The following is a 237,619-nucleotide window of genomic DNA, read 5'->3' on the forward strand; positions in this document are numbered from 1 at the left end:
GTTGCATAACCCATACAAAAAACAGCTCCTTCAGCAACCTTCCCTGGTCACGTGCTGCCTGTGAATCTGGACTATTTATATAACTTGCAGCGTAAGTGTAATCCAACTTCTAGGCTATTTTTAAATGTATGGATCCTTGTGTTATAATGTAAAGTTGTATTTATAAGCTCATTATTTTCAGTTGCAAATTAAATTACAAGCACCCCATCAAAAGAGAAAGTAGCATAGTGTACAGATTAGTAGTTGGGACTCCAGGGCCTGCTGTGCGTGTTCGAATCCCAAACCCTCCGTTTCTGCCCTTGTAGATCTTGGAGAACAGTAGAAACTACTTCCCAAGGTTGTGAGGGTTAAATTAGTTGATGTGCACAAGTGCTTAGAACAGTACCCGGCTCGTAATAAGACCAAATAGGCTTATTGTAACTTGTTTATTTTGTCATCTTCAGTTTCGTATTATCACCTAGTTCTTTCTCCACCAAAAGAAAGAAGCAATGTAGCAGCGAGACGGGAAGCCTGCCTTATAGTAGTTAGCACAGACTTCACCCATAGCTTGCCTTCAAAAAATTTCTGGAATTAGTTGATACTTATCCAAGGAGTGTATACTTCCCTCAGACATCTGACATCCTCTAAACAATTTCTTCTGGTACAGATCACTTGGAGCACCAAGTCCCTGGTGGTTTGGGCCCAGAGAACAGATGTGCCAAACCCACCTGCCTCCAATGCCTTGTGGCCCTGTCTCCTTGCTGGATTCCATGGCGAAGTCATCCAGTGATGTGCGCAGCAGGCCTCCTGTGGCGTCCTCTAGCCTGGGCGTGAACAGAGTGTTCTCTGAGCGCGACAATCTCTGAATCCAAGTGAGAGGCTTGGGCTGGGCCAGGTGTGCAAGACTCAGATTGGCCATTTGCACACACTTATCATGGTCTGAAATTTGGGAGGAAAGATAAATATAAATACATAGCAGACTGACACTGGGCCCATCACTGTTGTGGCAGCAACGGCTCCGTTCTCGCTCTCCGTCCTCTGCACTGAGAGGCCTGCTCTTTTTCCCTCCTGCAACCTCGGGGAGTTCCTGTGATTAGCTCTGAGAACACAAGTCTTCCTAATTAGCACTCGCTAATGAAAGAAACCACAGAAATACAAGAGGGAGGAGATGAGATGCTCTCCCTCTGCCTGGAGCTGACAGGCCTCTGAGCCAAGGCTGTGATGGCTGCTAACCCAAGAACATTCCCGGGAACGTCACACCGCCAGCAGAGCTTCATATGAAATTAGCTGCCGCCATCCGCTCTGCTTGCCGCAAAACTGCCCTCGCAAATGCCGCTGTAACATACGGGACTGCGAATTACCAGAGTAGGCTCTGCCCCGTGGAACATAATCTTTAATCTCCACACAGCTTAGTTTCCCCAGTAATAATATTTAAGTTAAGGGCCAATGTTCTGAAATATAAACACGTATCAGACGAGTTGAGTCCTCCAGCGCTGACGCGTCCCTTCCTCCCGTCATACGGGAACGGAACGAATGACTAAGAGTCCCTAACTCAAGACGACGGGCGTGAGTGACTTTTGCCACTTCGCTGCCCGTGTCGTTCACGAGAAATCAGGATTTGATGGATCCCATAAGTGAACTAGGCTTTATACAAAGCCCAATTTGTATTTTGAAGAAGGAAAATGATGAGTATATTCTGACCATCTGCTCCCTGCTAAAACCGACAAGGAAAGAATGCTCGGGCACATGGCGCCTGTGTGGCTCTGGTTTGTGTGTGTGTGTGTGTGTGTGTGTGTGTGTGTGTGTGTGTGTGTGTGTGAAGTGCGTGAAGCGCCTCCACTGTGAGGGTGTCTGTGGGCATTTATTTCTTCAAGCAGACACTCCCCGCTTTCCTACCATGGTGGCTGGTTCATTGCCCAGGCTGTGCCGACTGGAAAATACATTAAAAAATACTTTCTGAGAACTTTCTTTGTCTGTGAAGCATTTGGTACCATCACTCACATATGGTGGGCAAGGAAGAAAAGAGGATATAAGGAATGTGAGTACGACGTGCAGCTTGTGCACAAATTGCACAGTATCTCACTCCAGAGCGTGGACCCGCACAGACGCAGAGCAACAGCAACAGTAACACCGACACCCATAGCTCATACTGACGGATGCCCGTCATGTGCCAGGCCCAGTGGCAGGCGTGTTTTCTGCACTGTCTCATTTCATCCTCACAATTACACTGGAGTAGATGTTATTATACCCACTTTATAGATGAGGAAACATGAGGCTAAGAGAGAGTTAATAATTTGCTCAAAGTCCCAGGGCTGGTGAGGCGTGGAGCAGGACTCACACTCAAGTCGGCGGACTCCACAGCCCACACCCGAAAATCGAGGCGCCGAGGATGCCGCAACAAAGACGGCAGCACGAGAGATTCACCTGGGGCACGCTCAGCCTTCTGATCACCGGGGCCCAAAGGAGGCTTAATCAGGTGGATGTTAATACCCAGAGAGGACATTCTAGGGAGAGATGGTCTCAGGGAGAGAGGTCTAGGGAGAGAGGCAGAGTCTCAGCTCAGAGAGGTTTAGCAGGTTGGAAGGAAGCCTACGTACAGAGGTGGGGGGGACAGGAAGGGAGGGGCTGTCCCCTAGGGGAGGGGGGCTCATGGAAGATAGCAGAGGAGTGAGAGTCCCAAGGGCCTGGGTTCCAGGCAGGACACTGTCCCCAGCAAGAAGCTGGAGAGCATCAGGGCTCTAAGGAGGAAGCCTGTTAACAGGACAGGAGCCACCCAGAGAGGGCAGGGGATGGGGGCACGGACGTCCAGCACTCATATCAGGCACTCAGCACAGCAGGGGGCTGGTGGGCTGGAGGGGAGTGCTGTCATCAGCATCAGGCCTCAGCTGAGTGGGGCTCAGTCGGGCAGACAAACCGTGCTGGCAGGGTTGGTGGGTAGCTAGGAGAGCCAAGAGTTGATAGCCTTTCAGGAACGGAAGGAAGAGTTGCCAAGAGTACCCCAAAGCCACCGACACGCTGAGGACAGCGGATGGTTTCTGTCCACTGGACATGGGGGACTCACAGTGTAACTGTGGCACCAGCGAAGTAGTTGACAAATGTCCGAACCGGTCTGGATGGCAAGGCTGAAGTCTAAGTTAGTTACAGTGTTGCACGGGCACAGGAGCCACCGAGAGCCCAGGGCCACCAGGAAAAGGAAAAGGAACTAGGGTGAGACCCTGGGCAGTCCACTGCAAAGCTGCAGAGTCTTACAGCTTTGGAAGGGCCGAGAGCATTCCTGCTAGCCCTGTCACCATCTGAAAGGGCTGAGAAGAGGCCCGTGGGCCCCTCTGCAACGCCGACAGATCCTGCCTGATTTAGTCCTGAAATTATGCACTTTCCAAAGCTCGGTGATTTTCCTCTCTCCCCAGGGAACCAAATATAACTATAAAGTAATATGCTTGTTGAGACAATTCACAGAAGAATGACTAAGAAACATTGGAAAATATTCAACTTCCCAACAAAGAAATGCAAAATGAAACAACAGCGTGAAATTATTTTTATCTATCAAATGAACAAAGATAAACATGATATTATCTATCCCAGCAAGGATGCAACAAAACAGCAGGATGATCCTGGGCATGCAAATGATGCTCAGGGAAATAGCCAGGGCCTTAAAAACGCCCCAGCCTTTGTCCCAACAATGACATTTCCAAGCTCTAACATAAAGAAATAATACAAAATACCAAAACATGTTTCTTCCAATGATGTTTATCACAATATTATTTATAATATGGAAAAATTAAAAGCAAACAAAATCAAAATAGGAGAATGATGAAGTAAATGATTGTATTTTCACACTAATTATCCACTCATTCATTCAAAAAACACGTATTGACCACCTTCCACTTACACACATCTGTTCCGTGCTGGCGTTGTAAAGGCAGTGGGACATTGTCCCTGCCCTCCAGGAACCCCCAGTCTACTGCAGACTGGAGGCAGATATAGCCACAAATTAAAGTGGCAGAATATTATAGGTGAGAAGACAGTCTACACAAAAGTGGGACTGGTCAGCTCCACCTGGGAAGGGAGGACGGGGCAGTCAATCAGGAGAGCCAGAGAGGAGGACGTCTTGGAACTCATTCTTGGAGAATCGGGCTTCTCTTGGTGGTCTGAGCCTGGAAGGGGGCAGGCACAGCATTGCAGGCAGAGGCCACACTAAGCACAAAAGGCCCCGGAACCTGACCCATCCTTGTGTGCTCAGCAGCCTGCAAGCCAGCATGCAGTGTAAGCCAGAGAGCAGAGTGGAGGAATCACGGCAAGCAATAAGTCAGGGTTGGGGCCAGAGTGGGAAGAGTCTGACATACCATCTTCAGAAGTCTGGGCTTGGGCCGGCCCTGTGGCATAGTGGTTAAGTCCGGCACCCTCCACTTCAGCGGCCCGGGTTCGTGGGTTTGGATCCTGGGCACAGACCTACACCACTCATCAGCTATGCTGTGGCAGTGACCCACATATAAAATAGAGGAAGATTGGCACAGATGTTAGCTCAGAGCAAATCTTCCTCACCAAAAAAAAAAAAAAAAAAGAAGTCTGGGCTTGTCCCAGCGGGCAGCAGAGAGCCACTGACAAATTGTGAGTGTGGAAGAACATGGATATACTGGTGCTTTTGAAAGGTCACTGTGAGGGCTGAGAGCAGGATGAGTTAGAGGGGACATGACTCCCAGCAGCAAGCCCATTTGAGAGCATTTGGTGACAGGTGGGGTGGGAAAAGAGTGTGCAGGTCCAGACCCTCCCACTTCCTTGCAGGGTGGGTCTCAGTTGAACAGGGTAGTCTCAGTTGAACAAGACAAAGATCATGGTGGAGGGAGTTGTCTGGGAGGATGAGCTCAACTGCGGACACGCTGAGTTTGAGGACTGTATGGGGCCGTCAGATGGAGATGGCCAGCTCTCAGCTGGATGCAATCATTGAAAATGGTGTCTGCAGAGAGTTTCTAATAACGAAGAAATTTTTTAAAAGGCAAAGAAAAATTGTCTAATTTTTCCAAAGAAGATATACAAATGGCCTACAAGTACATGAAAAGGTGCACAACATCACTAGTCATTAGGGAAATGCAAATCAAAACCACAATGAGATATCACCTCACACCTGTTAGAATGGCCATCAACAAGAAGACAAGAAATAACAAGTGTTGGTGAGGATGTGGAGAAAAGGGAACTCTTGTGCACTGTTGGTAGGAACATAAATTGGTGCAGCCACTATTGAAAGAGTATGGAAAAAATTAAAAATAGAACTACCATATGATCCAACTATTCCACTTTTAGGTATTTATCCACAAAGGAAATGAAAACATCCCCCCTAAAGAGATATCTGCACCCCATGTTCATTGCAGCATATTTACAACAGCCAAAATGTCAAAACAATCTAAGTGTCTATCAACACATGAATGGAAAATATATATATACAATGGAATATTATTCAGCCATAAAAAAGAAGGAAAGCCTACCATTTGAGACATGGTTGGACCCTGAAGGCATTATGCCAAGTGAAATAAGTCAGACAGAGAAAGACAAATATCGAATGTTCTCACTTATATGTGGAATCTAAAAAAGCTGAACTCATAGAAATAGAGAGTAGAATGGTGGTTGTCAGGGGCTGGGGGTGGGGGAAATGGGGAAATGTTGGTCAAAGAGTACAAACTCCCAGCTATAAGACGAATAAGTTCTGGGGATCTAATGTACAGCATGTTGACCATAGTTAACAACACTGTATTACATCCTTGAAAGTTGCTAAGAGAGTAGCTCTTCAATGTTACCAGCACCAAAAAAATGGTGATCATGTGAGGGGATGGAAGTGTTAGCTACCTTATTGGTAATCATTTTACAATATACAAGTGTATCAAATCATCGCATTGCACACCTTAAACTTACATACTTTATACATCAATAATATTTCAATGAAGCTGGAAAAATTAAAATAAAATAGCATCAACCCAGCCAAAAAGAAAAACTGTCTAAAATAGCCCTTTTACTGCAAATATTAGATTCCTGGAAATTCCTATAATGGTAGAAGTTGCAGTTTGAGAAAACAGTATATTATGAGCAAAATAGGCTGAGGAGGACTAATTTCACAAGTGAGCCCGTGGAGTCTTTATAAATATTTTACGGTCGCTGATATCAGGCAATAAAAGAAATGTTGATGATGTTTCTCACTGTATCTTAGCAATAGCAGGTAAGATATAATTAATTTACATTCATTATCTCCAGCTCCCTGGAAACATCCTGGAACCGCCACCCTGAGGTTTCAATGAAATATTTAGATATTAATTTGGTTTTGCTGCAAATAATATGCCACCTTTATCTTCTGTGTTTGGTTCTGCATCCAAACGCTCAGAGATTTTGTCTCCCAGTTGATACCCCCATCCCAGGACCCCATGTGAATTGGCCATCATCAAACAAAACCTCCTCGAGCAGGAGCTGCTGTGACTACTCACGCTGAGCAACGAACGCCAGACAGGGATCTAGGAACATCACACACTGTCCCACTGGAGCATGGCACACAGCCAGTGTGCTCAACAGAGATCACCAAGGCTCAGAGAGGGCAAGTGAGTTGCTCAAGGTCACGCAGCTGGTAAGTGGCACTGTCCCAAGTCTATTGGACTCCATGGGCCATATTCCAAGCCAGGGGTTCTCAAACTTTTATGTGCATCCAAATCGCCTGGGTTCTTTTTCAAATGCAGACTCTGGTTCAGCAGGTCTGTGTGGGGCCTGAGATTCTGCATCCCTGCAAGCTCCCAGGTGCAGAGACCACTCTGTGAATACGAAGGCTGAAACCACTGTATTACATTCTTCCCTTTTATAACCAAAGAAAATAGAGTGCTTAGAGATCAACAGCCAATGTGAGAAATCCAGCACTCAATGCCAAATCTCTCTGGTCCTCAAGTCCATGTTCTGGCAGATTATGGAAGGGCATACTACAGGGGTGAAGTGCACAGGCACAAGGCTCAGAGAGCCGCAGGTTCAAATCTCACCCCCCACCCCTAACCAGCTGGCACGTTCCTTACTTATTTCTCCAAACCTCAGTTTGCTTCTCCCACTAATGCTGGTCCCTGCCTCCTTGGGCCGCTTGACAACTGCAGGTTGAGAAATCAGTATACTATGAGCATAAATGAGATAATTCTTGTAAGGACTTAGCATAACGCCTTGGAAAAGTACGAATAACAATAATAAATAGTTCTACAGCACTTCCTAAATAGTAAATATTAACTCATCTTCTGTGATGTGTAGCCTCATTTTAACTAATAGTCTCTTTCCTAATTATATCAGTAATACACGTTCATTGTTGAAAGTTTGATAAATACTGAAAAAATATACAGAAGAACAAATAATCAGGCCCACATGCCTAACTCACAAAGGTAACAACAAACTCACGAAGGTGTTTTGGTGTGGCTCATTTCCGTAGTCTTTCTTTCCTGTTATATAACATGTCAAAATTAACCAAATTGCTATCATGGTGTCTATACCTGTGCTACCCAATACAGCAGGCACACGTGGCCCTTTACATTTAAATATAACTTAGTTAAAATTAAATAAAATTAAAAATTTAGTTCCTCAGTGGTACTTGCCACCTTTCAAGCACTCAGTAGGTACACACTGGTAGTGACCCCCATGTTGTCGGTGTAGCTACTTCCATCATCGCAGACAGCGCCAGAAATCTTTTCATATCCTGCTTTTCCTCACCGAGCACACTACCATGTACACTTGCACATGTCATCACTCTCCAAAAACTGATTTTAATGTCTAAATTATATAGACATGCTGTGATTTATCTCACTAGTCCCCTGTTTTTGGATACTTCGGTTGCTTCCAAATGGTCACTGTTATAAATAATGTTCTAGTCAACACCCATGAGCATAAACTTTTGTGTACTTCTCTATTTATTACCTTTGGATAAATATCTCTCTACAAGTAAAATTGCAGGGCCAAAGGACATGGGCTTTTTTAAGGCTTTTGATCTATATTCCCAATTGCACTCTAGAAAGATTGTATCAATTTATCCTCCCGATATTATTTATCTTAGCATTTACCAATCTAAGAAAAAAATGTATTTCATTTTAATTATATTTCTTCAGTTACTAGGGAGATTTAAAACTCTTTAAAGTTTTCTGGGTCAATTGTATCAATTTATACAAATTATTTTATGAAATAACAGACTTGCCAAGGTGGAGGTGGAGAATATGGTCTACTCACCAGCTGGGACTCGGGGCGAGCTCATCTGAGCATTGAACCCATGCTGGGCGGAGCAGAGGCCCAGTAAATATTTACAGGTCTTGGCCGAATCGGTGACAAACGTGTGCTTTTTCCCCGTGATGCTGCTTGTGATGGTGAACTTCTTTCGCTGAAAGAAACAAACACAGACTTTACTGTTGACCATCCTTACCCATGCACTGAAGCACACTGTCCAGAGAGTAAGCGAGTGCTGGATCCCTCAGTTCAATATCAATTACCAGGCATCCAGATGTGTATGACTGATGTTGTCTGACTATGGACCAATATTTTTTCTTAGATTAAAGAAAATCCCTCTTTTTATTTTTTCCTTCATTCGTAAATCAAATGTTTGTCTATGGGGCAATTGCTATCTGCCAAGGAGTGTGCGGGATGAATAGAACATAAAATGAGTCAGGTACACACTTGGCCCTCACCAAGAAGTGAACATAATCCTCAGTGTGCATTTTGAAAGGCCAATAAATATACCTATAGTTTTCACTGTACAAACTCCCAGAAGTTGCAGACAAAATCTCAGCTGGCAGGGTTGTAGGAAAGCGAAAGCACTGTATGTATTCTCATGTTTCCTGCTGAATGTGCCAGGCTCTGTTCTAAGTGCTTTCTGGGTATTAATTCATTTCGTCCTCGAAGCTACAGAATGAAGGATGTCCTATCATCATCCTCATTCTGCAGATGAGGAAACAGACTAAGAGCTCTCCGAATGCAGCAGGAACGGAGGTCACATCACCAAGAAACACTTCCCACGTTTATACCTTCGAGGCCCACATACAAAGTGATCATCTCTGTACAGCTCACTCAGATGAACTAGAAAGCATTATCTCTATGGGGTTATCTATATGGAGTTTCATGGAAAAAATCCATTACTTTTTGCAATATATAATTCTAATAAGAACAATCAAATATAAAGTAATAGAGACATTAAATATGAATTTATTTATAACTTTCACGTAAAATCTCTGTGCTGGATATTCCAATCTCAATAAGAAACTTGAGCTTGCTCCTATAAAGATCACCTTATAAATAAAGGTTTATGCCTGAAACTCCTGATCTTCTTTAATGCTGATCCCTTTCAATTCATGACCGTCACCATTTCTAAGAAACTCCAGTTACAAGTCAGGTATTAACAACAGGCAGATAACCATTCAGTGCTTTTCCTCTGAGAAACTCCTTTTCACCATTAACCTAATTTTAGATAATTTGTGCATTCTCTAAATATTCTTTTCTTTTATTGACAAATGTTGAACTTCCTTATACTAACATGAATGGATTTTGGATCAAACTGAACTATACCATATCTAGTATTCTTTAAAATAATGTATTTTTCAAACATTCATAGATGCTGCCTTACTAGCCTTAATAATTCTTCTTTAGCATTCCAATTATAATAATGCCTAAACTTCAGTAGGTGATAATTTTATCCACACTTTTCTAAAGCTGAATATTTGCTTGGAATCCATCTACTTTGTCAGTACACATTGATATGCTTTTACACACTCTTGACCATTTTATACTAAGTTCACTCAGGTATTTTAAAAAAGTAAGTTTTTTTAAATCTAATAACTATTCTTTAACAAATCTGAAAAGAGAGAATCATTCTTACACACACACACACACACACACACACACACACACCCCAGTCTTTCTTTCAGCTCATAAACTCTCTGCAAAACTCTCCTTTCGGACACCAACGCTCTAAGGTATTAAACACCACAGGGAGTGGAGATCTGATCCCATTTCTTGCCATGAAGCTGAAAACAGTCTTGACTGCAGTGGTTTCAATTTTTTTCCACTTTGATAACATCATTTAATGGAAAATTCATATCTGCAGGCAAACTTTCCCATAGGCAAGCCGCTCTGTGAATAAGACGACGTATAACCTGAATATCAGGGTTTTCAGCACAAGCACGAAAGCTTATTTACACCTCTGTTGTTGCAGTACAAACACACTTGGTACTTCTGGAACACCATGTTTGTTTCAAAGCATTGGTTTACCATTTCAAATATTTCATCCCCAGTAGTTTTATTGTTGTTGCTGTTTGTTCCCATGCCGATTTGTTTGTTTGGTTTGATACATCTTTGCAGAACATAATATTCCTCCAGAGGCAGATTTGCCATGAAACTAGTGAAGCTGAAGGGACACCAGAAATGTCTTCACGTGTTCTTGTAAACTGCGGACAGTACGACGCTTTCACCACAATCAGCTGAGACCACGGACTCGTCTTTCCACTCCAACTCCTCCCCACTTCTCCCACCACAGGCAGTGCTGCGTGGTGTGGAAGCAGACCCTGCTAAGGAGAAGTTGAAACGGGGATACATTTCGTGTAGATTCAGTGGGATTTATTTACGTGGTTTGAAGTCTCTTCTGCAGTAGTTTATTGCCAGCCATCCCAGAATACTCCATCCATTGGACCAACTCACCCAAAGTCTCAGCATAAAGGTATAGGGCCAGTGACCATATGAAATTGACCGTGCCCTACAATACCGGGCACCAGAAGTATGTCGGGTCAGTGCTGGAGGGGAACAAGGTTTGAAATGTACAGAGCCAGGGGCCAGTCTCTGGGAAATTTTTTCAATCGTCAAAAATTAAAAAACTGTAATTTAATTCTCAAAAACACCCAGTCAAGTGGAAGTTCTGTCCCATCAGGAATATACTTTATAATTGCATATGGTGCGTTATCAATACACCACACAATACTTTTCTTTTTTTTGATGGGAATCACACATAATAGAATTTATTAGATTTCCTGTGTTTGTAGTACAGACCTGTAGCAGCACTACAAAGAGCAAGGATGTCTCTGTGCAAAGCTGCATGTTTTATGCATTTATCAATAATAAAAATAACTTTCGATCAGCCATGCTAGAAGATAGACTAAATCATATTTCTATTCTCTCTAGAGAAAATGATATTACAGAAGTGTCATCACATGGAAAAGTAATCAGAGCGTATGCCACCAAGAATTTGAAAGGAAAAAAAGAATTATTGAGTTTATCAGGGAGTTAATTAATAGAAATACTATTTGGGGGGCTTTCGTGATTTCAGTGTTTGCTCAGCTTTTTAAAATTCACAGGTTGTGGTGATTTCTTTTCTCATTCTAAGTGAATATGCACTTTCATGCCGCAGTTTGTGTTTGGAACTTTGTATTCTTTTTCTTAAAGAGAGTCCTTGCCTTCACCCTTTCCTCTTCAGACATTTTAACTACTGTTAACAGCCGAGAACAGTTACTAACATGGGTAAGTTCATTGTTCCACAACCAACACTTTCTCCATTGACTAATCTGAATTGATATTGTCTCTGTCACAGACAGGCTGCCAATGCGTCTACACACCACAATCTTGGAACAGGGCATTCTTCTCTATTTCCTTTGCCAGTTCTCTCCAGGCTGGCAGGATGAATGTCTGCAATTGTTTGAAGCATTGTGGCTTCCGCTATTGATCAGCCAAATCTGAAACCTGCTTCCTGAGCTCATTCTTGTATTATTCACTGAGTTCCCTGTTCTGTGTTTGCAGAAGCAGGAAGAGTTCAGGTCATTTACTGTGTAAGATGCCTGCCTTGTTTGGTGGCAAGCAGCTGGTGACATTACTTCACATGATGACTTTTCCATTAAAAAAAGACATTCATGCTGAGGAAGAGCATGGTCATCAGGGCATGGAAATCCTAATTAGTGACAAGGTGTTTTTTATAAGCTACTAAGTTTGTCTTGTGAACATGACGACTTTCCAGCTTTGTTCAAGAAATTGTCTGTGGTCGTGGGGAAAAAAAAATCTGCAAAAATTAAACCAACTTAAACATAAAGTACCTACTTATGGGGACTGTTAAACTTTATGGCTTCAAAAAAGTCTCTTTTTCAAAATTACTTTTTAGGTTATCTTCATTTTTACAAATGTTTTAAAAGAAATTCCTTTGGAAATTGTGAACAATTAAGCATGACATAAAGAAAATAGGAAGTAACGCAATAGTACTGAAAAAATTCAATAATGGAAATTCTTCAAATAATCGTTCAATTGAATTAAAGCAATTTGAGCCATTAAAATTCTGAAAAATTCACAAATATAAATCTCACTTACTTTTAGATATGGTCAAAAATATTTGGGAAAACATCAGTTTCCTAATACTATAAAGGCTATTTTAATGAACTTAATTAAATTATACTCTATTATTTATTTTTAGATGTAAGCTTTTTTTCCTAAAGACAAACAACACTTTATTATGAAATTCTATCAAGAATCGTATTTTAACAATACGTTAACTTCAATAGCCAAGATGGAAGAAACAAAAGAAACATTGAGAAAATGAATGAAACCAATTAGGTTCTACTTCGGAAACTCTAATATCAGATAACGATAACAAAAACAGCAATCTAGTCAGTGGGAAACATTTTAAAACCATAAGAGAAAATTAAATAGAAAGAAGAACTAAGTTTTTTCCTAGGCCACAAGTGGAAGAACTTCAGGTTTTATAGTGAACTCATCCTGGAGGGATGGCTTCCTGCCTGCGATGGTCCACAGGACAGCAAATAGACTAGCTACTTGAGCCCTCTCTGCTCTGGGAACACACACAATGTTTTTGAGGCTGAATTTATTGTAACCAAATTCAGGAAGTATAAATACACAAGCAAATGTTCCAACACAATTCCAAACATTGTAATTTAATAGGGATTTTTTTTTTGTTTTTAAAAAAAGGCTTTGAAATTTTTCAATGGCTATCAAAGTTTTGGGGTCCCCAGCAGTCCCATAGCACACTTGTGGTCCACGGGAGACAGGCCAGATGTGTCAGCATGCTGTGCGCAAAGGGGAAATGAAAATACAAGGAAAACGTTTCAAAACCCTGCAGACTCCACTGCACCTACTGTATACTCTCCTGCCCCATTGCCCACCTCCACCTCGCTCTCAACATCTGCGGATTCTCCACATTAAGAGAATTTTACCCAGAGGGTAAAGGTAGCCCTTTAAGGCTGATGGCTGTCCATGGGAGTGTGGGGGTCTGGGCCAGGGATGGTAGAGAAGAAATGTGCTCCTGATGACTCTCAAAGCCCCTGTTAGACTTCTTCCAAAGATGCCACAGTGCATCAGAGTAGGTTAACCGACAGGCTATGAGCTTGTCTGGTTAGATCACCTGACCCATTGCTCCTTTACAGGAGCAACAGATCAAAGGAAAACAAAGCATGGGTCACTGATCAACTGAGCTACACTCACGCAAGTTGAAATCTTCCAGATTTCTCTCCACTGAAACTGTAAAGTTGTAATTCTGATGTGGTTTTTCACTTCGTATACTATGACACCCTTGGCACAGATCCCCAAGGCCATCTCGCCTTCTGGACTTGTCTTCTCTGGGAGAACTCGATGAAGCAGCACACCATACTCCGGGAGCTGCTGGGTGACCTGGAGCAAGAAAAAGGCCAACTTAGAAGAGATAGGCACACTGGTCTGAAACAAAGGGCTTCAAACTATTCCATGAAAAATACCGTCAGATGTTCTAAAAAATAAAAAAGAATAGAAGTGCCAAATAAGTTTAGGAAACACTGAGCTACACAAATCTCCTTACTACAGAATTTCTCTGCACTTCTGATATGGAGAGCATTTTTCTATTTTTTTAACCCAAGAAATCCTTTTTTCATGGAGTTCCTAAAACAACACCTGAAATGGAGTTATTACGAAAATGATACAACAGCATAATAATATTCTGAATAAGTTTTTAGGATTCAGACTCTTCTGGGTCATCCCAAGGTAGAGTCAATCAAAATTGTGTCAATCAAAGTCTACTGCAATATTATCTGGTCCAACCCCTTCACTTTACAGACGGAAAAGGCCCAGGCACAGAAAGCAACCTTTCAGATGGTTAGCATCACTGTTAAAGCAAGATGAGCCATGAACATCCTGCAGAGAAAATGACCAATCACTGGCATTTCCTACCATGTGGCAGCACCTCAGCGGTCCCCACAGCCCAACAGCTGTCCTCAGTTTACCAGGTTAGGAGACTGAATTTTGTCAAGAGCCTGAGGGTCAATCAGAGCTAGGGACTGCATCAGGCCAACCAAATTCGTAAGCGACTAGAGTATAAACCTAAGGCAAATGTTGTTACGTCTGAACGGTAGTCATGTCTCTATCTTGGTCTCTAGCATCCTCATCAGAAGACTGATGCACCTGGACTCACAGCAGGGACATCTTGCTCCAGGCATCTGAAACTCTCTCAGAAGGTTTCATCGGTGAGATAAGGTATCCCATCTCTACCCTGCAACAGGGAACACCATGTCCTGTCCCATCTCTCTCATCCCCAGGCAAAGTCACAAAAACAGGAACAAATTATGGCTTTTGAGAGCTCCTTTCTCAGACTTCTTGCCAATCTCTCCCCTTCTGTTGATAAATAATCTCTACGGATAGGTTACACTGCCTGCAGAGCCTACGGTTCTTCACATGATCTTGACTAAGTTTTTGGACCCTGGGCCTCCTTCTTTTACCTTTGGAGATACCCTGTCATCATTATCGCCATCATCATCATCCTCATCACCATCATCCAAAACAATATTTATTGAGCACCGGAGCTGAAATAGACAATGGCCAGACCAGGCATGTGCTTAAGGTATGACAAAGCAGTGCCACTCCAAAATAATTAGGTAAATTCTTTTAAAGAATTTGATGTGATATTTCTAAGAAAAAAATTTAAAGCATTAAAGTAGTCATTATTAGAATAAAGATGCCTTTGCTAGGCTTGCTTACATGTTTTAATTGTTTAGTATTAATTCCGACTTTTTATTTTATTTTTAATTATATAGAGAGGGATGTGATACTGAAGTACTTAGAGGCATAAAATTCTTAAAATGGTAAAGCACCATTCTAAGCATTTCCCACACGTTATCTCATTTAATCTTCACAGCGGTTATCAGAGATAGGTGTAGCCGTCTCTTTTCACATGAGAAAATAGAGGCACAGAGGGGTTAATAATCCTCCAAAGTTCCCGCTTGGGAGCCAGGAATGGAAATATGAGTCTGTTTGCTTCTGAGTCTTCAATCTTAACAACTCAAATACAGAGTTTCTATCAAGTCTGGAAACATGGGTGAATATACGTAATGTCGTCAAGGGCATCTTCAGTCCCTAAAAAAATAGGTAACATTATCTACGTCTCCATGCTCTGCTATGGAGTCTTCTGTGGCCCCTCTCCTCCTCCATTCTTTGTGGCTGTTGCTGGTTTTCCTCCCGAAAGGTCACTTCATCTCCAAGCTCTTACGGCTATCTAACTATTTTCCCTTCTCCCTACAGTGAGCAGCAAGGTGTAGACTGGACCCAGGCTCTCCTGGCTCCTGGCCCATGCAGCACCCTTGTTGGACTGAAAATGGGTGGAACAAATGGATTGTTTCCAGATATTCATCAAGAGGTTCACAACTTTCATATCCTTTGACCCTAAAATTCCACTCCTGGGAATCCGTCCTAAGAAAATGCACTGAATAATCAAGACAAACCCTTCTCATAGCGATGTTCGGTGCAGACTTACAGGGTTGGGTTGGGGGGACTAGCTCCCGGAGGTATATGATTTCCTACAGGCAGTACCGCCTTAAAAGGGTTTATCAGGCAGCCTTTACAAAGGATATTTTCAAAGCATTTGTAGTTATCTGGGGAATGCATATGTTATAATGCTAGGTGGGGAAAAATACAGCATACAACCAGTATGATTTCAACAGTGAAAAAAAAGAAAATGTTTTAATAGACTATCTCAACTCCTGGTTATGTGGAAAAACGGTTCCATAGTTGAGAAAGTTTGGAAAACATTGAGTTAACTTTGAACCTGTTGTTCTGGGATTAATACGCTAACGTAGTTGTGAATCTTCCAGACAGAGTATGTTATCCAGCGTTACCCAAACTGAATTTCTGCCAAGTCTCCTTCTAGTGTGAGATGATGAACTAGCAAAATTAGTCATCAGTGAACCAGGGGCCAACAGGCACCATCTGATAACAGAAAAGAGGAGCCATGAAGGGCTATCATTAAATAATCCAGGGACTACACCTTGCTGCTCACTGTAGGGAGAAGGGAAAATAGTTTATGGAGTCACTGGGCTCTGTGATGGGCCCTCAGGATTCAGGGCCCTCTCGACATTTACAACCTAGTAGAAGGGACAAGAAATGTACAGAAATGACTGTAATGTAGTGTGTAATGTAGTGTCCCTAAAGAATTCAGCATAAATGCAGCTCAAGACTTATGCAGAAAAAGTGCTAATCTCAGTATTGTCTAAAATAGTTCCATATTTAAAACAGTTGATGTGCCAAGCAACAGAGTATTGAGAAATAATTTAGGGTACACCATGTGTGGATTTAAAATAAAATTTCAAAATTTTAGTGAGATGGGATTATAAAAATACATAAAACTGCATGTATAATATAAACCCAATTTTAAATCCATATGCATATACACATGTGAATGCACAGAACAAAGAGAGAAGGATAAATATACCAAAATGTAACTATGCTATTGCTAGGAGGCAGAACCATGAGCAAATGGTTACTTTCTAATCATGGAAGAAAAGACTTTGTTTAACAAACACCCACTCTAACGAGAAGGGTCACGTTGCTCTGGGGGTTTCCAACCCCCCTCCAGTTCCTGTCTCTGTACCACGGCGGTACACAGCATTAGCAAGCCCAACCAGCCACCAGGAGGAACCGAAAGCCAGTGTTCCTTGCAACTGATAAGATTGCATGCAAATGAAATCAAATCTATTCAGGGTTTTCTGTCAAAGACTGAAAAAAAGCCTCCTGCATCTTTGCTTGTGAGATGGTGACTTCCTTTACAACCACCATGGGAAGCAGGGACACAGTGAGCCCGGCACACGTAGCCAGGGCCTGGGAAGAGGTGGGCGAGCATCATCAGCCCTGCAGGAGCCTCTGCAGGCCCGAGGCCTGGGCCTCTCCGCTGGCTCTGTGGCCCTGTGGCCATGCTCCGTCAGATGTGTGATGATGGCTTTGAAGTCCCCACTTATCCCTCGTCAAGGGAATGCTGCACCCTCTCGACAGGGAGCGTGCATGAAGGCTGGATTGTGGAATGCACTGAGCACATTTCTGCTGGGGCTTCTCAAATGAAATGCTTGCAGGTTTATAGAGCCCTAGGTGTTGCAGACAGTTCTAAGTGACTGATCAAAAAATAAGGCCAGACCTCGCCTTGGCAGTTCTGCTGTCAAATGCCCATCTCTATTAAAAACAAGAAAACATGGACGGTATATTTCCATCTGTCTTGGGAGACTTTTGTACAGAGAAAAGTATAAATCCCCGAGCTTCCTTTTGAAACTGCTCCCCAACTCTAAAGGATAGCCAGGCATCCCGCCCCGGGGAAGCTGAGGATGCCCCCTGCCAAGCCCCACAGCCCCACCTGCATGGGCAGAGTGGCCATGCCCCCCCATCCTGACACAGAGGAACAACACCATCCTGGTATTGTTATTGTTCCCATCGGGCAGCTATCACCATCTTGCATACCTGTCTGTCCTCCCCACCAGACGTGGGACTCCCTGGGGGCAGAGAATACGTCCTTTCTGCCTCCGATCCCCACGGTGCCTGGCCCACAGCAGGCGTAAGTTGTGGAGTGAGCAAAGCTCACTAGAGGCTCTGGGTGTGCCCACAAGCACTGCGGACTGAAATGCTGCTGCTTTTCCTGGAGGGCTGAGGAGAGAGCAGAGCAGAGCTGCCCCCATATGCAGGGCCCACACCATCTGTGCTGTGCTGAGGACAGCTGCCTGGAAGGCTGCAAACTTGAGTCTCTCAGTGGCTTTGCTTTTGGCTCACACTCCAATTTTGTCCTTCAATTGTCCTGTATGTCGTCTCTCTATCCCTGCTCACAGAAAAGTGACTATGAGCTCTAAGGTGGGAAAAAGGCCCTGTATACCCACCCCAGCCCCCGAAATCCTACCCATCTTTTGGGATCATTTCCAGTGCCGCCTGCTTCCAGAAGCCTCTCCTTGCCCCTCAGGGCAGTGGAGCTTCCTTCCTCCAAGAGCCTCAAGTCTCTTGCTCATACCTCCTGATGGGTCTGGGTACATCTGGCCCCCAGAGAAGGCTCTGGAGGGGACTGCTGACCACATTGCCTTGAACACCAATGCCCCTTCTCAAGGGTACGGAGGCCTCACCCTCAAGAACTCCAGCTCAGCATCCTCTCCCCAGAGCACAGGACTCAGACGGTGCATCTCTGAGACTTCGGCTTGGACCCGGAATGCAGTCATTCTCTCAATCAGACTTGCTGGGATGTAATCTTCAACTCGAAAGTAGGCTTTACTCTCTACCTGCTGGAATAAGATGCAGAAGAGAAGGGGATGACCAAGACACCCTCTGGAGGGCTCTGAGCAGAACAGAAGTCTGTCTGCAGTCGAAACCCAGGTTAGGGCCCCAGGGCAAAGATGCTCCTCTGAAGGGCCCACCTAGGATATCATTTTCTACCATATTAGAAGTTGGGCCAAACCACATGACATCAATAGAAGGGAGAGAAGAAAGGAGCCACCCGTTTTTGAGCCCCTTCTGTACTCCAGGTGGTCGTCAGAACACAGCTCTTTCAATCCTTACAGTAATCCTACGAGGACATTATTATTGCCATTGCCGAGCCGAACAAAATGAGCAAGGAAGGACGTCATTCAACAGGGCTAAGGTCACACTGCTTATGAGTGACAGAAACAAGATTTGGTCACCCAAAGCCCTCACACATTCCATGATACCACACACTTCCCAAAAGGCACAGAAAGCCCTGGCCCTAAAACTTTGTTTCCTTTTACCCGTTTAGCGTTTCTGTGCACATATGCTCCTGGTACACCGTCGCCTCCGACAAGGAGGTCTTGGCTGCAGCACCATGTCTCCACAAGAAGGCGATCAAGAAGTAGCTCCCCAAATGAGGGAAGATCTGACACCTTCACCCTGCCCCAGGCCTGAACCTTCATCAAGTCTTCTCTCTAGGGAAACAGGAGCGGCGGGAAGATCAGCATCACTCGCTGCCTGATGCTGGGTTCCCTGATGCAGACTCCGGGGCAGAGAGAGGTATGTGGACATTTTGGGGGAGTGGTGCCAGGGTCCACTGTAAGGAATGAGAAAGGCAGCACTTGGCAGAGCGAGAAGCTGACCCTGCCCTGTATTCCTGAATCAGCCCCTCCTGGTCTCAGGCAGCCCCTCCCAGCCTAATCTTGGGCAAGACATTTCCCCACAACTGAGGATGACTACCCGTGAGGAAGGCAGCAGGGAGCAGGGAGCACCTGGCCTTCTCAGGGCTCAGAGTGGGCAAATTGGCCTGATGAGGGGATCACAAGGGAACAGCACAGCAGCCACTACATCCCCATGCTCCTGGTGTGGCACAGGCCTGTCCCCATGTGGCTGTGGACTGAGATACCTCCAGCCTAGGACTGGCTCATGCCAGCTGAGCTCAGCTCAGAGACACAAAGGGAAAGAAACTGCTCAGCAATCTAGTGCACAAAAAAGCATTTAGAATGCTATTAGAATGGCCAAAATCCAGACCACTGACAACACCAAGTGCTGACGAGGATGTGGAGCAACAGGAACTCTCATTCATCGCTGGTGGGAATGCAAAATGGTACAGCCAGTTTGGAAGACAGTTTATTGGTTTCTTACAAAACTAAACATACTCTTACCATACGATCCAGCAATTACACTCCTTGGTATTTACCCAAAGGAGTTGAAAACTTATGTCCACACAAAAACCTGCACATGGATGTTTATAGCAGCTTTATTCATAATTGCCAACACTTGGAAGCGAAAGATGTCCTTCAGTAGGTGAATGGATAAATGAACTGTGCTACATCCAGACAATGGAATATTATTCAGTGCTACAAAGAAATGAGCCATGAAAGTCAAGCCATGAAAAGACATGGAGGAAACTTAAATGCATTTTACTAAGTGAAAGAAGCCAATCTGAAAAGGCTACTATATGACATCTGGAAAAGGCAAAACTATGGAGACAGTAAAAAGATCAGTGGTTGCCAGGGGTTAGGGAGGAGGGTGGGATGAATAGATGGAGCACAGAGGATTTTGAGGGCAGTGAAGCCGCTCTATATGATATTATAATGGTGGCTACATGTCATTGTACATTTGTTCAAACCCATAGAATGTACAACACCAAGAAAACTCTGGACTCTGGGTAATAATGATGTGTCAATGCAGGTTCATCAGTTGGAACAAAGTACCACTCTAGTGGGTGATGTAGATGGTGGTGGAGGCTATGCACGTGTAGGGGCAGGGGGCATATGGGAAACCTCTGTACCTTTCACTCAATTTTGCTCTGAACCTAAAACTACTCTTAAAAAAACGTCTATTAAAACATTTTTAAAAAGTATTTAGGACCTTTGAGCCAGCATCTCATCGCTAGGGAGGTATCCAAGAGAAGAAGAACGTGGAACTGAAAAGCTCCAGCACAAACATTGATTTCTGTCATTTATAAAAAAGAAAGATCAGAAACAATTGGAACGATAATAATAGTAGTTACAATGTCCATGGCACTTCCGGGTGATACCAGACACTGAGAGAACAGATAAGTGAGGAAAGCTCCAGCCCTGCCCCGGCATAACTTGTAGTCACCCCAAGAGATCGTTAGGAAGGCCACGGGAAGACAGAGACCATCAGTGAGAAAGCAGAATGCGTGGCACTGTTTACAAATGGATGAGACCCCGCATGTGGTCAAAGGCTGGCAGAGAATGCACCCAGAGGAAAGTAGTCTGCTGCAATGATGTGATTAAGGAGACTTATTTTTATACCAAACTGTCTTTGTTTCTTTTTTTAAAATGCAAATGTAATCACGTCACTTCCCTGCTTAGAATTCTTCAGTGGCTTCCAATCTTTCACTACAGTGGTTTCCAAATTATTTTTCTTTCCAGCTCCAGAACGATTTATCAAACAAAATATTAGCCTTGTGGGAGGGCACAGCAAGTTTCTCACTGGTATGCCCGCCCAGGCTGACAGCTGCTTTAGCCTGGGCTGCAGTGAAACACCAGCAGCTCCCTGGACAGGCTGGCCTCCCACTCCTGCCCACTCACCAGCACAGGCGCAGGGAGGGGATCTCCTCTCGGAGCCTCCCCTAACGCCCTTTGATGGGCCCACCGCACCTGGCACAGAGCGAAACCAGGATCTAGAAGTGAGTCCTGGCTGTGCTCTCACAAGCTCACCTAACCTCCCAGAGGCACCATTTTTCTCAACTGCAAATGGAAATAACACTGGCTCTGCAGGGGTGACGTAAGGCTTAGATGAGACCAAGCACGGAGCATAAATTAGGACTCACACACAAGAGCAAGAGAAAAGGTCTGGCTGTGGGAGCAGCAGAGAGCATCTTGGAACCACTCTGGGCCCTAGGGCAGTGGGAGAGGTTGAGGCTGGGCAGGATCCGGGGGAGGAGCTGGAGGTAGAGGATGAGACTGAGGCGGGAGCTAGGTAAAGTCGGTCAGAAACTGGACAGGCAGGGGGTTGCCAGAATGGGGCGCCTAGAGACAGATCTGGGCCCCTGGGGCCTTGGGGCAACTGATCCCATAGGAATGATCTGGGCCTCAAGAAGGGGTCTTACTCCAGCTCCCCAGCTGCCTTCAGTGTACCTGGCCTGCAGTTTCCCCCAACTCTAACCCCTACTTAGGGTCTCAGGTATAAGACTGTGTGTCTGAATCCATAGACTGAAAGTAAGTCTTTGGGTTGTTTGATAACGAGCAACACTTCTAATTAGAATGGAGGAGGGGGAGGGAAGTTTGCAAACAGCAGTTGCTCATGCCAGGTACCATACATGCATTACCACCTTCCACCCTCACAGCAGCTTTGCAAGGGCCTTCTATTATCTCCATTTTGCAGACGTAAAAGCTGAGGCTCAGAGAGATAATGTGCCCAGGGTCAAGCACATCGCCACCAAAAGAGGCAGGGTTTGGACCCAGTTCCATCTGACTCCAAAACTCAGGCTCACTCTTCTGCTCCATGAGCCTGCTAAGGACGAACTAACACTGCCCCTGGAAGCCCCCCTACCCTGTCCACATGAGCCACATACAGGATGGGACTAGACACTGCAGCAAGGATGTCAACTGATGCACTGGGTCACCTTAGAGCACCCTCCAAATGTCTGGGCCTTTCTCCTCCAAGACCCCCAGAAGTAGCAGCGCGAGAGCAAGAGGGAGCTGGCCCAGGCATGGTAAGGACCCCAGCTCTGCGGGTGGAGGAAACAGGAAGGAGCTCCCAGAAGGAGCAGTGGTGACAGGGCTGGAGGCCTGTCAAAGGGTCAGGGAGGAGGTTACCCGGGCCAGGCCAGCTCTGGGACAGACTGCATTCCCAAGCTGGGGTGGTGCCAGGAGGAGGAAGCGAAGTCCCAGGCCCCACAGACTGCGGGGGGGCGTGGGGGAGTATGGGTGGGGGTGTTGGGAATTGAGCTACAGTTCCCTGACAAGCAAGCTCCTGACCCTAACCCTAACTCTAACCCTAGGGTGACTTTTGTCCACAGTGCGTCAGGTCCAGGAGCCTGCACTCCGTTCATTCACCCACTCCTGAGACCTAAAGCTCTTGAGCAAATTCCCTATGTTTCAGGCACTGCTTTGGTGCCCGGGAAGTGGCAGAATAAAGCAGACAAAACCTTTCCCCTCAGGGGGATTCCATTCTCACGGAGAGAACAATAGGATTGATAAATAAATAAATATACATGCCTGGTAGTGAAAAATGCTGTGAAGAGAAACGCAGCAGTGTGAGGGGATAGAGAGGGACTTTGAAGACTCCAGACATAGTGGCACCTTCTGAAGATGTCCAGGGAGGAAGGCAAGACGATACTGGTATAGCCTGAAAAGTGTTTTTCAAACTGCAGCCTGTGACCCAATAGTGAACTGCGAAACCAATTTAGTGGTTCACGGGCAGCAGTTTTGAATTGACTAGAACAGAAGAGGAAATACCAGTGTGCGTCACATCCAGAAAGGGTGCGTCTTACTCCTGAAGCTTTTGCTTCAGTTCTGTTACACGTACGTGTGCGCTTGCGCACTGGGCTATAAGGTCCATCACTTTTTATCACAGGTCGTGGCACAAAATGTTTGAAAGCCACTGCTCTCAAGAACCATTCTAACTCTTGAGCTTGTCCTGGCCCTTAAACTCCGTTAGGGGGACGAAGCAGGCACTGTGACTGAGGCCACACTTTGCCCTCTCCACCCCGCACTGAGAATTAAGAACACAGACCTCTGCCAAGGCGTCCCCACTCAGCGGGGGCGGCAGCTTCTCCTTCTCAGACTCAAGGCATATTAGTTTGCTGGGGCCACCATAACAAAGGACCATGGACGGGGTGCTTTAAATGACAGAAATTTATTGTCTCACAGTTCTGGAAGCTGGAAGTCCAAGATCAGGGTGTCAGCGGGGTTGGTTTCTTCTGAGGTCTGTCTCCTTGGTTTGCAGGTGCCACCTTCTCGTCAAGTCCTCACGTGGTCTTTCCCTTGTGCTACTGCATCCCCAGTGTCTCTCCATGTGTCCTAACCCCCTCTTCTTATAAAGACTCCAGTCAGATTGGATTAGGGCCCACCCAGACAGCCTCATTTTAATTTAATCACCTATCTCCAAGTACAGTCACATTCTGAGGTACTGGGGGTCAGGGCTTCAACACATGAATTTTGGGGGACACAATTCAACTATAACGCAAGGCCAGACCCAGATGACCCAGCAGACTCAGAACTTCAGCCTAATGCATCTCCTTGTTCACCAAGGATGTAGCATTACTGACCAATATGTACCCACTGGTGGTGGACATATATTTTTGGCCATGTGCAAACATTCCCTTTCTTGCTGGAAATGGCAATCATCGCTCCTCTCTCCCAGTCCATGTATTTTGCCCAGTGTAAGCTCTACCCCTGGTTCCTAGGGTGGCCATGTGAATCAAGTACAACCAATCAGAACACGGAATTTCCCTTCACAGTGATTGGCTCAGGGTGGGCACATGACTCTATCAGAACCAATGACACAGAACCCCAGGATTTCCATGGCATGACTGAGAGGGACTCTGCTTTTGGTGTTGGGCTGCAACCCAGAGGGTGGAATCCAGAAGCTGCTGAAGGCAAACCTGACTGAGGAGAGCACACAGTCCGGAAACGAGGCAGCCCAAGTCCTGCTGATGTCTTTGAGTCTCTGCCCCCAGCAAGCCCTAGGCATGGTTAGGACCCCAGCCCTGGGGGCCAAGGAGAGAGGAAGAAGCTACAAAGAAAGCAATGATAGGCCCAGAGGCTTGTCAAAGGGGCAGGAGGGCCTAGACACCTCAATTTTGCAAGCCAGTAAATGACATGTTTTATTCAAGCCAATCTGAGCTTGCTTTTCTGCTGAGTAATCACGTGTCCTGGCCAAGGGGTGCCGGGGAGATGTTCAAAAGGGTCCAGAGGGTGGAGGGAGAGTTTATTTCCACTTGTGGGGAGTCCAGGAAAGCTGTGGGGTTGGGGTTGGTCTTGGAGGGTGGGCGAGATTGGGATGGACGTGCAGACACGGCTGGGAAAGCATTCACAGGCCCAAGGACATAGGGGTTAGACCTTTCCATTTTCCCTTTTGATCAGTAGATTCCTCCTTCACACAGCTCTCATGTCCTCTCTGGAGCATTTCCCTCCCAAGTGAAGCACTCCCCAGAAGACCCAGTGTTTGCCATGTGACAGTGGGGATGCCTTCCAAGATAAAGCCCAGTGGCTCGCTGGGGGGTCACCTGGGAAGGATCAGCGGCACCCTCACCTCCCTGGCTCTTCCCTCTCTGCTTCTATTGACGTAGCCAGAGACGAGCTCCACATTTGGATGCCATGTCCCACTGCTGGGTCACACTGCTCAGTCTCTGTTGAGGTCTGTTGCCAAGCGCCTGGCCCCTCATCTTGAACATTGGTGAGGGGCTTCATGAACCCAAGAGCAAAACTGCACTGCTCTCTGTCACAGCTCACCTGGTGGATCCCTCCTTCCTGCCTGGCATCCCCATTTTGAATCCTAATTAAGTAAATAAACATATTAGCATCATCTCTCCCTCCTTTGATGCATCTGCAAATTAAATAACCTCTACTAACTCCCTGAGGACTATAACACAGGACGATGACAGGCAAACTCAATTAAAGAAACTTACACGTGATTCTGCTCCAGGAACAAGGGCTTGGCCAACAAGCTTAGAGCGGCCACTTGAGATGCAGTGTGTCCAGCAGAATCAGCACTGGCCCCGGAGTCAGACACACCTGGGCTCAAATTTAGACTTTACCATTTTCTAGCTACATGGGTCTCACATCGCTTTTCTAGAAAATGTGAGTAATAGTATCTGCCTTACAATGTTGCTGTGAAGGTTAAGTGAGTTAACACTGTGGAAAATGTCTAGCTCGATGACAGGTACAGAGTGGTCTTTTAATAAAGGTTGGCTATTGCTATTGATGATGATGATGATAAAGATGATGATGATAATGACAGGAACTCAATATATTAGTAAGTTACTGTTTTTAGGAGGGACCTTAGATTAGAACGACATTACAATGTATAAACTTGACTGGTTCATCTTTGTATCCCCCAGAGCCTAGCAAAGAGCGCTCAATGAATGCTGTTGGATGGATGGATGGATGGATGGATGGATGGATGGATGGATGGAAGGATGGATGGATGGATGGATGCAGTTTACCCCACCTCAGTGGTAGGTGCTAACAACACTTCTCAAAGGCTCACTCTCCACATTTCTAACAGTTCCCTCGTGTCCCATAACTGCTTCTCCGGTGACTCCACCAAGGGCCCCAGGTTTCCACCCCTACCTCCTCAGGGTAATTGCCAAACTCGGCCTGCAAGGCGAGGACACCCAGCTGCAGCAGCGTCTCATCATTGCAGTACAGCTTCTCCTCCAGGATGTCTTTTCGAAGCTGCAGGTAAAATTGATGTCTTGTCCGGCTCTGCCTGGAAAAGAAATGCAGGAATAAAGGCCACTGGACTGCTGAGGGGGAGGGAGAACACTAAAGCCAGAGGGTTTTCTCAGTCTGGGAAGCAGGGAGAGAAAGGGAGACGGGACACGACCCAACAGAACCCAGAGGAAGATGCCAGTGAGACAAGGGTGGTCTCCTTCATCCACACCATGCCTCCTGCCACTAGTTGAGGGCTACTCTGTACCAGCACTTCATACAACACCATGGAGACGTTTGCTGCTGTGGTTCAAGTGAGAAAACTGATACTCAGTTAGATGGTGTTTTTAGTAAGCAAAGGAATGAAGAGGCACGGATCCAACTCCAAAGTCTTTTTTTTTTTTTTTTAAAGATTTTATTTATTTTTTCCCCCCAAAGCCCCAGTAGATAGTTGTGTGTCATAGCTGCACATCCTTCTAGTTGCTGTATGTGGGACGCCGCCTCAGCACGGCCAGAGAAGCAGCGCGTCGGTGCGAGCCCAGGATCCGAACCCGGGTCGCCAGCAGTGGAGCGCACTCACTTAACCACTAAGCCACGGGGCCGGCCCCCAACTCCAAAGTCTTGACCCCATCTCTCCTCCCACCCTCGTCCCTGGGCTGCTGCGGGAGGGGCACACTGGGGTGGGGGTGGGGTACTTTGACCTCAAGTGGAGTATGTACGAAACAAAAGGGCAAGTTCTTGTTTTGTCTAGGGCCTGCCCCCAACCACTGCTTTTTCCCCCTTTTCTGTCATATTGGAATCCAATCAACAAGATCAACCACAATAACTGTTGTTATTCATACATAATTTACAGTTCCCCAAGCACTTCCTATCCACTATCTCTAACGTCAGCCTGGACACACATAAAGGCCGAAGGAACAAAGGACAGGTCTGCAGCACTCACTGGAGCAGCCCACGGTGACCGACAAAGAACTTGATCCTCAGAAAGAGTGTGAGAGTATTCGAGGAGGTCTTCTTCCGGGGCTGCTCACTCCAGCCTTCGGGGGCTATCTTGCACAACCTGGTTTCGGTGTCCAGGAAAAAGAACTCGTTGCCTGGAATGGAAGTAGAAAGCGCCTGGAGGGAAAAGCAGCTGGGCAGGCACCAGCCCTCAGACCCACAGCCCTGAGCCTGGCCAGAAGGGTCAGACAGGAGCCATCTGAGTGCAGGAGAGAGCAGGAAGAAAGTCCTCCGGATACCTGCCACCACGGATTGTGAGGGGCCAAGAGCAGGAGACAAAGAGGAGAGGGGCGAGAAGAGAAATCAGCACCAAGAGGAGGAAATGTGGTTATTTATCTTAGAGAGGATATTACTTAATATCTGCCTTCCAGCTGCCATCTTATGGAGACAAAATGAAAAACAGAGGAATGAGTATTCCAATCCTGCCATGGGCCAAGCATTCTGCATCAACTGGACCATCCCAAGCCTCCCCAGGCATAGGCATGATATGGACTGAATGTTTGTGTCCCCGCCAAATTCATATATTGAAGCCCTAACCCCCGTGTGATGATATGTGGAGGTGGGACTTTTGGGCGGTAATTAGGTTTAGGCGAGATTAATGTGATAAGAAGAGACCAGAGCTTGCTCTCTCTGCTATGTGAGGACACAGTGAGAAGGTGGCTGTCCGCAAGCCAGGAGGAGACCCCCCACCAAGAACCTGACCATGTTCAACCCTGATCTTGGACTTCCCAGCCTCCAGAACTGTAAGAAATAAATGTCTGTTGTTGAAACCACTCAGCCTATGGCATATTGTTACAGCAGCCCGAGCAGACTGAGCAGGGCATAAGTGGAGTCACCTTTGTCTTTTCACCTGAAGGTTGCCAGCTTGAAAACTCCACCAGTCCAAGCTCAGGACTTCAACTCCTGTTGAGTTTGTCCTCTAGCACTTCCGGGAGGGAGACTGAATGAGCCCAGCCACTGAAGGCACCGCCTCCACCCCTTGCTCTCTTCAAGGCAAAGCTTGACCTCCTCCCTGCCAGGCCACTCCCCCTGGGACCCCTGCAGGTCTGCCCCAGCCGTGCTCTGCCCCACGCCCTTCACCACACTCCACCCTCTCCGCCCAGGGACACTCTCTAGCAGTTTGCCTGGCACAGGAGTCACGCCAAGTTTTGGAAGGCAAAGCTTTTAAATGGGGAACCAGCCTTTTCTCCCAGAGGCATATGCATGCTGGGGAGAGGGAAGGAGGTGTCCAGAGTGGTTCAAATGGGAGTCACCACACAGTGCCCAGACATCTGCCCCCTGCGCCCTCAGCCCTCGCTGCTGAATCTGACTCCCCACACCCCACTTCACTTAAGGCCACTTCTCCCCAAGGGATGGGCAGGTCCCCACTACAGTTTGGCTGGCAAGCCCTCCCAAGTAGGTTTATATTCAAACCCCAGACTGGTCACTTTTGAGTGATTTACCCAGGAGGCCCCAGCTGAGTGGCTATAGGATGTCCACCTACGAGGGGTGCAGGGCGAGACCTGACTTGGGGGAGGTAGGAGAGGGTAAGCCTCAAGACTGTACCCCTAGAGCAGGCACACTGGTTTCATTTAGATTGCATGTTGTAGATCAATAAAAATCCAATGTTTCCTAAAGATTCTTCTATTTACACTTTACAAAAGATTGAGCAAACATCAACAGATCACATCTAAGCGTATAAGGCTTGTTCTTTCTGCTTGGGGGAGATCCTTCGGAGGTCTGCTGAGAACTATGGGGAGATAAGGACACACCCTACCCCCGTGGCACACGGAATGATCCCACAATAAGCTTGTGAGCTTCTCCCATTGGGGAGGAAGAACAGAGGAAAAGCAAGATTATGACACCTAAGCAACGTGGGCTGGTAGATCCAGGATTTAACCTGAAGGCCTGTATGATCCCAACATGGCCTCCTTCCCATTACTCCACACAGTGGTTAAAGGGCTTTGACTACAGCAAAGATGGAAATAGAGTCCCTTCACGGACGGGCAAAGATGGAAAGAAGATGCAGAAACTCTTTCCTTCAGGATCTTCAGAAGGGATTCTTAATTTAGGCTCCTGGGGTGTGGGTGCTGATTTCCCATTAGTCCTATATGATTAGATGGAAAAATTTCTTTACTGTTTTCATTGTGGTAAAATACGCATAAAATTTACCATCTTAACCATTGTTAAGCATATAGTTCAGCGTATTAAGTACATTCACATTGTTGTGCAACCATCACCACCATCCTCCAGAATTCTTTTGGTCTTGCAAAACTGCAACTCTGTACCCATTCAATAATAACTCCCATTCTTCCTGCACCTAGCCCCTGGAAACCACCATTCTACTTTCTGTCTCTATAAATTTGACAACTCTAGGTACCTTACATAAGTGGAATCATACAGCATTTGTCTTTTTGCAACTGGTTTATTTCACTTAGCCCAATGTCCTCAAGGTTCATCCATGTTGTAGCATATGTCAGAATTTCCTTCCCTTTTAAGGTTGAAAATATTCCATTGTATGTATATACCACATTTTGCTTATCCATTCACGTGTCAGTGGACATTTGGGTAGCTTCCACATTTCAGCTATTATGAATAATGCTGCTACAAACATAGGTGTACAACTCTCTCTCCGAGACCCTGCTTTCAATTATTTTGGGTATGTATGCAAAAGTGGAATCACTGGCTCATATGGCAAATCTATTTTTAATTTTTTGAGGAACCGCCATAGTTTTCCACTGTGGCTGTACCGTTCTATATTCCCACCTAGATGGAAATGTTTTTAACATTTGCCAGTCTCACTTCAATGCACTGAAATTGATCAACCAGACCCAGTGACTCACAGAAACCCACATCTTCCATGCACCATTTTATTACAGTCTCCTGCACTGACTTGACACTATGCACACGACCACTTGAAGCCTTCACCACGTCAATGTCTAAGTGTGCAAGGTGAGGCGTCCCTGTCGCCAGCAGTTATTTTAGAAGGAATAGTGCTCAGATACCTAGATACCTGGATCACCTGAGGCACCAGGCCAGCCGTGGGCTACCCAGGAGACACTTACCCCTCATGTAAGCCAAGCCAAAGTAGGTGAGCTCCCCAAGGTTGGCAAATGACATGACAGCATTGAAGACAGCCCCCGCTGTCGACGTGATGTCACATTTCACCTCCAGACACTGCCCGCTCAGCAGCACCACAGAAAGGTCCCTGAGAGCCAAATAGGATTTCCCTTTTTTGGTCTGAAAACAATAATAGTATCAGTTGTAACAATAACTACGGGACATGGAGTCTTTAGCCTGGTCTAGCTACTATGCTACATATTTTATATGCCTTGTCTCATTTAACTGACAAACAACCCTAAGAGATAAGAATGGTCATGATTCCTATTCAGCAGATGAGAAACGAGGCTCAGAGATGGTAAGGGACTTGCCCACAGTTGCACAGTTAGTAAGAGGTAGAATCGGACTCAAATCTTCACTCTCTGCCAGGCTCTGGGGGGCCAGGAGAGCTGGCAGGCAGATCTAACTGATGTCTTTCGCCTGCAGAAACCCCAGCTGTCCCTTGGGCTCTGTTTCCCAAGAGGACTACCCAGGGCCTTCACCAACGAATCATACACTCCCAGGGTGTTGGTCAACCTGATACTGTCCCCCCAGACCCCCACAGAGCACAGCAGAGAGAATTTGGGCTGGCACAGAGAGCGGAGAGGGCTGGAGCTAAGGGGATTACTTCGAATTGAGAAATAGATGCATAGCAGTCTGCCTTCTGCCTCTTTATCCTGCTCAGATTAATGCCAGACTCATCTGCCACCTCAACCCCATCCCGATCACTGTGGCCTCCGCTCAGCAGCCCAGACAGGCCCACCATTCCACCACCACACGGGCTCGTCTGCCCATGTCTCTACACACACTGCCCACTGCCTGGCATGCTCTCACCCTCCTTCTCCTCAAGGCAAATTCCTAAGAGTCTTCCAGGTGGGCTCAGCACCCTTGTCTGTGGCCTGAAGGGTCGAGCCACCCACTCCCTTCTCTGCTCCCAGAACCTTGTGCCTCAATGCCCAGCCTGGGGCCTGGCCTAGACCTCCCCAAGGAATTCCTCCTTAGAGGACAGCCGTGGATGGACACTGGTGCGTGTGGTTTTAGTGCTATGGAGACGATGCCTGCGGCCACATGCTGACCCTCTGGACACCCAGGGGCAGCCCCCAACTGCCGGGGCCAGTGTAGATCTGAGGACCCCACGGGAGGAGTTCCCACACGATCCCTGGCAGAGCTGATCACACGGCACGCTCTGAGCCACCCTGGCTCCAACCCTGCTGCACACTTGCACACCTGCACAACTGAGGAGTTGTCTCACACGCAGTGAGGGGCCACCCCTGAGAGAGACAGAGAGGTGTGGGGGCCACCCCATGGGCTCTGAAGGGCGCTGTGCTTGGGTTTAATGCTCTGCAGTTGCCCTCTTGAAATTCTGAGTACAGTAATTGTATCTTTGAATGTGTGTTTTCGCAGTGCGGTCCAATGGGACAATGCAACATGCACATGCACCTTCAGTTCACAGTGGGCCTGCCTCCTCATCTCTGGCAATGAGTTCTGGCTGCCAACTCCTCTGCTGCCAAGTGCCCCGGGCCCCGCCCCACCTCCCTCTCCCCTTCTCCACCCTTCGACTTCTGCCACCTTTCTGGCCGCCTGCTCCTATTCCACTGTCATTCCCCTCTGCTGCAGGGGGCTGGCTCAGGAAGGGTCCTAGTCAGGCACACAGACATCCCAGAGCAGGGCATGGCAGGGCTGCCCCCACTCTGGGCCGACAGCACCAAAGCTCTTTCTGTGGGCAACTCAGCAGGGACAAGCCTGTCACTCACTCCCAATCCAGGAACTGAGTGCCTCTCCATACAGAGGTTGCAACCCCTTGGGGGTCTGCGGTCTGCCTGGGCTGGGGCAGCAGAGCCGAGGGAAGGGAGACTGACTGTTCCACCCCAGAAAACAGACAAATGCATAAATGCTAGAATGTGAGCTCCAGGCAAAAAGAACTCTGTTTTGTTCACATCACAGATCTGGGGTCTGGAGCAGTGCCTGGCACCTACTTGATGCTTAAACAAGATTTCCTGACTGAATGAGGAGACGAAGGCTGAGCTGAGTCTGGAAGGACAAGCAGGATTTAGCCAGAGGTCACAGAGGGCTCCTCTCAAAGGGGCGGGGAAGTGCTGAAGGATGTGCACAGGAGTGTGACCTGGCAGAGGGCTGTGGCAGGAGTCTGGAGGAGAAGGTGAGCACCCTCAGGGCCCTCCCAGCCTGAGACCCTCGTCAGAGCTCAGGCCGCCTCTGGGCCTGCCCAGCTGGGCAGTTCCCTTGCCACCCTCCACTCCTGCCCCGTCTAACCCAGCAGTTACCACAACAGATCCAGGCAGGTGCAAAGTCACCGGGGCCTCTCGAGCCAGCAGGACGAACTCCGGCCTGGAGAACTGGGGAAACGCGCAGAGTCACTCACGGTAGAGAAGTCACGTTCTGTGGGGCTAGACCACTAGCTTTGAGACTGGGTTTCCTCCATGGGCTCCCCTCCCTCCTCCCACACAAGCACTCCATCCCTAGAGCGGCAGGAAACAGGTTTCAGCAAAATGAAGCTGAACTGGGCTGAGGCCCCAGCTAGAGGGGCAGCTCAAAGCAGAAGCCTTACAAGGGGGTATGGTGGTTTTGGCCATGTTCTAGCGCTTGAGTTTGGTGTCCACTTCATTACAAGTTTCATAATTCACACAACTTTTGTAGGTATCAAAATTATAAAACACATTACATAGTACAAATATATATTTTATGCAATAAGATTTTTTTTTTTAATTATCTTTAGATTTAGATTAGATGTACCGTTTTTCTAGCTCTGGATGTAGAATCAACAGCGTGCGTGGGCAGCTATTTTCAATTTTACAATACTTCATGTTCGTATCACACTTGTGAGCCAGGAATACTCTAATACCCATCACTATTTAGACCCTGCCATCAACCTGTAGGGTGCATATTCTCAGCCCATTTTGCAGGAAATTGAGGCTCCGAGAAGCTAAGAAACTCTCCCAAATCCAACAAGAGAGAGTGACAGGATTGGGCGGGCCTTCTAATGTGCCCCCAAAGGTGCCTGGCAGGACTGCTGTCTCAAGAGGCCCAAAGTCCAGCCTGGGGGCGACTCATGACCTGAGAGTCCGCAATAGAAGCATCTTTAGCGAATGATCAAGAAGAAAAGCCAGAGAAGGTGAATAAGGCCTCCAGGAACCCGTCTCCGGCCCCCCAAGCTCATGAGGACCTGAGAGTGGTCTCAGAGGCCAGCAGGGGCCGGCAGGGAGGGCGGGAGCCCAGAGCCACACGGAAGGAGGATGTCCTGAGGCTCCTCCAGGCTCAGCTCAGCTCTAGTTTATGGAGGAGCTTGAAGCAAATCTCTGTGTGACAGGCAGACAGACAAAGGCCTTCTGGAGGCATCTGGGTGTGACATTCCCAAAGGGCCCGGATGCTCGGACAGAAGGCCTGGCAGAGGCAGCATCCGCAGTGAGCAGCCTGCCCGGGAGGGGCTCCAGGGTTGCCAATCCCCTCGCGGTCACTGCGGGCCTGTGTGGTTATTAAAACAGGCTTCCAGCTAATGGCAGTATCATGTGCTGAGGAAGGGGTGGTTTTTCTAAACACCGGAAGTGGCTCTGACGGCTAGCACCCTCCGAGGGCTGTTTCTGCAGAAGGCGCATCCTGGAACCACCCCAATCTCACCCACCAGCACAGGCTTAGCAAACTGGCCCCTCAGCAGAGACCAGCCTGCCTGCAAGGAGTCGGGGGTCCCCGGACATGTGCACACTGCAGGGGCCACTGAATATCCGCCCCTCTTGTCAGCCTGGACTTGATGGCCGGGGCAGGCGGCCTGGCTGCTCCCTAGCCTCACTCCCCACACGCACCCAAACCCTATGACCTTATGTGCCAGTCAGAACGGAGACTCTCTGCTCCCTGTCTGTCCCAGCTATATGTTTGCTCCTGCGTTTCGTCCGCTCCGAAGGCCCCTTCCAAGTACACTCAGCCTTGTCAGCTCTCCCACCACCCCACAGCAGTGGCTCTCAACTTCCTGCAGGGTGGGACCTGGCCTCTCCAACCTCCTATCCCGCACAGCGTCTACTGCAGCAAGGCCACTCAATAAACGCCTGCTGCCCTGAATTGCAAATTTCAGGTTTACATTGTCCAATTCTAGAAATCTCAGCCCAGGGAGCATGGCCCCCCAAGAGGACCCTGCCCATTTCAGCTGCTGCGGCGGCCACCCCCAGCTCCCCGCTCAAACCTCTTCTAGGAGTGTCCTTCGGTCCTCTTTTGCTCACCTTTCCCTTTTTCTGCAGGAAACTCCTTTGGGAAGGAGTTGCCGGCCGTGAGTTTTCTGCTGCCGCAGAGAGAGCCGATCCGGAGCTGAGCCGCCGGCCCTCCTGTAGGTTCTGGGAAGCTTCAACAGGAAGAGTGCTTGCCAGTGGTCAGAGAGGGGGAGAAAGGGTTAACAGTGGAAGCGGCTTGCATCAGCTGGACGGGGAAGGCTGTAGCCACCACTTCATCTTCACCCCGTGCCTACCCACTCTCCAAATGAGGCGACTAAGGCTGCACAGCCGCAGAGCTGGGGTGGGGTTTGAGGGCAAGGCCATAGTCGCCTCTTCCCCACAAGGACCCTCTGCTCACCATGCTCAGGACAGGCAGGTCCTGCGACCCCAGGTCCTGAACACCCTGGAGCAGCCAATGGGGTTGCAGGGGGTTCTGACTTTCTTCCTTAGAATTTTAGATATCATTCAAAATGGGTTTTTTTGTTTGTTTTTTTGTGAGGAAGATCAGCCCTGAGCTAACATCCATGCCAATCCTCCTCTTTTTGCTGAGGAAGACCAGCTCTGCGCTAACATCTATTGCCAATCCTCCTCCTTTTTTTTCCTCCCCCAAAGCCCCAGCAGAGAGTTGTATGTCATAGTGGTCTAGTTGCTGTATGTGGGACGTGGCCTCAGCACAGCTGGAGAAGCGGTGCGTTGGTGCGCGCCCAGGATCTGAACCCCGGGCCGCCAGTAGCGGAGCGCACGCACTTAACCGCTAAGCCACGGGGCCAGCCCCAAAATGTTTTGACAATAACATACATTGTTTATGCAATAAGAAAAAAAATAAACCTATTTTCATTGGGAAAATAGAAAATAGAGTTTTGAATGGCAGGAAAAATCACTGTGAGGCAAACTGTACAGCATCCAGTGGAGGCCCCAGCTGTGTATTTGATACCAAGTATGGCCACAGCCTTTGGCTGAATCGTGGAGGGACAAGACACTGTCACAGCCCTCAACAAATCAATACGTAAATAAATAAACACCCAGGCTTCAAAATGCCCAAGGCACCAGGACCAGGAAGACATGAGCCCGTGTGGGTTTTGCGCAGATTTAAGCATTTATGTTAGACCGATTGCAAAATAAGCAGAGTTCTGCTCCCTGATCCCTGCCCTTTGCAGTTGACTTTGCCCCAACTCCCATCAGGAGATGCAGTCTATTTCCCCACCCCTGGAACCTGCGCTGGCCTCGGGGCTCGATGTGGCCAATGGGATGAGGTGCAAGTGGTGGAGGGCTGTTCTGGAGGTTCTGTGCCACCCCCCCTCTCTCTCCCCCTCGCCCTTTCTGTCTCCCTCTCTCTCAACTCCACCACTGTCGGGAGAACAGTCTCGGGTTAGCCTGCTGGTAGAGAAGAGCCAGGGCTCCCGCAGACAGCCAGCCTCCCCCCGAAGCTAAGATGCCTACATGAGTTACAGCCAATCGCAGATGCACCAGGGCATCCAGCAGAGTCCAGAAGAGCTTCCCAGCTGAGCACAGCCTAAATTCCCAACTCACAGAATCCAGAGCTAAAGAAAACACTGTTTCCAGCCACTGTGTCTTGTGGTCGTTTGTTATGCAGCCTCGTGTGACAATAGACAATCACGAGCCTGATTCCATAAGCAGGCCCGCACTGGGCGTCCAGAGGAAACAGAATGCCCTGACAGCACAGCTGCCATCAGGCCCCTCATCATCTTGGCTTCATATCTGCTTAAATGTGGCCTTTTCACCCGCTAACGGGATAGGGTCGGCTTCTTCTGGAGAAGCAAGAGGCTACTCCTCAGCAATCAGTAAAGAAGCAGGATACAGCAGCCCCCACACCAATGTCCCACCCCAAGTTCACAGCCCGTACCACTTGCTGCTTACCTGTTGGAGATGTTGCAGCGACTGTGTGCTGAGGCGCTCAGACCAGGCCCCAGGGAACTCTGGGTCTCTGTGCTTCTCTCTGAAACTAACCAAACAGCATGGTGGGGGACAGGGGCAGAGGCAAAGAGCATGGCTTTCTTGAATCAGACAGCCTGGAATTTCAGCATCACGACACACTGGCTGTGCGACCTTGGCAAAATTACTTGACCTCTCTGAGTCTGTTTTCTCATGTACAAAACGGAAACGAGACGGATGGTTACAGAGGGTTAGGGGAGGTTTTAGGGGGGGAGATAAAGTCTAACAGCAAAGAGTACCTTGTTTTAGGGACAGCAAACTAACACTTATTTTTTTAAATCTCAGATTCAGGTGAAAAGTAGAGAACAGTAGAAGATTTGAAGCTTATTCTAAAAGCCATTCTGTCAACACTCCTAGAGCAACAACAAGAACAATCTTTTACAAGTTACTTTTCCTCTTGCTCCACCTAGAAACCGATTAAAGGAAAGTTTTTCTTTAATGTTATTTGCTTTAATTTGTTTTACCAACTTGGACAGTTAGAACTCAACGAAAAAGAGCTCACCTTTTATATAAACAACCCTGTTAAATTGGAGCTTTCCCCAGAACACAGAAGAAGCCTAAACTCAGTTCTCTGCAGGGGCGTCCCGGAAGAGTGGACTTGGCACGGGTTCTCTGCCACCACAGCGTGGACATCTGGCCCACCAGGGCAGGAAGCAGTGGAAGGCACCCTCGGCCCCCCCGGGGAACACGCGGGCCACACCTACCTCTGCAGGGATGCAGGCCCTCCGGGGCCCGAGCCGCCGGGCTCTCAAAGCTCGCCTGGTGCAGCCTGGTCCTGAGCAGGTAGCTTCTGTCCTGCTGTGTAGAGGAGCTCTCTTCCACCACCTTCCTCTCCCCCTGAAGGTCAAGTGCACCACATATCCGTGTCCCAAGGTCGGGAGGGGCATTTATATAGACAAACACAGGCTGGCTGTCAGTTTAAGTTAGTGTGGAACGTGTGTCCTGCACAGGGCAAGCCTCACCATGCATCCTCTAGGAGCCAGGAGGTGCCCTGGGGTCATCCATGCCCCTCAACTCCTGTGTGCACTCATGCCCACCTGTGCCTCTGCTTGTGCACTCCCCCCACGGGCCAGGCTCTCCCTGTAAGCTCCGCTGGGCCTCCAGGACCCAGAGCTACATCCTCCCTACTTCCAGTCCTCCACCTCCGTGCTCCAGGCAGATATAAAGGCCTCGCATCCTCCCCCTCGTCACTCCTCCCATGCCGCCCTCTGTGACGCCACCTGACACCACGTTTGCTCACTTTCTGTCTCCCACACCTCACCGTGTGCTTCACGCACCATCGTAGCTCATTCAGCTCCGCGCCCCAGTGAATGTCGAATGAGTGACCAAACTTACTTTATGGGCTCCTGATGGAAACGCTGAGGGTCAATGCAGTGTCCACCAGGGGACAGCGACACACCAATGGATGGTAGGCACTAATGTCTTTCAGACAAATGGACCCCTCCTTCCCCACCCAATCCTCTGGCTCAAGGAATAGGAGCAACAGGCTCACACACCAGGAGAGAAGGGGTCTGAGAAGGAGGACAGGAGGGGACAGGCACTTTCTGATTGGCCGCTGGCAGCGTCCCCTCAGCTATCCACTCCTCTCCATCTACAGGGACCCTGTGTTAGCCTTGGTCTCAGTTCTCCGACCTGCCCTGGGCAAGCGCAGCAGCCGTCCAGCCGCTCTCCGGCCCGGGCTCCCTCTGCTTCCTCTAACATGCAAAGCCCTTGCATCTGTACCACGGGCACCTCACTCGCCTCACCCTAGTCCCAGCGCTGCCCTGGCCTCAAGGGGCACCAGCTCCAGTGCAATTCCTGCTCCCGAGCTCCCTGTGGGATCAGGCTGAGGCTGTCCCCACCTGAGACCACCTCCTTGCTCAGCCTGTCCCCCATCCTGTCCTCCTTCCATCACTCCCCCCCTCCCAGGAGCACTTCCCTGATACGTCACTGGCATAGGCACCCTCGTCTCTGGCTCTGCTTCAAGGGACCCGACCTGAGCCAATGCCTACCACATGCCGGGCCCCTTGCTGGGCACTGGGGAGGACACAGGGCAGCAAGCAGACAGTGTGACAAGCACGACAAGCGGCCCCTCTGCAGATACAGGATAGCAGAGGGGAGGGAGGGGCCAGGGAAGGAGCCGTGTAGGCTCTGTCAGAGAAGGCTTCTTGTGCGAGGCCTAGAGTTGAATTTTTTTTTTTTTTTTTTTTTTTTTGGCAGGGAAAGATTCCCCCTGAGCTAACATCTGTTGCCAATCTTCCTCTTTTTTTTTTTTTCTCCCCAAAGCCCCAGCACACGCTTGTATATCTAGGTGTTAAGTCCTTCTAGTTCTTCTATATGAGCCACCGTCACAGCACAGCTACTGACAGACGGGTGTGTGGTTCCGCGACCAGGAAATGAACCCAGGCTGCTGAATTGGTGAGCGCTGAGCTTCAACCACTAGGCCATCAGGGCTGGCTCTAGAGCTGAATTTTTAGAGGGGAACTGACTCATGGGTTATAAACATGATTGCTTATATGGAAAGAGACTCTTCCAGAGATCCCAAGGGCCTTCACCCCATTAGAAACCTGGGCTTGCCCGAAGGTCTTCGCCAGCACTGCCCAATAGCACTGTAACGACAGGAATATTCTAGATCTGACCTGTCCAATGTGGTCATTACCAGCTACGTATGGCTACCGAGCACTTGAACTGTGGCAGAGGTGACTGAGGAATTGAATTTTTAACTTCATTTCATTTTTATTAACTATAACTTAGCTACTTCAACAGCTACACGTGGCTCCTGGGCTGGAAAGCACAGATCTACACTGACCTCAGAGACGGCGCCCAGAACCAAGCCGACCAGCCGTCTGACGTGGAGACTGGCAGAGGCTGGGTAGACGGCCACTTCTTCCTGATGAAGCCGACACGCGTCCAGAACGGCCTGCAGTGGCAGCCGCCTGCAGGGCTGGTCTTCACACATGGCCAGCAGGAGGGAGTGCAGCGGCTCCCGGAGCTGCAGGGGCTGCAGAGCAGAGGCCGGTGAGAGGCTGCAGTCCGACGCCTCAGCAGGCGTGCAGTGGGGCTGATGGAAACGGATGTTCTCATCCCCCTAGACAGACGCCTGCTCCCTCTGGAGAGCTGAGGGGCGGACACAAGATAGATCACTGAGGCCACAAAATGCAGAGTGATCATCTCTGCACCAGTTGTGTGGTTTGCTGCTTTCTAGTCTGGAACGCCCCTCCGTGCACGGAGATCCCAAACATGTGCTTGGATACTTATGAACAGTGGGTGCTAGACACAACAGATCTCCACCTACACCATTACCCCAGATCAGCCAGGGATCAGCCTTCCACTCACAGTCACCTGGGCAGCCTGGCATTTTCCCAAAGTATGTAGGTGGGTCTCATTGGGCCCTTCCCCTGGACTGTGAGCTCCAAGAACGCACGGACTGTGGCTTTTTCACTGTGGAATCTCAAGGGTCAGCACAAGTGTTCAGTAATTGTTGGTTGAACTTTACATAACATGTGCATGTCAAGCAAAAGAAAAAAAAATAGGTATTTTATTAAGCACTTCTGTTTTTTTTTTTCCTTTGGTAAGGAATATTGGCTCTGAGCTAACATCTATTGCCAATCTTCCTCTTTTTGCTGAGGAAGATTGGCCCTGAGCTAACATTTGTACCCATCGTCCTCTATTTTGTATGTGGGATGCCACCACAGCATGGCTTGATGAGCGGTGCATAGGTCCACACCCGGGATTCGAACCTGTAAACCCAGGGCCACTGAAGCGGAGCGCAAACTTATCTGCTACGCCACCAGCCCTATTAAGCACTTTTGTCGTGTGTTTAAATGGCCACCATTTCTATGGGGAAGGCCTCAAATTCAGACTCAAAACCAGGCTTTTTCTCATGCCCACCCATACTGAAGGTCATTTTCCAGATCAAGGCTGCCCTGCCATCTCTTGCTGTGGAGCAACAGCTGTGAATTCCTCTTGTCCCATGTGACCAGGCTACTGAGTCCTGCCCTCAGACAGCAAACTGGAGGCCCCTTGTGTGCCAGGGACTGCCAGCTCCTCGGGACGTGAGGTGGGAAACAGGCCCTGCCTTCAAGAACCTCACAGTCTGAGGAGAAAGACAGTCACATAAAGAGACAAGGACAGGGCCGGCCCCGTGGCTTGGCGGTTAAGTTTGCACGCTCCGCTGCTGGCGGCCTGGGTTCGGATCCCAGGCGTGCACCGACGCACTGCTTCTCCCGCCATGCTGAGGCCGCATCCCACATACAGCAACTAGAAGGATGTGCAACTATGGCATAGAACTATCTACTGGGGCTTTGGGGGAAAAAAATAAATAAATAAAATTATTAAAAAAAAAAAAAAGAGCGACAAGGACAGGACAGGGTGATAGGGCTCTCGTCTCAGTAAGCACAGGACATGGAAACAACACAGAGGAAGGGGCCCAATCCAGCCTGGGGAGGGAGGGAGGAGCTGGGGAAGGAACTTAGACTAAATCTCAGAAAATATGCTGGGGTTAACCAGGAGAAAGGCTGAGGAGTGGGCTTCAGGTGGAGGGAGCAATGTATGCAAAGGCTGGCATTTGTCTGAAAGGAAGGGGCCGTGGGCAGGACTGGGGCCCTGGGAAAAATGACAATGCGGGGCCCCTTCTTCAAGATAGCGAAGAACTTCAAGACAGCGACAGCAAAGCATTAACTCAAGCACGGGGCCCTTGTAAGTGCAGGGCCCTGTGCTGTGACACAGGCCACATGCCCGTGAAGCCAGCCCTGACATGGCAGAGTACCGCAGAGGAACCAGGGCCACAGGCGAGAACCCAGTTCTGGGCTCCACGTGTGTCCTGCTGAGAAGTGGAAATAACCCCACGGGTCGAGGGGACGTGCGACAGGTCCCAGGAGGAGGGACATGAGCAGGTGTCTGTTTCAGAAACAGCACTGAGAAGCACTGGGATGTTGAACTCGAGAGAGCAAGGCTGGGAAGGAAGGAAGGAAGGAAGGAAGGGAGGGAGGGAGGGAGGGAGGGAAGAAAAGAAGGGAGGGAGGAAGGCCCGGGCAGGGTTCTCCAGCATGTGCTCTTGGTACATTGGTTTCTAAGGAATTCTTACAGTGTCAGATGAAAATTTACACACACACATATTCTATAGTCAAAAATTTTGTAAAATGCTATGATCAAGTTTAAAAGTTTCTATGCTTTAAGCCTTCTCAGAGTCTTTAATAAACTGCTCTGAAAAATCTCCGAGAGGAAAATATTGTAGAGAGCATTTCCCAAATCGATTGGGCACGGAACTCTCTTCAGGGAAGCATCTCACTCCAGGAAGAGCTGCTCTAAAGGCTGTTTTATAACTTTGTACCCTCAGCATCTATAAAATCCCCCTGCTTGCTACTTCCTCTGATCAGGAGTGCAAATAAGTCATCTCTTGCTTGTCAGTCCTCAACTGTGGCTGCCTGGAGCGCCATGCGGAGCAGTATTCTGGGGTTGTTCTGGACTCAGCAGGAGCAGATCTGTCATCGGCTGGCAAAGCCTTCCTAGAACCTGGGAGGAGGGAGCGGTGGCACAGGGCTCCACAGATGTGGCCCTGCCCTGGGCAAAACCACTAAACAAATCTGAAGGCATGCCCTGGCAAGACTGGGAGCATCGTGTTTACAGACCTGGTTTGGTGGAACACGAAACCCCGCCGACCAGTAGAGGGTCATTCCTAAAGAGTAGACATGCATCTGCCCAGGGGAAAGGCACATGGTTAGATTTCAGTCACCTCTGTTACTCCATCATCCTGCAAACAACATACAATGCAATTTCCACGTGCGGCAGACACTGCTGGCTGGCTAGCCCAACAACTGTCCGCAACTCCCTTAAACTTCACTGCCTCCTACTCTAGAGGCTGAAAGCCTCAGGGATCATGACACCCAATTTTGGCAAAAGATGTCAGGGAAGTCTGTTAAGGGACTTCTGAGAAAACTTTTGTTTTACTGGCAATAGGAACACATTTGACTGGCCCCATACTTTCCCCCGTGTTCCTGCCTTGAACACTGATGTGATACATGGAATCATAGCAGCCATCTTGTGACCGTGAGGCAATAAGCATAAGGACAAAAAGCCAGCAGCTAAGGAGGGTAGAATGGGACTATACAGCCTGGAACCTTAATGACATTTACTGAGCTGACGACCAATCCTTAGACCTCCTGTTAAGTAAACAATATCTGTGGTTCCTGCCACTGTGTTTTAGGCTTTCTTTTTCTTATAGCCAAAGCCCTCCATACATGCCACACTGTGGTTCAGCCTGATTAAAAAGCATCGTATGTTGTCAGACAGCAGCATGGTGTCACGGAAGAGCACTATCTGACTTCTCTGAGCCTCAGTTTCCTCACCTTTAAAGTGAGTATTCTGCCTGAATACTCAAGAGTATTGAGCAAAAAGTGCCTGGAGATGGTAATAATAATAATAATAATTGTTATTGTTATTATTGGACACAGAGCACTTATAATATACCAAGCCTTGCTCTGAATCTTTTACTTATACTAACTTATTGTCCTCACCACAGTCCTGTGAGGCAGGTATTTCAATCATCCCCATCTTACGGAGAAGGAAACTAAAGCAAAGACAAGTTAGAGAACTCACCCAAATGAGACCTAGAGCCTGGACTTCAACCCGGGCGGGCGCCAGAGCCCCTGCCCTAAGCCACTCGGCTATGTCGCCTCGGGGTCGCAGGAAGTTCTCACTAAATATCAGTGTATATTTCTGTGAGGCTTCCCCTTCAGGGCCCTCTTCAGGAAACCACACGTGGGACTTTGGAAGGGAGACGTTGAATTAACTAAATGCGGCGTGTGAAAACGCACGGTTCCTTGAGGGATCTGCTGAGTTTAACACGAGTGGGTTTGGTCTGGTTCTTGACACGTCTAGGTCAAGGGCACGCGTCCAGAGCCACACGTGCCGGTCAGCTCTCTTCTTGGTCTGAGACTGTACCCCAGAGCCAGCCACCTCTCTGACGAACGTGACTGGACACCTGCAGGGGAGTTCACAGCTGCACCCTCATTTCCAGAGAAGTGTCCCGGAACATGGATGTCCTGAGCACCACCAGAGGCACCGTCCACACCCAGGAACTTACCTGGGTTCCCAGGGCTCTGCCTAAGGTGTCCCGGGGCAAAGCCCAAGGCCACAGTGACACCAGGCCTCATCCCGAATCCCAGCACCAGCCCACTGGGAGACACTGCTGAAGAAGGGTTGTGAGAAGGATTTTGAAGGCAAGTCCTGGCTCAGCAGGAAACCAGCCATGATTGATGTGTGATGTCTGCCATGAGCATGGGATGGGGTGACGGTGTCACAAATGACTTGTCATTAGAAACCTGCACATACCTTCTACTAACACTCCAAGGAGTAGGGGAAATGTCTCAGAGTGCTGATTACAGCGCAATGTTGGCCCAGGGAGAGGAGTCAGGGTGTATCCTCCAAACCTCAGAATGGGGCCCAGGGCCAGGGCAGGATCCTGAGCACAGCCTCTCCTGAGACCACTTTCCTGACTGCCTAACTCGCTCGCCCTAGGACCCGAGCCACATTAGACAAAGAGAGGAGCTGTGACGAATGGAAGAGAACAGTAATTAACAGAGCTGCATGGTAGGGATGCTGTAAGAGAGAGAATGGCCAGGCCACATGAACAGGATCAAGGCTGGTGCTTTCTGCCCTTTAAGCCACACTCCTACAACACATCTCCCCAGTTCTTAGCTCAGTCTGTTCCTTCAGCCTTAGAACTCTTGGAGCCCTCGTTCCTCTGCATGGAGGAACACGTGCAGGAGGCAGGAGGATGTTTTCCTCCAGCTCAGCTCAGCTCAGCTCAAGGATGCTCTGAGCAGAGGAGTGACTAGACCTGCACAAGACACTCAGAGGGGGCCACATGGCAGTCAGGAGGGTGACATCTGTCCCTCACCAGCAATGCTGGGAGGGATGGGGAAGGACCCCGGGAGCACTCGAGATCTGTCTTAGTTCAAGTCCTGTAGAAAGCTGAGCCTGAGGCAAGGATTAAGGACTGATACTCCATTCAGGAGCTATAAACTCAGGGCAATGTGGGAGAAGAGAAAAGGGGAAGGGAACCAAGTCAGATGCAATGTTTGGGGCCACCATGCTGGCCATCTCCTGCAACAAGCCACAGAGCACAGCAAAAAGCACAGCTGACCTAGCTTCCCAGCCTCAGAACTTCTCTGGAAGGCTTTAAGTCTTGCCCATCTTGCAGCAGATCCGGAGGAAAGAAAGGAGGGAGAATTAATGTTCTCAGTTCCCCCCAACTTTGATTTGCCATTGGTGAAGTTTCGCCCCATAGAAAACTAGGTCCCCTGCACTTTCAGGTCGCATCAGCAGGCCCTCTAGTGGTTGCTCAGAAAGTCAGATCCCATGGCTCAGGATGAGGCATCTTAACTGAGTCCAGAGAGTAGGAGGCAGCTTGGTGCGGGTGGAGCACCACCAGGGAGACTCGAACAGAGGGCACCTGGGAGGCACCCAAGTCCGTGCCTGACAGAGGAGTCCAAGGACTCACCCCTGGGATCCTGGCAGTGTAGGAAAGGGTGCGGGGCCTGGAGTCCGGTGGGGGTGGTGGTGATGGAGCCAGGGCCACCACGACTGGGACTCTGATGCTTTCACTGTTGTGATCTGACTTGGAGACACGTGAGCCCAGATGAACCAAACCTAGAAGCCACTGACGCCCTATTCTCCAAGCCCAAACTGAGGTTCCAGGATGCCTCCCGAGAGGAGCAGAATTTCCAGATCTGCACTTCTCCCATGAAATGACAAGGAAAAAGGAACAGAACTCATTGATTAAGAGCCCACTATGCCCTGCCCAGCACTGTGCGCCTGCCTTCCATCATTCTCTCCTTAGAATTTCTTCTTTTCAAAATTGAAAATAATATTTACTAGAACTTTTTGCTATTCAGAAGCAAAACACGTCTATGGAAAAAAAAAAATTCACCACTGATGTTGCCATCCAGAAATAATCACTGCAGACACCTTGGTGTATGTATTTTTAGAACTCTCTCTCTCTCTCCCCCTGTGTGTGTGTGTATGTGTGTGTGTGTGTGTGTGTGTGTGCATGGTATGTTTATACAACTAGGATCACATTGTATATGCATATATTTCATTTCTTTTCAAGTCATTAAGTAAGCTCCTACAGCCTCATTTTAACACTGTCTTGTTTCACGTCCACTCTCACTGGACATTTAGCTTGTTTCCAATTTATCACCAACATCAACAATTCAACAATAAACATTGCTGTAGCTAAATCGATCTTTACTCATGCCTTCACATAAACTCCTAGTTGAGGACTTGTTGGGCCCTTCTGAGGGTTTTTGCTACATGCTGCCACTGGTACCACTGTGCCAGGCCATCTACCCATAGCTTTTCCAACACTTCCTTTTGAATATTTATAATAAGCTCATGGAGTAGGTCATATTAACCCCACTTTACAAACGTAGAATTTGGGGCTCAGAGAAGTTAACTTGTCCTCCTCTAAGAGCTAATAAATTGCTGGCAAGAAAGTCTGGAAATAAAGTTCTTTAAACTCATTCTGCCTCAGTGTTCCTCAGGGCTGAGCTGGGAGCTGGGGACGCCGCTCCCAGGACAGGTCCGAGTTCCTAGAACCAGGCCTTTCCCAGAAGACAGGCCCAAGGGTGCTGCAAAGACACCACACGCCTTACCTGAGATGCGTCCGGCTGCTCATGGTCACTCTGTCCCTGTAGCAGTTCAGGGGCCTTGAAAGGAGCAGCCTCCGTGTGAGAATTATGGTCTCGGAAGGAAAGACTTCCAGCCGCAGAAAGCAGGGCTGACCAGGGGCAGACCACATAGTCCGAGGAATCTGAAACCAAGGCAGTGGTGGGGATGTAGAGACAGAGCCACTGTCTGGAGGACCAACCGTGGGACTGTGCCTGGGGTGTGCCTTGCAATATCCTCCTCTGGGATGGACTGTGAGCAAGACCGGGGGAACCACGGAGCAGAACAAACTCGACCCTGATGTGTGCGTACACAGGAGCGTATATTACAAAAGGTGGCTGCAGGGGTGGCTGGGACAATAGCACCTGCTTCCAAATTCATCAGTGGCCAAGAGTCTCAAGGTAAAAGGTAAAGCGAGTTCAGATCCACCTGGAAATTAGCACAAGTCTGAGTTCTCTGGAGCCAAGCCAGGGACCAAGGCAGCTGGTCTTCTGGGCGTGCTGTAGCTGTTCATCAGAACCTCCAGGGCGCGGACGAGTGTGTGAAGACTCAGGGAGATGAAGCTGTGGGTACAGGTGCACAGCCTCCCTTCCTCTCCCCAGCTGGGACCCTCACCCTGACTGCGCATGTGTGATCTCACACGTGGGGAGCACGTGTGACTTCTGAGTTGACATCTGAGTGTGGGCGCTCAGTGTTTGTTCCAGTTGTCAATTTAATGCCTCGCAGCTCCAAATCCTTCTTTCATATCTGCTCCCTCCTCAAGCACCTCTCCTTTACAGCGAGCGCACTGCACAGCTTTCTCAGTAGAGGGCGGCAGAGAGACATCGCGGGAGGCAGGCTCTGCGGCTGTTTCTGGGGGATCAGCGGTGTGTGCGGAGGACACTGGGTGACGCTCTGCCCTGAGACACGTCCAGGACGCGTGATCCCTCGGCCCAGTGATCACCTTCCTGCGACCCTGTCTACACAGAGGCTGCGGGCTCCAGGCCCCCCGCCCGCATGAGCTCCGGAGCTGTGGCTTGCCAGCGCCCGCCTGCGCCCGTCTCCGCCCAGAGAGTCACCCCGCCCCTGTTGGCGATTGCCTGTGCCTCCTTGGTCCAGTGGCTGCAGACCACCCATGGCCAGGCAAAGCAGCTCTTATCAAGGGCTGCAAACACAGCAACTCCAGCAGGTCTGAACCCCAACCTGGGGAGGGGGTTTCCCTTCAAACTTTGTCCCTCATTGGGTACTGCCCTCAGCCCTAGGGGACCACGTAGACGTATCTTACAGTACTCTTCCGTCGGAGTTTAACAGTTCTTTATGTTAACACACACTCCCCTCGTTTAGACCACTGAGTGTGTGGGTTCTCTCCTGAGCGGACACAAGCTGGTGCAGCATCTGGCGGAGGGCGGTGTGGGCGTCAGCTGCTCCCGTGGCTGCCCCCTGCCCCCCATCTCTGGTCATGCCCAGTCTACCCGGTGCTGGGAGAGGCCCGCGGAGCTGTCGCCACTCTCTCTCTAGGAACCGGGCCTAGACATGCAATCCCAAGGCAGAACAAGGCCTTTCTTTCAACTCCGCCTCATGCCATGAGTCCAAGAGATAGGCCTGCCCTCTCAGCACAGCGCCATGGGTGGCTGTCATTTGCCTACTTGTTCTGATACTTTGGACTGACAACAGACGGAGAAGCAGCAGCCAGAAATGTGCTTGTCTGAGAAGCTTCGCACTCAACCCCCCGTGACTCGACTGCCCCAAACACTGTCTTACCATCACGAAGGTCTTCCAGGAGCCTCTCAGCAGCCAGGGACAAGAGGGACCAGACTTCCTCCTCAGACAGAGCTTCGCCCCTGACCTGCAGGGCACTGGCCAGAGTCACGGAGGCCGGGCTCATGCCTGCAAAGACACGCGTGTGGCAGAGCCCCTGCAATGTCCAGTAGCGTGTCAGGGCCAGCACTTGCCACCCTGGCCCACACACGGTCCAGCCTCCTGCGCAGCACAGCGGCGCCATATTTTTATCACTTGTGTCCCCAGCGTTGGGCACAGGGCCAGGCACACAGAAGAAGCTACAGAAATGTTCATTGGGGGGCTGGCTGAGTAAGCAGCTTGGTCCTCACTCAGTGAATGTGCAAACAAATATATAAACTCCCAAATGGAGGGCTAAGGGAATAAATAAATGAATGAGCAAACGAACCATGAGGATGCCGCCTCCCCCAGTGCTGGGCATGCGCTGTTGCAAAGAGCTACCTACGCCCCCTAGTGTCCGTTGACTGCTCTCCTCCGCTTTCTGGGAAACTGGGTTAAAACCCTCTTTCGCTTGCAATACGTGATTCATGTCTTTTCCTCTCCGACTGCCGCGTGCAGAGTTGGATTTGGGGCCAGCACCGCTCTGTCTCTAATGGTCACCCACACCTGCCTGAAGAGCGAGGCTCAGCAGAAGGAATAGCTAAGCCCGGAGTTTTGAGAAGGTGCGGACTCACAGGAGAGCACGGGACTGGTTTGCGGGAGGAGGGGGTGAGGAGGGCTCGTCTTCTCTTCCCTCTCCTCTTATAAGCGCCCCTTTAAACCAAAGCTGACATTTAAATGTCTGTCCCCCAGACAAAGCTGTCACCCACTAATCTGCAGCGCGGAGAGCCCCAGGTGCGGTGGCAGCAGGAAGAGGCCGGGCAGGCTTTTCCTAATCCATTTAGGTCACTGATCGTCTCGACAGCCAGGGCTCACAGAGGACGGGTGCGCAGTGTTGCGGGCGGGGTGGGCAGCGCATTATGGCTCCCGCACCCCTCCATCCCACACGCTAATCTAAGCTCTCTCCCCACCGGCTGCTCAGCTCCCTACAAACGCCTCAGGAGGAGACACAGACGCCCCGGAGAAAGACATTTGTTCCTCCGTCCGTGCTGCTGCAGGACGTGGACCGGACGCTGTGTGTGTGAGGTGTCATTTATCACGAGGAGTCTGTGAAGAGGGGACTGCTCTGCCCATTTACAGGCAGGGAAGCAGTCCGAGGAAACCCAGGTAAAAAAGGATGGAAGACAAGCTGAAGGCCAGGCCCTCTCTTGTTTTTCTTTTCTTTTTTCTTCCTCCTCCGTCATTTTTCAAACTTTGCTTGAGGCATACGGATGAGGCATTCTCATTCCGCCACATTTTTCTAAACCTCTATAACCACAATGAAAGGCTACTTGTTAAAGCAAAAACAAAGGGACAAGATGATGATTCTCAAGTAGGAAATCTCTGAATTTCAAAATAAAATACCTCACAAAAATATGAAATTGGGTTTTTTTTCACTTTATGACTAGAAAAAAAAATTGCATTAAAATCTTCTAGGCTGATGTGGCTAGTTAAGACCATCATTTCAATATAATAATTCAATGAAGGAAGGATAGCCTTTTCAATAAATAGTGCTGTATCCATCATGAAAAAAAACTCACACGTTATTCAAAAATTAACTCAAAATGGATCATAGATTTAGTGTAGAACATAAAACTATAAAGTTTTAGGGGGGAAAAAAACATGAGAGAAAATCTTTGGATCTAGGACTAGGTGAAGTGTTCTCAGACCTGACACTAAAAGCACAATCTATAAAAGAAAAAATTGACAAATTGGACCTCATCAAAATTAAAAACTTTTGCTTAAAGATGCTGTTAAAAAGATGAAAAGACAAGCTATAGACTGGGAGAAAATATTGGAAAACCACATATCTGACAAAGGACAAATATAGAGAGTTTATATAAAGAACTCTCAAAACTTATCAATAAGAAAACAATCCAATTAGAAAATGGGCAAAAGACATGAACAGACATTTCACCAAAGAGAATATACAAATGATAAAGAAGTACATGAAAAGATGTTCAACACCACTACCCGTTAGAGGAATGCAAATTAACATCATGATAAGATGTCACTACACACCTCCCAGAATGACTAAAATAAAAAATTGTGACAATTCCAAATGCAGATAAAAATGCAGAGAAACTGGATCACTCACACATTGCTGATGGGAATGTACGATAATACAAATACGCTGTAAAGCAGTTTGGCAGTTTCTTGTAAAACTAAATTTGCAATTACCATTCAACCCAGCAATTGCATTCTTGGGCATATATCCAAAAGAAATAGATATTTACGTTTACACGAAAACCTATACACGAATGTTCATAGCAGCTTTATTTGTAAAAGCCAAAACCTAGAAACAACCCAGATGTCCTTCAGTGGATGAATGATTAAACAATCTGTGGTACTGGGGAACACTATCCAGCAATTAAAAAGAAAGAACTATCGACACATGCAACTTTGATGAATCTCCAGAGAATTATGCTGAGTGAAAAAAATCCAATCCCAAAGGTTGTATACTATATGATTGCATTTATATAACATTCTTGAAATGACAAAATTGTAGAAATGGAGAACAAATTGGTGGTTGCCAGAGTATGCAGATGGGAGGAAGAAAAGTGGGTATGTTTATAAAAGGGCAACAGATGGGATCCTTGTAATGATAGAACTGTTCTGTATCTCAACTGTGGTGTATGCACAAACCTACACAGGCAATAATATTACATGAAAGTAAACACTCATGTGCCCACGCACACACACAGACACACACACAGAAATGAGTACAAGCAATGGAAAATCACAACCGTTATCTTGGTTGTGATATTTTACTGTAGTTTTGCTAGATGTTATCGTTGAGGGAAACTTGGTAAAGGGTACATGGGATCTCTCTGTATTATTCCTTACAACTGCATGTGAGTCTACAACTATCTCAAAATTAAAAGTTTAACTTAAAAAAACACACACACACAATGAGATATAATTTCACGTCAATTAAATGGGGAAGAATAAGAGATCCAATGGCACCACTTGTTGGCGAATATTTGGAATTAAGTGAGACTCGTATATACTGCAGGTGAGACTGTAAATTGGTTCAACCAACCACCTTGGAAGATAAATTAGCATGAACTAATAAATTTGAACATGCATGTGAAAAAAAAAAAAAAAACAAGTTGGGTACTCCCCTAAGTGTGGTTGCTCTGTTCAAGGACTCGGGCTAGGGAGTTACACTGGACTAGGTAACCATGAATGGCACCTATGTGGACACATGATACCGAGTGTGCATGTGAATACACACATATGTGTGAACTGGTTAAGGATGCTATGTCTGCCTCTTCAGTAGATACATCCTGTGGCAATACTCTATATCACCTCTTGAATAGCTGCAATTGAGCAGAAGAACAATATTTTGTCCATCACAGAATTTTGTGCAGGCCTTCAAAATGAAGAGACTGAAATTGGGGGTTTAGTAATTATTTAACATAATATAGTCAACACTTTCCAACACATGACTAGGAGTGGCAAACCGTATATACCATATGTATTTACATTTGCAATTTACTACAGACCGAGCGGAGGCAAATGAAGAATATGCACAGAATGTAAAAGGGGTTAAAATAGTGCATAGCACAAAATAAGCACTCTGTTAGTATTAACTTTTATGATTATTACTGGGCAACTCTAACCCAGTAGTCATAGGTAATTAATAGACTGTACTGAAATATTACTAAAGTTATTATAGTTATAGGTGATCTTAAAAATTCTAGATTCAACAAACCAATATATTGAATTTTTCTTATCTAATAGCCAGCTAAGAGGGCCTAGACTTGGGTGAGTGAGATTTCTGGCCCTATTTTTAATTTTAGAATACAATAGTGCCCCCTTATCCATGATTTCATTTTCCGTGGTTTCAGTTACCTGTGGTCAAGTATGGTCCAAAAATATTAAATAGAAAATTCTAGAAATAAACAATTCATAAGATTTAAATTGCACACGGTTCTGAGTAGCATGATGAAATCTCACACTGTCTCGCTCCGGACCTCCCAGGGTGTGAATCATCCCTTCAACCAGCATGTCCACTGTATATGCTTTATAGCCCACTAGTTACTCAGTAGCTATCTCAGTTATCAGATTGATTATCGTGGTATCACAGTGCTTGTGTTCAAGTAACCTTATTTTACTTAATAATGGCCCCAAAATGCAAGAGGATGTTGCTGGCAATTCAGATAAGCCAAAGAGAAGTCATAAAGTGCTTCCTTTAAGTGAAAAGGTGAAAGTTCTCAATAAGAAAAGAAAAGAAATTGTATGCTGAGGTTGCTCAGATCTACAGAAATTTTTATTACAGTATGTTGTTATAATTGTTCTATTTTACTGTCAGTTATTTTTGTTAATTACTTATTGTGCCTAATTTATAAATTAAACTTCATAAAAGGTATGTATGTATAGGAAAAAACATAGTATATGTAGGGTTCGGTACTATCTGTGGTATCCACTGGGGGTCTTAGAATGTATCCCCCACAGATAAAGGGAAACTACTACATAAATGTACTTACCACTGTGATTGAAAGTAAATTTGAGGGCGGGCCCCGTGGCTTAGCGGTTAAGTGCACGCACTCCACTGCTGGCAGCCCGGGTTTGGATCCCGGGTGCACACCGACGCACCGCTTCTCCAGCCATGCCATGCGGAGGCCGCGTCCCACATACAGCAACTAGACGGATGTGCAACTACGACGTACAACCATCTACTGGGGCTTTGGGGGATAAAAAAGGAGGAGGATTGGCAATAGATGTTAGCCCAGGGCTGGTCTTCCTCAGCAAAAAGAGGAGGATTAGCGCGGATGTTAGCTCCGGGCTGATTTTCCTCACAAAAAAAGAAAAGAAAAGAAAAGAAATTTGACTCATTATAAATTTGCCCTAAAAATTCAAACATTGTGCCTCCCGTAGAAAGAACACACCATCTCTAGTCTTAGCACAGAGACCAAACTTGAGTCATATCAGGTATCTGGATCCAGCTGCCATTTACAACCTTCACAGAATACATAACGTATTGAACTGCATAGAGAGTTTGCCATTGCAAAATCCAAACTTGGGAAACTCCGCAAGTCAAATAGCCCAGGTTCTTCAACAAATAAATTACTTAAAAAAAAGAAGAAGAAGAAAGAAAGAAAAGAAAAGGAGGGAATGAGGTAATGGGAATGCCAGAGTAAGAACCTCCAAAAAACTCTCCCTCCATAAAAGCAATGATGAAACAAGCAGCCTAGGAGACACTGTAAGGGTCAAAATGTAGTTGCAGCTCCTTCAAAACCCCATTCTCAGAGAATTATCATTTGACCTGTCTGGCAGTTCCCTGGAAATCTGCTCTCAAGATGCTTGTTTTCATTTGACCTGATTCAGAACTTGCCCAGCGCAAACAGTATTTTCCCTGGGGGAATTTCTCAAAAACAATCAACAGCAATTGTTTAACATTGCAGCTGCCTGAGGCAGCAATAACAGTTGGGCGAACAGCAAGTGAACCAAAATCTTAAAAGAAGAAACTGGAAAACAAGATGTCCAAAGGCACCTTTGAAAAGCTCCAAAATACCCCTGAGAATCTAGAAGGTCACATGCATGTGTAGGGCTGTGTACATGCCCAGAAAAGACATGAAAAGGCCCTAAACACTCACCTCTGGCTGACCATGAGACTGAGCTAGTATGAAATGAAGGATAAGACAGAGTGTCAACTGTCTGTTTGAGTGTTGAAGGCATGTCGCCACACCACACAAAGCCCCTCAGCAAAGACTGTAAGAATTATGGGTTCCAAATACTTAAAGAAATTCCTGTCCAGTCATTAAGTGACCACTAAATTAACTGAGCAGAAACTTCAGTGGCCACACGTGAGAAAGAACACAGACTACAAAATTAGTTCAGGAAAGTAACTAAACAAACAAACAGCAACAACAACAAACCCTGGGGAAGGGGGAGAATCCGATTTCCAGATGTACCACATTACATTATTTTAAATGTCCAGTTTTCAACAAAATTATAAGACATACAAAGAAACAAGAAAGTATAGCCCCTAAACAGAGGAAAAAAGCAAACAGTCATTGTTCCTAAGGAAGCCCAGATATGGGACTTACTAGACAAAGACTTTATTACCTATTTAAAATGTTTTCAAATTACTACAGAAAATCATATCTAAAGAACTAAAGGAAAATATAAGAATGATGTCTCACTAAATTGAGAATATCAATAAAGAGAAATTATAAGAAAAATAACCAAAAAGAAAAGTACGATAACTGAAATGAAAAATTCACTAGAGGAGATCAACAAATGATTTTATCAGGCAGAAAAAAAATTAATGAACTTGAAGACAGTCAATTGAGATTATCCAGTCTGAGGAAGAAAGAAAAACTAATGAAGAAAAATAAACAGAGGGGCCAGCCCCGTGTCCTAGTGGTTAAGTCCAGTGTACTCTGCTTCAGTGGCCCAGGTTCGGTTCCCGGGCGTGGACCTACACCACTCATCAATGGCCATGCTGTGGCAGCGACCCACATACAAAATAGAGGAAGATGGGCACAGATGTTAGCTCAGGGCCAATCTTCCTCAAGCAAAAAAAAGGAAAAAGGAGGAAGATTGGCAACAGATGTTAGCTCAGGGTGAATCTTCCTCAGCAAAAAATAAATAAATAAGATAAAAATAAACAGAGCATCGGAGACCTGTGGGACACCATCAAGTTTATCAAAATATACATAATAGAAGGAGAGGAGAAAGAGAAAAGGGCAAAAAGAATGTTTGAAGAACTAATGGCCAAAAATATCCCAAATTTGATAAAAAAACATTAATATACACATCTAAGAAGCTCAATTAACTCCAAGTAGAGTAAACTCAAAGAGATCCACAGCTGGACACATTTTGTCAAACTATCAAAAACAGATAAAGAGAGAATATTGAAAGCAGCGTCATATACCAGGAATCCTCAATAAGATTAACAGCTATTTTCTCATCAAAAACCATGGAGGCCAGAAGGCATTTGTATGACATATTCAAAGTGCTGGGGGGTGGGGAGAATAGGGGAGGCTGCCAATCAAGAATTCTATTCAACAAAACAATCCTTAAAAATTGAAAGAGAAATTAAGACATATTCATATAAACAAAAGCTGAGAGTATTTTTCACTAGCAGAGACCTGCCCTCCAAGAAATACTAAAGGGAGTCCTTTAGACTGAAATGAAAAGATACTAGATAATAACTCAAATGCACATGATGAAATAAGAGTATTGGTAAAGGTAATTACATAGGTAAATATAAACGACAATGAAAATGTATTTTGATTGGAACCCTTTTTTTCTCCAATTTGATTTCAAAGACAACTGCATAAAGCAATAGTTATAACTCTGTGTTGATTGGTATACAATGCATGAAGATATGATTTGTGTAACAATAACAGCACAAAGGAGGGGGTAAGGAATGGAGTTACATAGGAGTAAAGTTTTATAAACTATTGAAATTAAGTTGGTATTAATGCAAAATAGATTTTTATAACTTGTTAATTGTAGTCCCCAGGGAAGCCACTAAGAAAATAACTAAAAAATACATAGTAAGAGAAATGACGAAGAAATTAAAATGCCATACGAGAAGATATCTATTTAATGGAAATGAAGGCAATAATAGAGGAATAGAGGGACAAAAAAAGGCATGAGACCTATAGAAAACGAATACCAAAATGGCAGATGTCAGTCCTACTTTATCAATAATTATATTAAAAGTAAATAGATTAAACACTCAATCAAAAGGCAGAGATTTTCAGAATGCATTTTTTAAAAATATGATCCAGGGCCGGCCTCGTGGCTTAGCAGTTAAGTGCGTGCACTCCGCTACTGGCAGCCCGGGTTCAGATCCTGGGCGCGCACCAACGCGCTGCTTCTCCAGCCGTGCTGAGGCCGCGTCTCACATACAGCAACTAGAAGAATGTGCAACTATGACATACAACTATCTACTGGGGCTTTGGGGAAAAAAAAAAGGAGGAGGATTGGCAATAGATGTTAGCTCAGAGCCGGTTTTCCTCAGCAAAAAGAGGAGGATTAACATGGATGTTAGCTCAGGGCTGATCTTCCTCACCAAAAAAAAAAAAAAAAAATATGATCCAACTATATTCTATCTACAAGAGACACATTTTAGATTTAAAGTCACAAATGAGTTGAAAGTAAAAGTTTATACAAAGATATACCATGCAAACAACAACCGAAAGAGAGCCAGAGAGACTATCCCAATATCAGACAAAATATAACTCAAGGCAAGAATTGTTACTAAAAGCAATGATGGACATCTCGTAATGATAAAAGGGTCAATCCACCAAGAATATATAACAAATATAGACATATATGAATCAACAACAGAGCCTCAAAATACATGAGGCAAAAACTGACAGAAGGCAGAAAGAAATTGACAATTCAACAATAATAGAGATTTCAATACCACATTTTCAATAATGGATAGAAAAACTATACCAAAGACCAACAAAGATTTTACCAACAGTAGAAATCAACTAACTCTAAGAGACTTTAGAAAACATACCATCCAACAACAGCAGAATACACATTCTTCTCAAGCACGTATAAAACATTCTCCAGGACAGAGAATATGTTAGACCATAAAACAAGTCTCAGTAAATTTAAAAGGGTTGAAATTATACAAATTATGTACTCAGACAACAATGGAATGAAATTAGAAATCAATAAGAGAAGGAAATTTCGGGAATTGACAAACATGGATTAAACAACATACAGTCATACATTGCTTAACAACAGGAATACATTCTGAGAAATGCATCGTTAGGTGATTTTGTCATTGTGCGAACATCATAGAATGTACTTTCACAAACCTAGATGGTATAGCCTACTACACACCTAGGCTATATGGTACTAATCTTGTGGGACACCTTCATATATGTGGTCCATCGTTAACCAAAACGTCATGTGGCACATGACTGTACTCCTAAATAACCTATGGGTCAAAGAAGAAATGACAAGGAAAATTAGAAAATGCTTTGAGATTTATAGAAACAAAAACACAACATACAAAAACTTATGGGTTGCAACTAAGGTAGTGCGTAGAGGGAAAATTATATCTGCAAATACCTATATTAACAAAAATTAAAGACCTCAAATCAATAACCTAACCTTCCATCTTAAGAAACAAGACATAGAAGAGCAAAGTAAATCCAAATCAAGCTAAAAGGAAATAAACAGTAAGGACTAGAGTAGAAGTGAATGAAGTAAAGAATAGAAAAATAATAGCAAAAATGAACAAAAATAAAAGTTGGTTATTTGAAAGAAATCAATAACATTGAAAAATCTTTAGCTAGATTGGCCAAGATAAGATGAGAGAAAAGTCAAATTACCAAAATCAAGAATGAAAGAATGGACATTTTTATGAACCTTACAGAAATAAAATAATTATAGGAGAAGACTATGAATAATTATATGCTAACAAATTAGAAAATCTAAATGAAATGAAAAGTTCCTAGAAAGATATAAACTACTGAAACTGACTCAAGAAGAAATTGAAAATCTGAATAGACACATAACAAGTAGAGACTGAGTTATCAATCAAAAATCTTTCCACATGGGCTGGCCTAGTGGCGCAGCAGTTAAGTTTGCGTGCTCCACTTCAGCAGCCCGGGGTTCACAGGTTAGGATCCCAGGCATGGACCTACGCACTGCTTATCAAGCCATGCTGTGGCGGTGTCCATATAAAGTAGAGGAAGATGGGCACAGATGTTAGCCCAGGGCCGATTTCCTCAGCCAAAAGAGGAGGATTGGCAACAGGTGTTAGCTCAGGGCTGATCTCCCTCAAAAAAACATTTTCCACAAAGAAAAGTTCAGGACCACATGGCTTCACTGGTGAATTTTACCAAACATTTAAAGAAAACTTAACACCAAACTTCACAAAGTCTTCCAAAAAATAGATGAGAAGAGGACACTTCTCAATTCTTTCTATTAGGCCAGCATTACCCTAATACCAAAATGACAGCAAAAAATCATTAAAAAAAGCTACAGACCAATAACCCTTATGAATATAGACCAAAAAATCCTAAACAAAATACTAGCAAATCAAATTCAGCAATATATAGAAAAGGACTATATACCACGACCCAGTGAGATTTATCCCAGGAAGGCAAGGTTGGTTCAATATATGAAAACCAATCAATGTAACATTAATAGAATAAAGAGCAAAATCACATGAAAATCTCAATAGGTGCAGAAAAAGAATTTGAAGAATTCAAAACTCTTTTATGATAAAAACACTAAACAAAGGGAACTTTCTCTACCTGATAAAGGGCATCTATGAAAAACCCACAGCTAACAACATAAACTTTCCCCCTTAAGATCAGGAACAAGACTAGTAAGTCCCCTTTCACCACTTATATTCAACATTGTAATGGAGGGTCTAGCCCAGCACAATTAGTCAAGAGAAGTAATTTAAAAACATCCAGATTGGAAAGGAAAAAAGAAAACTATCTCTATTCACTGATAAAAATTCTAAGGAATACACAAATACACTATTAGAGCTAATAAATGAGTTCTACAACTTTGCAGAATATAGGATCATTGAACAAAATTCAACTGTATTTCTATACACTAACAATAAATAAAATGAAAATGAACATAAGAAAACAATTCCATTTATAAAAACAACAAAAAGAATAAAATACTTGGAATAAATTTAACAAAATAAGTACAAGACTTGTACACTGAAAACTACAAAACATCACTGAAAGAAATTAAAGAAGACAAATAAATGGAAAGACATCCTGTACTCATGGCTTAACATAGTTAAGATGGCAATACTCTCCAAATTGATCTACGGATTTATCACAATCTGTATCAAAATAGTTGCCTATTTTACAGAAATTGGTGAGCTGATACTAAAACTCATATGGTAAATGCAAGGGACCCAGAATAGGCAAACAAGATTGAAAAATAAGAAGAAAGTTAGAGGAATCACACTTTCCAATTTCAAAACTTACTATAAAACTATAGAAATCAAGACAGTGTGGTACTGACATAAGAACAGCCATATAGATCAATGGAATATAATGAAGAGTTCAAAAATAAGCCCTCACTTATCATGATTTATGCCAATCGATTTCCAATAAATACGAGGAGACAAATCAATGGATAAAGAATAGTCTTTTCAACAAATAGTGCTGGAACAAGTGGATATATACATACAAACAAATGAAGTTGGACTCATACCTCACACCATACATAAAAATTAACTCACAATGGATCAAAGCCCTAAGTATCAGAGCAAAAGCTATCAAAACTTTAGAAGAAAACATAGGGATAAATCTACATGACATAGGATTTGGCAACGGATTCTTAAATATGACACCAAAAAGATGAGCAACAAAAGAAAAAATAGATAAACTGGACCTCATCAAAATTAAAAACTTCTATTCTTTAAGGACAACATCAAGAAAATGAAAAGAAAATCCAGAGACCAGGAGGAAAATATTTGCCAATCATATAGCTGATAAGGAATAGTATCCAGAATCTATAAAGAACTCTCACAATTCAACAATAAAAAGACAACCCAATTTAAAAATGGGCAAAGGATATGAATAGACATTTCTCCAAGGAGATGCATGAGTGACCAATAAGCACATGAAAAGATGCTCAACAAAATTAGTCATTAGGAAAACACAAATCAAAACCACAACAAGACACCATTTCACATGTATAAGGATGGCTATAACCAAAAAGGTGGACAATAGTAAGTGTTGGAAAAAATGTGGAGAAATTGGAACCCTCATATATTGCTTGCCGGAATGTAAAATAATGTAGCCATTCTGGAAAACAGTTCAGCAGCTCCTCAGAGTTAATCATAGAGTTACCATATGACACAGCAATTTCAGTCCTAGGTACCAAGAGAAATGAAAACAAATGTCCACACAAAAAATTGTGCACAAATATTCATAGCATCATTATTGATAATATCCAAAAAGTGGAAACAAACCAAATGTTCATTAACTAATGAATGGATATACAAAATGTGGTATACACATACAGTGGAATATTATCCAGCCAGGAAAAAGAATGAAGTACTGCTACATGCTGCAAGATGAATGCATCTTTTTTTAAACCACTTTGTTAAGGTGTGATTGACATACAAAAATTTGTACATATTTAATGCATACAACTCAATGAGTGTGCAAATAAGTATATATCTGTGAAACCATGACCACAATCTATGCCGTACAAGATTGATGTATCTGGAAAACATTATGCTAAGTGAAAGAAGCCAGTCACTAAAGACTACATATTGTATGATTTCATTTACATGAAATATCCAGAACAGGAAAATCAAAAGAGACAAAAAGTAGCTTAGTGGTTGGCAGGGGTTTGAGGGAGAAGGGATTGGGGAGTGACTGCTAATGGGTATAGGATTTCTTTTGGGAGTGATGACAATATTCTGGAATTAGTGGTGATGGTTATACAACAATGTGAAGGTACTAATAACTTCTGAATTGTACACTTTAAAAAGATGAATTTTATGATATGTGAATTATATCTCGATGATTTTTAAAAAAAAAGAAAGGAAAGAGATGAGGGGAACATGTAATTAAAAGACATATCAAGTTTTTAAATGAACAAGACTAAATATAATGTCTAGAGACGTACATCTGAAGGATAAAACCGTAAAGAAACAAAAGGAAGCGGGGACTACAAAAGTCAGGATGATAGTTACCTTTGGGGAAGCTAGGGGACTGTGCCTGAGATGGAGCAGATGGAGGGGCTTCTGGAATGGGTGGCAAAGGTCTATTTCTTGGCCTGGGTGATGGTTCCAAGGTGTTAGCCTCATAATGACTCATTAAGCTACACATTTGCTGTATTGGTTCTCTGTGTCTGTTGTTTTACAACAAAAGTCTTAAACAATTTCAAGCACTGCTCTGTTAAAAATATTTTTAAGCAAATAAAAAAAACATGTACCCCATTTCCACCTCCTTCCTTGAGATACGAATCCAACAACTCTCATGGGTTGTTAGACTTGTCTGAAGAGAGTTATCCTGAAATCCTGCCAACAAATGCTAACCAGTGAAAAGTCCCAAGCATTCTTTCTTTCCATCTGGGTAGATAAGGGAGCATCCAACATCTAGAAAATCACGTAACTGATCAGGTTGGCCGATCAATCACCCCTCAGTCATTAGAGCTAAGAGGTCCTGAAGGCCTGAAGTTGCCGTTCTTGCTGTTGAAAGTGTCAGGATCACAGCTTCTGCATCAAACACAACCTTGAACTCATGAGTGTGTGCCAGCAAACTATTTATCATCCTTGCCATTAAGAAACAAAGCAATAAATAAATAAATGATTGTCACACTTGTCCCAATGCACACACATGATCCTACTGCAAAAAGAAATGTGTACCTTCCACGTTTCTGTACAAATTCCCTGCCCGAGTGGCCCCAGTGTCAAGGCTGAATGCTATGATCTGCCCACAGGGTTAAGTTGGTGCCTGGAGAGAGTGCCGAAGCCTGGGAACCATGCGGGGCTCTGAATTTCCCTGGTGGCCCTAGCGGCACCCCTCCACTCCGATGGGGTATAGCCTAATTGGGTCACTCTAGGGACTTCTCTCCAGCCCACCAGCCATCAAGAAGCAACCTGGACTCAACATTAACACTGTTATCTCTGTGTAATACTGCAAATTCCACTTCAGAGCCAAGTGATGCTTCCTCTGATAACAATGCACGTAGACACTCCATAGCGCTACTGTATGCCAGGCACTGTTCCGAGGGCTTCACATGCATCAGTTTGGGCCGTGAAACAGTTGTCATCAGCCCTGCACCGGCATGCTGTGATGCCTCTGGGCTTCTCTCCAAGTGGTGGGGGAGGTACTGCTGTACCTGGACTAAAACGGGAATCATGAACCATCTAGAGGACGGAGGGATCCCACCGCACAGATAACCTGGTCCTCCCACCAGTGAAGATGCTCAGGGAAAGCGTGCAGCCAACGGACGCGCCTTTAGGGGCAGCTCCTTGGACGCACCTTTGAGGATCTCTCATGTACCTTCCTGGGTCTCTCCTCCGTGGCCAAATCCTCCGTATTGACTCCATTCTCTGAAGGCTTCTGTGCTCATCTAATAATCTAAAAGCCTCCTTTTCCATCCAAGGCCCCCTTGCACATTTAGGAGTTTCCTCAGCATCCTTTCCGTCGGTCCCCTTTCTGTGGTGCATCCTGTCTGCTGGGGACCCTCATCTATTGGCCTCTGGCGACCAGCAGCCACTCAGCCAGGTCTGGTTCCACCTAGGAGCTCCGCCCATGCCCTTGACCCTTAATGCTTCTGCTTGAACTGCCCTCTCACCTGGGCCATGGTGGCAGTGGCCCTGAGCTTCATCTGTGAGGTTGTCCCCACACCCTTGCCTCAGCCATCTCTTTATTTAACAAAACTTATCAAGAACCTAGTATATTTTAAGCTCTGGGCTACAAATAGAATGGTGAACAATATAACATCCTACCCTTGTGAACCTTACATTCTAGTGGAGACGGGCAGAGGGAGACAGACAATGAACAGGTAAACAGATAAACAAAATAATTCCATAGAGAGACAGACTATGAAGAACAAGTAGACACGGCGATGCGCTACAATGTGCCTTTGGTGTGGGGGACCGTTGAGCTGGAGAGGTCAGGAAAGGTGCCTCTGGGAGGTGACACTTGAGCTGGGACTTGAAGGTTGAGAAAGTGCCAGCCGTGGGAAAAGCTTTCCAGACAGAGGGAACAACGGGCACAAAATCCCAGGGCTTGGCAGCTTCCGAGAACAGAGAGACGCCGGATGGGGCAGGAGCGTGGTGAGGGAGGTGAGCAAAGGGACATAGAGGTGTGGGGGGAGTCCCAGAGCTGGGCAGGGGACCATCAGCCATACCTCCCAGGCCAAGGAGAGGAGTTTGCATTTTTGCCTAGGAGCAATAGGAAACTTAACCTACCCGCCAGCTTGCAGAAGAAATGCAGCCCCTGCTGTGCAACCCAGGCAGAAGCTCTCCTGACAGTCATGCTGCTGAGAATGAACGGGAGCGAGAGGGGCAGTAGAGCCCGGGGCCGGTAGTCTAACACCTTATCTCATTGAACCCCTCGCCAGTCCTATAAGTGGGGATGGTTTGTGTCGAGGGAGAGGCTCATGTCTGCCCCCTGCCCCTCAGGAAGATCTGTGGCCTGCCCCCTGGTCAGCTACTGAGTGACAGTCACCAAGCACCCTCTGGTGGATCAGGCCACCTCCCAGAGGCCACACCATGTGCATGTGTTGCCCTGATATTTTATAGCATTTGTAAAGTGCTGGCTTCTGAAAAAGTGAGGATCTCTGCTAGTTCTAATCGTCTATTGACTGATTGTGTAATAGCGAGATTTCAGTCACATTCCAGTACTCTGCCCTCATTTACCTCCCCTCCCTCTCCCTCCACCAAGGCATCATTGACAATACCTGGCCTTAAACTGTGGATGGTTAGCATGGTTTACATCCCTCTGGAATGCCCTAGGAGACACCCCTGCATTGGGACAGACCTGGAACCAAGGTCTCTGGGGCCTCCCAGGCTCTTCTGAGCTTGGGAGTTCAAGACGCCCCTGCCCAGGAATAGAAGACATGAACGTGGCATTGAGGGAAGCGGAGGCCTATAAGGGGGGGACAATGCACACAGCCTCTGGTCTCGTGGGGACAGCCCAGTGGGCAACTGCTCCCTCCTTGAAACATCTTGTTACTTCAGACTCCTGGTCCCCCTCACTTCCTCGGAATTCTTTCTCCAGCTCACTGTCCTTGAAATGCTGTCCCTCGGGACTCTATCTCGGGCCCAGTATTAGTTTGCTGTGGCTGCTGTAACAGATACCACCAACTTGGTGGCTTAAAACAACAGAAATTTATTATCTCAGAGAAATCAGTTTCACTGGGCTGAAATCAGGGTGCTGGCAGGGCTGTACTCCCTCCAGAGGCTCTAAGGGAGAAGCCGTTCCTTGTCTCCTCCAGTTTCTGGTGGCTGCCGGCATTCCTTGGCTTATGGCCACATCTCCAATCTCTACCTCGTCATCACCTCACCTTGTCCTCTTGTCTGTTTTAGATCTCCCTCTGCCTGCCTCTTATAAGGGCACTTGTGATTGCATTTAGGGCCCACTTAGGTAATCCAGCATAATCTTCCCATCTCAAGACCTAACTTAATCATCACAGGTTCCACAGATCAGGATGTGGATCTCTTCTTTTGGAGGGCTGGGGGGAGCATTATTCAGCCTAGCACAGGCTCTTTTTCATTCAACATTCTCTACCTATTGGCTAAAAAAAGACACGAGCTTTGGGAGGTTGAATCCCCAGCTCCCCACCTTCCTGGCTGTGTGAGCTTGGGCACAGGGCACGTGTGTAGCCTCTCTGAGCCTCGGCTGTGTCACCTGGGAAACAGGGTTAACCATAGCAGCTACCCCATGGAACGGTAGGGAAGATTGCATGCAAGTGCTCGGTGTGTTGAAGGTGCTGAGCACGTCTTGCTTCCCTTCTCTCTCCGTCTCTGCCGCAACCCCCCAGGGAGGGATTTTAAGCATCAGGCCTGCTGAGCAGCTTCCGACTATGCGAGTCTTAAGGCACGGCGTTAGCCGTCTCCATCTCTCTGTCAGGATTGAGGTGCTGTGAACTTCCCGCTTTCAACTTTAGCAAGATGCCCAAAATATCTCACTGTCCCCAAAATAGACACCCGAGGGAGGAACCAGGGAAGGATGCAGGGGTCTCAAGGATCAAAGCTCTCAGAGTGATCCTTTCCTCCCTCCTCCTTTAGTGCCCTATGTCTCCCTTCTTCCCTTCCCCCTTCGGACATTCATTAAAAACCATTTGTCTGCACTCAGACCAAAATCGGAGCAAAACTTTCCAGAAGGCAAGCAGCCTCCTTCCCCCTAGGAGGAAAAGACAGCTTCTTCCTCCTCTGGGCCCTGGTTACAGAGGTGAAGACGTCAGGGCTCTTAAGTCTCCCGCACTGAGCCCTTCGCGATGACCGCAGACGAGTAACGGGCGAAATTGCATCACTGCTGCGTTCTCTGCACAGATCCTGCCCAATCCCTCGATTTAAATTCTGGCTGTAGTACTGACATGGTATGTCCTTGAACAGGTAAACTCTCAAAATCTCATCCGTCTATAAAATGGAGTGGGTATGAGAAACAGAATAAGCTGGTGGAAGAAAGGCGACAAGCACAAGTCCTGCCTTTCTTCAGTACTCCAAGGTGGAATTTTGCATTTTAGATAAGAAAATGAATACTAATGTACAGAGAAATATTTAGAGTATTTTAGAGGAGTCTTTCTCCCATCTTCAATCTTTTACATACCATTTTCCCAATATTTGCCACATTCCTATATTACTTATGCTAATAAGGCAAGTTTTTGTTTTTTGGTTTTTTATGTGTGTGTGTGAGGAAGATTAGCCCTGAGCTAACATGTGTGCCCATCTTCCTCTACTTTATATGGGATGCCGACACCACATGGCTTGATAAGCGGTGCGTCAGTCTGTGCCCAGGATCCGAACCTGTGAACCCCGGGCCGCCCAAAGCAGAGCACGTGAACTTAACCACTACGCCAGTGGGCTGGCCCTATGAGTTTTTTATTGAAGTGCATTTATTTTAAAAGGAAACTGTATATTATTATCTTAAATGGAACATTAGTAGCATTGGATGCAAATAGAAGGTAATTATAACTCATTTTTTTTAAATCATTGAATTCTTGCCAGATAATATTGCCTTCCAAAGGCTCTGAGCCAGAGGCCTGATCTTTCATTGTGAAAGGAGCAGTTGGTTTGCAAAATGTGAAAGGCCTATGGTTCTGAACAGACATTCTTCTTGACGTGATCTGAAGAATTGAACTAAAATGTCAAAGACGTACGTCAATGTCATTAACACAGTTCTGTTCCACTTGTTCCTCCGTCCTGCCTGTCCTTGGAAAGCACTGTTTCATCCTTTTCTAAGGCCGCAGGGCCAGTCATGATGCAATCTTCACTCAGAGTACATTGATGGAATCCTCACAGATTACACTCTAAGATGATGCCTTCTAAGGAGAATAGCCCTTTACAGTGTCCAGAGTTTTTATAAATTTTTGTGATTCCCACAAAAAGTCTTTCAAAGTAGGAAGGCAAAAATTATCCCCATTTCTAGACAAAGAAACTGAGAATTTAACTGACTTAAGGTCATAAGTCACATGGCTAGTAAGTGCCATTTAAGTTTCTAAACAAGAGGAACGGTGAAGCTGTCAGCTAACAAGACCGATTAACTCTACGTGTGTTAAAACTAGTGTTCAATTTATTAAAGTTGTGAATTTAAAAAGGTACTTTGTCTTGAGTCTTTAAGTTCATCTTTAAAGTATTATGCTCCGTTAATCTAGTGATTTCTTTATAAAAAGAACCATTTCACATATTTGATTAATGTTTAACTAATTCATAATACATCTGTCAGAGACTTCCCCAGAGAAACAGAACCAGTAAATATATATATATATATATATGCCAAGGAATTGGCTTCTATAATTGTTGGGGCTGCCAAGTCTGATTTCATAGGACAGACTAGTGGGCTGGAAACTCTTGCACAGGAGCTGATGCTGTAGTCTTGAAGCAGAATTTCTTCTTCCTCAGGGAAAGCTATTTTGCTCTTAAGGCCTTTCAACTGATTGGATGAGGCCCATCCACATTATTGAGGATAATCTCCTTTACTTAATGCCGACTGATTGTAGATGTTAACTCCATCTGCAAAATATCTTCACAGCAACACTTAGACTAGTATTTTATGGAATAACTGGGTTCTAGAGCCTAGCCAAGTTGACACATAAAACTAACCATTACAGCCCACCCCTTGTTAACTTGGCCCTCATACATATCTCCTTAAACCATAGCTAATGTCCAGATAAAGACAGTAACTAAGTCATACCTCTGCCTAACACGATACTGCTATCCTGCACACAACTGAAAACATGGTAACTCTGTCCCCAGAGGAGGACACAAAGTTCCTGAGAGATGTTCAGTCTTCTCGATAGCTTAAAATGCAAATTCTGTCATGTAAAGTTAACTATCATTAACACATCATATGTTAGGTGATAAGGGGGATAAGAGAAGCAAGAAGAAAAGATATTTGTTTAATACAAGCATCTTCATAACAAACTAAAGAAGAAATACTCATAACAATTACAGTCCTCATTTCTGCAACTGGTCATGTGGTCACAGCTGGTATTTATAACTCCTTCAACTACCCATTTCATATTTCTTTTGCCTTCAGCAATCACCTGGCTGGTTGTGGTTCTTTATCTGATGGGGTGACCCAAACCTTCATTCCTAAAGGGTCTAGGCCATTAGTAGCCCTGTCTGACTTGGGTTGTAGTTGTCCCTTGAATTTAATCACAGGTCATGCTAGTACTAAGAGACACACTAAGGGATCTCCTGTATTCCAGACATACTATTCTTCACCTCCATTGTGCAGGAGAAGCCCAATTTCCCCTTGGTCATCAGATTCAGTAACTCTCTACTTTGCCTGTTGAGTTAGAGGCCTGAGGATCCTAAAGCGGCCTGGAGGCAGTCTTAACTTCCAGTTCAATAGAACCATGTTGTTTCTCGTGGTGGAAGCATCCCTCCTTTTGGGACTAAGACCCCTAGACCAGCAGAGTGTAAGGTCATGGGGATAGGAAGCAAAAATCTTGCTAATGATCACTAGGGGTAATAATGAGTGATGCTGCTCCCATTTCTAGTCCTCGATTCTTGGACCTATGAATCCTGGCTATGGTAGAAACAGCACCATACATTGGACACTGATTTGGAGCATATGAAATTTCCTAGAGAATATGTAGGAGCCCTGCAAGGTACTGCCATCTACCTAGCACTGGAACTGAGTCTTCGAAAGATGTTCAACCCTTCTATCAAGCCAGCTGCTTCAGGATGATGAGAAATATGTTAAGACCAGTGAATTGCATGAGAATGGGCCCATTGCCACAAATCATTTGTACCAAAGTGAGTTCCTTGGTCAGAAGCAATGCTGTATGGGCTACCATGACAGTGGATAAGGCATAAGTCCACAAATGGTAGATTTGGCGAAGCATGGCATGCAGGGAAGGCAAATCCATTTCCAGAGTATCTATTTCAGTAAGAACAAAATGCTTCCCCTTCCATGATGGAAGTGGTCCAACGTAATCAACCTGCCACCAGGCCGATCACCAGGGAGAATGGTGCCATATCAGGGACTCAATGTTAGTCTGTGCTATTGACAGGTTGGATGCTCAGCAGTGGCTGTAGCCAAGTCAGCCCTGGTAGTGTAAGCCTGTGCATGACCTCCATCCCTGCCACCATGGCTACTTTGTTCATGAGTCACCTAGGCAATGACAGGAGTGGCTAGGGAAAGAGGCTGACTGATATCCACAGAATGGGTCATCTACCCACTTGATTACTAAAACTCTCCTCTGCTTAAGTCATCTTGTGGTGAGTATTCACATGGGATGCAAATATATTCATATCTTTTACGCATTTAGAGAGGTCTATCCACATGCTGCTTCCCCAGACCAACTTGTGACCAATTATCCAATCATATTTCTTCCAAGTCCCTGACCATCCAGCTAAGCCATTGGCCACAGCACGTGAATCAGTATATATTTGACCTCTGGCCATTTCTCCTTCCGAGAAAAATGAACAACCACGTGCACTGCTTGAAGTTCTGCCCACTCGGTGGATTTCCCTTGACCACTGTCCAGGGATGTCCTGGAGAGGAGCTGTAGTGTTGCCGCTGTTCCCTTTCCGGTGGTACCTGCATATCATGCAGAACCATCTGCAAATCACACTCAAGTTTTCTCATCCTCTGTCAACTACTGGTAGGGAACTCCTCATGAGGCCACAGATGCAGAGTGGGAGAGAGATGGTAGTGTAGCAGGAGGGGGGGCCACAGCCTTTTGGGCCACTTCCTCATGTAAATTACTTGTGCCTGCAGGGGCTGCTGGAGGCTGATCTCATATATACCACTTCCTGTGCGTGCCCAACTTTATGGCTTTGTGGATCAGACAACACCCAGCTCATGACGGGCAGTTCTGGTCGTAGGGTAACTTGGTGATCCATAGTTAAATGTTCAGTCTCTATTAAGGTCCAGTAGCAAGCCAAAAGATGTTCCTCAAGAGAGTAGCTATCTTCAGAGTGTGGCAGGGCTTTGCTCCAAAATCCTAAGGGTTTGCACTGTCATTCACTTATAGGGGCCTACTAAAGTCTCCAACCATCTCTATCTGCCCAGACACTTCAAGCACCATTGGATCTGCTGCATCACATGGCCCAAGTGGCAAGCAGCTTACACCTATGGCAGAGCCTTCTTTTATTCTGGGCCCCGTTTAAAATGTGCAGCTTTTCAGGCACCTCAGTAAATGGGCTGCAGTATCACACCCAAATGAGGAATATGTTGCCCTCAAAATTCAAAGACGCCCACTAGGCATTGTGCAACTTTTCTATTTGTAGGACCGACCAGGTGCAGCAACGTATCCTTCACCTTAGATGGAATATTTCAACATGCCCCACACCACAGGACCCCTAGAAATTTCACTGAGGTGGAAGGTCCCTGAATTTTGTGGGATTAATTTCCCACTCTCTGACACACAAATGTCTTACCAATAAGTCTAGGGTAGTTGCTACTTCTCGCCCACTAGGTCCAATCAGCATAATGTCATCAATGTAATGGATAAGTGTGATATCTTGTAGAAGGGAAAGGTGATCAAAATCCCTGTGAACTATGACACAGAGCTGGAGACTGAAGGTGTATTGCTGGCCTGGCCAGCTGAAAGCAAAATGCTTCTGGTGGGCCTTATGGGCAGGTATGGAGAAAAAGGCATTTGCTGGATCAATAGCTGCATACCACATACCAGGGGATGTGTTAATTTGCTCAAGCAATGAAACCACATCGGGAACAACAGGAGTTACAACCCGGTTAAATTTACAATAATCTACTGCCATTCTCCAAGATCTATCTGACTCTTAAGCAGGTCAAATAGAAAAATTGAACCGGGATGTGGTAAGAATCACCAGTCCTGCATCTTTGGAGTCCCTGATGGTGGCACTGATCTCTGTAATCCCTCCAGGAATGCAGTATTGCTTTTGGTTTACTATTTTCCCAGGTAGAGGCAGTTCATGCAGCTTCCACTTGGCCTTTCCCACAATACTAGCCCTCACTCCATAGGTCAAGCAACCAGTGTTAGTATTCTGCCAATTGCTGAGTGTATCTATTCTAATTATGCGTCCTGAAACTGTGGAAATTACCACAGGATGGATTTGGGGACTGTCTTAGTCAGTTTAGGCTGCAATAACAGGATACCATAGACCGAGAAGCTTATAAACAACAGAAATTTATTTCTCACAGTCTGGAGGCTGGGAAGTCCAAGATCAGGATGGCAGCAGATTCAGTGTCTGGTGAGGAGCCGCTTCCTAGTTCATAGACGGCCTTCTTTTCACTGTGTCCTCACATGGTGGAAGGGGCGAGGAGCTCTCTGGATTCTCTTTTATAAGAGCACTAATCCTCCACATAAGGGCTCTATTCTCATGACCTAATCACCTCCCAAAGGCCCACCTGTACATACCATCACACTGGGGGCTAGGTTTTAACATATAAATTTTGTGGGGACATGAACATTCAGTGTATAGCAGGGATCCACTGCACCCACTGTGAGATGGACTTGAGCTAACACTCCGTTGACCACCTGCCTTCCATAACCCCAGACCCCAGTGATCCTTTGCGTCTTCTGGAATTAGTGTCAGTTCAGAGCCAGTGTCCAGTAATCTCGCAAAAGTCTGATTATTTCCTTTTACCCAATGCACAGTCACCCTGGTAAAAGGCCATAGGTCACTTTGAGGGAAGACTGGAAGAAAGATTAGCAGTATAAAATTTTGGCAGTGTAGTGGAGTCCCTCCTTGAGGGAACTTGGCTTCCCTTCATTCAAGAGTATCTGGATCTGTAAACTGGTTCAAATCTGGGAATTGACTTAGGGACTAGGACTCTGTTTTGGTGATTCAAGTTAGACTTCTGTTCTATTTACCTAGAACTCTTCCGCTTGTACAGTCAATCATGGTATCCCTGAAAGAGATACAGATGGGCAGTCTACTAAGTTTAGATATAGAAGGCTGTATATACATATAAAATTTATTTCAAAGAAACTCTTGGACAGGAGCTGATGCTGTAGTCTTGAGGCAGAATTTCTTCTTCCTTAGGGAAACCTATTTTTCTCTTAAGGTCTTTCAATTGACTGGATGAGGCCCACCTGCACCATCAAGAATAATCTCCTTACTTAAAGTCAACTGATTGTGGATGTTAACCACATCTACAAAATACCTTCCTATCAACGCTTTGATTAATGTTTGAATAACTGGGTAATATAGCCTAGCCAAGTTGACACATAAAACCATCATACCTATGATTATCATATTAAATATTCCTAAACAATCAACTTCATTTTCAAAATCAGTTAATTAAATTCCCTTGAACGAATCATTTTAAACTTTAGTAATGTTAATTAGGCCAGAGCAAATTTACAAACCTATCAGGCCAAGTCATGTTATGTATATACACAACTCCTGTAAATCTAATGAATTAGTAGAACAGTGAATAAATCAAGTTCTCTTAAACATTTCATCATTTTTTGGTGCTAATGCAATTAATATTATGTTTATAATTTCAAATTCTAATTGTCAGAGATCAGTTGACTATATTTGAATTGAATGTGTCTCCCTTTAGCTTCCGCCCAAAAATACTGTTTATAAACTCAATCAGTTACATTCCTACACATTTCACATTAAATTGCAAGTCAAATATGTTGAGTTTTCTAATATGTCAGATTCTCTTAAATATCTCAAATGTCTTAAAAACAAACACATTGTCTTCATGATTATAAGACGTGCTTAAAGGGACACTACAATTATTAATTCTCCGTTGATTTCTTTGTCACTCCCCGTTTTTGTTTTACTTTCCCAGTGGAGGCTACTGGGTCTACATATTTAGTTTATGGACATTACAGGCAGAGAGTCTGGACCTGGGTTCAGGTTTTACAGACTAACTAGTTGACCTTTTAGCTTTTGGACTTTTCTATTCTACACCACAGCCTCTTACAACTATAGTGAACACTTTCTCATGATGTTTCCTTGCCTGAATTGCATTGTTGGATGCATCGCTGCTGCTCATTCAGATTATAATTAAGCTCTTTATCATCCAAGTTATGCTGTGAAGATTCTACACCTTTCTTTATATAGCTTTCTTATCCATCTCCTGTGTCATTACATCAACCACTTCTCCATAATTCTTTGAACTGTGGCTGTGGCTGAGAATACTCAAAGTCTGACCCCCACTCCCGTCCTAACAGGCCCATGCTTCTCCCGGCATACACACTGCCAGGCAAAGCAAAAACAGCAAGAAGATCCCATGTGGCCACAGTCAGGCCGTGTTCAAACTCAGCCCTGGCATCGCCTTCTTTGGAAAGCCTTCTTTTATGTATTTGTAAGTTGTTTGGCGTTCTATGCCAGTTTCACAGGATATAAGAGAAGATTTGGCTTTTGCTGAATCTCTTATAACCAGCTTATTGAATAAAAGAGAAAGCCCAAGACTAGAATTTTTGTCCACAGAAATGCAGTTCCCTTTAGTATTTATGGTCCCAAATTTCAGAGAGAGAAGGACAAATTATGCTGATAGGTAGACGTCTGTGTGACGCACAGCTCCTCCGGCCTCAGCACTCCCTGCGAGACATCCTTCTGGTGGAGAGCCCGGTGTAGGTGAGCAGGGAGGAGGGTCAGTGACAACAAATTACTTTCCTCCTCTAGGCCCCAGATTAGCAATAACTGTAATAATGGCCACATACATCAAACCCATAGGACACATTTATAAATAAATAAATATGCACACATAAACATATATCTATAAACAAATATATGCACGTATGTGTATGCATATATGATTTCATTTAAGCCACCTAAAAACCCTCTATAAAGTAGCTACTAATATGAGCGTTTTCCCTATGAGGAATCCAAAGTTCAGGGAACTGAAGGAAGATGCTCAAATGGACACTGTTGGTAAGTAACAAAAAGTAAATTTAAATCAGGTCATTGAATTCTAGTTAATAATATGAATGTTGAAGTGTTTAGGGATAATGTCTGCAGCTATCTTTGAAAAGCATCAAAAAATAAGGTGGATTGATGGAGGATAGAGGGGTGATTAAAGGATCAATTTGCCATAAAGCAAATGTAAAAACTGTTATTTGTAGAATCTAAGTGGTAGGTTATGAGTGTTCACTGTATAATTCCTTCAACTTTTCTGAATTTTTGAAAATTCTTACAATAAAATAAAAAGGGGAATATAAAAATCGGGTCTATTTGGCTCTCAAGCATGCTTTTTACTATACTGTTCTTCCCTAAATATAAAATGATTGTGTTGAATTATGTGATCTCTCTATACACAAATTTAAAATAAGAAACTGACATAACTCACACACAGTTTGACTGAATTGGAGTCACACACATTCAGAGGACTATCAGATCACCAACCAAGAGGCATTTTAAAGTAATTTGAATCTTTATTGCAGGCTCTTTTAACAATATCAAACCCGGTGGTGTGATACATTTATAATGGTCTGAGAAAACCCTCATCATCCTCCTCTATTTCTCACATCCTTGGTATCTTTCACATTCCATAGCTAACACCCTCTCTCATCTCTCATCCAACGTGTACAGGTACTGTCTCCTCTTAACTCTTTTCCCTTTTCTTGTTAATCTATTATGTCTTCTTTTTATCTTCTTCTCCCCTTTGATAATCCTTGTAATAAAAATAATTCCAGACCTATTGAAGCTTAAAAATCCCTCAGAGGGATATTCTAGTATCAAACCAATCCTCCCACCCAAAATAACTAAAAATACTGAGTAAAATTTTAGAAATCTATTTGAAGGCATCAAGAGCTGATGATACAATAAGGACTTGAGAATGGCAAAAATGAAAAAGACTGACAATTCCAAGTATTGGTTAGAATGTTGAGTTATTAGAAATATTATACACTGCTGGTAGGTGGGTAACTTGGTACAAACACATTAGAAAACTGGTTTTCATTCTCTACTAAAGCCGGTACACATATGTGCTATGACCTAGTGATTCCACTGTTTGGCTTATACCCAACTAAAATACATATGTGTGCACCAAATGATGTGTACCAGCATGGTCAAGCAGCACTATTTATAACAATCTCAAAATGAAAACAATGCAAATGGCCATCAATTGTAGAATGGATCAGTTGTCATCTCTAACAATAAAATACTATGCAGCAAAGAAAACAAACTACTACATCTACATGCAACAACATGGATAAATCTTATAAACATATTTCTAAGGGAAAGAATCCATACACAAAATAATACATGATTCTATTTATACAAAGTTCAAAAAGTCATCTAAGTGTTAGAGGTCAAAATTACAGTTACTTTTGGGGAGGGGACACAAGGAGGTAATTCTGGGATACTGTTAATGTTTTATTTGTCAATCAAGGTGGTGGTCACATGACTGTGCTCATTGTCTGTTATACTTCAATTAAAAGTTTATTAAAATACCAAGAGAATACCAAATCCAGCTTTATTGTGTCATTCATTCCATTCATGAACATTGACTAAACATGACTTATTTGCAGGGCACTGAGGATACAACAAATCCTGTTCCTCATGAAGCTTATGTTCTAGTGGGGAAAAAAACTAAATAAATGAATAAATAAATGACAGGCTCTAAATATAGAGACAGGGAAGAGCTCTGCAAAGAATTAAGATAAACATTTGAAAGAGAACAACCGGTTACTTACTTTACAGAGAAAACTTCTCTAAGGAGATGATATCCAAACTGAGATCTGAACAAGGAGTTAGCCTTGCAAAGATGGAAGAAGGGAATTACTGAGGTAAAGCTTTATGGCCATAATGAGTTGGCGTATTTGAGGAATTGAGGGGGAGATTATAACATCTTGATTCAGCCTTACTAAAAATTGCAACTGAAATCATGACAATATCAATGGCACTTAACGAAAGACTTTGGTTAAGGGAACTGTTGACACAAGTGTTTGAAACCTTGGGGTTAAAAAGATAAGGAGGAATATTAGTAAAAAGTTACTTATCGAGGTATTGTAAAATTTAAGTTAAATCTATCTATGATTTACCTTATTAAAATTGAGGTTCTAAGTATTTGTTTATTTGCTTTAACAGTTAGTTTTCAATCTCTGTGACTTGCAGCCTTGAAACTATGTGTATTTGGAATTGTAAACCACAGTTGTTAAAGAAGCATGTTTGTTTCACCTAAAGATGTCAACAGTGTTTGCCACAAGTTTGCTCTGTTTGGTCCTGTAATAACTCATTCACCGTGACTGTACTGCTTCTTTACACGTTGCGCTGCCTGTGTATCTATTAAAAATACCTTTAGATTCTCTTAAAGGTAAAAATGTATATTAAAGGTTTTGTCTTTATGAAATTTGCTTTCAGAAATAATATAAATGATGCTAACAAATTACTTTAAAACACTACACAAAATCTCATTGCTCCACAGATGTTTGGGTTCCCAAGACCATCCCCAGGTTCAATGATTCACTAGGAGGACTCAAAAGCCTCAGTGTATAGTCTTATTCATGGTTATTATTTATTACAGAGAAAAGATGCAAAGCAAAACCAGCAAAAAAAAGAAATGCACAGGGCAAATCTAGGGAAAACCAGGCACAAGCTTTCCAGAGTCCTCTTCCAGTTGAGTCACACAGGATGTGCCTAATTCTCTCAACAATGCATTGTGACAACATGAATGAAATGTAGTCTACCAGGAAAACTCATTAGACTCAGCACCCAAGGTTTTTATTTAGGACTAGTCACCTTCTGCCCAGTGTGTACCAAAATCCAGACTCCCAGAAAGAAACATGTATTCAGCATAAACCATATTATTTGCACAAACACTTTAGGCACAGATAGCCACTCTTATCAGTTAGGGTGGTGGGAACTCTCCTCAAAACCAAATTCCCAGACACCAGCCAAGGGCTGTCTTGGTAAGCAGGCCTTTCAAAGGATAGCAGTCAGGCCTGCTATGTTGTCTTTTCTGCACAGCAAGTTAATATGGCTAGTGCATAGTGAGAGAGAGGTAGAATGGAACAAGATGAGATTGAGGAGATAAACAGAGGTCAGATCATAGGGGAGTGTTCAGGCCACAGTAAGGCATTTGGAATTTGTTCCAAATAAAATGGTAAATCAATGAAGAGTGCATCTGTCAGAGTTTAGCCAGGAAACAGAAACTACTGTAGGTTTTTAAAAAGGAAGAAACTTAATACAGGAAATTGATTGTACAAGCAATGGAAAAGCAGGGAAGCCCAAACAAGGAGTAGTAAGGAAAATGTCCAGCACAGAGGGATGCAGGCAGGTGACTAACATGATAGGATTCTTATTTTCAAAAGACCACTCTGGCTGCAGGTGGATGGTAGAATTGAAAGGCTCCAACATTCTTCTAGTGGAAGCTCCAGAAGAGAAGGGAGGGATAAGAAAGCAGGACTATTTAAAGAAATAAAGAATTACTGAGGGTTTTCCATGATTAGAGGAATGTGAATCCTTAGATCCAAAGTACATATAAGTACTGAGCAGGAGAAATCAAAATAAATTCACATCTAGACACATTGCAGTAACACTGCAGAACATCAAAGATGAAGAGAATGTCTTTACGTTACCAGATATGAAGATAGATTTTGTACAAAGCAATGACAGTAGTCTGAGAAATGATATCTTAGCAGCATATAGCTAAAAAAAATTAGGGTAATCATTTCAAAAGTAGAAATCCAATATCAAGTTTTCAAAACAGTAAAGGATTATAAAAAGAATGTTAAAAGTTTATCAATCTAACAGAAGACAGAAAAAGGGGAAGAATAAGTAAAATAGCCGTAAACTAAACAGAAAAAATAAGATGATGTAACTAAGACCAAATACATCATAACATATCAGAAATTAATAAATGCAATCAGATTAAATGCACTTCTTAAAAGACTGAATTTATTCTGTTCAGCAAAAAAACAATGATAAAAAGTAAAACGACAACCTAGAGGAAGAGGAGATATCTGCAATACATATATCCAAAAAAGGACTCCTATCCAGAGCATATTTTTAAAACTACTACTAATCGATTTTAAAAGAACAGACCCAATAGAAAAAAAATGGGTAAAAACTTGAACAAACACATCACAAAAGAGAATATCCAAACAGCCAACAAACATATAAAAATGTGCTCAACTTGATCAGTCATCTGGGAATTCAAATTAAAATCGCTATGAGATACCACCACACACTCACTAGAAGGACTAAAATGAAAAAGACAGAAAATACCAAGTGTGGATGAAGCTACAGAACAACTGGAACTCTCATACCTTGCTGGTAGAAGTGTAAATTGGTACAACCACTTTAGAAAACTATCTGGCAGTATCCACTAAAGCTAAGCATATGCCTACTCCATGACCCAACAGTTCTACTCTTAGGTATATACCCCACAGAAATCCATTCACACGTCCACAAAAGGCATGTACAAAACAGTCATAGCAGCATTATTCATGGTGTCACCAAATTGGAAACTATTCAAATGCCTGTAAACAGTAGGATAGATAAATATACTATAGTATATACACTGCACAATAAAATACTATACAGCAGTGAGACTGAACAAACTACAACTAAATGCATCTGATAAATAGAATATTGAGCAAAATAAGCCATGCACAAGGGTATATTCAGTCTGACTCAATTTATATAAAGTTTTAAAAAACAGGTAAAACTAACCTTTCCTGTTAGAAGTCAGGATAGCAGTTACCCTTTTTCATGTGTGTGAAAATTCACCAAGATGTGCACTTATGATTTTTTGCACTTTTCTGTATGTATACTTAATGTCAATAAAAAGCTTTTTAATAAACTGAGTTCATCAGATTAGAGGAAAACAAAATCCTGCTAGGATAGCTTAAAAGAAAACATCTAAAACAAAATGACACAGAAAAATTGAAAAGAAAGAATTGAGGATAGGAGTACCGTGGAAGTACCAACCAAAAGAAAGCTAGCATAGCAATATTAATAAAAGACAAAAATAAAATTTTTGTCAAAATAATAATGACAAAGAAAATCCTCAAGAAAATAGCAATCATGAACTTAAATGCACCAAAAATACAGCCACAAGTTCTATAAAGAAAAGTTGATAGATTTACCAGGAGAAATCGACAAATTGGCAATCATAGTAAGAGATGAGGACACACTTTTCTTAGAAATTGATTAGCGAGATAAAATAATAAGGGTACTGAAGACTTGAACAATAACAGTAACATATTTTTCCTAATAAATCTATGATCAACAAATGTGTGTTTTTGTTATATAAAATATTTCTTACATGATTGGTAAATAGGGGAATGAAATCAATATAACATGGAAGTTACATTGATTAACATTTAATTAGTGTTTTTCCTAGAATGCAGATGTTTTGCACTACCAAGAATAACAAATGAACACCAAGTAACAGAGCTGAATTCAGCAAGCCACAGTGACATAGGATACTGAACTCCTTCCCACATTTACTCCCCATACTTCATCTTCACCCAGTGTTTGGAAGTAGTCTATCTTAAAGTTTTCTCTGATCTTTGTGCATTTAGCCAAACATTGGATTACAAATATAAAGCGTGCAACATGGTTTGAAAATGCCACAAAACCATGCTGTGACAAAATTTCTTCTGGCAAATGTAAAAGAAGACAAGTATTAAAAAGAAAAGAAAAGCATTAAATTATAAAGCATTTTGAAAAAATAAAAGAACATGGGACATCCCTTGAGCAACTGAATCAAGGGCATCAACATTGTGTGCACAATTAGAGACAGTGCCAAAAATAAAATAAAGTTATCTAGCTGGAACAATTGATTGTCAGTTCAGGAAAAAAAAAAATCTGAAAGAAGGTGAGAAATAAGAAAAATAAAAGCAATGGAAAGAATGAAAATCAAACACAGAAGCCATCAGGCGAAAACTTTTCCACAATATAAGAAAAAGCCTTGGCAATCTATAAAGACCTTTTTTTAAAGCTAAAAGTCTTCAAGTATGTCATCCTTTAATGTTCACAGTGGCTGGTTTAGTGGCTTCAAGACCTGGTATGTTTTCCGCAACATTAAACTGTCTGTTGAGGCCAAAAGTGCAAATGAAGCAGCTGCAAAGACTTTTTACCCAGTGTTAAAACAAAAAATAATTGTATTATAAAACCGTTATGAATAAAACAGTGTGGTATTGCCATATCAACAGACTAAGGAAACAGAATAGAAAAATCCAGAAATAGATCAAATTGAATAAGAAGTTTAGTAATTCAACTCCGGGGGGGGTAATGCATTGATTAATGAATGGCATTGGGGCAACAGTTCTCCATTTGGCAAAAAATAAATTTGGATTCCTACTTAACACCACACAAAAAAATTAAGATTAATTAACGTGCTAAATATTATATATTTATACAGGAGAAGGAGAGAGGAGGAAAAGAAAGCAGGAGCAAGAGGGAGAGACAGTTAATGTTGAATTTATTTATAACTGAAACGGTGAAAGCTTTCTCAAGCAAGATAAAAATTCAAAAATTCACAAAAGAAAAGTGATATATTGGATGACATTAAAAAAATTAAAGTGTGGTATGACATTTATCCTGAATAAAGTTTAAAAATATGCAACAGGCAGACTTCCAGTTTCCTCTCCAACATGTAGAGAGTTTGGAAGTCATCATTCCCTTCCTTACAAAAACATAAAATGTAAAATAAACTGAAAATCCATTACTCTTCTTAGATCTATCAGAGAATTGAAATCACAGGACAAACTGATGCCTGTGAAACTAGAGAGATGGGCGAATACAGAGCCACAGCTTACCGTAAACAGAAGTGGCTAGAGTCAGTACCCAGGGAAGGAAAACTGAGACTGTAATTGACAAACTGCAGAGGCTGGGGGTGGACTAGCTTAACAGTGAAGACTTCCTGGGGGCTAGTCCTAGAGCGAGCCCACATTTTTGTGAGTTTTACTTCCAGGAGTCCCCCCAGGTTCTCATGGGGAAGATCTGAGAAAATCCCCTGGTGACTTTCAGCAGGGGAACAAAAAAAGAAACCATCTTGAAATAAGCCAAGAGTATTCTGTTCTTCCCCTGCCCTGGAGGGAAACTACTTTACCAAAGTCTAACCAACATAGAGAAAGTGAAATACCCAACCCCAGTGCTTCTAGCCTTACTTTCCCACTTTAAGGGATAAGGAAGCTAAGAAGCATATGTGAAGGTCACAACCCAAGGAAATAGACTTATTAAAAGATGGAGACTTTATCAGAGGAGTAAAGAACACACCCTCTCCCCTGACACCTTACTACCGCATCAACAGGACTCTGTATAATAAGAGAGGACAACAGCTGGAAGAACTGCAAGGAGTCTATTTAAGAAGGAGCTTCTATTCTATTTAAGAAAGAGTTTCCAGAGAAATCCAAAGACAAAAACCAGGACACTATAGGGGCCGGCCCGGTGGCGTAGCAGTTAAGTTTGCTTGATCCACTTCAGTGGCCTAGCGTTCACAGGTTCAGATCCCAGGAGCAGACCTACACATCGCTCATCAAGGCTTGCTGTGGTGGCATCCCACATACAAAGTAGAGGAGGATTGGCACAGATGTTAGCTCAGGGCCAGTCTTCCTCACCAAAAAAAAAAAAAAAAAACCAAGAACACTAGAGGAAATTGAAGCCTCAGACACCTACAGCTACAGCAAATAGTAAACATAAGGTAAATCCCAGCCAGATAATCACAAATGTTCACACCAAAGGCCTATTTATCTCAGTTCCTATTACCCAATACATCATGTCTGGCTTTCAACAAACAAGTCATATATAAAAGCAAGAAAAACACAGTCTTAAGAGACAAAGCAAGTAACAGAACCAGATTTAGATATGCCAGAAACTTTGGGATTATTATACTGGGAATTTAAAATAACTATGACTAAGATGAAAATGGCTCTAATTTTAAAAAGTGGACAACATACAAGAATAGATAGGTAATGTAAGCAGAGAGATGGAAATTCTAAAAAAAAAAAAATTCAAAAGGAAATGTTAGAAAGCAAAAACATTGTAAGAGAAATGAAGAATGCTTTTGATGGGCTCATTAGTAGACTGTACACATTTGAGGAAAAATATCAGTAAGCTTGCAGATATATCAATAGACATTTCTGAAACAGAAATGTAAAGAGAAAAAAGAATGAAAGAAAATGGAATGGACTATCCAAGAACTGTGGGACAGTTACAAATAGTGTAACACACATGTGATGACAATACCAGAAGGAGAAGAAAGAGAGAAAGGAACAGAAAAAATATATTTGAAGTAATAATGGCTGAGGATTTTCCAAAATTGATAACAGACATCAAACCACAGATCCAGGAAGCTCAGAAAATGCTAAGCAGGATAAATACCAAAAAATCAACACCTAAGCATATCATATTCAAACTGCAGCAAACCAAACGCAAAGAGAAAATCTTGGAAGAAGCCAGAGAAAAAATACAAGTTACCTATAGAGAAAAAGGATAAGAATTACATTGGACTTCACTTCACAAACTGTTCAAGCAAGAAGGTAGTGGAGTGAAACATTTAAAGAGTTGAAATTAAAAAACCACCTATCTAGAATTCTGTCTTCAGCAAAAGTATCTCTCAAAAGTAAAAAAAAAATAAAGACTTTCTCAGACAAACAAAAATGGAGGAAACTGGTCACCAATAGGCTTCCCTTGCAAGAAGTGTTTAAAAAGTTCTTCAGAGAGAAGGAAAATTATATAGATCAGAAACTCAGATATACATAACGAAAAGAAAACCATCAGAGAAGAAATAAATGAAGGTAAAATTAAATCTTTTATTTCCCTTATTCTTAATTGATCTAATAGATAACTGTTTGCTCAAATGATAAGACCAACAATGCATTGGGTGATTATACCTTATGAATAAGTGAAGTGAATGACAGCCAGTCATAGAGGATGGGAGAGAGAAATTGGGATTGCCCCATCGTAGGTCTCTACGCTACACATGAAGTGGGACAGTATTATTTGAAAGTGGACCTAGTTGTAAATGTATACTGCAAACTTTACGGCAACTACTAAAAATATTTTTAAAAAGAAGTATAATTGATATGCTGAGATATAAAAGAAAATGGAATCATATAAAATGCTCAGTGAAAACTAAAGAAGGCAGAAAAATTAAGGGAAGATTGAGAAAAACAAAGAACAATTATAACAGAAAATAGTGATAGACATGGTAGCTATTAATTCAAATACCAATAATCACTTTAAATGTAAACAGTCTAAATACACCAATTAAAAGACAGAAACTGAAAGAGTGGATTAAAAAACAAAACTCAACTATATTGTCTACAAGAAATCCACTGTAAATATAAAGGCACAGGGTCAGCGCTGTGGCTTTGCGGTTAAGTGCATGCTACTGGCGGCCCGGGTTCGGATCCCGGGCGCGCACCAATGCACCGCTTCTCCGGCCATGCTGAGGCCACGTCCCACATACAGCAACTAGAAGGATGTGCAACTATGACATACAACTATCTACTGGGGCTTTGGGGAAAAAAAAAAGGAGGAGGATTGGCAATAGATGTTAGCGCAGAGCCGGTCTTCCTCAGCAAAAAGAGGAGGATTAGCATGGATGTTAGCTCAGGGCTGATCTTCCTCACAATAAATAAATATAAAGGCACAAACTGATTAAGAGTAAAAGGATGAGAATGATATACCATACTAATACAAATCAAAAGAAAGCTGGAGTGGCTATCTTAATTTCAGACAAACCAGGCTTCTGAACAAAGAAAAGTATCAGGGATAAAGAGGGTCATTACATTACGATAAAGGGGTCACTATCCAAGAAGACATAACAATCCTTAATGTGTATGTGCTTAACAACAAAGCATTAAAATACCTGAGGCAAAAACTGGTAGAACTGCAAGGAGAAATAAACAAATTCACTATTATCGTTGACAACTTCAACACACTTCTATCAGTAATCAACAAATCCAGTGGGCAGAAAATCGGTAAGAACACCGTTAAACTGAACACACCATCAATTGACTGGATCTAAATGACATCTATAGAATGCTTCATCCGACAACGACAGAGTACACATTCCCCTCAGGCTCACATGGAATGTTCACAAAGATGTACCACATTCTGATCCATAAAACAAGGCTAAGAAAATTGTCCAAGGTCATATAACTTTCTTAGAAATATTTTCCAAACTAGTGGAGGACAATAGAGCTGTCACCAGGTTGAAGGAGCGAGGGATGTTTCCCTGAGAAAAAGAAGACTCGGGAGTGCATGTCCCACATGGCCCAGGGAATAGCTGACACCCATGGGTGGAAGCTAAAGGGAGGCACATTCAATTCAAATATGGTCAACTGATCTTTGACAACTGGAATTTGAAGTTATAAACACAATATCAACTGCATTAGCAGCAAAAAATTATGGAATATTTAGGAATAAATCTAACAAAATATGTATAAGATCCTTATGAGGAAAAATAGTGAGTTCTGATGAAAGAAAAAAATTTTTAATCTAAATAAAGGGAGAGGTATTCCACATTCATAGATAGGAAGACTCAATAGTGTTAAGATGCTAATTTTCCCCAAATTGCTCTAAAGATTTAATGCAATCCCAATCAAAATCCCAGCAATTAATTTTGTGAATATTGACAATTGATTCTAAAAGTTATATGAAAAAAAAAAAAAACTAGAATACACAACACAATACTGAAGAAGAAAATAAAGCTGGAAGACTAACACTACCAGACTTCAGAAGTTACTATAAAGCTACATTAATCAAAAGAGTGTGGTATTAGTGAAAGAATACACAAATAAGGTAGTGGAACAGAATAGAGAGCCCCTAAAATAGACCCTTACAAATATAGTCCGCTGATCTTTGACAAAGAAGCAAAGGCAATACAATGGAGCAAAGACAGTCTTTTTAGCAAATGGTGCTGGAACAACTGGATATCTACATGCAAAAAAATGAATCTAGACACCGACCTCACACCATTCACAAAAATTAACTCAAAATAGGTCACAGACCTAAATGTAAAACTCCTAGAAGATAACAAAGAAGAAAATCTAGATGACATTGAGTATGGTGATGACCTTTGAGATACAACACCAAAGACACGACCCATGAAAGAAATCATTGATGGGCTAGATCTCGTTAGAATTAAAAACTTCTGCTCTGCCAAAAATAATGTCAAGAGAACGAGAAGACAAGCCACAGACTGGGAGAAAATATTTGCAAAAGACACATTTAATTAAAAACTGATGCAAAATATACAAAGAACTCTTAAAACTCACCAATAAGAAAACAAACAAGCCAATTAACAAAAGGGCCAAAGATCTTAACAGACATTTCACCAAAGAAGATATAGAATGGCAAATAAGCACATGAAAAGATGACATCATATGTCATGAGGGGAATACAAATTAAAACAATGAGATACCACTATACACTTATTAGAATGGCCAAAATCCAGAACACTGACAACACCAAGTGCTGACAAAGATGTGCAGCAACAGGAACTCTCGTTCATTGGTGGTGGGAATGCAAAATGGTACAGCCACTTTGGAAGACAGATTGGCAGTTGCTTACAAAACTAAACATACTCTTACCATATGATCCAGCAATCATGCTCCCTGATATTTACTCAAAGGAGTTGAAAACTTATGTCCACACAAAAACCTGCACATGGATGTTTATGATAGTTTTATTCATAATTGCCAAAACCTAGAAGCAACTAAGATGTCCTTTAGCAGGTGAGTGGATAAATAAGCTGTGGTACATCCAGAGAGTGGAATATTATTCAGTGCTAAAAATAAATGAACTATCAAGCCTTGAAAAGACATGGAGAAGACTTAAATACATATTACTAAGTGAAAGAAGCCATCTGAAAGGGCTACATACTGTATGATTCCAACTACATGACATTCTCGAAAAGGCAAAACTATGGAGACAGTAAAAAGATCAGTGGTTGCCAAGGGTTGGGGGGAGGGAGGGATGAACAGGTAGAGCACAGAGGATTTTCAGGGCAGTGCAACTACTCTGTATGACACTATACTGGTGGGTACATATCATCATACATTTGTCCTAATCTATAGAACATACAACACTGAGTGAATCCTAAAGCAAACTATGGACTTTGGATGATAATGATGTGTTAGTGTAGGTTCGTTGACTGTAACAAATATATCACTCTGGTGGAGTATGTTGACGATGGGGGAGACTATGCGTGAGTTGGGGCAGGAAGTATAAGGGAAATCTCTGTACCTTCCACTCAGTTTTGCTGTGAACCTAAAACTGCTCTAAAAAATAAGATTTATTATTTTTTTTAATTTAATGGGCAAAAGACATGAAGAAACATTTCACTGAAGTAGATACATACATGGCAAATAAGCACATGAAAAGATGTTCCACATCACTAGCCATAGAGGAAGGAAAATTAAGATTACAATGGATATCACTATGCACCAATCAGGACAGGAAAAAAAGAAGTAATAATACCAAATGCTGGTAAGGATGCAGAGAAACTGGATCTCTCATACATTGCTGGTTGGAATGTAAATGGTACAGCCACCCTGGAAAATAGTTTGTCAGTTTCTTAGAAAACTAAAGATATTCTTACTACACGACCCAGCAATTACACACCTGGGCACTTATCCCAGAGAAATGAAGACTTATGTCCACACAAAAACCTGTACACAAATGCTCATGCTTGAATTGTAATGCCCAAAAATTGTTAACAATCACAATGCTCTTCAGCTGGTGAACGGTTAAACAAATTGTGGTATACCTATACCACGGAATATTCAGCAATGAAAAGCAAACTATTGATACCTGCAACAACTTGGATGGATCTCAAGGGCATTATGCTGAGTGCTCTAAAAAGAAAGTCTGCTAAAATAAAATGTAAAATAAAATAAAAATTGGTACTAAAAGTTCCTGGAATTGGCATTAACAAGCGAGGTTTCTGGTCTTAGTTCCTCCAGACATTCACTTTGGTCTATAAGATTGAATGGGGCCTCGCATTTTAACTTACCCATTTCTGCCTGACAATCCAAGACGAAGCATTCATTCCTTTTGCTGGTTGCATCAGTGGGAGAGAGAAAATGTGGAACAGAGACAGGTGAGTGTGTTGGGTAAAATGATCTGTGAACACCAATTATCGAGGAGTCTGCTGCCTCCAGAGGGGTCCAGGAGCCAGACAGGCCTGAGAGGGCCCCTCTTCACAAAGAACTTAATCCACTCTTATCTTGCAGCAACAGCTGGCGGATAAACCTCTGCCAGAGGGGACTCAGGCAGGGCAAGGCCTTTAGTGGGGCCCCAGCCTAATGAAGGTTGAGAAGTGGCTCACTCTGTCACAAACTCCACAGATTGAATACTCTGTATAAAAACTGCCTCTAGAGGTGAAGCAGTGTCAGTCAGTCAAATTTATCTATCCAGAGCAGATCACTGAAAATAATGGCCAGAGAAGAGACAATCCTTAACCATCTGTATCAAGCTTAACTGATCCAAGAGACCTCGCTTTAGCACAACAAAGAGACAGGGGTGGAGAAGTGAAGGCATTTCCTCACAAGACATTCCCAGTGGTTTTAAGGAGAGAACTACAGTCTCACACTCCTTGCCTGGGCTTCATTCACCAGATTCCCCTTTTAGGTTCCTGAGTTTAGAAATTGCTTCCCACTGTGACATTTAGAAAGTACGATACACTGAGCTGGGATAAGGGATGACGGTCAAGTTGAAAGTAACTATTTCTGTCTAAAGAGAGAGAACAAAAATCCTATGGTTCCCAGCACTGGTAGATAAGTAGAAAGTGAGGTTGAGAAAAATCATAAAAGAAACCGCAACTCATTATTAAAGTGTATGGAAAGCTGTCCACCATACATTTAATCAAAGAGATGCACATGGAGACCCATTTTTCATCCACAGAGTTGGCTTCAATGCTGAGCACACTCAGTGCTTGTGAGGTTGCAATGACACTGTTCCTCTCAGAGACCTTACTTAGAGTGTGGCCCATTTGAGGAACCTGATTTATAAAGCAGTTTGGCAAGACTTATCAGGAGCCAAGGGATGTCCACCCCTCCCATCAAGTTATTCCTCTTCTGAGAATTTACACTAAGAATATAATTGACAAAGCTGTATACTCAAGAGATTTGCCATGGTATTATACATAACAATGAATAAATGAAATGCCAAACGTTAGTGGTCTTCAGCATTCTTTCTGCCCTGGCCTCTCTCCTCGAATCACTCCACACACGTTCAAGTTACGAGCTCTCAACCCATCACCTCCAGTAGTGTCTCCAGCTCAGACTCCTCTCTTGAGCTCCTGCTTGGTATTCCCAGCTGCCTACTAGACAGCATCACTTGGATGCTCAAGACTGAAATCATCTTCCCTTCAACTCCTCCTCCTCCAACTACCTATCCAAATAAATTGTACTACTGCCTACACAGCTGCTCAAGCCAAACCTTCAGGCATCATTCTTGTCTCCTGTCCTTCAACTCCCCATGCTCTTAATCACCACCTCCAAAATCTCTCTCAAATCCACACATTTCTTCCCAGCTCCACTGACACTGGCCTGGTCTGAGCTACCAGCATCCGCTGCCTGAATAACCACTATTCTCCCAAATAGTTTCCTCACCCTCAGTCTTACCACTGCCTCAATCCATTCTCCATCAGAGACCTCTTCCTAAAACACAAATCTGATTGTTAATCCTCCACATTCAAACCTTCAGTGGCTTTCTATTGTCCATAGGATCATTTAGGTTCCAAACTCCTGAATGAAGCTTATGAGACCTTCAGTCCACCCTCCACACTGATCTTCAGCCACTTCCACTTGCCCTCATAGCCTTTCTCCGTGCTTCAGACTCACCACACCCCCTCACCTCCTGCCCTTCCCACAGGCTGTGTGTGGACACTCCCACCGGGAGCTCCTTCTTCCCCATAGGCTGGATGACTGAGTAAATCAACGAATAAGTCAGGAGCTGCATGTACTCTGTGGAGCATCATGCAGAAATGATAATGACACAGGAAATAAAATACTTAGATGACACTTTTCTTAAATGCCCAACACATTTCCTACTAGCCAGACACTTTCTTACACGTCTTTAATCTATGGAAGAGGAAGTTCTGACAGCTTGGTATCAGAATCTACCCCCTGACTGGCACCAGCCCTCCATGAACTGGCCCTTAACCACTGTTCCGCAGATGCCCTTCCTGCCTTCCTTCACTACCTGCTCACTTTCCCTCACAACCTAATTTCCAAGGACATTGGGCTATTACAACCATTTTAACTCATGAAAATATAGAGAAAAGGAGCTCTACAGCCAAGGCAAGAAAAAAAAAGTCAATTAGCAACAGAGCTGCCAGTGGCCAGGAACAAAATGAAGACCAAGTCTAGGAAAGGGAGTTAGCCAGACAGACTCGGGGATGAGGGGTCTGAGAGGAACGCAGCTAAAAGCACTGACCTCAGGGCTAATCAATCTCGGAAGGAAAATGGGAATAGCAAAGCAGAGTGTCTGAGAGGGCAGGTTCTGAGGTCAGAGTTGGACTGATCCCGTCCACCTTGGGCAAGTTATTTTTTTCTCTTTACTCATCTGTGACATGAGCTATTGTGTCTGATTCACAGTAGCGTCTCAATAAATGCTAGCTAGTCGTATGATTAACATTGAGCATATGGTGAGGGCAGGAGATAGGGTAAGGACAAACCCACAAAATTAGGGGATGAGGGCAGAAATGGCCTCACCGATGGGGCTGCAGGTGGCACTGGCCTAGGCTATACCGCCCAGACCTGGCTACTCAAAGTGTGGTCCCTCAGATGAGCCACATTGGCATCACCTGGGAGCTCGTTAGAAATGCAGACTCTGGCCCTCCCCAGACCTCCTGAGTCAGAATCTGCATTTTGACAAGATCACTGGGTGGTTCATCTGCACACTACAAGCTACAGATGGCACTGCCTCAGGTCCCATTGGCTCGTTTGGAAGAACCAGTTACAGGCAGGCAATTGCTGCAGCCAATTAGAATCTGGAGGTAGAATTGCTGTGTTAGGTAACTAAGGAGACCCCTAACTAGGGCTTGTCAGTGCCCTGGGCTACTTGGGTAACTACTCTCTTAGATCAGGGGTGGGGAATTCGGTGGACAACTCATCAGAAGACAAACTGAGAGCAAAAACCAGGACCAGCTATCCAGTGTCAGCTTGTGTGGCCTGAATACAGAAGCTGTGAGCGGAAGAGAACCTGCAAAAAGGGATGATGTGGGGGCGAGGGGTGCCCACCAGGGCGAGAGACTAGGAGGATTGAGAGGCGGAGAAACGGTCGCAGTGCTATTTTTACACATGCTCTCATTCAGGCTGTGTGCCTGGCCCGCCTAGAGCACTCCCTTGGGTCACAGGCCCCTCTGAGCAGGCGCTCTCCTTCCTCCATAACCTCAATTCCAATAAGCACGAACGATGGAGAGACAGCATGGGCAAGGGACAGTACCCAAGAGTCTCTCAAGGAAGGTTTACATTGCTTTCCAGATATTCTTTGAGGCTCAAAACACAGTTTGTAGAAAGTAGCATTACATTCATTTTATAGAAGGGCAAAGCAAACATTAGTTTAAAAATAAAACGATTAATGCAGAATAACTTAGCCAAAATAAATTCCATTGAGCCAGGCCTAGGAGTTTAGATGCTGGGAATTCAAAGAATAGGACCCCACCCCTCCCCCACAGGGACTTGCTGACAGGGACGTGAGCACCATGTCTGCAGGCATCTGAAGAAGTCCAGTGACTTCTCTTGAAGCCTGCAGATAGCCCTCATCCTTCTCTGTTCTGTATTTCAATTCATAGTTGTCTTTTCACATTGGTCTTTACAAAGAGTCTGGCACTGACTTGCACCCCTGAATCCACTCCCGTATCTCCCATTTTGGTGAGTGATATATTTGCCCATAGAGAGAGGTGGGCATTCTTCTTAATTCCTTTCTTTGTCCCCCTTTCTCTCATCCCTACTAATCGTACCCCTATCCCCATGGATTCCGCCTCTTTAAACTCTCTTGGATCCTGTGATGTGCTGAAGAAGGCTCCTACGGACCAGTGAGAGCCAATTATTAAATCTTCAGGAATTTTACAAGCTGGTTCTTAAACATAGCCATTGCAAAAAATTAAGTTATAGAAACTTCCAATTAAATAAATTATATTAACAATATACTCAAAATTCACTATTTCCTAATTATCTTACTACATTTTACTGTTGTCTATTACCTTGGGGTTATTTAAAGCAACTGCATGTACGTGGTGGAAATATTACACAATGGTTTGCTCATGCACATCTCTTCCAGCTTTGTGTTCACTGATACCACATTGGGAGCTGGGAAGTGGCCATAGTGGGAGTGTTCACACCATAGAAATTGGCAAAAGAATTGACAAAATCAGGCTTGGTTTGTTTTTTTGTTGATTGTCTAGACATACGGAAGTGATGGAGAAAATGTTAATAATGCAGATTAAACCTAAACGTATGTCATATGGATAGCTGTTACATTGTGAATAGCACAAAAAGTGAGGAAATATTCTTCCAGAATTCAAAAACTGTTATCCAGTTTAGCAAAGAAGTCACTCACGTCATTGACAGATGAGTGAAGTTAAGACATTCACCTTCATTGCTTAACTTTCTCCTTACTTGTCAATATAAACAAAAATATCAGTCAACATTCATGTTAGAACTACATTCACTGATCAGTTGCAAATATAGGCTGACTAAGGATACCACTGTTAAGCAAAAATCAATGAATGCATTCCCTGTGAATCAATCGGCTATACGGAATATGCAGTAAAGATTGTTAAATATTTTATTACTTGTAGATTGTGAATACACACCCTTCATATCAAAAAAACTCATAATGAACTTATGTACGTATATGTACACATGTTTGGTTTAGTTCATAGCCTTGGCAGCACCTGCTTGGAGGCGCTCTCCATCTCCACTGTTGTTTCCTTAGGTTCGGCCATCCATCATCATTCCAGGCTTCATCCCCTCCAATCCCATACCCATATGCCTACCATAATAATCTTCCTAATATTTAAATGCAATCATAACATCCCCCTCATTAAAATTATCAATTTCCAGGACCTTCTGAATGAAATGCAAGCCATAGAAGGCTGTCCTTGCTCTGCCCTGTTCACCCTCTGCAGCCTCCTTTCTCACTCGATGCCCACACTCACATTTCACTGAAGTTATGCCAAACTTCCTGCTGTTCCTAGAATATGCTTTACTTATTCATGCTACTGGGCCTTTGCACTGCTTTTCTCTGCCTGGGATGCCTTTCCCCAACTCCTCCCCTCCCACTTCCTGCTAGTTCCCACCTAGTATTCAAATTGTGCTCAAATATCACCTCTTCCAGAAGCCTGTGCCATTTCAGCACTTGCTACCACAAGTTGTCATGTAGGTTCACCTATCCAGCTCCGTCACTCATCTGGAAGATCCTCTGAGCAGAGAGAGGTGTCGCCAGCACCTGGCACCTGGCTTGGCACCCAGGATATTGGGTGCTTGTTGAATTGATAAACTAATTGTTTAGTTTCAGCTATAGTCTACAGCAAATCACAGGATATAGCCAGGAGAAATATACACATCTCATCTCTGAATTGAATTGCTGCTTTAAAAAAAAAAACATTTAAAGTATTGAAAAACTCAACTTTCCTTTAAGCATGTGTATAAAACCGGGTGAATCATTGACACTTTTTTCTTTTTCCATCATTTTCTGGAAGTCAACTAGATGTGGCCTGAGACCCTACCTTAAACCACTGACCTTTAAGCAATAACCAGAACACTCGTTGCTGAAAGACAGTGACAGCTATCAATTTTTGGGCTACTCTTATGCTCCAAGCATGTGCTAAGTGCCTCACATACGTCATCCCATGCATCCTGAACAACGCTGTAATATGAGTACTATTATCCCCATTTTACAGATGAGAAAACTGAGTCTCAAGAAAGTTAAAACATTTGTTTGAGTTTGAACAGATGCTGAACTGCAAAGCCAAATGAGGGTTGGCCTGACCCCAAACCCCATGTTTTCTCTGTTGAACCCATGTTCTATCGCTGAAAAACAAATGCACGGTCTGATTCAGGCCCTACCAATAGCCTGGAACAAATCATACTCCAAATAATACTGCAAAGACTCATTAACACAGGGCATAACCCAGCTGTAGTATCCTTATTCCCGACACCCAGACCCAGGGAATGGGTTTGCCCTTCCCTTGATCCAGATTGACAGGAGAAAAGGGAATGATGCCAAGGAGTACCTGTGTCCTGTGTCAAAGGCTGCATCCGAAAGTCTCCGGGACCTTGTCTAGGCCTTCATCATGGACAACTTTCCAACAATGAGCGGGGATCTCTTGCTCGTCACTCTACCTAGCTGCCACTGTCGCCGGTGCTGCTGCCTTTGTTTACTGTGTGTTACTAAGCACTGGGCCACCCAGCAAGAGAGTCAACAAGGGCCCTTGCCTGTCCTGCCACTTGCTCTCAGGCCCTGAGGCCTGTGCAGTCTCTGACCTTTTAGCAGGCAGAGCCCCCCCAGCAGCCTGCGTCCTCAAAGCCGGTGACCCGTGAGAGAGCCTGTAAGAGCTCAATGGATTAGGTGCCACCGAAGGCAATGGGATTGCAGCTCAGCCAGGGCTTTTACACTGATGTCACTTTACCTCCTGGTCCAATCAAAAAATAGAGTCCTGCAAGGAACCAGGGCCAGCCACAAGCCGAGCTTTCGCTTTATTAACTCAACAGTCCTCTGTGTCCTTTAAGGGAGTCAGACTTTGGACCCGCACCCCAAAGGGCAGAGAAACATGCAAGATCATAGTGAGGAACAACGACGTGGAGCTGCCGGTGGAAAGGCAAGAGGAATGTGGTTGTGATCCCTACACACACAACATTAATAATAATAATTATAAAGAGGGCAGGAGGAAACCTTTGGAGGCGATGGATATGTTTATGGCATAGATGGTGGTGATGGTTTCACAGGTGTGTACTTATCTCCAAACTCATCAAGTTGTAGACATTAAATATATACAGCACTTTGTATGTCAATCATACCTCAATAAAATGTTTGGTTTTTTTTTAAATAAAAGAGGAATATGGTTAGAGAAGGGGAAAGAGGAATTCTCACCCTGTCTGGTACTTGGGTTCAGAAAGGAGCCAGGGGAGAGAGGAAACAGCAAGAATCAGATCACAGCTCTGTAGAGGGTCAGGTGGAAGAACAGATCTTTGGTGTCCTTTAAATCAACAGCAGCTTCGAAACTGAGAGACTTGTAAAAGGAAATATGCGTTTTGCTTCATAAATTGACCAAAAAATAGAATAATGACATTTGACGAAACCCAGTGCTGGAGAGGGTGTGGTGAAGCAGTCTCGGGGGCCAGAAGTGGGGTGTGGATTCGTGCAGCCTCTCTGCAGAATGAATGTTTGGTAACATTCATTAACACTGTAAATGCACATATCCTTTGCAAACCCAACCGTGACCAACAGACCTCGTGGACATTCTTGCAAAAGTTCACCCAAGCATATAAAGAAGGATGCTCATTGCAGCATTTTTTGTAGCAGTGAAGAACCGAAAGCACCACAGTGTCCATCAACAGTGGACAGAGAAATAAATTCAGGCTCCCACACAGTGGAAAACCAACTACACAGCTGTGCAAAGGAGGGAGGTAGATCTGTGTGCTGGCTTTCAACAACTGCCAAGAAGATCTTCTTAAATAAAAGGCGTAGAATCACCCTCTATGATTCCTCTTAGTGTAAATAGATATATAAGGAATATATAGATATAATATATTTTTATGTTATATTTACTTATATGTATTCTATATTCTTTTTCTAGGAGGAATCACTAGAAACTTGATACTGGCTGCTTTGGAGAGAGTTTTGACTTATTATTCTTTAGTCATTAATTACCTATTATTATTTAGTCAGGGAAATTATTGTCGATTTGGGGAGTTTTTTTCTCCTTATGTTCTTGGGTTATACTGCTTCAAAAAAACTAATAAACATCATATAATATTTTCAAAAATTAAACTTTTTCCTATTTAAAGCAACTTGCATTCTACAATAGCTAGTAAAGCATATTACAATAATTGCAACCATCTTGTGCTGTTTCTCCCAAATTTGACTACTCCCCAGATTCGAACTGGACTCGATAAGATGTAGATTCCCAGCACCACCCCAGACCCACTGCACCTGAATCTCTGGAGAGTGCCAGGGGCATCTGCATTTTAGCAAGGGCACAGGTCATTTTGTGTGTGTGTGTGTGTGTGTGTGAGGAAGATTAGCCCTGAGCTAACATCCGTTGCCAATCCTCCTCTTTTTGCTGAGGAAGATTGGCCCTGGGCTAACATCTGTGTGCATCTTCCTCTACTTTATGTGGGACGCCACCACAGTGAACCCGCGAACCCCAGGCCCGCGAAGCAGAGGGCACAAACTTCACCGCTAGGCCACTGCGGCCCAGGTAATTTTTATTTCGTAATTTGTTCAAGCTAACCAGGTACAACTGAAGAAACAGAGGCCCAGAGGGAGAAAGTGAACTCCTCCGGTCATGCGGCTGGTCCAGACGAGAGCAGAGAGCAACCCTAAATCACTGACGCCCAGGCACGTGCGGGTCTGCTAAAAGTCACCACCGCCTCACCTTGCTTGTCACAAATACCAGCACCAGCAGCAGTCCCCTTCTGTAGTTATCTCTAAGTTCATTCATTCAAATTAAAGCAAGGAAAAATCCTAATTCAGTGTTGAAATATTCAAATTTGAATTTTTTTAAAAAAATTTAATTGTTTCAATTTCAAAAACCATGTTTATTCATATTTATATACAGCTCTTGCAAGTAGGATATATAATCAAGTAGAATTCAACACTAAAACCAATTCCCACTCATGTCCCTTATTTTATGCTTTATACCAAGGATATGTCTAATGTTTAAATTGCCATAAATTGTAAATTAATTAAATCTAAAATAATAAAGTTTTATTATTCTAAACAGAAGCCAGGACCTCTCAGACATTGCCAGTGAGAATAGAAAAATGGCACAGCCACCCTGGAAAAGAGTTTGACAGTTTCTTTAAAAACTAAACATATTTTTGCCAGTAATTGAACTCCTGGGCATTTATCCCAGAGAAACGAAAACTTCTGTCCACACAAACACTTGTACGTGATTATTTGTCAGCCTTATTTACAGCAGTCCAAAACTGTTAACAACCGAAACATCCTTCAGTGAGTGAATGGTTAAACAAACTGTGACATTCATAGCACGGAATCCTGCTCAGCAATAAAAACGAGTGAACCGTTGGCACATGCAACACTTGGATGGATCTCAAGGGCATTATGCTGAGTGGAAAAAGCCAATTTTAAACAGTCACATACAGTAAGACCCTATTTATAGGCATTCTTGAAATGACAAAATTATCGAGAGGGAAACAGATTAGCGGCTGCCAGAGGTTAGATGGTGGACGGAGGGGTGGGGTGGCTATCTCCCAAAGGGAGATCTTTGTGGTGATGGAATAGTCCTCATCTTGCTTGAGGTGGCGGTTATATGAATAAAGTTATATGACACAAGTGATACAATGGCAGAGAACCTTACACACTGTACCAATGTCAAGGTTCTTGTTTTGCTATTGTACTGTAGTTAGGTAAGATGTAACCATTGGGGGACACTTAAAGGAGACATGTCCTCTCTGCACTACCCTTGCATAATCTATACTTATTTCAAAATAAAAAGTTACACAATACATAGACTCCCTGGGAAAGAGGGTGAGTTCAAAGGCCTGTTCCTCCTCTAAGTACCCGCCTGCAGGACTGCGTGGCAGCAGGCCTGGGCACTGGCCCAACAGTCATGCAATGTGCCCAGCCCTACAGGAGAGCAATGACAAATGAGGCACAGTTCTACCCTCAAGGGGCTCCAGTGTAGGCTCCGATGACCCAAGGGATGTCTCTGCTTCTGTGATGTCTCGCACAGATATAAGCCCAAAAGATCTCTGACAAGTCAGCAGGGACAGATTCCAAACTACACAGGGAAAAAGATAAGACATGAGAAATATCCCAGGGGGGCCAACGCCACAGGAAGAAGTACAAGCATGCTGGATTCCAGCGTGGAACATGGATGTGCAGCTCCGTCCATCCCCGCACCGGGCATCTGAGGCTATCGCCCATGGCCTCGGCTCACCTGGCCACCTCCATGGGGTCTGGGAGGTGTCTTTCTTGCTCTTCTAACCACTTCTCTGGTGTTCTCTCTCCAAAACCTGGGCCTCTTTGAGACGCATGACAAGATGCCCTGCTATCCTTTCTGCAATCACCCACTGACCCCTAAGAAGTCCCCCCTCGGACCCAGGCAAGAAGGCCCCCTCTACCCTCTTCTGAAGGCACCTCTCCCCAGTGGATGAGAAGTCCACGGGCCAAGGGTTGACATTGCTCGCCCCTGTGTCCCTCTTCTGGGCTTTGTTCCAAGTGCCCTGCCCAACCAGCACTTGAGTCTGCTCCAGGGCCTATGCAGCAGGGGTCTGTCCCCTGGATCTGTCCTCCCAGTGTGGGTGCGGCTGGAGCTTAGATGTGAGCACTGAAAGCCCCTCACAGTGTGGGGCAGAGGTGGGTGAGTAGCAGCCCATGGTCTGGGGCTAGAAGTCCAGGGTTCTAGAAGCTGTTCTCATAAAATCCAGAGACTCAGAATTTTCATTTCAAATTTCCTCTTGCAGAAGGTTATAAAGGTACATCTGTCCAGGTAAAAGGATAGACATATTTTATTAAAGTTCGGTGGCTTGACCTATAACTTTTAAATATTTAGACTTTATTTAAAGTTAATTAACTATTTTAACTACTTTAAATATTAAAACATTAAATATTTTAACTATTAAATATTTACTTAAATATTTTAAATAAATATTAAAACTATTTAGTTTTAAATATTTAGAAATTTTAAATAATATTAACTATTATTAAAGGTGTATGCACCTCCATTTGTATTCTTGCACTGGGCCCTGCAGGAGGCAGGCCTGCTCCTATTCACTGGTGGTGTCAGCTCTGGGCTCCCCGCGGTCTCTCCTCCCATCTTCTTTATGACCTCAACACATCCTTGACCACCTCACTTCACCTTCCTCACCCCATGTCAGCCATCAACTTCTATGTCCACATCTTAGCCTTTGTCATTACAAGTAACTGCATCACCTCCAAAATTTACATTTCAAACATGCTGGGCTTAGACAACTCACCGACTCCTATTTTTCCTGCTTGTTCCTTCAAGTTACCCAACCCAATTTTTCGTGCCCATCAAGACCTCCTATTCACGGATTCTACCACTTTTTCACTCTTTGTCACCCACCCCTATACTTCCTTCCCTCATTATCCAGCTTAGAGTCCATGGTCCAGGTGACAGAAACTCCTGCTAGCCATCCACCAAAATCTCTTGTCCTCTTCCTCCTGGGCATACAGCCAGACTACTTGGCAGCTAGGTGGAGCCATGTGACAGAGTTCCAGCCAATGGAACGTGAGTGCATAGGATGTGTGCCCCACCACAGGAAGGGGTGCTGAATGACAATGAAGATGACCTCAGGAACCTTGGAAGTCACAGGTTATAGATGGCAGAGCCCCCTTCAGCCGGGGACCTGTTATGAGAGGTTTGGGGATTCGATCGGAGGTGTAAAAAAAACTTTCCACTCCAAGCAAATGGACTGAAGGTATATTTTATTATATAGAGGATAGTAAAGGCAGTAGTCCGCAAACAGATCCGAATAGGTCAAATAATAAGAGGGAAAAAACACCAGCTCGACTGGAAAGGGAAAACATCCACATCGGCTGAGATAGCAGCAGATTCGAATAGGTCATATATAAGAGGGAAAACCATCAGATGGATCAGAAAGGGAAACACCAGATCGACTGAAGGGAAATGACACAAATCAACCGGAAAGAGAAACACCAGGTTGACCAAAAAGAGAACACATCAGATCAATTATTTCACAATAAATCAATTACTCACAACATCCACGCCCCACTGCCGGGAGAGTCCTGTCAATGGACACGGCTGGGCGAGAATCACACATCCTGGGCAAGGCGTCCTTTCCACAGGTGGAACTCTCACTTGGGCTCAGTTTCCAGCAGTTTTTATACCATCAGTAATTTCCAGAGTAAGCAGTTACAGAGCTTTTTTCAGAGCAAGCATCTAGTGTTCCCATGCACAAATGGTTATCAGTGGCGTACGTGCACTGAGCCCCCTGGCTATCGTCCCAGCCCAGTAGTTGTGTACATGCATTGTTTACCTTGCTTATTGTCTCAGCCCGGCACAGATGGCCAGTCTGCCCCAGGCTGCGGCACCCGAAAGGCCTTGAAATTTTTACACGTTGCAACTATCTCCATGGGAGAAGGGCCAGTTCCCACCACGCAGAAAGCAGCTTTTATATTTCTTTTTGTGCTGGTGGCTGTAGGTCAATGGAGCGGCCAAACATTGCTGTACTCATGTCAAGACAGGACCCCAACTTCCACCTCCCTAGAACATTTTCCTTGGAGTGTTAAGCAAGAAAGAAAAGAAAAATCTACGTTGTCTGAGCCGTTGCATTTTGTCATGTCAGTTCCACTAGTATGGCCGATTTTAGAGCCATTGCATTTTGTCACATCAGTTGCACTAGTATGGCCAATCACTAAAATCACTCACCTGCATATAAGTGGGAGTGTGAGCTATGACACAGCAAGGTGGTAAAGAGCAGGATTGTTGAGCCAAGACTGCCTAGGTTCAAATCCTGGCTCTGCCACGTGTTGACTTTGCTACCCGAGCAAGTTATTGACCCTCTCTGTGTTGTGTCTCCTCATCTGTAAAATGGAGGTAGCAGTGCCTAGTCACAGGTCTGAGAGTGAAGGAAGTTAACACATACAAAGGGCGTGAAACAATTAGACCACTGCCTGACACGGGGAGCACTATGCACCTACTGCCATTGCATACACCCCTCTGCCTCATAATTACCTGAGACACCTCCATCCTGGGTAAATTCAATTTTCCACCTACTGCCCCCCTGTGTCGAAGCAACTGAACCAGATTGGAGAACAGCACAAACCTGTGCCAACTAATCCCTCTCTACATGCACAGCCACACATCTCAAGTGGCTTTCACAGTGCCCAACAATCCCTCTACCTTTCCCTAGTCAAGTCACTCCCAGCTCTCCCAGGCCATAGTCCTACCTCCTCCTCTCTCCCCATGCTCAGCTGATAACCTCAAACTTCACTGAAGGGAGAGAATCTGCCTCTCTGTTCTCCCCGATCTATTTCCTCTCCTCTCCTCAACCTTCTCAAATCAAGATTTGTCCCGAAGAGCCTTGAAAAGGCTATTTTTCAAGTTGCCAAATCCAAGGGTCAGGTCTCAGTGCTCATCTTACTTGACCCACAGCAGCACTGGATCAGTCCCTCTTCCTTGAAATGCTTAATTCCCTTGGACTCCAGAATGAACACTTCTGACTTTCCTCAAACCTTGCTGGCCACTTCTTCCTCAGTCTCCATGCCCATTTCTCCCCCTTCCACTGACCTCTAGATGCGGGAATGCCTTGTGATTTCTTCCTCAGCCCCCTTCTCTTCTCTTTCTACACTCATTCCCTGTATAAAATCTCAACTTCCATGACTTTACCTACCTTCTACAGGCTGGTGAATCCCAAATTTATATTTCTAAAGAGCCCCAACCTCACCAATAAACCGGATTCTTTTATCCAACCACCCACACATCTCCATTTTGAAGTCTAATAGGCAACTCAGATCTAAGCTCATCTGAAAGACGATTGTTGATTTCTAAATCCCCTTCTCCCCCAAAATAAACTCTTACTCCCTCCTCAGTTTAAGTATCTCAGTAAACGCCACCACCATCCACCCAATTGCCCAGGCAAAAAAAAATGAGTCACCTTCTGTTCCCCCAGGTCCTTCACATCTTGCATCTAATCGATCAGCAGGTCTTAGTTTTAAAACAAATGCTAGATCTGATAGCTCTTACCACCTCCACCCGCCACCCTCCACTGGAAGTACCATCATCTCTCACCTGAACCACTGACGTAGCTTCCTGGCTAGTCCCGCTTCAACAATTGGCCCCTCCCAGCATGTTCCCACTCGGCAGTCACGGTTGTCCTTTTAAAACCAAAGGCAGATCGTGTCATTGTTCAGCCTCTTCCTATGGATTCCCAGCACACTAATTCCATAAATCTGAGTGTCTTTCCACAGTTCATGAGGTGCCATCTAACCCTGGCACCTCGCTCTCCTCTTGATTTCTTACACACTAGTCACACAAATGGTATCCTTGCCATTTTTCAAACAGGCCCAGCTTGTACCTGAGCCAAGGTCTTTCACATGCCGTTTCCTCTGTCGGGAATGTTCTTCTCCCAGATCTTCACATACTTACTTCCTCACTTCATTCAGGTCTCTGTCCAAGTGTCACCTTCTTAGAAAGGCTATCCCTTAAATAGCATGCCTTCATCATTCTGGATCCCCTTGTCTTCTTTAGTTCTCTTTACAGCAATTATCATTTTTTTCTTTAATATTATGTATTTATTTGTTGACTTGTGTTATTTTCTATCTCCCAACTGATAGATGTAAGCTATATGAGGGCAGGGACTCTATCTAGCCAGCTTACTGCTTGCCCGATGTTTTCAGCTGCATGTGAAAAATGAAACAATGTAACAGTGACTCAGACAATCAAGGACATCTGTGTTCTCACGTAAACGTACATTCAGCAGTTCAACAGAGTCAGAGCCCTGGGTGGACATTTCTATTCTTCTCACATTGAAGAATGGGTGCTGCAGCGCCAGCCGTCATGCCCTGACCCAGTCATGTCAGATGGGACAGAAAGGACTTCATCCCCTCATGTCTCTTTGGAATCTTCCTCAAACTCCTAGCTAACTTCCCCTTTTATATCATTGTCCAGATGAGGTCATGGGCCCAGCCCTAAATCAAAGTGGAATAGGATGACGGTGACTGGCTCTGATCAGTCATGATTTCTCCCTAGAGAGGAGGGCAAGCCCATCTTTCTGGAGTACCTGCTTCCTGATGTATACAAAAACTGGGGCCCTGACACCAAGGAAGAAAGAGGTGTGTGCCTATTGGGTGAAAAACTAAGAAGGTCTGCCACAACGCTGCAGCCCCAGCACAGAGAACAGGGCCTGGCTCAGAATAGATGCTCGACAAATACGTGGAGTGGTGGAGGAGAGGGAGTATTTGTGCCTTTATAGACTAAAAGTGACACAGACACAGGACCAGACAGCACCAATGTGACACTATAGATGTGTGCTTTCTTTGGCCTAGTCTCGTTTATCTCTCACAACAGCCCTGTGAAGTCAATGCCTCTTTACTATTTTTCAAAGAAGAAGATTAGAGCTCAAAAAAGTTGACTGAATTCGTCAAGGTCACCAGGAAGTGGATACGTCGAGCAAACCCATGGAGAAGTTCTGAAAGTGGCAGAAATTGCATTCAAGAGCAAGGGAGGGCCAGCCAGTGGCATAACGGTTAAGTTGGCAAGTTCCACTTCGGTGGCCTGGGGTTCGCCGATTCAGATCCTGGGCGCGGACCTACTCACCACTCATCAAGCCATGCTGAGGTGGCGTCCCACGTAGGAGAGCTACAACTCTACAACCATGTACTGGGGCTTTGGGGAGAAAAAAGAAAAAGAGGAAGATTGGCAACAGATGTTAGTGCAAGGCCAATCTTCCTCAAAAAAAAAAAAAAGAGCAAGGGAATGGTTGATGATAAGAGGTCTCACAGAGAGCAGGACCAGGAATCACTGGCTTTAATGAGGGCCTACTATGTGTCAAGGCTTTTCACACACAGTGTATGATTCCATATGCATACACACTAGGAAGTGGGGAGTGTTATCTCCATGTTACAGATTAGGAAACTTAGGCTCAGAGAAGTTAAATAATTTGCCCAAGGACACACACCTATAACAGATGGTAGAGTTAGGATTTAAATCCAAAACACTCAGACTTTAAAACCTGTGTTCTTTCCACTAGAAGAACCAACACAAGAGAAAGCATTAGAGAGGTGGACAGGTGATTCTTTCTTTGAGGTGGGAGAAAGAGAGAAAGGATGAGAGAAAGGGTGTGAATATTTTGAGGCCAATGGAGAGAATTTGAAAAATCTTACGTCAGATGGCCTCAATCTTTTCAGGAAAGTAGCACTCAAAGTCATCTGTATGATGAGGTTCAGGCTTAAAAACAGAAACGATTTGAAGTGAACACTGGAAAGACTGAGATGGTGACCAATTTGACAGGAGTGGTGAAGATGATGAGCAGCAGGTGAGCCCAAGGGGCAGGGGAGGTGCAGAGGGTCAGAGAATCAGGAAGGCCAGGGGGAGGCCCAGTGAGGGAGAGGGTGACAGGGAAAAGGCAGGGACAAATGCCAAATGCTGGCTCAGTGCCTGATCCTGCATGTCCTGTCAGCGGGGGAGGGCAGGGATTTTTAAAGACCAGACACCCAGGTTTCAAATCTGGAGCAGATGGTGCCTGGGTAGTTTTTGAAGAAGACTGAGCAGAAAAGGGGGTTTGTATACAAAGGGAGGAGGAGTCTGCCAAATATCAAGGAAGGGGCTATTCAAGGGCCAGGCAGTGCTGAGCAGGGCAGGGCTAGGCTGAACTGGATCTGTATGTGACCAGAAAGGACAGGGAGGGCAGGAGGCTGGAGGAGGGGACAGAGCCAGCCGAGGCTGACAGATCCGCCAGAAATGTCAGGCCAGGGCCTGGGACCTGCACTTCACTTACCTGCCTCGGGGCCACAGTTTCAACTTCTGCCAAGCTTCCCTGTCAGGTGCACGGGCATCAGACAGATGTGTGTCATCTGGAATGACTGACCTTGGTTAGTGTTGCTACTACCCGCTTAGGTAAAATTTGGGCCATACGGGGCCAGCCCGTTGTTACAGCGGTTGAGTTTGCGTGCTCCACTTTGGCGGCCCAGGGTTCGCCGGTTCGGATCCTGGGCACGGACCTACTCAGCACTCATCAAGCCATGCTGAGGCGGCACCCCACATAGACCAACTAGAAGGATGTACAACTATGACATACAACTATCTATTGTGGCTTTGGGAAGGAAACAAAAGGAGGAAGATTGGCAACAGACGTTAGCTCAGGGCCAATCTTCCTTAAAAAAAAAAAAATGGGGCCATAGTTGAAAGGAGGGCACACACTTTACTAATATTCCCATGGCAACGTCCTGTGGTCCAACTCTGGGAGTCATGAGGTGGAGGCAGAGGGAGGGTTCTCATGGCCCAAGCAGGACCACCCACCTCAGGGTCAGATGCTGTGGATGCCGACACCTTTCCCTGCCTGTGGCGGCTTGGGTGGCTCTCCTTTCAGGTGCAATGAGCTCCATGGAATGTTCTGGCCCAAGCAGAAAAGAAAACAAGTCTGGAGCTGAGAGGCAAAGTAGCAGTGTGTGGCGTCCAGAATCCACTAAAACCAGCTCTGCAGACAGACGAGGAACAAACAAGGGCCCTCAGGATGCAGAGCAGATGGAGACGAATACAGGTCAAGGCCACCAAGGTGAATCCTGAAGACACCCCGCGTCCTTTCTTCTTGTGGCAACATATTCCGCTTGCTGGCAAGACAAAGGACCTCTTAAGAGCTCAATTAAAAATGCAGCGCAAATTTCAGGAAAGGGATCCGTTCTTTGATGGTTTCTCCACACAGAGACGGTGAGCTTGGCCCGGGCAGACCCTTTGTCATTGCTAACTTCCCCGTCACATGCAACAACAGACCCTCTTGATTTGTTCGTTAACAAAGGGGCCAGACACACTATCTTCCCACCATTTCTCGCTTAAGTATTTTGCTTGAAGAATGAAACAGCTTTAATCCATAAATGGCCCATGATGGCTTTGGCTCACACTCATTCCTTGCAGGAAGTGCTGCTCTCAGATCATTAGACGAGAAGGTGGTGCCCTGTCACTTTGCCTTGTTGCAGTGCTCTCAGCCACACACACATCTACACCCCTACCCTGACACTCCTTCCCCTGCCCTCAATAGCTTGTCCATGTGAGGAAGAGAAATTCAGCCTCTCCGGATCCTCCCTCAGCTCCTACCGTGGCCTCCATTCTGCCTGAGTTTTCCATTCAGCCTGAGGCCTGGCCTGAAAGAGCACGACAGTGATGAAGCTGATCTCCATCACTCACTCACTCATTCATCCATCTATCCCATCACTCAAAGGCCACAAGAACTTGGATAAGTTACTCTACCTCTCTGTTAGAATGGAATGATTGTGAGAATTAAACGAGCAAATACATGGAAATCCTGCTATATTTTACATGCTCAATACAGGTGAATCATTATTGTTATTGTTGTTAACGTTCTCATCTATATGATCATTTACTCAAACATTTACTGAAATCAACTCTGTGGCAGGCACGCTTTCACAGAGTGCAGAGAAGCATGGTAAACGAGACCCGTGTTTGAACAGTTTCACGCTGGAGAGCACCACCCCTCTGTATCTACCTCTATGGTCTATAACCTGTGGAACATCTTTTTAAATAAAGCGGTTTTTTTTTAAGAAATCTAGGAATTCTTTATGTTCTTTTAGGTCATGTGCTCTACGTCAATATGATTTCTTCCCCTAGACTAAAGGGTTCAGACAAATGTGGGAAGAGGCCATAATGAAAGAAGGAGTGGTGTGCATTGTCTGGGATGTTTTTCTTTGCCCTTGTCAAGTTGCTGAAAAGCAAGCCTTTCTAAGAACAATGACCGGGCAGTCCCATGTGCAACAATGCAGACCCAGCACGCTGCATCCCGCCTGTGACCGTGACACCTGCTGGCCACCACTGGAATTACCCCAACCTCCTCAATCATGAAATGCCACGGTTCTTTGTCAGGGTGACCTTGAGGGTTGCTTATAGAGCAACACTGCCCAGTTTAGGCAACCATTACTTAGAAATCAAAGAGAAGAACAACACAGTCTCCCGGAGGCAGCATGTAGTAGTGATTACAGCCAGACCTGACTTTCAGCTCCACACTCTCCCACTGAGGAGCTGGGTGACCTTGGGAAAGTTACTGAGCCTCTCTGAACCAACTTCTTCATCTGAACAAGAGTCTTACTACTACTTCTCCATAAAGTCGACCCGAGGACGACGTGAAGTTCTGGATGTGCTAGCTTGACACATGGCCAGTTCTCTCAAAATGTTAGTACTTGTCACCGGCACATCCCCACGCGCTCTGGCCACTGGATTCAGTGTCGTTAATATACAGTCCATTCAAACGCAAGCCCCCACCTTGCTTGGGTCCTTGAAAGTTGATATCTCTCACGCATTTAAAAAAAAGTCTACGCATACCCATAAATCAATCTTGACATGACTCCCTGGTACCATCACAACTGGAGGGTCATCACAACTGCACATCTCATCTCTGCCTGCTTTCTAAAGGGCCACCTGAAAGGGGACATATTGACAGCTTTGTGGCAGAAGGTGGCAAAGTTTGCCACACAAATTCCACCCATCCCTGTACCTGCAGCCGTTTGCTGAGAGGTTGCAGCCACTGACACCCTGGCCCTCTCAGGGTTGTAAGCACTGCCTCAGAGGCTGAAGAGAGGTCACTCATTCACTCTGTTGTGCCCAGTCAGGGAGCCCTGCCAGGCTTGCCTATCCCCCAAAGTGTCACAGAGCCATGGAGACTCCCAGTTCACACAAAATTGCTTTTCTTTCCCTGAAGAGAGTGTGAAGTGCTAGCTACATACTGTACTCAGAACCACTATCCCCTCAGACACTCAGTCCTCCTGCAGAATCCCGCTAACTAGTTCCATCTCTTTATTCTTTTATGATAAATTCTTTCTCAGGGGTCTTTTAGGATTCCCTGAAACCTAGCCTCCATAGGCCCAAGTAAATCCCAATTGAGGATACACTTCGTATCAGTTAGCTATTGCCACATAACAAACTAGCCCAAAACTAAGTGGCTTAACACAACAACCACTTTATTTGCCCATGATTCTGTGGGTCAGCTCAGCTGGGTGGTTTTTCTAGGGTCACTAATGTAGCTACATGAATCATCTGATCATTCAATGAGGGCCTGATGGTCCAAGATGGCCTCCTTCACATGTCTGTCAGTCAGTGTCACTTGTCACTGTGTCTTTATCTTCCTGTGGTCTCTCACCCTTCACATAGTAACTGCAGCTTTCCAGGAGGGTAGGAGTGGGTGTTGCGAGGCCTCTTGAAGCCTAGAGTCAGAATTCATACAATATCACTTCTGCATTCTTATTGGTTAAAGCAAGTCACATGAACAGCTCAGATTCAAAGGAAATAAACTCCTGGGCTAAGAGCAAAGTTACATCTCAAAGAAGTACGCACACAGGGATATAGGACTTTTGCAGCCCTCTTTGCAAACAGTCTACCACATACTTGCAGGTTTGCTTTTTTTTTTCTCCTACCTCAGTTGGCCCCTCATCCTTCATGGAAATCAGTGGATGCAAGTAAACACTCAGGAGTGGAGGAGGGGAAGGACTTTAGCACCAAAACCACCTTTATACTTCTTTTGCCCTCCTCATCTCTTGACCTTGGCTTATTTCTGCCCCATTTCCTGCAAGCATGTGCTGCTTGGACCCTTCTTTCTTCTCCCAGCCATAAGGACAATCATTTCTAAGCCAAAGGCACTGGCTCCATCACTCTGAGAACCTCCCTCCATCTGCCCAGGGGAACAATCAGTTTGATGGGGTCGAGGACTGAAAGTGCCATGGTGGCCAAGTGACGGCAAAGAGACAACAGATGGGGGAGATGACGGGAAGGAGAGGAATCCTGGTTGTGAGAGACAATCTTTCAAAGGCATTTAAGACACCTCGTCTGAAAAGATTACTGGAGAGAAGGTAAAAGAAGGATGGGAGGAACCTAACGCCAAGGCAGAACATGGGGTTCTAGTCTTATTTAAGAATTTGATAGTGATTACATTAAGTCTTCAGATAAATCTAGGGAGAATTGACATCTTTGTAATATCGAGCCTTCCAATTCACAAACATGATATATCTCTCCATGTATTTAAGTCTTCTTTAATGTCTTTCAATCAATTTTGTAATTTTTTTCATAGAGGCCTTTTGCATAATTTTTTAAATTTATACCAGAGTTCTTCATACTTTTATACAATTTTTAAATATCTTTTAACTCATTTAGTATCTCTTTATTATCTGTTTGTTGCTGGTATATATAGAAATATAATTAATTTTTGCGTATTCATTATTTTGCTAAACTTGCTTATTAATTACAATAATTTGATCTGTAGAGTCTCTTGGATTATCTACATACATCATCTTATAGCTTCTGAACAATGAGAGTTTAGATTATTCATTTCCAATTCTTATACCTTTTATTTCTTCTCTTGCCTTATTGATTGTTAGGACGTTTGATACAATATGGATTGGAAATGGAAGTAGGCTTCCTCATTTGGTTTCTAAATCCAAGAGAGAAAGTTTTCAACATTTTGCAATTAAGCATGATGGTTGTTGTTTTGACTAAATACATCATAATACTTAAGGAAATTCTCTATTCAGAATTTTCTCAGAGTTTTTACCATGAATGGGTTTTGACAAATCAAGCACTTTTTCAGAATTCACTGAGATGATCGTATGATTTTTGTTCTTTCATCTGTTATTGTAGTCAATTTTTTAAATTGATTTTCTAATGTTAAATCAACATTCCTGAGAATGCTCAACTTGCTCATGATGAATTATCCTTCTTATATATTACTGGATTCAGTTTGCTAATATTTTAGAAATTTTGCATTTATATTTATGTGATTTTAGCTTATAACTTTCTTTTCTTTATTAACCTTCTAAATTATAAAGGTTACTCTAGCTTCATAAAATGTAATATAAGAACTATTTGTTCCTTGAATTTTATTTTATTTTATTTTATTTTGTTCTTTTGCTGGGAAAGATTTGCCCTGAGCTGACATCTGTTGTCAATCTCCCTCTTTTTTTTTCCCCTCCCCAAAGCCCCAGTACATAGTTGCATATTCTAGTTGTAAGTTCTTCCATGTGAGCTGCCGCCACAGTGTGCATGGCTACTGACAGATGAGTGGTGTGGTTCTGCACCTGGGGAACCAGCCCAGGCCACTGAAGCAGCGTGCACTGAACTTAACCCCTAGACCATCGTGGCTGGCTCCTTGAATTTTAGGTAGAACTTGCTGATAAAGCTTCCTGGGCCTGCTAAAGCTTTATGGAAATATTATTTTTTAATTTATTCAATTTCTTTAAGGTTTAAGACTATTTAGACTGTATCTTTCTTCTTGAATTAATCTTGATAAATTATATATTTTTAGGAATTGTCTCTTTTGCTTAATTTCTTTTTAAAAGCATTGTACCTGTAATTGTGTAGCTTTTTAAAAAATTCCTGACATTGTTTATTCATCCCCCCCAATCTTTCTCTCTCTATCTCTGTTTTCCCTTTCATTAATTAATTTTTGTTTTTATATGTATTTATTATTCCTGTCTTTCTACTTCCCTTGGAATTATTTTGTTGTTCCTTTTCTAACATCTTGGGGTAGATGCTTAACTTGTTTGTTGCAATAATGAGTCTTCCAATCCATGAAGATGGTATATCTTCCCATGTATTTATGGGAAATTCTTTAATGTCTTTCAATCAAATTTTGTTACTTTCTCCTTTTGAATTTAAGGCATTTGAGGCTATAACATTTTTTTCTCTAAATACTGTTTTGATGATGTCTCACAAGTATAATATATTTATTTTTATTCTTATTCAGGTTATAATGTTTTCTTATTTCCATTATGATTATTTGGCTTAATAGATTACCTACAAATGAGTTTCTTAATTTCCAAATATAAGAAAATCTAGTTGTCTTTTTGCTATTGATTTCTAATTTAACAACAGTGCAGGGAACATGCTCTGTATTACTAAATCATTTGAAAGTTTTTAAGATTTGCTTTATGGGTCATTTTTATAATTGTTTCTCTGCATATGAAAGGAATGTGAACTCTGCAGTTATGGGGGGCAGTATTCTAAATATGACCATTTTGTCAAGTTATTTCTATTTTATATGCTACTGGAATTTTTGGTGTTATTACTGTATGAATTGCTGAGAATAGTATATTAAAATCTCCTACCAGGATTTTTTCTTTTCAACCTTTTAATGTAAGTTTTTCAATTATAAATAGTTGTTCTCCTGTTTCAATTAAATTTGATAATTTTTGGCTTTAACTGGAGTTTTTGTTTTACTTACATTTAAAACAATTATTGATATATACTGAGGTAGTAAATCTACCTTAGTTTGTGCTTTCTATTCATCCAGCCTATTTAACATTCCTTTTTCTATCCTTTTTAGACTTAGTTTTTATTTGCTGTTTTTTATCATTTTATTTTTTATTCTTCTAGTTTGAAAATTATATACCCTGGTTTTATTTTTTTCACAGTTACCCTATGAATTATAGATACTGAAGTTATCAAAGTGTAAGACTAATCAATACCTTTGCCTTCCTTCCATTCAAAACAGGGACCTTGGAACACAAAGTCACCAGTAGAAACAACAGCAGAGGAGACACATGAAGTTCTTTCTTGCGGTGACTCAGAGGCAAACAGCTGCTTCAAGATGAAGCTGAACAGCTCCTTGCAAACCACTGGCTGCCAGAAACTCATGGAGGTGGATGATGAGTGCAAACTTCCCACCTTTTATGAGAAGTGTGTGGCCACAGAAGCTGGTGCTGGTGGTCTAGGTGAAGAGTGAAAGGAGTATGTGGTCCAAATCAATGACGGGAATGACAGACACAGTTTCCTCATGAAGCAGCATGACTTGATGGAGGGCCAGGTCTGCTTGCTACTGGGCAGGGGACACTCTTTCCTATTACAGACCAAGGAGGACTGGAGAAAGAAAGCACAAGTCTGTCTGGGCTTGCATTGGGGATGTCAACCCGAGTATTCTCAACCTGACTATTGTGAAAAAGGGTGGGGGAGATATTCCTGGACTGACTGATACTGCACGTGCTATGCCATCTCCTGAGGCCCAAAAAAGCTAGCAGAATCTGCAAACCTTCCATCTCCTAAAGAAGATGATGTCCACCAGTGTGTCGTGAGAAAGGTCCTGAACAAGGAAGGTAAGAAACCCAGAACCAAAGCACCCCAGATTCAGCATCTTGTACTGCACCCATCCTGCAACCTAAATGTCAGCACATTGCCCTGAAGAAGCAGCACACTCAGGATAATAAAGAAGAGGACACAAATATGCTGAACTTTAGGCCAAGAGAATGAAGGAGGCCGAAGAAAAACACCAGGAACAGATTGCCAAGAGATGGAGGCTGTCCTCTCTGAGAGCTGCTGCCTCTAAGTCTGAGTCCAGTCAAAAATAAGATTTTCTAAGAGTAACCAGTAAATAAGATCAGACATCAAAAAAGAGAGAAAGAGACAGAGAGAGAGCATGCCTCATAAAGATTTCAGATATTGGAATTCTCAGGTACTGATTATAAAATGATCTTTTTATTTGATTTAAGTCAATGAAAGACAACTTTAAAAATATCTACAGGGAACAGTGAACTGTTTAAATTATTTTTTAAATTTGAAAAAGAGGGCCGGCCCCGTGGCTTAGCGGTTAAGTGCGCGAGCTCCACTGCTGGAGGCCTGGGTTCGGATCCCGGGTGCACACCGACGCACCACTTCTCCGGCCATGCTGAGGCCGTGTCTCACATACAGCAACTAGGAGGATGTGCAACTATGACATACAACTATCTACTGAGGCTTTGGGGGAAGAAAAAGAAAAAGAAACAAATAAAATGTCTAGAAATTTTAAGAATACAATAATACATATGCTGGAGTTCGAATGTGAACGGTGTCCCTAATAGAGTTGTGTAATGTAGTTATCCTAATGGAGCCTGGAATGAGGCCCATGACTTCATCCACCTCCAAAGGAAACTTTCCACTCTGCACCCTCTCGCTGCTCTGTAGTTGGGGTCGGGGAGAATGGTCTGTATGGGCTGTATCAGTGGGCTCCCTGGCCTTCTGCTTGTGGCTGTGTTTGCCCAGTGGGAGGCAATGGGCAACAGCAGGAAACAGAAGGATGGGAGGTCAGGGTATTTATTCCCTCCCTGCCTATTTGTTGAGGGCTGTCTGTGTCTTTCTACCACAGACCCCAGCTCCTGCCAAGTGGCTCTTTCCCACAGCTGCCTTGGCTAGGTGCTAAAAACCACTCCTTTCCCTTGCCCCTCTAAGCCCAGGTATGGTAAAAGCTCCCAGGTTATTGCCAGCCCCAGGATGCTGCATCACCACATGTTGCTTTCCTTTAACTCTTCCCATACCTTTGGAAATAGCCCTTTATTGAACTCTCCTTAATTACCCCATTTGAGTGAGGCTATTTGTTTCCTGTGGTGATATTGACTGACACAAACACATAACACAAATACCTCGTACGAGTCTTCATGAAATTAAAAAAGTCTAAATAAAATTAAAAGTTGTCTTACCTTGATGGGTAAGGCACCCCAACCCCCGGCCTCATCCTTAAGGTAATTCCTTGCTTGAAGTCTAGCATGTGTGATTAATCCCATCTGTATCCACCTTTACTTGACCCTTGCTGTGGGACAACAAGCTAGTCAACAACAATGACTCCCTCCTGCCAAGATTCCACAAACACTTCTCTCTCCTCCTCACCTTAATTGCCCTTCAGCCTCTCTGAAGACACAGCTGTTTTTTCAGTCCTCAGCAGGTGCGGGCTGGCATTCTCCAGGGCCCAAGCCCTCCTGTTTTGAGGGGTCTGCTATTCCTTTGCCAAGCTTCCCTTCTGCCATTTCCACGTTCCCTGACATTCACAAAGTACTTGGGCACATGTTTCTATCCCTTATCATACAATCATTCTGTGCAAATTCAACACCCAAGGCAGGGCCAGCTATATAATTGCAGATCCAGTGCAAAATGAAAATAAGAGACCTCTTGTTCAAAAAGCAGGGGAAAAGGTACCATTAAAGGTGTTAAATATAAAGCTTTTTCTTTTAAAATATTTTACAACTTATAAAATGTAATAGAGGTAATAATGATTCATGAGAAACAGCATAAACTTGCAAATTGCAAAAAAATTGTATTTTTGGTGTTATAATTTTATATTATTTATATTCAGTGTCATAATTTTATATAATAAAATATACTACTTTATTAATATGGTGTCTTGATTTATCATAATCACTTTTCTGCAGATTCATTTGTTGGGTCATCAAAATTTATAGTTTTAACAACTTCTTAAAAAATCAATTTTCAGGGGCCAGCTGGGTGGCATAGTGGTTATGTTCACATGCTCGGCTTTGGGGGCCCCAGTTTCATAAGTTCGGATCCCAGGCACAGACCTATGCACTGCTTATCAAGCCACACTGTGGCAGGCATGCCACATATAAAGTAGAGGAAGATGGGCACGGATGTTAGCCCAGGCCCAATCTTCCTCAGCAAAAAGAGGAGGATAAGCAACAGATGTTAGCTCAGGGCTAACCTTCCTCACACACACACACACACACACACACACAAAAATTAATTTTCAGTTGATATCCTTGAAAGTGACGTCAGCTGCTCTTGGCAACTGCAAGATAGAAAATAATTTTTGATAACTTTAAATTTTGATAAGGTCTTTCTGCTGATGCAACTGTTACTAGAGCTAAGAGTATTTTATAGGCTGTGATAACATCAGGATACATTTCTGAGAAATTATTTCAAAATATAAATTTTAGTACATCTAGAACTGATAATTCTTTTTTTTTTTTTTTGTGAGGAAGATCAGCCCTGAACTAACATCCAATGCCAATTGTTCTCTTTTTTGCTGAGGAAGATTGGCCCTGGGATAACATCTGTGCTCATCTTCCTCCACTTTATATGGGACACTGCTACAGCATGGCTTGACAAGTGGTGTATTGGTGCACATGGGGGATCCGAACCCGCAAACCCTGGGCCACTGCAGCGGAGCGCACGCACTTAACCGCTACGCCACCAGGCTGGCACCTAGAACTGATAATTCTTAAGGCACAATTTTTCTAAAAAGATTTAACCCTTCATGCAACTCAGTTTTATGTGTCTTATAATTTTATATGTAAATTTATGCAATAGTATTTTAATATTTCCTCTGACATTTCCTGTTACTTGTGCAAGTTGAATAAGAAACTGAAAGTGGCTTCATGATTTGTGTACAGTTCAAAACACCTACTTATGAACTCTTGCTATATTGCTGTATCTTTGATTACAAGGAAAAATTAGTTTTAAAATTGTATTCCTCATTAATAATTGGCTCACCTGAAGCTTCATATGAAAATAGCATTCTTTTTTCTTGAATTCAACAATCTTTAATCTTAATATATATTTCTAAGTCTGTGGATATTTGCTTTGTCATATTGCAGCAGTTTTCAAAACCAGATATTCTAAACTCTTTGAAGAACTCTAATAATTCCCTGATATTCTTTCTATGTCTATGCTGCATCTTTATTTTGTAATATGAGTACAATTTTGTAGCTAACAAATTTACTGCCTCAGTGTAGGCAGTTTCTGTCCTTGAGTTCAGGCCAAAGCGTTCATATTTGTGTAGAGGCCCCAGGGATGGGCTCTGGACACTAATGGAAGGTGCCTCCCACCAGGGTCCCAGTGCTGCCGTCATGCAGAGTCCCTCTCTCTTCTGGGCCGTGGCCACTGTTGCCAACACTGCTGCTTCTACTACTGCCACCACTGTTGAATTTAGTCATTCAAATCTGGACTTTTGAAAGTGCAGAAAGCACTATTAATAATTGCACTGGGGCAACAGGTATAAACTGGGCCCATCTGGACAATCTGAGATATCTGGTCCAACTTCCTGTTGAACACAAAGGCTCCTAGTTCCTTGACTACTCACTTTGAGTGATCTTTACTTCTGCTTCAGACCAACCATTCACAGTTGTGAACGCACCAGAAAAAACTACAATATCTCATCCAATTGCTCTCGTTCTGTCTTTCTCTTGCATGCCTTTATGTGCATTGACAGCCACTCTCAGCCCTGAAGAACAGAAAGCTCTTGCCACCTGCACGAGTTTTGCCCCAGTCTATTTGTCCTCTCCAAGACTCACTATCCTTCTTGCCTGGCCTGGACCCCGGAGATCTTGCCCTGATTGTCTCAGGAATACTTTCAACTTCCTTGACCTCCATCTTCCCATTTGATACACCCAAGGAAACCCCAGCTCCCAGACACACCCCTCCAAGTGTCTCTATTTCTCTACTTGGTTTGACAAGGATTATAGAGAAATGTCCACGTCTATGTCGTTTTGAATCCATGGCTTTCAATTTCAACTGAGTACCATTCAAAAATCCTTGAACTCACCGTTCACTCAGTAGTCTTAAATGTATTCCCTCAGATCTAGAGGCTGTAGGACTGTTTGAGTTGGGGAGAAATCTAGTGCCTTGGCTAGTCTCCTCACGGGGATTTTATTTCTGTGTAGTATTTTTTTTTTTTTGGTTAAAATCCCTGTCCCAGGGGCCAGCTCCCGAAATTTGATTTTCTTTTTGGCTTGCCTCTTTCAGCCCTGTCCAGTCTCCCCCCAGGGCTGCAGACCTGTAACAACGGGGAAATTCTACCCTCCAGGTCCTGAAGCCCCACCCTACTGTGAAGGCAGAGGGAGCCAAGTATTTGAATCCATGTCAGTTTGTGTGGTATCATCTTCTCTAAGTACATGCATGTGTTATGCTCCCTCACAAGGGGATCCCAACAGGATGGTCCCCATTTCTACATGGGCACACCCTTGCTTGATAGATCTTGCTTGATTGCTTGGTGATAGAAGAACCTCACGCCAGGGCCCTGTCTTTGAGAAGACGATATTTGTGACCTCCCTATTATTCCTGCTGATTCCAAGGGAAGTCCTGCCCTCTGCGCTGCATACGCTGACAGTTACCAACCACACTTTGGCTTTCTAAGAAAATTGAATACTGCAAGGGGGATGGGGAGGGGTGGGCTGGGGTCTGGGTTTGAGACCTTATCCAGTTTTGACCCCCAGAAACAAATTTCTCCTCTCTTTACCCTGGATTGCTTATCCCTCAAGCATCCCCTGGAGTATGGACTACCTCTGGTTTGGGAAGGAATGCTCACTTTCTTCCCTATGTAGTTGTCCTTCATGTAGGAGGGGCACACCTTGAAGGATTATGGCGCTTCCCTCTGCCTTTTCCCAAGTATTGAAACCCTACTTTCCTCTGCCCTCTTCTCAGCCCCACAGCAAGCCCCGAGCTGGCCAGGCTGATGCAGCTATGTCAACCCTCAGCTGAGAATTAATCCTGCTGGGTTTTGGCAGAGGGGCAATGAAACTTACCTTCAGAAGCAAATCTGTCCTTGTCTGGGAATCTGCTTCAGGAACAGGATAAAGGGACTGCTGAAAATTCAGTTACCAGATTGTCTCTTAACTTCTGCTTTCTAGAAGCAAGAACATCTTCTCAGGACCATCAGAGGGTCTCAGATCACCTCTGGAGTCAGGGACATGAGACAAATCCTGTCTTGTCAGAGGCCCCAGGCAAGGCAGTGGAAGGGAAATACCTCTCTTAGCATCACTTTTGCCTTCTGAGGGGCTCAGAATCTTGCCACCTGAAGACAATGACTCTTAATTCTCTGGTGATGCCAGAATCTCCTTCTTCTTACCCAATAACACCACAAAAAGCCTTTTTAAATCTAGCTGAGACTAGGCGGGGCTTTTGGCAGAGGTAGGAAGTTCATAGGGGTTTCCCTGCCAAAGGGTCATTTGTGGAATGTCAGCCAGTCTAGCATGAGCTCCAGTTTTACATCTGAAGGGTGAGAGATGAAGCCCTAGAGGTAGAGGTGGAGAAGGAGATGGAGTGGGGTGGAGAGGGAGGTGGAGGAGATGGGGTGGGGGTGGAGAGGGAGGTGGAGAAGGAGATGGGGTGGGGTGGAGATGGAGGTGGAGAAGGAGATGGAGGTGGAGGAGATGGGGTGGGGGTGGAGATGGAGGTGGAGGAGATGGGGTGGGGGTGGAGATGGAGGTGGAGGAGATGGGGTGGGCTGGAGATGGAGGTGGAGGAGATGGGGTGGGGTGGCGATGGAGGTGGAGGAGATGGGGTGGGGTGGCGATGGAGGTGGAGAAGGAGATGGGGTGGGGCTAGAGAGGGAGGTGGAGGAGATGGGGTGGGGTGGAGATGGAGGTGGAGGAGATGGGGTGGGGGTAGAGAGGGAGGTGGAGGAGATGGGGTGGGGGTGGAGATGGAGGTGAAGGAGATGGGGCGGGGTGGAGATGGAGGTGGAGGAGATGGGGTGGGGGTGGAGATGGAGGTGAAGGAGATGGGGTGGGGTGGAGATGGAGGTGGAGAAGGAGATGGGGTGGGGCTAGAGAGGGAGGTGGAGGAGATGGGGTGGGGTGGAGATGGAGGTGGAGGAGATGGGGTGGGGGTAGAGAGGGAGGTGGAGGAGATGGGGTGGGGGTGGAGATGGAGGTGAAGGAGATGGGGCGGGGTGGAGATGGAGGTGGAGAAGGAGATGGGGTGGGGTGGAGATGGAGGTAGAGAAGGAGATGGGGTGGGGCTAGAGAGGGAGGTGGAGGAGATGGGGTGGGGTGGAGAGGGAGGTGGAGGAGATGGGGTGGGGTGGCGATGGAGGTGGAGGAGATGGGGTGGGGTGGCGATGGAGGTGAAGAAGGAGATGGGGTGGGGGTAGAGAGGGAGGTGGAGGAGATGGGGTGGGGTGGAGAGGGAGGTGGAGGAGATGGGGTGGGGGTAGAGAGGGAGGTGGAGGAGATGGGGTGGGGGTGGAGATGGAGGTGGAGAAGGAGATGGGGTGGGGTGGAGATGGAGGTGGAGAAGGAGATGGGGTGGGGCTAGAGAGGGAGGTGGAGGAGATGGGGTGGGGTGGAGAGGGAGGTGGAGGAGATGGGGTGGGGGTGGAGATGGAGGTGGAGGAGATGGGGTGGGCTGGAGATGGAGGTGGAGGAGATGGGGTGGGGTGGCGATGGAGGTGGAGGAGATGGGGTGGGGTGGCGATGGAGGTGGAGAAGGAGATGGGGTGGGGCTAGAGAGGGAGGTGGAGGAGATGGGGTGGGGTGGCGATGGAGGTGAAGAAGGAGATGGGGTGGGGCTAGAGAGGGAGGTGGAAGAGATGGGGTGGGGCTAGAGAGGGAGGTGGAGGAGATGGGGTGGGGGTGGAGATGGAGGTGGAGGAGATGGGGTGGGGGTAGAGAGGGAGGTGGAGGAGATGGGGTGGGGGTGGAGATGGAGGTGAAGGAGATGGGGCGGGGTGGAGATGGAGGTGGAGAAGGAGATGGGGTGGGGTGGAGATGGAGGTGGAGGAGATGGGGTGGGGGTGGAGACGGAGGTGGAGGAGATGGGGTGGGGGTGGAGACGGAGGTGGAGGAGATGGGGTGGGGGTGGAGACGGAGGTGGAGGAGATGGGGTGGGGTGGAGACGGAGGTGGAGGAGATGGGGTGGGGTGGAGAGGGAGGTGGAGGAGATGGGGTGGGGTGGAGAGGGAGGTGGAGAAGGAGATGGGGTGGGGTGGAGACGGAGGTGGAGGAGATGGGGTGGGGGTGGAGACGGAGGTGGAGGAGATGGGGTGGGGTGGAGAGGGAGGTGGAGGAGATGGGGTGGGGTGGAGACGGAGGTGGAGGAGATGGGGTGGGGTGGAGACGGAGGTGGAGGAGATGGGGTGGGGTGGAGTCGGAGGTGGAGGAGATGGGGTGGGGTGGAGATGGAGGTGGAGGAGATGGGGTGGGGTGGAGAGGGAGGTGGAGGAGATGGGGTGGGGTGGAGATGGAGGTGGAGGAGATGGGGTAGGGTGGAGACGGAGGTGGAGGTAGAAGCAGAGATCTATCCTCCCTAAAGCTGCCAAGGGAGAGGAACCGATAATGAGGTGCTGTCTTCGCTCCACAACAGGGCCTGGACAAATGTTCTGTAGCACACGAGTTGTAAATAGCAAAATTCTGCTGGGCTGGAAGGAATTCTAGGCTAAGGAATTGTAAATGGGGCAGAGGGTCCATGCTGAGAGGCCTAGTGGAAAGTCTCATTCTTAAATATATACTTATTTAAAACAAGAACAACGATTTTATTTATCAGTTACAGGACATCAACAACTTATTTCCCCTCCCCCATTCTCCCTCCCTATTCTCTCCCCCATTCTCCACCCCCCTTCATCTTTTTCTGCAGGGCATAAGTATTGAATATCTTCAATATCTGGGTGCGGATGGAAAGAGGACAATTTAGCATAGGTATATCTAAGCTGTGGGAGGTGGGGGCAGAACATTAGAATAAAAAGCCAATAATGAAAGTAAAGATTAAGAGAGAACTTGAAACACAAAAGCTAATCGGGGCAGGTTGTGCTGAACAGTTTGCTCTGAGATTTTAAACAAAAGAAAATATGCTGAATTTCCTGAGGCGCTGGATCTTAGTCTTGGCTGAACATCGCAATCATCTGAGGGGTTTTTAAAAAGACTGCAGGAGCCTGGGCTCCCCCAACTCCAGACCTCTGAAGAAGGATCTGCAGAAGTGGAGCCCAGGCATGGGTGGTTTTTAAGAGCTCCCAGGGTGATTTGAATCACCAGGTGGACTTAAGAGCTAGTGTCCTAGAGCAGTGGTTCTCAAACTTAAGTGAGCATCAGAAATACTTGGAGGGCTTTCGGCGACCGTGAAGCTGGGGAGGTGAGATCCCAGCAGCGCCGAGGACGTCGGCTGTCACTGTCATCTCAGTTCTTCACTCTCCTCCTAAGCCCACCAATAAAATGATTTGATCACAAAAAAAAAAAAAAAAAAGAAATACTTGGAGGGCTCATTAAAACACAGATTGTTGGGCCCTTCCCTCAGGGCTGCCAATTCAGCATGTCTGAAGTGAGTCTGAGAATTTGCATTGCCAATCAATTCCCAAATGATGCTGATGTTGTTGTTCTGGGGACCACAATTTGAGAACCACCGTCTTAGAAGAATAAATGCTGACCATTTTTTTCATGAGAACATGCGTGTGTACTCAATCTATAGGCTTGAATAGCTGGGTTGTCTCTCTTCATGCACCTAGAAGCGATGTGTGCATAGGAGAGCGAAGGAAAGGAGGAAGCCCAAGCAAAGAGGGGGGTACTACTTGTAAATTCAAATTAGTGTACCACCCACCTCTCTCTCTACTTTGTTTTGTTCAAGTTGTGACTGAGGAACTCTGGTCATTTTTGGTCATGTTCTACCCCTGAGGAAATGTCATAGTTCTTGCAGTTGGAGACATCAGTTTGCAATATGAACACTCATCTTTCCTCTACTCATGCAACCAGAGCCTGAGCCACTCCCTCTGGAGCCCACAGGCTCTACCCTGAAAGAGCCTCAAAGAGCATCCTAGAGTCAGGGAGTGACTGACTGAGTTTCTGAACCTCTTCTTCCTATGGTGGGAGGGGTGACTTGACCAGGGGCCTGGTTGGGAAACCAAACTGGGTGGCTTGAAAGCGAGGCTAAAGAAGAAGGGCTCTGGCGGAGATGGGGTCAGGAGAGAGGGTGTGTCTTCGGAGATGCCCTTCTGCAGGCCTTACAGTAAGCCCCCTCTCCCTGACTCCCCACACCTGGAGTGTGAGGTCAGGGAATTAGGAAGTGAGATCAAGTCTCAACTTTCGGTTTCTGTACCCTTGAACAGCTTGGTGAGGTCCAACTGACACCTTAGCCAAAGGCCCAACCCCAAAGCAAACCAGTGTGTGTATGTGGTCTGGGGAGGATGACAAGGAAAGAGGTACTCTGGACAGGGTGCAAGCTCTTCCTCACCATTTCTCAGGGTTCCAGCAGAGACTGGATTTAAGGGGCCTGCAGCCTCCCTTTCTCTCTTTCCCCCATCCCAGCCTCAGAGAGACCCAAGGACCAGCTGTCCCCAAGACAACTCCCCTGGGACAAGAGGCAATAAACCTGAATTCCTTAGCTCTTCCTCCTTTTCTGAGTCAGCCCCCAATAGGTTCACAGGGAACCACGATAGGGTAACAAGCAAAACGCTGTGAGAAGGAAGAAGGAGGCCCTGAGCCACATCTGGGTTACAAAAAACATTTTGAATTTGTAGAATATCAGAGATGATTACATTCAATCACAAATAGTGAAATGCTGTCTGAAATCACACACACGCATATGTACATATTTAAACACACGGGATGTCCCTTCCAGGTATAGATCATTGGAAGCTGACAGCGGTAAACTGAAGCTAATAAATCAGAAGTTCTTCCTGTTGAATGAAAGAGAGGCTGTTGATAGTATTACAGACCTGGGCAGGAAACTCTGGAGCTCTGTTCTGGCAACACCTCTTATTTTACAACAGCTCTGAGCATATCGTCTTTTGTTACCTCCAGGTCTTTAATTTGCCTGGTGGGGACTGGGAGGTACCTGCCAATACTTCCACCTGTGTGCCCAATCACACCCCCACCCCGCTCTCCCAGGAAACTTACACTCATGTTTATTCCTTCTATTCTACCTCTCCCTCTCAACAGTCTTCCTACCAGATGTAAAATAGGCTTGTCTCTTTCTTCGCTGCCTGACTCCTAGTTATCCACCACCTCCATTTTCTCATCTCTTGTTTATTCCTCAGCCCACTCTAATTCACTTCTGGCTTTAACTACTCCAGGATTTCAAGCTTCCTCTTATATTTGATATTATTGATCACTCCTTTCTTCTTGAATCCCTGTTTCCTTCTACCTCCCTGGCAGGTCATTGGCAGGCTCATCCTCTTCATGGCCATTTAATGCTGAAGTTCCTCAAGCTTGGTTCCTGGCTGTCTTCTGTTCTTGCCCACTACCCTCTTTCCCTCAGGCCTAGGCTAACTCATCCATACCCAAGACTTCAAGTCATCATTATCTGTCGATGATTCATCTCTTATCTACCTGAGCCCAGCTCTGTATCTCTAAATGCCAACTTGGCATCTCTTTTGGGCAGATCAAAAGCCTTCAAACTACCTGCTCTCACCATCTTTCCACTCAAGCTTTGTCCTCCTCCAAGATTCCCATCTCTGAACCAGCACCAACATCTATCCTTGGCCGCAAGCCAGAAACCTGTGAGCTTTCCTTGATATCTCTCTTTCCTTCACTGCCCACATAGCCCATCATCAACTTCTGTGCTTTGGATCTCCTAAATGGTCTTCAGATCTTTCCTCTTACTGTTTTCATGACTATTACCATAGACCAAACCTCTACCATCTGTTATCTAGACTACTACATCCACCTGGCCTCCTGCCAATATGGAATCTTCAAGATGCCATTCTGACCATGCCACCCCCTTTGCTGAAGCATGTCAGGGTCTTCCCATTGCACTTAGGATAAAGACAAGATTTTCAACATGGGTAGTATGGCTGCACTAGGTTTGGTCCCTTTCCAGTCTTCCCAACTTCATCTCATAGCTCCTTCTTCCTTGATCTTCCAGCAGCACTGGCTTTTCCTCAATTTCTCCAACTCACCCTGCTCCCTCTCACCACAAGACCCTTGCCCACTAAGTTACTTCTGTCTGAAATATTTTCTGCCTAGTTAAATCTATTCTCAGTTCAAGAGGCAGTTCCTCAAGAAAGCCTTTCCTGGCTTTATTAATTCTATCAATTGGTTTCATAATACTGTGTAGCCATATCAATTTGTATTATAATGAGGTGATCACTTTGCATTTGTTTACTGTTACTATTTCCAAATTAAAGTGATTAAGTCTGTAAGCTTCATCATATTATTATCAGTGCTAGCACAGTGCCTGGCACAGAATGCATGCAATAAATACTTATTGGAGAAATAAAGGAAGGAAGGAAGGAAATAAAGAAGCCTGAGAGGGAGGGAGGGAATGAGGAGAGAATGAATGAATGAATGCTCACATTTGCGTTCCATTTCAGAATGACTGGAAATAGGCCAACCCAACATGACATGGGAAGATAGTCTACCTGAATTCACTCATTTATTCAATAAATATTTATTGATTCATTATTAAAGTAATGTACATTTTTCTGATTATGAACATAACTGTTCCATTTGGAACCCATGGAAAAATACCCAAAGGATAAAAGAGAACCAATTTACGTTTCATTCCACAGTCTAATGATGAACTATGGTTAAAATAATTTGGCATATTTCTTTCCAGGTTTTTTCTATGTATATATAGTATATAAGTAGGATCATTCTCTCTATATATAGACTTGCTTCTTTTTCTTAATGATGTATTATGAACATTTTCTCTTGTTGTTAAGAATTCCTCCAACACATGGCATTTAAATAGCTAAAATGTATTCTATTGCCAAGATGTATGTAGTTTAGACACCCTTCCACTCATTGCTGGATATTTAAGGGCTTGCCAATGTGTCACTTCTATAACAACATCTACACGCTTTGTGGGGTCCAGAAATAGCGTAATGCATGGAATCTGGTAGGAGGTGGATTTTGGGAAAACAAGAGGCAGCTTTTTCCAGCTGGTTGAAGGGAACATTTATTTGCTTGTGGGTTGCACCAGAGGTGGATTTTGGGAAAACAAGAGGCAGCTTTTTCCAGCTGGTTGAAGGGAACATTTATTTGCTTGTGGGTTGCTGGGCCCTGCGCAGGTGTCTTCGGAATGCACCACACTGTTGGTCAAGGTAATGAGCTCTTCGTCCCTCAGGTGTGCGCCCGGGGCCGGGAAGTCTGCTCCTCCGAGCAAGTTTGGTCTAAGCGCACCTCACCTGCAAACCCCGGGGCGAGGAGCCCCTGAGGTATTGGCTCCTACTAGCGGACCGCCCCGGGCCAGCCGCCGGGCACTCTGGCCACGCGCCGCCACGTGCCGGGAGCAGGGCGCCGCCCCCTCCGGCTCCCCGCCACGCCCCTCACACGCCGCCCTCAGAGGCTCTCTCCGCAGCTCCGCCTCCGGGCGACCTCCGCCAGTCCTCCCGGCCCCCAGAGTAGCCCCGCCCCGCAATCCGGGCCCCGGGGCCGCCCCGCCCGGCGGGCCGCTCGCGAGGCGTGGGGGCGGCGCCCTGCGCGATGACGTGGGCGGGCGTGCGCGGTGACGGCCCGCGTCCCTGTTACTCAGCGGAGCGGCCGAGGCCGGACGACGCGGCCCGGATCGCGGAGCGGCCAGCGGCGCTGGGTAACGGCCGCGGCGACCGCCCGGACGGCGCCGGTGCCCGCCGGCGGGCTCTCCTGTCGCCGTTCGCTGCGCTGCCTGGTGAGTGCGGCGGCCGTCGTAGGGCCTTGGCGGCCCGCGGCCCCGCCGTGTTTATGTTATTGTGCCGCGGCTGCCGCCTTCTCCCCAGCGGTGCCCCCCTCCCGTGGTGGGGGCGGGAGCGCGCGGGGCGGGGGGCGCGCGGGGCGGGGGCGGCGCGCGAACAATAGCGGCCCGGGAGGCGGCAGCCGGCGGGGGGCGTGGGGCTGCGGGACCCTGGCCCGCCGCGCAGCTCCGCCCGCCGGTCCTCGCGCGCCCTGCTTGTGCGGGTCCCGCGCCCGCGTCGGGAGGCGAGAAGGGAGCGGGGGTGGGTGGCAAGTTCGGAAGTACTTCGGCGGAGGCGCCGGGGCGTCCCGCCGCGCCCTAGTGCCTCCCGCGGCGGTGGCCCGGTCCCGGCGCCCACGGGGACCGTGTTTTGTTTCCCGGTGGTTTCTTTGTGCTGACGTTCTGAGCGAACGTAGCAGCGGCGCGGAACAAGGTTGGGGTGGCCTTCAGCTCTGGGCTGCGAGGGAGAGCGGGGCCTGGGGCTGGGGCGAAGGGTGGCCGTCAAGCTCGGCGCGAGCTTCAGTGGTCAGCGGGCGTTTCTCTGGACGGTCGCTCGGTGGTGACCTTTTGACTTTTTCACCCCACCCTCCGACCTCTTTGTCTTGCATTTGTGTTCCCAATCCTTAGGTGGTAGAACCAAGTCCGTTTTAAAGTATTGCGATGAACACTTTTAATTTTAATTTCTGCAAGTTCTCTATCAGATGTTTACTGTGAACTTGGTAACATGTTGACTGCGTGGTATCAGACGATGTTCGGTGGTTACTGTTTTTACCTCTGAAATTCAGTAATCGTTACAGTAGAATTCTGGTGTGTCAGTCCATTGTGTTTTGAGATGAGCATCCAGCAAATACCTCCTCGGCAATTAGAACATCATTTCATTCATTCATTCAGCAACTGTTCAGTACGTACTGTACTCAGATGGAGAGTTTGAAGATAAAAAGAAATATCCTTTAGTGGAAGAGGATGCTTTGACTGAAATATAATAGATGTGCCTTTAAATGAGACGGTTATGTAAGTGATGTGTGTTAAAAAAGGTATAGTTATACTCTGGGTCATTTTAGTATTTTTTAGTAGTACATCTGGAACTTATAGTGTAATGTTATATTAGGAAGTAGAGTTAGATTTGGTCTAAATGTACAACAGCTTTTATTTATTTGCGAATTTAATTTTTCAGTCTTACAGCCTTACAGTGATTTGTAACGTTTACCTCAGATTCCCCTGCTGTGGGTTAAGCCTAGGAGGTCAGATGCTGTAAGTGAACATGTTTAGTGCTGTGCCTGACAAAAGCAAGCCATCAAAATGGGACTTCCTTGAGGACAGGCCTGTCTTGCGTCTGTGTCTCCTCCAGCACCTAGCCTGGATATGTAGTAAGTGTTCAATAAAAGTCAGGTTAATGTAAAGCTCTTTACAACTGATAGTATTTCAAATCAAGCCTTAAAAAAAAGTTTAACGTTCTCTGTAAAGTTTTGGAAGCCTTGTGCAAACTGTTACTTCCAGATGGCTAAATGATCAGTTCATATGTATTATCTGTCACGACAGTAGGGGCTTTTGAATCATTTCAGTATCAATTTTTTTTTTTTCTATTCTATACTTTTAAATCCTAAAATAAAACCTTGTCTAAAAAATTTTTTTAATATGTGTGTATCTGTGTGCGATGTATATATAGCATTCATATACATATATATCTTGCACACAGACACACAGTGATATTTCAGTAGGGGTCTAAAATGATTGCATTTATCCTTTTGTGAATATTAATTGAAAAGTTTCTGATGACTCCTGTATTTTAAGTGGAAAAGCTAGAACAAAGGAAACAAGTTGCATAAAAGTTTTATTAGAAATGTTTAATTTCTAATAACATTTTAGAAATGTTTGTTGGTAATGTTTAATTTTAAATTCTTCATTGTACTAATACTATTGATGAAGCATACCATTGATGAAGCATATGGGCCTAAAACTCAAAATAATTGATTTATTTAATAAATAATAATAAATAATAACTTGATTTATCCAAGTTACATCTCTTTTCTACTCACTACTTAATGAATTTTGACATGTGTTTTGGAGAATTTCAGGTGAGCTCTTTGTTATCTGATGTAGAGTACAAATAAATAAGAAAATGATATTTTATTGAAATAAGGGATGAAAATCTTGAGATACCAAACTGTTATTGCTTTACCTGGTTAATTAAGGTATGTCAGGTTCCAGTAGGAGTTACTGATACAAGTCCTTTGGCAGTAGCTCACTGTCAGGCTACATGTCAAGCCAGAGTTTTTGTTTTGTTTTCTAAATTCTGTTGGTTTTTGAAAATAACAGCTTTATCGAGATGTAATTGATATACCATAAAATTTACTCTTTTAGTTGTGCATCAGTGGTTTTTAATATGTTCACAAAGGTATGCATTGATCACCATTTTCCAGAACGTTTTCATCACCCCAAGGAGAAGCCCTATACCCATTAGCGGTCACTCCCCATTCCACTCTAAATTATATTTAAAGGAAGAGATAGCACTGAGTCTCTTAGTAAGTACTATAGTATTCCGTTAATGAATTTGAAAAGGACTCCCTTTAAGTGTCCTGGCAGAGTAGGAAACTATGTCCTTCATACCACCTTACATCCTGGGAGAAAGGCCACTTGGAAAGGAAATTAGTTTAAGAATAAATTTTACCAAAATTAATGAGGTTGGAATCTTAACTATTTTCTCAATGTTTAATATTATGGAATTGACCTTGTGAAGATACTCAAGGCTCAGTGAAACTTCTTGAAGTAATTTGTTGTTAAGTATCTGGTCACCAGCTTTCCTAGTGGTTATTAAGAGGTTGTTGAATAGAAGCCTGACTCTTGTTGGTCTGCTTTGCCAGTGAGTTGAGTTTGACAAATTTGAGTCATCTAGATAGTTGAGATTCTTTGTTGCACGTGTGGAAGTATAAAATGTCTGACATTAAGAGGCCAGCTCTTTAGAGGTCTCTGGTTGAGGAGCTTTTCTGATTCATGTGGTACAAGGAAATCATTATAGCCACATAACTTTAGATATGAGTCATTTGCCTATTTCAGTGAGCTGTAATGCTTATTGTCTTAGTCATGAGCTCTTTACATGAACATTTAGAAGCTTTGTCTTCTTACTCTGATGCAGATTAACTTGAACTTTGATTTCAGAAATGAGTTCTAAGTCAACTGACTTTGCTACCTAAAAGGTGACAGAAGATTGAAGTAAGAGCTGTCCTGTCGTTCAGGGCAATAGGTGGAACTAGACCTGTCCAGCAGTCACACCTAGGTTCACTTCTCAGTTCTATCATCTGGACTTTGTCATCAACAAGCTCTAGAGCCTTAGACAGATTGTTGGATTTAGAACTGTAAACTGAGGCTGTTGGAACTCTTTTTATAGAAGGGTTGTTCCCCAGACAGGTAGTTCTTCAGAAACGTACTGTGACAAGAAAGAGTCCTTCTTGGGTGAAAATCAGAATCCTGTGTCAAGAACAGCAATGAATGTTAGACTTGTAATTTTCAGAAGCAGAGAAAATTTTTGCGAGTCAAATATTTTCTGTAATATCCATACTTATAAAACAAATAAAAAGCTTCACCATAAGCTTGGAGTTCTTTGAATGGTAGATTTGATTTATTCCACAGCGCTGTGCTTGCTAACGAGACACTGTGCTCTCAGAGACTTAGTGTAAGATGTGAAAATGAAGAGTTGATTAGCTTCAAGAAGCTTATGATCAGGGATGGGACTTAAGCCATTTCTAAACTGTGAATTTATGTTCTTTTAAAAGATTTTTGAGGGGCCGGCCCCATGGCTTAGTGGTTAAGTGTGCACACTCCGATACTGGCGGCCCGGGTTCAGATCCCGGGCGCGCACCGATGCACCGCTTCTCCGGCCATGCTGAGGCCGCGTCCCACATACAGCAACTAGAAGGATGTGCAACTGTGACATACAGCTATCTACTGGGGCCTGGGGGAAAAAAAAGAGGAGGATTGGCAATAGATGTTAGCTCAGGGCTGGTCTTCCTCAGCAAAAAGAGGAGGATTAGCATGGATGTTAGCTCAGGGCTGATCTTCCTCACAAAAAGAAAAAAAAAAAATATTTGTGAGAGGCCTTCCTCCAAAGAAACAAAAGCCTATCCCAAATCTGTGGGCAGGCCAAATTTCATTGAAATCCAGATTTTAAAGTTATATGTGAGTGTGTATGTGTATAAAGCCTTTTAAAAAACTCATTAGCTGCCATTCTTTTTCAAGGTGGTGCGTTATATCACAAATATGTATCCATGTCTCTGGTTACCCTTTGGTAGTACATCAGTTTTGGTTAAAATCTGCCAATTCTTTAGAAAGTTAAGGAGGCCAAACTTAATAGTGGTTGCTAACATGGGCTTTAGGGTCAGTCCTGAGTTCTAATCCATGCTCCAAATCTATCTGTGTGGCATGGGCTAGTTCAGATTATGTAATGTCTTTGGGCCTGTTTTATTATCTGTCAAATGAGAATAATAATAGCACATAATCTCATAGGGCTGTGAGGTTTAAATAAGGTACTGCATGTGAATTGCCTGTCAGTCTAGTACAGTGCCTGGAACACTGGATGTAAGTATTCAGGAAATTTTAGCTATTGTTATCACTTACTATTTTTAACTTGGAGCAAATGCAAAATGCCAAGTAAATTTAAAACCATTTTGATATGACAGTATACATTGAAATTCTCCAGAATATACCGGTTGTTTCCCTCTGCAACTCTGGGGGGTTCATTTAAAATTTGATTGTCTTGTCTAATCTTAATTGACTGAAATGATTTAACATTTGGACCAGTAATCCTCTCTGCCTCGAAATTTGGAAATATTCCAAAAACAGATATTAAAGGGAAATTATTTGCCGCACTCTGATACAAAGTTGTTTTGCCGTGTTTACCTTTCCCACTGTAGAGAATTGCCTAAACTTTCCTAGGTTTATTTTGACAGATATCTAAAGGAATGGGAATTCAGGAACTGGGAAATAGCTTTATCACGTACCCATATTTGAAGAAAATGGAATACTGTCGAATCTTTAATCTTACTGAGATCTTTGACTCTCTGTGAAGATTAAAAATTTGTCAGAGTCTAGGTAACCACAGTAGTTCATTAAGCATTTTCTAGAGGTCTCTAGCAAAATAAGGGAGGATATTTATAAGTAGCATCTGGAAATAATATTTTTTCTATGTTTTTCTAAGTTGTCTGTGTAGTGTTTCTGTGGTTATATTGGTCCATCAAATTTCTTGCTCGTTCTTGAGGACAGCAACTCTGAGATGATACTGGATTTGCACAGGTTTGCATTTCTTGAGAAGCCACTCTATACCAATTCAGGTATTAAGTGATGTGGGAGCCACAGGAAGTACAAGTCAGTCTCTACTTCCAGTGAGTATAACTTGATGGGAGATAGGGATAAACATAAGTGCATTTATGTCCTAACGCAAAGAACCAAATATTGTTACGCATTTCATTGGGAATTTCTTTAGTCTTCAGGCCTGAGAACTGGATGTTGGGGCATTTGGAGACTTCCAAACCATACGCGCCTCACTCTGCCTTTTAAAATATACTCATTAGATAAACCACAAAAAGCAGGATGTCTTCTCTCCTAATTTCTGGTTAAAATTGAGAGTGTGGTACAGATTAGCCAAAATCTAAATCATAAGAAAAGGCAAACCAGTCCCCTTAAATCCTTTTTGGAACACAACGGAGTATCAAAATAAGTATATGAAAAGCAGATAGTAAAAAAGATGCTACTCAGATACTAACCAGAGTCCTCAAACTCTTCTGTATTGAAGCTCTGAAGACTTAAGGCTAGATCTATGCTAGGAGCACTTTCTTAAGTCTTTCTCTAATATGTATGGGCTTCACTGTTTCCTGTTGCAGAGAGGTCCAAGCCCCAATGTATTTCTTGGGACACTAGAGAAAAACAGCCAAGTACACCTGCTGTGCTTGGCACGAGGCATCAAAAACATTGGAAAGTTGCTATTTCCTAAAAGCTGTTAATGGGAGTGGATACTCAGTATTCCCTGACTTGCTCCTGAGAGGGTGATGCTCTGACTCTCAGATGCCATTTGGGTCAACCAAAAGTGAGGTGAAGGAAAGCCAACACTGTATAGATTTCCCTGTGACTTAAGAAAAGGTCACTATTCAGTCAAAACAAACAAAACCCAAAGCTTCTAGCTTTGTTACTACTGAGAATTAAAAAGTTTTAGTAATTTTATTTACATTTTGTTTGTATTTTGACTAAGTAGTGTATTCGCTTTGATTCAGAATTCCAAAGATATAATAAGATATACAGTAAAAAGTCTCCTTTCCACTTGGTGCAGCCACCCAGTTGCTCTACATTGGAAACAGTGTTAAGTTTCCTGTGGATCCTTCCAAAGATAGTTTATGTATGTGCAAGTAAGTATAGATATTCCTTGTCCAGAACCCTTGATCCGGATGTATTTCAGAATTAAAGTTTGGTTTTTAGTTGGGGGGACTGTAGAAAGGTAATATAGTGCCTCTACCATATTATCCAAAACCCCTAGCAGGAGGTGTGGTAGCATCCCATAATCAAACACATTAATGTTTCTGTATCAAAAGCATAAATAGTACAATAAAGATTATAAAAAGCCTTATGTAAAATTTTGTCAGACTTTGACACCAAATAGGTTTGTACTAAACTTATAAAAGATTTTTATTTTTCAGTGCTTTATGGATTTCAGAATTGCCAATGAGGGATTGTGTGTCTTATATGTATAATGTATGTCCTCTGCCCTCCCCCCCCTTCTTTATGTAACTTGTTGCATACCATGCTCATAATCCTTTACCTTTTGTTTTCAACGTAATGATGTAGTTTGGAGATTATTTCGTATTAGTCACGTCAGTACATAAATAGCATACTTTTTTTTTTTTTTTAACACCTTCATGGCATACCATTTGTCGTAATCAACTTGGGCTGCTGTAACAAAATACCATAGACTGGGTGGCTTAAACAGCATTTATTTCTGACGGTTCTAGAGGCTGGGAAGTGCAAAATTAAGGTGCCAAGAGATTTGGTTCTTGGCGAGGACTCTCCCTGGCTTGCAGACATCACCTTCTCACTGTGTCCTCACATGGAGAGAGAGTGCTCTGCTCTCTCTTCCTCTTTTTATGACACTAATCCCATTGTGGGGGCCCCATCCTCATGACCTCTTGTGACCGTAATTACTTCCTAAAGTTCTGACTCCAAATACCAGGGGTTAGGGTTTCAACGTGTGAATTTTGGGGGGACACAAAAATTCAATCCATCATTATACAGATGTAACATTTATTAAGCCCCCTTTTGATGTACATTTAAGTTGATTTCAACTGACTGAAATGTACATTTTTACAGCTTTTGCTATCAAAAGCTATGGTGCAGTGGCTTACCTTGTACATACATCATTTCACACTTGTATGTATAAGATACATTTCAAGAAGTGGAATTGCTGGTCAGAGTATATGTGATTTATAATTTTGATAAGATATTGCCAAAGTGCCATCTGTAGAGATTGTTCCAACTTACATTCCACCAGCACTGTGTAAGAATGCTTATTTCCTCATCACCATTAGGAGTGAGATTAAATATCTTTCATCTTTTTTTTTTTTTAATTTATTTTATCCCCCAAAGCCCCAGTAGATAGTTGTATGTCATAGATGCACATCCTTCTAGTTGCTGTACGTGGGACGCGGCCTCCGCATGGCCGGAGCAGCAGTGTGTGGGTGCGCGCCCGGGGTCCGAACCCAGGCCGCCAGCAGCGGAGCGCGCGCACTTAACTGCTAAGCCACGGGGCAGGCCCTCTTTCATCTTTTAAGGGCTATTTATATTTTCTTTATCGTGAACTCTTCATATCCTTGCCTATTTCTCTATGGCTTTGTTACTCATTTTCTTAGATTTGTAGGATTTATTTTTGTATTATGGAAAATAGCTCTGTGCTATTTTTTGGAAATATTTTTCCCAGTTTGCTGTTTGCCTTTTACGTCTGTTTATGGTGGTTTTGTCATGCTGATTTTTTTTTTCAGTAGTTAAGCTTACCAGTCTTTCCTGACTTCTAAGTTGTGTCTTTATGGTTAGAAAGTCTTTCCCTAATTGAAGATTGTACAAAAATTCTCAAATGTTATTTCTCTAATTCTGTTATGGTTTCTTTGTTCTTCTCTCTCTCTCTTTGTGTTGTTAATTCTTTTAATTATTTGGAATTTATTCTGAGATAAGGTGTGATGTATGGGTCCAACCTTATTTTTTTCACTGGTTGACCATCCAATTGTCCCAACATCAGTTATTAAATAATACATTTTTGTCTTACAGGTTTGAAATGCCACTCCTAATTTACTGAATTTCTATGTGTATTTGGGACCATTTCTGGTCCTCTGATCTGTCTGCCTATTTCAGAACCAAAGCATCCTGTTTTAATTATTGTATTTTATACTATCTTTTCTGTTAGGGCTAATTCCCTTTCGTTTCTCTTCTTTTTCAGAATCTTTTCTGGCTTCTATCTTGTTTGTTTTATATGAACCTTTAGAATCAACCCATGTACTCTAGTTGCTGTTTCTATTGGGATGACTTAATTTTTTATTTTACTGAGGTAAAATTTACATACAGTAAGATACTCAAACCTTAAATGTACAGCCCAATGAATGTTTACCTATGTATATACTTGTGTAACCCCAGATCAAGATATAGAAGATTACCATCTCCCAGAAAGTTTTCTCATGTCCTTTTCCAGTTAATATCTCCTTTTCCCCACCCCCACCCTGATTATCACATAGATTCAATTTGCCGTTAGGATTTTCTTTGTATTTATAGGAGAATTGACATTTTTATGGTGTTGTGTCTTTCTACTCAAGAATATGGAAAACTTAACCTTTTCATTTGTTCAAGTCTCTTTTTGGGTTCCTAATAGCATTTTTAAGTTTTTTGCTATTTTATGTATTTAAGTTTTCCTATTATTTATTTTTATTGCTGTTAGAAATAGCATTTTTTCTTCCATTTTATCTTCTACCTGGTTGTGTACAAAAAGCTGTTTAGGGGCCGGCCCTGTGGCCTAGTGGTTAAGTTTGGGGCGCTCCGCTTCAGGGGCCCGGCTGTGATTCCCGGGCACGTACCTACACCACTTGTTAGCGGCCATGCTGTGGTGGCGACCCACATGCAAAATAGAGGAAGACTGGCACACATCTTAGCTCAGGGCGAATCTTCCTCAAGCAAAAAGAGGAAGATTGGCAACAGATTAGCTCAGGGTGAATCTTCCTCAGCAAAAAAAAAAAAAGCTGTTTATTTTGCATATTAGTTAATATTTGTATGTAAATAAACCTCTTTTTAAATTTTCTTATTATCTGTAATCATTCTGTAGTTGAATTTTTTATTTTTCAGATATAAATCTTGCCATCCTTTTTTTAACTTCCTCCAGTTTTTACCTTCTCTCTCCTAGCTTTTACACCTCTAGTTTTTTCTCTTATTGCATTGGTAGCAGTGATATTTAAAACATAGTTTTCCTCCACAATGTGTAAAACAAGAACCAAAATATCTGTATACCTGCTGAGTAAATACTCAGGATATGAATAATAAGTGAAACTGGGGAGAGATTATGGGAGTAATAAGAGTAGTGTGAAGTTTTCTCCCTAATATTAATGTAAATAAACTTGAATTGTGGTTTTCAAAATGTCTAATAGACAAGTTAGTGATCATTTGACAGTAAATGCAGAATTAGTAATTAACTTCCTTGTCTCTTATTTGATAATACATATAGATTGCTTTCTATGTGCTTAGCATCCAGAGGCAATTCTCAGAAATATAACTTAGTCTGCTGCCTGGAAGCATATAATCAAGGTAGAGGGTCAAGCTGTATGAAGTGAGAAGTGAATGAGGGAATGCAGAAAAGTTGTGTGCCCTTGCCAGGAAGTTTGGTGGTTGGAAGATGAAGGCTTATTCTCCTGGCTATCGTCTCTCGTGGTTTCTGTTTTCGCAATGAAGTATGAGATTGGTATGGGCAGAGGGGGATGGGAGTGTGGGAAATTTGAAGCAGTTTGCTAAGAAGTGTTGATTGTTCATTTGTGGTTTGAAATCTTGAATTTAAAGTGATGTGAGTCAGGCTGATTTGGTGATTTTTTTCCCCCCCAGCATTATTTAACTGGTAGGTAAAAGCACAGATAAGGCAGATGGTTGGATTCCCCTGGGGTGAGGTTTTGCCAGATGTGTCACAGTTCTCCAGAGAAACAGAATCACTAGGAGATATATATGTATGTATGTGTATATAAAGAAATTTCAAGGAATTTGCTTACACAATTATGAGGGCTGACAAATGTGTAGGGCAGGAGCTGATGCTGTAATCTTGAAGCAGAGTGTCTTCTTCCTCAGGGAAAGCTGTTTTGCTCTTAGGGCCTTTCAACTGATTGGATGAGGCCCATCCACACTATTGAGGTTAATCTCCTTTACTTAAAGTCAACTGTAAATGTTAACCACATCTACAAAATACCTTCACAGCAACACTTAGATTAGTATTTGATTGAATAACAGGACTGTAGCCCAGATATATTGACACATAAAACTAGGTCTATATAAAAGAAGGAAAAGGGACAAGGGAAATAAGGGCTTTTTGAAGGGAGTGCTTAGAGGGGTGATGAATTGTGAAATCTAACATGGACAAGAAAGGAGGTGAAGTCAGGATGGATAGTAAGGAAGCAGTAGCATCAATGTATTGGAAATTTCAGTGAGAATTTTTGGGGGAGAGGTGGAATGGGATGAAGTAAGTGAACTAGAAGGATTGAATGTGGTGGTCAGAGTGGGATGCTTGAAATAAAGCTATTTGACAGGTGTAATAGTTTCTGGCAATGATAATACCCCAGGATTGGCCTTGGGAGTGGGCTGCTGAGGTGGAATTGAAGGAAAAGTCTGTGGAAATGAGGAGGCCAATGAATTAAAGAGGCTGAGATATTAAAAGGGTCAGTCAGTCAATCTGTATGGATGGTGAAGTTAGCAAATGGTGAGGGGAGTAAGGGTACATACTGTGTACTGTTGCTAACGTCCTTAATCAGTGAGGGAGGGTAGATGATGGTAAGGAACAGTAAAGGTAGTATAGTTGGCCAAGTGTGCTTGTCACGAATTTGGAATTTCAGAAGGTCCAGTAAAGGACTTAGGAGGGATGAGGAATTGGGTAAAATGGAGGATGTACACAGCAGTGTGGCAGTGAGAACTCAGGGAATGATAGATGACCAAGAAGAGTTGGACTTGTTCTGGGATGTGAGGTGTGATGGAATTTGTCCTGATAATAGGAGAATGTGGGTATCGTTTCTGCTGTTAGAGAACTTTATGGCAGGGTTTTTCAAATTGCCAGTCATGACCCATTAGTGGGTTGTACAACGAATTTAGGAGATCACAACTAGTGTTATATTTTTAAATGAAATAAAATAGAGAATATCAGAGTATAACACAAATAATAAGGGGCTAAGAATTTTTTAACAGCTTTGTTGAGATTTAGTTCATATACCATTACAATTCTCCTATTTGAAGTATACAATTCGGAGTTTTTTTAGTATATTCATGGAGTAATGCAGTGATCACCACAACCTAATTCTGGAATGTTTTTGTTACTCTTCAGAGAAACTCCATACTCATTAGCAGTCACTCCCCATTCCTGTACACTCTCCCACCCTTGCCTCAGACAACTACTTTCTTCTACTTTCTCTCTATAGATTTGCTATTCTGGGCATTTCATGTAAATGGAATCATATAGTATGTAGTCTTTTGTGACTGGCTTATTTCACTTAGCAGAATGTTTTTAAGATTCATTCATCTTATAGCATGTATCAGTACTTCGTTTTTATGGTCTATTAATATTCCATTGTACAGATGCAGCACATTTTATTTATCTACTGCTCAGTTGACAGGCATCTGGCTATAACAAGTAATGCTGTCATGAACATTCCTGCACAAGTTTTTGTATGACATATGTTCTCAGTTCTCTTGGGTATATAACCAGGATTAGAATTGCTGGTCATATGGGTAATTCCATGTTTAACATTTTGAGGAACTGCGAAACTGTTTTTCAAAGTGCCTGCACCATTTTACATTCCAACCAGCAAAGTATGATGGTTCCAGTTTCTCCACATCCTGTCAACTCTTGTTATTGTCTGTCTTTTGATATAGCCATCTTAGTGGATGTGAAGTGGTGTCTCATTGTGGTTTTGATTTGTGTTTCTCTGATGGCTAATCACGTTGATCATCTTTTCATGTGCTTATTGACCATTTGTATATCTTGGGAGAAATGTTTATTCAGAACCTTTGCCCATTAAAAAATGAGTTATTTATCTTTTTATTATTAAGTTGTAAGTGTTCTTTATGTAGTCTAGATACAAGTCCTTCATCAGACATGTGATTTGCAAATTATTTTCTCCTATTTTGGGGGTTGTCTTTTCAATTTCTTTTGTTTTTTTTTTTAAACAGTTTTATTTTATTTTTATTTTTTTTTGTTAGGAAGATCAGCCCTGAGCTAACATCCATGCTAATCCTCCTCTTTGTGCTGAGGAAGACTGGCTCTGAGCTAACATCTATTGCCAATCCTCCTCCTTTTTCTTTTTCCCCAAAGCCCCAGTAGATAGTTGTATGTCATAGTTGCACATCCTTCTAGTTGCTGTATGTGGGACGCGGCCTCAGCATGGCCGGAGAAGCGGTGTGTCGGTGCGCGCCCGGGATCCGAACCCAGGCCGCCAATAGCGGAGCGTGTGCACTTAACTGCTAAGCCATGGGGCTGGCCCTTTTCAATTTCTTGATAGTATTTTGCAGCACTAAAGATTTGAATTTTAATGAAATTGAATTTATCTATTTTTTCTTTGTTACTTGTGCTTTTGGTATTGTATCTAAGAAACCATTGCCTAACTGAAGGTCATGAAGATCACTCTTGTGTTTTCTTCTAAGAGTTTTATAGTTTTAGCTCTTACAGTTAGGTCTGTGATCCATTTTGAGTTAATTTTTTTGTGTATAGTGTGAGGAAGGGATCTGACTTAGTCTTTTGCATATGGGTATGCAGTTGTCCTAACACTATTTGTTGAAAATACTGTGCTTTCTTATCAAACTGTCCTGTAATTCTTGTTTCAAAAAAAAGATAGGTTTTTTTTTTTTTTTTCTGGACTCTCACTTCTATTCCATTAATCTGTATGTCTGTCCTTATGCCAGCCACCCTGTCTTGGTTACTGTAGCTAAGAATTGTTTTTTGAAATTTGTGTTTCAATTAAATTGAATGTACTTATGTATAGATGCACACAGAGGTGTGTATGTAAGGGGTTATGATGTAAAATGCTTGGAAACCTTTGAGCTATGGCGGCTCCCTGCAACAGTTCACTCTCTTGTGGCAATTTAATGGAGTGTGTTTCCTCTCCGGGAATGTACCAGTAAGGCAGGTTAGAGGGCATGTCTCTTGGCGTATGAATTCCTTTTAGATTGGCTGACTGACTTTTCTTACTTTAGTAGGTGAAGTGTTCTTTTTCGGTGTCTGTGGACCTAAAGGAAGTAAGAAGGGTTTAGACTAGCTGTAGGAATGCCTAAAGAATCAATCAGAAATTAATTTAAGGATTAGGAAGTGAAGTATGATTTGGAATTTTGAAGTTAGTAGGGTTTTGTACTGGGCCAGTCTTTCATGACTCTCAATTTAAAAAAAAAAAATTTCTTTGAATATATTAAGCATTTCTGTATTGGATAACTTCATTATCTTGATCCACCGTAGGTATTTTCTTGTAGGCTTTTGTGTCACTTAATTTTTTATCATGTTGTCTTAATCTCATATACCTGGATATTTTTTATTAAGACATTATATATGGAAAATTATAGAGATAATTTAAGGTTTAGGAATGATGTTATCTGCTTCCAGAAGGGATTTTTCTTTACAATTGTGCGCCGCATAATGATGTTGCGGTCAACAATGGACTGCGTGTGTGACCGTGGTCCCATAAGATTAGTACTGTATAGCCTAGGTGTGTAGTAGGCTATACCATGTAAGTTTATGTAAGTACACTGTATGATGTTGGCACAATGATGAAATTGACTAAGGACAGATTTCTCAGAATGTATCCCATCCTTAAGGGACACATGACTGTACTTTTGGTAACAGGCTAGCTAGTAATGTTTAGCAATCCTGGGTCATCTTAATCCAGTAAGAGACTAAGATGTTTTAAAACTGGGCTCCAGAGTCTGCAAAGGCTGGTTTATTTTACATTTTCTTTACTCCAAGGATATGAGTCTTTGGAGTCCTAACATAAAACCAAGGGTATCAGCTCCTCATTTCCCTACCCCCATACCTCGTTGGTCCCTTATCTCCAATATGTAACAAACTCCTCGCCTGCCCCCCCCCCGACCCCCGCCCTCAAGCCTTGTAGATCTGTGAAAAGTTCAGCCCAGCTTCTCAGGCACCTTTGTGGAATTGGCAGATGCCCTTGGGAAAAATGGCCCCAGAGGCCTGGCTGACCTCTGAGGATTTCCTTACTCTCCCACATTTTAGCCTCCATACTTTTTACTGCCTTGTTTGCACTCTGATGCCTTCAAAGAGGTGTTTTTGTTTGTTTATTTCTAATTTTGCCTGGGGGAGGGGGGTGTTCAGTTTTTCTAGTTGCTCTCGGTTAGAGAGTTGGTCTGAATTACCTAGTTCACTATTATAAGGGAAAGTAATTTCTTCACTTGATGAAGGCTTGTCTCATAAGATTCCCCTTTTTGAAATTTTAGTGTATATGGTTTTAGTTTTTTCTTAGGGTGAGGTTTTGGGTACCAGTATCATTATATACAATAATATATACATTATAGCAATTATTAGAAAAGAGGAAAACAGGATTAGGAGTAGAAAAGGGAGGAAACAAATGGCAGAGTAAACGATATTTTTGTAAAGTTTGGGGGAGAGAAAGATAGGGTAACATTTTCGTGTCTATCAGGAGTGAGAAAGGGCAATCACATATAAAATGAGCTGATGTATTTATTGGCATGATATTGTCATAGTTATAAGGCTGTAGAATCCTAGGTATTGTGGAAGAGGCGTTGAGAAGTATCTACTCAATTATGTTGAGTAAAATTTTAAAATTTCCACAGAAAAACTCCAGGATAGCCTTCTAAGTCATTAAATAGAGGGATTGCCTTTGGGGTGGACATATGGTTGTGCCTGCATAGCCGGTAGTATAGTAAGGGATTGCAGAGAGAACTTAGTTCTATGAAACCCAATATTAATATAAGATAAATGAAATGTTACTGATTTTAATTTAGTGTGCTATCTTCATATATGTAGGTAAATTAATTTATGGTCTTCATGAGTTCATGTATGTTCTTGATCCTTCAACTCATTCCTCTATTTCTGAAATTTCAAAATTACAAAATTTTCTGTCACTCTTCAACCATTCTAATTGAAGAGCAAAAATGATATCTCTTTTGTAGCCGCCGCTTCTTTCTTCTGAGAAAAGGAGAGATATCGGAGGTGTTGTGTGTCAGATGATTTTATCAGCAGAGTTTTGGTTGATATTTTAAACTTTTGGAAGATAGAAATTGTTTCTTAAACTGGTTCCCTCTCTTTCATGCCCCTGCCTTCTTAATGTTTATGCAGTGTGTGTGTCATAGGAGACTGGTTTAAAATCCCTGTGTTTCTTTGTTATACCTGCCCATATAATCTGCTATTACTGTTTACTGGTGCTTTACATTACAACTCATCATTTGGCCAGCTTTTTTTTTTTAATGCCGTCGGTCTTCCACACCAACCGCAACTTTTTATTAAGAATGTTCAAACATACAGACAAATCGAAAGAATAGTACAGTGAACACCTGTATACCTCTACCACTTGGGTACAGGTTGTTAACGTTTTGTTGTATTTGTTTATCTCTCTCTTAATAGAGACTTTGTTTTCCTGCACGTCATCTCCTGAAATTCAACACATTCTCCTACAAATGTGATGCTTTCGGAAAAACCCTTAATATTTAGTCTGTATTCAAGTGTCTCCAGTTGTCCATTTGTAGCTGGTTTTCTCTAACCAAGGTTCAATCAAAGTTCATGTATTACATTTGATTATTGTTGCTTTAGACGCTTCTCGTGTACTGCAGTTGTACCCACCTCCACTTTTTTCCTCCATACTTTTGGCTTTTTTATGAGATCAGGCCAATTGTCTTACAGAATGTTCCCACATTCTGGATTTGTCTGATTGTGTCCTTATGGTATTTAACTTGTATCTCCAGCCGCTGTGTTCCCTAAAAACAGAAGCTTGGGTCTAAAGGCTGGATTATATGTAGGTGTTTTGGCTCAGATGTTCCTGTGTACATTATATTGATTCATAACACAAGGCCTATAATATCAGGTTGTCTGCCTAAAGTGTGGTCGTTGGGTTAAGGTGGTATGTACCAGATCTATTCATTTTAAAGATGGGTTTTTTTTTCCCTCCTTTGCACTTAGCAGTTGATCAGTGAGATGATGTTTTGGTTCCCTGCAAATATTCTGTTTCCCAGCGGCCTTTTGCCTGATGTTTTTAGCATCTGTTGGTGAGCCTTGTTTAATTTCATTTGGGCTCACAAAATGGTGCTTTTTCTAACCCTGTCATTCTTCTGGATCTATTCTAGCCAACTCTCCTCTGTTAAAAAGACCTTTTCCCTTGTCAACTGGGATTGAACTACAGTTCTTCCAAAAAAGATGAGGTAAATGCTTATTTTCCTTTGATATCTACTCTTTAACTCTGAAAACTCTTTAAACTCTGAACTCGATTTCAACTCCAGTTCAGAAAATTGGTTACTAGTCATCTTCAGTGGTGGCAAATAACTTTATTTCTCTCTTTTGGTATCAGAGATTTTTGTTTTTTCAGTGTTTTTATAATCATTTTAGTCATTATTCCTTTTTTTAGTAGATTTTATTTTTTAGAAGTTTTAGATTTACAGAAAAACAATGAGAATATATTGCAGAGTTCCCATATACCCTGCACCCGGTTTCTCCTGTTATCAACATCCTACATTAATTAGTATGGTACATCTATTACAATTAGTGAACTAATATTGATACATTATTATTAACTAAAGTCGATAGTTTATTCAGCTTTCCTTAGTTTTTACCTAATGTCTTTTTTCTGTTCCAGGTATCCTATCTAGGATACCACATTACTTTTGGTTGCCATGTCTCTTTAGGATCTTCTTGGCTTTGAGTTTCTCAGACATTCTTTGAATGTTTTTGATGACATTGACAGTTTTGAGGAACATTGGTCAGGTATTTTGTAAGATTCCCCTTTATTGGAATTTGCATGATGTTTTTCTCATTTTTAGACTGAGGTTATAGGTTTTGGGGAGGAAGATCACAGAGGTAAAGTGCTATTTTCATCACATCATATCAAGGGTACATACTATTAACATAATTTATGGCTGTTGATGTTGACCTTGATTACCTGGCTGAGGTAGTGTTTGTCAGATTTAGTGTTTGTCAGATTTCTCCACTATAAAGTTACTCTTTCTCCCCACCCCTTTCCCTAGTGTACTGTTTGGAAGAAGGCACTGTGTGCAGCCCACACTTAGAGAATGAGGAGTTATCCTCTCCCTCCTTGAGAGTGGAGTGCGTAACTTATTTGGAATCCTTCTACATGAGAGATTTGTCTCTTCTCCCATTTACTAACTTAATCATTTATATCAGTATAGATTCATGGATATTTATTTTATACTTTGGGTTATAATCCAGTACTACTTTATTTTATTGCTCAAATTGTTCCAGTTTTGGCCATTGAAAAATCTTGCATTTGGCTCCTGTGCCCCTTTGACGTACTTCCGTCAAAGTGGGTGTTTTTGTTTTTGAGGATTTCCTTACTCTCTGGCACTGCGAGATGCTCCCAGCTCATGTATATTTTCTGCCTCAGTCCTAGCTAGAATCAGCCACTTCTCCAAGGAGCCCTTTTTCCCTTTATTAGAGAATGGTGTTAGAAAGCAAGATCTAGGTGCTAAGTGTGCTTGTTGCTACTGGTATGTGGTTTCTTTTAGGCACTCTCAGCAAACAAAGCAGAGAAATGAATGTGTACATGTTAATACCCCTGTCCATAAATATTTCTCTGTGTAACCATCTGTATCTATATTAAGCTAAATATGAGTTCTTACTGTCTTCAACTCTAACCCATTACCGTATGGATCATTCTGGCATCCTCTCCTTACTGAGATGTGAATTTCCTCTAACAGTGAGAAACCTGCCTCCCACCATACAAGACCCATTTACTTAATTGTTCAGTTCCAGTGCAGGATATATAGCAGTATCAGAATTGCTAATGGAAACAACTGTATCAACTACGAGGTTTTTTGTTAATTCTTTGGGAATTTCAACATACATAATCGTGTCATCTGCAAACAAAAACAGTTTTATTTCTTCTTTCACAATCTGTATACTTTTTATTTTATTTTGTTGTCTTACTGCAATATCTAGAACTTCCAGTATGGTATTTGAATAGGAGTGGTGAGAGCAGATCTCATTGCCTTGAACTTAAAAGAAAAATATCCAGTTTCTCACCATTAAGTATAATGTTAATTATGGGGTGTTTTTTTTTTTTTTTTGAGTAGATGTTCTTTATCAAATTGAGGAAATTCCCTCTATTTCTAGTTTGCTAAGAGTTTTTATCATGAATGAGTGTTAGATTTTGTCAAATGCTTTTTCTTTTTCCATTGACATGATCATTGATTTTTCTTCTTTAGCCTGTTGGTGGTGGTGGGTTACATTAATAGATTTTAGAACCAGCCTTGCATACCTGGAATAAATCCCCCTTGGTTGTGGTGTAGAAATCTTTTTTACATTGTTGGATTTAATTGCTAATATTTTGTTGAGGATTTTTGCATCTATGTTCTTAAGAGATACTGTTCTGTAGCTTTCCTTTCTTGTAGTGTCTTTATCTGATTTTGGTATTAGAATAATGCTACCCTCAGAGAATGAGTTAGGGAGTGCTTCCTCTGCTTCTGTTTTCTGGAAGAGATTGTAGAGAATTGATATTTTTTTTTTCCTTAAATGTTTGGTAGGATTCATCAGTGAAGCCAGTTGGGCTTGGTGCTTTCAGTTTGGGAAGGTTAATAACTATTGATTCGATTTCTTTAATAGATATAGGCCTATTCAGATGATCTGTTTCTCTTTGTGTGAATTTTGGTAGATTGTGCCTTTGACAGAACTGGTCTGTTTCATCTCAGTTACCATATTTGTCAGTATAGAATTTTCCATAATATTCCTTTATTATCCTTTTAATGTACTTGTAATTAGTAGTGATAAACCCCACTTTCATTTTTTGTGTTAGGAATTTGTGTCTTCTCTCTTTTTTGTTTCTTGCTTATTCTGGCTAGAGGTTTATCAGTTTTATATTTTTCAAAAAACCAGCTTTTGTTTTCTCTCTATTTTACTGTTTTCAATTTTATTGATTTCTGCTCTAATTCCTAATATTTTTTTCCTTCTGGTTGTGTTAGGTGTCATTATTCTTTTTGATGCTCAAATTTTCCCATGTTTGGCCATTGGGGCTTTCTCGAAGTGACTGCTGTATCATTTTGATCTGACCTGGTTGGTTCTTGAGTACTTCCTTGTTTTCTGGCAGAACAAGATGTCTGCATTTCAACTTGTGCTTACCCTGCCTCAACCTGGAACGTTCCATTTCTTTAGGAAGTTGGTTTCAGTCTTAATTTTACATGATAGTTCATTTCTGTCATTCAGAGTTTGAATAGATTTGCTGGACAGGATCAGCCTTTTTGTTTTTCTTTGGTAGTCTACAGAGCAACTGAGGCCTCCTGTCCGTGCTAGTATTTACTGTATCCTTCCTTATTTCAAGAACAGAACATTTTCTTGTTCAGTTTACATAGGCATAAAGGCACTTTAAATTACGTATAGCCAAACTCTTCTATGAAGTCCATGAAAGGGGCTTGTACTTGGGCAGTTTGGACTCCTGCTGTGTTAAGAGTTAATTGGATACCACATGGCTATACCTTTTTAAGAAGCTAGAAAATTGAGTATGCAGTATTCTGAATTATCTGATTGGGTTTTTCTGCAGCTCTACAATTATTTCATCTTTTATTTTTAAAGTGTTTGAACTTTAACTTCAGGGTGTTTCTTTTTCTTTAAGAAAAATTTACTGTGTGTCAGCACTTTATAAATATTAACACATTTAATCCTTCTATCAACCTTGTGGGTAGATATTATTTATTATTCTACCCTCTCCTCCATTTTATAGATGGGGAAACGGAGCCAGATGAAGTGTTAATTACCCAGGGTTTCAGGGCCAGAATCTGAATCCAGATAATCTGCCCCAGAGTTTGAGTTTTCACCACTGCTTTGTGCTGCCTCTTCTCTGCTGGTTAAGTGAAAGAGTTGTTTGTGATGCCCCATCATGTTCTCCCCTTCTCTTCTTGTTAATTATGATGTAATGTGTGGCGCTTGTGCTACCGTAATGCTTTGGTGTGTCATTGCAGGCACCAGTTATTTAAACCATAGAGTTTTGAGATCCCAAATTGGAAGAATTCAGAGCCTCCTATTTCTTTGCTTTGAGTTATTGGCCCTTTGCTGTAATTCTTTTTGGCCAGAAAACAGACATTTTCATGAATAGTGATAATCTCCAAAAAGATTGAGGTCTCCTTTGGAAAAAAAGTTTATTAAATCCATTAGAGTATGAATTTTAAAGTACTGTGTTCTGTGATGATATAAGAGCAGAGGAGAGTAAGTGAAAATACTTCAGAAGGCACAGAGAGCTAAATATTTGTAACAAGTTTATTAGTGTGCATAGTTCCTGATGGCGCTGTATAAGAAGGGTCGTTATTTTATGAGAAGAACATACTTTACTGGAGATCCTAGATTCTTGAATCAGAATTCTAAGTTTCAGTTCTTTGATAAGTTAACATGGGGTCCACTGCATCCTATTACCTAGTGTAATTTTCTTCCTCTCTGCCTCTTTGTAGTTACTAAGGCCTGCTGGTTCCCTAAGATCAGGGCATATACTCCTTTTGAAAAAAAATGTTATCCAGTGCTAATGAGAGGAAGGGAATAGTGGAAAGCATTTTTTCCATTTATTTTAAAAAAATTAAATGGAAATATATATAGAATATTGGGAAAAATAAAGATAACAATATCAGAACTACCCATAATCTTGCTAATAATATTTGGGTGTATTTCTTTCTATATATTTTGTGCAGTTGTGAGAAAGATTATATATATTTATACACACAGGCTCATACATACATGTGAATGTTTATAAGGGGTGCAAAAGTAGTATTAGTGTATAGTAATTGGGGACTAGAGTAGTGATAACTGCTTTGATTTGATTAGGGATAAAGCCTAAAAATATAGATGTTGCTTAAAAGAAATATGTCCTTAACAAAGTAAGAATTTTTATAAAATAAGAGAAGATTTGCAGCATTGGTCTTTGTACCTTAGTCTGCTAACGTTTATTGTCATCTCTTAACTTTAACAGTGGAAAATATAGGAGAGGGCTTCAAGGATGCTATGTAGTCAAAACTGTTTTTATAGTAATACTAAGATGTTATTTGCCTTTTTCATGCTCATTCTCAAGATTTTCCAGAGGCCACGTAACCAGACCTGTGACGTGGCAACAGTGTGACTGCAGAAGCACGTAAGAGAATCCAGCTGTCTGAAATTAAGTGAGACAGGAAAGGGATTTATAAAATGTAGAACAGTGGTACTGTTCTCACTAGACTTTTAAAAAACTAGTTATTTTCCATCAAAATGCTAGTTAACATGTAATAGGTTTGTTATTTTTAAATAAGTTTAAAATTTTTTTAATGCTCAGTTTTAATGTCTAATATAGTAAATATTGATAGGTAGAATCCACATAACTGAAAGTTCTTTGGGATCCTCACTAATTTTAAAGAATATAAAGGGGTCTTTTTTTTTTTTTTTGGTCTGTATTTTATTTTATTGAGGTCACATTGGTTCATAACATTATGTAAATTTCAGGTGTACATAAGATTGTTTTGTCTATTTCTGACACTAAAGGACAGTGAAAATTAATGAGGGAATATCTGTGAAGTGCTTTGAATTCCTTGAAGGAAAAGTGAATCATAAATAAAAGGTAATATAATTTTTGAGGCACTTTTTCACAATCTTTAACAGTCAACTGTTTCATCATTGTTGTCTTTCTTCGTGTTCTCCATTTATTATTTGCCAGTTCGTTTATGGTCATCCCACCTGAGCTGCTGAAAATGAACTTGGTCCTGGGAGGGGTGATGAATATCTATGGTTCATATACCTCTGGCATATATTCTTTGGCGCCTCCAAATGACAAGTGGCGCGGGGCATTGTGGTCCCGTGCTCGAGAGCGAGGCCGGGGTCGGGAAAAAGAAAGCTATAAAGTGGTCTTGAGACCAAAAAGTTTAAGAGCTGCTGCATTATACAATATCAAAAAAATCGTTTGTTAATATACCTATCTTATCAGAAAAATCTTGGGAAGCTGCCAGGGTTCCCAGGTACCGGTATAAATTTTCCAAAATTTTAATTTTCACTTGAAAATTTTATCATTGGCAGTAAATATTGTCATTTATTTTCCTTGAAGTAATAAGCTCACTTTGTTAATTTTCAAGAAAATGTCTTCCAAATACTACTCTAGTCCAAATAATAGTTTGTCTGTTAGTCACTCTTTCAAGTAAAAATGGTGTTCCATGAAAAAGTGGCTCACAGCTCAAATAGTTATACAGGTGCTTTTCCTTGACACAGCTGTTATTTTTCAGTATACAGCAGAAGGGCTTAATGTATACTTCCCATTTCATCATACAGATAATTTGGATATTCTTCTTTACTACATCAGGATTCAGCAATTTAACTGCAATGTGAAATCCGAAACTGTATAAATAAAGTTTTCATACTCTATTATATTAAAATTCACTGGTCAGTTTTACATTTAAATGAATCTTTTGCCCATACATTCATCATTTGGAAAATACTGGTTCAGTGAGGTCTGCAGATCTTTTAAATGTTGGTGTATTTTATTATACCACCATTATAATAGTGTGTTATGAGGACTTGCAGGGCCATCATCAAAACCCCATCTGTGTCAAGTATTTGAGGGTTGATATTTATACAACTAATAATTTTTGGAAAAAAAATCAGTAAAATTTTTATCTGTAGCCAGACTGATCAATATAAAAAAAAAGTCACAAATTATCCATATCTGGAGTGAAAGAGGGACATGACAACATATCTTACGGACTAAGGAAATGTTATAAACCAGTATATACTAATAATTAAACAACTTAGGTGAAATGGACAAATTCTTCTTAAAGATATGCATTATCCAGACTGACATAAGAAAGCTGTGTATTTATTAGAGAAATTGAATTTGTAATGAAAAACTTTCCCACAGGGTCTGTGACATCACAAGGGAACACTAATTCAGTGGGGCCACTGCTGCTAAAGCAGTGATTCTCAAACTCTTTGGTCTTGGAATGTCTTTACATTCTTAAAAATTATTGAGGATCTCAAAGAGGTTTTCTTTATGTGGGTTATAGCTGTCGAAATTTACCTTATTAGAAATTAAAATAAAGAACTTTTAAAAAATATTTATCAATTTATTTACAAAATAATAAACCAATTACAAGTTAACATAACTTTTTTATGAAAAATAACTATTTTGCAAAAGAAAAAATAATCTGTTGTGCTATCACAGGGCTCGCAACCTCTGGGAAACTCCTGTATAGTTGTGAGAGAATGAAAGTGAAAAAGGCTAATGATATGCATTTCTGGATTGACACTTTTGTCTTTCAACACTTGAAAGTTGTAGTTTCCTTGTCTCTGACTTGCATGGTTTCAGAGAAGTCTGGTAATTTTTCTCCTTGTTTCTGAATGATTTCTGGGAATTGTTCATCTTCTAGCTCCCTGGCAGTTGTCCTTGGCCTTGGACGTGTGGGGTTTTGCCTTATGCATGTGTAGATTGGTATTCAGCCCACGACCCATGAGGACTCTATGCTGATTTCTGGAGCTCTCTCCTCTGAGTAGCTCTCTTCTCTCTCTTCTACCCTCAAGATTCCAGACACCTTCGCCTTCCTGATCTGGCTCCTCAACTCAGTGAAACTGCCATGCTCTGTTTGGTGTGGCCTTTTCTGCACAGTGGTCTGGAAAGGGCCCCCAGGCAGAATGGCAGGGCAGTTACAGGGTTTACCTAAATTGTTTTCCTTTTTTCGGTGGTTGCAGACTCTAATCTCTCTGTTGTCCCGTGTCTGATAACAGTATCGTATTTTCTCCACTTTCTAGTTACTGAAAGAGGGTCAGTCTGATTTCAGTACTCCACCATGCCAGAAACAGAAGTCATCTGTATTAATTCTTTATTTTTAGAGTTGCTTCAGGAACTATTGGTTTAAAAGAACTGAACCGTATTTAATAGATAATGGATAATACTGGACAATGAAATATGTTTTTCTTTAGGAAAAGAAAAATAGCTGTGGATCTGGGTTAAAACGTATTAATAGCCTCGGTAACTAAATGTAAAAAGTAAAGAAAGGTTAGGCAGCTTCCAGGACACTCATACTTGAGGTAATAGATTTCATTTTTCACTTGTTCGTTTGACAAATATTACTTGGTGTTTTCTATATGCCAGGCACTATGCTTTGGCTTTCAGGATAGACAGTGAATAAAACAAGCATTCCCTGCCTTCTTGGAGTTTACAGTGTAGTGGAGAAGAGAATTAATCACAAAAATAAGTGAACAATTAGAACTCTGGTAAATACAATGAAGGAGAAGAACGTGGTGTCGTGAAAGTGTATAAGGACACCCAGTTTAGATTGGAGAGTCAGGGAAAGATCTGAGAAGGTGGCAGCTGAGCTGAAATTTGAGACTTGAAGGATGAGCAGGAGCCCAGTAGTAAGGAGAGGAAGTAGGATGAGTAGAAGTTGTGCAGAGAAATCGAGCTGAGAGAAAGCATATGCAGAAGCTATCAGGAGATGGGCTTGCATATTCCAAGGAACTGAGTGAAGGCTAATGTGGTGGTGAGAGAGCAGAGTGCTGTTTGCTGAGACAAGGAACGCTGGAAGAGGACCAGGTTTGGTTTTTGGAAATGATGAATTGGAGATGCCTTTGGAACATCCAAATGGAAATACCATATAGGCAATTGGGTTTGAAATCAGAGGAGAGATCAAAGTTGAAGATAACAAAATTCGCATTTGGATCTGTTGTGTCAATGTGGTAATTGCTGTGGATGTGAGTGCAATTAACCAGAGCAAAGGAATGTAGAAAGAGAAGTCCTAGCCTTTGAAGAATGCCCCTTTTAAATGTCCAGGTAAAGAATATGATAGCCAGTGGTTAAGATTCAGCACTCTCACCCCTGCAGCCTGGGTTCGTTTCCTGGTCAGGGAACCGCACCACCCATCTGTCAGTTATCATACTGTGGTGGCTGCGTGTTGCTGTGATACTGAAAGCTGTGCCACTGGTATTTCAAATACCAGCAGGGTCACCCATGGTACACAGGTTTCAGCAGAGCTTCCAGATTAAGACTAGGAAGAAGGACATGGCCACCCACTTCCAGAAAAATTGGCTGTGGAAACTCTATGAATAGCAGTGGAGCGTTGTCTAATATAGTGCAGGAAGGTGAGAGAATGGTACAAAAACACCGGGCAGGGTTCCACTCTGCTGTACACGGGGTTGCTAGGAGTTGGAATCGACTCGATGGCACTAATAGCAACGAGAAGATGATGAATCACTAAAGAAGCCCAAGAAGAACTGATTTCAGCAAATCAGGATAGTGAGTTATTAAAGAAGCTACAAGGTATTAGTTTTCTACGGCTCCTTTAACAAATTACCACAAACTTAGTGGTTTGAACCAACAGAAATTTGTATTCTCTCATAGTTCTGGAGGTCTGAAATCAGTATTACTGGACTGAAATCAAGGCGTTGGCAGGGCCGTGCTCCCTCTAGAAGCTCTTCCAGCTTCTGGTGGCTGCCAGCATTCCTCAACTTGTGGCCACACCACTCCAGTCACTGCCTCTGTGGTCACATTGCCTTCTCCTTTTCTGTGTGTCTAGGCTCCCTCTGTCCACAAATAAGGACATTTGTGATGGCATTTTAGGGTCCACTTGGATAATCTCATTTCAAGATCCATTATATCTGCCAAAGCTTTACTTTGTGCTGTTTTTACCTACACAGCACTTCTGACACCAAATGTGTGGGTTTTTACCTCATACTAACCAATTCTCCAACTCTCCAGATACCAACTGGGTGTCGTACCATTCAATACTGACACTAACTACTGGATTTAGTACAGACCCCACAAGTTAAGATTGCCCCCAGTTCAGATGCCAACTGCAAGTCTAGGCCACCCGTACTTTTGACCAAATGGCTATGAAGTCGAGGTGGTGGTGGTTTCATAGCCCCTTCCCTCTGGTTTGATAATTTGCTAGAAAAGGCTCACAGAACTCAGAAAAGGACTTTACCTATTATGACCAGTTTATTGTAAAGGATGCAACTCAGGAACAACCAGATGGAAGAGATGCATAGGACAAGGCATGGGGAGGAGGGTGTGCAGAGCTCACAAGCCCTCTTGCAGGCACACCACCCTCCGAGCACCTCGATGTGTTCACTAACCCAGAAGAACCCTGTTTAAGGGTTTTTATGGAGGTTTCATTACATAGGCATGGTTGATTAGATCATTGGCCATTGGTGATTAACTTGATCTCCCTGGAGGTTGGGAGATGGGGCTGAAAGTTCCAACCCTCTAATCATGCCTCGTTTTTTCTGGCAACCAGCACCCATCCTGAAGCTACCTGTGGGTGCCCCAGCCACCAGTCATCTCATTAGTGTACAAAAGACACTCTTCTCACTCCAGAGATTGTAAGGATTTTAGGAGCTGTGTGCCAGGGACCAGGGACTAAATCAAATATATATTTCTTATTGGGTTGCATTCAACATATAACATTCACAGGTTCCAAGGATTAGAACCTGATATCTTTGGGGGGAGCATTTTTCAACCTACCATGCAAGGGAAGAGAATGCTCAATTGGGAAGATCAGTGTTCACTTGATCAACTATGTCAGGTACTTCTGAAAGATCAAGTTAAATGTGGATTGAAAAAATGTCCCATTAGTAGTCTCAGAGACCTGTTGACGGATGCAGAAGCCAGATTGGAGGGTGTTAAGAGTTTGTAGGGTGTTTGGTAGCCAGAAGTTGCAAGAATTCTTGTATGATAGCTTCTCTTCGGTGAAAAGAAGGAAATGGTGGGGATTAGAATTTGGAAGAGAATGGAGAAAATCTGAAATAAATGTAGAGAATGGAAAATAATTTTGACAGAGAAAAGGGTGTTATTGTGCACTCATTGAGGTTGATCATGAAATGATAGTTGTATCTGTCTTATTGTGTTAACTTTCTGTTGCACTTGAGCGTAAGTATGGAGAAAGCAGATAGCTGGACTCATCTGGGCTTGGGATTTTGTAAGACAGGAATCTAAGGAGTTGAGGGTATTCATGAGAGTATTTTTAACAGAATGGAGCATGGAATTTAAGTTGCCTAAGAAAATAATGAATATAGTAAAAGGAAGATAGATGGGGAGAAAGTAGAAAGTTAAGGTACTAGCAGGCCATCTGACGTCAAAAAATGTTCATAGTGAGGGTGGTTTATAAGCAAGCTACCAGGAGATTAGATTGTGGTTAAAGTGGGATGCCTGAACTGTTTTCTACAAGTGGGTCCGTTTTGAATGATGTCTGCATCCAGTTGCAGACCATGGTAATAGGTGGTCAGGGTTAGGTGGAGAGGTAGATTACTGTAGATGAGGATGTCAAAGAACTGAAATACCTTAGTTTTGGAGAGTTTGGTCTCAGGGACGTTGATATCACCCATGATGATAGCAGGGCTTTTAGGGTAAAGGGGAAGACTTTAACTAGATGTGAAAGTCCTCAGTGAATATAGGGGGTGACTGGGAGGTTGGTAGATCATAACAACAAAGAGGGGAACGGGGTGTTGTAGCTGAGTAACATGAGCTTTCAAGGAGCAAGTTTTTGTGTGTCTTATAAGAGAGTTTGGGAATGATGTTGGCAGTGGGGACCAAGCCATATATCTGGACCACCATTTGAGAGAGCAGCATGGGAAGTGGTGTTTTGAGACAAGACAAGATTTCATTCAAAGCAAAGAAGCAAATCAAGTGCTTGGAAGAAAGATTGAGATTATAGGGGAATTTGGAGCTGCAGTTCTAGTGGCTCCATGGAAAGATTTGGGAGGGTTGAGGAGTAGAGGCCTTGGTCAAGGTCAGAGAGGTGTAAGACTGTGGGGGTGGGGTGGGAGTGGGCATTTGGTTGGGCGTTAAGGTGTTTTTTGTTTTTTTTTTTTGATGAGATGAGGAATGAGACCCATGATAAATTTTGTCTCACTCTTCTTTGAGATAGTGGGCACTAGGCCCAGTTATCAAAATAATTCACTAAGTTGACCTGAAGTGAAAGCTTCAGTTGATTGCAGTCTTAACTTGCCTCACAAGGCAAGCACTGCAGCTTTTGTAGATTTTTGTTTCTACTGTTTTCAAGAGAAAGCAGTAGAGGTCAGGGAGCCAGAAGTGAAGGAGACAGAGAAAAGAAGATAGTCCCATACATAAAAATATGTGGAAATATGTGCTGTAAATTTATCAGTTACAAACCTGGATTATTTGATATGTGGGTTTGTAGTATTTGAATCCAAGACAGATTACCCATTGAACATAGCACATTTCTGGTATACCCAGTCTCTCCCAATTAGCCAGAACACATTTAAGGAATACAAATTAAATAGTTGGTAAAATAGAGCAATATCAGAGTAAACAAAGATCACGTGATATTTTGACTCTTAATTGTGGGTTCCCTCAGTGACCACAGATAATTTAGAGACAACTATAGTTGGTCACCTTTGAAAATTATTATAACTAAATATGGTCCAGATGAAACTTAGAAAGTTTAGGGTAACAGATTTGCTTCTCTAGATACATATTTAAAACTGCACAGATTTTGTGAGCTACTTTTGAGTTTACAGATTCTTGTACTGTTTATAATTCCTTGTTGTCTTTATTCCTAAAGAGCTACCCCTGTTTATGATTGTTGCCAGCTTGGCCGTCTGCTGTTGTTTCCCACTAGTCATTAGTTTTTCATCGTGTGCTTAGCCAAAGCAATTCCTGCTTTGGGGAGTTGCACGTCAGGCCACTGTATAGAAGCTGATTGAATATCTTGTTGGTAGCCATTCTCCAGCATACATTTTTCAACTGGCAGACTGTTTGCTTATTACTAGGCTCTCATTGTTGATATATTCTCTAGCCTCACAGTGCTGCAAGATTAATCTTCCAGATTAATCTAAATTCAAAATGTATTTGTGAAATATCTTCTGTAAACAAGGCAGTATGCTAAATACTTTGGGAAGCTTTTTAAAAAATGATAAAAAATTTTCTGCCCTCCAAATGCTTACAGTCCATGTAGAGAGAGCGTGTATGTAAATATGCCAAAACCATGTAGTTATAATTGCTAGTAGACAAGGAAAGTTAAAATGCTGTGGGAGTTCAGGAATTCTAGGTAAGATTGTAATATGATCATGCACATGTCTCAATCTTCCACTCTGCCCACTGAAATCCAGATAGAGTCAAAAAACAAAATCTAGGTAGATGCTTTCTTAAGGAAAACCATCTAAAACAAAGTGATGCAGAAGGATTAAAAGTTAAAAACAAATTTATGAACTTTAAAAAAAAAAGATCATGAAATATGTAAAGGAAACCAAGAATAATAATATTAATATCAGATGTGATAGAATTCAAGGCATGAAACATTAAAGAGAACAGAAAGGGCTTTTTTTTTAATTGTTAGATCATAGTGGGAGACTTTACCATATTTATTTCTGAGAGTAAAGTATGCAGAGAATAAACAAGACCATAGGAAATATTAGAGATAGATAAACTTGTTCGGAATGCCCAGTTTCATGGCTTGATCTGCTATTTCTGTGAATTTCCCACTTTATTTCCTTATGGTCAACTTTCTCCCTTAACTACTGGGTTTCTTCTCAATTTGGCTTGTGAGTCAGCCAGTATACAAGCCTTGGGTTCTTTGTTATTTTCTGCTAGAAAGCCAATCCTAAATATTTTGTGAAATAAGTAAAATTACCAAGTACTCATAGAGTCATGGGGAATCATATGAATGAAATGAATTAAGAACGTTTCTTTGAATCCAAGATCTGATGTTTTTAACACACAGACCCACACACCCCACACTCCAACACATACACACACACCTCTCCCTGCCAAGCCTAATGCTGAAGAAAATATAAACATAAACTTAAAAGTGATGCAGTGTAGACTTCTGCTTCCGAAAAGATTGAATAGATGTACTTTTCCCTATTCCTCTTGCTAAGTACAGCTAAAAGCCGTGAACATTATGTGTAAAACAAATATAAAACTCTGAAAAGTGAAGAGAAGGAGGTAGATTGGCTTAGGACTTCAGGATCCAAATAACGTGACGGTAGAAATCCTGGATTTTCTTATTGCTTCATATATTCTAGAATGGGTGTGGAGAAGCTGGCAACCCAGAAATGTTGGGCACAAACAAATAAAAGCCCCAAGAAAAGTCTATCTTCTTTAGTCAAGGACCAAGAAAGGGATAGTCTAGTGGGACAGAAAACTTTTAGACAGTAACCACTCCACTGCAGCCAAATACATAGAAAAAATAACCCTGATTAGCAAAAGCCAAGTGGGGACCTAGATTTTCACCCTCTTCAGGCGTAACAAGGCAGTCCCTCCCCCACTGGTGTCAGTGGAGGTGATGTGGGGAGCAATAAAAACACATTCCTTCCAGCCAGGGTAGTATTAGTGAGGATACCAAACTCTCAGCTTCACCCAGTATAACAGGGTGTTCTGCTTGTGGTCAACAAAAACCTAGTGAGGAACCTGCACTTCTACCCCTGCCAGGCAATAATGAGGCTGTGTCCTTCTTCTGCCACCAGAGCAGTGTCAGAGGAAGCCTGCTATAACACAATATCTAAATAAGGTCCAGTCTCATAACATAATACTCCAAATATCCAGGTTTCAATTGAAAATACCTTATGTCAAGAACCAGAAATGTCTCAACTTGAATTAGAGGACAATTAATACATGCCAACAACAAGATAACACAGATGTCAGAATTAACTGATAAGAATTTTAAAGCAGCATCAAGAAAACGTTTCAACAAGCAATTACAAACACACTTGAAACAAATGAAAAATAGAAATTCTCAACAAAGATAGAGTAAATCTTAGCAACTTTGATAAAATGAACCAATTGCTCAGAAAGCACTAGCTACCACAACTCACACAATATGATATAATTTGAATAGCCCTATAACTATTAAGAAAATTAAATTTGTAATTTTTTTTTTTTGTGAGGAGATCAGCACTGAGCTAACATCTGCCAATCCTCCTCTTTTTGCCGAGGAAGACTGGCCCTGGGCTAACATCCGTGCCCATCTTCCTCTACTTTATATGGGACGCCGCCACAGCATGGCCTGTCTGTCAAGCAGTGCGTCGGTGCGTGCACGGGATCCGAACTGGTGAACGCCGGGCCGCCGCAGCGGAGCGTGCGCACTTAACTGCTTACGCCACGGGGCTGGCCCCAAATTTATAATTTTAAAATGAAAACCAGACCCATATGGTTTCACTGGAGAATTCTACCAAATGCTTGAAGAAGAATTCACACTTTTTCTATACAGTCTCTGCCGGGAAATACAAGATGAAGGAACCCTTCCTAGTTCATTTTATGAAACTAGTATTAACCTTGCTGTCAAAATCAGACGAAGACAATATAAAAAAAGAAAACTGCAGACCAATGTCTCTTATAAGTATAGGTGCAAAAATTCCTTAACAAAATATAAGTAAATGCAATTCAGCAATGTATAAAAAATTATACATTGTGGCCAAGTGGACTTTATTCTACGGATGCAAAGTTGGCTCAATATTTGAAAATCAGTCAATATAATCACCCACATTAACAGGATAATGAAGAAAAATCACATGATCATATCAATTGTTGCAGAAAAAGCATTTGATAAAGCTGAACCATTCATGACTAAAACTCTCAGAAAACTAGGAATAGAGGAGAACTTCCTCAACTTGATAAAGAACATGTGCAGAAAACATAGCTAATGTCATACTTGATGAAAGAATGAATGCTTTCCCCCTATGATTGGGAATGAAGTGGCAAGGATGCCCATTCTTGCTATTCTTATTCAGCATAGTTTTGGAAGTTATAGCCGGCACAATAAGGCAAGGAAAAAAAAGCATACAGATTGGAAAAGGAGAAATGAAACTGTTTATATTTGCCTATGGTATGATCATATGTGTAGAAAATCCCAAGTAATCTTCAAAAAAACCTGTAGAACTAATAAGTGAGTTCAGCAAGATGACAGGATACAAGGCCAACATATAAAAATCACTTTCTATACTCTAGTGATGAACATGTGGAAACAGAAATTAAGAATACAATACCATTTACCGTTGCTCAAAAAAATGAAATAGTTATGAATCTAACAAAACATGTATAGGACTTGTATACTGAAAATTATAAGATGCTGGTGAAAGAAATCTTAAGAACTGAATAAATGGAGAGACATACTTTGTTCACAGGTTGGAAGACTCAACATAGTATAGAAGTCTATTTTTCCAAAGTGGGTATACAAGTTTACAAGATCCCTGACAAGATCTCAGCAAGATGTTTCTTAGATATGGACAAAATTATCCTAAAATTTATATGGAAAGGCAAAGGAACTAGAGTAACTTAAACAATTTTGAGAAAACAAAAGTGGGAAGAATCACTCTACTCGATTTCAAGACTTACTATATAGCTGGAATAATCGAGACAGTGTGGTATTGGCAGACAGACAAAACTGTAGGTTAGTGGAACAGACTTGAAACCCAGAAACAGCAGCTCCACACAGGTAAGGCCAGTTGATTTTTGATAGAGGTGCAAACGAGAATGGAGGAAGGATGATCTTTACAACAAATGGTGCTGGCACAATTGGATATCCATGGGCAACCAAATGAACTTCAACCTAAATCTCACACGTTATATAAAAATTAACTCAAAATGGATCATAGATTTAAATATAAATCCTACAACCATAAGACTTTTAAAAGAAAACATAGGGGAAAATCTCTGGGATCTAGGGCTTGGTGAAGAGTTCTTGGAAATGACCCTGAAAGCACAATTTATATAAGAAAAAATAAATTGTCCTTCACCAAAATTAAAAATATTTGCATTGTGAAAGACCCTGTTAAAAGGATGGAAAGACAAGCTACATCCTGGGAGAAAAGATTAGCAACTACGTATCTGATGGGGGACTCATAACTGAAATATATAAAGAACTCTTTAAAACTCAACAGTAAAAAAGCAATCCAGTTAGAAAATGGGCAAAAGACATGAAGAAACGTTTTACTGAAGAGGATATATGGATGGCAAATAAGCACATGAAAAGATCTTCAACATTATCAGCCATCAGGGGAATGCAAATTAAGATTATAATGAGATATCTCTACACACCTATCAAAACTATTAAAGTAAACAAGTGACAGTACCACATGCTAGCAAGAATGCAGAGAAAACTGGGTCTCTCACACATTGCTGGTAGGAAGTAAAATGGTGCAGCCACTCGGGAAAGCAGTTCTGCGTTTTCTTAAAAAGCTAAACAAACACACTCTTATCATATGACCCAGCAATCACACTCCTGGGCATTTATCCCAGATTAAGGAAAACTGTCCACACAAAAACCTGTACGTGATTTTTCATAGCAGCCTTAACAGCCAGAAACTGTAAACTAAAATGTCCTACAATAGGTGAATGATTAATCCGTGGTGCATCCATACCTTGGAATCCTACTCAGCAATCAAAAAGGAATGTGATATATCCAACAACTTGGATAGATCTTAAAGGCAATTATGCTAAGTGAAAAACGCCAGTCTCAAAAAGTAACTGTATGATTCCATTCATATTAACATTCTTGAAATGACAAAATTATAGAAATAGAGAACAGGTAAATTGTTGCCAGAGATTAGGAATGGGGGGAGGGGGTGGAGAAGGAGGTGGATGTGACCATAAAGGGGTAGTCTTCATGGTGATGGAAGAGTTCTGTATCCTGATTGTGGTAGTGGTAGTTACACAGATCTACACATGTGATAACATGATGTAGAACTATACACACATGTTGTATCAATGTCAATTTCCTAGTTTTGATTTTATATTATAGTTCAGTAAGATATAACTTTGGGGGAAACTGGGTGCAGGGTACATGGGACCTCTTTGTCTACCTTTGCAACTTCCTAAGAATCTATAATTATTATAAGTTAAAAGGAAATCCTGGCTAAAGCATTACGTAAAAAATTCTCAGAGAAAAAAACCAAGTGAAGGCACAGGATCTCTGAGAAGTTAAGTGTGTGACATTCAAACTGACTTTCATCCAGAGGGCATTCGCAAAGCCTCCTAAACTTGAGTTTTCCTTTCCTCAGCCTCAGGAAGCATTGAGGAACTTGAGGAAATAACAAGGTCTTTCTGAGGTGATGAGTCTCGTCAGTCATCCTCTTTCCCTTAAAGCTGAGTCTCAGAAGGCTAAACTAGAAACCCCTGCCAACCCCATCATCCTTCAAGACGGCAAGGGAAATTGATTTTCTCTGTGCTTCTCGGTTTTTAATATGCATCAGAACTGCGTGGAGGGCTTGTTTGAACTCAGAGTGCTAGGTGACATCCTCAGAGTTTATGATTCAGTAAGTATGGGATGAGGCATGAGAATTTACATTTCTAGCAAGTTCTCAAGTGATGCTGATTTTGCTGGTTGGGGACCACACTTTGAGAACCGTTAATTTAGGTATGTGGGGACAAGATCATTGCTGGGAATTTTGAGCAACCAGCTGATGCTCATGTGATTTACAGTTTGAATTTAACACCACCTAGATGGTCTAAAAAAATTTCTCTAAGATAATTTAATCCCATAATGGTAATGATTTTGTATACTGGCAGCAAGTATCTCCAGGCTCTTGGTAGAAGCAAATACTAATTCTCGTTGGAGAAACGCATCTCTCTCCCAGGGCTGAAAGTTTTCCCAGAATAAAATTCCAAGTAAGTAGAGCAACTAACAGTCAAAAGTAAAAACATAAGGAAACTAAGAACCGTGACCAGGAGTCAGCAGCAGACCTGATAGAAAACAGGAATAATCAGACATGGCATATAAAATAACTGCTTGATAAGTTTAAACATAAGACGTGTTGAAAATATGTTCCAAGGTTAAGAAACTATGAAGAACATCCAAAAAGATTTTTTTAAAAACCAGCTAGAGAGGGCTGGCCCAGTGGCGCAAGCAGTTAAGTGCGTGTGCTCCGCTGCGGCGGCCCCGGGGTTCGCCAGTTCGCATCCTGGGCATGTACTGATGCACTGCTTGTCAAGCCATGCTGTGGCGGCGTCCTATATAAAATAGAGGAAGATGGACATGGATGTTAGCTCAGGGCCAGTCTTCCTCAGAAAAAAGAGGAGGATTGACATCAGATGTTAGCTCAAGGCTGATCTTCCTCACACACAAAAAAAAAAACCAGCTAGAACTTATAGAATTGAAAATTATACTAATTAAAACTTTTAAAAAATCTTCAATGGATGGATTTAACTGCAATTATATAAATCTGAAGAAGGGAATAATGAACTGAAAGATACATATGAAGAAATTATCCAGCATATATTCAAGAGAAACAGATGACAATTAATGAAAGAAAAGTTGAGACCTATCCAAGAATGTCTAAACATTGACTTTAATGGCCTTTCATAAGAGAGGCTGAGGAATAGACAACAGTTGAAAAGATAATGATTAAGAATTTTCTACAACTCATGAACAACATTAACCTATGCGTTCAAGAATCACAGGAACCCAAGCTGGTTAAATAAAAGGAAATCCTCACTTAGCTTTGTTACAGCGAAACACCAAAGACAAAAGATTTTAAAATTATCTAGAGAGGGAAGAGAAATTTACCTTCAATGATGTCACACCTAGAAGACATTGGAGCATAATCTTAAGTAAAAAGAAAAACAAAACAATCTAGAATCCTACACCAAGGAGAAAAGTAAGGAGAAATTCAGACACTTTATACAGAAAAAAACTGAATGTTTGCAATTAGGAAGTCTTCACTAAAGGAAATTTTGAAGAATGTACTCTAGGCAAGAGGAAAATGATTCTCAGATGAAAGGCCTGAAATGTAAGAATGAATGAAAAGCACAAAAAGTAGTAAGTAGCTTAGTAAATCTAAATAATGATTTGTATAAAACAGTAATCATGTCTCCGGGGCTTTTAGAAATAGAATTAATATGTATGCCAATAATAGCATATAAGTCAAACAGGGATGAAGGGCCGGCCCGGTGGCTTAGCGGTTAAGTGCCCGGGCTCCGCTACTGGCAGCCCGGGTTCGGATCCTGGGCGCGCACCGACGCACCGCTTCTCCGGCCATGCTGAGGCCGTCCCCCACATACAGCAACTAGAAGGATGTGCAACTATGACATACAACTATCTACTGGGGCTTTGGGGGAAAAAAAAAGGAGGAGGATTGGCAATAGATGTTAGCTCAGAGCCAGTCTTCCTCAGCAAAAAGAGGAGGATTAGCACGGATGTTAGCTCAGGGCTGATCTCCCTCACAAAAAAAAAAAAGTCAAGCAGGAATGAATGGAGTTAGTATTCTAAGGTACTTGTTGAGGCAGGAGAGTAAAGATATGTAACTTTTCAGAGTATAAATTAATCAGCATATATGTTATAATAAAGAATGGCAATTAAAAGAAATAGAAGGAATAACTTCTAAAATAGTGTAGGGAATGGAATAAGGAAAAGTATGAAATCCAAAAGAAGAAAAAACAGGCAAAAACATAGTTCACAGAATAAGTGGAAAACATAAAATGGTGGGTATAGATCTAAATATATTAGTTACTAGTAAATATGAAATGGACTAATTAATTTGAGTGTCAGACTGGATTTTAAAAATTCAACTATGCAGTTTACAAAAAAAAAAGTTTAAAAAATTTGAAAGTTAAAAGGAGGGGAAAAGATACATCATGCAAATACTAATATAGGTTTTTAAGGCAAAAAGCTTTACTCTAGAGATAAATTGGGTTGTTGTACACTGATAAAAGATACAATTTAATAGGAAAATAAAACAGTACTAAATTTTACATACCTAGTACTGTGACCCCAAAATAAATAAAGCAGAAAAAAAAAAACAGGCAAAAACACATCCATAAGCATAATTTGAGTTTTCAGCTTTCTGTTTTTTAACTGATAGAACAAGCAAACAAAACGTTGACATAAAGCTTGTTTATAGTATCCTTTTATCTGTTTCATGCCTCTAGCATCTGTAGTCACATCCCTTTTTTCACCACTCGTATTGGGGGTTTTATGCCTTTTACTTTAGTTTCTCCAGAAGTTCATCAATCTTATTTGTCTTTTTTTTTTTTTTTAATTTTTTAGTTTTTAAAATACGTATAACATAAAATTTACCACTAGTCACGTTTAGTACATTTACAGTGTTGTGCAACCATGACCACTATATAGTTTCAGAATATTTTCATCACTCCAAAAGGAAACTCTGAACCCATTACTAGTCACTCCTCATTTCTCCTACTCCAGCCCCTGGCAACCAGAAACTACTTTTTGTCTCCATGGATTTGCCTGTTCTGGATATTTCACATAAATGGAATCATACAATATGTAGCCTTTTATGTCTGGCTCCTTTCACTTACCAGTGTGTTTTCAGTCCAGGTCGTTCATGTTGTAGCACGTATCAGTACTTCATTCCCTTTAATGTCAGAATAATATTCCATTGTATATATGTACCACATTTTGTTTATTCGTTCATCCATTGGTGGACATTTGGGTTGTTTCCACTTTTCGGCTTTGAGTTTTTGTTTGAGTACTTATTTTCAATTCTTTTGGATATATGCCCAGGACTGTAATTGCTGGGTTATATGTTAATTCTGTGTTTAACTTATTGAGACACCCACCAAACTGTTTTCCACAGCAGTTGTACCACTTTACATTCCTACCAACAGTATACAAGGGTTCTAATTTCTTCGTCTCCTCACCAGTGCTTGTTATTGTCTGTCTTTATGGTATAGCCATCCTAGTATATCTTCTCTGGAGAAGTGTTTTTGCCCATTTTTTAATTAGGTTCTTTGTCTTCTTGTTGTTGAATTGTAAGAGTTCTTTATATATTCTGAATTCTAGACCTTCATCAGATATGTGAGTTGCAAATATTTTCTCCTATTCTGTGGGTTGTCTTTTTATTTTCTTGATAATGTCCTTTGAGGTACAAAACTTTTAATTTTGGTGAAGTCCACTTCATCTGTTTTTTTTCTTTTGTTACTTCTGGTTTTGGTGTCATATGTAAAAAACTATTGCCAAATTCAAAGTCAAGAAGATTTGCTCTCTCTATCTCTTCTTCTAAGAATTTTGGCTTTTATGTTTAGGTCTTTGACACATTTTGAGTTTATTTTTTAATGTGATGTAGGTAGGGGTCCAATTTATTCTTTTTCATGTGGTTATCTAGTTGTTTAGCACCATTTGTTGAAGAGACTATTCTTCACCCATTGAATTATCTTTGCACTTTTGTTGAAAATTAGTTGACCATTGATGTATGGGTTTATTTCTGGACTCTGATCTCTATGTCCAGTACCATACCATTATGATTACTGCAATTATGTAGTAAGTTTTGAAATCAGAAAGTGTGAGTCCTCCAACTTTGTCTTTTCAAAAATCTGACTTCTGGTTTTTGCTGATCCCTGTACTATTTGTTTTGTATCATTAATTTGTGCTCTCATTTCATGTTCATTATTTCCTTCCTTTTACTGTATTCCTTGGGTTTATTTTGTTGTTCTTTTTCTAACTTTTTTGGATTGACATTTGGCTTATTAATTTTTACTTTTTTTAAAGTATACATTTCTGTCAATATACTGCATAGCTTTATCTCACAATTTTTTTTATTAATTCAATTCCAGCTATCACTTTCAGTAGTTTTCTGTTTATAATTTATGGTTCTATGCAGATCTTTTTAGTTGTGTCATTTTTTTTTAAAGCCTGTTACACAGGCTTTAACAAATCAACTGGAAAAAGGCTTCAAAAAGACGAAAACTGACAGGTAAGTAAACATCAAAAGATGCCCAGTCTCGTTAGTATTTAAAGAAGTGCAAACTAAGTGAAATACTATTAGTTTACATTAAAAATTCTGTCAATTCCAAGAGTTGGTGTTACCACTTTGGAAAATAATTTGGTATCACCTAGTAAGATTGAACATGTGCTTATCCCATGACGTAGCAGTTCAACTCCTAGGTAAATACTCGAGAAAGGCATACGCAAATGTGTATGGGAGATATCTAAAAGAATGTTCATGGCAGTGTTACTGAGCCCTAAGGGACCAGTGACCCACAAGTGGGTACTTGTGCCCGGAGTTGCTCACGCCAGTAGGAGGAGGCTGGATGCGGAATAGCAGAGCAGAAACTTGGTTCGTTGGTCGGGGAATGGAGAAAGGGAGAGCTCATGCTCTAAAACGCCTCGCCAAAGGGAAGGTGAGCTGGGTTCTTATGGGATATGAAGGGGAAAGGTGTCTCTGTATCATTACTTTGGGCTGGAGGCATTCGGGCCACGCGCAGATCTTCCCTTCTTGTGCATGGCATCTTTTGCACCTGTTTCTTTTTGTGCACGGCACCCCATCGCTATCTTGGACCTTTCTGGTTTGGGCCGGTTCTGTGGTTTGGCCATCTGGCAGTGTTCTGCCTTGGTTCCTGTAAGCAAGCACAACTTTAAAGCAAAGCATTAGACATGGAAAATGTTTTAGGCACTTCCCTGGGTGACAGCAGCACTTTTCATCGTAGCTCAGAATTGGAAACAATCTAAATATCCATCAACAGTAGGTTAGATAAATAAACAGTGGTCTATTCATACAGTGGAATACCATTCCACAGGGACAAGTAATGGACTACAGCTACATACACACTCTCTCTCTCATACATATCACAGTTATAATATCAGATGAAAAAAGCAAACCACAAAAGAATATATGCACTGTGATTTCCTTTATATGAAGTTTAGTAAGAGGCAAAACTGAAAAATATGACTAGGATAAATACCTAGAATGTGAAGCTATAAAAAAAGCAAGAGAATGATTTTCACAAACTTGAGGATAAATGGTTACCTCTTGTGGATGAGAGAGGGAGATGGATGGTGTTGGGAAGGAATTTCAGGGTACTGGCGGGTGGTTTCAAGGTACTAGGGGGTGCTACACTGATGTTCACTTTATTTTTTAAAGTGTGTATATACTTACTACACTTTTTGATATATGATAAATTTCGCAAGATGAATTCTTTGTACACTTCTAAACCAGTAAATCTAGAATCTTGATGAAATGGTTGATTTTTTTTTTAAGAAAAATACGAATAACCAAAATGGGAACAAAAGAAGTGAAAGACCTTAATTGATCAATATTATGGAAATGATATCAGGCTAGCTGCTTTTGTACGTGAAGTGGGAACCCGACTTTTAGAGCTTCACTTTGTATTTCCATAACTCTGACGACACCGCCTGATCACATTACTAAGATCTCAAAAATGTCACATCTAAAACCAATCTTTTTGTCTCTGCTTTTCCAGTGTTGCCAGTCTCTATTTATTCTGGTCAACTCGCCTTAGTTGACTTTGGATCACTACTCCACTTAACAACGCTTTCATTTATAAAAATACCTTTTTATAAATAAAAAGGAAATTTTCGTGTCAATCTCTGATTGCTCCACAGGACCTCATGTCATTGTTCAGTGCCAAAACAGAAGCCACTGAACATGAGTCCTTTCAACCTACCTCTCCTAGGCTTAAATGCTTCCATATTGCTTATAGAATAATGCTTATACTTTTCAAAAAGAATATGTGTTATAGATATTACCACTTTCTCTTTTATCTCCCTTTCAGTTTTCAAGCCAGTGTAGTTTTTGCCACTGGACATTACTAACATTGCTCTCTCTTGTAGTATTATACTTCTCCAAGTTTTCCTTCCTTTCTTGATTGCTGTTGTCATTTCTTCTTTCCTCTTTTCTGTCCCTCTCCCCTTTCCTTTCTTCCCTAAGTTTCTCTTTAAAAAAAGAAAAGCTTAAATTTAGGTCTTCCCTTAGACGCTCTCCTTAGCCAGCATCTTTGGTCTTATCAATTCATATGTAAAACAATAATTTACGGGACATAATAATTATGTTTTCTACTTGGGTTAATAATACCTCTATTGTTTCTGGCACACAGATTAGATTGTCTTCAGTTCTGGCTTCTTCCTTCCTCGTAGCCTGTATACCCAGCTGGTTAGCAAATCTTGTTGATTCTCTTTTTAGTACTAGTCAAATCTTCCCTCATTTCGCTTAACCTGCCCAGGTTCATTTGCCTTGCTTCAAGTCCTCAGATGATTCCCCATGGTCTGTAGTGCAAAAAGTTCATCTTGTCTTTCTAGCCTTATTTCCATCAATAGATCCTTCATGAGGCCTATATGCCCAGCAGAATGGACCATTTTTCACCCTTTCTTGGCAGTTGCTGGTTTTGCCTTTTGTTTTTGCCTCTTTCTTCCTACCATTCATTCTCTTCATCCGCATTCCCATCCCCTGCACTTCCTCTCCCTCCCTACATAGTGAATCTCGGAAAGAAAGGTACATACCAATGTGTAAGCAGAAGTTGTCTTTTTTCAGGCTGAATTCTTATCCTCAAAGATTTCTGTAGCGTTGCATTTGTATCTTTTATGACCCTTGTTTCTGCCTTGTGTTAAAGTGAACTTGAGTAAGTGTCTTATTTCTACTGACTCGTGTCTCTGCTTCTTGGGGTCAGGGAGTCATCTTTATTTCTTCTTTGGAGCTTGGAACACAGTATCTATTGTTTATGTCAATTAATAGGAAAAAAATACAAACCAAAAAACCACATTTTTTTATTAACCTCTTTATTTGGGGAGGGACGCCTAAAGAAACCGTTAAATTTTAGAGTTAAAAATGATCTTTCCACTTATTTATTCCAAGACCATAATTTTATGATTGAGAAAAATTTGCTTCTAAAATTTAAGTGAATTGCCCAGTATCACACTACTCAAGTAATTTGTGGCTTCTGAAATTTTTAAATTTCACATTTTGACTTTCAGAAGCAATGCTGTTGATTTGAGTACTTTGAAGAGTTTAATCCTCTTATCCTTCCTTGGGCGTGGAATTTAAGTCTTCTGCATTCTCCCAGGCCCTTCTGCTCTGCTGGGAGTAGGGGAGTGGAGAGTGGGAGGAGATCATAAGTGAGCTGAGGTTGTCATAACCCTACCTGCATGGGAGTCTCCAGGCAGAAGGGTGGCATCGTCATTGTCTTTATTTAGTCCTGTAGAAATTCACTGTATTCCCAGTTCCCTTTTCTTCTTTCTAACCAGAAACTGCCACCTTGTTTTTACTGCCTGTAGACCTTCCTCAGACCTTTGTAGCTGGTAGGAAATCTTTCTTATTTTCTGTAATGTCTTTTACAAACTTATATATAGTCTGATGGTTATATGGTTTTAAGAAAAATATCATCAGAAGGAGTATTTATCTTTATTATTCATCTTTAATTATCCATAAAATCTGAATTCCATCCACTTTATTCTTCTTTCCCCAATACCTACTTCTTAGTTCTCTACCCTATTTTATAGATTGTAATTTATTATTCCCAAAAACATGCACCTTATTATTGTTTTCATAGAGGAGAATTGGGACAATAGGACATTCTTTTTTACAGAATTAAACTTTTTTCTGTTATCCACTAGAGGGCTCAAGTGCACCGCTTTGGCAGCTTATATTGACATTTGCCTGCTTTGCCTGTGATTTCTGCTTTTCGAATACTGCTTACTTTCAAGTTGTCTGGATGAGCTCTTATCAGGACTAGTTATTCCAGTGCTTTACGTATGTGTGATGGCAAGTTTCCCCACATTTTCTGATTATTTACAAACATCTGAAGAGCAGCTGAAGTGTTTTTCATGTAAAAGTAAAGACAGTGTATTACAGTGCTTACAAAATTTTATTTTTTACTTTCAAGAGCTGTTTTGGACTGGAGTTCAGTTGCCACTAATCAATATATAGAGTCCCTCAATATATACAGTCCTTCAAACTGGGCATACAGTTAATGACTCATCCTTTTCTTCTTGACTCATAGCCATTTTGAGTCACTTGGCAGAATCTGGTGGTACTTTAGGAGTTTTTGAGGCACTTTAGGACTGTTTGCTTCAGTTCAGTGGTAATATCTACTGAGTGTTCATGTTTTTGGTACTGTACTATTCAGTGGGGGAAAATACCAGATGAATAAACAGGACGTGTTTATCAGTAGCGAGCCCACTGCATTAAGTTTTTTCCTTTAGTTTCTGAAGCCAACTAGTAGGTAGAATGAAATGGCCGATGGAGATTATGTTTGTAATCAATTGTGTACAGCATGGGGAGAATTTTATCTCTTTTTGACATTGTTCCTGTTGATACTGTATGAAAATAAGTTTTAAAAATTGTGTTCTTTAGAAATATTTTACGCTTGTGGTTAGTTATTTTGAGTTGATAAGTAGAAAGGAAAGGGAACTAAGATTGGTTGAATGCCAGTTTCTCCTATCGTGTGCCAATTTCTTAATATACATTATTTAATTTGATTCTTCCAATAACCTTAAAGGCTACAAATATCTCCATTTTACAGATCAAGAAACTGAGGAATCAAATAGATTATTAAGTTGCCCAGGATCAAACAACTAGTAAGTGGAGAGGCAAAATTTGGATCCATAATCAGACCTGCTTCAAAGCTCTCGTTCTTTCTAGGCATCCTAGGCATCTGTGTAGTCAGTCTCTTGGAAAGGTGGTGCTTGTGCCTCCAAAAAGGGAATATGGGCCTCTTTGGGATAACAGGGATTGCTTTTATTCTTTCGACCAAGAGAGAAACATTATTTTCATCAAGTGTCAGAACCGTTTTTAACAATTGTTTTAACTGGTTGGATACTTCCATATTCTAAAAGCAGAAAACTGCAAACAATAGATTGATTGACTTTGACAATTGATTTTTTTTTAAAGACCTTTGATGCTATAAAGAAATGTTCTTGGCAAGTAGAGCAATCAGTCATACTATCCCTTTGACAGATAACCGTAGACTGATAGTAAACTTTGTGTAAAAATTGATTTATTCGGAGAAACTATTTGTACCCAACCTTATTCTTCAGGTGTTGTATGTGTATATACTTAGCACCTATGGTAATAACTATGAATTCCCTCAATTTGAAAATATATGGTTTAAAGGAGAATGGCAAGTTATTGATAAAAATTACACAAGGTATTAACAGTATTGTAACTAGATAAAAATTTGTTTCTTTTCATAAACTCCCTTGTATTCTCTATTGTTTAAGGGTCCTGTAGCCAAACTGTATACAGGAAACATAGTTGTTATCCAAGGTTCTTAAGGAAACAAGACTGAAATAAAGTAAAACAAACAATAAAAAAATACCATTTAAAAGGGGTACTTAACTTCTCTATGGCTGTGGCATCATTTTTCTTCGCTCTATAGTTTTTGTCCTTTTCCACTGTATTAGTAAACTGCCATTAGGTACAAATCCTTCCAAGTTTTGAAAGTTGATATTGTACCTTCACAACAAAAATAATCAGTACTGCTGACTTGAACCCATTGATGTCATTTTGTGTCATCATATTTCAGTTAAACAATGTCATCCTCCCATGACCATGAGTAAATTTATACCTCTCGTGTCTCCTTATAAATTATCCTACACATTATCTAGATATACTGAGATCTTTATTCCTTTTAATGTATTGGGTGTTGACAGTATTATTACCATATTTATAAAATGTCGCCGTGTATAAGGAGATTCTTATTGCATATTTTGAGGGAAATGTAAAATTATTCATCTGTCTATAAACTTGTTTTTTTTTAAATATATTGAATTCCTAGCCGTTTTATTATTCATAGCTGTGTATCTGAATGATATTTTAGATATGAGTATAGGGAAGGAACTCTGTCAAGGAATGAGCATGTTCAGTGAGTTACAGTTTTGGTATGACAATTGGATAACAGTTATATCGTGCTGAATCAACTTCATCTAAACCTTAATTGCATATTATAATGTTTAGTCACTTCCTGGTTCAATGAGAGGTCACAATATGTAGTAATTTAATAGCTAGCTTGTTCTGTTTCATAGCTTACAGAATGTCCTTGGCCAGTAAAGAAAAGTCCATAAGAAATCAAAAACAAATAAGAATTCTTTTAAAATACAACTTATCTAGTCTGTTTCCTGTAATTTGAAGTGACTATGAATGAATGTCCTTATGTAATAAGAGAACCCTAGGTAAATTTACATATTTAACCCACTGTAACTTATTGATGTTGAAAATGCAGCAGGTTTTTAAAAAATGAATATTTTTCAATGTATATTTTAATTCCCTGTGTCTTGTGAATATCATTGGTTTGCTCTCTTGATTTTTTTTGGCTGCAGTCCCTAGGAAAAAATAACTTTTATTGTGATGCAGTACACATTCTGTGTGTGTGAAAATAGACAAAAGTTTCACAAATACTTATTAACACATGAGCTGCACTCTCATATTCTCTATTCTCTTCTATTTCATTAAAAAAAAATTCTAATCCACTAAATTGATTTCATGATCCATCAGTGGGTTGGGATTCATAGTTTAGAAAACACTGTCATATAGGATTGAAAAGTAAATTGTTTACCTTAAGTGTTAGCAACTGACTATTCTGAAGCAGCTTGGGTATTTGTAAAGCTTTATTATTGCAGTTTAATAGCTGGCTTCAAAAAAAAGCTCTTCTTTCTTAAATCCTCTCTGCTGCAAAATCACCAAATGTTATTTTACTTTTGTTTTCCGGACTTTTACTTAACTGAATGATTAGAACGTGTTAGACCAAGAACCGTCTGAGGTACCAGGCCCACAAAGGAAAGTATAATATTGGTTGAGATACCTTGGTTATTTTTACACTCTTACAATTAAGACATTTTAGTTAATAGAAAATAAGTTTCAAGTTAATTGTTTAAAGGGGTGTCATTAACCAGGACAGAGCATCAATCCTTAGTAATGAAAATATTCTAAATGTGAAAAGTCTATACTATAGAAAAATGCAATTTTATTAATTATAGGTAACCATGATTATTATCATGTTTGGAAACATTAATAACTCAGTCACATCATTTATGTAGAGTTGCTTTACATGTTTTATCTTTGCATAACCAGGAAACTTGACATTTCTTGGTTGACATAAAAGTTTACAGTTAGATATAGGTAACTTTTAGTACAATATAAAAAATATTGTGTCATGAGAAGTACAGATAAAATTCAGATGAGTAGTACCATTTCCTGGCTTTATCCGATGGCTTATATTTGAACACTTGGAAATGGTGGAGAAAGGCGTTTCACAGAAGGGAACAGAGGCATAAAGCCAGAAAAGTTTGATATGTTCAAGAAATAAAAAGTAGTCCATTTGGATAGACTTTGTTCTAAAGGCAGTATTTAAGCAGAGGAGAAAACTAACATCTCTTGCAATACCTACTTGCTACAGGAGATAGTAGAATGAATTTGAATGGGGTGAAGTTAGGCAGGGAGATTGGTTAAAAATTCATTGAAATAGAGAAGAAATGAGATTGTGTAGGATAATGTTGACAGAAATAGAAAATTTTGTCAAGATGTCAGTAAAATCAACACGATTTAGGAACTGAGCAGATTAATTCGTTCATAAACATTTGGGTATCTGTTTGTGCAATTTTGGGAACACGGCTGTGAACAAAATGCGTTCTCTTTGCCCTTACAGAGTATTTGGTCCAATGGGAAATTTAGACATTTACAATTCAGGGTCATGCATATGCTGCCATAGAAGAAAGCTAGTCTGATTTGAGAGTGAGTGCGCTGACCACTAAACTTGAAGCCTTACAGTTGAGTAGGTCTTGAGGAGGGCAAGTGAGTGGGGAGAAGTATGTTGCAAGTGAAAAGAAACCATGTGTCAACTTGGAGGTGAGAGAGATTGTGGTACATTGTGAGACTGCAAGAAGTTCGTTGTGGCTATATCCTGTGATTGGAGAGGAGGCCAGCGCCAAATCATCCGGAGCCCTGAAAAACCTAATGAAAGGTTTGGGCTTTATCCTATGAGTAGAAGGGAGTCATGGTATGACTTTAAGCAAGGAAGATTCAGGATCAAATGTGCATGTTAGTAGGATTATTTTAGTGAAGGATGTTTTAGTTATAAGTAAGAAACTTAAGCAAAAGACAAAGAAGGTGATCCAGGGATGTTTGGCATATGCGAGGGTAGGAAGTGGAGCTGGACCTCACAAAGGTCTGGAACCAGAAATGGTTATCAGTTAGTATTAGGCATTCTTGCTCTCCCTCTCCTCCACCACAAGATGTCTTGTCTGTAGCTTCTCCTTCATTATCCTTTCTTTGTATACTGGCTTCTCTGCTTCTGTCACTAGTTTTTATCCCAATTCCAAATCCCCTGGAGAGAATCTGGTTGGCTCATTAGGTCAGTTCTCTCCCCTTGGTCTATTCAACTATGGCCAGGAGAGCATACAGGTAAGCATAACTGCTTCAAAGCCCACGTCTCTCATAATTAAGGGGATGCAATGAGTTGTGGGCTGGGCAGATTTCTCAGAATGAACCAACTTCAGATCACTTTGGCATTGGAGTGAAGAACTGGGACGGGGGAACTAGAGGCTCTCTTTAGGAGACTACAGTAATCCAGGCAATAGTAATGTTGCCCTGAGTTAGAGTGGTGAGTAAGAAGAGAATGAATTTATGGTAGACTAAAGATTGAATCTCCAGAATTTCGTGTTAAGTTGGATATGGGAGGATAAAGAATCAAGGATAAATGTCTATGTTTCTGGCTGGAATAACTGAGTGGATGGTGATAGCAATCCCTGAGCTGGGAGAACAGAGGAGAAGCAGATTTGGTGCAGATAGAAGGAGAGGGAATGAATTCTTCATTTTTCTACATGCAGAGTTTGAGGTAGCTTTGAGACATCTGAGTGGAGATATCTAAATGACCATTGAATATATGCATCTAGAGCAGAGAATAAAGCTCAATGGTAGATAAATGTTTGAAAGCTAGTTTTAAGTATTAACTGAAGCCATGAGAATGGATGAGAGTGCCCTGGGAAAGTATAACAAGAGAAGAGAGCCAAGACAGCCCTGAAGAGAATCATATTTGAGGGCTAGCGAGGGAAAAGGAGCCTACCTTTGTAGGGTACAGAAGGAACAAAAGGTGAGAAAAATCAGGAGTATGCAGTGTTTTTAGGAACACAAGGAAAGAGAGTGTTTCAGACAGGAGAATGTGGTGAACAGTGCTAGCTGCTGCTGAGCAGCGTAAGAAAGAGTCAAGTTTGAGTTTCAGAGCAAGGAGCTTGTTGATAGCCTTGGTGAACAAGTTTAATAGAAGTGGTGAAAATGGAAACAGAGGGTTGAGGACTCTGTGGGAGGTGAAGAGATTAAAATAGCAAATATAAGCAGTGCTTGAGAAATTTAGCTGTGAGAGGACGGAGAAAGGGGAGCCTATCGCTGGAGATCATTATTGACAGTGAAATAGGGTTTTTAAGTGTGTGTGTATTTTTTTTTAAATAGCAGAGTCTTAACAATATTTGAATGCTAGGAGAAAGAGTGATAATTATTTGAGCAAGATCAGGAGAGTTATTCAGAGTGCTGTTATATTGTCATAGTGAAGAATGAAGCAAAAATAAGTATGTGGACACTGGTTTAGTAAAAAGAAGTTGAGGTATTTCCTGACTTTTATTTTCTCTAGGAGGGATTGGTATTATCTACAAGTAAGGTAGGATGAAGATTTAAGGAGCAGGGAGACTATTTTAAATAGATAACTGTAGAAATTAGAGAAGATAGCTAACTAGGGAAACCTAGGATTTTCTCCCTGGCTTAGACTGGAGGCCTTGAATTCAAAAGCAGTACCAATATGCACCTTTATGTTTTTTGTTCAGCAGCCTAGGTGTAGGCTCAAAAGGAGGAGACAGCTGGTTTGGTCCATACTGTGCCATTTCAGGTTGGTGCATCAGGAGAGAGCAGCACAGGGATTTTGGCTTAGTGATGGTTAACTAATGGACCTTGAAATGTAAGCTGAGGGCGGAAAAGAAGTAAAAGCATGAGAAGACTAATAGGAAAGTAGAGTCGTTAAAGGCCTGGGGGGGCCTTATGTGCATAGAATAAGTGAGAGTAACTCAGTGTCAGAGACTGATCATAAGATGAAGGTGACACTAAAGGAAAATGAACCAGTAGTTTCTTTGGAGAATGGTATTGCTGATAAAAGGAATAGATACGGAAGGAAGAGTGAGTTTGGGAAGGAAGAAAAGTTCTGTTTTCACTATTTAGAGTTTGAATGCCTATGGAACATCCATACTCAGATGACCAAGTGGCAGTTGAAAATATAGAAGAGGTCAGGGCTGAAAACAAAACAGGGAGATTGTAATTGAAGCCATGAATTTACCAAGGAAGGGAAATATAGAGAGTGATATGGTCTTCTTAGGTACTGTGTACATTTAAGGAGTGGGAAGTGAAAGTAGAGAAAAGTTGCTTGCAAGGTTTGAGCAATTTGCGGAGAAATTCAAGAGAGCTTAAAGAGAAGTTGACTGAGCAGGCCACTGGATTTCGGAACTCATGAGTGGCTCTCCAATGGATTCAAGAGAGAGTGGCGCATGAAAGGAGACTGTAAGGATTTGAGGAGTAATTGAGTTTTTTGCAACATGTTGATTGCGAATGAATGATGTATATTATATGTGATTTTTTTTATCTCCTCGGTATACTAACATTCCAAAAATATAACTTTGATTAGTTTCTTTATAAAAGTTTATTAGCCACGTTCTGGCTTTCTGAAATGGAGTACACTAGTCATTTAATTTCTTAATGCCTCGGGAGTATCATAACAATTGATTATTACTCAGGGCTATAGTACTGCTGGAGCCTTTTGAGGACTGTTGGATCATTTGTTCTTGTACTCAGTGCTTCCAGCATGCTGTGTTTTTCTAGGCCCTCTTCCTCTGTGTCATTTGTTGCATTAAGTCATTTCACATATTATTCAAGGATCTTTTTTCTTCAAGGCACTTCACTGTGTTGTGATTTAATTGTTAGAGGCCCCTTTAGGGACAAATACATTTAAGTTAGCACTGTTGACATTTGTGAAACAGAATCCAAACAAGAAAAAAACAGGCCATTTTATCACTTCTGCCGCTTGGCATGTTGGATGCCCGTATTATGTTTAAATTGTCTTTGAAGTGATTTCATGAGCTTTTTCCGTATGTAGGTTATTGAACTACTCCAGAAAGCCATAAATCTTTTTTGAGGGTGTGAGGGGGGAGAGGATTAAAGGAGAAACACTTACAACCTGCTATAGATTTATGCAGGGGAAAAAAAATCTGTCTGTTTAGTCTCTAGCCTCTGTTGCTATTAATATGTTGGTAGTGAAAAAAGAGATTTTTCTATGGCACAAGCTATAGGTCTTATCCAGTGAAGAGCAACATGAAGATGAGATAGAGCTTAATATTGAAGCTGTTTCTGAGTGATTGATTATAGGTTTGTAACTGAACAATTAAAACTTTTTACTAATCTTGCAGGTCTTCAGCATAGATTTGTCATATCTAGTTACTGCAATCAAGTTGAAGTGTTGTTTTTCTCTCCGTCTTGCTGAGCTTTCAGATTCTGAAACATGGTGTAATTTACTCTGAAATTCAGTGATTATTTTTTTCTGCTGGGAGCAGGCACATTTAATTATAGAAAGCTGTTTGTCATGGAATCATTTTCTTCTAATATCTACCTAGCACTTTTTAAAAATTCTGATCATAATTACATTGCTGGCAAGATAAACTAGTGGTAACTATATGTGGAATTAACTAATATGAATACAGTTCCCTGTAAGATGCATCTGGACACTTCTCATTTGCTATTCCCAATTTGTGGTTTTAGGAAGTGTCTCTAGTGATTGAATGTCATCAACGTTTTCTTCTCTTGTGAGCCTGGGAATCTTATTACTAAAAGACTTTACAAAAGTTATTATTAGAAAATGTTAGACATTTAAGTCTTTCTCAAGGAATAAGTTATTTTGTATGATAAATTTTTTGGATAGGAGAAGAGTTAACCCAACATACTACATTGTACAAAGGTGCCCTTAAAGCTAGGTATTCTTTCGCGCATAACAGCTCATTAAAATTTTATTGGAATTTACAAGTATGATTTTTCTTAGCTTTAAAATGAAAATATCTTTTGGGTACTTTAGAAATAGTATGTTCTTATAAATTAGGTTACCTATTTTTATTGAATTGAATGTCATTGAGAAAGTTGGCATTGCATTTTAGCCACTAACATTAATAATCTAGATACTGTTGAGCAACCTAGAGCCAGCTTTTTAATATTTTGAGATTTTTACCATTTTGAGTGCCAAGTATTTTAGGATCTTGGATACCAACTAACTAAAATATTAATGATAATAGCATACTCGTATTGGGTTCCATTACTTAAAGTTTGTTATTGTTGTTGTTTAAAAAGCTGCCAGAAGGATGTTACTTTTTTGCTGAGGACACTGCTGTAAAGTCCTGAGATCTTTTAATAAATAACTTGAATGTCTGAAGTCTTGGAAACGTAGCTCTGAGGCTTAGTGATTTCATATGTCTGCCACTATTTTAGTTAAAGGCATCCTCCTCAAAATAGAGAAATTGTAAGAGGACATCTGTCTTTGCATTATTTTGTGGTTGGAATGTAATAAACCTACTCAGGTAAGCCCAATTAAGAATTAAATCTGTTTGATGAGTAGATCCGACAAAACCCAATTGCAGAAGTATAAACCAGGCCTTCTTTCCCCCATCCCCTTTGTGGTGGGGGTCAGATTCTCCTAGGAGAGAGAATACTAGGTATGATTGGTGTACCTAGTAGAAAGAATCGATGATGTCGGAGGCACCGAGGTTATCTCTTGGCTGGAATAATTTCTTTCTGCACTAATGGGTAACTAAAGAAACACGCTAATTATACTGATACTTAAAGAATTTGCCTTCTGTTTTTTTACAAAGAATCTGTGGGAGTAGATTCTAACCTTTTTATGAGAGAGGAGTGCAGAGAAGGAAGGAAGAGAAGGAAGTGTCTCAAATTTAGAGGGGCATTATTTCAGCCCTCATCTAGGCTCATTTAGGCTCTTAGTTTAATGAAGTCTGAGTCAGATGAATCAATTTTTATAAGATTCTAACTTCTTTCTAGAAGCTTCATTATTTTAATGCTTATGGTAGTGACATTTCATCTTATGTGAATTTAACTTTTGAATACTCAGCTATGCATGTTTTGCAGACAAATAAAATGAGAGAAATGACAATTTAAATAGTACAGACAATTCTGCCCATCCCAGTGAGCTTATGCCCTTGGAGACAGGAATCTACTGTTCTCTCAATCTTATTAGTTCTTATATGTCTCCCGTAGGGTGAGCATCTCATGTTTAGTGGGGCACTAAATGTTACTGTACTAAATGTTATTGTATTTTATGATTTAAGGAATTTTGCAGAATGCTTTTGACTGTGCAAGTTTTATGGATTATTTAGAAGAATGGAATCATGTGCACACTGGAGTTAGTCTAAAGTCAGTATGTAAAGCCAAAGTCAGAATCACCCTTGAAAGTTCCTTAACTCATAAAAGATAATATAAAATCTTTTGTGTACTCACACCTACACACACTCCTGAACATTACTTCTTATGCATACTTAAATTGTCCTAAGTAAAAGATAAAGAGGGAAAATGCAGCATGCAGCCGCCATGAGGTAGTAGCTGTGAAGAGTTATACAGAAGAAATATTCAGAGCAAAGAGTGAGGTGGTATATTAGTCAGGGTTCCACAGAAAAACAGAACCAATACGATGGATGGATAGATAGATTTGTTATAAGGAATTGGCTCACATGATTATGGAGACTGACAAATCTCAAGATCTGCAGTCGGCATGCTGGAGACCCAGGAGAGCTGATGGTGTAGTTCCAGTCTAAGTCTGAAGGCCACTGGGCTCGAGACCAAGGAAGAGCCAATATTTCAGTTCTAGTCTGAAGGCAGGAAAAAACCAGTATCCCAGCCTGAAGGCAGTCAGGCAGGAGGAGTTCCTTTCTACTTGTAGGCGAGTCAGCCTTTTTGTTTTATTTAGGCTTTTAGCTGATTAGATGAGGCCCACCCACATTAGGGATGGGAATCTGCTTTACTCAATATATTGATTAAAGTGTTAAAGTCATCCAAAAACACTCTTACAGAAATACCCAGAATAATGTTTGACCAAATATCTGGGTACCCTGTGGCCCAGTCAAGTTGACACATAAAATTCACCATCCCAGATGGGGTCTGTTTAGTAGCTGCAAGAGCAGGATGGGTAAAGACAGATGGGCTCCAAATCACCCCAGTGACTTATTGCCAAGATCACCTGATGATTAGAGCTGTCTGGAAATCTGAATCTTGTTGCATTGCCTGAGTTATTTTCTGTTGTCCATGAGGCCTGGCTGTATGGCTGCATTCAGCTCACTATTTTTTCCCTAAGAACTTTTTATATAGCTATTTCATTTAACTTGTTTGTCTCCACATTCAGGCATTCAGGCTCACCAGACCAACCATTTTATGGGTGGACCAGCCTGATAGAAGTAGTCTTGTTCCTTGTATAGACATCACAGAAATAAACCTTGAGTCTTAAAAACCCAATTCAGTCACTTTTTTTTTTTTCTGCTAATGAAGGAAAACACTGGTGAAGATAAACAGAACAATTTATTAATTTGTGACTTTAAAAAGATTCACATTCTTGGTTAACTTTTTTAGCAGTTATTTATTAAATTATAACTTTATGAAGAGCTGACATGTTTTGGAAATCTGAAGATGTAGGAGACACAGTTCCTGCCCTCAAAAAGACCGTAGTCTGGTAGTACAATCTGCGTATCTAAATATACAGCAAGGGAGTTTAGATGAGAAATTAGGTTCAAGCTTGTTTGAGTGGAAAAGGCTTCATGAAGATCATATTTAATAGAAGAGGTGAAAATATTTCACAAAAAAAGAAATGAGCAAATCAGGTACATGAGTTTTGGGGGATGATAATTTAGCCATGTTGACATGAGTGTAATATTCTTGCCAGAGGAATAGTGAGAGGTGAAATTTGAAAGCTAGAGTTGAACCGCAATATTTCCATGACATTCAGTTGCATGTTAACCCCATTGAGCCTCAGTTTACTCATCTGTTGAATGGGATAATAATGCCTGTCATTTCTCTTATTCCTATGAGCCCCATAACCAGTCACATCTAAATTCTTTAACTATAGTTAATTTGTTTTTAATCCAAGAAGAGGCCTTCCTGAGTAGGGGAATGAATCATCAGGTCCATATCATGTCCTTCTCACAGTTTTGCTGTTCCAGGTTCATCATTGAGAGAACAGGACAACAAATGCATCCTCCATAAATCTTACCAGTATCCTTAATTCCCTTATCTTGGAAATTGCTCCTTCTGTCTCAGTCTCTTGATGATATTTTCTGATGGCAATGCTACACCAGTATCTCCATCTGTGTGGCCACCCATGTGCTCTGGATCCCATTGCTTTCTACCCTTTCAGAGATATTATCCTATCTGAAACTTCCGTTTTCTTTCTCACTCCCCTATTCTCACCCTTTGCCTCTTTATTGGATCCTTTCTACTAGTAGGGAAATACATTCAGCTTGTCTCTATGTTATCTATGTTATGTATGCTATGCTATGCTATACCATGTTATATATCATATATAATCTAATTATCCTCCTCTGACCATTTACTTTTCTCCATCAATTTCCTCTCATCGTCTTTGCTAAACTTTTCTGAAGTAGCAGCTACACTCACTTAACCTATTTCTAAAATCCTATCCTACTCACACATCAGCTCATTCCAGTCTAGCTTCTGTCCCCCATTACTCTACTCAAATGGCTTATTTAATAGTTCTTTAGCATTCAGTACTGTTGACTGCTCTCTTTAAAACACTCTTCTTTTGGCTTCTTCAATGTGTTCTCCTCATTTTCTGTCTATGTCTCTGGCTATATCTTCTCTGACTTCTTTGTTGTCTTATCTTTCTCTAATTGCTCATTAAATGTGGGTGTTTACAAAGCTGAATCTTAGGTCTCTCTTTCCTTACTACTACACTCCTCAAGTAATGTCATTCTCTCTCATTGCTTCAATAGCAACAACTCTTAAATTTGTATCTTTCGCCCAAACTTCTCCTCTGAGGTCCAGTTCCATATCTAACTACCAACTTGATATTTCCACTTGGATGTCTTGGAGATATCTCAGACTCAGCATGTTTATAACTTTTCCTCTTCACCACCTAGATTTGCTTTATTTTGGACTTAATATAGTGTATGAGTAAAGGACTCAAATCTTCACTCTTCCCCTTACTAACTTTGTAATCGTAGGCAATTAACTTTTGTAAGACTTAATTTCATCATCTGTAAGATGGAAAAACAATAGTTCCCATCTTAACATAGGCAAACATCAGACAAAATGATTATGTGGGACTTATGCTTCCAGCCAAGATGTAGTAACAGGGACTGAATTTACCCTTTAGCCATAAACAACTAGAAAACCCTTATAGGACTGTTGTGAAGATTAAAAAGTATTTACAAAGCACTTGAAGCAGGACTTAGCGTAAAGTAAGCTCTATATAAGTGTTTGCTTTTATTATTATTAAATATGGATAAGATAACAAATTGTAGGATGAAGCTAAAGTGGTACTTAAAGAGTAAATTACAGGGCCGGCCCCGTGGCTTAGCGGTTAAGTGTGCGCACTCCGCTGCTGGGGGCCCAGGTTCGGAACCCCGGGCGCGCACTGACGCACCGCTTCTCCGGCCATGCTGAGGCCGCGTCCCACATACAGCAACTAGAAGGATGTGCAGCTATGACATACAACGATCTACTGGGGCTTTGGGGGGAAAATAAATAAATAAATAAAATCTTTAAAAAAAAAAAGTAAATCACAGTTTTAAGTGCTTATATTATAAAATGCAATTCTCAAATCAGTACTCTTAAGCTTCCATTTTAAGAAACTAGAAGAGAAGAGCAGTCCTAAGACAAGCAAAAAGAAGAAAGTAAAGACAAGAGAAGAAACCAATGAAATAGAAAAGTACAAAACAATCGAGAGAATCAAAAATTAAAATCTCGCTTTTTGAATGCTCAATAATAGTGATAAATTCTAGCCAGACCGATCAGGAAAAAAAGAAAGGCGGCACAGGTTACAATAACAGGAATGAAAGAGGACACAGGACTACAGTTCCTGTGGACGTTAAATTGGACAACTTAGATAAAATGAGCAAAGTCCTTGAAAAATGCAAATTACCGTTTAAGGAGAAATAGATAACCTGAACAGCCTTATACATATACATATTAAAAAATCTTTTTAATTTGCAATTAAAACCTTCCCTCAAAAAAACTCTTGTCTTAGAAGACTTCATTGAGGCATTCTATCTAACATTCAAGATGAAATAGTATCAGTTCTGCACAAAGTCCTTCAGAAAATAAAAGAGAAGGGAACACTTCCCAACTCATTTTATGAGGTCAGTATTACCCTACCATGAAAGAAAACTACAGACCAACATCCCCTATAAAAATAGATAAAAAAACTTGCAGTGAAATTTTAGCCAACTGAGTCAGTAATAGTATATAAAAAGGATAATACTTTTGACCGAGTGGAATTCGTTACAGGAATGCAGGGTTGGTTTAACAGTTGAAAATCAGTTTACTTTGTCATGAACTAAGAAAGCAAAACTGTATGATTATCTCAGTAGATTCAGAAAAATCACTTGACAAAATTCAATACTCATTAATAAAAACTGTCAGTAAACTAGGACTTGAAGGGGATGTTCTCAAGCTGTTGAAAGGCATCTAGTAAAATCCTGTAATTTACATCATACTTAGTAGTGAAAGACTGAATGCTTTTCCCCTAGGATCAGGAACAGGGGAATGATGTTTGCTCTTACCACTTCTATTCAGGATTGTATGAAATTATAGCTTGTGCAGTGGGGTGAGAAAAGGAATTCAAAGGAATCCAAATTGGAAATGAAGAAATGAAATTGCTTGTTTAGTAAGCAGAATCTCAAAGAATCCACAAAAAAAGCTATAGGACTAATAAATGAGCTTAGTACAAAGTTACTTAACAAAAAAATTAATTGTATTTCCATATACTAGCAATAAACAATTAAAAATTTAAATAGAAATAAATTAACAGAAAAATATTTACAGTAGTATCCAAAATACCAATACTTACAGAAAAGTTGAACAAAATTTTTCAAGGCCTGTATATTGGGAACTATAAAACATTGCTGAGAGAATTTAAACGAGAACCAAATAAATGGAAACGAATACCATGTACATGGATCAGAAAACTTAAAATTGTTGTAATGTCATTTCTCCCCAAACTGATGTATAGTCATGCTCCACATAACGATGTTTTGGTCAACATTGGACCGCATATATGACGAGGTCTCATAAGATTGGAATCTTATAGCTTAGGTGCTTAGTAGGCTGTACCATCTAGGTTTGCATAAGTACACTCTAGGATATTCACACAATGATGAAATTGCCCAACAATGCATTTCTCAGGACATATCCCCATCGTTAAGCGACACATGACTGTATACTGTTCAGTCACTTGTAATCAGTAACTTCCACAGGCTTTTTTTTTTTTTTTTTAGAAATTGACAAGCTTATTCTGAAATTAATTTGAAAATACAAAGGGCCTAGAATAGCTAAAACAATTTTGAAAAAGAACAAAGTTGAATGACTTACAGCGTGTGATTTCCAGACTTAGTGTAAAGCTACGTTAATCAAGGCAATATGGTATTGGCCAAAGGATAGACGGATTAATGGAGTAGAATGTAGTCCAGAGTAGACCCACACACATATGGGTCATCTGATTTTTGGCAAAAATATTGAGGCAATTCAATAGAGGAAACTATAGTTTTTTTTGACAAATGGTTCTGGGACAGTTGGTCACCCATATACGAAAACAACAAACCTTAACCTTTACCTTACACCATTCACAAAAATTACCTTGAAATGGATCATAGATTTCAATTAAATGTAAGAGCTAAAACCATAAAACTTTTAGAAGAAAGCATAGGAGAAAAATCTTTGTGAGCTTGGAGTAGGCAAGGCATGATTTCTTAGATAAGACACGCAAAGCCAAACTATGAAAGAAAAAAAAAATCAGTTTTACTTCATCTGAATTAAAAATGTTTGCTCTTCACAAGTCACTGTTAACACAATTCCTATCAAAATCCTAGCAATATTTTTGTAGACATAAACAACTTTATTGTAAAGTTTATATGGAAAGATAAAGTAACTGAAAACAATTTTGAATAAGAATGGTAAATTTGGAGGAATCACACTACCCGATTTTAAGACTTAACATATAGCCCTATACTCAAGACACTGTGGTACTGACCAAGGGATGGATCAATGAAACAGAATAAAAAGTCCAGAAAGAGACCCACCAAGTGTAGCCAAATGAATTTTGATGAAGGTACAAAAGAAACTTAATGAAGAAAGGGTATTCTTTACAACAAATGTTATTAGAACAATTAAATATCCATAGCCAAAAAAATAGACCTTGGTCTAAAACTCAGACCTAATACAAACATTAACATAAAATGGATCATACATCTAAATGTAAAATGTAGAACTATAAAACTTATATAAGAAAACAAAGGAGAAAATCTTTTTAATCTAAGGCCTAGGCCAAGATTTCTTACACCAGAAGCAAAATCCATTAAAGGAAAAAATTGATAACTTCATCACTATTAAAAACTTCTGCTCTGTGAAGGGTACTGTCAAGAGCATGAAAAAATAAGCCACAGACTGGGAGAAAATATTTGCAAACCACATGTCTGACAAAGGACATGTATCCAGAATATAAAAAACTCTTAACCGTAGGAAGTCAAACAGTCCAATTAGAAAATGGGCAAAACACATGAACAGTTATGTCACCAAAGAGCATATACAGATGGCAAATAAGCACATCAAAAGATGTATTCAACATCATAGCTATTAGAAAAATACAAACTTAAAGCCATAGTGAGATACTACACACCTACTAGAATGGCTAAAATTTAAAAATTACTGGCTTGAGTAAGTGTTGATAAGAATGAGGAAAAACTGGATCTTTCATACATTGCTGGTGGTAATGCAAACTGATAACGGCCACTCTAAGAAACAGTTTACCAGTTTCTTATAAAGTTGAACATGCATTTGTCATATCCTATCTTGGATATTTACCCTAAGAAATTAAAGCTTATTTTCACACAAAAATCTATGCACAGAGGTTCAGAGGAGATTTATTTGTAATAGCCAAAACAACGGGTGAATGGATTAAAAAAACTGCTGTACATTCATATAATGGGATAATAATCAGCAAGAAAAAGAATGAACTATTGATACACCAACAACTTGGAGGATCTCAAGGGTATTATACTGAGTAAGAAAAGCCAATATCAAAAGATTCCATATTATGTAATTCCATTTATATAACATTTTTTAAATGAAAAAAAATTATAGTGATGGAAACAGATCATAGTGGTCAGGGGTAGGGTTGGCAGGAGGGTGTGATTATCTAAAGAGATAGCACAAGAGATTTTCTTTGGTGAGATGAGATAGTTCTGTATCCTGAATGTGGTGGAAATTGCACTAATATATGTATGTAATAAATTTACATAGAACTGTACATACACACAAAATTGGTGTGTATAAAAACTGATAAAATCTGAATAAAGTCTGTAGTTTATTGTACCAGTGTCAGTTTCCTTGTTGGTTAGTAGCGTTGTACCAGTGTCAGCTTTCTCATTTTGATAATTGTACTGTGGTTACGTCAAATGCTGTTGTTGGATATAAAGGATACCTGGGAAATCTGTACTATTTTTGCAACTTCAATGTGAATCTAAAATTATTTCAAAGTACAAAGTTTTACTTTTTACAGTCATACTTTCTAAATGAGCAAAAGAATTAATTAGCTACTTTACCAAAAAAGATATATGAATAGCATATAATCCCACGAAAGATGTTTAACATCATTAGTTATTAGGAAATGCAAATGTAAACCACAATGAAATACCACTATACACCCACTAGTATAAGTAAAATTAAAAGATAATCACAAGAATGTGGGGCAAGTGGAACTCTCATACATTGCTGGTAGGAATGAAAAATGGTATGGCCACTTTGGAAAACAGTTTGGTAATTTCTTATAAAGTTAAACATAGAACTCAGAAATCCCACTCCTATGTATTTAACCAAAATGAAAAAAAAAAATGTGTGTGAATGTTTCTACTAGCATCATTTATAATAACGCCAAAACTGGAAACAATCCAAACGTCCAAATACTATATCCACACAATGGAATACTGCTCAGTAATAAAAAGGAATGCAGCATAGATAAATCCTAAAAGCATTAGGGCAAGTGAAAGAAGCCAAACACAAAAATTACATCCTGTATGATTTCATTTATATGAAGATCTAGAAAAAGTACAACTAAGCAGTTCTTCGGTTGCCAGGGGTGGGCGGTGGGTAGAGGGCAGGGATTGACCGTACAGGGAACATTTTGTGGTGATGGAAATATTCTATATCCTGATTTTGGTAGTTGTTACAGGATTTGGTGGTGGTTATAGGGTTGTATACATTTATCAAAACTCATCAAATTGTACAGTTAAAGTTGGCGGATTTTTTAGGGCCTTTGTACGTACTATTTTCTTCTCCCTAGAAAGCTCACTTCTCTCCCTGCCTGGTTAACTCACATTCAAGTGTCATCATCGAGGGAATCTTTTCCTGGGCGCAGACTAGTATAGGCTTTTGCTTCCATAGCATCCTGCCCTTTTCCTTCATTGCTCTTATCGCAGCTCTAGTTACAGTCAGGTGAGTACTAAACAATGTAAAGTCTTTTTCTGTCTTAACTGCCAGCTCTGCGAGGGGCCAGATGCTGATTCCTGTTGTGTTCATAGTACCTAGCATAGAGCTTGACCCAGGTGCTCCAGTAAGTATTGTACAACTGAGCATAAGTGAGTAGAGTTCTCTGTCTTCTGTTCATAGGAGTGGCAGCTGTGGCTTCTGCAGAGGGTGCCACTGGCTGGGGCTGCCTACTTAACCTTGGGTCCTCTGTCTGCTGCCCCTGCACTGTTCCTGGGGAGTTGTGGTGGCTGTCACTGCTCAGCTGCTGCCACAGCTTCAGCCAAACTTGCCTGTGGGCACCGTGGACCCCAGTCCTGCTGCTGGGCCACTTGGTTCTGCAATAGAGAGAAGCCTTTCTTTGTTATTATTGTTTTAGCAGAAAGGGAAACCGGTCCTTTTTATGTTCCTGGATCTACTCTGCTTTTTCTTTGATTTGCAACAAGTTGGGAAACTGAAACACAGCTTTTTTGTTACCTGGTTTGGTGGCAGTAAGGAAAACTCCTGTGAAGCACCACAGAGTACCGCTTTCTCTTCTGATCCTTCATCTTCCTAAGGAGAGGAATACCAGTCCTCCAAGTAAGCTTAGGAAATTTCATCTGCAGACAGTTTGACTACCTGAGGTGCAAGCACTTATCAGCTCTGTGCTCAGCCTCTGAGCATATGTGAAAATTACCAGAGACCATTATTATTGTTTCCAGGCCCTGTGCAGACTTGGTTTCTAGGATAAATGCACAGAATATTTGATGAAGGGCCTGACACCCAACACTTCCCTTTCTTCCTCTTCCCACTTCTCTTCTTCTTAGTTCCCTCCTCTGGTAGGCAAGAGGGAATTCAAGTTAAGGTAGGAAATTGGTCTGGATGACCAGTACCTGTATTTGATCATCCTATGAGCATAGCTGTTTAAATCATTACCATACTCTTTTCTTTAAGCCTGTGGCCTATCCACTTAGGCAAAATTAATGAGATTTGTCATTCAGACAGTCCTCTGTGGAGTATTACATGACTAGTTTAGTTACTGATTTTGGAAATGTTTCTCTGGGCCTTTCTTTAATTTATCCAAATCATTTCTTGAACTCCTCAATTGCTTCCAATTTATTTATCTTCTCTTTTAAAGCTTACACTATTTGGACTTTTTTTCTGTAGTTTTTGTTTAACTCCATCACACCTAAGAATTCTCATTAATTTTAATTTTGTCTCTTTGATCTGAATTACTAGAAAGCTCACTAGTTTTCTCTTCCAACTCTTTCTCCTCCTACTCTTGCGGTATAATTTCCAAGTAGCAACCAAGGATCTGGTCAAGGCACTCTCTTGCTCTCCACTTTCCAGTGGCTTCCATCCTACTCTAAGAATTCAGCTATTAGAATCCAGTTCATGAGCCTCTATGTGATCTGGCACCAGGGCACAGCACAGTGCTTGGCACATGGTAGGCACTTAATATTTGTTGAATTAATTCTTTGCGTTGTCGGTCTTATCAAGATTTTGTTTTTGTTTTTGTTAGCATTGTGTTACAGCCAGACACACAAAAAAACAGTAATTCCTTAGATCTAACTGATTTCTTGGTTTATTGCAGAATGTGGGGAGCAGGCTGGAGCTGTCTTACATGGGTTTTGGAATAGGCCACTTTCCTCTAGTAAGGATGGGTACTAGATTTGTTAATAACCGATTCTCAATTGGGTAGAAGAAGACTGCCTTGGTTTTTAATCAGACGATGGTAAAGAACTGTGGTCAGAACTTAAGTCATGCTTTTGATGCCCCAAATAGTTCAGAACAGGATTGTTTTGTTTTGTATCCTAATATATTAAATGCCTCTCTCTCTCTATTTTCTTATTTTTAAAATAAATTTATCTTATATCTTCTTATTTTATCTTGTATTTTCCACCCTGCTTCTCATTCTTTCAACCTTTACAACCTCAACATATGCGTTTCACCCGGATGTTGCTGTTGGGGGTCTGTTAGAGTGACAGCATTGTGCTGCTCAGTGTTAGTTAGGTAGGGGTGATACATGCTAACCAGCTTACTAGCCTGTCAATTTGTTGTTCCTTTCACGTGACACTAAATGAGATTGTGAATTATTTTTGAGTGAAAATTTGTTTCTTACAAAAATTAAGATTTCAATACTGTATAATAAACACACAAAAAGGACTGGTTTTAATTTTAAACTGTGGAAGTGACCTTAAAAGCATGTTTAGTTATCATTATTTGCTTTTTTTTTTCACAGTCTTCCAGTAAGTTTAGACGCGTGTGTATTAATACCAGTGATCTTCTTAGATTGGAGAAACCGTTTACCCTAGTAAAAGTTTTGTTTAATTTTGTTGTTAAACAATCAGTCGTTTCCTTAAGTATAGAAGATGCTACTGAGGCTCTGTGGTAATTTTTTCTTTCTAATTGTGTTTTTTAATGAAGCAGCTCTTTTAACATGATCTAGCAATCTGTGTTACTATCAGTGAACAGAGTAAGGTCTCAAATTTTAAGATTGAACAAATTCAGTTTGTTAACATCACATTTTGTTCCATTTTGCAGCTTCTCGGTGAATTTTTGGATGAAGCCATTAAATTAATTGCTTGCCATCATGAGCAGAAGCAAACGTGACAGCAATTTTTATAGTGTAGAGATTGGAGATTCTACATTCACAGTCCTGAAACGATATCAGAATTTAAAACCTATAGGCTCAGGAGCTCAAGGAATAGTATGGTAAGTTTTTACTTCCAAAAATTAAGTGAAGAATCATGAACTGCTATCTTCTCCTCTCATGATATAGATACCTTGGTAAATAGTTAACTGGCCACAAAAAATGAAGTTAAAACTATAAAATTTAAGTTAAATCTGTAACAATAAGTTGTTTTGTTCTAAGATTAATGGTCTTTATTATTATTTATAAAACATAATTTTATAAATCAGCACTACCATCTTTGAGTATAAATTATGATTAAATACTTGGTCATAAGCCATATAAGACAAATACCTATATAAGGAAATAATAAGAGGCATGCTTGTTAATTCCATGTATACATAACTATTCCCATAACTAATTGTTTAATAAGAAGCTTCACTTAATCATCACTTTCACACTATAATGAAACTCTGAAAATTCAGAAATCTTATTTTACACCAGGGAGTGAAGTCAGCTAATATCATCTCACTATATATGTTTCAAAACTCATATGTATCTTTAAAATTGATTTACAAGCTAATTTCTACAAAAGACCTAGTCTTTATAGATCAGCATAATTCCTTATAAACTGAAATGCAAAACATCAGGATAGTTCTGCTAATGATTTTAGATCACTAAGTTAGCATGATAAGCTAGTGTTCTAGGGAATTCTAAGCCTCACTCAAGCATAATTATGTCTTTATTACCTCTTCTTGAACCAGATTTCTTTCAGAATCTATTAAAAAATCATAAGTGGGCTGGCCCCGTGGCCTATTGGTTAAGTTCAGCACGCTTTGCTTCAGTGGCCCGGGTTCAGTTCCCGGCTGCGAACCTACACCACTCATTGGGGGCCATACTGTGGCGGTGACCCACGTACAAAATAGAGGAAGATGGGCACAGATGTTAGCTCAGGCCAAATCTTCCTTAAGCAGAAAGAAGAAGATTGGCAATGGATATTAGCTCAGGGCAAATCTTCCTCAGCAAAAAAAAAAAAGTGTTTATGATCCTGCAGTTCTCCTAGGTTCTAGAAAAAAATGTTGCACATGTATACATAGAGACTATACATAGGGCTGTTGTTTGCAGCACCAGTTATAATAGCAAAAATTGGTAACAGCATCAGATCTATCAATAGGAGTATAAAAAATTGTGATATATTCTTACAGTAAAATACTTATACAACATTTAAAATGAAGTGGAGCTATATGTATCAACAAGGATAATCTTAGATAGTGTTGAGTATAAAAAGATGCAGAAATATACAAATATTACTATACCATTTATATATAGTTTAAAATATGCAAAACAATACTATATATTTATAGATGCATACATATGTAGAAAAGTATAAAAATATGCATAAACAGCAAACTCAGAATAGTACTTACCTCTGAGAATATAGAGAAGGAAGGGGACTTTACCTATAACACTATATTTCTTTTAAAAAAATTCAGAGCAATTATGGTAAAATATTAAAATCTAACAGATTTGTGTAATGGGAACAATAGCGTTTATTCTCTTTTCGGTATTCTTGAAGTAATTTAGCATATCAAAAATTATAGAAGTTGGGTCATTTTATAAAACATTATTGGCTGGCTGGTTGTCATTTTAACCAACCATAAATTAAATTTAAAGAAAATAATGTGGTAAAGTCAATATGAGAAGGATTCTGAAAGCCAGCTCTTGGTTCAGATTCCAGCTCTTTGATTTACTAACTTGGTGACTCCTTGTGCAAATGCATGTGCAAATTAAGACTTCTAAGCCTTTTTTTCACCTAATTTACGTGGTGGTTGTGAGGAACATATTGTTTATAAAATACTTTATAGTGTTTAAAAACATATTAATGTTTCTGTACCTTCACTTTTCCTCAGATAAGTGCATTTTGAAATTTGTATACCAGAATAAAAAAAAAATGCCCTAGAAGGAACTTTAAGCTATCATAACCAGCCCCAGGCCTAAGGACTAAATATCTTCAAATTTTTGCCTTCTTTTCATAAAAGATTACTATGAAACAGACAAATATTAAACAAAAAAATTTTTGAACTCTCTATTGTGTTACTATCAGAATCAACTGAAGAACTTTTTTTTTCTTTTAAAGGCATCATTTTGGGCCCCAGTCATAGATAAAAAGATTCATTGGGTCTGGATTGTAGTCTCTGAATGCCAAAACAAAACAGGTGTTTCTAATATGTGCACATTTAAGAATCAACAATTAGAAATCTAATTTACTTGGATGCAAAATAGTGTACCTACTCAGATACTTTTGAACTTTTAGAATTTGAAATATTACTTTGATTTAGCAGATAAAAAATGAATCAGAATGAATTTAATGGTTAAAAATAAAGCATAATTTATCTGGAACAGTCATTCTAATCATTTTGCATGACCTAATGTTCTTGGGTTTTGTTTTTTTTAATTTGGGAAGGATGTATCTGTCAATATGGCATTTTCTAAGTAAAGATTAAAATATTTATATATATTTTGGTATGTGTATATGTATGTATACAGGCAGTAGTTAATAGTATATGTAGAATGTGTACATGTGTCCACTTATGGCAATTCAATACCAATTTCTTAATACATATATTTCTTCATTACATTTGATATAGTGATATAGCTACAAAACAAACTCAACTTTCTAGTTTGGTGAGAGAATAATTTTAATCAGGGAGCTAACTTTCAAATATTACATAAACAGAAATGGTCTTATATAGTATGTTAGGTGGTCCAGTATGAAAAGCATGACCTCATGTCTTCGTCTTTTAGTGTCAGCTTTGCTCTTGATTTTCTGGCTAACCTTGGGCAAATTACTTAACCTCTGGCTCTGTATCAATCAGTTGTGAATCCAAATGATTTTTAAAATCTCTTTCCATCATAATATTCTATAATTTTAAGACATTTTACCTTATTTGTGCTTTACTTTCTCTGACCTGTCATTTGCAAAAGATGCCATTTGGTCAGTGTCATACAGTAGAGGAAGATATTAAGAGTAATGAGTGTGATGGCATATTTTCCAGAATTATAGGTGTTTCATTAACAGTTATAAGCAGCTTCTGATGTCCTGAAATCTAGCGTTCATATTTATAAACACCTTGATTTTTAATTTCTCCTCCAAAACAAATTAAGTGCTTACTTTTTATATTATAAAGTAATCTCTCATATTGATACCTCTGTGTGTACCTTCCTCTTTCTGTATTCATTTTGTTGTGTCCAAAGAGGGTGGAAGTGATGTACTTACGTAGAATTCTTCAGCAAATATTTTGAATAGAATTTATGACCACCTGTATTCTTTATCTTGTCTTTCCTTGGTGTAGGTGCAGGGTAAAGGATTCATTTAGGCTTTAAGCTATCTACTGGATCTGAATACTCATTAAACATTTGTGCATTGAGTGCCCATTGTATGCTTGGTGGATCTTGGAGGATGCCCAGTGAACAAACAGTCTCTGTCCTCACAGTCCATAGTCTCTTTGAATCCATTAGCATTTTAAGAAACAGTTAACAATGCTATACATTGTTGAAATATGCTGTAATAGGTGTAGAAGAAACATGTTGAACATCAAAGACTGAAAATGATGCAGTTATATTTATCTTTAGAGAAGGTGAGGAATCTGCATGAATGTTTCATAAATTTAGTTTTGCAGATTTTTAAGGTTTTTTGTTATTTTTGAATTTCTTATTGCAGTGCAGCTTATGATGCCATTCTTGAAAGAAATGTTGCAATCAAGAAGCTAAGCCGGCCATTTCAGAATCAAACTCATGCTAAGCGGGCTTACAGAGAGCTAGTTCTTATGAAATGTGTTAATCACAAAAATGTAAGTGAACATTTTAGAAAATTTCTTAAGTATAGATGAAATCAAGATTTGTTCATGAATATATGAATATCGAAACCTTTTAAAATATTAAAATTGTTTTTAAACAATTAAGTTAAAATATTTAAGTTGTTCTTCTGGATTAAAATATTGTTAAAAAGGGATATATACCTACAGTGTGAATTTTTCTCAACGTTATTATATCAAAAGACAAACGGCTTCTGAAATTTAGATTGTGTAATTTTCTGACATTTAATTTGCAAAAGAAGTTTTAAAGTTTGAGGTAGATGTTTTAGAAGAACTTTATTTAGGCTTGATCTCATCTTCTGCTTTTTGTTTTCTGTCAGGGTGACATTTTGGAAAACTGCAACCTTAGCACAGAGATGAAATTGTTCCCATTATACTTTGACGCTGGAACTTCATTTGATATCATTGGATTTAAAATTCAAATCATTTCTCCCTATCCCATTCCCTCCTCTTTAAGTGATGCCAATATTCACTAGTCACTTTATGTTGAGGATAGTATAAAAAAAGGCACAGAGATGAAGATTAAAGTCAGTCAGTGACGGGGAAGAAGTTGTCTCATCCATTCTTGTTCTAGGTAGGAACCAGGCATGTTGCTTGTCAAGATTTTGCTGGCGGCCTCCTGCCCTCAGGCGAAACTGCTCGTGCCCCTTGTAGCCTGTTTCATGGTGATGGTGGTAGTGGCATTGCCTTAGTTTTGCGCTGGGGAGATGGCCAATGACTCCTACTTCCTGAGCCTGGGTGGCTGCAAAGAAAGATGGTTCCACCGACTAAATGGAGGGCATGGAAAACTTGTTTCATGTGCTTTTATCCCTCTGGTGGGGGTGCCACAGATCCATCCAGGCAGGACGCTTGGCACCTAGAAGAGTGCTGGCACAGAGTAGGTGCTCAAAACATATTTGTTCAGTGAATGAATGTAAAACTAAATATAGGGAAACCAGGAATGGTAATGGAAATTTTCCACTCCCTGATGGATGGATGGTTTTGTAATGTCTCGCCTTTTCAACAGTTTGATATTCTGTACAGATCATATCTTCATTGATCTTAAATATATTTGGGTTTCCCACTCTTTTTTTTATTGTAGTAAAATATGCATAACATAAAACTTACTATCTTAACCATATTTAAGTGTACAGTTCAGTGGTACTAAGTACATTTATATTGTGTGTTTCCCACTCTTTTCATAGATGGTTTTGACTTTCTTTTTCAACTTGGTCCCTTATCTCTGAATACACTTTCATATGTCACCTAGCACACAGTACCACATGTCTGATTGAATCCTCTGAGAGGAAGCGAGGCATGTCGTCTCCTCTTAACTGTGGACATTATAATCCTGTTTGCAAGTCAGGTCACCATTTGACTCACATTGTCTAAGCAAATTATTCTTTGTCACAGGCCTGCTAATAGGTCACATCTTTCCCATCCTTTACTCTTTCTTTTTCTTTAGGTTTTGGAGAATAAGTATAGTACTTTCTCCCTATTAAATTTTACATTTGAAATTTGGTTCCCCTTCCTGAACTGTTGGGGATTGCTTTTTTCTTCTTTGTTCTGACTTTTCACTTGTTGGTTTCACTTCCCAGTTCTGCTCAGGATGCCTTCATAGTAGCTGGATTAGTTCATTAGCAACCTTTGGGTATACTGTAAAAATTACATGTCTAACTATAAAAGTTGTCCAGCTCTCCCCAATTCTTCTTATTCACGTGGATGTTATTATTAGAGGCAGTTTCAAAAATGCCTTTTTGAAATCATCATATACTGTATCTGGTTGCATTTCTCTCAACTGCTGCTGTTCGTTGTTATTTTGTTCACCAAAGGAAGTAAAGTTCCCAGTGAATTTTTACCTGTTCCTAGTAATTGTTACTTCTTTCAAAGTAATCATTTACCACCCACTTAATCAGTCCTTGACTTTTTTTTGGCTGTCCATTCTATGATTGATATAGTTTCCTTTTTGAGAAATAAGACAGCTGTCTGTTTCAATCTCTTTTTATAACAGCTTTATTGAGATACAATTCACCTACCATACCCATTTAATGTGTACAGTTCAATGGTTGTTAGTATATTCACTGATATGTGTGACTTTGACCACGTTCAGTTCTAGAATATTTTCATCCACTCGGAAAGAAACCCCATATCCTTTAGCTCTCATTCCCTCATCTTCCGTTATTCTCAGCTCTAAGCAACCACTAATCTCCTTTCTGTCTCCGTATGCCTTTCATCGTTAACACCTCTCTTCTACTCCAGGATTTCCCACATAGTAATGAGAACAGTTTTACTATTTCTCCAAGTCTACAAGTGTGCAGTTCATCTGATTACAAGACGTGAATTCATTTCGAGCAGCTAGATGCTTTCTTATTATCACTTTCCCTATCTTAAACTTGTTTTCTCTTTCTGGTCTGTAAATTATTTTTCTGAATTTATTCACTGAATAAATATTTGAATGTCTTCTATAGGCAAAGTTTTATGCTTAGAGGAATAACATAGATCCTGCCCTCATGAAGTTTAAGTCTAAAAATTCCCATCCATAAGTATGATTGTTAACAAACATTTTACAAATGTGTGTCAGATATCTTCCTATATGCCAGTGCTGTAAAAGGAAATAAGACCTAGTTCTTTCTAACAAAGATTCTGGTGCCCTTGGGACAAGGCTGTTATGAAAAGGAGACTATACTACAGTGTGTTAAATGCCATAATAACATATAAGATATTATGGGGACAAAGTAAAGAGAATATTCAGCTCTGTCAAGGACTAAGGGTTGTCAGACTCTAAAAAAGAGGTCTATTTTGAAGGTAAGTGAGTTCAGTAGGTAAATGACAAGCGTAGGGAATAGTATGTTTAAAGGCATTGAGAATTTTTTAAAACAACATTCTTTGAACTAATTTAGTATGGCTGAAGTATCAGGTTTAATAGAGGGCTTAGCAGAAGATGAAGTGTGTTGATGTCCCGTCATGGAGGGCTTTGAATGTACTGCGAAGGAGTTTGGGAATGTTTTTGTTGGCATTAAGTTTTTGAGGAGGTGAGTGATATGATAAAGTCTTTCTTTTACCATATTATGGCAGTAAGGTGGTAGCTGGATTTGCAGAAAACCATCGTTAGGGAACCTAGTGTTAGAAGTAATTATAGCAGGAACAGTCTAGATGAGATGTCAGAATCCTCAACCTGTATAGTAGCACATGGAATGGAAAGGAGAGGTTGAAGTTCAGACTGACAGTAGAATGGGATAGCATTCTTTTAAACATCTATTATGGTGCAACTACTGAAAAAGGAGTCAGAAATCACTCTGACCCTTCTGTTGTAAAAGAAAAGGCACTCTGGAAAAGTAAGGGGTTTGAGTAGGAATGATAATGAGTTCCGTTTTATATTATTTGTGAGACTTCCATGTGGAGTGGCAATGTATATCTGAGACTCGTAGGCTAAGCAAGGACTTTTAATACATATTTGGAAATTATCCACCTAGAGATGTTTGAAGAAAAAGACGTACATAATATCATCCAGGGAAAGGGTAGAGATAGAGAAAAGAGGAGGATTAAAGACAATAGTGGGAAAGAGGGCATGCCTATGGATGAACCAGTGGAATATGCTGGAAATGAGGAAAACTGCAGGGAAAGTGAAGGAAAGTGCAATATTACAAAAAACCAGAAGGAAAGAGCTGAGATTATATAGAGATACTGAGTTGGATAAGAGCTGGCAGAAGGTATATAAGATTTGCTTACAAATCATGTAGAGGATTGTTTAATATAGGTCCTTGATAATTGAGTATTCATAAATGGAATGGATTATGTGGAGATCTTCTGTTGATATAGTGTTGTTTTTCTTTCCAAAATTGAGAGGAAGATACAGAGATATCCCATATACCCCCTGCCCCCACACATGCATGACCTCCTGCATCATCAACATCCTCCACCAGAGTGGTACGTTTGTTACAGTCAGTGAACCTACACTGACACATTCTTGTCACCTAAAGTACATAGTTTACATTAGGGTTCATTCTTGGTCTTGTACATTCTATGGGTTCGTACAGGTGTATAATGACATATATCTATCATTATAGTACCATACAGAGTATTTTCACTGCCCTAAAGATCCTCTGTGCTCTGCTTCCCTCCCTACCCCCAACCCTTGGCCATAAAGTTTTAATCTATAAAATGAAAGAGATTGCTTGAGCTTAGAACATAAGAACACTGATGGTGGATTATTTTTTAAACCCATGTATTTGCAGTTCCAAAATGAAAGTATTATTAAGCAGGTTCTAATTTTTCTGTCTCTCTGTTTTTGCCATAGATAATTGGCCTCTTGAATGTTTTCACACCACAGAAATCCCTAGAAGAATTTCAAGATGTGTAAGTATGATAATTAAAATTTTATGTTACTACATTATTCTTAGATCATTGCTGTACACTTTAGCTGTCATCTTTTTTTCACCCATGAAGTTACATAGTCATGGAGCTCATGGATGCAAATCTTTGCCAAGTGATTCAGATGGAACTAGATCATGAAAGAATGTCCTACCTTCTCTATCAGATGCTGTGTGGAATCAAGCACCTTCACTCTGCTGGAATTATCCATCGGGTTAGTATAAAACACTATCATCATATTCTTTTTTTAATCATTGAGGTGAAATTCATGTAACATAAAATTAACATCTTAAAGCATACAATTCAGTGACATTTAATACGTTCACAACATTGTGCAATCACCACCCATACCAAATTTCAAAATATTTTCATTGCCCCAAAAGAAAACCTGATACCCACTAAGCAGTTGCTCCCCAGTCTCCTCTCTCTCCAGCCTCTGGCATCATACCAGTCTGCTTTCTGTGTCTATTGATTTACCTCTTCTGGATATTTCATATAAATGGAGTCATACAATATGTGATCATCTGTATCTGGCTTCTTGAACTTAGCATAATGTTTTCAAGTTCATTCATGCTGTAGCGTGTATCATTAGTTCATTTCTTTTTATGACTGAATAATATTCTATTGCATATATTTACCACATTTTGTGTATCCATTCATTTGCTGATAGACATTTGGGTCATTTCTGCCTTTTAGCTTTGTGGATAGTGCTGCTATGAACATTCGTATTCAAGTATTTGTCTAAGTTCCTGTTTTCAGTTCTTTTGGTTGTCTACCTAGGAGTGGAATTGCTGGGTCACATGGTAATTCTATACTTAACTTTTTGAGGAACCACCAAACTGTTTTTCCACAGTAGCTACACCATTTTACATTCCCAGCAGCAATGTATGAAGATTCTTATTTCTCCAAATATTTGCCAATACTTAATGACTTTCTCCTTCTAGCCATCCTAGTGAGTATGAAGTGGTATCTCATTGTGGTTTTGATTCGCCTTTCCCTAATGACTAATGATGTTCAGTACCTTTTCATATATCTTCTTGGGAGAAATGTCTATTCAAGCCCTTTGCCCATTTTTTTTTTTTTTTGTGAGGAAGATCAGCCCTGTGCTAACATCTGCCAGTCCTACTCTTTTTTTTTTCCGCTGAGGAAGACTGGCCCTGGGCTAACATCCATGCCCATCTTCCTCCACTTTATATGGGACACCGCCACAGCATGGCTTGCCAAGCGGTGCGTCGGCACACGCCCGGGATCCAAACTGGTGAACTCTGGGCCACCGTAGCGGAGCGTGCGCACTTAAGCACTTGCGCCACCGGGCCGGCACCCCTTTGCCCATTTTTTAATTAGGTTGTTTGTCTTTTCATTGTTGAGTTGTAGGAGTTCATTATATATTTGGATACTAGACCCCTATCAGATAGGTATTTGTAAATATTTTCTCCCATTTTGTATGTTGTCTTTTGACTTTCTTGATATCCTTTGGTGCACAAAAGTTTTTAATTTTCATGAAATTCAGTTTATTTTTTCTTTGGTTGCTTGTGTTTTTGGTCATATGTAAGAATCCATTGTCAAATCCAAGGGTAAATTAAGATTTACCCTTATGTTTTCTTCTCAGAGTTTTATGGTTTTAGCTCTTACATTTAGGTCTTTGACTGATTTTGAGTTAATTTTTGTGTATGGTGTGAGGTAAAGGTCCAACTTCATTCTTTTGCTTGTGGAAATCCAATTGTCCCAGCACCATTTATTAAAGAGACTACTGTTTCCCAATTGAATCAGTTGGCCATAGATATATGGTTTATTTCTGGACTCTTATTAGTTCTATTCCACTGGTCTGTGTGTCTGTCCTTATACCAGTGCCACATTATTTTGATCACTGTAGCTTTGTGGTAAGTTTTGAAATAGGGAAATGTGAGTCTTCCAACTTGATACTTCTTTTTCAATATTGTTTTGACTGCTCAGAGTCCTTTGTGATTCCGTATGAATTTGAGTATCAGCTTTTCCATTTCTACAGAAAAGGCCATTGGGATTTTAATAAGGATTTCATTGAATCTGTAGGTTGTTGGGGTAGTTTTGCCGTCTTAACTATATTTAGTATTCCAGTTCATGAACACAGGATGTCTTTCTATTTACTTAGGTTGTATTAGTCTGCTTGGGCCACTATAACAAACTACCACAGACTGGGTGACTTAAGCAACAGAAATTTATTTTCTCACAGTGTTGAAGGCTAGAAGTCCAACACCAGGGTGAGAGCAGATTCATTTTCTGGTGAGACCTGTCTTCCTGGCTTGCAGACAGCCACCTTCTCTCTGTGTCCTCACATGTCCTTTCCTCTGTGCACGGGCAGAGAGAGAGAGAGAGCAAGCTCTGGTGTCTCTTCTTCTTATAAGAACACTAGTTCTTTTGGATTAGGACCTCATGCTCATTTAACCTTAATTACCTCCATAAGGGCCCTATCTCCAAATATAGTCACATTAAGGGTCAGGGCTTCAACATATGAGTTTGGGTGGGAGGGACTCAATGCAGTCTATAACATAGATCTTCTTTAATTTCTTTCAGCAATATTTTATAGTTTTCAGTGTGCAAGTCTTTCACCTCTTTAGTTAAAATTTTTTCCTAGGTATTTTATTCTTTTGGAAACTGTTATAAATGGAATTGTTTTCTTAATATCCGTTTCAGATTGTTCATTAGTGTATTGAAACACAACTGATTTTTGTGTATTGATCTTATATCCTGCAACTTTGCTTAGTTTGTTCTAATAGGTTTTTGTTTTGTTTTGGATTTTTTTTACGGTTTTCTATATATAAGATCATATCATCTGCACGGTAGTTCTATTTCTTCCTTTCTAATTTGGGTGTCTTTTATTTCTTTTTTTTTGTTTTTGGCCTAGTTGCTCTGGCTATAACTTGCAGTAAAATGTTGAATAGAAGTGGGGGCCGGCCTGGTGGCGCAAGCGGTTAAGTGCGCGTGCTCCGCTGCGGCGGCCAGGGGTTCACAGGTTTGGATCCAGGGCGCGCACTGATGCACTGTTTGTCAAGCCATGCTGTGGCGATGTCCCATATAAAGTGGAGGAAGATGGGCATGGATGTTAGCCCAGGGCCAGTCTTCCTCAGCAAAAAGAGGAGGATTGGCTGATGTTAGCACAGGGCTGATCTTCCTCACCAAAAAAAAAAAAAAATGTTGAATAGAAGTGGCAAAAGTGGACAGGGTTTCAGTCTTTCACCGTTAAGTGTGATCTTGCATGTGGGGTTTTTCATGAATGCTCTTTTTCTGCTTGAGGAAGTTGCCTTCTGCATTGGAGTGAGTCACATTGTACAGTTGGGGCACAGACCCCACAAGACTGCCCTCACTGCAGATACCAACCACAAGATCCCCAAGACTACCCTCACTTTAGACCAGCTGGCTACAAATTTGGGGTCCCCACAACCACCCTCAGGATCAATACTTCACTAGAATGACTCACAGAACCTCAAAAAGCACTATACTTAAAATTACATTATTACAGCAAAAGGACACAAATTAGAACCAAACAAAGGAAGAGATGCATAGGGCAGAATCTGGGAGAGGCCCAAATGGAGATTTCAGTGAGTCATCCTCTCCCAGACACAGAGTATGAAAATGCACACAGAGTATTGCCAACCAAGAAAGCTCACCCAGGCCTTTGGTGCCCAGAGTTTTTCTGCTCAATCACATACTGCCTGCCTGGCTGACCTTTACTCTCCAACTCTTCTTAAGGTTCATGCTGATACCTTTCTCTCCAGTTTCTCCAGAAGTTGGAACTGATGTGTGTCTCAAAGCCCCGGTCATAAATCATATTGTTAAACTGAACTCTGGCCAAAACTCCCAGGCAGACAAAGACAGTGCTATCAGTCAGGACATTCCAGGGGCCTAGAAATCAACTGTAGCTGAGGGCAAAAGCCAGACTTCGCTTTACAAAAGATTAATTTTTCACCACATACCTTCTATTCCTAGTTTAAGTGTTTTTATCATGAAGAGGTGTCGGATTTTGTTAAATGCATTTCCGCGTCAGTCGAGATGATCATTTTTGTTTTTCCTTGATTCAGTTAATGTGATATATTACATTGATTGATTTTTGTATGTTGAACCATCTTTGCATTCCTGGAATAAGTCCCACTTGATCATATTGTATAATCCTTTTCATATACTATTGGAATTGTTTTGCTAGTACTTTGTTGAGAATTTTTGCATCCATGTTTATAAGTGATATCGGTCTGTAGTTTTCTTTTCTTGAGATATCTTTGTCTGGATTTGGTATCAAGGTAATGCTGGCCTCAGAATGAGTTAGGAAGTGTTCCTCACCTGTTTTTAGGAAGAGTTTGAGAAGGATGGGAGTACATCTTATTTAAATGATTGGTAGAATTTGCCACTGAAGCCATGAACTTTTCTTTTTTGGAAGATTTTGATTATTGATTCATTCTATTTACTTGTTATAGGTATATACTATATACCTATAACATTCTATATACTTGTAAAGCGCCTTCTGAGCTCTCCTTTTTCTGCATTCCCTAAATTTTGGTGTGTTGTGTTTTTGTTTTCATTTATCTCCAAGTATTTTCTAATTTCCCTTGTGAATTGTTCTTTGACTCATTGGTTGTTTAAGAGTCTCTTGTCTAATTTCCACAAATTTGTGACTTTTCCAGGTTCCCTTTTTCTGGATTTCTAGCTTCATTCCTTTGTGAAGGAAGTTGTGGTCAGAGAATATACTTTCTATGTTTTCAGTCTTTTAAAATTTTCTGAGACTGTCTTTTAAAATTTATGATCTGTGGCCTAACATATAGTCTGTCCTGGAGAGTGTTCCATGTATACTTGAGAAAAATTTGTATTCTGCTGTTTTTGGAGAGAGTATTCTATATATGTCTGTTAGGTCTAGTTGGTTTATAGTGTTGTTCACCTTCTCTATTTCCTTACTGATCTTGTCTGGTTATTTTGTCCATTAATGAAAGTCAGGTATAAGAGTCTTCAACTTTATTACTGTATGTCTCTTTCTCACTTCAGTTATCTCATTTTGTGCTTCATGTATTTTGTGGCTTTGTTGTTAGGTACATATATGTTTATGGTTGTTATATCTCCCTGATGGATTGCCCTTTTTATCAATATGTATTGTCCTCCTTTGCCCCTTATAAGTGTTTTTGACTATAGTCTGTTTTGTCTGATATTAGTGTAGCCCTTCCACCTCTTTACGTTTCTATTTGCATGAAATACCTTTTTCCATTCTTTCCCTTTCAGCCTGTTTGTGCCTTTGAATTTAAAGTGAGTCTCTTGTAGATAGCCTACAATAGGATCAGGTTTCTTTTAACCCTCCTGTCATTCTCTGGCTTTTAGTTGGAGAGTTTAATCCATCTATGTGTAAAGTAATTACTGATAAGGAAGAAGTGACTTCTACCTTAGTGCTATTTTATTTCTATATGTCATATCTTTTTGTCCCTCAGTTCCTCTATTACTGCCTTTTTTTGTGTTTAATTGCTTTTTTTTGTGGTGTACTATTTAATTCTTTTGTCATTTCCTTTTCTCTATATTTTTCAGTCATTTTCTTAAAGATCAACCTTGGGGATTACAATTAACCTCTTCAATTTATAACAATCTATTTTGAGTTATTACCACCTTAGCTTTGATAGTATACAAAAACCCTCCTCCTATACAATCTGTCCTTCCCTCTTTATCTTATTGTCACAAATTACGTATTTAAATGCTGTGTGCCCATTAACATAGATTTGTAATTGTTGTTTAATGCATTTGTCTTTTAAATCATATTGGAAAAAAATAGGGGTTAGAAACCCAAAATACAGTAATACTGACCTATGTAATTACCCTTACCAGCATTCATTATTTTTTCATATGCCTTCGACTTACTGTCTAGTCTCCTTTTATTTTCACCTGAAGCACTCCCTTTAGCATTTCTTATAGGGCAGGTGTACTAGCAACAAACTCCTTTAGCTTTTATGTATCTTAAAATGTCTTAATTTCTTCTTCTTCTTCTTCTTTTTTTTTTTTTTTTGGTGAGGAAGATTAGCCCTGAGCTAACTGTTGCCAATCCTCCTCTTTTTGCTGAGGAAGATTGGCCCTGGGCTAACATCCGTGCTCATCTTCCTCTACGTTTATTTGTGAGATGCTGCCACAGCATGGCTTGATAAGCGGTGCGTAGGTCTGTGCCCAGGATCCGAACCTGCGAACCCCGGGCCATTGAAGCAGAGTGCACGAACTTAACCACTACGCCACTGGGCTGGCGCCAATTTCTTCTTTATTTTTGAAGGATAGTTTTGCTGGATATAGAATTTTTGTTTGGCTTTTTTTCTTTCAGCACTTTAAATGTGTCATTTCACTGCCTTTTGGCCTCCATGATTTCTTTTGAGAAATCAACTGTTAATATTATTGAGGATCTCTTGTAAGTGACAAGTTGCTTCTCTCAATGCTCTCAATTCTCTCGATTCTCTTTTTGTCTTTGGCTTTTGACAGTTTGATTATAATGAGTCTCTGTGCAGATCTCGTTGCTTTTATCCTTCTTGGAGTTCATTGAGCAGCTTGAATGTGTAGATTCATGTCTTTCATTAAATTTGAAAGTTTTCAGTCATTTTTTCAAATATTCTTTCTGCCCTTTTTTCTTTCTCCTCTCCTTTTGGGACTCCTCTTATGCAAATGTTGGTACGCTTTATGGTGTGCTGTGTCTTGTTTTCCTCAACTTTAATGCTTTGTCCCAGCCAGAGTGGGTTATTCATTTGCCTTACAGTGTTTTCAAGAAAAGCCCTCTGTCTAGCCTCCCACACTGAGAATATGTGCTGCTTTCTTCAAGACCCCTTTTCTGCCGCCCAGCCAGGGAGATGGGTAGGGCAAGGGGTAGTAAAAACACCACAGGTCTTTCCTCTTGTTTTAAGTTGCCTTTTTCTTGATTCTCTGTTCACTTGGTTGTTATAAACCTTTGACTATTTTTCAGATTTCTGAAAAAATTTATTTTGATCATTTTTGCTCTGCTATTTGGTGTTTCTGCGGAGCTATCTACTCTGCCATTTTTGCTGACATCTTGGGGCACTGTAGTTGGCTGATTTGTTTGGAGTATTATAAGGTTATTTTTGCTCTGAAATGAAGCAACATATAAAATATCCTGCTGTCATTACCAATTATATAAAATTGAGTATTCACCAGAGTTGTGTTTTTTATATATTCGTATTTTACATTTTTGTGTTCTATATTTTTAACTGCTTTGACATATAATTCATGTACCATACAATTTACCCAAATAAAGTCTACAATTCAGTATTATTTATTGTATTCAAAGGTTGTACAACCATCACCACATTGTAATTTTAGAATATTTTTGCCCCCCTTAAAGAAACTCTGCACCCATTAGCCTCTAATTCCCATTCTTTCCTGTTCCCTTCACCCCCAGCCCTAAACAACCACTAATCTACTTTCTGTATCCATATGTTTGTCTATTCTGGACATTTCATATAAATGAAAGTATGTAATATGTGGTCTTTTGTGGCTGGCTTCTTTTACCATAACATCTTTTAGCATAATGTTTTCAAGGCTCATCCACGTATGTATCATGTATCAGTACTTCATTTCTTTTTATTGCCAAATAGTATTTCACTATATGAATATACCACATGTTTATCCATTCATCACTTGAGGGACGTTTGGATTGTTACCATTTTTTGGCTAAAATGAGTAATGCTGACACAAACATTTGTGTACAAGTTTTTGTTGGACATGTTTTTGTATTTTATTTTTAATTCTGGCTTGTTCTTTGAAAAGTATTCCATCTAATTTGAGTGGAATTTCTTGAAAAATTATTTAATTCATTGGAATTATATCTTTGTTCTGAGCTACTTTGTATCAAATAACCTAACTCATATAATAAAATAAATATATAGACTTGTGCTCAAATTAAGTATTTTAAGATAATTATGTATCTTAGAAACTTAGGCTTATCCTTAGTTATTCTAACTGAATTGCTTTGTGTAGTGCATATGCAACTGCTGTAATATTATGTCTAATGCCATCTTTAAGCAACATAAGAGAAATCTCTTTAAATGGGAGAGTATTTTATCTTCCTCATCCCCTACTCATATATTGTGTGAGGTAGAGCAAATGAGTTAAATTTCTGGGGTTTGTTTTTGTTTCTTTCCTTTGTCCTCTGGACCAGGACAGTAATCTGCCACCATGGAAGTTAATTTGGTTTTAGTAATGTAAAATCTTCTGAATAGAAAATTTCCAGATTAATCGGGTAGCAAGTGGGTAAAACAGAAATTACACACCAAATGATAAGAAGATAGAAAACAAAAGAAACAGCAAGAAGTATAAAAAGAAAGCATTAAATTATAGAAGACCAATATGCAACATAATGTATAAATGGGATTAACCCTTTAATGAAAAAAGATAAATCTTGATACATGCGCATACTAACAACAACAACAACCATGTTTCTATAACACAAACAGTTGTAGCTAACTTCTAAAGGCTGAAAGCAAAGGCATTGGCAAAGATGTACTGGAAAAATGAAAACAAGGATAACTCTGTTGAATCAAGTGATGTTGAATATGGTGGGGCCAGGGAGGAAGCATCCTTTTTATAGAATGAAGGTATTTGGATAAGTGTCAAGAACTTTATACATGGAGTAGTGTTGCAGTACACAAAGTTTAAACTGTAGAAAACAGAAGAATTGCATAGACACAATAGTATTGGGATATTCTAACATACTCCCTTAGTGTAGATAGATAAAGTGGTAAAAATACAGTGTAACTATAGAAAATTTACATAGTGAATTTGAACTAATAAGAGACACACTGGGGTCTGTTACCTATGATGAAGAATATGCCTTTATCTTAGGTCAGCCTATCTAGGAAACAAACTCTAGGATGGAAATATACGTGTAAGAAGTTTATTGGGGAGTCTCCTCAGAATCAAATCTGTGGGGGAGTAAAGGAAGTAAAAATGGACAGAGGGAGAAATTGAATTAGATGCAATCACTCCAGAGGCCTGAGCTGCTGACTCAACCAGACTTGCCCTGAGGAGCGGCGTGACTTTGGAAAAGGTGGCTCTCTCTAGCTAGGGGCAGTTCCTAGAGAGAGATTTGCTGAAAACTGCCAGCAACCAACACTGCCAGCAGCTGGAAGAATGAGTGCCTCAGTCCTGAACCAGGAATCAGAGTAGGCATCACAGCACCCACTCGAGGCCACCCCTGGTGCCGCTTGTTCTCGCTTCTTTCATACTGTAAGTTCTGGAAACTGTTCCCCCAGGATTTTATTTGACGTCTGTTCCATGAGTTAACTTATAAGAAATTTAATGGGATAAGCTATAGCACCCACTTCTGCAGCTGGTCTTGAGGCCACAGATGATACTCATCTCTGCTCTACTGCTCATTCTAAATTCCCCTCATCCTAAACTAATATCTCTGCTGGTCTGAGATTGCCGCTTGGTAAAATAACCTGAATTTTCATCCCTGAGGGGTTCAGTGCAAGTCAGGGTTGGGCATGGAGTTCCACAGAGACCCAAGCTGAATGAGGGTCCACCATCTAGATAGTTGCTGGTCACTGTGTCAGAGGAAGAGAAAGCTGGGTGGTGTGTACTCTTCTATGCTTTGGTCTCGAAGGGACATGCATCACTTCTGCTCTAAGCCCATTAGCAGAGCTAGTCGTAAGGACCGCCTAATTGCAAGAGAACTGGGAAATGTGAGGAAGCAGACTTCAGAATGGTGGTGAGCTCCAGTCTCTGCCACAGTCTACCTTTCTGGTTATGCAACATTCCTTTGCTCCTTTTATTCCACACCTAGGACATAGTCACCCCCTGCTTGGGGGAGATAACTCTTAAGTCCTTGTCTATCAAGATATTTAGCTTCAAAGTGATACATAGTAATCTCTACATCAAATCCAGGCACTGCTCCCTTCAGTCCGGAAACACTGTAACTAAAATGACCAAATTATCTGGCCACCCCCATCTCCTTCCGCTGCACCCATCCCCTAGATATGGTGGTCAAACAGGACCAGGGTAACCACAATAAACAATCCTATTTGGGAAATTGAAAAATGCAATCATTGGTTGGTTGTAATTTGAAATTCTATTGGGCAGACACTGTGAGTGTCCTTTGCCCTGGGGGTGGAGAATATTCCTTGATTAGGCCCTGAATCTGATCTCTGCAGGAGCACTCTGTCCACGGTTCTCTGTGGTACCTGGCTCCACCCTGTGGAGAGTCTTTCTTTCCCACTATACTCCTTGAATATATCTGAAGTAGCTACTAGAAAATGTGTTCTCCTTGGGAGCTGCTCAGCTTTCTCGGCTTCCTCTCTGTAAAAGACTGGGGGCCCAAGTGTCATTTTAAGGCAGTCCTTCTCCACCTAGACACTATTGACGTTTTGAATGAATAATTCTTTCTTTTAAGAGGCTGTCCTGTGCGTTGTAGAATGTTTGGCAGCATTCCTGGCCTTTACCCACTGGATGCCAGTAGTACTCCCCAGTTGTGACAACCAGAAGTGGCTCCAGACATTACAAAGTATCCCTGGGGCACATTGCCCTGAATTGAGAACCACTGTTTTAAGGCTACAACAGTCACAGAATGAAGGAGTTTTTTGATAGTACACCTCTCTCAGAAACAGGAGGCTTCTTACCTTTCTAATTGCAGTTCCTTTCCAAGCACATTTATTAGGTCACTGGCTCTATATTCTTGGACTCAATGTCTGCCTTTAAGCTTTCAGGCTTCTGTTGGCAAGTCTGAGGCATTGTCATTAATTGAAAGATTTTATAGGTCTTTTTCCCTCGAGGGCTGAATTCTTATGTGAAAATGATGCCTAAGAAACAAATACAAGGTATCAGTAGCTTAAAACAGCATTTATTGCTTGTTCAGGGGTCTGCAGGTTGGCTCTGTGGCACTGCCGCAGATCATGGGGTCAGCTTCAGGGTTTGTTCCATGTTAGGTTTCAACATCCAGGCTGAAAAAGTGACTACCTAGGGTGCATCCTTTTCTCATGGTGAAGGTAGAAGAGCAAGAGCCAAGCTACATCAACCAAACACATTTAAAACTTCTCTTCAGGTTTGGTGAACTTCACATTCCCTCACATTCCATTGGCTGAAACAAATCATCTGACTATGCCCATCATAGTCCCATCAATAACGTAAACAAATATATTGGGCTGGGAGGGGGAGATATTTGCTGAACAATCCACCTTTATTTTTTTTAAGGGGATGGGTCTAGTAACATTAGGCTTTTCGTGAATGGCAAGGCCCTGAAATTCTAGACCCTGTTCCCTTTTATTTCTGCTTTTAAAGTGGCCAGTTCTTTCAAATGCAGTCAATAGCCACCAACACACACTACTAAAGTTTTGCTTTTCAGTCTCTTCTTCTAGAGCAGGGGTCAGCAAACTTTCGCTGTAAAGGCAAAGCCAGATTTAGGCATTGCAGGTGATACAGTCTGTTATAGCTACTCCACTTTGCCATTCATTGTAATGCAGAAGCAGCCATTGACAATAGGTAATTAAATGAGCGTGATTGTGTTACAATAAAACTTTCTTCACAAAACCAGGCAGGCCTTAATTTGCCAACCCCTGTTCTAGAGCTTCAAGTTCATTATGCAAGTGCTGTGCCTTCCAAGTTATTGCAGGTGACAGTGTCATGTAATGTATTGCTACTATATAACTTGGATCGCCTTTCCGACCTTTGATGCTAGTTTCCCTGCTGCTCAACTGCTAAGCCGTGATGCTGTGTTTATAACAGTAATGTCCCACTCCGGGCACCAGTTTTGGTGTTAGTCGGGATAGACTAGTGTAAAGGGAAAACATTCTGATGTGTCTCCTTTACTGTCACACTGCTGCCGTATTACTTCTGACACCACATGTGTGTCCAAACAATTCTCAGATTCTCTGGACACCAGCTGAGTGTCCTACAGTTTAACTCAGTTCTGGCACTATTACCAAACCAAAAGTGGATTCGCCTCCTGACAGAGTTAAAATCAGACTCTCGACCAGAAGTAGTTGTCATACAAAGTAGAACTTATTTGCAGCAAATAGGCGGCCATGTTGAATCGTTTCCGAAGTCGTGGCTGTCCCCGAACAAAGGGAAGCAGGGGCCTTTTATTTCAGATGGGGAATGAATATTCAAAAGGGAGAGGTGGGCATTTGCTTGTGCAGGCTCAGTTGGAAAACATGCTTTCATAGACTCTGCAGGTTATGGTAATGAGGCCTAACCTCCTCCCAGAGAGGAGATTGTAGCGATAAAATGAGGCAAAGGTCATAGGCCTTGCTCTTATGCTGGGGCTTGGTCTGGTTCAGGGTGGTTAGTGATTACATCTCTTAAACTGTTAAATGCTTTTGAATCCACTTTTGAGTTCCTTGGGGCAATTAGTGGGTGACACTATCTACCTTGAGATAGCATCAGATCTCACAGATTAAGGGCTCCCACAAGACTGCCCCCTCTTCAGATGCCAATCACAAGCCCAGGTTGTTACCTGTTATTTCTGATGTACTGGCTATAATTCGGAGGCTCCCATGACCCTCTCCTCAGGTGTAATTAATTTGCTAAAGTAGCTCACAGAACTCAGGAAAACATTTTACTTATTAGATTACTAGTTTATTACAAAGGACATAACTCAGGAATAGCCCAATGGAGAGATGCATAGGGCAAGGTATGTGGGGAGGGGTGCAGAGCTTCCATGCCCTCTTTGGGTGTGCCACTCTCCCAGCACTTCCACATGTTCACCAACCCGGAAGCTCTCCATACCAGTCCTTTTGGGTTTTTTATTGAGGCATCATTACATAGGCATGATTGATTAAATCGTTGGCCCTCGGTGGTTGAGCTCAATCTCCAGCCCCTCTTCCCCCCCCCCCCAGGAAGTCTGGGTGGTTGTTCTGAAAGTTCCAACCCTCTAATCACTTTTTTGGTTCCTCTGGCAACCAGCCCCCATCCTTTGGGGCTTTCCAAAAGTCAACTCATTAACATAATTGTTAATTGTTAGTAGTTGAGAGGGACTTCTTATGAATAACAAAAAGCAATCCTATCACCTTTATTGCTCTTATCTTAGGAAATTCCAAGGGTTTTAGGAGCTCCTCACCAGTAATTGGGACAAAGACCAAGTATATATTTCTTATTATAAATCATAATATCACAACTAGGCCATGCCAAGGTAATAAATAAACCCTGAATTCTCAGTGGCATAACACAACTAAGGGTTATTTCCCACACTGCATGTCCAGTGCAGGTCATGGTGGGGTGAGGACTCTGCTTTACATGGATGCTTAGCAACCCAGTCTGACAGAGGGTCCACTATCTGGAATGTTACTAATCACCAAAGCCAAAGAAGAGACAACAGGATATTGTGCACTCACCCTTCTGTCCTTCGCTCCCACTCACATCCCATTGACTAGAACTAATCACAGTTAGGCTTTGCCTAACTGTGAGGAGGCTGGAAAAATGTGGGGGAGAAGATGGAATATTAGGTTGGTTCCACTACCTCTGCCACGGATTCATACAACTTCGTATTTTCTTCTCATATATAGTTAGCGATGTTATTAACATCTGTAGAAAGGTACATATTGATACATGAGGAGGAATTTCAGGTAATATTCTTTGAGGCATTTTTTGACAGTTTGTTGTTTCTTAACAAAAAATATCTACTAAGAAAATTGTATTTTGCTCTTAATTTTTCCAAAAGAAAGTGTTTAAGGCTGGAATCTTTCTTTCTAGACTAGAATGCAGTAGTATAAAGAGCCATTAATCTTGAACCATCACTGCAGACATTGAAGTAGTATCAAAGCTTATAATATTTATTCTTGAACATGCAGTGTTACTTTGCTGAGATACTGTATATTAGAATTAGTGGCAACATTATACTTACAGAATAGCAGTAATGAAAATTTTCATCTTCTGTTTCACTAAGCCTGTCGATATCTATTTTTAATTTGGTAAAGCCCTTAGATTACATATCTTGTAAACCCATCCATGATTGCCTGACAAAATACACTGAAAACAACCTATGTGCTTTCTGAATATAGACGTTACAAAAGTAATCATTGTTTCAGGCCAGCCTTTTTTTCTTTTGTATTAATCACTGGTATTCAGTGTATGAACTGCATGTCAGTACCAGTAATGGACTGTGTGTTGTGGACATATGCTTGCTTTCTTTGGTCTCTTGGTTCATAGTAGAATTCATCAGAGCTGACGGGCAAAGTGTGTTGAATTTCAAGCAATGAGTGTTTATGCTGCTGCCTTCCTTATAATGATCATAGCACAGAATTCCTTAAGGTTGGACTTAGGTGGAAAATTCTTCACAAAGACATTATTTTAGTAGCGTCAACACCAAGTAATCATATGGATTAGTGGTACCAAGACTGTGGGGTCCTGTCTCTACTGGCAGACAAAAATTTTATGAACAAATTTGTGTGATTTCAGGTGGGAAATAAGTGATGGAAAGACTGATAGTGACTATTTTTGTCTTTTAGAATTGAACATCTACCTGCCCATTTGACAGGTCGAATGACATTTGCTTGGATTGACATAGAATGGCCCATTGTTGATTTGTAATATCTATATAAAGCTTATTCTGACTTTAAAATGATATTTTTAAAATACTGATAATTCAGTATACAAGTGAATATAAATGCTAACTTACGATTCTCTTTCTTTTACCATAATAGTTCTTATTGAAAATTTCTAGGTAGTCATTATTTCTAGCAAGTAAAACATTACTAACTTCTCTAGTAACTGTATGTATTCATAAATTTAAAATGCCATCAAGCTAATTGGTCAAATTTGCCAATTATGATGAATCTGTGTGGTGATATCAATTATAGTGAGGGAAATGAACAATTAGCATGAATTGTTTTGCAAGTGATCTGATAACTTGTGAACTGCAAAATATTTATATATATCATAGCAGTAATTTTTTATTTTTACTTTTTGAAGGATTTAAAGCCCAGTAATATAGTAGTAAAATCAGACTGCACTTTGAAGATTCTTGACTTTGGACTGGCCAGGACTGCAGGAACTAGTTTTATGATGACACCTTACGTAGTGACTCGCTACTACAGAGCACCTGAGGTCATCCTAGGGATGGGCTACAAAGAAAACGGTCAGCAAACACTATTTACTTGAAATACTGTTCTGATTTATTTGCTTTTGTTTTATCAGATTTCTTATGTAAACATTTAAGCTGAAGTGCATAGAGTTAAATGTGTGTCACTGAAATGTTTATTGAGAGTTTGAAAGTATAAATTTTGTCATAAATGTTTGGAAAAACTTGGGACCCCTGTTTATTTATATACAAATACATAACCGTCAACACTACCATTGGATGAAGAATTTGTTGCCGTGGTCCCTGAAACAAAATATATGCCATTTGCTTGCCTGTAACTTGAAAATGAGTATTTCTAACATGGGTTCAAGGAAGTATATATTGAACTGACAGTTTATCTTTAGTAGTAATCCTAGTTTGCATTGGTGACGTTTGCACGTTTCCAAACCCGTGAAACTAAAGTTAACGGCAGTAGCACTTAGTGTAAACTTTAAGAGCTTCTATAAGGCCATTCTGCAAAGCTGGTGGGTAATTAATTAAGGTGACCTTTTGGAGGAAATAGTGTTTCATCAAAGCCTTGTGTCTAGCCTTAAAGAAATGACATTATAATATGTGGGTATATTTAATTATATATATCAGCTTCAGAGTCAAGTTTGAAGAAAATTATTAGGCATGTATTTCATGAATTTTAAAAAATTTTATACATATACACACATATATTTATACTTAATTTAAGAAATTTTGTTGAGTCTCAGACAGTTAGGAAATGAATAAGTCTGCACAGGATTTTATTGACTTGAACTATAACTTTTTAAATGTGGTAACTTCATTCAAAATACTCCCTAGAATAGGACCTAGATGTTTTTTCTAGCAAGGAATCTGGACCAGCAGTTCACTTTGAATCAGGAAACTGTGTGAAGTCAACCTTCAAGATTCTTTTTATAAAAGATAACATTCAACTGAGGCTTTTAGCCTAATTTCCTTTTCTTTTCTGAGCTAATTAAAAAGAATACTTTAAATATTTACTATTATTATTTTGTTCTTAAACAAACATGCTGTTCTTTTTTCTTACTCTCCCTAAAATTGTCTTATACCCTGTAGAATCCTGTAAGTTGGATTTAGTATTAGACTCATTCTTTTTTTTTTGAGAACTGATACTTCAGGTGACCAGCATGAAGATTGCTTTTGCATTTGCTGTGAAACCATTGATTGTCACAGATATTGTGTAGTGTCACTCAATGTCCTGTAAATGTGACCTTGGGTGATAGCTCTCTATCAGAAATTAGCACCAAAAAAAACTATTGTATATAAAGAATTGACATGCTTTCCTCTCTTAGATAAGAATTGTGTAGATCACCTTACTGCCTTATTTTTTTTTTGCCCCAGGAAACTGAGTCAAATATAATGCTTAATCATGATAACTACATTAGCCAGTAAGGTTAAACATAAGAACTTCTTTCTTTTAGTGACACATTCCCCACCCCTACCTCCCACCCACGCCCACCTCCTTTAACAACTTTGTTTTATCTGTCTTTTATTGCAAGCTACCTCAGAGCTTTTTGGAAAGTGTGACATAATGGAATATATTTAAACTGCCTAATAGACTAAGCAGTTAGACCCTTTAAAGCTAGTTTTGGGTATGGAATCAGGCTTATCATGTTCTTAGAAAGGCTTCGCTGACCCAGACAATATCTTCTCTCATGCTTGCAGCTTTCAAAATCTGTTTAAAAAGATGTTTTTCTGGGCCGGCCCCGTGTCTTAGCAGTTAAGTGCTCGCGCTCCGCTACTGGCGGCCCGGGTTCGGATCCCGGGCGCGCACCAACGCACGGCTTGTCTGAGGCCGCGTCCCACATACAGCAACTAGAAGGATGTGCAACTATGACATACAACTATCTACTGGGGCTTTGGGGGGGGGAAAAAATTAAAAAATATATATGTTTTTCTTAAGGGTACCTACATACGTTGTGTCCTGGAAATTTAACTGAAGTTGTCTATAATATCTATAGGGAAATTTATTGTAATAGATTTTTGCCAAAAATGAAAACCCTGGAAAAAATTTTTCTCTGAACTGATTTATGAATATTAACTTTTCCTCTAAAATTTTGTCCTTGAAATTTGTCATACCATAATATAAAAAGATTTGTATGTATTTTAATATGAAATTTTAGAGAAACTTCAGTTTGAAAGGATTACCAAAATTTATTTCCCAATTTAGCTCCTAAGATTCTCTGATGAACTGGCAGTCTCCTTATGAGTGTATTAGAAAGTACAGACTTGGGCCGGCCCCGTGGCTTAGCGGTTAAGTGCTCACGCTCCACTACTGGCAGCCCGGGTTTGGATCCCGGGCGCGCACCGACGCACGGCTTCTCCGGCCATGCTGAGGCCGCGTCCCACGTACAGCAACTAGAAGGATGTGCAACTATGACTACAACTACCTACTGGGGCTTTGGGGAGGGGGGATTAAAAAAATTAGAACGTACAGACTTTAATTTACCGAGTCCTCCAGCATGGATAAAGGGTGCATCTCTCTCTAACATCCATTCCTGCCCTTTTCCTCTTTTGTTCTTAAAGAATTTGGGCCTTCACAGGGCCAATCTTCCTCAGCAAAAAGAGGGGGATTGGCAACAGATGTTAGCTCAGGGCTAATCTTCCTCACCAAAAAAAAAAAAAAAAAAGAATTTGGGCCTTCAAACTTCAAAAGCAAATGTAAGTTTCTAAGGCTTTCCTTTTAAATTGCTCATTCTTCCCCTCTTCTGTGAAACTGCTAGCATCTTTTTATCTGATTTTCAAACCCAAAGATATAAAAATCAGAGTGTGTTGTTAGTTTTAATGAAACAGGTGGAGATCCCCAAATTGCCTGTTTCTGTGTCTAGCAGATTCTTTTCAGCATTGATTAGAGCTCCCACTTCAAGTTGATGAAGTCAGTAAGTTGACTACGAGACTCTTTGTAGATAATAAATCTGTGGGAATTTTCATCCTGTATCCAGCCAAAACTAACTTGAAACCAAAATCAGGTTGGTTTTATGGGTTTAAAAAACTTGAGGTGGAAAACATATAGAATATACTTCTTTTACTGAGTTTTCTTAATTGATTGGTGGTTCGTTCTCTATGCACTTGTTCCTTTTGGGATAGTGGGGTAAACGTAGCGTGACTTTGGCAAGAAAATAAATGACTTTCAATTCAGAATAATCATAGCACTTCTCAAATACATTTATAAAATCCAGTTTGAAAGTTTCTGAAGAGCTTTAGATTAACTTTTTAACTGTAATTATTCATAGAAACACATTCTTTCTGTTAAATATTTTAATATACTAGATTATTTCTGCTCATGCTTTTTTCTTTTATTTGACTTAAAGAGAGAGTATAATGCACAGTTGAACCCCAAAATACTATCAAGATTTTCTTTCTTTAAATTGTGCTACCTCATGTACATTTTCACTCTTATTTACAAAGTTTGTGTTTGATTCTATTTCATATTTTATAAACAAATTTTCAGAAACAAAATGTATAGGTTTTTTAATTATGTGATTTCTGTGCATAGCTCTCACTTTAAAATTAGATATGTAGTTAAAAAGCCACACTTCACATTTGCTTTTGTGAATCAAGCCTTTTGAAAAATATTTTGTGTTTTAAATTATTCCATTAGCTAAAATTAAAATCACTTTTTTCTTTTTGTGATGTTTTGCAGTTTTTATATAATGCAGTCATATTATGCTTCTTTGATTTTAACAACCTTTTGCTTTGCTTTTCCTTCTTTTGTGCTGCAAACATATAGTGGATTTATGGTCTGTGGGGTGCATTATGGGAGAAATGGTTTGCCACAAAATCCTCTTTCCAGGAAGGGACTGTATCCTTGTGCTGCTGCAGCAGTGTAATTAGTTAGGTGATGGACTTCGTTATGTTCTCTAATGAAAATGAATATGGTACATTCATACATATGGGTTTTCTTAAACAGACGTAAAGTTTGTGGCTGTTATAGTTCAAAAATTGCTGAGATAAGAAGCTGAACTATTTGTAGGCTGCATCTGGCAGTAGGACATACAGTCTCTGCTGGTAGTTAGAGCACATTCACTCTCACTCATTTTTATTTTATACTGCTTTCTATAATTTTAAAGTATACATGGTGTGTGTGTTTTTTTTTTTTTAATGTTTATATATTTTTTTATTTTAACCAAAATCTTTATGTTAATGTCATTGCATTTTGTTTTCAGTTGACATTTGGTCAGTTGGGTGCATCATGGGAGAAATGATCAAAGGTGGTGTTTTGTTCCCAGGTACAGATCGTATCCTTATCTTTGGCCTAAAATGTAATTTCTAAAGGTCAAAATGTATGACAGCACTTCAGCTTGGTCAGGTATAATGTATTTCGTCTCTCCCTAATAATACGTATTATTGTTAAATTACTCTTTCAAAATACCACCTGCTATTTGACATAGACTTTCCTTTCCCTCATTTAGTGATTGTTTCATATGTTAATTCTGAAAACTGCTCAAGTTAATTATCCGCAATTACTTTCTGCCTTTGAGTTGATTTATTTAACTTAAATCAAAAATGTCTTGCATTAAAAATTTCTAATAATTATACACTTGAGTAAGTCTAGAAGTACTTAGGACATAATATGAATTTTGGAATTGTTTGTTGCTTCTGGTCATCCTTTTGTTTTGTCCCCCCCACTTGCTTTTTTGTTAATGTTCTGTGCATTTTCTGTCTTTTGGTTGCTGTCTCATTACTCAACATAACATACTGATCTTTTCATCTGAGAATTTCAGCAGTTAATAGTTTTATATGGTGATGAATAGATTTGGGTTCATGCTTTTTGTTCATCTGACTGCTTTTAATATTTATATTAACAGTGATCTGTTATGTGTTGATCAGTTAGTAACATGTAGAATTGTTTTAGGAGAAGGAATGGGAAAAGCCATATTCACTGGATTACAGTAAGAAAGTTTTAGGTCTCAGTCTGCAGGGAAGACTTGGAGTGTAAAGACTAGGAGGAAAGAGACCAGGGAATCCTTACCTTACAACTTACTGAAATACTGAAGTCATTTTCTTAAGTTTCAGAGCTTTAAAAAAAATTTATTAACTTAAGCTAAACAAAGGATGGCAAAAGAAAATGCTGCTTTTATCAAAGCCATCATTTTTATTGCTACTAGTTATTTTCTCTTAGTGTAGAAAACTCAGAAAAGCAAGACAGATTATAAGAAATATTTCTTATCCTCCAGGATATACATTCACATTTTCTGATAAGCTGAAAAAAGGGCAAATTTTGTATTCTAGAATTGTGTACAGTTTACATTTAGAGTCCCTGTTGGTAGTAATCATTATTATTCTTTGAGTCACTTATCATTTGTGTTTAGAATTTGTGACTTTAAGCTTCCATTTTTTCTGGTAAAATCAGTATTAGTAGACACACACACAATAAATAAGGTTAACAAAGCTTGTTTATTGACCCTTTCTGTCCACCTACAGTCATTACCTTTTGCAAGGTGGCTATAAGATATAAGATTTATAACTGCCACATTCTTTCTTAGGATTTTTTCAATTGCCATTTTCTTATTTTAATATGGATATGACTAATATGTTGAACATTAGATACAGAGTATTTTTCTTAGCTACTTGATATTAGATATTGATCAGTGGAATAAAGTTATTGAGCAGCTTGGAACACCATGTCCTGAATTCATGAAGAAACTACAACCAACAGTAAGGACTTATGTCGAAAACAGACCTAAATACGCTGGCTATAGCTTTGAGAAACTCTTCCCCGATGTGCTTTTCCCAGCTGACTCGGAACACAACAAACTTAAAGGTACTTTTTATAAATATATATATTTAATCCCATTTTGTGTGTGTGCTTATGGAACATAACCCAAAGTTATCTCTGCGTGGTGGAACAAAGTGAGGTTTTAGTTATTTTTTTTTCTGTAATTTTGTTTTTAATCATATGTATGACCTGATTTTATAGTAAAATCCATTCTTCTTAAAACATACTTTTACTTTTTATATTTTTTAATAAATGATAATTTCAAGTTTCTAAAATTTGTTGATAATTTAAAAATCTTTATGAGATACATGTACATTAATGTCATTATTTTTACAGCCAGTCAGGCAAGGGATTTGTTATCCAAAATGCTGGTAATTGATGCATCTAAAAGGATCTCTGTTGATGAAGCTCTCCAGCACCCGTATATCAATGTCTGGTATGACCCTTCGGAAGCAGAAGCTGTAAGTTCTTTTCTTACTGTTTGAAGAATATACTGTTTTCTCAGAGTTAGAATTAAAGTTAGGGTTTGGAGGAGACTTTTTAATTTTAAATAAAAATATAGCTAAATGATGATGATGTTTTGCTGTTTTTGTATGAAAAGTTAATGAGCATATCGAAGCACCTTCTATACAAAATAATATTACCTCCCACTGTTTCTTGCCTTCTTTCCTTGATACCTGGTCTGATGAGCTACAATGTTGAGTGCTTTGGAGAAACATCCTAATATAGTTATAAAACAAATTAGTGTGTCCAAAGCATAGCACAATTCTGTGATATAAACAAAATGTGACAATTTCAAAAACTGGAAGAAAAAAAAGACAGTTAAACTTAAGTCTTTTTTCCTGTCGTGAAGGAGTCTTCCAAAACTAGTGTCTCTACATAAGAAGATTGTTGATGATTAATCAATCTTGGTCTACAATGTATTTTTACAAGCCTTCTGTCTGGCTAACATTTCAAATAATTATAAAGAATTTATATACTCCCAGTAAACTGACTTAATTATTGTTGCCTTATGTTTTTCAGCCACCACCAAAGATACCTGACAAGCAGTTAGATGAAAGGGAACACACAATTGAAGAGTGGAAAGGTAAGGTTCACCACATTCTTAGAGGTGAAGCTGAAAGAGCTTCTGGCTTTTTATATTGATTTATTCGTCATCTTAGGGAAATTAAAGATGTTTTCTATTATTCATAACTGATATTTGATAATATGATTATTAATATTTTTACAAGAGTAGAAATTGTCTCCTTCCCTCCCTGACTTGATCCTAATCTCTCATGTTCTCCACCCCAGACACAGACACATTTAGTGCTTTCTGGAATTTTTATGTTTTTCCATAGTCTACAGATAGACAAACGTGTATTTGGTGTCTCCCCCTTGTCCTCTGCCACCCTGTTTTAATCACAAATGGTTGTATACTGTGCACACTTCCTTTGTTGATAAATCACGTTTTAGAGATCATTCTCTCTTGTTCCACATATCTGGCTCATTTTGTTTAATAGCTGGTTAGTATTCTGCTGTATGGCTGTGTCACAATATCTGTATCCAACTCCCTATTGAAGAGCATTTAAGTTGTGTCCAGTCTGCTATTGTTACAAGCATCTCTGCAGTGTGCTTGTGCACATGTGAGAATATGCCTGTAAGAAAAGTCCTACAAGAAGATTTGCTGGGCCAAAGGATGTTTTTTAATTATTTCCAAATTACTCTCCAGAGAAATTGTAGCAGTTTACATTTCCCTCTGCATTGTGTAGGAACGTCTGTTTTACCCCCACCCTCACCAGCAGAGTTAATTTTTAATCTTTGCCAATCTAATATAGTAGTTTTATTTTATCTTGTGAATGTGATTGAACATTAATAATGCTTTGATAGTCACAGAAATATTAAAATGTTTCTTTCTTTAAAAGATTCTCTGGGACATTTGGGCCAGGTAATTTTTAGATCCTGTTTACCTCCATTTGTGGTGTTATCATGTAGTGTTTTGACCACTTTTGTAGCTATGTGACTTTGGGCAAGTCACTTGATCCCCTTTTTCACCTGATCTTAAAATGGAGACAGAAGATGTTATTAAGAGCTAAGTGCCTAAATACTTGGAAGGTAAAGGGGACGGGGAAGGTATAAACCTGAATAGGTAATCCATCTGTAAATTTAATTGGGAGGAATGAATTTGATTCTTTCTTTTTAGGAATAACCTGAGATTTGTTTTCTCTGAATTGACTTTGAAAGACATAGTTAGACTCTGTAGAGCCCACTGGAATGATAGGATTGGGGAGAACCTAGTGCATCAGTATATGTAATAAGTAACATACAAGGATATAACTGTCGACCAGAGTATGTATTAAAATATCTAACCTGATATTTTTATATATTGTTACACTTACAATAGACATTTATGGTATTTCATGGAATCTTATAGGCCACCAATTGTAAAACACACCATTGTACTACTACGAGAAAACACTGCCAGTTGCACTGCACCACTGATTATAAGATGCAACCCAATTTCAGAGGTATTACACTGTGAAAAAAGTGCATCTTAAAATCAGTGAAACAATATTTTTGTTTGTATAAGGATATATCTGGGATTTTTGGTTACTCTAAACATGTTTACCTTTATTCTGTATCTTTTTGTCCTAGCCCCAAGTGCAGTTCAGTAATTACCCACAAGCTGCCTTTTTCAAGATCTGCTTAAGAGTTTTATCATAACAGAAAGAAAAATCCATTGCCAAAGCCATTAACTGCAGATTGCTTTGCCTAGTTAGTACTAATTAACTTCGGTTCTTCTGCCTTAATCCCTTTTCACAAAGGGGTGCTGTTTTCTCTCTCTTTTTAATCCTCCTATCTGGAACGCTTTTCATTCCTTTTCGTTTCTTTGAAGAAAAGCATCTCCCATTCTTTTCCTCTATCAAGACGTCCTATTTCTCTCCTTCCAAGTCCAAGAAGGTTACCATAGCAAGCAAACTTAGGTGTCTCTAGCTCCTGTGTATTCCAGCACATCCACTTGTTTTATCTTATTGCCATCATCAATGTTGTCTTACCCTGTAATCCGAGATTCTTCATCAGAAATTTAAAGAATTACAGACTCCTTCAAATTCTGTGCAAGATTTTTGCTTGAACATTTTTTCTCAGAAGAGGGTTCGTTGCTTTTATGCAATTCTCAAAGAATTCCATGACCCAAAGAAGATGATGAATAATGACGATGTAGCCTCCACTGGAAGGTTCTTCTTAAGTAGACATTCAGACTCACAAGGCGCATCACACTTGGCATTAGGATCACTTAGAAGAATACAGGTCAGGAAGCACATACACCAGCAGAGCAGCATCCAGGGTGTCTCTTCAGCTGGAACAGTCCTCACAGCAGTCCACCCACTGTCCAGAAGCCTCGTAAAAGAACAAGATTCCATGCAGAAATCTTGACAGTGATAGCATGTCATGCTTCAACTCATAAGGAGTTGAAGTGTTGCTACCTTTAATAAAAATGTATTTATATTCCATTCTGATTAAAGAAGCTTCCACACAGTCTTACATTTAAATCTTTTAACAGCTATGTTGGTAAGCGCCTGCAGTGTACCAGGTACTATGTTAGGGCTTAGGAAATAGAAGGTAATAAGATAAATGTGACTCATGCCCTCACTGAGACACAAAAAAGCATTTGTAGTACAGCATGATATGTGGTATGATAGGGTATAGTACAAAGCGCTGGTGAAGTAAAAATGGTAAAGCTTCTAACCCCAGCTCTATCCTTAGTCCTACTTGAGGAACATTAGTCACAGCAGAGACTTTGTTTCATTCAATATACTTCGTGGTTGAGGATCAAGGAATTATTATTAATACCTCTGAATCTTAGGCTGACACTTAAGGACCCTCTGCCGTTGTAAGGACACTATTTGAAGTACTTAATGTGTGTAAAAATGTTTTACTTAAAGCATCTGTATATCTTGAGATTGACTCTCAGAATGTGAAAAGTTTGTTTTTGTTCACCTCTATTTCAGAATTGATATACAAGGAAGTTATGGACTTGGAGGAGAGAACCAAGAATGGAGTTATACGGGGGCAGCCCTCTCCTTTAGGTTGGTTACAATATAAGCTTGGTTAAGATTACAGTTGCCTTCTTGTGTTGTAATCTTCAGTGGCCTGAAACCTGCAGTTCTTTCCATATTTGATACTATTATTATTCAAAGTTTAATGAGTATAAGGAGTACAATTTGGGTAGTTAAGTTTGAAAGCACTGGTACACTATTGTACCAATACATCATACTAATATAGTGGTAACTGACTTCACAAAATGCACATCTTTTCCTATGATACTGACATTCCATTGAAGAAGAGAAATTTAAAACCTTGTTTTGTTGGCATTGTCTTTAAAGAAATTTCTCACGATTTAATATACTTACCTTTCTATGATTTTAACAGTCCTTACTTTGAATAAATAAACTAAAGTTTCACTGCAAAATTTTGTACATGTGATACAAGATTACCATCTTTCTCATTTTGGTATTTTTGATTTGTTGAACTAAGGCAGTAACATTAAAACTGCCATTAGAAAGTCTTCTGTCTCTAAGAAGAAAACTGGTTTGCAGGAGTTAAACATTTTCTTATGTCATAAGCTCATCTTATATTTAATTTTACTGCTTGTAAAAGCATCAAGAATTGAGGGGAAAAGCTGAATGACAGGTAACGTGTACATGTTAAGTACATACTACATGACAGGCACCAGTGGTTTATGTACTTTATTTCACTCAGCCCCCAAGACCTCGAGGAAGGTATTATTATGCATATTTTACAGATGAGGAAACTAAAGTTCAGAAAAATTAAATGACATAAGATTACAAATCTATTATGTAGCAAAGCTAATAGTTGAAGCCATGTTTATTAGTAACATCAGAGGACGTGGTTTTTCCAACATCCCATATAGGCCTCTGGCTGGCAGCAGAGACTTCTGGCCACAGAGGTTAAGACAGTTTTATGGAAGAGATGAAATAAGAGCTGAGCCTTGAAGGCTGAGTAGTATTTCAGCAGATAGGTCTTGAATTTGAGTAAAACTGTGCCATTTTAATTATTCCTTTAGAACTCTTCCACATTCTAAGGAAAAAATTGGATATATCTAGCATCTTGTTTATGGATAAGATTTATTTTTTTTTTGCTTGAGGAAGATTGGCCCTGAGTTTACATCTGTGCCAGTCTTGTTCTATTTTGTATGTGGGTTGCTGCCACAGCATGGCTGCCGATGAGTAGTGTAGCTCTGACGCCGGGGAACCAAACCCTGCTCACCGAACTTAACCACTAGGCCACAGGGCTGCTAGCCCCCTGGATAAGATTTTTCACCATAGGTTCAGATGCCCATTTTGTTGTACTATAGTCGTATATTTGTTTATAATATATGACTGTAGCTTCCTATAACTTTTTTGGGTATTTCAGAGTTGTAAACATTTTTTTAATTATATTTTTGATCAGGAATGCAGTCTTCCAAATTATAATGTAGATTCTCTTGAAAATATAAATTGATTTCAACAGCTTTTACCTATAGTTTAGTTGTAACAAAAGCTATATTATAAATGCTTTATTAACTGAGTTAATTATTGAGCTTTGTATTGATATACAGTAGTGATTGTAACTGAATTGTTCATTATAGAAGCTCAAGTGGGATTTGAAAAGTCCGTTATTTGGGAGAGTTTTATAATTTAGCATACTGTCCTAGTGAGTAGCACATCCTAAGTGTCAAATCTTTGAGTAAACTTAATAATCTAGTGAAATAGATAGAGCAGTTGGATTTGTTCTTAATTTATAAGTGAAAAATTTGGATCCTAAACAACATTTGACTATGGTTAGAAAATAATTCAGTGGAAAGGATAGGACTGCAGGTTTTGTAGACATTTTCTGGGTTCTCAGTTATAGCTTGCAAAGAGGAGTATTAGTAAATTAAGCTTTTATAGAAATATTCAGTTCTTGATCATATGCAAAAACAAAAGGAACAGTCTTTGACAATCAAAATATCAGATAATCACAATACCATTTTGACTTGATTTTAAAAAATGAAATATATTATTTTTCCCACTGGATTGACTTCCTATCTTTATTTTGGTTTGGCTGACATTAAAATGTCTTTGCATGCCTTTGAGTGTGTAGAGACTCACCTGTTAGGGAAATGACCCATATACCTGAAATTAAAGATTTTTTGTATCATTGCCATTCAGACATTTGAGAATTTACTATATTGCTTTAAAGTGCAGGAAAAAACAAGTGTTTTTCTTAGGTATTTTGTTTTCAGATTAAAAAATTAACTAATTATGATGCATTTAAAAGTTAATTTTTATCAGATTAATAAATTTGGATAAAATGAAATTTGGATAAAAAAATAGAGGCATGAAAAGGTATATGTGGTGGAACCCAATTGTTACCACCCAAGGTGGGGGTCATCTGCTTGCCGCAAGACATGCCAGTAAGTCAAGAGGCAAGGAGGTAGGAGAGAAAGGACTTTTTTATTACTGCTTGCTAGCAAGGGGGACGATGGCCGACTAACGTCTGAAAAAACCATCTTAAGGGGGCACAAAATCTTACAGCAGTTATATAGGCTGGTGGGTTATAGGGGAGGGGGTTAGGAATGTTGACTCTCTGGTGTTACAGACTGGGAGTTGCCACACCAGATCTTTCAGTTTTCATTGATGATGGCTATCAGGATAGACTGTCTGCCCAGGGGTCATCACATTCCTAAGGAACTCAAAAGAACAAAGTTATCATCTTATCAAAGCTGGGAGGGGCCATAAAATCTGTAGAGCCCTCAGATCCCCTGGAGACAGACCCTTACTTATCTAGGCAAACTAAAGCAAAGATTCAAGGGGGCTGGTGAGTCAGGGTTTCATAGTTCCACCATGGCTTTCTTTTATAAGATGGCTTCCCTTACGCTAACTTTGTGTTGAGCCAGTATCACTTTTATGATATGAATGTTTCAGTACATGTCTTTGAAGCTAGCCAGGGTATGGTACACTCTTCATCAAAACAGGCGCATTCTCTAGTGTCGTATGGTTGAACTTAAAAAAGTATAATTATGTTCATTTCACTCTGTCTGGAAACCTAATGCACCTTTCTTGAGTCTAGAAGGTTTATCACATTTCTCCTTTTTCTCTCATCTGTCAGGCCTGAAGTACTCAGTCTGCATTCCTTTCCCATTTCACCTCCCATCACCTGCTCTGTCTCTTGTGGTTTCTTTCCTGTCTCCCAGTGTCCTAAAGATTTCCCTATTCCTACTCCCCTATTTCCTTGTTGCATTTGAAGACAAGCTCTCAGAGGACCTTTTATATTTAAGTGTTTTTATTCCTCATCATTAGACAGAATGGAGGGATAATTTCAAATGCTGAGATGCTGGGTTCTGGAGCAGTGGTTTTCAACCTGCTTAGTTTTAGCATTAATGGGTGCCTGAAACTCACCCCAGAAATTCTTATTTCTCAGTTTGGAAACCATTGCTCTTATTCCATAAATGTGTCCTTAAGAACTTTTGTGTAACTTGCATTATTTAACATACTCATATTTGGAATGACCCTTATTTAGTGATTAAGTAGTACTTACCTAGTGCATGAATCACCTTTAACATACTCCCCACTCCCCTCTGTCATTCCCTCCCCCTTCATGGCCCAACCCCCTTGACAGGATTTCTCTGTAGGTTAAGTATTCCTATTAGTTTTTAAAATTCAGGAAATGCTTATTAGGCTGTACTTTTGGTAAAGGATACAGTCTCTTCCCTTACTTTATCTGTTTAATAAATCCATATTTGCATTTACCAAGTATTTATTAGAGTAGAAATAACAAGGCCTGTGTTTACCTAATAACTAGGGTACTTGAGTGACCCTGGCAAGTCATGTAACCCCATGTAAACTGGGACAGTTTAAAATGATTTTAGTCTTTGTCTCGGCTTTTGCTTTAAAACAAGGTGTACCAGAAGTATTTTTTGTACTTTACATTGAGAAGATATTATAAATCATTTTTTATTAGGGCAGTAGTTTTTAACTTTTTGAATCATACATCCCTTTTGAGATCCTCTCTCCAGCAAAATGCAATCCAGACAGTTTTGCATGTATTATCAGTATTATTCACACACAACCTGAAGCCAATTCATGAATTTTGCTGTAGGACCATTTCTAAATGTGGCTTGAACTTAACAATTCTTGTCTTGAACTGAAAAACAAATTCGTGGAAACAGGAGGACTCTAGGTTTCCAGACATTTTCAGAATTCTCTTCTTATAACTTGCAATGAAAAGTGTTTGTAAATTAGTGTTATGTTGAGTATCACTTGTGATTATTATTAGTGAGCCTTTTAAAGCCAAGAGAAAAATTATTGACCACTGGAGGCAGTCAGTACAGTACAAGTAGCTCGGTCTGCAACTGATTTGCTGTATTGTTTCTCATAGCACAGGTGCAGCAGTGATCAATGGCTCTCAGCATCCATCATCATCATCGTCTGTCAATGATGTGTCTTCAATGTCAACAGATCCGACTTTGGCCTCGGATACAGACAGCAGTCTGGAAGCATCTGCTGGACCTCTGGGCTGCTGTAGATGACTACTTGGGCCTTGGGGGGGTGGGAGGGATGGGGAGTCGTTTAGTCATTGATAGAACTACTTTGAAAACAATTCAGTGGTTTTATTTTTGAGTGATTTTTCAAAAATGTAGAATTCATTTTCCAGTAAAGTAGTTTATTTTTTTTTAATTTCAAGTGATGTAATTTAAAACTTAAGTTGTGTTTTAAAACAGCAACAAAACTGTATTGTATTTTTGCTGTAATTAACTGTATAATGTAAACCTAATTATTTTATCATGGTTTAAAATTTTTGCATATTTGCTTTATCTTATGCTGCTGACTTTTTTTTACTGAATTTGTAAGATTTTGTTTATCAAAGCAACGATTATGTGGTGACTTGCCTATATCATGAATTATTTAAGATTTTTATAGTTTTTTTATTAGACTTTATTTCAGATGTTTTGTTCATGATGCTATCCTTCAGGGTTATGTGCTTATCAATGAAATAACCCCAGAGGAGTGAGGGAAAATAACCTGTAGCCAGTTATATTCAGGAATAACTACTGTAAATGATGAACGTGTTCAAAAACCTCCAATATTTGCTACTTGCCAATCCTAATTTAGTTATAACAATTGGTAGGTAATCCTACGTGAATTTTGGCAAAGCCCCATCATCTAAATGGCAGAATAACTCAGAGCATGTCTTTGAAGATGCTGGGTGTCTACCACCACCCCCTTATGTCCCTCCTCGCCAACAATAGTAAAGTAAAAAGAATATGGTATTTTCTGCAAATTTGTGGCATGCTCAAAGCTTACAATCACATAAAGTCAAGAGGATTCTTCATGAGTAATATATTTCAATGCAAATAAACAGATGGTTCACTTCTATAGCTATGAGCCTGTTTTTGTATACACTGAGTTAATCTACTCAGGCTGTAGGTCCCAGCAGTGGTCTCGAGTCTCGTCTTTCCCTTTCCGGCAGCCTCCAGCCCTTGGACCTTCCCGGTTTCCTATTAGAGTGTCAGTCAGTTGAGCACCAGTTCTCAAGGTGTTTCTGGCCATTTGATTCTACCTGTAGCATAATCATATTTATACTAGCTGTCGGGAGGTTTCAAAGCCTACTTCGATTTCTGTAGGCAGTGTATCAAACGAGCAATATACCGTTCATCTGAAAATAGTAGCACACAGCCATATATAGGATATCATTTTCTAAGGACTGTTTCTTCACATTGAGCAGAGCAGGCATAAGTGGTGGTTATTTAGTCTGAGTCTTTGGTTTTTATATCTGATTTTCGATAAAACACACAATGTGGATGTTGAGTAGTGTAAGAATGGTGCTGCTCCTGACAAGTGTATGTTAACTGTTTACATTTTATATCTGCAGAATTATTCCTCTATAACTGAATCTTTCTTAAGTAAAATGTCATTGAAGTCTCATTATCTCTGAAATACATTGTCTGTTATGCCCCAGGCACCTTTTGTTATTTTTGGAACAAGAGGGATTTCATGTAATGAACTGGGAAATGCATGCTTAAATAATAAGCGACAAGGTTCTAGGCAGAGAGCCCATTGGAATCAGTGACCAACAGGAGCAAGAACTGCTGGTGCAGCTCAACATGCAGTGTCTGAAAGTTTGCTTGGCATGTTCTTCGTATATTTAATGCAAAATTCCTTTTGATTAAGGTATTTTAGGTCATTGTTAATGTGCAATATTTAGGATTAAAACACATTAACCTTTTTATATGCTTTGAAATAGCAAGTTTGTTTTTAATGGTTTAAAGTCATGATTTCTAGCCTCTTTTGAAGTTGTCAGCCTTTTTATCAATCCCTTTTCTACTCATACAACATGATGCATTAATTTTATTAGGCAAATTATTGTTTTGAGACTGTAACGCCTCTCGAGTTGTAAAAAACAAGATTGGATTTATGATTTCACCAGAAATTTGAGCGTGAGTGTGTTCTTAGTTTATATTAGTTTGACAGTTAGTTAACTTTATTTTCTCTAGGATAGATTATTTCATTTCACTATTGCACTTTAACAACTGACGTGCTTTCAGAAGATTCCCGTATTTTATGTTTGATTGCTGATAAGCCATCTCTATTGATACAGATTTTAGTTAAGCAAGGAAAACAGATGTTCTTACTGTATCATTTGTTGTAAATGCCAGCTCCCACTTGCCAACCAGCATGTTTCAGTTGATTCAGATAAAACGAACTCTTATTAATGTAGACTAAAATACTTAACAGATTATGTTCTGAAAACAAAGTCTGTCTGTTAAACGTTGCGTGCCCTAGGCTTTTAAAATGCAGTATCTAAGTACAGCTTTCCCTCTTCTCTTAAATCTGTTAAGCTAAAGATGTACTGGTTCTTTTTATTTACTAGAAGTTTTTTGTACCTTTAAAACATCTTAAACGTTTGTGTTTTTTTTAAACAAATTACAAGTAAGATTTCTGTCAAGCAGTACTTATGTAAAGCCACCTTGCTTATCTTATAACTTTGATTTTTCAACTTTATATACTTAATATGCCCATTGTTTTACTGTTAGAAGATTACTTTGACCAAAATTTATTATTCAACTTTATAGATTAGGAAAGAGACACTAATTCTTTATACATATTTCTTCCTAGTTACTATTGTGTTACCCTATAATGTGTACTGACCATTTGTAAAATGATTGTGTTGTTGGGATTGCTTAATTCTAATATACATAAGTAGAGCATCTCAACTCTTTCATACTGTTTGCTGAACAGTTCTCATTTTGTTGCACACCCTCAGCTGCTGATTGTTCCTAGCATGCACTCTTCCAAGTTGGTAAAGGCACAGTGCATTCACACCAGACTTCCTAAGAGAAATGCCAGCCTCTTAAATGAGAAGGCTACCACACCGCCCCCTTAACAAGACAGAGAAGCGTAATAGTATGTAAAGCAGCCAACTTTCCTACGGGAAAGCCTTTTTGTTATTCTCTTCCATGCCAGTCCTGCTGTGTTGTCTAAAAAGATGAAGGTGAAGAGGACATCACTGTCTGATAGTGAAATCAGCAGCAGGCAATGAAGCTGTTTCGGGGTTACAGATAAGACTTGGTTTACACTATCGGCCAGTATGTGCTACACATATGAAGACTTAACTACTCAGTGTTGCCTAGGCACAAGCCTGCACAACATTTTGAGGTAAAAGCATAGTCTGTTTTCAAAAGTACTGTTGTAGTTTGTTTGTGAGTGTTGTCCATTAGTCACTCATTAGCTGTAGAGTGAATGCATGAAGCCCCATGACCCCAGTAAACTTCTCTTACCGGTAGAAAAACCAAACACCACCGTTCTGTCATTAGCAGCCCTCCTAAATGTTGCCTCCGTATCCTTTACATTTTAGTATGCATTGTGTTTCTACTGATCTCTCTCAGGTTTTTCCTGAGTCAGAGGAAACTAATTTATCCTTAATAGCAAGAAAGATGAAGAGGTAAAGGGCATCAAAGCGGAAATGTGTAGTTTGGGGTGTGATTAGAAAACTCTTAAGGAAAACAAAAGTCCTAACTAATTTCAAACTAACTGCTCTTAGTTAAGTGCTCTTAAGGAGAGTCTAGTAAGAGTAACAGTTTCTGGCCATTTCTGGTTTAGATTCTCTTCGTTACTGAAACTTTTGAGAAATATTACCTGTGGATTAGTTTTGCACAATGTTCTATTCTCACAGTAACTTACAAATTAAACTAGGTTTTTATTGAACTACCTCACACTAATTTTCTATGCTTTCCCAAGTAAGCTGTTGCCCTTACTGTTAGATCTTTACTGAGTGTGAATTATAAATGTATGTTAAATACTTTATAGCCACTGTCGACACAATACCAGTAAGTATGTAAAATAAATACCTTGCATCAGTAAGAGAGACTCACATGTAAAATCTTTCACTGTATATCTTGGAAAATTGTGCTAGATGTGCTCGTTGGACATTATTATTGTCTGTTTTTGTAAGTAGAAACCTGCTCATGATATCAGTCCATTATTTACATTTTACAAAAGGAATAAATCTTAGTAAATTTTACGAAGAAATAAATTACTTTTGTAGGCCCGATATTTGGTATATTTTTGAGAAGCTCTTAATCTTTTAGCCGAATGATGAAGTTAAACTGAACTAGCTGTCTACCTGGACTGTGACATCTATTTTCTCATTACAGTTTATCCTGTTCCACAGGTTTTAAAACCCGAAAACCTAAGTATGAGAATTGACATGTGCTTTTCTCCCTGTCTGACGCCGTTCCTTCTTCATCCCTCTCCCTTCCCTGTGTTCCATTCCCTCTCTCTAGACAAAACAAAATGGGGCACTTTGTAGGGAATGCTGAGATAATTATTGTGGTTTTAAATCATTCATGCCCTCGTCATTAAACATGCACCACTGGAATGTAAACAATGTTATCTAGTATGTTCATTGGTTATAATATTTTAAATAAAAAAAAGTGGTATGAAATTGAGTTTTTTATTGAAAACAAAATATAAATTTGTGATGAAAAAATTTTCCAGGCATTTTTAAGATTTCATGTGGATTGGGAGAAAAGGGGCAGAACTAGGGCAGGATTCTTAGGTTTGGGTTTTATACAAATTGTGAAGAGCCTAAACTATTGCCCTGGTTTTCTGGTTTATCTAGTCTTGCTTGTCTGGTGTTTGAAATCACTGCAGAAACTTTATCTAAAAAAGGGAATTTGCTTCAGTGCCCGTTACCTAGTGCTTGGTAACCATATGAGAGAGCAGCTGTCACGGCCACTTGGCAAAAAGAAGTACTTAAAAAGGATCTGTTTCAAAACAAAGTGGGGATTTCGGCTTTGAGCATGTTCCTGGCTTTTGCCATGCATGTGGGCAAAAGCCCACATGCTTTTAGTGGGCAGGCTCTTCTGGTGGTGTCAGGGTCACTCGCTACATGTGTCCAGCCTCTGTATGATGACACTCCTCCATTTTGCTCGGCTCTTGCTCCAGATACCCTGATATCCATGCTGTGCCCACCCTGGCCTGCACTCACACTTGCCTGCTCTAGGAAAGGACAGGACTGGGGCGGGTCTTCACCTGACCACTGCTGCTCCATCAGCCCACGTGGTTGCCGACCTGCTGCATTTTGCTCCACCTTAGTATTGGAGAGGCCTCCAGGGAGAGACTGAGTGGCAAGAGCAGACATCAGAGTGTTGAGTTAATTTAATTTCCACCCAGTCGTAATACCCCAGTGATACCAAATAAAATGGAGTAATTCGTTCTTGTTAATCTAGATATTGCACTTATTTCAGTATTGTTCCTTAAAAGGTCCTTTATGACTTTATGTAAATGAAAATTTATTTGTACTGATTTTGTGGTTTAAAAAAATTTTTTTAGCTTTTTTACCTAATACAACAATATGTCTTTGGACTTCAATTGAAACTGAAAGATACTGGGGCCGGCCCGGTGGCGCAAGCGGTTAAGTACGTGCGCTCCGCTGCAGCGGCCCGGGGTTCGCCGGTTCGGATTCCGGGCATGCACCGACGCACCGCTTGTCAGGCCATGCTGTGGCGGCGTCCCATATAAAGTAGAGGAAGATGGGCATGGATGTTAGCTCAGGGCCAGTCTTCCTCAGCAAAAAAAAAAGGATTGGCAGATGTTAGCTCGGGGCTGATCTTCCTCACACACAAAAAAAGAAACTGAAAGATACTTCAAATATGCCTTGTAAATGTTAGGCATTTGTCTAATGTATTTCATTCAATTTCATCAATTAATGAATGTATATATGTCTAAGATGCTGTGTTGAAAGCTGGGAGTGAGGAGAGATACAAAAATGGATGACACTCAGAGTCTAGTCAGCCTGATTGAAGTAAGTGTTGTGTAGAAGAGCAAGGACCATGCTGATGGGACACAGGAGGGACTGATGGGAAGTGAGGAGGGTTTTGCAGAGGAGGCATTTTTTGAGCCTTGGTATAAGCAGCTTTGGAGAGGAAGAGTGTTCCCAGGGTAAGGGAAAGGCAAGGAGGTTCAAAAGTGTATTCATGGGCAAGGAATGAGGAATGGCCTGGCATGGGTGTGGGTATATAAAGAGAATATGATGGGAGACCACTGAAAAGTAGAGGATCAGAATTGAAACGTGCCAGAATTGTCTTCTTTTTAAAGACAGTAGGACCTCATAGTTTGTGAAGAAGAGGAGTAATATGACCAGACCTTTGATTTAGGAGGGTCACTGACAGTGGGAGCAAGTCTGGTTAGACTGGAGGTGTGGAGATTGGTGACTTTGGGAAGCCAAAGATACTCAGTTGAGAGAACTGAGGTCATTTTTGCATGGTGAGAATGGAAGAGAGGACTCAAGTTGCCGTTACATAGGCGAACTTGCCATTACGTAGGTGAAGTTGCCAAGTTGCCATTTGGGGCTGAGGGAGGGTTTTAAGCCGTAATTATTGGGCAGCACACAAGAAGTTGTGCAGGTAAAATACATCCAATGTATTTTCCAGTTTGCACGTTCCGGTTTGATGAGTCTGTGACAGAACACGTCAGGTATGGCATCAGCTTGTCACTTAATGTTTCAGGGCTGGGAGGAAAGGCATAATTGCTCCCTAACTGCCTGTAGCCCTCTCCAGTGTTGTGGTCTCCTCCCTCAGGCGGTCTACATCATCTGCTTGTATGGCCCTTGCACCATTTTCCTTAGTGTCATTTTGTGGACAGGAAAAAGATAGGGAATTCCTGTTGGATGTAACATATGTAAGACTTAGAATTACCTGGACAGGTGAGGGCATAGTTCTGACAGCTAAGGATTGAATGAGTGGTGAAGCAGTAGTGAAAAGTACTTTCGAAAAGTTGACAGGAAATATAAAAAAACATGACAATGTCTTGGGAGAAAAAAGGGGGAGACGAGGTCAGAACAGGTTAAAAGGGAGAAACTAAAAGCACAAGTGCCTTGGCAAGACAAGGTCCCGGAGAGGGTGGGATCTACTGGATCCTGTGGCTGCAGGTTAGCCTGAGCTCCAGATGGAGAGTTTGGGGGGCCGACCCGGTGGCCCAAGCAGTTAAGTGCGCCAGCTCCACTTCGGCGGCCTAGGGTTCGCAGGTTCGGATCCCGGGTGCACACTGACGCACCACTTGTCAAGCCATGCTGTGGCGGCGTCCCATATAAAGTAAAGGAAGATGGGCATAGATGTTAGTTCAGGGCTGGTCTTCCTCAGCCAAAAAAAAAAAAAAAAAAAAAAAGGATTGGCATCGGATGTTAGCTCATGGCTGATCTTTCTCAAAAAAAAAAAAAGATGGAGAGTTTGGGTCATCTTGGACAAGTCTCAACTTTGCTGAGCCTGGAGCTGCTTCATCTGTCACATGGGGATGGGAGATAGTCTCACAGGGCTGCTTGATTGATTTCATGTACTTTTATAAAAATAATCGATGTAAAGCAAATGTAATTGCTGACTTGAGCCTTGGAAAAGAATAGAAATGGTTTAAGATAGGGAGAAATGTTGAAGAGAAAGGGAGGAATTATGTGTGGTCTCACATCTGAGAACTTCTGTACACCCCAACCCCCAAGTGATCTTCTCCATTCCCAGTAGTTCCAATCTTCATGTAGTTGGTAAGAATAATTCTTCATTTGAGAGAAATGCCTCAAAACCAGTATTGAACTTTTTTTGAGAATTAGAACAGTTAAATATTTTGTTTTGGTTCTATTTCATATATCATTCCCCCCATTCAGCCCGTTCTAGCCAAACCTCCTCCATGGCACGTACTTTACATCTTTGTGCACGTGTTTTGGTTGTTTATTCCTGTATTTGCCTATTTTAAGTCCTCATTGCTTCAGGCCCAGCTCAAATAATTCCTCCCCTGCTAAACCTCTCCAGTGCCTTTTTCTTTCATATACCCACTACATGCTTGCTTACTCCCTTGGTTCATTTGTTCACTCACTCCCCACTTTGTGTAACACAGACGCGTGTTGTATGCCTTTTCATGTTCCGTGAGCGCATCTTGTGTGCTTATCTTCTACTGATGCTTCACTCCGGAACCCCTCGGATGGAAGAACCTGTCTTACTCCTCGTTAACAATGCCTGGAAAGGAGACAGTCAATAAATGTTGGGCTGGGTGAGCTAACGACTAGGACCTGTCCTCTACACCGTTACTATCCTCTAAAATGCAGTATTCACTGCCTTCCAAATGTGGGATAAGGGAACTGCATATAGCACTGTGAAATGATCGTAGTCCTATGAGCATGAGCTCTGGTACCAGAGACCTAGAGTAGGATCCTGGCTTCACACAAGTTGCCCCACCTATACAGCAAGTTGTCCAAACTCTCCATGGCTCTGTTTTCTTAGAAAGAGAGGGAGAAGGTGATTCTGACACAGAATTAGAAGCATGTGGGGGGTGGTTTTCTTACAAGCTTCCCAAGATGATTCTAATATGCCGCCTCCATCCGTTATCAGCTACCTTAAAGAGTTAAATACCCAACTCTGGGAGCAGTGACGAATGGGGGCAAGGTACAGCAAAGAATGAGGTAGGCCAAGCTCCACTTGTTACTAAGAGAGAAGAGGACCAGGTAGACCCCGGGAGACCCGCTAATGGAGGCTGGAAAGGGAGGAGGACGTGCAGGAGGGGCATATGGTGCAGACAAAGTGATTCCCATGCCCCCACGCTTCAAAGACTCAATACCTAGGAACAGTTCCCCAAGTTCGTTGCACAGAACACTAGTTCTACGTTGAATAAGTAAGAGCATTCATTGAGAGCTCACTCTGTGCCAGACACTAAGTGCTTTACTGGATGAGCTCACAGAGCCTCTCCGACAACTTGATGAGGTAAGAACTGTTACTCTCCCCTCATGTCATCCGCCTGAGGCACAGAGAAGCTGAGTAACTTGCTCAGGGCTACATGACCAACACGCAGTGGGGCCGGGATCGGATCTGGGAGGCCTGGCTCCAGTCTTCACTTGGTACCCACTGCTCTGTTGCCTGAGAAGTTTTATGTGGATAAATGGGTTTGTGTTCAAATAAAGTTGGGGGCTCCTTAAAGGTAAGCATGTTCATAATTTTTCAGGACTTCTCAAAGTTGGTATGCATTTCCATAAACCTATCCACAACTGTGTCCCCGTGTGCTGTCTTCCCACCTCATCCCTCTGGAGCCAACCCTTCCACTTTTCCTTGTCTTTTTTCGGACTTCCCCTCTCCTCATTATTGCTCTCTTTTCTTCATCACCAGTCTCTCCCTCTCTACTGGATCATTCTTAACAGCACACGAACATTTTCTAGTAATTCCCATCTTTATAAAAAGCTCTTCCCTTGCCCCCGTTCACCTTATCATCCTATTTTCTCTGCTCCCATTCACATCGAGACTTCGGGAAAGATTGATCTGGGCACAATGTCTTTCTTTCTCTGCCTCTCGTAAGTTTTCAGCCTAGTCCTGTCTGGCTTCTGGCCTGTCACTCTACTACACTTGGCGTGGACCACAGGGGTAGCCCTGACTAGTTTCCCTACAGCCACTTTGTCGTCGCCGCCGTCCTTCTCCCACCCCCGCGCAGTTCGTCCAGTTCATCCACCCTCCACCAGTGGCCAAAGGAGTCTTGTTGAAATGCAAGCCAATTCATGTCCGTTGATTCAAGTCCTCAAATGCTTTCCTGTCTCCCTTAGAATAAAACTAACTCTCTACCTCACGTGACAGGGCCCTACAGTGCCCGGCCCCTGCCTGGCTCAAGCCCTGTCCCTCTCCCAGCACGCCCATGCGGCACTGGCACTCACATATGTCCGTAGCTCTTCCCTTTCTGCCTGCAGCTGTCTGGTTGCATGGCTGTCCCATCCTGTCCTCCAGTCTCAGTTTAAATGTCACCTCCTCAGGACTTCCTGACCAACTCGTCTAAAATACGCTCCCTGGGATCACCTTTTTCAGAGCACTTGTTACAATCTGAATGTATCTTGTTTATGTTTACTTCTGTTAAAAAACACAACTAAATTTTTTTTTTTTTGGTGAGGAAGATCGGCCCTGAGCTAACATCCATGCCAATCCTCCTCTTTTTGCTGAGGAAGGCTGGCCCTGGGCTAACATCCATGCCCATCTGCCTCTACTTTATATGGGACGCCACCACGGCATGGCTTGCCAAGCAGTGCGTCGGTGCGCGCCTGGGATCCGAACCCGGGCCCCCAGCAACGGAGCGCATGCACTTAACCGCTACGCCACGGGGCCGGTCCCCACAAGTGAGTAAATTTTAAAAATCTTATTGGCTTTATTCAACAATTCATGAATTGGGCAGCATCCAATGTCACAGATAGAAAGGAGTTCCGAGGAGCTGTACAAAGTGAAAACTTATAGGCAGGAGGGAGCAGAACAAGGAAGCTATACTAGGCCGGAAGCAGGTTGGTTATCGCAAGGGTACTTTCCTTTAGGGCATGGCAGGGGTCTCCCAGGCAGATGACAGGCATCCCTCGTTTTACTGCACTGCACTTTATTGCGTGTTGCAGATACTGTGTTTTTTAGAAATTGAAAGTTTGTGGCAACCCTGCATTGAGCAAGTTTATCGGCACCATTTTTCCAACAGCATTGGCTCACTTAGTGTCACATTTTGGTAATTCTTGCAATATTTCAAATGGTATCATTATTATTATATTTGTTATGGTGCTCTGTGATCAGTGATCTTCGATGTTACTATGTTATTGTTTTGGGGTGCTACGAACCGCGCCCATGTAAGATGGCCAACTTAATCGATAAACGTGGTGTGTGTTCTGACTGCTCCGGCAACCAGACATTCCCCAGTCTCTCTCCCACTCTTCGGGCCTCCTTATTCCCTGAGACACAACAACAGTGAAATTAGGCCAATTAATAACCCTACAATGGCCTCTAAGTGTTCAGGTGAAAGGAAGAGTCACCTGTCTCTCACTTTAAATCAAAAGCTAGGGCCACCCCGTGGCTTAGCGGTTAGGTGCGTGCGCTCCGCTGCTGGTGGCCCAGGTTCGGATCCCGGGCGCGCGCACCGACGCACCGCTTCTCCGGCCATGCTGAGGCCGCGTCCCACATGCAGCAACTAGAAGGATGTGCAGCTATGACATACGGCTGTCTGCTGGGGCTTTGGGGGAAAAAAATAAATTAAAAAAAAAAAATTAAATCAAAAGCTAGAAATGATTAAGCTTAGTGAGGGAGGCATGTCAAAAGCCAAGATAGGCCAAAAACTAGGCCTCTTGCGCCAGTTAGCCAAGTTGTGGATGCAAAGGAAAAGTCCTTGAAGGAAATGAAAAGTGCTGCTCCAGTGAACGCACGAATGATAAGAAAGCAAAACAGACTTACTGCTGATGTGGAAAAAGCTTTAGTGGTCTGAAGAGAAGATCAAACCAGGCACAACATTCCCTTAAGCCAAAGCCAAATCCAGAGCAAGGCCCTAACTCTCTTCAATTCTGTGAAGGCTGAGAGAGGTGAGGAAGCTGCAGAAGAAAAGCTGGAAGCTAGCAGAGGTTGGTTCGTGAGGTTTAAGGAAAGAAGCCATCTCCATAACACAAAAGTACAAAGTGAAGCAGCAAGTGCTGATGTAGAAGCTGCAGCAAGTTCTCCAGAAGATCTAGCTAAGATAATTAATGAAGCTGGCTACACTAAAGAACAGATTTTCAAGGTAGAGGAAACAGCCTTTACTGGAAAAAGACGCCATCTAGGACTTTCATAGCTAGAGAGAAGTCAATGCCTGGCTTCAAAGTTTCAAAGGACAGGCTGACTCTCGTGTTAGGGGCTAATGCAGCTGGTGACTTTCAGTTGAAGCCAATGCTCATTTACCATTCCAAAAATCCTAGGTGCTTAAGAATTATGCTAAATCTACTCTGCCTGTGCTCTGTAAATGGAACAACAAAGTCTGGATGACAGCACATCTATTTACAACATTTTAATTTGTATTTTAAGCCCACTCTTGAGACCTACTGCTCAGAAAAAAGATTCCTTTCAAAATATTACTGCTCGTTGACAATACACCTGGTCACTCAAGAGGTCTGATGGAGATGTACAATGAGATTAACGTTGTTTTCATGCCTGCTAACACATCCATTTTGCAGCCCATGGATCAAGGAGTAATCTCGACTTTCAAGTCTTATTATTTAAGAAATACATCTCATAAGGCTATAGCTGCCATAGATAGTGATTCTTTTGATGGATCTGGTCAAAGTAAATTGAAAACCTTCTGGAAAGGATTCATCATTCTAGATGCCATTAAGAATATTCGTGATTTATGGGGAGAGGTCAAAATATCAACATTAACAGGAGTGTGGAAGAAGTTGATTCCATCCCTTATAGATGACTTGGAAGGGTTCAAGACTTCTGTGGAGGAAAAAATTGCAGATGTGGTGGAAAGAGCAAGAGAACTAGAATTAGAAGTGGAGCCTGAAGATGTGACTGAATTGCTGCAATCTCATGATAAAACTTTAACGAATGAGGAATTGCTTCTTACAGATGAGCAAAGAAAGTGGTTTCTTGAGATGGAATCTACTCCTGGTGAAGATGCTGTGAAGATTGTTGAAATGGCAATAGAAGATTTAGAATATTATATAAACTTAGTTGATAAAACAGCAGCAGGGTTTGAGAGGATTGACTCCAATTTTGAAGGAAGTTCTATTGTGGGTAAAATGCTATTAGACAGCATCACATGCTACAGAGAAATCGTTCATGAAAGGAAGAGTCCATTGATGCTGCAAACTCCACTGTTGTCTTATTTTAAAAAATTGCCATAGCCCCCAAACCTGCAGCCATGTCAGCACCCATCACCACCGTGTCAGTCAGCAGCCATCAACATCGAGGCAAGACCCTCCACCAGCAAAAAGGTTACAACTCGCTGAAGGCTCAGATGATGGTTAGCATTTTTTAGCAATTAAGCATTTAATTAATGTATATACATTGCTTTTTTAGACATAATGCAATTGCATGCTTAATAGTCTACAATATAGTGTAAACATAACTTTTATATGCACTGGGAAACCAAAAATTTTGTGTGATTTGCTTTTTGCAATATTCACTTTATTGCCATGGTCTGGAACCAAATGCAGTATCTGTGAAGTATGCCTGCACCTCACTAGTGCTGATTAGGAGATTCCTGACTGATTGGTTTAAGATTCCATTTCTGGGAGAGCAGAAACTGTAATTAAGCCTCGGTTTGGTGACATGGGGCTTAGCATAAGCAACTCCATTTTGGGCCTGTTGTCTTGTTTTAACACTGCTTTATGGTCTTTTTTACTCCACTAGAATGTGGGTTCTGTACAAGCCGTGTCCTGTGCTCTCGTTTCCTCTATCATCACATGAATGGAGAGCTGTCAATCTGGACAGTGGATATAATGCGCGGTGGGGAGAGCCTGTCCTAAAGCATGAAGGTTAGTAGCATATCCCACCCTTCATGAGTGGGGCCTTGCTGGCCGCTCTGGCCTCCATCTCCTCTCTCTCTCTCTCTCACACCCCTTTTGCTGTAGCTACACACATCAGCACACGAAACTGAGTTCAGGTGTCACATCTGTCGGAGAGCCTTCCCTGGCCCCTGCCCTCTGCTGATTTCAAGTTCTCTTTTGTATAAAGCACTCATTTTGCACCCTGTGCACAACCTCCATTAAAGCAGGACTGGGGTGATGTTTTAAAAGTATCAAGCCAGCGTCTTTTCAATGCGGACTAGTAGTTGAGAATACAGGCTCTGAAACTGACTCCCTGGGATGGAAGCCTGACGCCTCCACTGACTTGTGTTTGTGACCAGGTCCTTAACTTCCCTGTGCTTCCAAGTCCTGGGCTGTAAAGTGCAGAACGTCCCTTGCACCCTGAGGACGACATGAGATACACATGCAGGGTGCTCAGACCCTTTGGCACAACCGCCACTCTGTGAACAATCCTCGTTCTAGAAATGAGGGAACCAGGACCCACAGAGCTTAACTTCTCCAAGGCCCGACAGCTGTGGCAGAACTAGCCCACGCTCTG

The 237,619-nt window shown here is 41.3% G+C and overlaps 2 protein-coding genes and 1 long non-coding RNA gene across 8 annotated transcripts; 1 reads left to right on the top strand and 2 right to left on the bottom strand.

The window, feature by feature from the left end:
• Nucleotides 1-415: 415 nt before the first annotated feature.
• LOC131406941 (FERM and PDZ domain-containing protein 2-like) lies at nt 416-48,084 on the bottom strand. The gene is made up of 15 exons (XM_058542842.1): nt 47,660-48,084; nt 45,907-46,064; nt 41,881-41,946; nt 39,060-39,251; nt 36,976-37,108; nt 36,197-36,281; nt 34,331-34,466; nt 32,387-32,458; nt 30,071-30,245; nt 26,971-27,121; nt 25,947-26,085; nt 18,339-18,494; nt 13,432-13,617; nt 8,203-8,350; nt 416-918 (listed from the first exon to the last, which is right to left on the bottom strand). The coding sequence occupies exons 1-15, from the start codon at nt 47,898-47,900 to the stop codon at nt 554-556; spliced, it is 2,403 nt and encodes an 800-aa protein (XP_058398825.1). The 5' UTR covers nt 47,901-48,084; the 3' UTR covers nt 416-553.
• Nucleotides 48,085-94,541: 46,457 nt separating this feature from the next.
• Nucleotides 94,542-115,349, bottom strand: LOC131406943 (uncharacterized). Of its 3 annotated transcripts, none has more exons than XR_009220405.1 (3): nt 114,960-115,349; nt 111,126-111,235; nt 94,542-96,463 (listed from the first exon to the last, which is right to left on the bottom strand). It is a non-coding gene; the product is annotated as an uncharacterized LOC131406943 (long non-coding RNA). The 3 variants fall into 3 exon arrangements; XR_009220403.1 differs by lacking the exon at nt 94,542-96,463 and adding an exon at nt 102,783-103,295; XR_009220404.1 differs by lacking the exon at nt 94,542-96,463 and adding an exon at nt 105,548-105,893.
• A 7,320-nt stretch (nt 115,350-122,669) lies between these two features.
• MAPK8 (mitogen-activated protein kinase 8) lies at nt 122,670-223,804 on the top strand. Of its 4 annotated transcripts, none has more exons than XM_058542845.1 (12): nt 122,670-122,751; nt 186,158-186,328; nt 189,967-190,096; nt 194,397-194,455; nt 194,546-194,684; nt 209,366-209,531; nt 213,250-213,321; nt 215,101-215,283; nt 215,575-215,699; nt 216,262-216,325; nt 219,228-219,305; nt 223,644-223,804. In XM_058542845.1, the coding sequence occupies exons 2-12, from the start codon at nt 186,207-186,209 to the stop codon at nt 223,787-223,789; spliced, it is 1,284 nt and encodes a 427-aa protein (XP_058398828.1). In that variant the 5' UTR covers nt 122,670-122,751; nt 186,158-186,206; the 3' UTR covers nt 223,790-223,804. The 4 variants fall into 4 exon arrangements, with proteins under 4 accessions (XP_058398828.1, XP_058398827.1, XP_058398829.1 ...); XM_058542844.1 differs by lacking the exon at nt 213,250-213,321 and adding an exon at nt 213,686-213,757 and having other exon boundaries at nt 122,671-122,751; XM_058542846.1 differs by lacking the exon at nt 213,250-213,321 and adding an exon at nt 213,686-213,757 and having other exon boundaries at nt 122,671-122,751; nt 223,639-223,732.
• Nucleotides 223,805-237,619: the final 13,815 nt, after the last annotated feature.

The sequence above is a fragment of the Diceros bicornis genome, chromosome 6, assembly GCF_020826845.1.
Source record: "Diceros bicornis minor isolate mBicDic1 chromosome 6, mDicBic1.mat.cur, whole genome shotgun sequence".
Classification (NCBI taxonomy): Eukaryota; Metazoa; Chordata; class Mammalia; order Perissodactyla; family Rhinocerotidae; genus Diceros; species Diceros bicornis.

What these genes read in the sequence shown, in the direction of transcription:
- LOC131406941 (XM_058542842.1), bottom strand. Translation starts at nt 47,900, where the DNA reads ATGGCGCCGCTGTGCTGCGCAGGAGGCTGGACCGTGTGTGGGCCAGGG. An exon ending in TTCGTGTTCCACCAAACCAG is followed by an intron (nt 39,252 to 41,880) that starts GTCTGTAAACAC and finishes TCTGCTCTGCAG; the next exon opens with CCCCTGCAGCTCCGGGAGCC. An exon ending in TCTGGAAGATTTCAACTTGC is followed by an intron (nt 8,351 to 13,431) that starts GTGAGTGTAGCT and finishes TGTTTCTTTCAG; the next exon opens with CGAAAGAAGTTCACCATCAC.
- MAPK8 (XM_058542845.1), top strand. Translation starts at nt 186,207, where the DNA reads ATGAGCAGAAGCAAACGTGACAGCAATTTTTATAGTGTAGAGATTGGA. An exon ending in AATGTGTTAATCACAAAAAT is followed by an intron (nt 190,097 to 194,396) that starts GTAAGTGAACAT and finishes TTTTTGCCATAG; the next exon opens with ATAATTGGCCTCTTGAATGT. An exon ending in GATGGGCTACAAAGAAAACG is followed by an intron (nt 209,532 to 213,249) that starts GTCAGCAAACAC and finishes GCAAACATATAG; the next exon opens with TGGATTTATGGTCTGTGGGG.